General features: G+C 55.8%; 71 protein-coding genes across 71 annotated transcripts in view; 23 read left to right on the plus strand and 48 right to left on the minus strand.

Annotated features, from left to right (window-relative positions):
• Positions 1 to 1604: 1604 nt before the first annotated feature.
• On the minus strand, positions 1605 to 5735 carry JKF63_03588 (uncharacterized protein; the record flags this gene model as incomplete). The annotated part of the gene is made up of 1 exon (XM_067899589.1): positions 1605 to 5735. One exon carries the CDS (start codon positions 5733 to 5735, stop codon positions 1605 to 1607), a length of 4131 nt encoding a protein of 1376 aa, XP_067755828.1.
• Positions 5736 to 7666: 1931 nt separating this feature from the next.
• Positions 7667 to 10222, minus strand: JKF63_03589 (uncharacterized protein; the record flags this gene model as incomplete). Its single annotated transcript, XM_067899590.1, has 1 exon — positions 7667 to 10222. One exon carries the CDS (start codon positions 10220 to 10222, stop codon positions 7667 to 7669), a length of 2556 nt encoding a protein of 851 aa, XP_067755829.1.
• An 830-nt stretch (positions 10223 to 11052) lies between these two features.
• JKF63_03590 (uncharacterized protein) lies at positions 11053 to 13479 on the minus strand (the record flags this gene model as incomplete). Its single annotated transcript, XM_067899591.1, has 2 exons — positions 11053 to 13196; positions 13233 to 13479. 2 exons carry the CDS (start codon positions 13477 to 13479, stop codon positions 11053 to 11055), a joined length of 2391 nt encoding a protein of 796 aa, XP_067755830.1.
• Positions 13480 to 16391: 2912 nt separating this feature from the next.
• Positions 16392 to 20246, minus strand: JKF63_03591 (uncharacterized protein; the record flags this gene model as incomplete). The annotated part of the gene is made up of 1 exon (XM_067899592.1): positions 16392 to 20246. The coding sequence occupies one exon, from the start codon at positions 20244 to 20246 to the stop codon at positions 16392 to 16394; it is 3855 nt and encodes a 1284-aa protein (XP_067755831.1).
• A 2742-nt stretch (positions 20247 to 22988) lies between these two features.
• Positions 22989 to 28997, minus strand: JKF63_03592 (uncharacterized protein; the record flags this gene model as incomplete). The annotated part of the gene is made up of 1 exon (XM_067899593.1): positions 22989 to 28997. One exon carries the CDS (start codon positions 28995 to 28997, stop codon positions 22989 to 22991), a length of 6009 nt encoding a protein of 2002 aa, XP_067755832.1.
• Positions 28998 to 31243: 2246 nt separating this feature from the next.
• Positions 31244 to 32725, minus strand: JKF63_03593 (uncharacterized protein; the record flags this gene model as incomplete). Its single annotated transcript, XM_067899594.1, has 1 exon — positions 31244 to 32725. One exon carries the CDS (start codon positions 32723 to 32725, stop codon positions 31244 to 31246), a length of 1482 nt encoding a protein of 493 aa, XP_067755833.1.
• A 1829-nt stretch (positions 32726 to 34554) lies between these two features.
• On the minus strand, positions 34555 to 41628 carry JKF63_03594 (uncharacterized protein; the record flags this gene model as incomplete). Its single annotated transcript, XM_067899595.1, has 1 exon — positions 34555 to 41628. One exon carries the CDS (start codon positions 41626 to 41628, stop codon positions 34555 to 34557), a length of 7074 nt encoding a protein of 2357 aa, XP_067755834.1.
• A 928-nt stretch (positions 41629 to 42556) lies between these two features.
• JKF63_03595 (uncharacterized protein) lies at positions 42557 to 44464 on the minus strand (the record flags this gene model as incomplete). Its single annotated transcript, XM_067899596.1, has 1 exon — positions 42557 to 44464. The coding sequence occupies one exon, from the start codon at positions 44462 to 44464 to the stop codon at positions 42557 to 42559; it is 1908 nt and encodes a 635-aa protein (XP_067755835.1).
• Positions 44465 to 45615: 1151 nt separating this feature from the next.
• On the minus strand, positions 45616 to 48573 carry JKF63_03596 (uncharacterized protein; the record flags this gene model as incomplete). Its single annotated transcript, XM_067899597.1, has 1 exon — positions 45616 to 48573. One exon carries the CDS (start codon positions 48571 to 48573, stop codon positions 45616 to 45618), a length of 2958 nt encoding a protein of 985 aa, XP_067755836.1.
• Positions 48574 to 49920: 1347 nt separating this feature from the next.
• JKF63_03597 (uncharacterized protein) lies at positions 49921 to 51693 on the minus strand (the record flags this gene model as incomplete). Its single annotated transcript, XM_067899598.1, has 1 exon — positions 49921 to 51693. The coding sequence occupies one exon, from the start codon at positions 51691 to 51693 to the stop codon at positions 49921 to 49923; it is 1773 nt and encodes a 590-aa protein (XP_067755837.1).
• Positions 51694 to 52700: 1007 nt separating this feature from the next.
• On the minus strand, positions 52701 to 55568 carry JKF63_03598 (uncharacterized protein; the record flags this gene model as incomplete). The annotated part of the gene is made up of 1 exon (XM_067899599.1): positions 52701 to 55568. One exon carries the CDS (start codon positions 55566 to 55568, stop codon positions 52701 to 52703), a length of 2868 nt encoding a protein of 955 aa, XP_067755838.1.
• Positions 55569 to 56415: 847 nt separating this feature from the next.
• JKF63_03599 (uncharacterized protein) lies at positions 56416 to 62445 on the minus strand (the record flags this gene model as incomplete). Its single annotated transcript, XM_067899600.1, has 1 exon — positions 56416 to 62445. The coding sequence occupies one exon, from the start codon at positions 62443 to 62445 to the stop codon at positions 56416 to 56418; it is 6030 nt and encodes a 2009-aa protein (XP_067755839.1).
• Positions 62446 to 64272: 1827 nt separating this feature from the next.
• JKF63_03600 (uncharacterized protein) lies at positions 64273 to 65550 on the minus strand (the record flags this gene model as incomplete). The annotated part of the gene is made up of 1 exon (XM_067899601.1): positions 64273 to 65550. The coding sequence occupies one exon, from the start codon at positions 65548 to 65550 to the stop codon at positions 64273 to 64275; it is 1278 nt and encodes a 425-aa protein (XP_067755840.1).
• Positions 65551 to 66510: 960 nt separating this feature from the next.
• JKF63_03601 (uncharacterized protein) lies at positions 66511 to 69093 on the minus strand (the record flags this gene model as incomplete). The annotated part of the gene is made up of 1 exon (XM_067899602.1): positions 66511 to 69093. One exon carries the CDS (start codon positions 69091 to 69093, stop codon positions 66511 to 66513), a length of 2583 nt encoding a protein of 860 aa, XP_067755841.1.
• A 1116-nt stretch (positions 69094 to 70209) lies between these two features.
• On the minus strand, positions 70210 to 71967 carry JKF63_03602 (uncharacterized protein; the record flags this gene model as incomplete). The annotated part of the gene is made up of 1 exon (XM_067899603.1): positions 70210 to 71967. One exon carries the CDS (start codon positions 71965 to 71967, stop codon positions 70210 to 70212), a length of 1758 nt encoding a protein of 585 aa, XP_067755842.1.
• Positions 71968 to 73196: 1229 nt separating this feature from the next.
• Positions 73197 to 81968, minus strand: JKF63_03603 (uncharacterized protein; the record flags this gene model as incomplete). The annotated part of the gene is made up of 2 exons (XM_067899604.1): positions 73197 to 80582; positions 80655 to 81968. 2 exons carry the CDS (start codon positions 81966 to 81968, stop codon positions 73197 to 73199), a joined length of 8700 nt encoding a protein of 2899 aa, XP_067755843.1.
• Positions 81969 to 83913: 1945 nt separating this feature from the next.
• On the minus strand, positions 83914 to 84471 carry JKF63_03604 (uncharacterized protein; the record flags this gene model as incomplete). Its single annotated transcript, XM_067899605.1, has 1 exon — positions 83914 to 84471. One exon carries the CDS (start codon positions 84469 to 84471, stop codon positions 83914 to 83916), a length of 558 nt encoding a protein of 185 aa, XP_067755844.1.
• Positions 84472 to 86483: 2012 nt separating this feature from the next.
• JKF63_03605 (uncharacterized protein) lies at positions 86484 to 87887 on the minus strand (the record flags this gene model as incomplete). The annotated part of the gene is made up of 1 exon (XM_067899606.1): positions 86484 to 87887. One exon carries the CDS (start codon positions 87885 to 87887, stop codon positions 86484 to 86486), a length of 1404 nt encoding a protein of 467 aa, XP_067755845.1.
• A 1112-nt stretch (positions 87888 to 88999) lies between these two features.
• JKF63_03606 (uncharacterized protein) lies at positions 89000 to 92872 on the minus strand (the record flags this gene model as incomplete). The annotated part of the gene is made up of 2 exons (XM_067899607.1): positions 89000 to 91728; positions 91762 to 92872. The coding sequence occupies 2 exons, from the start codon at positions 92870 to 92872 to the stop codon at positions 89000 to 89002; spliced, it is 3840 nt and encodes a 1279-aa protein (XP_067755846.1).
• Positions 92873 to 94025: 1153 nt separating this feature from the next.
• Positions 94026 to 94706, minus strand: JKF63_03607 (uncharacterized protein; the record flags this gene model as incomplete). Its single annotated transcript, XM_067899608.1, has 1 exon — positions 94026 to 94706. One exon carries the CDS (start codon positions 94704 to 94706, stop codon positions 94026 to 94028), a length of 681 nt encoding a protein of 226 aa, XP_067755847.1.
• A 908-nt stretch (positions 94707 to 95614) lies between these two features.
• On the minus strand, positions 95615 to 98398 carry JKF63_03608 (uncharacterized protein; the record flags this gene model as incomplete). Its single annotated transcript, XM_067899609.1, has 2 exons — positions 95615 to 96972; positions 97003 to 98398. The coding sequence occupies 2 exons, from the start codon at positions 98396 to 98398 to the stop codon at positions 95615 to 95617; spliced, it is 2754 nt and encodes a 917-aa protein (XP_067755848.1).
• Positions 98399 to 99734: 1336 nt separating this feature from the next.
• Positions 99735 to 100601, minus strand: JKF63_03609 (uncharacterized protein; the record flags this gene model as incomplete). Its single annotated transcript, XM_067899610.1, has 1 exon — positions 99735 to 100601. The coding sequence occupies one exon, from the start codon at positions 100599 to 100601 to the stop codon at positions 99735 to 99737; it is 867 nt and encodes a 288-aa protein (XP_067755849.1).
• An 852-nt stretch (positions 100602 to 101453) lies between these two features.
• On the minus strand, positions 101454 to 103682 carry JKF63_03610 (uncharacterized protein; the record flags this gene model as incomplete). The annotated part of the gene is made up of 1 exon (XM_067899611.1): positions 101454 to 103682. One exon carries the CDS (start codon positions 103680 to 103682, stop codon positions 101454 to 101456), a length of 2229 nt encoding a protein of 742 aa, XP_067755850.1.
• Positions 103683 to 106763: 3081 nt separating this feature from the next.
• On the minus strand, positions 106764 to 110552 carry JKF63_03611 (uncharacterized protein; the record flags this gene model as incomplete). Its single annotated transcript, XM_067899612.1, has 1 exon — positions 106764 to 110552. One exon carries the CDS (start codon positions 110550 to 110552, stop codon positions 106764 to 106766), a length of 3789 nt encoding a protein of 1262 aa, XP_067755851.1.
• A 1091-nt stretch (positions 110553 to 111643) lies between these two features.
• JKF63_03612 (uncharacterized protein) lies at positions 111644 to 113026 on the minus strand (the record flags this gene model as incomplete). Its single annotated transcript, XM_067899613.1, has 1 exon — positions 111644 to 113026. The coding sequence occupies one exon, from the start codon at positions 113024 to 113026 to the stop codon at positions 111644 to 111646; it is 1383 nt and encodes a 460-aa protein (XP_067755852.1).
• A 1517-nt stretch (positions 113027 to 114543) lies between these two features.
• Positions 114544 to 116274, minus strand: JKF63_03613 (uncharacterized protein; the record flags this gene model as incomplete). Its single annotated transcript, XM_067899614.1, has 1 exon — positions 114544 to 116274. The coding sequence occupies one exon, from the start codon at positions 116272 to 116274 to the stop codon at positions 114544 to 114546; it is 1731 nt and encodes a 576-aa protein (XP_067755853.1).
• A 1019-nt stretch (positions 116275 to 117293) lies between these two features.
• Positions 117294 to 119309, minus strand: JKF63_03614 (uncharacterized protein; the record flags this gene model as incomplete). The annotated part of the gene is made up of 1 exon (XM_067899615.1): positions 117294 to 119309. The coding sequence occupies one exon, from the start codon at positions 119307 to 119309 to the stop codon at positions 117294 to 117296; it is 2016 nt and encodes a 671-aa protein (XP_067755854.1).
• Positions 119310 to 120831: 1522 nt separating this feature from the next.
• JKF63_03615 (uncharacterized protein) lies at positions 120832 to 121173 on the minus strand (the record flags this gene model as incomplete). The annotated part of the gene is made up of 1 exon (XM_067899616.1): positions 120832 to 121173. One exon carries the CDS (start codon positions 121171 to 121173, stop codon positions 120832 to 120834), a length of 342 nt encoding a protein of 113 aa, XP_067755855.1.
• A 3623-nt stretch (positions 121174 to 124796) lies between these two features.
• On the minus strand, positions 124797 to 126107 carry JKF63_03616 (uncharacterized protein; the record flags this gene model as incomplete). The annotated part of the gene is made up of 1 exon (XM_067899617.1): positions 124797 to 126107. The coding sequence occupies one exon, from the start codon at positions 126105 to 126107 to the stop codon at positions 124797 to 124799; it is 1311 nt and encodes a 436-aa protein (XP_067755856.1).
• A 1829-nt stretch (positions 126108 to 127936) lies between these two features.
• On the minus strand, positions 127937 to 130003 carry JKF63_03617 (uncharacterized protein; the record flags this gene model as incomplete). Its single annotated transcript, XM_067899618.1, has 1 exon — positions 127937 to 130003. One exon carries the CDS (start codon positions 130001 to 130003, stop codon positions 127937 to 127939), a length of 2067 nt encoding a protein of 688 aa, XP_067755857.1.
• Positions 130004 to 133379: 3376 nt separating this feature from the next.
• On the minus strand, positions 133380 to 134318 carry JKF63_03618 (uncharacterized protein; the record flags this gene model as incomplete). The annotated part of the gene is made up of 1 exon (XM_067899619.1): positions 133380 to 134318. The coding sequence occupies one exon, from the start codon at positions 134316 to 134318 to the stop codon at positions 133380 to 133382; it is 939 nt and encodes a 312-aa protein (XP_067755858.1).
• Positions 134319 to 136145: 1827 nt separating this feature from the next.
• Positions 136146 to 138692, minus strand: JKF63_03619 (uncharacterized protein; the record flags this gene model as incomplete). The annotated part of the gene is made up of 1 exon (XM_067899620.1): positions 136146 to 138692. One exon carries the CDS (start codon positions 138690 to 138692, stop codon positions 136146 to 136148), a length of 2547 nt encoding a protein of 848 aa, XP_067755859.1.
• Positions 138693 to 140767: 2075 nt separating this feature from the next.
• Positions 140768 to 141235, minus strand: JKF63_03620 (uncharacterized protein; the record flags this gene model as incomplete). Its single annotated transcript, XM_067899621.1, has 1 exon — positions 140768 to 141235. The coding sequence occupies one exon, from the start codon at positions 141233 to 141235 to the stop codon at positions 140768 to 140770; it is 468 nt and encodes a 155-aa protein (XP_067755860.1).
• A 5844-nt stretch (positions 141236 to 147079) lies between these two features.
• JKF63_03621 (uncharacterized protein) lies at positions 147080 to 149314 on the minus strand (the record flags this gene model as incomplete). The annotated part of the gene is made up of 1 exon (XM_067899622.1): positions 147080 to 149314. One exon carries the CDS (start codon positions 149312 to 149314, stop codon positions 147080 to 147082), a length of 2235 nt encoding a protein of 744 aa, XP_067755861.1.
• Positions 149315 to 150957: 1643 nt separating this feature from the next.
• Positions 150958 to 151200, minus strand: JKF63_03622 (uncharacterized protein; the record flags this gene model as incomplete). The annotated part of the gene is made up of 1 exon (XM_067899623.1): positions 150958 to 151200. The coding sequence occupies one exon, from the start codon at positions 151198 to 151200 to the stop codon at positions 150958 to 150960; it is 243 nt and encodes an 80-aa protein (XP_067755862.1).
• Positions 151201 to 152353: 1153 nt separating this feature from the next.
• JKF63_03623 (uncharacterized protein) lies at positions 152354 to 152755 on the minus strand (the record flags this gene model as incomplete). The annotated part of the gene is made up of 1 exon (XM_067899624.1): positions 152354 to 152755. One exon carries the CDS (start codon positions 152753 to 152755, stop codon positions 152354 to 152356), a length of 402 nt encoding a protein of 133 aa, XP_067755863.1.
• Positions 152756 to 161058: 8303 nt separating this feature from the next.
• JKF63_03624 (uncharacterized protein) lies at positions 161059 to 163698 on the minus strand (the record flags this gene model as incomplete). Its single annotated transcript, XM_067899625.1, has 1 exon — positions 161059 to 163698. One exon carries the CDS (start codon positions 163696 to 163698, stop codon positions 161059 to 161061), a length of 2640 nt encoding a protein of 879 aa, XP_067755864.1.
• Positions 163699 to 166712: 3014 nt separating this feature from the next.
• Positions 166713 to 168395, minus strand: JKF63_03625 (uncharacterized protein; the record flags this gene model as incomplete). The annotated part of the gene is made up of 1 exon (XM_067899626.1): positions 166713 to 168395. One exon carries the CDS (start codon positions 168393 to 168395, stop codon positions 166713 to 166715), a length of 1683 nt encoding a protein of 560 aa, XP_067755865.1.
• Positions 168396 to 169804: 1409 nt separating this feature from the next.
• On the minus strand, positions 169805 to 171535 carry JKF63_03626 (uncharacterized protein; the record flags this gene model as incomplete). The annotated part of the gene is made up of 1 exon (XM_067899627.1): positions 169805 to 171535. One exon carries the CDS (start codon positions 171533 to 171535, stop codon positions 169805 to 169807), a length of 1731 nt encoding a protein of 576 aa, XP_067755866.1.
• A 1061-nt stretch (positions 171536 to 172596) lies between these two features.
• On the minus strand, positions 172597 to 173118 carry JKF63_03627 (uncharacterized protein; the record flags this gene model as incomplete). The annotated part of the gene is made up of 1 exon (XM_067899628.1): positions 172597 to 173118. The coding sequence occupies one exon, from the start codon at positions 173116 to 173118 to the stop codon at positions 172597 to 172599; it is 522 nt and encodes a 173-aa protein (XP_067755867.1).
• A 1212-nt stretch (positions 173119 to 174330) lies between these two features.
• On the minus strand, positions 174331 to 174927 carry JKF63_03628 (uncharacterized protein; the record flags this gene model as incomplete). Its single annotated transcript, XM_067899629.1, has 1 exon — positions 174331 to 174927. One exon carries the CDS (start codon positions 174925 to 174927, stop codon positions 174331 to 174333), a length of 597 nt encoding a protein of 198 aa, XP_067755868.1.
• A 754-nt stretch (positions 174928 to 175681) lies between these two features.
• JKF63_03629 (uncharacterized protein) lies at positions 175682 to 178678 on the minus strand (the record flags this gene model as incomplete). Its single annotated transcript, XM_067899630.1, has 1 exon — positions 175682 to 178678. One exon carries the CDS (start codon positions 178676 to 178678, stop codon positions 175682 to 175684), a length of 2997 nt encoding a protein of 998 aa, XP_067755869.1.
• Positions 178679 to 179335: 657 nt separating this feature from the next.
• On the minus strand, positions 179336 to 179749 carry JKF63_03630 (uncharacterized protein; the record flags this gene model as incomplete). Its single annotated transcript, XM_067899631.1, has 1 exon — positions 179336 to 179749. The coding sequence occupies one exon, from the start codon at positions 179747 to 179749 to the stop codon at positions 179336 to 179338; it is 414 nt and encodes a 137-aa protein (XP_067755870.1).
• A 909-nt stretch (positions 179750 to 180658) lies between these two features.
• On the minus strand, positions 180659 to 181819 carry JKF63_03631 (uncharacterized protein; the record flags this gene model as incomplete). Its single annotated transcript, XM_067899632.1, has 1 exon — positions 180659 to 181819. The coding sequence occupies one exon, from the start codon at positions 181817 to 181819 to the stop codon at positions 180659 to 180661; it is 1161 nt and encodes a 386-aa protein (XP_067755871.1).
• Positions 181820 to 183700: 1881 nt separating this feature from the next.
• On the minus strand, positions 183701 to 185335 carry JKF63_03632 (uncharacterized protein; the record flags this gene model as incomplete). The annotated part of the gene is made up of 1 exon (XM_067899633.1): positions 183701 to 185335. One exon carries the CDS (start codon positions 185333 to 185335, stop codon positions 183701 to 183703), a length of 1635 nt encoding a protein of 544 aa, XP_067755872.1.
• A 484-nt stretch (positions 185336 to 185819) lies between these two features.
• Positions 185820 to 187703, minus strand: JKF63_03633 (uncharacterized protein; the record flags this gene model as incomplete). The annotated part of the gene is made up of 1 exon (XM_067899634.1): positions 185820 to 187703. The coding sequence occupies one exon, from the start codon at positions 187701 to 187703 to the stop codon at positions 185820 to 185822; it is 1884 nt and encodes a 627-aa protein (XP_067755873.1).
• A 274-nt stretch (positions 187704 to 187977) lies between these two features.
• JKF63_03634 (uncharacterized protein) lies at positions 187978 to 188406 on the minus strand (the record flags this gene model as incomplete). Its single annotated transcript, XM_067899635.1, has 1 exon — positions 187978 to 188406. The coding sequence occupies one exon, from the start codon at positions 188404 to 188406 to the stop codon at positions 187978 to 187980; it is 429 nt and encodes a 142-aa protein (XP_067755874.1).
• Positions 188407 to 188690: 284 nt separating this feature from the next.
• Positions 188691 to 189740, minus strand: JKF63_03635 (uncharacterized protein; the record flags this gene model as incomplete). Its single annotated transcript, XM_067899636.1, has 1 exon — positions 188691 to 189740. One exon carries the CDS (start codon positions 189738 to 189740, stop codon positions 188691 to 188693), a length of 1050 nt encoding a protein of 349 aa, XP_067755875.1.
• A 6611-nt stretch (positions 189741 to 196351) lies between these two features.
• JKF63_03636 (uncharacterized protein) lies at positions 196352 to 198652 on the plus strand (the record flags this gene model as incomplete). Its single annotated transcript, XM_067899637.1, has 1 exon — positions 196352 to 198652. The coding sequence occupies one exon, from the start codon at positions 196352 to 196354 to the stop codon at positions 198650 to 198652; it is 2301 nt and encodes a 766-aa protein (XP_067755876.1).
• Positions 198653 to 199643: 991 nt separating this feature from the next.
• JKF63_03637 (uncharacterized protein) lies at positions 199644 to 201959 on the plus strand (the record flags this gene model as incomplete). The annotated part of the gene is made up of 1 exon (XM_067899638.1): positions 199644 to 201959. The coding sequence occupies one exon, from the start codon at positions 199644 to 199646 to the stop codon at positions 201957 to 201959; it is 2316 nt and encodes a 771-aa protein (XP_067755877.1).
• A 3592-nt stretch (positions 201960 to 205551) lies between these two features.
• On the plus strand, positions 205552 to 205824 carry JKF63_03638 (uncharacterized protein; the record flags this gene model as incomplete). Its single annotated transcript, XM_067899639.1, has 1 exon — positions 205552 to 205824. The coding sequence occupies one exon, from the start codon at positions 205552 to 205554 to the stop codon at positions 205822 to 205824; it is 273 nt and encodes a 90-aa protein (XP_067755878.1).
• A 673-nt stretch (positions 205825 to 206497) lies between these two features.
• On the plus strand, positions 206498 to 208003 carry JKF63_03639 (uncharacterized protein; the record flags this gene model as incomplete). Its single annotated transcript, XM_067899640.1, has 1 exon — positions 206498 to 208003. One exon carries the CDS (start codon positions 206498 to 206500, stop codon positions 208001 to 208003), a length of 1506 nt encoding a protein of 501 aa, XP_067755879.1.
• A 525-nt stretch (positions 208004 to 208528) lies between these two features.
• On the plus strand, positions 208529 to 211072 carry JKF63_03640 (uncharacterized protein; the record flags this gene model as incomplete). Its single annotated transcript, XM_067899641.1, has 1 exon — positions 208529 to 211072. One exon carries the CDS (start codon positions 208529 to 208531, stop codon positions 211070 to 211072), a length of 2544 nt encoding a protein of 847 aa, XP_067755880.1.
• A 532-nt stretch (positions 211073 to 211604) lies between these two features.
• Positions 211605 to 212294, plus strand: JKF63_03641 (uncharacterized protein; the record flags this gene model as incomplete). Its single annotated transcript, XM_067899642.1, has 1 exon — positions 211605 to 212294. The coding sequence occupies one exon, from the start codon at positions 211605 to 211607 to the stop codon at positions 212292 to 212294; it is 690 nt and encodes a 229-aa protein (XP_067755881.1).
• Positions 212295 to 213116: 822 nt separating this feature from the next.
• Positions 213117 to 215060, plus strand: JKF63_03642 (uncharacterized protein; the record flags this gene model as incomplete). The annotated part of the gene is made up of 1 exon (XM_067899643.1): positions 213117 to 215060. One exon carries the CDS (start codon positions 213117 to 213119, stop codon positions 215058 to 215060), a length of 1944 nt encoding a protein of 647 aa, XP_067755882.1.
• A 1814-nt stretch (positions 215061 to 216874) lies between these two features.
• On the plus strand, positions 216875 to 217867 carry JKF63_03643 (uncharacterized protein; the record flags this gene model as incomplete). The annotated part of the gene is made up of 1 exon (XM_067899644.1): positions 216875 to 217867. The coding sequence occupies one exon, from the start codon at positions 216875 to 216877 to the stop codon at positions 217865 to 217867; it is 993 nt and encodes a 330-aa protein (XP_067755883.1).
• A 1532-nt stretch (positions 217868 to 219399) lies between these two features.
• JKF63_03644 (uncharacterized protein) lies at positions 219400 to 222105 on the plus strand (the record flags this gene model as incomplete). The annotated part of the gene is made up of 1 exon (XM_067899645.1): positions 219400 to 222105. The coding sequence occupies one exon, from the start codon at positions 219400 to 219402 to the stop codon at positions 222103 to 222105; it is 2706 nt and encodes a 901-aa protein (XP_067755884.1).
• A 1226-nt stretch (positions 222106 to 223331) lies between these two features.
• On the plus strand, positions 223332 to 226175 carry JKF63_03645 (uncharacterized protein; the record flags this gene model as incomplete). The annotated part of the gene is made up of 1 exon (XM_067899646.1): positions 223332 to 226175. One exon carries the CDS (start codon positions 223332 to 223334, stop codon positions 226173 to 226175), a length of 2844 nt encoding a protein of 947 aa, XP_067755885.1.
• A 1276-nt stretch (positions 226176 to 227451) lies between these two features.
• JKF63_03646 (uncharacterized protein) lies at positions 227452 to 227625 on the plus strand (the record flags this gene model as incomplete). Its single annotated transcript, XM_067899647.1, has 1 exon — positions 227452 to 227625. One exon carries the CDS (start codon positions 227452 to 227454, stop codon positions 227623 to 227625), a length of 174 nt encoding a protein of 57 aa, XP_067755886.1.
• A 2274-nt stretch (positions 227626 to 229899) lies between these two features.
• JKF63_03647 (uncharacterized protein) lies at positions 229900 to 230814 on the plus strand (the record flags this gene model as incomplete). The annotated part of the gene is made up of 1 exon (XM_067899648.1): positions 229900 to 230814. One exon carries the CDS (start codon positions 229900 to 229902, stop codon positions 230812 to 230814), a length of 915 nt encoding a protein of 304 aa, XP_067755887.1.
• A 2869-nt stretch (positions 230815 to 233683) lies between these two features.
• JKF63_03648 (uncharacterized protein) lies at positions 233684 to 236194 on the plus strand (the record flags this gene model as incomplete). The annotated part of the gene is made up of 1 exon (XM_067899649.1): positions 233684 to 236194. The coding sequence occupies one exon, from the start codon at positions 233684 to 233686 to the stop codon at positions 236192 to 236194; it is 2511 nt and encodes an 836-aa protein (XP_067755888.1).
• A 1818-nt stretch (positions 236195 to 238012) lies between these two features.
• Positions 238013 to 240703, plus strand: JKF63_03649 (uncharacterized protein; the record flags this gene model as incomplete). Its single annotated transcript, XM_067899650.1, has 1 exon — positions 238013 to 240703. One exon carries the CDS (start codon positions 238013 to 238015, stop codon positions 240701 to 240703), a length of 2691 nt encoding a protein of 896 aa, XP_067755889.1.
• A 2000-nt stretch (positions 240704 to 242703) lies between these two features.
• On the plus strand, positions 242704 to 243822 carry JKF63_03650 (uncharacterized protein; the record flags this gene model as incomplete). The annotated part of the gene is made up of 1 exon (XM_067899651.1): positions 242704 to 243822. The coding sequence occupies one exon, from the start codon at positions 242704 to 242706 to the stop codon at positions 243820 to 243822; it is 1119 nt and encodes a 372-aa protein (XP_067755890.1).
• Positions 243823 to 246391: 2569 nt separating this feature from the next.
• Positions 246392 to 247057, plus strand: JKF63_03651 (uncharacterized protein; the record flags this gene model as incomplete). The annotated part of the gene is made up of 1 exon (XM_067899652.1): positions 246392 to 247057. The coding sequence occupies one exon, from the start codon at positions 246392 to 246394 to the stop codon at positions 247055 to 247057; it is 666 nt and encodes a 221-aa protein (XP_067755891.1).
• A 937-nt stretch (positions 247058 to 247994) lies between these two features.
• Positions 247995 to 248663, plus strand: JKF63_03652 (uncharacterized protein; the record flags this gene model as incomplete). Its single annotated transcript, XM_067899653.1, has 1 exon — positions 247995 to 248663. One exon carries the CDS (start codon positions 247995 to 247997, stop codon positions 248661 to 248663), a length of 669 nt encoding a protein of 222 aa, XP_067755892.1.
• Positions 248664 to 252472: 3809 nt separating this feature from the next.
• On the plus strand, positions 252473 to 254776 carry JKF63_03653 (uncharacterized protein; the record flags this gene model as incomplete). The annotated part of the gene is made up of 1 exon (XM_067899654.1): positions 252473 to 254776. The coding sequence occupies one exon, from the start codon at positions 252473 to 252475 to the stop codon at positions 254774 to 254776; it is 2304 nt and encodes a 767-aa protein (XP_067755893.1).
• Positions 254777 to 255577: 801 nt separating this feature from the next.
• On the plus strand, positions 255578 to 260071 carry JKF63_03654 (uncharacterized protein; the record flags this gene model as incomplete). Its single annotated transcript, XM_067899655.1, has 1 exon — positions 255578 to 260071. One exon carries the CDS (start codon positions 255578 to 255580, stop codon positions 260069 to 260071), a length of 4494 nt encoding a protein of 1497 aa, XP_067755894.1.
• Positions 260072 to 260924: 853 nt separating this feature from the next.
• Positions 260925 to 263426, plus strand: JKF63_03655 (uncharacterized protein; the record flags this gene model as incomplete). The annotated part of the gene is made up of 1 exon (XM_067899656.1): positions 260925 to 263426. The coding sequence occupies one exon, from the start codon at positions 260925 to 260927 to the stop codon at positions 263424 to 263426; it is 2502 nt and encodes an 833-aa protein (XP_067755895.1).
• Positions 263427 to 264864: 1438 nt separating this feature from the next.
• JKF63_03656 (uncharacterized protein) lies at positions 264865 to 266829 on the plus strand (the record flags this gene model as incomplete). The annotated part of the gene is made up of 1 exon (XM_067899657.1): positions 264865 to 266829. One exon carries the CDS (start codon positions 264865 to 264867, stop codon positions 266827 to 266829), a length of 1965 nt encoding a protein of 654 aa, XP_067755896.1.
• Positions 266830 to 268017: 1188 nt separating this feature from the next.
• JKF63_03657 (uncharacterized protein) lies at positions 268018 to 269235 on the plus strand (the record flags this gene model as incomplete). The annotated part of the gene is made up of 1 exon (XM_067899658.1): positions 268018 to 269235. The coding sequence occupies one exon, from the start codon at positions 268018 to 268020 to the stop codon at positions 269233 to 269235; it is 1218 nt and encodes a 405-aa protein (XP_067755897.1).
• A 1320-nt stretch (positions 269236 to 270555) lies between these two features.
• Positions 270556 to 272402, plus strand: part of JKF63_03658 (uncharacterized protein) — a gene marked incomplete at both ends in the record, with an annotated part of 2826 nt that continues 979 nt past the window's right edge. The window contains one exon of the mRNA XM_067899659.1: positions 270556 to 272402. This exon is cut by the window's right edge and continues 979 nt beyond it. Coding sequence (XP_067755898.1) covers positions 270556 to 272402 — 1847 coding nt within the window.

The following is a 272402-nucleotide window of genomic DNA, read 5'->3' on the forward strand; positions in this document are numbered from 1 at the left end:
CTTACTAAAAACTCGACATTGTCATACATCCCCCCCCCCGCCCCCTCCCCCGTTACCGCCTGAACGCGTGGCATCCGCCCCACTCCATAGGTGGTGCTGGCAGAAGCAAAAAAAAAAGTGGATGCGCAGTTGACAAAGCGGCAGGACACAGCAAGAGCAAAAACTAGAGAACATCATTGCGATGTGGCAACGCGCCTTGTCACCATAACCACACACACAAATATATATGTATATGTACCAGAGGCATAACAGCACATGTGGCCGCCACAAGAGCAATGGTGGGATGAGTGGGATGAGTGGTAACGCTCACCAAAAGAGGCGGCGCCAGTCATCTCCACCCCACCTTCATTTCTATATGTATAAAAAAAAAGGGGGGGCGGGGGGATGACATGTTTTATTTTTTATTTCCCGTCCCGCCCTTTTTTTTTCCGGTTCCACAGCCAAATACCGCACTTGACACACACGCACAGAGACACGCACCCTTCCCCTCTCCACCTACGCGCCACTGATGTCAATTATGAGCCCTCCTCGTCTATCCCCCCTCCCCTCCCTCCCTCCCTTCCCATTTGGGGAGGAGGAGGGGGGGAGGGGGATAGACGAGGAGGAACTCTTTTTTTCTTTTTTTTTGTGGGCGTGGACTCGTAAACAACACATTTTTCAACAGCCGAGCCTGCGGTACGGCACAGAAGAAAAGAGTTCGTGCAGGAACCAACGAAGAAGAACGACAGAGGGAGAGTGGCCATGAGAGATGGAAAAAAAAAACAGCAAAAAAGGAATAAGGGAAAAAAGACGCTATCGGTGAAGAGCACGCAGGAACACAACCAGTTTCAAGAGGAGGAAGGAGGGAGGGGAAGGACACGTAATCGGAGACGCGTGAGGCAACAACAAAAATTTTATTTAAAGCCTTTCCCAAGAACGAAGGAAATTTTTTTAAGAGAAAACAAGCGGAGATACAGTCAAAATAACACTTGCGCGCGACCGCGCTCTCCCTCCCCACCCCACCCCCAAAAAAAAACAACAACACGAGAGCAGAAAAAACGAGTCTGCCCCTGCTCCCTTTTATTACAAAGACACACACACACTATTATGTGACGAGAAGCAAAATCGACGGCAGTAGAAGAGAGAAAACTGCATTGGCAACCGCACAGAACGCCAACCAGCAACCCTATAAGAGGTCGTCAAGAGACGAAGCGGGGGGGGGGGGCCAAGAACTGAAGCAGATGCAATGTGCCGTATTGCCTCGATTCTTCTGTGGTTTTATGCCTGTGAAAGAAAGCAGGATAAGAACCACAGAAGCGAGAATGAAGAGGAGGAGTCGCACACAGACTAGCAACACGTGTGTATCCCTGTATCTGCGGTCACGTGTGCCACGTAAAATCCACAGAAAAGCGTAAGAAAAAGGGCAATAAGGCGGGAGTACCGGTCGACCTTCATGCACACTTGACCTGACTTCCCCACCCCCACCCCAGCTCGCTCGCTCCCTCTCAGAGCCCTGGGTCACCTTGCCCCGCTTCGCGCCCCCCCCCTCTCCCCCTCTCCCTCTCCCTCCTTACACTCTGCTTCTTGTATTTTTCCTGCCTCGATGCGCAGGTCCGTTGTCGTCGCTACGCCGTCCAAGAAATGCCGCGCCAGTCCCAGCGGTATTTGCCGGAGCCGACAGAGCTCTTCGCACTATTCACTACTTCACATGGACGAGGAGTGTGCACAGTGTTGCTGTCGTCTGAGCGCAACGCTCCCGTCTCCACGCCGCCAGAATGCGGGGAAACAGGCATCCTAACAGTCGCAACGGCCGGCGTGCAGCAAGGCGTTCCTGCAGTAAAAACGTCGCCACAGTCCTCGCGCACTGCACCAGCACCGGACTGCCGTGCGAGACTTTGCACCAACACGTTTGCACCTCGAGCATCGCTTCCAGCCGTAGAAAGAGTCGGTGGCGGGCACAGTGACTCTTCACCACGCCTCTGAGAACCATTCGCACATATGCGAGACTCCAGCGGCTCAGCCGCCGACAGCGATGATGAGCCACCTGCCACCGGCTGGCGGGGCTCAGCGCACCGGGAGGAGTGCACCAGAAAAGCATGACGAGAGTGCGCAGACGACGCAGAGCCGCTAGCAAAGGTAATGGAGGCGCCACGCATGGAAGACGGCTGAGCCGTGCTGGTTGTTGTCCACTTGGCAGAAGTCGCCGCCTGAAACGAAGAGCCGGGCATGATACCGGTTCTGTCACCAGACTCAACAACTATGGCAGCGGAGCGCCGTGCTGGCGGCCGGGGCGCATCGCCGAGCCCTGCTGCCCCGTGCCACGAGCGAGAACGGGAGAGCAGCGCCCCATCCGTACAAAGGAGAGATCGACTTTGCTTAACAGACGTCGGCGAGTGCCCACCTTGTTGGAAAGAGCCACCCTCGCTGCTGGACTTCCAAGTCGCCGAAACACGTACCGGCATCGAGCCGCGCGCCTGCGAATCCACAGTGTCCGTCGTGACCTGCGCGCTGTACTCGGAAAAGGCCCCAAAATATGAGCCGGTCAGATTTGACTGGGCACCAGCGGGTAGCATGCTTGGTACGCCGCGCGGTGTGCGGAAGTAGGGTGAACGACTGTGCAGCTCACTGGCGCAGAGAGAGGGGGCGCTATACGTAGCAGAAGCCAGTGGTGTCCTGCTCGTTTTGTGGCGCTGCCTCACGACCACATTTAGTGGTGGTGCATCCGTGTCAGCTGCTGGAGATGCACTGGGAGGACCGATCCAGAATCCAGAAGTGTCGGAAGGCAGAAGCATGTGCCTCGACGGCGGTCGGCAACTGATGCTAGCAGAGCTTTGACTGCCCGTGCTCGTGGCCGAAAGGCTCATTTTCGAGTACGATTTGGGGGTACCGAGAGCGCTCAATGAAGGCGTCCGTGCATAGATCAAACTCCTGGGCGCGGCCGGAATGGAAAACCGCAAGTGCTCGACGGAGGCGGACGAAGACTGCCTTAGTCCAGTCTCCCCATGAGAGGCTTCAGGGGAACCGCGTGGTTGCGCAAGACTGTTGACGACAATAGACGATGTGACCAACGACGATGCGTGTGTCGGGTCGTCGGTACAGACCCGCTTTGGCGTCGAGCCGTTGTCCGCATGATTGCCACGCTCTTTGGATGTCTCTGGCAACGAGATAGACATCGCCTGTGCACGTGCCGATATGAAGCCGCCGTGCGCGCTGTATAGCGCCATCGAAGATGGGTGAGACTCTTCGCTGCGTCTGCCATCACTCCTACCACTTCTGCTGTCTACACTGGAAGCACTGGACATATCCGGGGAGGGGTTGCGCTTGTTGAAGCCGCGTAATCCACAGGAGACAGCGGTGGTGATGGCGGTGGCCTTCGAAAACGATCTACGCTCCGCTTCGGCATCACCATCCCTCTCGAATGTTGCGTCCCCAGGCATCGTCTCTGCTGCGGTTCTTTCCTTGTTGCCCTGGGGCAACTGATCCACGTGGTTGCGATATGCCTCCGCCACGTCGGCCCCTGACTGTATCCACTTCTTGAGAAACTCGGGCGTGGTGCCGTACAAAACTACCTGCCCCGAGCACAGCTCCCGCCAAATGAGAAATCCCATCCCGAGACCCTCCAGCGCACCTGTCTTACGGTTGACGAGCCAATGCGAGTCCGTCGGTGACGCCCGACGGGATGCCTGGCATGCCTGCCGGCAAAGCGACAAAAGTATATCCTCCGCAAACTCATTGGACGAGACGCGCCAAAAGCCGCCTGAAGCAGGGTCAGAGGGAGCGGAAGCTGGAGGCCTGACGTACCGCAGAACGGTTCCCGCGGCCACTTTTGCCCAGTCCCTTCCTCCGTCGTCGGCGCCGTGAGCGTCAACGTAGGCCTCACAGGGAGGGATCCACACGTCACCGACCTTTGGGGTTACCTTCGGAAGCCGCGGCTCCTCATCTGCTAACGAGAGCATGCCATCAAGCGGGCTCTCGGTCATGTTCCGCTTGGCAAGCTCACGCCGCAGCTTCGCCGCCTCGCTGCCGACAAGTTGTTTAAAGTGATTAGTGTAGAAGCCAGATGCCCATAGTAGGATGTGGCCTGCCGAGTCCGATGCCACTGAGCCGCGCAACTCTTCTGCGCAAATCACTGTTTGGATTCGGTGCCTGAGCGACTCGGTATCGACGCCCACACCGCCACATCCAGAGTGTGTCTCAACAGCGCTGATGCTCGCGTGAGAATGCGTCGCCGTCACCCTACACGACCGAGTCACAGCGCAACACACCTGCGAACTGGTGTTCCCCTTAGCGGATGCAACGTGCACGTCACCGACAACCTCCTCCTCGTTGCGGTCGTCAAGAGACAACAGCGCGGTTGCCGTTGGTGGGGCAGCAAAGCTCTCATGAAAAGACGACGTGCGCTCTTGAGCCGTCTTCTCAGGGGCAAGAGCGGCTGCCTCGGTGGGCTTCTGACCCATGAGCGCACGCAGCTCACGTAGGTAACACAGCGCCGGGACATCGGCGCGGTGTATGAAAATCTCTATAGGGCGGCGCAGTGCAGGCTCTTTCACGACATCCTCGGCGGCCAGGGTGGGGGTGGTACCTAGACCCTTCAGGTACATCGCCGATCCCCCTCCGGGAGCAACATGAGCCATCGCCAACGGTGACTGGCGCTTCTCGTCATCGCGATGTCCGTCGGTGTTGTCGTACGGATCCCGCGCCGCTGAGAGATCGTCATCGTACGGATCGGTGTACGGGTCGCGGTAGGCGTCGGCAGCACTCCCAGCCTCGCCGAAGCGCAGCGCCGCTAAAGGGTCAGTGTCGCTGCCCGCCGTGTTCGTGTTGAGGTCTCTCTGCACCATCGACCTTTGCATCACTGCACCACTCAAACGCAAAGCTTGGTCGTGGGGGCGCAGGATGCCGAGAGCTTGCATCTGGGCAATGTACGTGTGCGCGGCGAGAAGCGTCACCTGTGCGCGATGGTTTCCACCCGCGCTTTTCGATAAATAAATGGTGAGGCATATGGGCAGCTTGATTGCCTGGGAGAGCTGCATCGATGCCGGGCAGAAGCGCGTATCGCCGATAAAGCCAAAGATACGCACGCGCAGGTTAACATTGGGCAGACGCACCGTGTTCTCAATCGTCATGTACTCGTTCGATGCACTGGTGCCGCTGGCCCTCCCATGTCGATACGCATAGCCTTTGGCACTGCACTTCTTCGTTCCTCCGCCGGTGGTGTTAGAAGTAGATGCGTCGGTAGTAGTCGCCCCCGCATCGGCCGTGGTAGCTGCGGAGGCTATAGTGTTAGATGCATGGTACACAAAAGCAACAGCGCAGGGTACCGGTGACACGACTCGACCTGCGCGGCTCAGCGCAATCAGCTCGTTGTCCGTCTCCACCAGACGCTGCTCACTCAAGCTCATGTACAAGTCGTACAAATCCTTGTCAGAGCCGATGTGGTCTTGCACCACCGTCTGCTCCGACGCCGTGCTTCGGGCATCCCGGTAGTAGTAAGCTACGTGTGGCTCTCGCCGCACGCTCAGCAGCTGCCGAAATAGCGGACAGGTACAGCTGAAGAAGTAATCGGTGATAAGAGGAATAAGTATGATCTCTGACTGCTGCGGTGTTGCCGTCGGCGCGTGGATGGACGAATCACTCGCATTGGCCAAGTCGCCAGCTGCACAGCGTCCCGCAGTGGATACAGTGGAGCCCCCACCAGCGCAAGGACTACGCACAATGTGCCGCACAAGCGTCTCCCTACTGGGTGCACCTCCCATTTTTCCTCTTTGTAGAAATCTATGCAAAGCGACGTCGCTTTTGCTGGACAGCTCAACTCCCCGGTGGTGTGTGTGTGGGGGGTGGGGGGTAACGCAAAAGGATGGCGGTTTGACACAGCCAGCGCCACATCGTGCCATGTGAGGTAAAAGGTTGGAGAAGAAGAAGAAAGGCCACGAGTCAGTGATACAAACCGAAGCGCAGCGAAGAAACGGTAGTGAAGCGGAAAGAGAGGGGGGAGGAGAAAAGGGGGGCTACTCGAAAGAGTAGTAGTCCCCTCAACAGCGGTAGACGCACCGTGAGAAGATCTGAACAGCATCAGTGACGCGTGCCCACTCCTCCCTCTTCTTTTTTTACGCTGTGTTGCGAATGCATGGGCTTGCCCCCAAGACGCACGCACACACAGACACACACACACACATATATATATATATTTATATATTTATATACGTGTGTATACTCATGTGCAGGAGCAAACAACACAGACTAGAGGCGTGAGATTGACTGTGACACGCGTACACGAGAGACGGAGAGCGCAAAGGCGTGACGAGGGAATCACCGGGCACATGAAGGTAAACACACAGAAAAAGAGATGTATGAAAAAAAAACACGAATTCACCGGACAAGCGATGAAGTCGAAGATACTCTAAAAGACACAAACAGGCAGAGGTGAAGGTGCGACGTGACTCCCTGGCCCTGGACCTCGGCCCACCACCACCACCACCACCACACCAGCAGAGCAAGTGCCTAGACATACATCAAGATGCATGCGCACAACAATGCGTGGGCACCAGGTACTAGGCGCCAAAGGCAGAAAGGCGGCAATAAAGGAATGAGGAAGCAGATACACGCAGACATCCGTTGTGACGATGGCGGAGTGCAGTGAGCCGTTGGCAAAAACAAATGCAAACCACAACTAAAAACGGGCCCGCAACAACGGGAGGACACGAAAAGACAAAATCGCACACACACACACATGCACACACGCGGGCACACTTGATGGGATACACCTCTATCCTTTCTCGAAAAACAGAGAACAGAAAAACAGAACAGAAAAATTTTAAACGGTGACAGAGACAACCAGCAGCAACAACAAGAGGTGGAAAGAGCACGTGGCAAAATAATCAAATAAACGCCCGCTGGGGAGAAACGGGGGAGACCCCCCCCCTGTGGGAACCGGCTGACGAGAGAGAGAAGAAAGCACAGCCGCGTTCACTTGAGCGACGCCGTCATGCTACGATAGAAAATTTGGGGAAAGAGTCCAGGGCAGACATGTCTACAGAGGCAAACACGCTAATCAGCATGCATGCACAGGTGCGTACGCAAATCTCAAGAAGAGACATGAACGTGGAATCGACCCATGAGAGAAAAAAAGAAAAAAACACGCAAAGGGGAAAAGGGGGGGGCAGAAGAGTGGCGATGTTTTTTTTTTTTGAATGGCGGAAATTATGAGCGAGTTCGATTTGCGCGCAGATAACTCCGTGTAAGGTGAATACGTGGGTGCGACGTACCCCCTGCAGTGAAAATTGGGGAGGGGGCGAGAGAGCGCCCTGTGTCGTGAATGTTGGCCGCACATATATGCTGCTCCACACTTGGTGCTGAGGGATCTACCCATCCCCCTACGAGCTCTAAATGAGGGTGCTAGGTGATGAAGGGAAAGAGAAAAAAAAATTGTGGTAGAGCAAGAAGTGAAAGGAGCAATTTTGGGGGGGTGGAGCAACACATTGAACTTCTTCACCTTTGCCCCCCCCCCTCTCCCAGCCTCACACATCTTCGCCCCCCTCCCCCCCACCTCCCCCGCGCCCCTTTGCTGCGTGTTCGTAATGTGGGGTGTTGCACGAGCCTTAGAGAGTGTAACATCAACGCGGGGGGGAGGGGGGGGAGGGGGGGGCGTTGTCATGAAGCACAAAAAATGCCATGTACTCATCCACCACTACCGAGAAGGACGGCTGCCCAACGTACCGCGCAGGGTGTGGTCAAGCCCCTCAAGTGCCACCAGCTGCGCACAGAGTGGCGCTGCACCGAATAATAGCGCGTCATTGCGGAGCAATTGGTGTAGTCGCCTCATGAAAATCTCATTCGAGTGTACTGCAAGACGAGCCTCCTCTGACTGACTAATGAAGAGCGCCACCTCCTGCATGATGTCGCCGTAGAGGTCGCGGTTCCGGAGAAGCTTCCGTAAAGCGCTGCGGATTCCATCAATAGACCACTCAACAGCTGAGAGTGTGCTAGCATCGGTCGAACACTTCCTCAGCGCGACACCACCGCTGCGAGCACTACCCAAAGGCTGCTGCTCGTCGTCGTCGTCGTCGTTTGATGAAGTCGTGGGCAGCCTAGATATCTCGCTGCTCTTCGAAGGGTAAGGCTTGACGGTGTTCAGTTTCGGCGTTCGTAGCTGGCGCGGGGAGACAGCTGAGCGCGACGGCAACACAGAGATCTCGGGGCCAGATGTATCATTGACCCCCTGTGTCGACGCGGATGGGCACGAGGCTTGCGGCGTGTTGCCGCTGAACCGAGCCGAAGGCTCGCTGGCTGCCACTACCGGGGTCCCGCTGACCGCTGGTGTCTTGGCGAGGGGTGTTGCCAATCGCGAAGCTGAGTTGGGTTGCGGTGAGGAGGCAGACATCGGTGTCTTGTAACGGGCCGCTTCGCCCTGGAGCCTTTCCACTGGTTGAGGCCTCGATTTGGGGGGCTGCGCCTCAGCGTTTATCTCCGTGCAATCAGCAGCCGCCTCGGCCCTGGAAGTCGGGGGGGACACGGGTGGTGGGGCGGGGCGAGGGGCAACGATGACGATGCCGTCGTGGTCAATCACCTCTACGTTATTGGAATCAGTGAGCCGCTGGTTGTTTTGCCGCTGCCACTCCGTAAAGTGTTTGCGCATCTCCTGTTGACGCACTGCCGTCTCCAGCCTGAGGTGTCGCAGCGTCTCTCGTTGCAGCTGCTTGCCATCCTCTCCGAGCGGCTGCTGCAATGGATGCCACCCCTCCGCTTGCCGTCGGATCTCCCGCTGCCCGGCAAACATTTCATCCAGGACACGTGTGTTGTGGTCGATAGGGACGCCACGGCCGTTGCGTCGCGGACTGGGCGCTTTGGCATGAGAAGGACCGCTCGCCGACCCGCGAAGGCGGTGGTGGCCGTGCTCGCTGAATGAGGTACATGGCCTCGCCTCACCACCTCCGTTCAAGGCGTGCTGCCTCAGAGGGCTCGCGTTCATTTGCTGCAGCATCTCAATTTTCTCCCCTGTTCTGCGGTACCAGCTGTCGTCCGGCGCGTGCCGGGGGCGTACGGTGGGGTTGAGGTGTGAAGCGGATTCTCGCATCCGTGGCGGCGGTGACACATGCGCTCTGGCGAGTGGTGTCACAGCTGAGGAATGCCGTCTGTCATGTGCGCGAGTGGATACTGCACCACGGCGAGGTGAGGTGGTCGAGTTGCTCGGTGCTCCACCAGCGGCAGATGCGTGCACAGCAGCAGTAAAACGGGATTCGACCTCAGGACCCCCGTCGCCGACGCTACGGCTTCCGACAGCAGCTGTCTTCCCTGACGTGACGGCACCTCCTCCAGAGCCTACGGGCTCCGCACCTGGCGGCTCTCGACCCGGCGCAGAACGAGCTGAGCCCACAGACGCAGAATTAACTCCAGCAGTGGGGGGGTCCGTGACCGGTGTTGAAGGCCACGGAGGCTGACCCAAACTGACTTTACCAGCCAAAGCGAGTAGTGACTCGACGACGCTCTCCATCGAAGGCCGCGTCGCCGGCTCGTTCGCCATCATGCGAGAAAGAAGCTGGCGCGCGCCGCCAGAGCGTTGCGCCAAGGCGGACCCCTTCGCTGTGAATAGCACCACACCTAGCCTACCCAGACACCAAACGTCGCTCAGCGTGGGGTGGTAGCCCCCACCATCTATGGTGTTGTTGCTCGCGTCGCCGTTGCTGTGAACAGGCTGCGCCACAGCTGCTGCGATCACCTCAGGGGGGTAATCCAGTTCCACGCGCACTCCGTTCTTCTTGCGCTCGCAAAACTGCGCGTAGTAGATGGGGAGAGGCAGCGGCACCCCAAGGAGGAGATTTGCAGTACCACCGGTCTGGTGATCGAGGAGAAGTCGATCGGTCGTAAGTCCTGGAAAAAAAAGACCGTGCGCATGCAGCTGCCGAATCGCCAGCGCGCATGCACAGAGCCAGCGCAGGACACTGGCTTCCTCAAAGGAGTTCCCTGACTCCTCATCGATCAAGGAGGTGACGTCGCCCTCTAAGGCGTAGGAGGCAACCACGCTGAGAAAAGTGCCCTGGATAAGGACGGTGTGGATCGGCACGAAACCCCGCAGGCGGCGCCGTTGCAACTCCCTGTACATTTGAACTGCCGCGCTAACCTGCCCGTCGGTCCACCCGGACACATTCACCCGGCGCAGCACGCATAACGCGCCATTCGCCTCCGTGTCCTGGACGAGGAGTGTTGCAGTGTTGCTGCCGATGCTGAGTACCTTTTTACGAATCATTCCTGAGATGGCTGTGTGTACACAACGGAGAGCAACGAATAGAACGGTGTGATGTGAAGCGTGTGTGCGCGTGTGTGTGTGTGTGTGTGTGCGATTGCGCGTGCACGTGGTTTGTGGATGTGCGCATGGGTCAATCACAATGAAATGTGGAACACCGGAGTGGGAGGGGCAAAATCAATCAAAAGAAAGAGGAGGTCGATTCAATAGAGCAAGGCATCGATGACAGGACAGGAGAAAATGGAGGTTCACAGAGAAACACGCGGGCACAGAAGAACGAGATAGAGAGACACACACGCACACACGCGCAAACACACAACAGGGATCCGAATAAGTGCACACGACAAGGAACCCACACATTCCTGGGGATAGTGAGCAGCGCGTCCACTGTATACCACAAGCCCGCGCAGATCCATCACTTTATCTCTTCCTCTCTCTTGATGTTTCACCACTTCCCCCCCTCCCTCCCCTTTCAGTGAGATGATCTCATTTATTGACACACACACACACACACGGTTCAGAGCACGTGGTGTCGTGCAACAACTCCAATCCAGTGTCTCTGTGAATATAAAAAAAAAACCGTGAAAAAAAAGGACTCTTGTACCTTTCCTTGTCTCGCCCGAATCGCACCACCACCACCACCGCCAACCTAAAATCTTGCAGTGCGTGCGCGCGCATCAATGAGTGTCTTTCATCGACCCGCGCGTACGCATCCTCCACGATAAAATGGAAACCCCCCGAGGGAGCCCCCAACAGACGCAGGACAAAAAAAACACAAATGCCGATCGCACACCACGCTAGTGTTCCCCTTTCCTATAATGCAACACGACACGCTACACCAGCCGCACGATACGGTCACCAGCGATTGCGAAGACCTCCTTCATGGAGCGAAGTGTTGCCAACGTGCCATGGCGAGAAAAGTACCGCTGCAGCGCCAGCGGTACGCGAGTCCGCAACGACGCGATTGTCGTCCCACCCTGCGGGATCAGCGGCAGTACCATCCGCACAATCTCGGTTTTCTCGAAGTTTGGCTGATCCACCTTTGCGCGCTGAACCACGATGATGGAGGGGTCATCCGGGTAGGGCCAGGTGGTGAAATACTCGGGGTACTGGTCAAGCACTGCCTGCACAGCTGCCAAATCCTGGGGCAGGGCATCACGGACCGCCGGCGGAACCAAGCTCAGCACCTCATCCAGCTCCGCACACTGCATAAGGGGGAGTGCATCGTACAGCTCTCGCACGGCCCAGTCCGCGTTCGTCTCCGGCGCCATTTCAACTGGGATCTTCAGCACCGGATCGTCTGGCCTTAGCGAGTAGCTACGCAGCCGCTCATCCATGAGTGTGTCCACGCATGCCTCGTACTCAGGCAAGAACTTGTACACCTTCATCTTGTCGATCGACACAACAATCTCCTTGCCATGCAAGCGCAGAAACGTTGGGAAGGAGCGACACTGGTTTTTCACTTGCACCTTCTCCGCCTGTGTGAGGAGGCTGTAAAGGCGACCGGTTGACACGGCCGCCGCCTTCTTCTCCTCCTCAACGCCATAGTTTTTACCCACCGCTGCCTCGTCCACGACCGCCAGCACCTTGGCGAAGATGCTCGGCAGCGGGGACGTCGCGGCGTCGTGATCGTCGAGCGAGTTGGGTGCAACACGGTACGGGCGCGCACGCAGCTTTCCCTGCGCCATCTGGAAGTACTCTGGGTACTTGCCAAGGAGCCCTGTCACTCCAAGTCGAGGATCGAAGGCGGGGTGACGCGAGATGATGGGGGCGATCTCCTGCAAGACGTCCGCCAGCGAAGTGTACTCCTTTGGCACCTGCGGCGCCACCAGGCCAACCAGATTTGCTTCCGAGTTCCGCGGTGGTCGGCGCAGCGACTGGGCACCGCCCACACTGCCGAAACCGCCGACCGCGAAGCGCGCGTCAGCATAGCCGCGCTGTGGATGATCAAAATCGGCCCTCAGCCGTACCTCGACCGACCCGTGTGTGGCGCGTGTGTCGATGTAGTGCCGAAAGCGCTTCAAATAGAAACGAAGAGAGATGTCGGCGTACAGCTGCTGGATTTCACTCGGTAACGTCGGCTCAATGGCGTCAATGGAAATGAAAAAGGTGGGGATATACTGCACTAGGGCATCCATCACCTGCAGCGTCGACCGCAGAGGCGGTGGGGCACCAGACGGTGGCTCGCCCACCTGTGACGAACCAGCAGAAGTGGGATCCAGGGATGTGTCCGAGGCACCTGCTCCACCGAAGCTGATTCTCGGCGGCATCAGTCCACCACCAGGCACCATTGCTAATGTACCACCGTTGTTGTAGCGCCAGCTATTGCCCTGTGGCACCGGTGGTGGTGGTGGAGTCATGCTGTCGGTACGTATCGCAGAGGTATTCGATGAACTGCGAGGCTTCGAGGTGCTCGTGCGAGGTGAGAGCGGCGGCGGCGGTAGCGCAGTATTTGGTGCCGCGGCTTGCTGTGCTGGAGACGCTGCAGACAATTCTAATGTTTTAGAAACATCGATAAGTGTGGCAGCACTCGCTGGACTAGGCATGGCGGCAGTGTCACGAGGGACGGGTACATCGGCGTTTGTCGGTGCAGATCCTAACCCTGAAGCCGATGCCTGGCGAGGTGCTACAGGGTCACGCGGCAAGCGCACAGCCAGGTGACCGCTGGGCAGTAGCACAACGTCCTCAGGAAAGTGACGAAGCATGTACTGCGTCAAAGCACACTGCGCACCATGCGGTCCTGACCCTTCGGAGAGTTGACTGGTATTCGTACGACTTTTCGAGCAGCTTTCCCTTTCGAGAAACTGCCTCAAAGCGCGGGGGAGTTGTTGCTGCACCTGGGTTGGCCAGCTCTGATGCCCTCTCTTGACGGCTGGCCCCGCAGCGCCATCCTCCGTGTTTGGCGCTTCTTTGGGTAACAGGGGCAGCACCAGCGCCCGTACCTCCCACGGTGCGTAGTTGAGCACATCACCACTGCCGCCGGTAGTGGGAGAAGTTGGCCACTGCTGCTGACCATGTGACACTGATGACGCCATCGAGGAAGAGCACGGGGACGAGGACGGAGGCGGCTTTGTGGAGCAGTGCCGCAGAGCATATTGCAATCCCGATCGAGTTGTCATCAACGATGGCGATGGGAGAAACATGAAGCTAGCCGGCAGTACATCCTTAGCAATGGAGGAGGGTGACACAGCAAACGAGAGCCGCATGGTACTCAAACCACACCGCAGACACGCCGGTACGCCGGCAGAGTGTCGATGCATGGCCACTAACGCAGTAAAAAAAAAAATCAAGAGGGAAGAGACAATGAGAGTTACGAAAGTGACGAGCGTGAGTTAGGGGGCAATCTCCCTTTTATTTTTGGCGCGCCGTACCCCCCTTTTGTTTTCGAGACACACGTGGGCTCAACCCTGCATTCGATTGGTGTGGTGATTCGCTGCGCCTTTCCCATTTCCACATGGCGGCTCCGACGAACGTAGAGAAGTAATATGAGGGGGAGGGAGAGGAGGAAGGGGAGGGGAGGGGAGGGGGGGGGGCGAGAAGTCTTGCTGCATGAGCTAATCTCTCCCACATTGTGGTTTGTGTTTATGCACAACGCAATGAGCACCCTCAACTCCGCTTCCCCCCCCCCACCCCCCACCCCCTTGTCATTCGCAATGTAGCGCTCTTCGTGATTTTGTAGGAGCGCACAACACAGCGTCCCCATTCAGCCTCACCACCACCGCCCCTGTTTGCCCTACTGAACTGGGGATGCGAGCCCCCTCTTCTTTGCAAAGGAGGGGAGGGGAGGGAGTTAGGTGGCCCCTGCGCCAATGTTATACTGAACTAAAGAGGCAATGTAAAGACCCCGAAGAACCGGCATGCTGTTGTGGGGATGATGGGAAACTACAGTAAGCGTGCAACCCAGGCATCAGCAGAATCTGATCTCTTCTTCTTGGGTTGTCTCGGGGGTGTGGGGAACTCCTAATCGAAGCGCAATAGCTGGACACCCCATGACTTCAACGTGAACCCGGACTACGGCAAACACAAGGTGTTTCTAGTCCAGTCACATAGCTCGAGCTTCCCACTCTTTTTTTGTGTGTGTGGGGAGGGAGGAGGGGAAGTCCCCCCCCCCCCCCCCCGCCAGTTCGCTGGTGCCTCCACACATCCCAATCATTTACCAACAACACCACGACACACTGTCGTGAGAGATCGCCTCAAGCTGTGAATGCGGATGTCTGTGATGGACCCCCCTCCCCCTGCTCCTCTCATGCCGCTTCAGCGCCAACATTGCACAGGGAGTCCTCCTGTGTATTACCCTGACTGTGTCGAGTGTCTGGTCTTCGCTGGCGGACGGAGGGGCTCCCGAGAACAACAACAACGGCGTTGCTGACAGCTACAGCAGCGACCTTGGTCTTTCCGTCTTCTCTAGGAAAAGCATAATCGAATAGAAGCCGTTAGAGGCCTACCCTCCCCCCACTTCCCCCCTGCCTCGCAGGGAGGGGGGGGGGGCTGCAATCAAGGAATTGTTGGACCCTGTCCTGCAAACTTGTTGTCCACGGCGCAAGAGACTGAAACCCAAACAAAGGCGCGGGTAACCTCCAGCAGCACACCAGGACGCGCAGCAGCCTCCAATGGCACGACGTGGAAGTTGGGGGGAAGGAGGGAGAGAAGGAGCAAGAGAAGGTTTATCGAGGGGGAATAACCTCCAAGAGAAGCAGTCGAAGGCCAAATGGCATAAATAGAAACAACGAGCGACAAACAAAAATAAAAAAGAGGGGGAAAGGTTTAGCATGGATGAGAATAATGACATGGGCTGTACCCTGGAAAATTCGAGAAGGGGGGAAGGGGGAAAAAGAATTAGAGGCGCAGGCCTAACGACAGATGCGGCAGTAAAAACAAAAAACGAGAGGAAAAAGAAATGTCAAGTCAAGAAACGAGAGCTGGGTGAGTTTGATGCGCAGGTGGGGGAAAGGGGGGGGTGAAGAAAAGCTGTGAGAGCCACTAGTATTCATCAAAAAAAAAACGCGCTTCTGTGCGTGTGTGTGTGTGTGTGTGAGTCATCCACCCTCCCCTTTCTTCCGTGTGAGCATCACTTTCCTGTACACACAACAACTGGCCTCGAAAAGCTCTGCTGTGCTCCATCCTCCGCCAGCCCGACTCGAAATGCGAGTGGGGGGAGGAAGTTGCCGTGTTTGCTAGATGCCTAAAAACTCATCAATATCCAGCAGGCTGGTAGAATTGAAGAACAGCAAAAGAGAGGCACACATCAGCTGCACTGCAGGCCACAACAAAGGTGGAGACAAGAGAGCAGTAAATATCTTTGCATCGTCAGAAGAAGGGGAGAAGAAATATATAGAGAGAGAGAGAGATGGAGTGCGTTCGGGGAAAGAGATGAGCAGAAAAAAAAAAGATTCTCTCGTGAAAGATGGAGAGGGGTGGGGGGTAGGAGAGCAGGCATATACGATGTTATCAGCTTAGTCGAGAGCTGCATGACGCATCCAGCTCGGTGTAATTAAGACAGCAGAGGCAAAGGAGGAGGGGAGGTGGCTCATGCGTCATCCCCTCGAAACCGAGAGAGAGAACAAGCAGCGTGCGTTCCGATGAGCGCAATCACCATCCCCTAAAAGGCAGGAGGAGTGGAGTGCGTCTGCCAACGAGGGAAGAATGCAGCAAAATATTGCGAAGAATAAGAGCGGGACTGCGGCCGCTCCGCTTCGTTGTTTGTGTGCGTATGTGTGCCCGCGCGCGCTATCACCGCGTACAAACCGTGCCGCAATCCACGACTCGAAATTGTAGCGACGGATGAAAGACACATGAGAATCTACCCTTAGACAAGCAGCCAATCCGAGAAACAAATGAGAGGGGGGGCGTACGATGACACAGTCATGCCAACGACACCTGAGCACAAAGTGGGAGGGGAGAAGAGGGAAAGGGAAAGGGGGGGGGGGGACAAACCCTAGCAAGACGAACATAGTGAAAAATGGGGTTGAAGCATTGATCCGACCTGAGGAGCATGGAAATGGAAACACGAGAGATGCGAAGGAAGCACCAAAACAGTCACAGCCAGAGAGAAAGAGGAGGGGGGGGCGGGTGAGGGGGAGATGACGTGCCGAGTGCATGGGTGAGAGACACTGGTCAAAGATAAATCGATGCGACCCATGGATGCAACAACGAAAAAAAAAGAAACAGACATCTAAACCACCTTCTCGAAGACGAGTGAGGTGAAGGCGAGGAAGTCCTGCTCCAGTGCGCGCTGTGGGCGGGTCGAGAGATGGAGCATGATGCGGCGCTCCAGCGCCGCCGATGTCGCACTCGCAGCGTCTTTCTCAGGTTGCTGGATGGCGTCTCCAAAACCGACAGACTTGTCACTGTTGCTCTCCTCCGCGCACCGCCCGTCCTCTGCACCGCCGCTCGAGCCGCTCTTCCTGATACGCCCGTGGCTAGCGATGGCGCTGGTGTCTTGCGCATGTTCTGTGTTCAGGATTCGAGTTGCCGGCTTCGCGGCACCAGTGAGCTTGGTGTTGCCCTCGCCCCCGGGCCCTTCCTTAGCGGCCGATGGGCACAGCGGCTCTGCATGCATGCGGTACTGGAAAACCGTATTGGTGAGCGCCAGGTTCGGGCACAGGTTGCCCTCCGCAAAGTGACGCACGACGCCACACCCGTCGTCCATTGAGGATGGAAAGAGTTGAAAGCGGCCAAAACTGGCCACGTAGGAGCAGTAGGTGTCGCACAAATCCTCCTTGGACAGCTGCGTCACACGCTGCACAGGCCCCATGGGACGCCGGGTGCTCGACGTCAGCTGAAGACTGAAGCGACCGTCGGTGCTGTACATCAGAAGCCCCAAAACGTCACCGCCCCACGGGAAGATGACCCGGCCGTCATCCAGAGCTTGCGCCTCGATGGAGACCACACGCCATGTGCCGTGGAAGAATCTCTGTGCCGTATCCATGGAATGAAAAAAGCGCACTGGCTCACGCGGCGTCTGAGTGGCAAAGTTGAACACAGAGGGCGGAAGCATCAGCGAGGTCGACGAGGCGCGCGTGTCCTCGAGACGGGACCCCGGCGAGTGAGGAGGGAGCGACGGGGAATGGGAGGCGGGGCGGGCCGATACGGTACAGGCGCTATCGTGTAGTGCTAACCCAGAATACGCGGCGCTGCGGGTTACTGGAAAGTTGTCAAAACACTTGACAAGTGCCTCAATGGAGGCACGCGTCATGTTGGTGAGCGGTGGCACCGAGGCCCACTCCGAGACAAAATCGCGCTTGAAGTGCCGCACGTCATTGTCCCGCATGTCGCCTGGAATGCAGGGAGCAGGCACGCGACGGTGCCGCAAGTCCTCCCAATCGACACCGCAGAAAAAGGGATGCCGCTTGATCGCATTTGCGTCCTGCAGTCGCTTCGATGGATCACGAGTAAGCAGGCCTGTCAACAGCGACGCCGCCTCCAGGGAAAACCCTCTGAACGTGGACACCCCATTGACAGCGCCTGTGCCGTCATCAGCGGCCAGCACGGGCAGCTCCAGCTCCTTGTGGAGAACATTGTCGTACACAGTATTGTTGTTGCGCGCGTAGAACGGAGTCCTGCCAGACAGCATCTCGTACAGCATCACACCAAAGCTCCACCAATCAACTGCGGCCGTCTGCACCTGACCTTGGATGATCTCGGGCGCCACGTACTCGGGGCTGCCGACGAAGCTACGCCGGCGGCTGCGTGAGAATGATCGGCGGGCAAGGCCGAAATCGGTCAAGCAAATGTGACCATCTACGGTCAGCACAACGTTCTCCGGCTTCAAGTCGCGGTGCACCACATCCTGGCTGTGCAGACACTCGAGTGCCAAGACGAGCTCTGCGGCATAGATGCACGCCGCCTCGGGCGAGAGTCGCAATTTGGGGTAGATGTAGTCGTACAGCTCCCCACCAGGTAAGTAGTCGATGACGAGCACGAGGTAGTACTCGGTCTGGAAGGCGTAGTGGCACCGCACAATGTACGGATGAGGGCGTATGCTTGTTAATATGGTCTTCTCCTCCTTCATGTAGGATGTCATGCACCGCCGGTACACGGTCGCCTTGTTCATGATCTTCATCGCGTACACCGTTTGCGTGGTGCGCATTTTCACCTTGAGCACCATGCCGAAGGTGCCACGTCCAATGACGGTGAGCAGTTGAAAATCATCGAAATCGACAGAGGACAGGGCGCCCCTCGGCAGCCTGTAAGGCGGGTGCGAGACAGACACAGCAGAGTTGGTTACACCCCGCTGAAGCATTACTGAGCCGCCCTCCTCTCCCACGCAGCTGCGGAGACTCATGGCGGACGGCAAAGCCGCAACGTGAGAGGAGGGCTGCAAAGGACTCTCCCCAGGCACCGGCTGCCCTGGCGGCGTCGGCGTGCTCAGGGTCGACTGCATGCCCCTGTAGGTCCCGCTACCAGGCGCTGTGCCACAACGGTCGAGACGTCGACTGTAGTTCTCGGCACACTGACGGCAGGCAGGGACAGTGCGCCCACCAGCCTTCTCGTTTGCAGACGACGCTGCTTTCACTATTGATGGGCTACGCAGCGAGGCGATGCTGCTGCCGGCCGCCGCCGCACTCCCCAACATGGACAAATGTTGAAGGCAAGCAGAACAAAACTGAACCCTGCAGAAAAAGCAGCGGTGTGGGTACAAGAAAGAGGAGAACTCGGCGTTGCACTGTGCGCAATTCGCGGAGGCCGGTGGAAGCCGCTCATCTGAGAAGGATGTCTGCATGGACTCAACCGCTGTGTGGGCGGCCCTACTCCCAATGCGGTGGGCGTCTTTCTTAGTCAGCTTCGCCCGGTCCGTGTCGGTAGCGTAGCTTGATGGTCCCCTCCCTTGGCTCGCCTCCCCGTCCTTGTTAACCTCGTCCCCGGGCTCTGCATGGGCTGTCCGAGAGTACGAGGCCAACCCATTTGGGGTGTCAGTCGCCGCCCCACCAGGCATAGACGACGTTTTTGTGGCTGTGGTGGCTGTGGCCTCCGGAACTCTGACCTCCGCTTTTCCGTCGCCGGAAACCCCAGGAAAAGCTGCGCCCATGGAGGTGGCGGCGCTATTCGCACGGTGAACTGGGACAGAAGGACAAGTGTCGTTCGAAGAGGATGAAGAAAGTGTCAAAGCCGTCTCGGTTCCTGCTACAGCGACAGTTGGCTCTTCCATAGCAGTGAGAGGCTGCTGCCGTTGACGAGACTGCAACCTCTCTTGCTCGCGACGGATCCCCTCGTCGTCGCCATCCTCGTCGGCCACAAAATCTGTGCGAGTGCTAATCAGGCCCAGTAGTGGCTGTATCCCTGTGTGCTTCACGTGCGTGGGCACCTCACCCTCGTGGAGAAAATCGTAGAGTTGGGTGCGGGCCACGTAGAAGAGATTATTTGGCACGAGAAGCTGCTGTAGATAGATCTCCAAGTAGCGGCGTCGCTGCTCTACCAGTTCCGGGCTCTGATTCGTCACATCCATCCAGTGACTGCCAGGCAGAACAGGCACAACACCATAGGCCCCATGGTTTGACCCGTGCCGGCTGCTGCAAACTTGTTTAAGATCGTGATCAAGCGCCTTAAACTGTTGATAACGCCGATAGACGCGCCAAGCGTCGTGGCCGCGCACACATTCAATCACGTACTCCACGTAGTTCTCTTTGACACGGTAGTGAGTGATGACAACAGAGGTGATGGAGTACTGCTGCGCCAGTAGAACGAGCACCTCAGCATCCTTCTCTGGGTCCAGAGGGTACTGCCGTGGTACATGCGGGTGCTCAAAGAGGCGCTCCTCGCCTTCGAAGGCGCGACGATCGCCGCTCTGAGCGACGAGCGATGGAGTGCTGTCATTTGAGTGTGGCAAGGCAATCGCGGCCGTCGCCGCACCGGAGGCAGACCCTGTCGGACCTGCGTTGCCGGCTTGCACCCCGCTTGGGGCCGATGTTATGGCATCAGGGCTGTTCTCTCCGTTTGTGTGACTAGCGGTCGACGCTAGTGCGCTGTGCGCAGTGTGGCTACGGCGGCGGAAGTAGCTGAAGAACATCTCAAACGGGTGAAGTGACATTCACGCCAAAAACAGCACCGCACAACCACGTCTAGCCAAAGCGCGCACACACACACACACACACGGAGAGAGAGGGGGGAGGGGGGCCGCGCCTAGAGAAAACAAGAAGGGAGAGGGGCCGCAAATCAAACGGCGAAAAATAAGGCGAGAGCAGTGGCGCAGAGAGAACAAAAAAAGAAGAGGGGAGAGAGCACAAAGTGATGTGTGTAGAGTGCACACACAAAAACACAAATGTGCGTACATATATTCACGAGGAGGGGGAAAACACGACGACGACGACGACGACCGAGAACGAGAATGGGCTGATGCCGTGAACAAAAAAAAAGAGAGACAAAAAGGGGGGGAGGGGCAAACACAAACACACGGAGCGCCAATCACATCGAAATAAAAACAAAACAAAAAAAAGTCATGCAACTAAAGTAAGAGATTGATCAAAAAAAAAGAGAGGAGGGGTCTCTTATTGGGGAAACGCGGACGCGTGTGATCTTGTGTGCAAAACAAAAAAAGCTGTTCTTCTACTCGGGGTGACTTCTATCCTTATTGAATTTCTCCTCTCCCCAGTAAGAGCGTGTGTGTGTGTGTGTGTGTGTGTATTCTTGTTTGTCATTCGGGGGAGGGAAGGAGATCCTGTCTTTGGCTTGGGCGGCGACAGCGGAGAGCGAAATTCCAGGAGAGCTGAGCTACAATACAAGCAACGATAGCAGAGCGCTAGAGAGCAAGGGGGGCGAAAGCGAAGGGTAAAGAAGAGAGCCATGCGAATCTGGAACATCCAATGCGTCAGACGGAGTGGAGAAAAAAAAGGGGGCGAGGGGCGAGAGGGGGAGAGGGGGAAAACTCCTCCGGTGTTAAGACACAAGCAATGGCACGAGGCTGTAGACTTAATGTGCCTTCTTTTTGTTTTCCACTATTATTCTGTTGTTTTGTAAACACCAAAGCGCAAGCGAAGGGGGAGAATCGGGGAGGGGAGGGGAGGGGGGAGAAAGAAAGCAGTCAGGCGAGAGCGAAAGGGAGAGAGACAGAAAGATAGAGATACGAACTTGGATTACACAGAAAAGTCAATCCTAGACCACCACCCACCGACACACACACGCTGGAGTCGAGGAATATAGCCAATAGGTGTAACTCAGGACACACCCTCGTGCCGTTGCCGGTACTCGTACTCCGTCCACCTGCTCCGGACGAGTGTGTGGGTGGTGCGGCATGCAAGCCTCGCACACGTGAACTCCTTTTCGGGTTGTTTTTACGGGAATCTATTTTTCGTTCGCCCCCCGGCCGTGTCTCTATCGTGAGTTCTCCCGTCTGACCCTCTCCTTTGGAGGCAATGCCTTCTGCGCGGGACAAAATCTAACACTTGTGGCTAGCAGTGTGCGTGTGAGCGCAGGGCTCGCATGCTTGGATGCGGGGGCCCTGTCGCGACACAACGTTTCTGCATGGGGAGTAGGAGTTCCCGCTGCCTGCGCCCTCCACCTCTGTCGATGCCTCGGCAAAGGTGGACTTGTCGGTGTGACTTGACGGCATGCGAATCCCAAAAGGGCGTCGAAGTGAGTTCTTGTCAGCAGACATGCCAGCCTCTCCCGAGTCCCCCCCCATCACCCCGGCATGCCTGCTGACCAGGATGTCAGTGTCCCGAAAAGCGAAGGATTCCTTGGACGAATGTGTGCAACCGCACAGAATAATCACAGCTCTTCGTGTCTGAGTGAGGGCATGGGGCAGAGAAAAAGTGAAAGCTGTCACCAGGTCCACATGACGTTCCCTTCCGCCTGTGTGGAACTGCGTTGCCCATACGCGGAGGCGACGCGACAAATAGCCTCCCCCCACACATCTCCCCTCCCTCCAAAAAAAGAAGTATTTGCACAGCACACGCGTCGAGAGTTCCTCAACTAGCAAAGATCAACTGCTACAATATGAGCAGTGTTTTTTTTTTTGGAGGGGGGAAGTGCAAGAGGATACACTCACGAAGAGGGATGCGGTGCTCACATCTTCTGTCTAGCTGGTGCCTCCACCACCCACACATCTCCCCCCCCCCCGCAAAAAAAAACTCACAAAACACCGCAAGAAAAGTGGACGCAACATCGGGCGAATACAGTTGCGGCTAGTGTGCTCGCCTCTGCGCACCGAATCGACTCGGCCTATGAAAGTCCCATGAGTCTAGCAGCAAACCAGAGTGAAAATAAAAATAAAAATGAGGGAGGTGGGGCGATGATGATGGATCTTCAATGTACTGTATTCTTACGGTAGATGAACCTCGTCCACTGTGTCCCCAACCAACACCACCACCACCACTCTCCTCAGGTTGGAGGGGGTTGCCAAAACGCATGTGTCTAACAGAACGTGAATCACCCCTGCTGAGGCGACGACCACCCGCTCCGGTGCACGCACGTGCCCATACAAATAAGGGCAGAGAAGCTGGCGATGTCCGTTACATAGAACGTCAAGCACAGCTCAAATATCGAAAAATAAAATAAAATAAAGAATCAATCGAAAAGAAAACCAGAACCACTGCAAAAAAAAAAACGCTAATACATACAAATACATATATAACAAATATGTGTCACATCACGAGGCTTGAACGCTGAAAGACAAACGAGATATTCCCATTACTGGACTGTCTTTCTTTTTTGCGTTCTGTCAGTCTTTTCGTTTTTACGAAACGTCGAACCGCCAAAAGGAAGGACGAAAACCAAAAAAAAAAATCGCCCCACCCGATCCCCCCCCTTTCACATGACGCGTGGTGTCCATCGCCTAATGAACCGATGCAGACATCTCGGTCTGTGAACGCACGGCGCTCTCCACCTCCTCCATGAGCCGGACAAAATCGTTCAGGCTCAGCCCCTCGTGAATACGCCGCATCGGTGTCACGTTTGACACGTGATGCTTCATTTCCTGTACCATCGTTGTCCGACGTCCAGCCGCCGGCGTCATCAGGACTGTTGCTTCCTTGGCTTGGTTTTTAGTGTTTGTCGGCACCGCCGCTGTGGATCGAGATGGCGTCTTCGGCTCACGCTGTCGTGCGGGCGAAAAGGCAAGCGACGGCATCTTGGTGCCGTGTCTAGACATGCAGGTCACCAGCTCGCCGTCATGCGATTGCCGCTCAGCATGGCTGCCGACTGCCAGTTGCACACCCGCGCTTAGAGACGAGAGCGGCGATGCCAAGGTGGTCATCACTCCACTCTCCACCCCAGCGGACGCCTCTGTTGAATCCCGATAGCTTGCCAATGAGACATCACGCGGTTGGTGCAAGGAGTTGCACGCGAAACCTGCAAAAGCATCGGCGGAGCTCGCACCATCTGGCGGGGCAATCGCAGCTGCGCCTTTGCCCTTCATGGCGGTCGAGTTCCACGCCGGCTCGTCGCTGGCGTGTCTGGGGGCAGTTCTTGGCGCGATGGGAGGCCGAGAGGGGCTAGTAAAGAATCCCGCAGCTGCACCCGCGCCGCCAACCGGCACCGCCGGCGCACCAGTCGCTTCCATCGACTCCATGATCTCTTCCTCATGATCACCGCCCTCGCTGCCGGTCGCGGTGCCAGTTGCACTTGGTCGATCGCTGCCATCTGTGCCGCTTAGGCGAAAAAGCGGGAGCTCCTCCTTTGCGTTTCTCTGCACTCCATCGGTGTCGCCAAGAGAGAGGTAAACCTCCATAGACACATAGTACATCGCATGATAAATGGCGGCGAGGCCGCTGCGCAGCTCCCGCTGTTGCTCCTCGTAGTCCACATCTGAGCGGAAGAGCAAGTGCAACCGACGCATAGCCGCCGCTACCTCCGCGTCCGTGTAGCTCACGTTGCGGCGACGGAAAATCTTAAATATGAGGTGACGCATGTAAAGTCGATTGGTCGCCTCCATCTCCTCCTTCCCGGGTCGGCTGAAGCCGTCGACGGCGACACTCTCGAAGAGGCACTGCAGCACACCCTCGACATGGAGGTAGGTAGTAAAATACAAACGTGTGCACCCTGCAAAATCGTCTGCCGCTGCCTGCACGGCCGCCTTCTGCTTAGGCAGAGAGATAAAGGGAACGCGAAGCCGAAAGTCACGCTCCTGCGGTGTTTCTCGCGTCCACTCGTTCCTTCTCCACGTAGAATCGCCATAGTCGTCTGCCCTCGTCCCCGTCTTTTTTGGCCAGCAACTCAAGCGCGAGAATAGGCCAATGATGTGACGAACGTCATGCTCGACGCCACCCTTCTCCATCATGTACTGTGCCTGCGCCTTGAGCAGCAGTTCGTGCACGCCGCGCTCCTCATCCGCAACGGCCAATTCCTGAAAGTCTGTGTGCAGACGCCGCAGCAGCTTATCACTGACCAGCGAGCCGATGATAAAGCGCTTACTACTGTTCACCCCTTCCAATACGTTCTCACCGACCCGAGACATGGACTCGGTGATGTCCGAGAAGCGCTGGAGGGCACGGGCGAAGCGGCGCAACTGGTGCACCGCTGCTGGCTCCTGTACCGAATCGTGCAATTGCAAGACGAGAGGGAGATTGTACGCTACATCGTAAGATCCGTAGTCTCGCAGCTTCGAGACGTCGCTTACGTCGAATAGCGGTGCGGCGTCTGGGAGACCGCCGACTTTACTCCCGCCACCGTGGACTTGCCTAGAAGTGGAGTGGGGGCCAAACGTTCGATGGGACAGATCCGGCAGCGTCTGGGGGGCGTGGCTGTTGTTGCCCGCACCTCTCTGCGGCTCCGGTGGAGAGGAGAGGCTGTGGCCGCCGCGGCCATGCGTGGATTCATCTGCACCTCCGCGGTTCGCAGCGAGCATCGTGAGAGCCGACGGCCTCACCTTTCTCCACGCCCCACTTTCCCCCGAGGGGTCTCGGTGTGGGGACGAGCCGGGACCATCCTCAGTATCCTCCACCAGCTGTACATCGATCCCGTCCTCGTCGGACGAGCCACCCGTCTCCTCCATGGCCTCCAAAAGTATCTGCTGCCCAAGGTCCTCGTCCCGTCCTGCTGACGTCGTCTCTTTATTCGCTGACCTCCCGCTCTTCGCCCCAGCAACCATGGCTTTTGTCGAAGCACCGGAACCCAGCATCGACTCGGAGCACTGATGACCGCTGCGAATGCCGCGTTTGTCACCCGTAAAATTCTTCAACATCGCCTTGTAGCGCTGTTGCAACTCCCCCAGCGTCTCGTGGTTGCTCAGAGGCACTTTGGCAAGAAATGCTGGAAACTCCAGCGTTGACAAGACAGTCATGAGCTCCTCCAGCTCCTGCAGCACCTCATATGGTGTAAAGAACTCCTCCTGCTGGAGACCTTTGGTGTTGGGCTGCTGCTGCCGGTGCTGATGTGGCGGCATGGCAAAGGCACGGCCGCCGTGCGTCGAGGGAATGTCCTGTGCGCCGTAAAGCTGGGAGTTGAGGCCCTTGGTGTGAGTGTCAGTCCGCTTGCTACGATATCGAAACGACGACGGAAACCGAGCCCTTAGCCCCGAGGCGTCAGCGTTGTCGGAGTTGCTGCTACTCGCATCACTGAACACGTGTGTCGTGACATTGGCGTTCCTCTCACCGACGTCATCACCGTCTCTGTGGTCGCTGCCTACGGAGCCGAAAGGACGATCCAGTGGTGGAATCCGCAGCAGCTGGCGAAACCCTGGAATGTGAAAGAAATGTCGTGCCGCTGCAGCAGAATTGATGTGGAGCAGCGTCTCGAAGTAGCGGTACTCTTCCCGCAGCAGCCGCCTCGAAACTGGTCCCAGAGTCTTGGTAAGAGCGTCATCCAGCACAATGTCAGAGCGGCACACTTTGACGGCGGAGGCCTGCGTGAGAGCGTTGGTCACAACAAGCGCCGTGTTCACAACACGGTTTTCGTCTGACGCGGTCACCAGTGGATGACGCGTGAACTGGAGGAGGCGACGAAGCGGCAGGTCACCCGCTGCGTAAAACCGCGCGAACAACCTCTCGCCCATCACATGCGCTCGCAAGATACCGGAGTTGGTCAGCACACCGCCCCACTTCACCACAAGCAGTCCAGCCGTCGGCAGGCCAAAGTCGTCATTCGCGACATCGTTGATGCTCGCAAAGTGGCTCGCTGCCCCAACGCCGCTGCCGCAGTCGTGCCCGGGGACCGCGAGAGGGCTCCAGTCGCTCATCGCGAACGAGGCGGTGCCCGAGGCTAGCATCACGCGCGCCTTGACCTGGATCTTGAGGCCATGAGGACGACTACGGACAATGGAGAGAACGCGCCACCAGCTCTCCGCCATGGAAGTCGAGACTCGGCCGGTCGAGGTGCCCGCAGCACCACCGAGCGACGTCTCCGGGGTGTCTGTAGACCCCCTCGCCGCCACATTCGAGGCCGGCGACCCCCAAAGCAGCCGCTCAACCACGGCGAAGAACTCTGCCAGTTCACCAGCGCTACGCTTCGTCTGGCGTAAATCACGACCTCTGAATGCCAGCCGCAGCAGCGTCGGGTCGCTGAAGAGCAGCTTCTTTTTTTGCTTCGGTGTGACCTCACCATGGCGAATGACACCCAGTACACCCACAAGCTCGCGATCAGGGGAATACGTCGACAGCTTCTTCAGGGTGGCAAGGTGGCTCACAAGGTTATCGTCCGGCTGCTGTGGTACATCTCCGTTGTCGACGTCAACGTCCAGAGTCGACCTCACCGCAGCCGCGGAAGTCGTGTGGGTGTGTGGTAGCGGCTCTGAGGAGCCGAAAGCCTTCGCACGCGCTGTGTTGGGTCGGCTGTTGCCCACCGGGCTGGGCTCAGGCGGTGCCTCGCTGGACGCCGCCACCACAATGTGCGTCGCATCCGGGCTCAAAGACGCGCTTGCGGTTGCGGTTCTGCCTGGCGCGACCGGGGCAACATTCTCTGCCTCCAAAAGCGGCAGGAGAAACGACATGCGGCTGACCCCTGTCGACATCCGTGCCGCCTTTATCACAACATCTGTCAAGAAGGTCACGTTGGGATACGGGGCGGTTTCGACATTGCCGTAGAGCTCCGATATGCACCGCTGGGCAAACGCAATGGCCTCGTTTAACTTCATGAAGACCACAGGAAATTTGCCCGATGCCGTGATCTCATCAATCGACATGCAGTCGTACTCCTCCGGTACGTAGATCGGCAGAGCCGCCGAGTCGAGGAGAACCTTCTCTAGCCGCCCGTGGATGTCCGTCAGGATGATGCGCCGCGGTCGGGCAGGGTCAGACATTGAGATGCTGCTCAGGATGGCTGACATTGACGCCAGCGCCGCCGCGTCGATGTCAACCACTTTTCCACAAGTCACCAAAACGACGTCGATGGGGCGCACCTCCGCTGCGAGAGCGGCCTTGAGGCGCTCCTGGAAGTACCCAATATTGATAAAATACAGAGGGGCATCGAAGCGCCACATGAGGATGTTGGGGTAGACGAGCAGCTCCGAGTCCTTGCGAATGTCTCCATAGCGGAACGTCTGCATGTTGAATCCAACGCTGACCGTTCGCGGCCGCGCAATGCGAAGTACGACAAGAATGAGAGAAAAGGCGATGCCACTCAGCACACCGATCGTAATACCGCCCATCACCGTCAGCACAAACGTCAGCACCCACACACCCGCGTCCTTTCGGCTGTAGCGCCACAGCTGTGCAGGCCCGGAGAAATCGACAAGGCGCCAAATACTCGAGACGATAATGGCAGCCAGGGCATGCTTCGGTAAGTAGTAAAAGACCCCAAGTCTCGTGAATAGCAATATTGTGATGAGTACGACAGTCCCGGTGGCATAGGCGGTGAGTGGGGTACGCGCCTTCTGTTCAATTAACACGGAGGAGCAACTAAAAGAGTTCGACACGGGCATTCCAGACATGAGGTTCACCAAGAGGTTTGTGATGCCTCCGGCGAAGAGCTCCGCGTTAGGATCGATGTCCGGCATCACTCGCTGCGCTACCACGTACATCTGCACGAAGCTAATCACGGTGATGGTCAGCGTGTACGGCCCCAATCCTATGAGATTGTCCATCGGCGGCAAGCGCGGCCAGCTCAGGCTGCCTGGGATGTCGCGCACAATAGCCAAGTTTAATCGCTCGTCTAGCTGGAAGCCCCACGTCAGCAGAATGGAAACGACGACGACGATGAGCTGGTGCGGGATCCAAAGGGGCAATCGGGTCTTCTTGATCTGGATCAAGTACATGCAGTACACCATAAAGATTAGGAAGCAGTAGAGGCTCTTGACAGACCCCTGAGACCCCAGCGCGACGAGGGTGTTGAAAAATTTCCACGGGCTTTCGCCCTCTGGTACAACATTGAACATCACATTGAGTTGTGCAGAGATGACCAGCAGCGCTGCAGCGCAGGTGTACCCATCGCCGACGGCCTTGGCAAAGATCGTTTTAATGACGGTGCCACAGTCCACGAAGCTCAGTACCATGCTCAATATGCCCACCTGCACACCAAGACTTTGGAATGTGTCCATACGCTCGTCAGCCGGGATGGAAGGGATGGAGATGAGCAGCGTCGTGATCTCAGCCACCGGCCCTATGGACAGTGACGCGCACTGACCAAACGTGCCGTATGAAAAGGAGGCGACAAGTGCCGCAATGAGACCGCAAGAGAGCGGCAGGCCAGCTAAACTGGACCATGAGAGACACGTCGGCACAAGCATAACGCCCACAATGAAGCCGGCGATGCTGTCATTGAGAATAATCCTCTGCGTCAAGGTGCCATACCACCGAGAGATGGGCAAAAAGCGGTGGACATATTTCATCGCGGCCTTCTTCCACATGTTCTTCTTCTCTGTCAGCTCATCTCCACCACTGTGGATGAGTGCAGTGGCTGTTCCAGGTGCCATTGCGGCGCCCCACCTGATGGTTTTGCAATGCAACGCCTGTGTGTGTGTGTGTGCGTAAAAATATATAGATGTTTATGTACGGAGACATCAATACCGACACACACACACACACACACACACACACACACAGACGCAAGAAAAAGGGGAAAAGGGGAAGGGATGTCGCTGCGCAGACTGATTTCAAGGATACACCAGAGACAGTTTCCCTTGGAATGGATAGGTGGGGTGTGAGTCGGTGGGTGGGTGGGTGGGTGGGTGTGGGGAGAGGAGGCGTGCGAGGAGTGACGAGAGGGAATTTCAGAAGGACAATGAAGCAAAAATGAGCAAAAAAAAAAAACACGAGCACGGAGAGGGCTCACGTGGGTGGAACTGCGGGTGAGTGCGCCTCTGTGCCCCCAAGCCGACTCTTTATTTTTTTTTTCGGGGGGGGGGGGGGCCAGCAGGCCCCTTCATTTGCAGGAGGGGGTGAGGGATGCATGGAATATGCTGAACGGCGTTGTCTTCGCCAACCATGTGAATAGTGCGAACGTGCTCACTGTCGGCCATCACTCCAACCCGTCCCCATCCAGCACCTGCACTACTGACGTGCATCAACACAAATCGCTCTGTGTTCCTCACGCAATAAGCACTTGACTGTGACACCCCCGCCGCCGCCCTAGAAGCATTCTAATGTTGGCAAGGTGATAGGAGGAGGAGGGGGGGGGGAAAGGAATGTGATTGGCCTCCTCAGAAAATATGTACGTAATGCGTGATACCACACGCGGAGATATCCTCCCTCCCGTCATTTGGTTGACCACACAAAGTGCAGATACGAAAACATTCGCTGGTGTTTTTTTCTTTCCTTCGGGAGTGACCGAGTCGATGCCCCGCCACTGCCGCCAACCCCCCCTCTCGGCTCAACCAGGAGAATCTCTCACTACTACTCCATACGCGAATACAAGAGGGGAGACAGGCACCACCCGCGCACTGCTAATTCCTTGGAGGGGGGGAGGGGAGGGGAGGGGAGGGGAGGTGGCATAGAAAACGTCAGCATGTCTCACCACGAAGCAAGAGCGCATAACAGTGAAACCGAACCTTGTGTGTGTGTGTGTGTGTGGCGCGGTCCACTACCCAAATAGACACACACACACACACACACACATGGGCATCTGTAGCACCGCTACACGAGTAGGCAAGGAGTGCCCGGAGCCAACAGACAACAACGAAGACACGTGGAACAAAAAGATATGAGTGTGGCGAGCCAAAAGCGGTGCCAGTAAAAGGGGAACAACGGAGTGGAACGTGTACATCGAAGGAGATACGGGGGGGAGGGGGGGAGTCCTCGTAGAGGACAGAGAGGAAGAGGAGAAAAGAAGAAGGGAGGCTGCGCGGTAGAATCTTTCGAGACGAGCAAGGGTGCCCAGAGCAGAGAAATAAGATGCACCAGCGCAGTCCTCGATATCTTTTCTAAGCCAGTGATGAAGTGTGATGAAAAAAACATAGAAATGAGGAAATATATATATACGTTGCAGTAAAGCCGACGGAGCTTCGGCTCCCAGCCCCTCCCCCCCCCCACCATCACCACCCTATCTGAGCCCAGCCATCTGTTCACACATACATACAATTAGCCCCTGTTTAGCAATGGCCGCCTCGGAGGGGAAGGAGCTAAAAAAAAAAAAAGACAAAAAAGCGAGACTTGCAGTGACGGTACGTAATACAGGAAAAACGGGGGCAGCAGTCCATCCCATTTGAACAGGCATCTCGTCCGCTCTTTTTCTCGTCTGCAATACAACCACTCGTTCACTTGGCCCGCCATGATGATTACCCGCACGGAATACTCTCCCTCCCCTCTTCTCCCTTTGCGTCGCTTGTATGGCTACATAGAAGAAGCTTTCAAGTGCTATAAAAAAATATATACTCGAAAAAAAAAAAACACGACCCCTAAAGTGTTGCGTGTCTACACTGCCCTGTCTTCTACGGAGGGGAAGGGGGGAACGGTGTCTACAGAAGTGTCGAAAAGATGCGCCTTCACCAAAGCGCCGATCGCACTCTGAGCATGCGCTCATGCACGCATGCCGACACACATGCACATACCCTCCCCCCCCCTCCCTCCCCAGCAACGTTGATTACTGAAACAAGAAAAAAAAAAATACGACACACATATATCCCAGACTGCGTCCCCGTATATCCAACCAGGCTTGCTGTAGTTTGCACGATCGATTTGTTGTCTAGTAAGAAATCCCCGTACGCCTCGGAGGCGTCCGTTTTTAGTTTGTTGATTGACTCCTCAAGGCGTGTCGCCGACAAGGACGGGGGTAGCCAGTGACAGCGCTAAAGGCACATGTCAACTCTCCGCACACTTCGGCACCGCAGACAGTGCAGCGGTACTGCAGCAAATGGCCGCATCCGACGCAGGCGCGCGGCGGTGAGAAGCCGCTCGTAGGGCGGGGGATTAGTTGGGGTGCCGTGTGGCGCAGCTTCACCAACGCACGCAGCTTCTCTTCGTAGCTCTTCAGCGACGGTTTCGAGGCCTCCGTCATGCGCAAAAGGCATTGACCGCGTGAGATGAACTCTGTGCAGTAAAATGCCTCTGCTCGGCAACCGTACACCACCTCCACCCGTAACGGCAGCTCCAGCGACACAGCCTTGGTGCGATGCGAGTTGGCAGCCGCCAACGATGAAGACTGCGTTGACGATGCCCTGACGCGCTCCTCTGAGGTGGCGGTGTTACTGCAGCCATGCAACTTCACCCGTAGGAGATGCTCTACAAAGTTCAAAGAAAGTGTGTGAAATATGGATATGGGGTCTATGAGCATCTGGTTGAGGAACCCCATCAGAACAAAAGGAACGCAGCTCCACGATTGAGCCGCCTCCTTTGCGGTGATTGTCGCCGTACACTGTGGTAACGCGTGCACGTCCGGGTAATGATTCTCTACCATCTCCTCATTCACAAAAACCTTTATGCCAATCAGCAGCTTGTCGTCGGGACGTTCGTATACAGCAGCCTCACCGCGCTCGAAGCGCATGACGTTACTGTAGTCTAGGAGCTTAACTGCTGATGCAGCTAAAGCTGGCGACGGTGATCGCGACGTTTTCAAAAGCGAAGACGGCGGCGATGCTACTTTGCTGTCTCCATTTGCCTGCTGGTGCCCTAGGAGAGCGGCGCGTCCCTCAAGGCCTCGACGCACAACGTCTGGTATCGGTGTCTGTAGCTTCTGTACTCGGTGGAGGTGCGCCACGCGGCCGCGCCACCTATGCTCGACGGCAAGAGGCGGAGCGTATAGGTAGGCCATTCCGTAGAGAAGATCCTTACCCACCTCGCAGATAGTCAAGGTCTGCGGACACTGGCCAGGCAGCGCTAGCAATTCCTCCGCCTCCACCGGCACGGGGCGAGGCGAGAAGATGACCTTGCCGCGGTGATCTCGATGGAAGGCGGACATCGAAGCACCAGGCGGCTCTGCGAATACCTTGGCATACCAGCAGTTCGCTGGCACTGATGGAGGTGGCAGAGGGAGAGTGGGATTTGAGGCTATGTAGGACGCGGAGCGCGAGTGGAGTGGTGACTTCGTTGGTGTAGTGGAATGCTGGCGCGATATCGATGTTGTAGGCGTCACCAACGTTGACTTGACAAGCACAGCGCAGGGGGGCAGGCCAGCTGAACAGGGCCGCTGCTGTGGGGGTGAGATGAACGTCTTCGTCGGGGCAACCTGCCCCGTGGGGCTCGCCGCCTTCGGTGTTAATGCCGCCATGTATTCCCTAGATTGTTGTTCTTTTCCTGAAAGAGGGAGAGGAGATAGGCGAGCGGGTTGAGTTGGCTTTGGAGGAGGGGGGGAAGGGGAAGTGGGAAGCGAGAGAGACGCTGCAAGAGTCCCCCTTTTCGGCCTCTGTGGCGCTGGGCAGAACGGGTCACAAGAGCGGATCGAGTCCCGCAGCGCTGCACGCAGCCAGAGCAAACATATATCCTCCTCCCCCCTTAGACGGGGCAATGAAGAATGAATGGGACGAGATGGAGAAGGGGATTCGCTTAGCGGAGTAGCATGATGCACGTCAAATACAAACTCCTGCGTTGTTCCCACCCCCTTCCTCACTCTTCCCTTTTCTTCTGGATACGAACAAAAAAAAAGGGGGGGATGACTCCTCTCTCTCTCTCTCTGACACACACGCGCGATACCGACTTTTCCTCGCGATACCATTTTGTTTTGTTTGCCCCAGTGAAGAGGAAAAGGGGGTACTCGAGCCATGACAAGCCAAACGAATTAGGTAGACCACAGTACTCCAACCATAACCCCTCTTTCTTTTCTTTTCTTTCCCGCCCTCTTCCAAGATTCCCCACCACCACCACCACCACCACACCCCTGACATCGTGAGAAAACAAAAGAGATCCCGTGGGGGGGGGGGGGGGAAGAGGCAGCGAACAAGAACTCGCATGGACTGGAATTCTCGACTTCACATATGAGTACAAGAAGAAAATGGGGTGGGGTGATAAGGGGGCCAAGTGGCCGGTGCAGAACTCCCAGGCTGGACTAGCACCAGTAAACATTGACCCCCGAACCCCCGCTCTGCTGCTCTTTCATCCCTGAAACGGATTTGTGTGTGTGTGTGTGTCTGTGTGTGAATGTATGGGAAGGGGATGAGGCAGCAAAGAAGAAGAGGGGGAGGGGGGAGGGGGAGGAGGTCATTGGAAAATAAGAGGGCACATGGCACAGGACATGACGCATCAAGAAGTGTAAATTGAGTAAAGGTAAGAGGCCACGAAACACAGGCAGTGAAATCTGAGAAAAGGGCAAAGGGGAGAAGGACAGCAAGTGATCCGATGAGCGTGTCAAGCAACAGCCACACAGCGACGGTTGGCTACACATGCCTTTACTGAGCACGTGACGCAGGCGGGGAAAGTGGGAGTGAGAAAGAGAGGGGGGCTGTGAAGCCTCTTGAGGTGCATGAGCGTTGGTGCCCCTGCTTCGACACCACTCTCACGCTCCAGGACCTTTGCCTTGTCCATCCTTTTGGTTCATATCGGTTTTCTTTTGAATACTGATGATCGTTTCAAATGTTTTGTACATGAGTGCACCACGGCACTGTGTAGCCCCAAATTTTTCCACACACGCACACACCCACACATATACATACACATATGCACATATATACACATATATGTGTGTGTGTGTGTGAGGGAGGGGAGAGGGGAGGGGAGGGGAAGAGAGAGGGGGGAAATCGAGGAAAACTCAGCACATATACAACGGAGGACTGAACGGGAAGCAGGTGAACCGAAATGAAGCGAGGGGGGGAGAGGGGAGGGAGAGAGGGAGAGGGGAAGAAAAGGGGGGGTCATCAAACATCATTATCCCCAGGCGAATCCTCTTCTTCATGACGGAAACACCATTCGCCCCCGCGTACGCACTCGCGAGCGCCATCGACATACAAACGAGCAAAAAAAACAAAAAAAAAAGAAACGTGTCTTTTTTAGTCGTCAAGATGAGCAAATATATACGAGAGAGTGCACACACACACACAAACAACAACAACACATAAAGACCCATCAACGATGTCCACCGCCAGAGAAAGCAGCATTCGCGTGTTATTAAACAACGAAGGGCAAATCGGCGTCCCGCTTCATTTGGGGTGAATACATCTTCGAAACACTCTGGAAAGCAGCGGTGCGCTGCAGGCGCCGCCTGTAGCGCGCACGTTCTCCGCTTGTGAGCATATCATCAAACCGGTCTACTTGGAAGGGAGTGGCGTGACTGTTGGAGTGGTCATGACGTCTTCGGGGCAACTTTCGGTGCGGCCAGCCCGTGAACTGTGTTCCCTCGCTGGAGTCGCCCGTCTGCCCCTCAGGGTTTTCGAGGAGAACCTTGTTGTAGCCGAGGAGAAGGTGCCGGTTGTGGCTCTTGTGAATGCCAGCGCGGACGAGGCGAAGTGGAAGCATTCGGCGCATCTTTGCTAGATGCATGTAGCAGTACATGCGGCGTTGTGGGAGATAGTGAAGGTAACGCGGGCACACGTTCATTGGGGCGCCGCCAGCGATATCTTGTGCGGCGTCGATTGCGATCTGGTTCCGCTGGCGGTACCACGATGCAAGTGGGGCACGAGTCCTACCAGACGCCCCAGAAAGCGCTGCACCGCCCATATTGCGAGGTAGCGATGCGAAAGACGACGCGTCCATGAGCACGTTAGAATCAGAGTAGTGCGGCAGCCACCCGTGTACGCGGCCGACCTGGCGATCAAGCAAGTAAATTAACTTGTGGAGATGAACCACGCGCTGGCGCTCCACTGCCCACGCGGCAGCCATAGCGCGCTCCATAAAGCGTTCCCTGCGGTTAACAAGGCGCTCGCGGTACTTCGCACGAGCGGTTTGCTGCTTCGTATGCCACATCTCCTTCATCTTTGCAATGATGGCTCGAAGCAGAACCTGAGCCTTCATTTGCTCATAGAGAATTCTCTCGACCTCGGTGACCGCGTCAGCGGAAGACAAAGAGCGAAGCACCCCTCCTCCCTCGGCTATGGTGTCCGCCTTCGTGAAAATGTGCGTGCTACGTCGCGGCACATGGAGCGGTGAATGGAACGACGGCGAGAGGGGAGCCTGTTCATCGATACCGCTCTCCGCACCACTCGGTTTCGCCCCTGGTGCTTGGGAGGGGTTTCCCGGCAGCCACGACATCAGACCACGCGACGGAAGCGCCGACATACCGGCGCCTGCGCTGTAAGTGCGGCTGTCTCGCTTTCTCGTGAAGGCCCCGCTGGGGTGCGTCTCGCCGACGCACAGGGCCGCCTCATCGCCACGACCGCGCTCATTATTCCAGTCTTCCACTGCAGCCTCAAACTGCACAAGCGTTGCGGATACCGCAAAAGAGGCATTGAGTGGTTTCCCCTGCGTCAAGGATGCCTCTCCCGCGTCAGAGAGTGTACCAGCTAAACGATCGGTACCGCCCACTCCTTGAGAGTCGCCATGACACAACGCCGGCAAACGACCCCCGGGGGGGAAGTCATGCGCTGGACTCGTCACCGCCCCATCCGCCCCCCTGGAACTCGGTGGCGGTGATGGCGTACAGCGCGCGAAACCCTGCCGCAGTGCGCTGGCGGCCTGCCCCATCAACTCCGAGATGACGGTGTCAAACCGCTCAGGGTCTATCATGAAGAGATCACGAGCATCCTCCTGCAGCTTACTCAACTCAGTGAAGAGCGCAGCCCCAGCAGCGCCCCCCGCCGGTTTCTTTGAGCGCAGACCCGCTGCCTGGCTGGAGAAACCGCCTCCCGACGGGCTGCTCTCCAGGAATTCTCCCTTGACGGCCTCGAGGAACTTCTGCACGTGTGATACCGTCTCCCCGTCCGCCGCCGCCGCCGCTGCAGCCCCCATTGTGGGAAGCACAGAGTTCTCTGTTGTTAGGTGCTGCTGCAAAGAGACAGAGGCAGATTCGGCGGCGCTATGGGTGGACCTCACGTCTCCTTGTGCTCTCTGATTCTCACGACTGATGCGCCCTTCGGGGCTGGCACCAGCTGGTCGCAGGGCAAATTGGTTGCGAAGTGACGGACCAAGAGAGCTTGCAGCTGCTTGATCTGGGAGCATCATGTACGGCTTTGCGCGACCCGGTGCCCCTTTCACCACCACCACCGGTGGCGGTACGGGCATGTTCGGTCCCTCCTCGGTGCTATCCAGTTCACTGTGATCTGATGGCACCGATGGTTCCCCGGGGGCCCCGGCCGAGGCTGCCGGCGACTCTGGGGCACCCCTCCTCCTGTAGGGCCTTTTCCCACCAGCCACTTTGAGTGGATGTTGTGGCTTAGTAGCGGATAGCAGTGGCAAAGATGGCGTGGTCTCCCCATCAGCCGCCCCGTCGCCAGAGTGTTCAAAGCGAATAGGACCACCTTCGTACTTCGCCCCCTCCGTGGCGAGAAGGGGATGCGAGTGCGAGCTGATGGTGAAGAAGGGCGCCGGCGTTATGGCAGGCCTCGCCGCTCGAGATTCGGCACGCCTGACTCTAGGGAATGCTCTGGATTTCGCGTCTTTCAGCGTGAATTCCCCAAATGAGATTGGCTTCTTGGAGGCAAACTTTCTCTGAGAGCCACATGGCCCCCTCTGTTGTTGGGATGTGGAGGATAATGGGCGGCCCTCCGAGTCAGTGGCGAGGAGGAGCAATGAAGCATGTCCGTCTGCCCCAACACCGCCGATGTGAGAACTGCCACTGCGCTCTCCCTCCTCTACGGCCAAGGACAACCCACGCGAGTACCCTGCCCCCATCTCCTCCTTGGTCGCCATCTGGGCGGAATCCATAAAGCCTTCCCTGTCCACACCTTCTCCGATGCCATCAAAACGCACAGAGCTTCCTCTCGCGTTACGGCCTCCCCCAGCGACATGGCCATCACCACCGGAGCCATCCAGCATCGCCTGGGAGAGAATCTCTTCCGCCATGTTGTTCACTAAAGAAGCGCCGGTGTCGGCTGCCATCAGACCCATCCTCATACCCCCGCCCCCATCCTCTTCACTGGATCCACCACCAGCCCCAGACGATCGCTGCCCTTCCATCAAATCAAGGATCTCGGTGTCAGGGATGGCCGCTAGGAGCCTCTGGACCGCAGATAAATCAGTCCCACCGCGTCCGCTCTGAAGATCCGCAGAGGACGCCTTCGCGAGAGCGTCATCGCCCTCGCTGGTTTGCAGCACCGCCAGCACCACCCCGTTCTTCTCCACTGCCTCCATCTCGGCATGCGCATGCGGCACCCCCCACTCACCGATGGGGCGCGGCACAGGGGACAGCGGCGGAGTATGAGGCAGCTGCCCTGGGTGCGTCAGTGACCCCTCGTCCGCTTTCGAGAAGCCGTCCCGTGATTGAGGCAATGATGCTCGAGCTCCCCGGCCCCGTTCCTCTCCTGCCTCGGTGTCCGAAACCGGCGATGACGGGTTTGGTGAATGCGCATGGTGGTCTCTGGAGCTCTTCGACGCGGAGCCTGGCAGCCTCGCAGACCCAGTGGGCTTCCTCTTGTCGGTCGTACCCTTCCTCGCCAGTTTCGATGCACTGCCGCCACCGTGCGCACCAGAACCTTTGGGGGGTTTTTTCCCTTTGGCCGATCGAACTTTGCGACTGTCCAGCGATGAGCTGCGCGACTTTCCTTGGAGCCCTAGGCCGCCGAGAGGGAACGCAAAGACGCCAGGAACCGGCGAATCCACATCCCAGCCATCGCGCCACGACTGTGGCTGCTGCTGTGGTTGGGCGCCTTCGGAAGGGTCCTCAGCATTGAAACTAAATGCCTGGTCATATGACACACCCGCGTCTGGCTTCGCAGGTGTCAGTCTGAGCAACACCTGCGGCGGAGCCCCGGGGGTGACGCTCCTCTTCACAACCGTCCCCCTCGCCTCATCCACCATTGATGCTCCGGCCCCGGAGGTCATCTTCAGATTCATTAGTCGGCGTCTGGCCACACTCACAGAGGCCACAGTGCTCACCGAAGCAGAAGCGGCAGTGGTGGGCCCACCATTGGTGGGACCGCCGCGATCCGTGGATTGGGGTGGAGAGGCCGACAGAGGCCGCTCCACGCGAAGTTCGTAGTAGAGAAAGTAGTTTGACCCGCTAGCCCGACTGGGAGCGACGCTGTTGCAAGTCTCCTTGGGATGCATCTCCATAGCGCCGGCGTCCGCCCTCGCCGCAGCAGTGACACTCCCAGTCCCACCCGGGCCGTCCGCCACGGAGTTGGGGTGGCCACGCTGGACTCCGACAACGGTGAAAACGAGCCCCTTGTCCGGGAGGATCTCACGCAGCAGCTCTGTCTCCGCTTGTCCCGAAACCGGCTGCTGCACAGTCGGCTTGCTCGGACCCGCCAAATGAGGCGGAGTCGACGTTGCGGGAGGCTGTTTTTCAGTCCGAGGCAATGACATCCACAGGACTGCGCTACTATTATAGAAACTGCCGTCGCTCTCCTCAGCGAAAGCCCCCCGGTTCGAGCCAGCGGGGGTACCGAGTTTACTGCGTTTGGTTGTGCGTACATCGCCGTCTTTTGGGTTCAGCTGCAGCGCCAGCGTTTTCTCCTCCGCCTCGCGCCGTGCAGCCTCCTCGCGCGCACGCTGGATCGCTTCAATCTGACGACGATGCCCAGCCAGCTTCTCTTCCATCTCAGCCACATACTCTGCGTCACCCTTGCCGGCGCTCTTGCTTAGTTCGCGACGGCGGGCCTCGATAAGTTGCACACAATTGTGCAGCGCGCACAGTTCGTATAGATCGTGGAGCAGTCCAGGACGCAGGTTGCGCAGCTCTGCACCAAGCAGTGCCTTTGGATTGCTGGCACTAATGCTAAGGGGGGGGCCACTCTCTCCGCGACGCCTTGGGTCAGAAGAGCGGCTATACTGATCAGACCAGTTGTCTGCCCCAAAAGAGTGGGTAACACTGGCGCCGTCAGCGCTGGCGCCTGAGAAGGTGGAGGAGGACCGTCGCGCCGCCGACGCACTCCCCCCAGCAGCGTCACGAACCTGGCCACCCCCTGTGGCCACCCCATGAGACTCCGAAAACGCGCCATTGGAGCCTGAATTCGCGACTTCGGCCCTGCCGAGCGCCTGGTGGTCAAGCGCTGCAAGCTGAGACGCTAGTGAGCCATCGAGTTCCGGCGTCGGTGCCGATAGCGATGGACCCCACCGTAGGCCCGCCGGACGTACCTGCTCCAGCTGGCACTTGCCAAGCATATCCGACATAAAGCTGAGGAGGTTCAGTCGAGCCGCCTGACCAGGGACCTGGGGGGACAAAGCAAGTGTGTCTTGCAGCCCCTTTGGCAGCAGCAGCAGCTGCTGCTGCTGCTGCCGCCCGCTGACAGCCGAGGTCGAAGCGGCCTCACATGACCCTCTCATACTGTCGCTATGAATAGGATCCGAAAGAGAGAAGGGAACCATGCTTGGCTCGCTGATTGTGGCGGTTAGAGAAACACGGTGGAGGTCTCGAGGATCGAACTCGGCCTTCCCAGCCTCTCCTGCCGTCGCGGTTGTGTCGGTGGGGAGAGAGGGGGTCGTGGGGTGGCTCAAAATATCCTTGGCGCTGTACTGCTGGAGTGTGAGGCTCGTGGACATGGTGGCCATCTTCTCGTTCACAGTCAACAGACTCTGGCGGTGCGCCCCATCCTCGACCTCAGTCACAGTCTCAGATGTCTGCTGCTCAGACCTCTCCGCCGGCTGGGGCTGCTGAAAGTCCGTAAGAAGCTCTGCGTCGACGCTCTCCAGAAGCCAACCCATGCGCGTGAAGTTGGACGACGCCTCCAGTGGATCCTCCTTCCTTACTCTCGCATGCTGCAGTCGCTGCCGCAGCGATTGGCGTGGAGGAGACGCTGAAGCAGCAGCAGCAGCAGCAGCAGCAGCTCCTGTTGCCGGAGAGGGGGGTTGTTTCTGCGAATCGCTCTTTTCCACATCGCGTAACTCCTCCTCGAGTATTGTCTCCATCAAGGTCAGCTCGTTGTCAAGCCCCTCCACGAGTTCACGCAGGTGTGTTACATCGAGGTTGGTGCCGCAGTTGCGCAGGAACTCCTTGCCCTTTTTTTCCAGCTGATGGCGCAATTGCTGGAGGTTTTGCGGAGATGAAGTCATTCTAACCGTGGAACGTCGAGGGCCTCGGTTTTGGCGAGGCGGACCGGTGACATCTTCTGAGAGCACTGCCGCCCCATGGCTTGCAGTGTGTGCGGTTGGCATCGACAACGTGTACAATCCCTCCTGCTGCGACTTCCCGCTCGCGGCGTCCGCCATCTCCAGCAAGTCCACCATGTCGGACTCCAAATTTGCGTGGCGCCCCACAAGCAAAAGCATTTTTGACTGCTCCTGTGCCAGAACTTGCGCGAAACGCTCGTTTTCATTTCGAAGCCTCCGGTGTGGTGGCGCGGCGGTCTCCATCAACGCAGCTGCCTTTGCGACCAAAGCGTCTGCATTCGCTGCAGCTATAGCAGCAGCCGTTGCGCTCTTTCCATGACGGCGCGGCGAGGAAGGACCCGTGGCCTGGCTGCCGCACTCGCTGCTAACGAGGCTCGCGACTGAGCTGCTGGAAATGCTGCTGTCCAAGTTGCTTGGCGAACGCGGCGAGCGGGGGGTGCTGTAGGGCATGGGATTGGGGTGTCTTCCTCCCCTACCGAGGCTGCGCGAACGACTGAGAAGCCTGCCTCGCTTGCCTTCGAGGGCATTTGACCGGGACTTGACGCGCGGGCCGCTGCGCTGACGACGTCGGCGGTTAGCAGAAACTGTAGACGTCGGCTTGACGTCCTCACGGACATAAGAAGAGTCGGCCATGATAGAGGCGCGCAGCGGTGCCACAGTGAGCTCGCTCTGGGTTTCAGATTCACGATGCATGAGTGACTCCTTACGGATGTTGCTACGACCTTCCCTGGTTGAGGCGACGTCATTGGTCGGCTCGACTGGGGGGTCGATACGATGGATAAGCGAACTTCGAATGAAGGTCCTCCCGAGACGCTGTAAGTAGCGGGATGCGATTGCCTCCTCGGGGCGTGTCGACTGTGGCGGCCGACGTCGCGGCGACGGCAAAGATCTTGAGAAGGTGGCGCTGAGCGCTGCCGATCGTATGGGAGGGGTACATTGAGCTGCGGTGGTGCCATCGGAGGTGACAAAGCCCACGGTGCTCACCTTGGAAGGCGGAAGCGTCACCGTTCCCGCGGAGGCCGTGGTGCTTTGAGACAACATAAATGCGTTGTGCTTCACGCACCGTTGCAAGGCCCTTCGTGTGCCTGTAAAGTCTGCAAGCTGTTACGGGGTGTTGTTGAGAGTGAGGCCGTTTGCATGTGTACATGTAACCAAGTGTGCATGAGTTCTGCAGCATGCAGGTATCCCCCACATAAGCCACGGGACGTGTACTGCCACCGCAGCAGGTGCACGGGTGTGGAAGTATGAAGGAAGAGGGGAGTAGGGAGAAAGGCGGCTGTGTTCGTTCTATTACAGTTCGTTACCGTCACGGTGGGTGCTTGCTGGTAGGAGTTCAAGATGTGGTCAAGACGGCGCACAAACACCGATGAAATTTGCAGGACAACACCGCGTCACTCTACACACGAAGCGCAGCAACACTCACAAGTCGGCAGGAGAGAAAGAAGAAAAAAAATGGGAAAGAGAGAGAGAGTGGTGAAGGAAACGCTCTTCATTACAAAAGGAGGAGGAGGGAGTGCATCCACCTCTTGTAATTGCGTGGCGACCATCATTTGTGCAACCTTTGAAGAAGAGCGCTTGACGCAGAGCGAAGATGGCAACACAGATCGGCGAGGGTAGGGACACAACCGAGCGGGGAGAAGACTACTTTTCCCTCACCGGAAGCGCGCCCTCTTTCCCGTACACTCCTAGCGACGTTGTGTTCGGTGCGGAGATAGCGCACGCACTTCCATAAAGGAAAGTCGCTACTGAGGCTAGTCTACACACTCGAGGCGGGGATACTTAGTCCGGCATTGACACAAAAAAGGTGGGGGGTGGGCGTACTACTCTTCCATGACGTGCCTGTACTGTGTGTTTTTGTTGTTTCGTGGGTTGAGGAGTGGAAGGGGAGGGGAGAGAGAGAGAGCAGAAGATCTATCCAAAAAGAACTCGCACCCCCCCCACTCCATACTCGCGTACGTCAGCGGACGCCTCAGCCAAAGGATATAGGTATGCGAATCGAGTGAGGGGCAATGAGTGTTTCGCGTAAGACGGCACGCAGCTCATGCAGCACGAACTGCGACACCTCGTGCTCATTCATGTACACGCCGTTGCCCTCCTCGCCGCCATCGACGTCAGACACGCTACTGCCTCCGAAGCGGGAATAGAAGTCGGCGGAGGAAGCACCGTAATCGCCAGTCCCACTGGTCTTTCTGCCACCCTCAAAGTCTGAGTCGCCTTCAGCATCGTCCCCACCGACGGTGGCGATGATGCTTAGTCGATTGACTATGGACGGCGAAAGCGGGCCCGGTTCGAGCCACACCTCGCACATGCTGTCTTTTATGTTGACGCAGACATAACAGTCAAGGTCGAGGTTGGCAAGGTAGAACATCATTGGCAGACTAAGACGCAGCGCAACAGCGCCGAGTCGAATCTCATGCTGCACTGCGATGTTCAGCGACAGGTGCATCGCACCACCGTACGTCACGTGCAAGCGCACGTAAAGTCCGCCTGGGCCCAGCACCGAAGCGAGTGAGTCCACTGGCTCCGGGTGCGATGAACACTGCGCATGCGAGGATGGGGACGGAGGCTTGCAGGGAGGCATATCAGCTCTAGCACCACTACCGCCCCCCACGGCGGCGGCGGCGGCGGCGGCGTTTGCCTCATCGAGTAGTAAATGAGACCCAACAAACAGGTGTGACGTGTTAACCCCAGTGTGCAGGCGGGGAGCTAGCCCGTGAGAGCCCTCGCTGGGGCTGTCTGCCACGGCGGTGAGACCCGCGCCAGGATCCAAGGCGGCTGTGGAGAACGCTAGTGTGTCCATCGATGTGGTGCGGCACACAGTGTATGGGGAGCTGCCGCGTGCCTCGGTGCCGGTGCCCTGCCCATCCCTACCACCACCAAAGAGACCCCCCCTTCCCAGGTGCTCTTGCGGAATACGCTGGCGTGTGCTACCAGGCGGGCCGTCAATCGCGTTCTCGAAAGCGACGATCTCGATGAATGGCGGTGATGTCCCCCACTCGACTCGCCCGACCTCCAAGTACACAATCGGTGGTATTCTCTTCTTCGCACCCTCCGCGTCAGCAGCAGCAGCAGCGGACGACGTAGCCGCGGTCGAGCTTGTTGGGCCTAATCCCGGCGACGAATGACTGAGGACACTTCGATTGGCGGCTGAGGCGGTCACAGAGATCGGCTCACCCGCGAGGGAGGTGCTCTCTGACGGGCCGCCAACACCGTTGCTAGCATTCGTCTCGGCTAAAGGCGGTGCTGCACCTACACCGTGATAACCGCAGTTGTGCAGTGGGGTGGCGGAGCTGATGGCTGGCCCTGAGAGAGAGACGTTGGTGCCAGCGATGCTGCTACCTCCCACCCCCACTGAGCCGCCCACACTCCCAGTGGAAGGTACCGCTGCCGTAGGTGCTGGCGCCGACGCTGCAAACCCTGGCAAAGCAACACCACTATTGGACACTGGCGTGCCTGAAGGGTGCAGTGAAGCCGTACTCGTCCACGTGGAGTTGGGCAACAGATTAGAGATCGGCTCCCCGCTAATGGAAGTGGCGCGGTTAGGCACACCTCCTGGGATAGTGGTTAAGCCAGCCACGGCCTCCTGTCGTGACGCAATGCCGCTAACGTGGAGTGAGCCCTCAGCCTTTCCCGCCCCAGCACCGTGAGAGCCAGCCGGGCAAGAGGCAACAGCTCCTGCAACCCCAGGGACTGTGGGAGGCTGGGGTGTACTCGGCTTTGCAGCCATGGCCGCTGGCACCGCGGCACCGGTGCTTGAAGGCACAGTGTTCTGGCTGTTGATGTGATCCACCATCTCGGCGAGGCGCTTGTTGATGAGGTGTCGAAGCGCCTCTGCGCACGTCTCATCTAATCGACCCCAATTGAAATGCAGCGACATGATCTCTTTTTTTTTGGTGTGTGTATGTGTATGTGGAAGGGGGGGAGGAGGAGGGGTGAAGGGGATGGGCAAAAAAAAAAAAGGGGGGGAGAGAGGGGGGAGCGTTGTGGGAGGTGAATACGAGTACATGAGGCTCAGTACCCAAGGAAGAGAACGGCTCTCTCTCGGGAGAGAGGAGTGCATAGGGAGGAAAAGGGGGAGTGAAGGAAAAGACAGCAGACGTGGTGCACGGGCGGTCCCACGGTGCAAAACCACGAGAGCACCCACAAATGACAAGAGGAGCAAATCGGGTGAAAGAGTGGGAGATCAAGCGAAGGGAAGGGGGGAGGGGGAGGGGGGGGGAAGAATGGGGGACCTGTTGCCTGTCTACTTGGAGGGAACAGCTCCACAGATGTGCATCTGCATCACAGCTACATAACTTGTCGACGCGCCTCCGTATACACACCAGACGTTTTTCTTGGGGAATCGAAAACGAAGACAAGAACAGAAACGAGCCAAAATCTGCAAGGGGGCGAACCGCGAGAGCGGGGGACTGGCAAACAAGAGCGAAGGTTCGATACAGATACGAACGAATGGAGACGAGGCACCGGCAGGAGGGAGTTCTTCCACCACAAGACTCCGGGGCCCATGAATGAGTCTCTTCGTCCCCCTCCCCCCCTCCGGAGCTGACATGACACGCACAGACCCACACAGAGGGAAAAAACAAACACTTATCGACTTCATCCTTTGCTATTCCTCGTCTATCCTCCTTTTAACTTGAATAGCTCAGCGCCCGCACACACACACACACACACACAAAGTCAACGAGAATGAAAAAACAAACTGCGGCACACGGAGTACATAAAGCTCAATCGATCAACGGAGACAGAGAGAGAGAAAAAACAAGAGAGAGGCGCATAACGCGTATTAGGGCAATGCGACTGGAGACCATGAGCATTCTCGACAGGAAGAGGGGAAAAAAACGTCATTTGAAGGAGAGAGATGGGGAGGGAGGAGGAGGAGAGAGGAGGAGGGATGTGCCGTATCACTGTCATGAGGTCGGACCGATGTGGTCTCTAATGTGCCTGTGAGCACTTGGATGCCAAAGGGCAGCGCACTACGCACCCTTCCTCGCTCCCCCCCCCTCCCCCCTCCCCGTGAACGCTGCGGCTCTACGGGTAAACAAAAGGCTCTGGAACAGGGGCCTCGTCACGGTCCGACAAAACCACAGGTGCCACTAGCGCCTCTGCACCCATCTCAGGCTTTGTGTCTTTCAGGAGGCAGATGCCCATCGGATCTGGCTTCAGCGGCACGTATCGCGCGTCCACATCATGCGACACGACAGCAAACTGGTGCGCTGTCACACGCGCTGGATTGTGCAGAAGCTCAAAACACGGTTCCTGGGCCGAGGGCCCGCCAGACCCAGCGTCGCCGCTATCGTTACCAGTCTTTTTGCTGCCATCATCAGCAGACCTGCCATCACCGCCGGACGCGCCAGTCGCGGAGGTGACAGCGGCAGCTCCTGGGCCTCCAGACCCCGGGTGACGACGCTGCCGCAGCTCCTCCTCCTTGCGCGTCGTGGAGAGCACGACTGCCTGCACCCCGGACGCTCGAACCTTCTTCTCCTGCAGCACCGACTTTGGTACGGCGTACGTGCTGGGCGGGGCGTTGGACTTGAGCGTGTACTCGGGTAGCTCCAGCGACTCGTTCAGGGCAATGATGCAGGTGGGCTGCATGGCCAGAGTGATCATGAGAAGATACGGGTACCAGTACCAGTACTGTACGAACATGAAGACGCCGACAACCGCCTTGTCGAGGCGGTGGCGCTGTTTGTGCATTGCAAAGGTACAGTTCCGCCCACCCGCGTCGAGCAGGCCAGTGGCGAGGATGTAACCAAACTTGGAACAACGGCTCTCGTTACGGTCTTCGATCTTCTTCTCCAACAAGAGCCGAAAGTCCTTTACCTTCGGGTTCTCTTTTTCTGTCAGCTGCACCATGACCATGGCAAGAGCCATGATGGCACCCTGGCGCACGTAATCCACGATGTCCTCCAGCATGTCCCACAGCACGTCAATGACGGCGGCGTTGCCAGTGCCGGCTGCGCTCACAGCCAGCGCCATCGCGATACCGTAGCGCACGTGCGGGTTGTAGCTATCTACCAGCGCACGGATTAAGTCAAGGCACAGGTTTGGATCCTTGAAGGTCAGAAAGCCTATCATGGTTACAGCGGTGCGGCGGACGTCATCGGACATATCCTTCACTGCAATGTTGAGCAGCTTCTCGATTGTCTTGGCGTTCTCGGTACCGGCATAAGCCAGGCCAAGCACAAAGCAGCCGCCCAGGCGTACCCACGAATCGCTGCTCTCGAGCAGCTCCTCCGCCAGCAGGAGCGCCTCGTCTTCGCGGCCGAGGTTGATGAACGCCATTGCCATGCACGCACCACGGATGACCTTCTCCTTCTGGTTCTCTTCGTACGCGACGTTTTTGAGACTCTGAAGAATCATGTCGTTACCGCTTCCGAGCATCAGCATGCCGACGCCAACTGCCGCCCCCTCCGCAGCCACAGCGTCCATGCCCGTCACGCACGTGAAAAGAAGGTCGTAGAGATTCTCATCCTGCAGCCCCATCGCTGTGAGACCGATGCCTAGTGAGGCGCCGTGGACCATCTGGACATTTGTAGAGAATTTCTGCAAGTTCTCCTCGAGGTACTCAATTGTTTTTCGATCACGGGTAGAACCGAGCGGGGAGTAAATGAGACCGAGAGCGTACAGTGAACCTGCCTCCTGGTACGGCAGCGTCGGCACACTCGAGCCCCTCGGCAAGTACTGCTCCAGCACCCGCATCGCCTCCTCCGTGTGCCCTCGGTGAATGGCACCCGTGCTCGCCACAGCAGTGAACTTGGCCCAGTGCTGCGCAGAGCCAAGCCACTTCATGTTGTCGCGGAGAAAGCCGTCCATCGTGGTGCCGCAGTACATGAACGCGTTCGCCACTACCGTGGCGTTGTGCACCACAGAGTTACGCGGGTCGGTCATCTTTTTGATATGGGTCAGCACGTATACATCGGCAACACAGCGAGAGTAGAGAAACTTCACGTTCAGGTTAGTAGTCACCTGACCACTAAGAACTGACAAGAGCTTCTGCTCCGGCGAATCCGGTGTCGCCGTAACGGTCCGCGCACCAGAAGGATTTCCAGTGGCCGCTGTGGGTGCAGATGGAGCCCCCGCTTCACCAGGAGCGCCAGTGGAACCCTGCGTTGATGGCGCCGCCAGCACCTGTTCGGATACGCCCAACTGCCTCTCCAAATGAGCAATGACACCTGAAAGGTACTCCTGGTTTCCGTACTCGAAAAGGTCAAAAGCCAACTGGAAGGCGACTGTTCGGTTGTTTCCCTTCCACAAGCCACAAATAAGGTTCGACGTGGCCTCCACGTCACCAAGAAACAGCAGGCAGTGCGCCAGGGAGTAGTAGTCGATGGTGGAGAGACCGTCCGTGTACAGGTCCGCAAGCAGACGGAGGACTTTGCGACGGAACGTGATGTCCTGCAACAGCACATTTGCCACGTAGAAGGTGAAGTTGAGAATCTCGGCCGACTGTGTTTTGCACAGCGCCTGGCGCAATACCCTTTCCAAAAAGTCCAGTCGGAGCGCACGCACGGTGAAGCCCACCATCTCCTTCAAGTCCGCCAAGGTCTCGTTCTCTAGAACCCACGACTTGGTCAGAGACACAAAGAGCTCCTCCAGCTTCGGCGGCAGCGGCTCCCGCTCGCTCAACGGGGTCTCCTGGTAGACAACGTAAGTGTCAATACAGCGACTCAAGATCGTGTCCGTGAAGAGTGACCGTGTCGTCGCGTCAAAGGCAGTACCGGCCGCCAGGGCATGCTTCACTGAGTTACTGTAGTCACCCAGGTGGAAGTACACCTGCGAGGCGACGAGAGACGCGAGGCGGCGAGTCTCATCCGCCAGCTTTTCAGAAGCCGCCAGCTCCTCGATAAGTAGCAGCTCTGCACTGACCTCGTGCCAAAACGTGTCCATCAAGGACGAGAGCCGCTTGAGAGCAAAAAGCACAACAAGGTTGTCCTGCTCGCTCAAGAGCGCCAAGACGGCCTTTGCCGAAGAGAGTCCCTGGACCATTTCTTTTCCCTCTCTTTTTTTTTTTTGGGGGGGGGGGGGGTGTATTGCGTGTGTGTGTGTGTGTGTCGTAAGGGGGGTGGGGGAGGGGGTAGTTGCGATGTGAAGTTCGTGTTGGATTTGCGAAGGTACACAAGAGCGCACAGGCCGACAGACACACACACAGAGAGAAATAAGGAAAAGGCACGAACAATATCTACCCTCCAACGCCGTGTGCACGCGCTTCACCCAGATGTGGGGAAGGGGGGGAGGAGATGAAGGTGTGTAGAGGAGGGACAGAGGGGAGTGCCGAATCCCGAGAAAAAAAGACGCCTGCGAGTAAAGGGAGAATCAAGAAGGGAATGCCGAAACCGTAGTTCGTTGCTGGCAACCAACCGAATGCAGAACAGAGACGCGGATAAGGGCGAGTCCAGGTGTAATTGCACAGATGTGTACATTTATATATACACAGATTGTGTGTGTGTGTGTGTGTGTGTGTGTATAAACACCATCAACGATGGCGTATAGCACACGGACGTGGGACCGCAAAAAAAAAAGAGAAAGAGGGAGAGCGAAAAAATAAAATTTGAGCCGTTCAAAAAAAGGCATCATAAAGCGGAATCCGTATTGGCAAAGAGAAAGTGCAGCAGCGCACAGAAAAGGGATAGGAAGAAAGACCCAGCCCATGCACTTGACGAGAAAGAAGCTGGCTTCCTGCCCCTCATTGGGGAGGAGAGGATACGATGCCGCTGCACGATCTTGCTTGTGCATCCTCATGTATTCCTGAAACTCGACCTCCTTACGAGAACTCTATTTTGTTTGGGGGGGGTGCATAAGGGGGGGGGGGGAAGCCCCCCTGGCGCATCTCCTGCACCATTAATGGACATTTAAAATTACGCGAAGTAACCGTTCGATGCAGTTAAAAAAGACCCGAAACAGCCACCACTATTCGGTAAAGCATTGAGAAATCAGCGAGTGTGTGTGCGTGTGGTGGTGGTGGTGAGGGGAGGGGGGGGAGGATGGAGGAGGGAGGAGGGGGGTACACCCCAGAGGATTGCATACCGCGCCCCTCCCCCCCCCGCCCTCAAAAAAAAAGGAAAAGGCTACCCCTTTCATTGCCCTCCTCCTCCCCACCTCCCCAGCCTCAATGCAGAGAGAGAGGCAAGGATGCACGTGCAGACACACACACACACACACACACACACACACAAGCACGCCGCACCTCATTACCATCAGATAAACATTGCCGCTGCAACGGGGCAGAGATGAGGGAGTAGAAAGCAGGCTCCCTTCTCCACCCAAGATACCGTGCCGCATATGCACACAGAAAGACGCACGGAGGTGGTGGAAAAAAATTAGGAGGTGCATTCATCAGCACACGCGGTCGAAGCGTGCAACGAAAAAGCCGTTCGTCGCGTCCGTCGTTGGATCGCAGCGGATGGTGAAGCGCAGCGGGTGCACCTCGCCCTCCCTCTCCAAGCCACGTGTCCTCCACGTATTGGACATAATGTTGCTCAGCCGCCACCCATGCGCCTTCACTCGCTCGTCATCCAAAACCTGCCGCACCACCTCCTCATTCTCCTCCTCGTGCACGGAGCAGGTGGAGTAAACAACAGTGCGGCAGTTTTCAAAGGAGAGTAAGGAGTGCGCCAGGAACTTACGCTGCAGCCGCGCCAGCTTCTCGACCCGCTCCTCCTTCATTGAGAATTCGTTGCCTTGTGTGTCGGGGTTGATGGCAACACTTGTGGTGGCCCCCTCGACGTCGTGGTCAAACAGACCGTCTTCCTCCTCCCCTGCTACATCACTGCCTGCATCCTCGTGGTGACCGCCACCTCGGGGGCCCTGGCGAAGGGTGGGAGTAGCTTTTTCGGCCTGCTGAGCCTTCCCCTTGCTCTCCTGATGCTTCTGCCCACGGTGGTGGTGTTGAAGTGCCACGTCAACGCGTGTCAAAACACCACTGGCGCTGCAGCTAGGGTCGAGCAGGATGCCCTCTGTCGCCGCGCGGTCGTCGGAGGAGAGCTGGAAGAAGTCCATGTTGACGACATTCACATACTCCGCCGCGCCAAGCGACGTCACGCGCTTCAACAACAACTCCGCACGCCGCTCATCGCGCTCGGTAGCCATGATCTTCACATGCGGTGCACCTAACGCTGCGAGCTGCGTTGTTTTGTTGCCCGGTGCAGCGCAGGCGTCAACAATGTACTCCAGGGGCTTGCGTGTCGTCACCGCTGTCGTCCCCTTGCTCCCCACTTCCTTCACCAGCGCCTCACTACACTTCTTCTTCTTTCCGCCATTGCTGCTGCTCGTCTTATCAGCCTCGCACACCTCCACAGGAACGACGTCGAGCAGCACCGCCGCTGGAAGACAGGAGGCGCGATCTTGTAGAATGAGCTGACCACTGCGCACCGCCGGGTGGGCATGCAGATCCGTGCCAGGGGGAAAAACCAGCAGATCCGGCACAACAGGGTCCTGTGTAAATTCAGGCAATGGACGGTGCGGCCGAGATGACGCGCGACGTGTGACACGCTTCTCGCCGTCTTGCCTCTGCGGCTGAGAGCTGACAGCAGCATCGCCGTCATCGTCCCCCGTGTCACGGGCGCGCTTACGCGCCTCTGCAGAGCGGCGCAGTCGCCCCACCAACTCTTCCACCGATATTTTGAGCGTGTTGACACGAGCGTAGCGCGGCAGCTGTAGCACGTTGGATGGAGACGCGCCGTTGCTGCTGCCTCCTTTCCCTCCCGTGTCACTACCCGTCTCGACTGCCGCCGCCTCCGGAAACTTCTCGATGTTACGCGGTGGGATGACGTGGTGTTTGTGCACCTGCCAGTACGCTTCGCGGAGGTAGGAAGCGGACTGCGTCACAGCGCGCGCGGTGCTGTCGTTGTGAGTATTGACTCCCTTGCCGAGCACCACGTCGTAGGCCATGCACATCGCAAAATTCTGGTTTGCTTGTGGGTAGTACTTGAAGAACTCTGCCACCTCCAGGACATCCTTGAGAAGTTCGTAGTGGCGCAGCGTTTCGCACACAACAGCGTACGTTTGCTTCTTTTTTTGTACTTCCTTCCGCAAACACAGCGCCTTGGCCGTTCCGTTACCCTCACGCACAATGCTGATAATCTCAGCCGCCTGGCGATACACATCCATTTGTAGGATTCTGATATCGTTTTTTTTTTGGGTGTGTGTGTGTGTAGAGCGTGTGCTGCAGGGGGGAAAGGGGGGGGGGGGGAGGGGGGGACTTAGCCCTGGATAGCGTAAGAGAAAGAAAGAAAGAGAGATGAATCGGTTCCAGAGAGAGAGCTGATATGCACGGCGGCAACAGGGCGACTGAGGGAGAGAAGCACACACGAGACTGCCTTTTCCCCCTTCTTTGTGTGTGTGTGTGTGTGTGTGTGTGTAGGTATGCGAATGTGCTCGAACGCACATACGCAGCGTGAGACATGTGGAAAGGGAGGAAACAACAACAAGAAAGCAGGCCCGAGTAGTGAGAGCAGCAAACAATAAGGCACATGGCAGAGGGAAAGAGAGAAGACAAAACGCAGACCTGATTGAGAAAGGCGAGAGGGGGCAGACGCTGCAGCGCCATGCATAAACTCTCCAACACGCCGGCCGAGAAGATCGCGCGGAGAGTGAAGAACACTTCATTAGCCCTGCCAAGACGCCGACAAGCGTGAATAGCTCAGACAATACGATCCAACAAAACCTGAAGGAGAAGAGGGCGAGGGGGGGGGGCAGGTTGGCACTCTCAGAACAACGCAAACAAGGATCCACCTCGGAGGCAAGATGATTGCTGGACTCCTCCCCTCTCCCCCTTCTACAACGGTACAAGGCCTACAAATCGTCTCCTCTCCTCTCCTCTACGCAGGCAGTTCAGGGGGTACCTATGGTTATCCATTATGTTTGGTGGAACCCCTCTCTCTCTCTCCCCCCCCCACCACCACCACAGCTGCGCACGGGTAGAAGGGGGGGGGCAGAGGCGTAGACATATTCTTGTGGCAGCACATGTAACATGCGAATAGAGAGGAACACATGCCTCATCCCCCGCTCCTTGTCTAAGTGTCGTTTCTCCTAGAGCGAACCACCGCAGAAGCAGCTGCGCCGATCCCCCATCCCCTCCCCCCACTCCCGACACCCACCACTTACATTAGCCCGCCTCAAGCGTAGTGCTGCCAGACGTGCAGATCAAAGTCTGTGGTGCAGGGCTCAGACGGCGTCGCGCTTGTTGGTCGCGCACGTCTGTTGCTGCTTACTGTGGTGGGGGATACGGCGATACGGCGACACGACTTCAGCCACGCCGCATCAAAGCGAAACGCTGGCGTCGCCGAGTGGAAAAAATGTGAGGAGCGGGAGGCAGACGAGGAACAGAGAGCAGTACCGATAGGAACCCCAGCAGACGCCTTGTCTTGCGCAGTGTCGGCGGCATCACTAATCACGCTTGATGACCCACTGCCGACTCTATGAAGAGCTTTGTTGAGGGCACTCGCCAAGAGTTGTATCTGCCGGACTGTGAACCGACCCCGCTTCTCAGCTAACATTTGGGCCCAAAGAGTGCGGCTTGCCGGTGTCTCAGAGACGGCAGGTGAGCCGTCTCTGACCGCGTCATGCGCGACGCAGACGACCACCGTCTGCGTACACCCCGACACCCGCAGCGCCTGCACAGTGGCGAATCGGCTGTGCAAAAAGTCGGAGCGCAAATTTTCTATGGTGGGCAGCACGTGCGCGTTCACCAGGAGTACACCGCCAGGACGTAGCCGCCGCGCGCAGAGCTCAACAAGCGTTTCCTCGTGGAGCATGTGCTCCTTACTCGGGTCGTAGCAGTCGAGAAAGATCATGCTGTACTGGATGGGTGGCGGTGCACCTTCGACGGCTGCCCCATTTGTAGCTGCCCGCGCTGACGCCCCTTTCGATAACGGCGCCGCACACTTTGTACGAATTGTCTGTGGCAGTGATGAGGAAGCCGCAGCATGCGCTGCTCCACGAGGGGAGTTGAGCCTTCGAGGCCGAGAAGCGGTATCCGGCAACGGTACTGAAGTAGTGAGAGGTGAAGCGCCGGCTCGGAGATAGGCGTAGGCGTCTTGCAGGAAACACACATACTCACCTCTGGCTGGCTGGGACAGCAACGGTGTTTTGTTCGCGGGTGCTGACGCACTACGTGAGCTCCGCTCACGCCGGACGCACTTCGTCGTGCTACTGGGCACCTGACGTGGTTGTGCAGTCAACCCCTCCAGCAGCCCGGGCGCTTCTTGTCGCGTTGCCCTGAAGGCGACTGGCGCAGCGCTCTTGCGGTGAATTCGATCGCTCGCCCGCTGCAGCACTGAGGGGTTCACAAGCGAAACAGCAGCAGCAGCAGCAGCAGCAGGAGAGGCAACCTCCGCCATGCCTGCGGACTTGGAGAGTCTGCGTTTCCTCCTGTGCAGAACAGATGCTTGCTTCGACGCCTCGCACGATGAGGCCTTACCAAACTCACATTCCCAGTTGTCCACCGCGACGATCTCAGGAAACTGTTTATGCTCACAGCACGCCTGCAATACCGACGGCTCCACCTCCACAATGTGAAGCGGCACCACGGGAGGCAAGAGCGCATCTAAACACTGGCCCAAAACATTCCCACCAAGCCCTAGAATTAAGACGGCGTCGTGTTCTGTATTGGGCAGCAGCCCGGCCAGCGACGCGAGGTACGTCCCTCCGCCCGGCTCCGACGCAGAAGACAACGCGAATGGTGCTGCTGCTGCCTCCGCAACCGCCTCGGGTCGATGCGATGCGGCTCTCTTGCAGAACGTGTGCCGCGGGATAGTCACACGTTGACTGCCTTCTGCAGGTAACGCTGCCGCGTGTCTGTCTCCCGCTGTGTGGCTACCGTCCTTGCAAGTGTCCCCACCTAAGAGTATGCTCTGCCACGTTTGAGAACTTGCATGCCACGCAGCGTACACCAGCAAACCGAAGTGCACCATCTGCCGCGGGTAGCACTCCAATGCTGTCTGGCAGCCGGGCTGCAGCACCGACTGTAGAGCGAAGGACGCCTGACGCACATGACGGGCCGCGTCGCACCTGACAATGTGCAGGCTTTGCAGGGCGACCATCTGCGTTGCCGGCTCGGTAAACTCGGCACAAGCGTGCGGGTTAGTACCGTTTGGGTGAACACAGCCCTGCTGCTTACGCGAGCGCGCCGTCGCTTCTTTTGAGGTGTGGGTGGGCGGCACGAGCGCAGCGGTGGTGTCCTCCGCGGAGTGGTCACGTGTGTCTGCAGACGTGTTGGTAAGTCGATGCAGCAATGGACGCAGACCCAACAGTGGGGGCGGCAAAGAAATAAAAGGTTTTGAAGTTTTGTTCGGTGCATTGGCAGCGCCGGAGTCACGGCAGTGGTCCACACGACACCGCTTCATCGATCGAGGTAGATTACTCCTCCTTGAGTCGCCGTGCGTCTGTGCCTCTGTCGCCGGTAATGTCGACAAAGGCCCTGCTGAGGGTGCGTGTGTGGCAACACACTCGACCTCGAGCATCGATTCGGCCCACAGCACTACGTACCCCTCTAGCACCCGACATGGGTACGCGGATGTGACACGTGTGGTGCAGCGGTGACACGTGACCATGTACGGCGCGGCCCCAGTCCTGACAGTGGCGGATACTGCTGTTGAGGCTGCGTCATTTCTCGACTCGATTTGCTTGCACGGAGCAGCGATGCTTGTCAGTGTTGCTTGCTTAGATGCTGAGGCAACCACCCTGAAATCTTCAAAACCTTTTTGCAATTCCTCCACAATGCTGGTTCGCCTGCGCTTGGGTCGAGGCAGACCTGGTCCAGGGCTAACATCTGGAACCCCCCCGGGTGGGGTTGGCGTTACAAACACGTCACCATCAGTTGGGCCAACGGGAACAGGTTCAAATTCTCTGTATAAGTAATCCCCTGCACGCCCCCATCCGCCCCAGCATAGACGACGATAGAGCGCTGTGTCGGGAAAGTAACTCCGAATCTCGCCCTCAATGGCTTTATTAGCAAATGCGTGAAAAGCAACATCGCTGCCCATTTGTGTGTGTGTGTGTGTGTCTTTCTCTCTTGTCCAGACAGCACGCTGAAGCACAGACGCACACGTACGCAGCTGCGGCGTTAGTGTGCGTGCAGATCTCTCGCTGCGTCTCTCTCCAGCTTCAGGAGGGGGGAGTCAACAAGAAAGACGTGCCTGTGTGTGTGTGTGTGTATGTAGATGATGAATTATTATGTGTCGTGATTCCCATGACGAAGAAAAAGAAGAGGATAAAGGGAGAGAAGAGAGCTGGGGTGGGAGGAGGAGGGGGGGGCGCTGAGACTGGGGTGTTCAGAAAAAATGAGTCATGTGCACAGGGTCGCTGTCATCATCAAGGGCGCCTTGAGAGCACCCTCCCACTGTGTGTGGGTGTGTGTGTGTGTGTACACCCGTCATCCCAGTGCATCCTTGATCAGTTTTTGTGGGCAGCGCGCCTTGGCGTGAGCTGTTCTCCGTCATTGATGCTTTCCCCCTGCAACAATGATTGAATGCCACCACAGCCCCCCCAATGGTCCAATTTTGTTGCCTCAGTGAATGCAGCACGTCAATCCTCGGTGTTACACACACACACACAAGTCAACAGGGGAGGAAGCCAAAGGCGACTAATGAAGGAACCATGGGGGAGGTAAAGCAACAAGAAAAGGGCGTCGCCACGCTTTCAAGGACGAGGTGGAGAGTAGGGAGTGTAGAAGGGGGGGGGACCGAAGACGCGAGGGGGGGGGCTGACGATAATACTCACACCACACGCACACACACTTGTTACCAGAAAAGCGTGAACTTTCCCTCCCCTCCCCCTCCCCCCCCCCCTTTTTTTTTACACCCGTCGCGCTGACTTTGTCCCTTTTTTTTTTCAGGGCAATCTATGCGCGTTACTCCACAGAGTCAGAGTGCCATCGCGGGCTCCGGAAAGCAGATAGCAAGACCCCCCGCCCCCGTCGCTGTTGCCGCAGCTCCACGGCCCGGATGCAGCGCTGGATGTGCGCACAGCAGACAAAGAAAGAATGGCATCCGGCGCGTGTCTGGGAAGAACGTAATCGCTGCCCTGCGTGTCGCTGCATTCCCGCACGGTGATGGAGGCCAGATTCTTGCTGTCGCTGCTGCTCGGTGGCGCCAATGGATCGCCGTGTACAACACTCGCAGCCAGCGCCCGCTTAGCTGCAGTGGTGCGCACCATGGTGTATGCTGGGGATCGGTAAGGTGCGCATGTCAGAGTGTGAGAGGCTTCCGGGTGGTCGGTCGACCAGCTTCGAATGTACGCATCCTCGCTGCCGGTGAAGACGCGGCCGTAAGTGGGCTGTGTCAGCATTGTGCGCACGGCAGCGCCGCCACCGGGACGGCACTGGAACGCCGGCCAGTAAGTGCCGTGCTGGAGAAGAAGGCGATAGACGGTACCCTCGGTAGTGCCGACCAGAAGGCTCGGCCCCACTGCCGGGGAAGGCGCCGACGTGCACGGACGGCAGCCCTGGCACAGCACCGACAAGGGATCCACGCAAACGGTCGCAATGGAGAGCCGCCGTGATGGCGCGACGGTCTGCGTTGAGGACTGCCCCACCTCACCACCTAGAAGGACAACACTCTGCGCGCACAGTTGATAACGCAAGTCGTACAGGCAGACAGCGCCACCGTAGGTGCCGACGGCTGCAGCGCAGGCCCTGTCATCGGTGTAGAGGGGGCATATGCAGCTCGGCGCGCCATCGAGGGGATTGAGTCGGGTGTACCACACAGAGGCCGTCGAGCTCAGGGTCGGCGATTCGTCGTTTGCACAAGCCCCTCCTCGGCATCGCGTGTCCACAACGTGGAGGCCCCCAGCTGCGGTCGTCACAAGCAACGATGCTCGATCCTGCAGCGCCAGCCCTGTCAAACCACCCTCCACACCACTAGCCACAGCAGTGGACGACACCCACACGTTTCTCTCCGCGTCCAACACACGCACACAACCGTCGGTGCTCGAGAAGGCCACCGTCGATCCGGCTGCCGGGGCGGACGAGGAAGAGAGGGTAGCGTCTTGCCACTGACCTGGCGCACCAAGCCACTGACATGCCGTGTAGGAGTGCTCCGCCGAACCGGAACCCACTGCAGCCACTCGCGCCACCAAAGACAACTCACGCGCGCGAGAAGCGCTCGTGTATGAGGCGGCAACCTCCCACACAAAGGCTTCGCCATGTGCACCCGCCGATATTACGATGCCGTTGCCCAACGGCGAGGGAGCCGTTGCGTAGATCGCCCCCGTGTGAACGCTGAGGGTGCTGAGAGAAGCTGCAGCGGGATGCAACTCCGAGGATGACGCTGCCGAGTACGGCGACGTCGCGGCGACGCTCAGCGCCACTGATGAAGGCAGTGAAAGCAGAGTCGATCGACCGTGCAAGCCTCGGTGATCGCCACCTCCGAGGGTGCAGGGGCTCAAGCTCGACGGAGGCGGCAGAGTGGCGGGGTATGGCGATACATCAATGCTGTGCGGTGGAGTTGGAGGGTGGCGAGATATCTCTGACAACGCCGCCACGGAGCTCACGCCGTAGCTAGTTGCCCTAAATGGGGGGGGCACATGGGAGATGACGCCCGCCGAAGGCGTCGACAGCGGCGTGGAAGACACTAGGAAGTGAAGCGGCGCTGAGCGCCTTTCGAGCTGCACCCGCGCCGCTTCCCGCGGGGTGGGTCGGTAGACAAGCGCCATGCCGTCCAATCCACCGCCCTCATCGCTGACAACGCAAGCGTTGCTGTTACTAGAGCCCTGCTGGACGACAGCAGGAGCCTCCGCGACGCTGGCCTCGGAGCTTGTCGTTGGCCCTGGCATAGACGGCGACAAGGTCTCAGTCGACGGAAGCCCGTGCAAGAGCGCTGGTGCCGGCACGGAATCACAACGAGTCACACCAACGACCGCCGGCAATACATCTTTAAAGGTGCCGGTGTTGCCTCCCCTGCTCTTGAATGCACGGTACGAGTCTGAGCGAGCGTATAGACCATCACCACGGCCAACGCTTCGGTCGGGAGTCTGGTACAGCGACCCATCGTCCTTGAAAACGCTTTCGTCCCACAAGAACGCTGAACCAACTACAGACACCGGGTCCCTCCATGACACACTGTGGGCGTAGCTAAACGGTATGCCTCCCGCCGCGCCGCTTTGTGAAATAGATGGAGAGGCCAACTCTGCTCGAATCGCCGTAGCAGCGTGGCGGCGCAGGTGCGCTAGAGGAACCGGGAACATCAATAGAGGACGAACGGCGTACTCGAGGTGTAGCGCTATATCGCTCGCTGAGTAAGTCTGTGCCGCCGCCTCAACGACACCGCACGCCGCCTCGCGCAGCCACAGACGACTTTCTACGAGTAGCGGTAGGCACTGGTGTACAAGGGACATCGTCTCCACAAGTGGCAGCCTGCGGCTGCGCACCACGACTGCAAGGCTTTCCAGCGTTCTGCTGAGGCACACGACATCCTCGTGCCGCAGGCCTTCCTCAACAAAAAGACGCAGCGTCTTTGCATGTGGCCGCTGCAGCAGCGCGTGCAGCAGGATAGCTTGGGGATAGAGCAGTCGCTGCACCCGCAGTGGCGCGGTAAGGGCCGTGGTGAGGAGAGGTATCAGATCCTCTGTCACTCGCTGTTCACCCAGGAAGGCGGCAACAGGGCCGGCTGATTGCTGAATGACCGCCACAACAACCGCAACGCAGGGGTGGTTGTACAACATCTGCAACATGTTCCAGCCATTAGTGAGAAGGCAGCGAAGCTGCGTCAAGTACTGCTGCATCCCAGCGGCCCTGGCGCCATACACATCCCCGTCGACCATCTTGTCCACCGACCTGCCGACATCAGTGGAGCGCTCCGCCGTAGCCGGCCTCTCCCACGTGCCGCCGCTCACACTTTGCTCGCTTAGGCTACCAGCCTCTGTGGGACTGGCGCACAGCGCGTCGCTGCTGCTGCGAAAGTGCGGCGGTGGCGGCAGCGAAATCGGAGTCGGGCTTGAGGCTGTTGCCTTCACTCTGCTGTCTTCCTCGCATCCCTGGCTGGGAGCAGAGAGCTGGCTAAGCTGGCGGCGCCGTTGCTCAAGCGGTAAGTCGCGATGCCTCGGCCCGCGCGCGGCTTCTTCAGGCGGAGGAGGGCAGCGTCCTTGCTTTCCAGACTGACTCGCAAACGTAGTGGACGTTGCGGTCACCGCATCAACTCCGTACACAAGCTGCCTCCGCTCCGTGATGTACCGTGCCAAGAGCAGCAGCCGCGGCAACCGACTCGCCACCTCCACCAGCACTGCCGTGGACTCCTGCTCCGCTTGTCGCAGGATGTCGTAGAGGCACGGCAGTACAAGATGCTCCATGAGCGCCCACTGCTCCTCAGGTACGGTGAAGGCCTCTCCTGCCTTTGCGGGATTTTCGGCGGCTACATCACGCGAGGGCGCGACGGACCCACTCAAACGCGGCGGCGACTTGAGCGTGAGGTGACGTGCGATCGCCTCCGATATAAAGCTGAGCAGCCGAATCGCCAAAAGGCGCGTCGGTGGTCCGTAGATGTGGGTGTCATTGTTCACGTAAAAAAGTACGTGTGGCAGCACCGCATCTACTAGACAGGTGAAGCTGCAATACGATGCACACCTACGCAGGCAAAGTAATCCGCGGTAAGCCGCCTCGTCGCTTGAGTGGCCGCTGTGCAAGGTTTGAAGAAGTGTAGGTAAAAGCAGACAGACCGCCAGCTCACGAGATGGAGACACAACTCCAGAAAAGCCGGCCGCATGGTCACACATCGCCCCATTGGATGCCACTGCATCCGCCTCTGCCGCAGCTGCCGACGCTGCCGAAGAGCCGCTGCCACCAAGCTCTGGTGTCACGGCGTCTAGAGCTTCGCATCGCTGGAGAGCCAGCTCAAGCTGGTTGTGAAAGAGCACAAGCCGCATGTCCGGGGCGGTAGTGAGAAAGTGAGGCAACACGGACTCGTATAAGTAAGCAAACGAAGCAGGAAAAATACGCTGCTGAAGCCCACGATTCACGACCTCACGCGCGGACGGTCGCTCCCCCGCGGCGGCGCACAGCATCGGCAGCAGAAGTGAATGCAGTGCAGTGGGCACGCAAGCGTCACGCAGGATGGGCCCCATAGCCGCCTCGCGTGCCTCAGCACTCGTAAGATGACGCAGATTCAGAACCTGCGACAGCGTTAGTGGATCCTCCTCCTTGTAAAGAAACAGCACGACACATGCCGTAGAAAAGACATCCATAGAGGCCTTGTGGCCATCGAAGTTGACATTGCTCACGTTGTAGGTCGCGCTGCCGCGTGCCTTGCTCTCCAACGGCGGGGCGGGTAGTGGCTGGTCAGTGAACTTTTCAGGCGCCACGTAGCACGCCCTGTTCTCGTCCGTGTCGTAGTAGTAATCAAACAAGAGAGGGCTGTCCAGCGGCATTTGGCACGGCTTGAAGGGGGCCATGTCGCAGAGCACCAGCACCCCGGTGCTTTGAATCAGCACATTGTTTGGCTTGATGTCACCGTGGACGAGACCGTAGGTCTCGTGCAGGTGCGCCACCGCCTCCAACAACTGATAGACGATAAAAAGCTTTTCCTGTGGCGTCCACAAAGGACAAGCCACAAGACGCTCACGAAGCGAAAAGGCGACGTAGGGTCGCTGCAGAACGCAGAAGTCGTCTCGTTCACAGACGGCACTGTACCACAGGCAGTTGCGCGGAGTGGTGCGCTTCAGCGTTGAGCATACGGCGTGCAGCTGTTCACTGGTGTTGTCCATCATCTGGTGCACATATTTGAGAAAGTACGACTGACCAGGATCGTCAGGAGTACGCACAAACACCTTTGTCACGACGTCCTCGACCAGATAGCACTGCTGCGACGACTTCAGCGACGAGACTTGGCAGCCGCTCGTTGGTGCGCGGGGCGCAGTCATGCAAAGGCCGCCGTGGGCAACGACAGCGGAGGAGGGTGTAATCCCAGCGACGGCACCACTGCGTAGCAGTAGCTGCATGTAATGGCCGTAGTTGCTGCGCCACTCCCCGCTCACGCCAGCGACCACCGCGTCAAGGCTAGGGGCCTGGCCTGCTTTGGCCGACGCCATCGTGGCGTACGACGACCTGGAGACGGTAAGCGAAGTGGTCGGCCGCAGTGGCGGAGACGCAACCAAACCGGTGTGATTCAAAGAGCTGCTATCAGCAGTAGACACACAAAAGCCGTAGCCTCTGCCGCCTCCAGACAACATGGTGCGAGTGCCCGTATCACGACACCAGCCTTCCATTGCAGCACCGGTGGTAGCACCTTGCTCCAGCTCCACTTCTGGCTGGAGAGAAGACGGAACGATGCGCCACGGGCGGTCCCCCGCGGGTAGGCGCTGGCGCCATCGCGCCTGATGCCACACGGCGCGTTCACGGGCTAGAAGCTGTGTCGTATTGGCCGTCTCCGCTGCGGTGGCCGCAGCACTGCAGAAAGCATAAAAAGAGTCGATGGCCTTGCCGGTGGCGCCCGTGCCCCTACCACGCCCAGCCGCCCTGGGATTGCCGCTAGTCGCCTTGGGTGATGAAGCCACTGCCGTGGAGAAGGAGCCGCCGCCCGATCCCCCACTTCGTAAGGCAGATGATGGGGCGCTGAAAAGCCTGCTGGGGAGGTGCTCGAGTCGGTGTTGTGCGACGCCGTTGCCGCTGCTACCACCACCGACCTCAGCCGAGACAAAGCCGTAAGAGCAACGAGGGGAATTCGATCTACGAAGGTGAGTTGAGCAGTGCTCGAGGCCTGATCCTCGTGCGTGATCTTCATGGCCAGCTCCCACTGCAACTGAAGTATAGTCTAGACAATGAAACGTGGCAAAGTAGTTGCGGCCTTCCGCGCCGAGAGTAGCGACAAGCTCCAGCTCATCCGATACGTTGGCGAGATCCACAGCGGCCGTCGCCGCGAGTTGGTTGCCCATATAACTCTCTCCACACTATTCAAACAAAAACAAAAAGGATCTCCGTATACGTATAGTGGAGCTGTGCAGGAAGTGCTGGAGTGTCAAGTGGATGCATGAGCAGCGATCCCACTCCCCTCAGAGCAATTATCGTGATTAGAGAGGAGGAAGGGGGGTGGAGTGTATGAGAAGGGAAGAGAGTGAAGATAAGGGAGAAGAGAAAAAAATATCAAGCAGCAACGCCAGCCAAAAACACACCAGGAGGTAGTGAGCGATGAGGATTTGAAAGAGGGAATACAGCGAGGCAAACGGCGATTCACGTTTGGTCAGTGGCAGAAGAATGCCGCACGCTGATACTTCCTCTTTGTGCTGTGTGTGTGTGTGTGTGTGTGAGTTGCAGGGAGAGGGGGGGGGGTCGAATGTGACCCCAGACTCACGAAGTCAAACAACGAGACTTTATTTTGATTATTCTGAAGGCGCGCTGAGGTGTTGGCCACCACCCCATCAACGCCTTCTGGGGCAAAAGATGAGCCGACACATACGTGCGCCTACATCGCTTCCCGGCCATATACGTACAAATATATATATATATACACACACACACAAATATATAACAGACACGATCAATGGTTTTGAGAACACCCCCTTTCCATCCGCACTAGATCAGCCCGCCCCCCCCCTGTCGAAAAACAAAAACGAGGACAACACAAATCCACTCTTACGTGTGCGCACGTGGGGGGGAGGAAACACGCAGTATATATATATTATATATATATACATATAAATATATATATAATGTATATACTCGCCTTTGTAGGAGAGAGTGAGCAAAACCTGTTCATGAATGTGTGTTATGTTGCAGCGTGCTCCAGCACTACGTGCGAACATGGGGATGTGCCCTGAGCACAGGAAAAGGAGAGGGGAGTGAGGTGGTGTAAGAGAGCCGGAGCCGGAGCCAGAGAAAAAAATGGGGCACCAATGAGGGGGAGGGGGAGGGGGGAGAGACGAATGGGCAAATGGGAAGAAGAACGCACAGAAATGAAGTCTGGCTCACTACACCGACGTACTAGACGGACACGACACCACACAGCACTCAAACATCAGGACATGCTCATCCGTCATTTAAGCCGTTGGCTGAGGCAGACAGCAGTCAGTCACACAAACACACGAGAAACAGGTTTTTTGAAAAAAAGAAGGAGGGTGACCCCCTCCCCCTCACATGCCCCCGCTACCAGTGGTGCGCTGCAGGGCCGCCGCCACTGCCGCCTTCGCTCTCGATAGCCCCCCCCCCTCATCTCGCCTCGCCGACTCAGTTGAGCTGGAGTAACACGAAAGTGTGTGTTGAAAAAAGGAGATAGACAGGAGAGCACAAACACTGCTCCTCCTTCTATCACTCTCAACGCACGTGGTAAAAAAAAAAGGATACGGATGTACATCACATCATGAGGAGAGTAAGGGGGGCACGTGCCCACGACGGCGCGCGAACCCACGCCACAAACGGCAATGAAGCACAAAGATGAACCGCACAGGAAAAAAAAGAGAGAGAGAAGGGGAGACAAATCAAAAGCGGCGCAGCAAAAGGCCAGCGAAGGGGGGGGACACAGAGAGAGAGAGAAATAAGAGCTGGGAGACATTACCGCCTTCACTCCCTCCCCCCCCCTCCCTCGAAGTGGCATGTAGGAGAGGCTGCATTGACCCACCGTCTACTGCCTGACCCCTCCCCTCTCCTACTCGACGGCGCAAGCGCACATGTTCCCCGACAAGCAATATAAGAAGCCTCAAATGCGCCGTGGCCGTGTCCTCACTCTCTTGTCCACGTGATGTGACGCTGCGCCCCCACTCCTACCTCTAACTGGGGCCATAGTACGGCTTCACCATCTGCGGCTGCCACGCCGCTGGATGGCCGGCCGTGTTCGCCTTCGAACCGTTTTTCGACTGTCCGCCCGCTCCTGCAACGGGTGCGGAACCAAACAAAGAAAGAATTTCCTCTTTGGCGCTCCCACTGCTGCCAGCCTTCGCACTGGCATTGCCATCCGTGAAGAGGTGATCCACGGTACTGCGCACAGTCAATGGACTAGATAACGAATGCGACTCATTCGGCAACGGCGCCCCAGCGTACACACCACTGCTGACGGAGCTGTGTGCATTGCTTGCTGTCCCACTAAACTGCCCACCTAACCAACCTAAAGTTTCCGTTGAACTTGCCGGGGGCACCGATGACGGCGGCACGACAACGCTCCCCCACGCCACAGGCTGCGGGGAGGCGGTGTAGCCAATCGCCGCAGAGCTCACGCCAGTGTCACGAGACCGATGGGCACCGGAGAAGAGCTCTGCGACGTTTGTGTAGGAGCCTGTCTTACCCTGCGACACCTGCTGAGATGACGAATTTGTGTTGCCTGAAGAGACAGGCGCACACCACAGCTCCTCTAGCACGGTGTGCTGCTGCGGCGGCTGCGGCTGCTGCTGCTGCTGCTGTGGCGGCTGTTCTAGCACGTCAATTTGGCGCAGTGAAGCGTTCAACCCGGGAGATGGCGCAGAACTCTTGACCACGTGGCCGCCTACTTCCTCACTCGGGGTCTCCATAAACTCTTCGAAGAGCTCAGTGAAGCGGGGGTGAAAGTACAGCCTCCGCTCATACTTACTGCGAATGGCTCGCTCCAGGACAGCGGTATCGGTGGTGGTGGTCACACGTGCAGACGGTGGCATATTGTACTCGTACAACAGTCGCCCTCTTGTGTTGCCGATGTGCTCCATCACGAGCAAGATGGGCTCGGACCAGACGTCCATGTTCACTGACTTCACCTTTGATATGTGTGTGCCCATAGAGCGATGAATGCCAGCGCAGCGGAGGCAGAAAAAAATGCCGAGGTTTGTGCTCGCCCATCGAGGCTGTTTCGCGCCGCAGTCGAAACACTCACGGTTATCCTGTCGACGCAGTAAAACATCGAGGCGTTGTAACTGCTTCGGAGATACCCCCTTGCCTGATACGGCCGCGTTGGTAGTGCGCCTTGCCGTCGTGGAGCCCGTGTCTAGACCACCATAACCGCCATTATTGCTGTTCGCGCTGTAGGTGTCCCCACACCGCCCCTCCGGCTCGTAGTGGTCGAGGTGGGGATGGGTCGGCATGCCGCACTACGGTAGTGAGGGGGAAAGCACACAAATGTTCTTTATATATGTGTGTGTGTGTGTGGGGGGGGGGGGGTAAAGAGGGCGAGATGGAGAGCGATACAGGCGACTCCTACAAGACTGCCATCAAGGAAGCAAAGTAGTGAACCCAATGCAAGGGAGTGAAGGAACGAAAAAGGGAAGGGGGAGGGGGTACGTGTAACAGTGTCATCGCATTGTGTCGGTGGACGGTGCCCAATCGCGGAGACCTTCTACGCAGTGTAAGTTGGCACGTTTGCAGATAAAACAGCCTCACCACAAAGAATACGTCCCGCAGAGGCGGGGGGGGGGGGGGAAGATGGCATAAAAAAAGAGAGAGGTCCAACATCCAACTGAACTGATGTGCAGCGCACACACACACACACACACCTCCCCCACCGACCCCCCCCAAATCACGCACAGACACACACACACACACACCAACTGCAGCGCATCGCACGCTCGAGGCCCAGACTTGCCAATCTCAACGCACCCCTCCTTTGTCTTTAGATAAGCGTTAGCCAAGAGGGTGTGGGGGGATTGTCTTGATGGGTTCCCATGTTGGATAAAGCGTCTTGACCCCAAGAAAGGGAAGAAGGAATGGGGGAGGAGGGGAGGAGGGGAGGGGGGGGGGGGGGGTTGGCACGTACACGCGTGACCACCTCCTGGAGAAAAGAGAGGCTAATTCACTAATTGACTGACCGAACCACACACACAGCCACGCAACCACGCAAACAACAAAAACTCAAGGCGGGGAGGAAACGAGGAACCACAAACCCCCAAGTAAAGACGCACAATTTGACATGTGTGAGGAAAAAAAAGGCAAACGTACGCCACATCAGCTCACTCACTCCACCCATGAACAAACAGGAACACCATGTTTAGGCAAGACACACACTGACCCAACCAAACGGCACCGAGGTGGCGGCTGCGGCGCGCTTACTAGTGATCCCCGCGGTTGCCGCGTCCACGACCACGACCACGACCGCGACCACCGCGACCGGTGCCACCTATGCGCCGAAAGTTTCCTATACGGCCGCGCACCTCCTCGCAGAGCGGACTCAGGCCTGGATCACAGAAAATGCACGCCACAATACGCTCCTTGCGGTTGGGCAAAACGCTCTTACCCTCAGGAAACATTATATCTAGGCAGTTGGCAGCACATTCAGGGCATTCCTCGGAGGTGACATACACCCGCTGCGCTGTTGGTGGCAGCTTGACCATCATGGGGCACTTATTGCAACACACCTTCCACTGACCGGCCGTCCGAGGAACGAAGGCCATGCTCCCGGCGCAGGAGCCGTCCACACAATCGCAGACGTAATTCCTAGCGAGGGAGTGCTCGCACGTGGGGTGGCGGCACTCGTCACATGCCATATGGCGCGTGGATGGCGCCGCCGCCGCCGCCGCCGCCCCTCCACCGTTCCCATTGTGGTGGTGCTGTGTGGCGGGGCGCATATTTTCGAACGGTGGATTGTTGTAACAATTGGGGCAGATGGGAAAGGACTTGCCACCCTCGATGTGACAAATCACAAGTTCAAAGTTGTCAATCGGGCACTTGAAACTAGAGTACTGCTTGACCGTACCGCCCTGCGGCAGGCTGAACGTGACCTCACAGTAGGGGCAGTAGAGCCGCTGGGGACGGGTGTCTAGGTGTTTCAGGTAGCGCATGCAGTTGCCACATCGTGTGATCGACTTTCCGGTGGCTGATATGGCGGAAAAGGAGGCGCCCATGAGGGCATCAAAGGTGTCGATGTGTGCCTTGAAGAACTTGAACTTGGCAAAGAACAGGTCCAGTGAGTAGCTGAGCACGTCACTGAGTTGCGCGCGGCCCTCTGCGATGTGGGTGACGTACTCCTCCACGCGGCTGCGTACAAGCGGCAGCACCAGCTCCGGGTCGATGGTCTTGATGCCGTGAATCAGCACAACGCCCAGCTTCGATGGCTTCATGACACGCCCTGCCTGCACACTGCAGTAGCCGCGCTCTACAATGTTGTTTATATGAGTGGAGATGGACGCGTCCGTGCCAATCCCGTTCCGTTCCATCAACTCAATTAAATCCGATTCAGTCAGGTACGAAGGCGGCTGCGTCTGCCCCGCCTGCAGCCGCACATCGGAGAGCTGAAAGGCGTCGCCCTTGTTGATACCGGTCGGCAGCTTGTCATCCTCAACGCGCGCGTGCGGCATGATCTCCGTAAAGCCAGGGTCTACGACTACCTTTCCTGAGATGCTGAAAAACTCGCCACCAAGCTCGATTGTAATCTTTGTCTTGACCAAATGGCAGTCTGGCGACACAGAGGCGATGAAGTGCCGCGTGATGTACTCAAAAATGCGCCACTCATCCCCGGAAAGCTCGCCCGGTGACGCGCCTCGCATTGGCGTGATCGGGGGGTGATCACCAGCGTCCTTGCCTGCCTTGGGGTGCGCATGGCCCTGCTCTAGCAGGGCGGTCACGTATGCGCCCCAAATGGAGCTGTTTTTGTGTTGGGCGAGGGCTCCGGCGAGGTTGAAAGAAGGCGGATATGCCGTGGATTCGGTACGAGGATACGAAATGTAGCCTCGAATGTACAAGTTCTCGGCAATGCTCATCGCATAGTGGGGGCCAACACCCAACGCCTTGCTCGCAACCTTCATCAGATCCACTGTATTAAGCCCCGTCGGCCGTGCCCGCGTGTCCTTGCTGACGGATACGTTGACGACAGTGGCGATTTTACCATTCTTGGTGATGCGTTGAAGCATCAGCCGGGCCATCGTCTCGTCGAAGAGGCGACCACGATCCCATTCGAACTGCAGCATCGCCCCGCCGCGTGATGCGACTGGAACAAGACGCCAAAAATTCTCAGGCTTGAAGTTGAGGATTTCGTCGTGGCGCTGCACGCAGAAGCCGAGCGTGGGCGTCTGACATGGGCCGTAGCTGATGACGCTGGCATCCAAGTCGCCGTACTTTCCCTGGAAATACTTTGTTTGAAACCGAGTAAAAGCCACGCCCACCTTCAGGTCCAATTCCTGGCGGCACGTAACCGCGTCGCTGATGTTCTTGTTTGGCCTCCCAAGGTGGTGGAAAGCGTGGAAAATCTCCTCCGCTGTGATGGCCGAGAAATGTGCGCGGAAGATGTTGTTATGGTTATAAATCACGCGCTGCACAACCTGCATCACCTCAAAGCAAATGTTCTCTCCCTCACGATCGCAGTCAAGCCACAACACCAGTGTATCACAGCCTTGCGCCTCATGCTGGAGGTGATGGGTCACCTTCCCCGACGTGTCCTTCCACGTGACCGGCGCGGTAAAGAGCTGCTCCTCCTCTGTGCGGTCCCAGTTCTGGTGCTGTGAAGTGAAGTCGCAGGAGAAAACGTGCCCGGTAGTGCTCGTCACTTTAAAGTACGCCGGAACCCCCATAAAACTGCCCGTGTATTCGTACACAGGCAGCGCACGAGCGCGGCGGGAGCACCTTCCCTCGCTCAGGATTGTCGCGATGCTCTCTGCAAGCGACGGCTTCTCAGCCACCATCAACACATTGCGGCCCATTACACCCGCAGCACGTGAACTTGCAAACCAAAGCGGCACCCCCTTCGATCCTTTGCTTGATATGTTGATAGCGATGTTCTCGAAAACAACAACAACAACACACACGAGAAAAGCAGACTCGAGGAGCAGCAAGTGGCTCCGGATCACGTCGTTGAGAGACGAGGGAGGCGGGGTCTGGAACAGCACCCCCTGCTTCGACTGCGCGCCCGCGCACACAAACGAACAGAAAAGTGGGGGAATATATGGATGGATGCATACATTACGAAGCAAAAACAAAGAAACGTCCAGGAAGGAAAAGACAAGACCTTGAGGAGGGAAGAAGTAGAGGGCGGAGACGTCCGAGCACGCATAGAGTGGGACATCTTAGATGGCCGCGGCGGCAATGAGGGGGAAGAGAATCACCAAATCCCAATCAAGAACGACCTAACACCCCCCCCGCACCCCCATATCCACGCAGACACACACAGGCACACACGCAAGGGTCCCTGCAGAGCCATTTTTCCACGTTCTTTTCTTTTTTTACTCCTTCGCTCTCTCTCTTCTGCCAAATGTGTTTTGTTTTGTTTTTTTTTGGGGGGGGGGGGGCCTTCTGTTTTGTTATACCTCTTCTCGGTGTGAAGTGAGGCAGCGGAGGGTGTTAGTGGGAAGGGGAGCAGTGAAAGAACAAGAGGGAAGGGAAGCTTGGAATTTGTGCATCCGTAAGGGTTGTAAAGCAAGGGCTCGCTGCCCTGGAACGGTAACAGTCACGCGACTGCCGCCGCACACACAAACCCACAGGGCCCCAGCCTGTCGTTCCCTTAACGGCTCTCATATCCCCACCCCCTCCCCTCTTTGTTGTTGTACCTCTGTCATAGCAAAGATGAGAGAATCGCTGACAAACATTTGGAGAGGGGCAGGAAAAAAAAAAAGAAAGAGCGCTCTCTGAGTGAGAGTAGGGATGTCTGCAGATCTGTAAGTGGAGGTGTGCGTATGTTGCCGTCGTCAGTGGCGCGCACTGCTCTTGCAGGAACGACGCTGACGAGCGAGCAGAGAGAGAGAAGACGGGAACAAGGGCGATCCGAAAGGGCGACGCGGTGCGGCTCAGCTGCATCACTAGCGACCTCCCCACCCGCCCCCTTAAAGACCACTCTTGGCATCCGATTCTGCTGCAGCAGTAGCTTCCTGCGCGACCTTGAACAACGCCTCCAGATAGTCACACAAAGGCAAAGGTGCACCGAAGTCGCCTCTCCAATCGCCCCGCCACGCCGACTCACCGCAGCTGCAGCCGTTGAAAGAGGCATTGGACAAGCACACACCGTATGCCAAGAAAGGCAACTTCTTCAAGGTTCGGCCGTTCAACCCCACACATACACCCGCAATGTGGTGAAGCAGAGTACTCAGTGTATACGCCGGACGAGACAAGGAGCGCAACGGGGATGGGCAATGAGTCGTCGGTGAGGCAGGAGCCGCTCCCAGACTCGTGGCCAGCGCTGTTGTCTGCTGGGATACTTTCTTGAGCCCACTAGGCGCGATGGGTTGTGAAGTTATCTCTTCATTACGCATGTTCGCAGCGTCAGCGGTGCCGCTGCCGCCAACCAGTACATGACCATCAACGCGAGCATAGGTGTCCACGTTGCCCTCGTGGACTGTTTGGCTCTCTTGACCAACCTCGCCCGCATCAAGGCGCTCGTTCGATCCATCAGGCAGCACCGACGTCCCAGCTTGCGGGAGAGCCACCAAGCGCTTCGCCAGCAACTCCTGGACGCCTGCATGAAGAATGAGTAAGCGTGCCTGCGCCCCTGGCGGGCCGACATACACGCGCTTGTCTGCTCTGTCTAGGAGCGCATCATCAATGGCTGCTGTCAAGTTGGTGGTCGCAAAGACGACGATGTTCTTGCGGTCCTGCAGTCGGTCTATCTGTGTGAGCAACGCGTTCACGACACGAATGGAGTCCGACGGCTCGTTGCCTTTCATTGCAGAGGTGCGGGCCGCCGCGAGGCTCTCTACCTCATCCATCACGCAGCATACCAAACAGTCCGTGTCGTCGGCGATGCGGTGCACCTGCTCAAATAGCTGCAGCACCCGCTTGCCGCTCTCGCTGAACCAGCGACTGAACAGGCTGTGGGCGTTGATTTCCAATAGGCGCGCGCGAGCATACACAGAAGTGAGGCGAATCGACAGCTTCTGCGCCAAGGCGCGACAAAGCGACGTCTTACCCGTGCCCGGTGGACCATAAAAAAGAACCAGTCGATTCCAAGTCACAAAATTGGCGTTCACCCCGGCATGGGCAAAGCGCATCGCGGTATCCACATAACTTACAACGTCCCGCTTAAACGCAGTCGATGCCGCCTCACTTTCGCCGTAGTGCAACGACTCCCACTGACCCTCTAGTGAGATGTGCGGCAGGGGTGTCAGTGTGAATGACGCACTATCATCGCCGCCTTCGCCGCCGCCGCCGCCGCTCTGCATGCTAGCCGTCCTGCACCACGCCGGCAGAGACGCTTGTCCGACCGGGGCAGACGTAACAGACGACGATGGCGTACGGACCACCTCACCATGGAGTCGGTACAGGCGTATGTAAAAGTGGACGTGCTCCAAGTTCTCCCACAGGCACCCTGTCGGGAAGGAGACGTCGCAAACCCTCACCGACACCACATCGTCTCGCAGCAAAGGTGGGGCATCTGCCAGAGAGATCAGGGACCCAGGCAGAAAAGGCGGCAAGTGGCCAGCGGCTAGTCGGCGGCTAGCCTGCACGCGCACGTAAGATCGGACAAGGCAGCCCAGCTCCGGCCAGGCAACGGTATCGGTTGTGGTCCTCACTTCGACGAAAACAAAGAACTGCGTTGATTCGCCGTTAGTCGAGAAAGGGGGTGCACTCGATTGGCAACGCATCATCGCAAAGCGACACTGTCGCTGCTGCTAAAAGTGCGTCTTGTGGGGGGAGGCTTGGGATTTGCGCACAGCGGCCTTTATGTTGTATTGAAAGTGACACTCTCTGTCTATGATTATATCTGTCTTTACGAGTGTGTACGTGTGTGTGTGTGTGTGTGTGTCTGTGTCTGGGAGGAGATGGAGGGGAGGGGGGGAAGGTGGGAAGGGGAGGAGGGGGGACTCGTTCTAGGCGTCACCAAGGTACATCTGTCAGAATATGTACCGGTCAGCGAGGACGCCACCTCCTCGAGTCCCGCGAAAACCTCTCACACACGCCTTGCAAATCTCTCTCCTGAAGAGGGGGGGGAGCGGAACTCAGGAAAGGCGAGGGAAAGGGGGGCGAGCAAGAAGAAAGAATAGAGGGCATGGTCAAAGCAGGGGATAGTCCCCAAGTAAAGATACGGTTTGTCGTCCGAACAGCCCTGATTTCAGTCAGCTTGGGGAGGGGAGTGCGCTGGAAAAAAAAATGAGGGGGGAAGTCCAGAGAGAAGGAAGTCGATGACTCTTTTTGTGGGCACATCCCCCCCCCCGCCCCGCCCCCCCAAAAAAAAAATGGGGGCAAAAAATGCCTGTGCACATCGTGAGCAAGTCACAGATCCAGCACCATGCACATGAACACATATGCACCGTGAATGCGCGCCCTCCCCCCCCCTCCCGCATCCCCCTCTCTCTCCTTCTTTGTCAACTCCTCGTCTTGACCTAGTCCACACACATACACGCACACACCACTATGCTTCTCGTTTCACAGCCATGTGCGTCTGTAGATGTCGGTGTGTGTGTTTGTGTGTACCGGGGGGGAGGGGGAAGGGGAAGGGGGGGGGGGGCCTCCTAAGAGCCGTTAACCCCATCGTCGTGCTTTCTAATCTTAGTCTCCTCTTGAAGAGGCAATCGTGCCCTCCTCATGGCGAAGCCTGTGATGAGAGCCACGGCATCCCTCACAAAATGCGTAAGAGGGCAGAGACCCCACATGTCCACACACACGAGGGACTGGAATCGCCCACTCCTCCCCCTAAAAGAAAAAAAATCGGGCTCCTTCGACCGCATACGTGCTACACCAAAAAAAAAAGGTCGTCTTGCGGCGTGACTGTTCTCCAGCAGAAACAACATGGTGTGAGGTGTCATAACACCCTCCCTCCCCTCCTACTTACCTGGAGGAGGGGGGGGAGGCGCTGTTGCAATCGCCCATGGTTTCGCTATTGACCAAGGAACGCCGCATTCGTACCCCGTGGCGTGGGGCCGCTCGGCAGCGGCCCCGTCGCGCCCGCCGCTGTGGCGGTGACCGCCCCTAACGCATTCAGGTATGATTGCATCCACTCAGCCACTGCATCCACATCGCTGCCCGTCGCCGCCGCCGTCGTCGTCGTCGTCCAAGTCTCTTTGAACATGAGAGACAACTGACCGGCAGACTGTGCTGCCCAGTTGAAGCTCTGCTGTAGCTGCGTCACCCACGAGAGCCGCACCGCCGACGCGGACTTCTGTGGTGCAGAGGGCACCTCACCTGCACCCTCGGCAGGATCGATGGCAATCGCAGCACACCACGACTCAACGCAGCCCTTGACACCACACCAAAACCTCGCGTCCTCGATGAATAGCTGTGGAATGGCCTCCAACAATTTACAGAGCCGTGCCCCTGCGAGGACAACTTCTTCGTCGAGCACCGTCCGGCACGATGCAGCTGCCGATACGACGAGTCTCTTCGAAGAGGCAAATGAAGTTGAAGGTGATGCAACACCCACTTCATCGCCCCCCGCAGCGGCAGCGACACGCTCGAGGAAACCCAGAAACTCGTCTCTGAGCAAAGCTCGATATGTCTGGCGACAGCGGTGGTCTGACGCCGTGCCACACGCCTCTAGCAGCAGAGACCAACCCACAATGTCCAGCCTGGCAATCCGCCCCCCTGTGGTGATTGCCGCCGAGGTAGTGGGGGTCGTGCCGCCAAAGACGAGAGAGGCCAGCAGCTGCTCAAACACAACTGTCCCCGCGCAGTTCACCATAGCGCCGCAGTACAGTGCTGAGACCCAAAGCGAGACGTCACAAAGCGCCAAATCGTCTTCTTCCTGGAGGAGACGGCGAGCGAGGTCGCCCCAAACCTGTCGCAACGGTGACGGCGCAGCCCGCGTAGGGGGCGATACAGCAGCAGAGCGAAAGAGGGGCACCGACGCCGCGCTGTTGCCACCGTGCGGATGCCTCATCTCCCCCACGCGCAGCGATGAGCCCTCGGTCGACGACCGCGGCAGCGTAAACCCGCCGCGCTGCGGCGCATTACTGTCATCCACACCTTGGCGGGGCCGGCTTAACACGGAGGCCGGACCTGCACGATCTTCGGGAGAAGAGGCTGCGTCACTCGGCGTTCGATCGGACCCGGACAGCGACAGCGGCGACAGTGCTGAATGATCCGCGCGCAGAATCATCTCCTCTTGATTGTGCCGCTGAAAGCTCACGGCAGATACGGCGACGGCCTTGAACACAACGTCCATCATCCCCCACGAAATTCGTGCTCGCGCATCGCGCAAGTAGTACGTGAGAGGCAAAAGTGTCATTGAAAACTCTGGTGCATTCGCAGCCAGCGTGCACAGAAATAACGCGTGTCGTGACGCCATGAATCGATCCGTGGCCACACGGTGTAGCAGAGACTCGAGTGGGGCCTGGGACCAGAAAGGCTGCGTAAAGAACCCCAAGGGCTCTGGCGCTGCGCCGCCACGGGTGTCATGGCTAACGCTTTCAGACGTCCTCACCTGCACTGCCGTGGGGGCTGCGGGTGACAGACCAACGTCGCTGCCAGCGCGCGTCACCGTGGCAGAGGTAACGCCTGTCCCCCCTTGCGGACGCCCCGTCGATCGGCTGGAGCCAAATGGCAGACTCCGTAGCGCGTACTCGACAGACGATTTGGCGCTGCAGATCAGCGCCAAACTGAGCAAGCTGGGCGACCGCGGCTTTGTGCAACGAAGCACCTCAGCATCCACGTACGGCATTAGCCGCGTCACCTTCTCCCGAAAACAGACGAGGAGAGGATCGATCGAGACACCCCCTTCGTCGGTCTCGCAAATCGCGCCTAACACAGCAGCAGTACTACTGCCCTCCACCAGACACTCCCTGCGCTTCGCAAGCGGCGCTGCGGCAGTCTCCGTTCTGCTGCTAGAATCGTCGTCAGGATGGCCATCCTTCACGACCGGCATCACAGGCTTGAGCGGTTCCTCCAGGAACTGCTGCCACGGCATGCGGCAAGTGATGACGCCTAGCATCTGCATTACCTCTACAGCACCCCCGTGCTCTCCGTAGGGCACGAACTCAGACACCGCATCCAGCAATGCCGCGTACAGAAGTCTGAGCTGACGACGCCTTCTCTTGACCTCCACGTTACGGGAAGTACCCGAATCGACCCCCTCCCCATCCTGTTTTGTCCGTTGGGGCCAAGCTGCTGGCCATGTAATCGCCTCGGCGTAGGCTAAAAGGCGGTCGTGAAGCTCGCTCGTCAGAATGAGTAGGTTGCAGAATCGACGGCCATGCTCCTGGTGCGGTTCAGCCGTATGCAACGTAATCGCCGCCTCAGCACCACTCTCACCACCGTCTGCAGTTGCAGCGGCCACCGACTTCACTGAGGATCCGCTCACGTCAGCGTCACTGGTGTCACCATGACCAGATGCGCTGGACATACGTGTGTGCTGCTTTCTCGTGCGATGGAGAAAAATGACGGCCTCGGCGCAACTCGTGCGCAGTCTCATCAGGAAGTGACGAAGACGTGATGCGATGAGCGATGGCCTGTTCGGGCTGTTACCGCACCCCTCCATGGAAAGCAAAGTAGCCTCTGGAGTACCGTCGCAGGAGAGAGAAGCGCCGCGGCCTGCGCGGTGACTGCCGTTGAAAAGATTGGACGTTGAGGCAGCCTCATCAGAGCCGTTGCACCTGTCTGATGTGGCCAAGAGGGCGTGAAACGAGGAGACAAAGCAAATGACAATGTGGCAGGAGTGGCGGCTCGTGAGGACCGCATCGTGTAATGTACGCAGCCATGGCGACGTCGCCTCCCGCAAAGACCCGTCGAGGTGTGGTGCCCAGTTGAATGAAGCAAAAGCGGCACGGGATTTTGTTGCAAGCGACGACGCTGTGGGTGCCGCTGCGGTGGCGTGAGGGGAATGCGCTGGTAGCTGCACCTTCAATGGTTCGCTACTCACGGCGTTGCAAGGCAGTGAGCTAGACAACGGCCCTGTTGGAAGCGCCTCGGACGACTCTCGGTGATCGAGGACCTTCTGCAGCCTCGACAAGGGGAACAGGCGAAGCCACGTCGCCTCTATTATCGTGATCGCCGGCAGAACACAGCTGTGCACTGTCAAGCTGCTCAGCAGGGCCTCCTCGATTTGCTGGACTACTTTCTGTACAGAGAGAGCAGCAGTACTGGTTCCATCCTGCTCTGTGGTCTCCTCCGCAGCACCCATCGTGGCAGAGCCGCCGCTGTCCGCACCGCAGGTTGCGATTGGGGGGCTGGAGGCGCTTGTGCCCTTCGACTGAGTTGCCTCCATCGTTGTCGTCGATGGTGCTCTTTTGGCTGCCGTCCCTGCTGCGTACACTGCGGCGCGGCGTAGCGCGTCCATGATGGAGTCACCGTCAACAGACACCGCCGCACCACCAGGAGCGTTATCCGCGGAGCCGGCGCCGGAGGCCTTGCCGGACGCGCCGCGCCCGGGTCCGCGCTCCACCGGGCGACCCAGCGTCGCTGTTGCGACGCCGCGTGACGCAATGCTGCTCAGCGCCCGCACTATAATAACCACCTCTGAAGGGGAGAACACAGCGCTGTCCTCTGCGACGCCGACTGGTGTGCCATCCGTTAAGTTCGCCCCTGATTTGCTGCCGCTCCCCACCACTGCACCAGCACCTGTGTCTTCGCATACTTGCGCCGAATCAAGGGGACACGGCTCCACTGCCCTTGCGGATAAAGTAGACGGGGGCCTGAGGGCGGCGCGGGCAGAAACGATGCGTTGCAACTCCGTGTACACCTGCGTCAAATAGATGCGCGCCGATGGTAATCCAATGTCCTCTTCCGCCATGGAGCGCCACCAGCCAAGCAGCGTCAGGTCCACGTCAGGTGGTGCAGTCGAAGCAGCTACGCTGCCGCAGCTATTCGTCGCCGTCTCACTGGTGCGTGGAAGACCGTCTGCGGAACAGGGGAGTGCTGCTACTGTTGACATCGAGGATCGCGCAGAGACAGACCCTCCCCCTGGTGTTGTGGGCCGGGCAGCCTCCATGATTCCTGTCGGCTGGGCTTGGATGTAGCGGGTTTTCCTAATCCACTCCTCCACAGCGCTGTGCAGCACACGAGTCCACACATGCTTCTGTGCCGCCTCTCCCAATCCCATGAGTAGCAAAGCTGCCTCCTCCTTTTCTCGCTCCTCCGGAGCCAATAGTGAAACACTTGTGTCCTGTGGGGCCTCAACGACGGCACCGCTGTTGTCAACTCCCTTCGCGGGTGCCTGCGTCACCGACGCCGTCGTGCCAGCGGTGTGCCTGACAAACATGCTCAGCAACTTCTCAGCCACATCAACGCTCGCGCCGGTCTGTGTCCACGTGGCGAGGACGCTCTTGATGCAGTGTGCAAACCCGGCACTCACGCGTTCAATGTACACCAGCTCAGAGGTGTGTGTAGAAGCTGATGATGCTGCACCCCCAGTGAGATGCTCGCCACACACCGATGGCGTCATCGCAATCAGCCATGCGCACATTGTCGCCAACTCTTCAAGCTTTGCGAAAGCAACATCCATTCCACTAATCGCCTGGCGCTGCCCTCCATAAGCACTCGTATCGTCGCCCAGCCCGTCGCCTGTGCCCGCGTGTGTCGTCCTTATCACTTCCCCCACCTGCCGTGGCAGAGACTTCATCTCAGACAAGACGTACGCCCACATCGCACTCCACAAAGCCGGGCAGGCGTGTGATACGTAAAAGGCCATCACCGGCGCCACTGCTCGCCACTCAGCACAGCGCGCAACCAGCTGCATTGCGTGCGATGGTGTCGCAGGGGAGGTGATTCGACTTAGCGGGAACCCAGGACGAGTGCCGACAGGTTGGGTGAGCAGCAGCGAGCGCAACACCGGTGCAGTCGGGGCTGCAACAGCCCGCTGCAGCGCCGCCATGAGGAGTTGTACGCGCTGGTGCGATATGGTGGACCAGCTCTGCAACAGAGAGGGGCCTAAGGTGCACAATGCTAAGCGGGAGAGGCTGTAAGGCCACGCAGTCTGCGCTGCGAGTAGCTGCGCAAGTGAGAGGCGCGAGTCAGGCAGTGAGGTCGCACTTCCGTTGAGCAAAGAGGACGAAACGTTCAACAGCGACAACGCACCACCGGTCGGCGAAGAGGTGCGCATCCGCTCTGTAACGAACCGATCGACGTCAAGCGCATAGATGCAGACGGTGTTGAGACGCCGCAAATCCGAGGGCCGTTGGCACAGCAAAGTATTCTTCTCAGATGCCGCAGCACCCGCGGAGGCGGTCTCATTGAGTGGGGCTGCGAACGAAAGAATCTTCCCAGACTGTAAGGCCCCGAAAAAGAGGACGAGAAGATCATAGCCCAGCCGTTGTCTTTTCTCGCTGCCTTGGACGACCGAGACGACATCGTTCCACGAAGGAGCACGAGCTTGGGCGGGGCGCGACAGACCTATGGCGACTGGTGTTAGTGCAGACATGCCTGGTGTGGCGTCACTAGGCGGAATCTCGGCTCGCGGCCGCCGTGGTTGGTGCTCGGATGCCAACGCAACCGAAGAAGACGGTGGCGAGGATGCCGCTGGTTCTGCTGGCGGAAGGCACAGGACCTGCTGCACCATGCTCGAGTGGCGATCCAGGACCGTGGGCCAACACAAGGAGCGCAGCTCCAGCACCACACCCCGCAGCATTGAAAGTGTAAATTTGTCTATAGTGAACGAGTTAGAGTTTTGGTTGCCGTCACCGCGGCCTTCTGGCATGCCAGGCGACAACGCCGCCACACGCTCCTGTCGCTTCAGCGTGTTGGCCATGGAGAGCAAATCTGCAACACTAAATAAAGTAATCCAGCACGCAGCGCGAGCGCCGCCTTCTGGTGCCTGCGTCAGCCAAGGGGCCCTGAGCTGCTGCAACACAGAAAACCTGTCGCTCGCGGAGAGCGCGGGGAGGTAAAAGAGCAGGCAACGCAGCACAACGCCGATAGAGATATCCAGGACTGGTGCACTGTACGATGGCATTGCACTTGTTGGCTCAGTCGGTGACGGAAGCAACGTTGACGCACCAGACGCTTCGCGAGCATACGTGTTATCTGCAGACCGCTCAGCCTCCTCCGAGATTTGATGAGACGCAACGTGGTCCACCTTCGAAATCGACCGAAGGTACGCCTGGGCTGCGCTGGAGAGCTCCTCATCTAGGCCACAGCCGCCGCTACTTTGCTTATGCGATGCATCACAGGGTGCCGGTCGCGGTTGCGGGGGGTCTGGCACAAGTGTCAGGTGAAAACGTCGCGCTACACGACAGAGGTGCGTGTACGGCCCTCCCTGAGAGTCTGTGACGACGGCAGCTGCTGCACTTGGCTTTGAATTGACCGATGTCGTGCTTTCTGGTAGGGCGTAGTACTCTACCTGCAACTTGGCCTCCTCACGTGCGGCTTTGAAGACCCTCAACGTTTGGAGGAGCTCCACAAGGTAGGGAAGCAGGGCCCGCGGTGCCAGATTAGTGATTTGGTCTGGTCGTGTCACTGCGCGATCCGTGGGCTGGGCCGGTGTGCGGTTAGTGTCGGCCGTCGCGGTAGGGTCGAATCCGGTGTGAGATGTATCACCAGCGTTGACGTCTTGAGGAGTTGTTGGAAGCACACACCGCGCATCCTCCGACGATGGTTGGCCTCCCTCAGTCAAGTGGGACAGTAGCACATCTCGCAGGGCGCATTGTCTATGGTGCCAAATGGCCATAGACGACGTCAACGATGGTGCCGTCGACGCAGTGGCGCTGCCGGGCGCATCCTTCGCCGATTGGCACGGGTGCTGCTGGCGCCCCCACGCGTCGTACCACACCTTCACTGCCGCACCACTCACATACCGATCCGTTGCAGCGGGCAAGGCACCAGCGGCGGTGGGGCATGACTCGCCAGAAGCAGCACCATCCGTGCAGCTCGTTAGACCCTCGTCTGCAGACGTAATAGACAGCATCGTCTGAAGAGATTCCATGAGTGCCGTCACACTCAGCTCCGGTACGACAATAGGCTCGTTTAACCAATCCATGACAGCAGGCGGCACCTCCAGCACTGCTAGTGTCTCTGCTCCCCGTTCTCCAGCGGGGCTGGCGACGTCTGCCCTCGCGTCAGCGGCTACGCCCCTCTCAGGGGTGCCTGTGAGGAGGAGGCGAACCGGCGTCGTCGCGGTGGTGGCGCTGCCCAACGCTGACACCACGTGCTCCAACAAACGACTGTGCGCAACGGCCTCGGCGCATAAACGCTCAAACGCGATGGCAACTCGCTCATTTTTCTGCAAAGTCTCGTAGTTTTGCCGGAAAGTGTGGTGTGACTTGAGAAGTCTCCGCAACGCAGCGCAGTTCGGTTTGCCAGTGTTTGTGTAAACAACGCGATCAGGTATCGGAGGGGACGGTGACGCAATCTGCGTCGATGCTGCCAAGCCTTCCACCGGCTCCGCTGAGGCGCTTGCTGTGTGGCTGAACAACGGCGACGTGCGCGCGGCGCACGATGCAAACTCGGTTGATTGGCTCGCTGTGGCGTTGTCACCTGCACTCCGGCAGTGCGGTGTGGAGAAGCCGCCGCCTCGACGTTCAGCTGACCCACTCCAAGTTGTGCACACCTCTTCCTCATCACCGAATTTCTTAGGTGTGGCTAGGGAGCTTGCAGTGCCCCTTCGCCTCCGCAGAGAGTAGCCCTGCGTATCACGACCAGAACCGCCTCCAGTAGAAGACGATGCTGTCAACGAAGTGGGAGCACCATGGTGGCGCGACGAGTGTACCGAGCGCCTCTCCTTGGGTGGCGGTGGACCTGATTGCCGCTCCTGTCGCTGCTCCGGCACTGAAGGCTGGGAGTTACGCCCGCCCCTCCTCGATCGCGGTCCATGTCCATGCTGATGCGAGGGGCTCTGCGAGCCACCTCGCCTTTCCTTGATCTGCTCACTCTTGCTCCGAGACGACTTTTCGTGGTGAGCCGCTTGGGAACGCTGCTGTTTGGAGCTGAAGCGATGCGAGCTCTCTTTCCGCGATGGAGCGCTGTCCAGACCACTGCCCACGGCGCCGCTGTTACTCAGTACGGTGCGCATTGGTGCCTCGTTGAGGTCCAAAAAAGACTCCGGGGAAGCCGGCGGTGCGTCGCTGTCTCTGGCGACCAAAGGTGTCGTTGCTGTAGTCAATGCACGCGCAGCGACGCTGAGCCTCAGCGTCGATGGTGCACACAAACCACCCACCTCGAGAGCTGTATCAAGACATCGTCGGATTCGAGTGTTATGGGAGGAGTACCGCGGCGTCACACCTTGCGTGACAAGTGTGTGCTGCGGTCTGCGCGGTGAGAGTCGCACTGTGTGTCGTCTTGCGCCTGTCGAAGCGGACATCGGTGTAGCAGCAGCTGGGGGGGTTAGCAGTGAACACAGCCACACCCTTGAAAGGGAACAGCGGAGCGGAGAGGGTGGTACAGCCGATAAACGTGATGGGCGCAAGGACGATACCACATGATAGCGCAGCCATGCATGAGAATAACAAGGAAGCAGCACAGGAGTCAGGCCTTGAGATATTGTGCACGCATCGGCAATGGCTGCGACCGCCTCCACAGACTCCGTGCAAGAAGAGTGGAGACGGTGGCTACCGCTGCGCAGCAGAAAAGATTCGTGCTGCGAGCGAGTCACAGACTGAGACGAGGCGGACACCGCGGCTTCTGCGGGACTTGTCAAGCAAATCGAGCTACTTACTGGCTCCCCTGGTGCAAACACGCGCCCAGTGCCACTCACGGGTGAGCACGACGACGACGATGACAGCCACATTGATTACACAGGGACGGTGAGAATAGGAAAGAAAAAAGGGGAAGCTCGCAACGAAAAAAAAAAGAGCTGCAGGAGAGCGAATCTGTGTGTAGTGTGTATACGTGTGCGCGTGTGTGTGTGTGTGGGGGGCCTTACGGCAGGAGTGTTAGTTACGAGACACCTTTCCTTGCCCTTAAACTTACGAGAGAAAGATGATGAGTGGGGTGAAGGGGGTCTCAATGTAATGGTGCTGTCTCCTGTCTGTGTGTGTGTGTGAGAGAGGGGGGGGGGAAGGGGGGTCTGGCAGTGTGGCTCGCTGTGCTCCGTGCTTGCCTCTATAGAATGGGCAGCTATGCCTCTCGGTGTGTGCGCGTGTCTGTAAAGGTGTCTGCGCGCATGTGGCGGGTGCTGTGGTCGATACTCTCTTTCCTGGACCTCCCTCGCTCCTCACCACAGGAATGAAGAAAGCGACGGAACGGCGAAGAGAGTCTGAACAGCAAGAAGGGAAGAAAAAAAAAACGCAAAAGACCACACCGGCGGTGACGACGTCAGTCGTCACGTGCTGCTAACTGCGTCGGGCACTCAGAAACGGGGGAAAGGGGAGGAGGCGTTGAAAAAGCGAGGTGCAGCCATTGGGCGAGAGTGAGCGAGCAAACAGGGAAGATGTATAGGCGGAGAGCAGCGCATGCGTGCCCGGAATCGCGAACTGCAAGGAGGTACAGAAAGGGAAAAGAAAAAGAAATACACTCACTTATACGTTCGGGATGACGCTGCTACGCGCAAGGAGGAAAAGCTAACAGAAATTTCTTTTTTTTTTTGAGGGTGGGGGGAGAGGGAGAGGTGCGCGATAGAGCGCAGGAATTAGCACTATAAAATGTAAGCTGGTACACACCGACACGGGTGCCCCTCCCCTCCTCCCCCTCCCCCCTCCCTTTACTGCTCTTCTCTGTTCTCTTTTTTTGCAATTATGATGTGGTGAACCCCACTGTGTGTTGCACTGGTGTGTATATCCGGGGGGGTACGTGAGTATGACCACGCAATCGCCGGTATAGTACTTCATAGTCTTGTTCCTTATTTGAGCATGAAAAAAAAAGGTACGAGGGTTGTGCGTGCGCATTCGCAATGATCGTCGCCCCCAGTCCCCTCCCCCTTTTCTCATGACCATCAAACTGCGTGTGATAAAATCGACAATCGCCGCATTAAATATTCGTAAAGGACAACACATCAAAAACCAAAATATATATATATATCAAGAAACAACTCTCTGACATGTCAATGAGAGGGGGGGGGGGGGATGGGGGCAGAGACGCAATCAACAAAAGGAAGAGGCGGCAGCGGCAGCGCCATTAGCACTGTCATCACGACGACCACGAGATGTTCGTAGCAGATAAGTAACATGTGTGTGAGGAGGAGGAGGAAGAGGGGGGAACTACAGAGCAACAAAAGCAAAGCGACACACAAGGAAAACTCGACCCAGCTACTGTGCAGGTGCACCCGTGTGACTCACGTTGACTCGTGTATCATCAACTGCCAACCCCTCCGCCTTCTTTTTCTCTCCCCCCCCCCTCCCCCCTCTCTGCCCCACTCCCTACGACGCAAATGACGGACCAAACAGAGAAGGGGGGAGGGAGATGAAGAGGCCGTAATTGAGCCTTGAGGGATGAAGAGATGAGGGGAGAGAAGCAAAAAAAAAAAGGACAGACACGGGGTGATGATGTGTTGTACGGTAGACTTCTCCTTACTAGTCAAAAGTGTAACATCAGCGTGGATGTGCGATCAAGCCAGGTCTCCCTATCCTCCTCTACCACCACCACTAACCCTTCCACTTTTTGACACACACACACACACACACAGGAGTTCCACTCGATGTTCACCTAGGAATGCAGCCGCTGCTGTTTGGCGCTGTCTGATTTTTTTCCCCGCCACCTGTGCAGGCCAGCGTTTGGCCGCACCCGCACGGATCCCCTCACAGCGGACCATCTTTGCCCTTAGCCCAAAACTTGGCAAAATACGCCCACGCGTTCAGAAGGAGTGACACCGCCTTCCCCTCAGCGTTGTTGATCTGGTCCTCCGTCAGCGAATTCAAGGCACGCCACGCCTCCTCCTCCACACCCTTTTTATTGGCACCGGCACCACCGCTCTGGTGCGCCTTCTTCATCTTGTTCACACGCATGGCGACGTCCAGGGCACTCTCGGTGCCCATAGAAGAGGTGGTAGAACCGCTCGAAGCTACACTGGGAATGGGTGCCTGCTGCTGCTGCTGCTGCGGCGGCGGCGGCGGCTGTCCTGCTGCGTTCGAGGCGTCATGCATGCAGACGCGCGAGAAGGTGAAGTAGAAGCGGCGCGCGTTGATGATGGAGCAGGCGGCGGCGGTCCTTCCCACGAATGCATCCGCGCCTGCCTCCATGTTCAGCGATACACACCCAAGCCAACCGTACCCGACGCTCCGTGGGTACGAGTGAAGACATGTCGGACGATACGCTGGACCGCTAGCAGAGAGAGAAGTGGTGAGCTTTCGGATCATCATTCCGAGCCCGTGAGAAGCACGAATGCCAACGATATGATGCAAAAAAAAAAAAGCAGATGCAGATGACTAGATTCTACTCTCCTCCTCTCTTCTGCTTTTTTTTTTCGAACAGAAAAAAAATGGAGGAGGGCTGCTCGTCTCGTTATTCGAACTGTATCCAAGATGACTATGCGCAAAAATCGCTGGCGTAAAAGGCGCTCACGCGTACACAAGTACACACACGGGATGGAGAGGGTGGCGATAGTCAGATGCCAGTGTGTGTGGTGGTGGTGATGAATGCGAAAAAAAAAAGAAAACGATCTGGAGAGAAGAAGAAACGAAGAGAAAATGCCAAACAGCGTGTGTACCGCTCTTTGAGTACCGTGCTGCACGACAACTCTTTGCCTTCTTTTATGCGTGTTTCTTTTGTTTCTTCCTGTATCTGCACAAATGCTGCTCTTCTCTCTCTCTACATATATAAGTGCATACGCTTACCTCGATGGGGGTTAATTGTGGCGGAGCAGATCGACACCAGCTTGTAGATGAAGCGTGTGTGTGTGTGTGTGTGTTTGCTTGGGATACGTTGAATTGTGAAACAAGTGTGGTGTGGTTCGTGGCACTCGATCGTGTTCTTTAGCGGTATCGTTCACGCATACGATGCGGGAAGAGGAGAGAGACAACCCCCCCCCAAAAAAAAGGACAGTGGAATAATAATAATAATCGAAAAAAAAACGAGCGGGAAGTGTCCACGCAATTGGATGCCGTGTGGCAGAGCGAGTGCGCATGATGCGTTTGTGATGGTGCCCAGTTTTAAAGTAGGGAGGAGAAAAAAAAGACAGCAAGAGGAAGAAGTCACCAGAGGTAAAGTGGAGGGCGCAGATAAGTCTGCAAACACATTCTACAAACATGCGAAAAAGACGATGCCGGTCAAAAACACGCTCCAAAAAAAAGTGTTTCTGAAGACCGTGACTGAACTATCATATTTCTTCGCTCTGACCGAAGCACAGGCACGCATGGATTGGGTCGAGCAGAAAACGGGGGCTTGCGCTGAGCGAAACACGTGAGCACAGAGACACACGCATACCACAAATCGGACCCCTCAGTTTTCCATGAGGCGGGGAGAAGGGAAAAGCTCAGTACAGTCACAAGTGGGCAGACGGCACACCACCACCACCATCTCACGCAACAGTCTCTCTCGTCTGCGGCGCCGAGCTGCCGACAAGTTGTGAAAGAGATCAAAGGGAAGGAAGAAGTGAGGTCCTCCTAGGCCCATCTGTCCTCCTATAGTTACCCCCCCCCTACCCACACACACACACTCCTCGACCCTTTGTAGTGCTCCTCTGGGCCTTGCGCCCCCCCCCTCAACGCTGCGTCGTGGCCATCCACGCAAAAAAAAACAAATGCCGCCACATGTACTTATCCCCCTATATTGTTCCTTTTGACTCTTCTATTCGATCCGACATCACGGAGTCAACAACGGCTACAGCATCACCAGCCCTACCCACCCCCTCTCCAGGGCCTGCAAACACCAGAGAAAATGCCAACGGATCCCGAACTCGAGTAAAGGGCTTTGAGCTCCTCCTTAAATGCATATCCATAAATAATCCATACCAGCAAGAAAATATAGACGTACACACAGAGCGTACACTCAAACGGTTCGCTGGAAGACGAGAAGGAGGGCGCGCAACTCAGACTTCTGCCAGAGCGTACGTAGCGTGTATGCGTGTGTGTGTGTGCGTGTCTGCGCTTGTGCCTCACTACGAACTCATTTAAACCAACAAAAAGAAAACAGCACCGCAGCGCATCAGACAAAATCGCTCCAAGACAAAAAATATATATGAAACCGCGTCAGGAAAACTGAGGCCCTCCGACCAGTCACTCCTTGGAATTTGCACCGGTGTGTGTGTGTGTGCGTGTGTGTATATACACACGTGTGTGTGCGTGTGCGTGTGTGGCTCTGAACTCTTCATGTTTTTTTATATCCCGCATGAGGGACTTCCCTCTGTTTGCTGAGCAGGTGGGGGAACGCTTTAGACGTACACCTCAATGGATCGGATGATGTCGTCACACTCCGCGCGTAAGTTCTGTGCGAGGCGGCGGCGCGTCTCTTCGGAGGTGCCGCCAATCGGCATAAACTCAGATATGCGCACCACCGACATCCGCAGCCGGTCGGATTCCTCCCCAGTCATGGCGTTAGAGTTGGTCTCCTCCTTCACCCGCAGGCGCATCACAACCGGCCGGTTCATGCGGCCCTGTGCCAGCTTGGAGATGTAGAGCGCGTCCTCCTGTGCACGCCGTTTCAGCTCCGAAGCCTCCATCCCGAAGAACTCTACGCCGGCTTCGTTGAACAGCGTCAGCCACGCCTGAGAAACATTGTCAGTGACCTGGATTGAGACGAGGTAGCGCTGCGTCGGCGTGACGGTCGCGTCGCACTTCTCGCAACGGAAGCGGTCTCCCTGCGCACCTTCCTGGGTCACCTTCTTGTTGCACGTCGGACACGCATCGTACCACTGGGCGTCCTGCTTAAAGTAGATTGGGACGCAGCGAACATCGACGTACTCGGGCTTCAGACCCCGGCCGATGCGCTCCGACTGGATCTCGTCCAGGTACTTTCGACCACGGTCGCTCTCGCCACCGGCGCCGTTTGCAGTGCCAAGCCCCTGCGATGACAACGACGCTACGTTTGAGCCGCCAGTTGAGACGTACCAGGTCGAGAGCTTCTTGACGTCTGGCAGATCAGCGGGATTGACGTCGATCTTGGTCTGATAAGTGGATGAGAGGGTCACGCCGTCGAAGCTGCCCACCTTCAGCTGCCGTAGCGCTACAACGGTGCCGACGGGGAAGCCCCACGCTTTTGCCTCGTCATTCCAGAAGGTCACCTCAACAGCCGCAGTCATGTCGCCGACCTTCACGTTTCTCTTTATCAGCTCCCGACCCGTGGACTTCTGGGTGATGGACGATACCTCGTCCACCCTGAGCACGACACAAAGTACGTCGACAAGAGACCCCACCTCGCGCTGCTTCAGAAGCTCAATCGGTACAAAATTGTAACGCTGCATCGGCAGCACCGATGTGGACGTGTCCTGCCGTGCCAATATAATCTCCGAGCTGCGGTCAAACGTGAGCTCGTAATCGTTGTTCACGTTGCTGAAACGCCGATTCGCATTCTTCACCTGGCCACCGCTGAAGTAGTACACCTGCCCATTGACAATGAGCGGCTCGAAGGTGTCCACGGCGTCATTGAAAACCGTCGCCCGAATCGCCGCGGACTCGTCAATGAGGGTGAAGGAAAAAAGCTTGCCCTGCGACGTCGGCTTGTTCCAGGTACGGATATCCGTTCTATCGGTCACACGGGCCCGAATCCACCACTTACCGCCGAGGAACGGGGTGAGGGAATCGATGGGCTGGATCTGGTGGTTTCCCGGCTGCTGCATCGTGACGACCTGTTGGTGTGTGTGTGTGTGTGTCTGTCTGTCTGTCTGTCTCTGTCTTCAAATGACGGTGGAGTACACACGTCTCAGGGTAACGCTAGTTATGGTGGTAGCGGTGCCGCTGCTGCTGTCCACTCCTGCGGGTAGTCTCAAAGCACGTGCAAAATGAGCGAGGCACAGCAGGTCACGGAGGAGCCCTGAGTACGGCGAGAAGGGAAAGAGAGCCGGCGCACGAGCAAAAGAAAAGAGTGTGTCTGTGTGACGGTGGACGGACGAAGTACGGAATCTAAAGACAAATGTAAACGGTAAACACTTTCACTCTCGCAGAGCGCGGGTAGCACACAACAGTCCGTGAGTGTGTGTGTGTGTGTGTGTGTGTGTGTGAGAAAGACGGAGAGGAGCAAGAGGAGATGAGTGGATAAAGTGTTGTCACCATCACACGCACACGCCCGATAGAGGAACCATTGTGCATGAGCCACAAAATCTTTGAGGGAATCGTGAGACGTATGTTTATCCGACTCCCTCGGGAGCGCAGCGCGAGGAGGCAAGCGAGCGACTACATCAGACACAGAGGGCGGAATAGCCAAGAACAGCTGATGTCGTTTAGGGGGTGGGAAAGGGGCGAGAAGAAAACCGAGTCACACGTGCAGGCCATGCCCCCTCCCTTCCCTCCCTCCCTCCCCCCCCATCCACTTCGTCCCCACTCCACCCCATGCATCCCATTATTAACGCACGTCGAGAGTGCGCTGGCTTCGCCAAAACGCCTGCCCAAGTGACAACTATGCACCCATCTGAATACACACACACTGTACCCCCTCTTACCGCCTTGCACAGAGTGCGGGAACGCTGACGACGGAAAGGACTGGCGTTTTGAGCGACTGGGTGTGTGTGTGTGTGTGAGTTTTTTTTTTGGAGGGTGTCGTTCGACTTCGCATGTATGTTTATACGGTGTGTGTGTGTGTGTATGGGAGGGAAGGGGGGTCTGAGGGCACCTTAGAACAGATTAAGCGAACAGGCAGAGCGAGCGAGGGCAGAAAGAGTTGGCAGCATCACCCCAACCCAGACTATCAGCACCACCACCACCACCACCACTACCCTTCCCACTGCCCGTAGATTTATTCATCTTCGTCCTCGTCGCTGCTGTCGTCAGTGCTGTCGTCGTCGACAGAACTCGACGTCGACTTCTCCGGTGCGAACAGCTCCAACAAATCAGATGTGCGCAATCGCCCATCCCCGCCTTCGCCTCTGCCGCCACCAGCGGCCGCTACGCCGGCCACGCCGTCGCGGAAGCAATATCCACTCAGCGCGCGCTTCCGCTCGCACAGTTGGCTGATGTTCTGCTCAACCGTATCATCAGCGATGAGCTTTGTGATGGTTACCGCTTTGGTTTGGCCAATACGATATATTCGATTGAGCGCCTGCTCCTCCGTGCCGGGGTTCCAGGAAGGCTCCATCAAGAAGCAGTGATTGGCACAGGTCAAGTTCAGGCCTACACCGCAGCTGCTTGTCGTGGCGAGTAGGACGCGTGGCGATGCTGGATGGGCCGCATTGTGGAAGAGCTCCAACAAGGTCTGCTTCTGCTTCATTGTCATGGAGCCGCTATAGATGGCGCACGAAACCCCAGCCGCCCGCAGCCAGTGCTCTGCGCAGCGAAGGTAGACCAGAAAGGAGCTGAACACAACCACCTTGTCATCTGCCGGCAGGCGACGGATTGTGTCGATCAAATATTGCGTCTTGGAGCTCAGTTGGATGTTCCAGTTGCTCATGTCTGTTAGATCTAAACTTAGGGGAACCTCGGGCGCCATATCGCATGTGTTCGGTCGGCTATCGGCACCGCGGCTGCCCCCGTCCAAAGCCGCCTGAGGCCCCTGCGTCGTACGCTGTAAAACCTCCATCGGCACTAGCAGAAGCTCTGAGGGCTTTGAGTTACGCTTGCACAGTGGGCACCGTCTCGTTGCCCCCAGGGCGTGCATGATGCACTCCTCGCAGAAGACGTGAGCACAGGGCAGAATCGCAGGACGGTTTACCGTGTCAAGACAAATGATGCACTCACGCGACTCCAACTTCTGGTGCTTGATCTCATCCACGAGGGATTGGACAAACTCCCTGGTCTTGATGGTGCGCAGCCGGCGAAGGACCACAGTCTGAATGAACGCATCAATGAGCCGTGTTCTCTGCGCATCTGCCTCTCGCTGCTGTTTCTGCGCAGCCTCACTGCTGGCAACGCTCGAGGTTGCAGACACAAGGTCAACACCGGTCAGCGTAGCACCGCCGCTGGTATCGACCTCTGCACTGGGCAACCGGTGACACCGACGAAGAGCGGCTACAACTATGTACGGGTGAAGACAGGTTTGCCGACAGCGTACAAGCATTTCAAAGGCCGTTGTAAAAGTTGCTAGCGGTGTGCGTGTCGCGTACGCCTCAAGGTCGCGCAGCGCGTTCAGCTTCTCTGTTGCCTTTGTGTGAATCGACTGGTAAAATCGCGTTTCCTCTCGCGACAGCTTCACGGTGTGGGTGATCGTTCGTTTGGGGGGCAAAGCCAAGATGGGCTTCCCATCTACGATTGAGTCCGGTGTGCGGCGGAGTAAGATAGAGCCGAACAGGATGCTGAGCGCCGTGACCGGGCGCGGATGGTGCGGGTCGAGGTTGTAGTAGCGCACAATCTCGTTGTTCCACCACGATAGCGAGCTGAAGTGCGGTACGTCAAGGAAACGAAGAAGCGGGAAGAGATCGTTGAGGCTGTTCTGCACTGGCGTCGCTGTCACGACCCAGCGACAGACGCCACTGAGCTTGAGGCACGCACGACTCTGGTGTGTGCGCATGTTACGGATGTAGTGGGCCTCATCCAGGATGATGCGACCCCAGCGAATCATAAATAACGTCCCCACCTTTGTTTGGAGCCGCCGATCCACGTCGTACTCCATCGCGCTCGCAGAGGACGACGAGTCCGCGCCAAAATCGTCCAAGTTGGAGAGGTCAGTCGCCATTGCTGCAGGGACGCCTCCGCTACTCGTGAGCCCTCCGTTGTTGTCCCTTGGCCCAAACCGCGAGACGGGTGGTTCATTGTGACAAAGCGTCTGGTACGTTGTCAGGACATAGTCGTAGGACTGCGCCACCTGGAAAAGACTGAGGCGGCGCTTGCGTGCTCCGTAGTAAACGAGAATGCGCAACGGCGCACCGACGGGCCGCTCCACGCAATGCTTTATCTCTCTCTCCCACTGCGATAGGAGGGAGGCTGGACAAACGACAAGCGTCGCAGTTGACTCCACCAATGAGCCAGTCACACGATCGATGCGTGGGTGCCGCGCAGCTTCGCACAAGGCGATAAGCGTGCGCGTCTTACCTAAGCCCATATAGTCGGCGAAAACGCCGCCGCGCACAGCGCGCATCGTGTCCTGCCCTCCGGGAAGCGGGCTTCTCTCACCCTCTGTACCGCTGCTGGATATCATGTCGATGGCACCATCTGTGGGAAGGCTAGACGCAGGCCGCATAGCCCTAGAGGCGGACGCTGCTCTACAACACTTCTCTGCATCGAAGTCACCGCACTGGCACAGAGCCCCGCCCCTGGTACCGGACGCAGGACGACCGCTGCCAGTGTAGCACACGTCCTCCCCCCCATCCCCGCAGCTCTGGGCCCCCCTTTCAAAAGAATTCGCCAAATCCATCTTCATCATAGGCGTAACGGTATCCTCGGTCGCCACTCGCGTGCGAGGACACTGTGGCTGCTCACGCGATAGGAGCCAGTGCAGCGCCTGCAGCTGGAAAGGTCGCAACTCCGCACGTGCCTGCATCGTTGCTGGAACGGCGGCGCAAGGAAGTGTGTCAAACTTCACTGACTGCAGTGCTTCCAGGAAGTGAACGAGCTTGCGGTGGTCAGCGGTGTCGTGCGCCGCCGTCTCCCGTTCATCACACCATTCGTCACCGCTCTCCCCAACGTCGTCGTCGTCGTCGTCGTCGCTGTCGGACGAATTCGAGGAGGAAGACTGGGTGCTGCGGCTGCCTACGGACACGGGAGAAAAAGACAACGTCGCCCTATCGCACTCCTGCAAGGCCACAGGGGGGCCCGCTTTTGGTGAGACCGGCCGCTGGCAAATAGGCGACCCCTCGCCCAGCTGCCGGCCGTGGCCTCTCAACTCGGCGAGAACCGTGGACGGAACTGATGAAGCGCTGGCCACGCCGAGACCTGATGGCAACCCGCTGGGCATGACCGTCGGGGTTCCGATCGCTCCCTGAAAGGCACCGCCATCATTCGCGGTGGTTGTGAAAGGAGTGGCTGACACCGACAAATGTGACGACGACGGAGGCAACGCCCCGTCACACATCTCACAGGTACGCCTTGAAGAGGAGTTGAAAAAGGTGCATCGGGGGCACGAAACCTCTCCTGGCCCAGGGACGACGACAGGCTCACAGCCCGGCCATTCCCCGCGTGCATCCGCCGGTGGAGCGGTGAAAGATTGAGAGGATCCGGGCAGCGTTGCAGGTAAACCGACCGGTGAGGCCGATGACAAGAACGAGCCCGACGACGACGTCGGCGGCGGCCCCTCCACACGGTGGCGACGACGATGGCAAAGTGCGCAGCTCAGCATGTCTGCCGTGTTTCCCGCGGTACATCTGGCACACCACCATGTACCGGATGAGTTGGTGCTCCTCACATTTTGTGCATGCGACGGTGGAGCGGCAGGCGCTGGCGACGACACTGAAGCCGCAGATCGATGCAGTGTTCCATGGTTGCGATCTGCAACGTCACTCGAACTCGCAAGCGGCCACTCAGGAGAGCCTTCAGAAAGAAGTGCATCCCCAATGCCATCGTCGCGCTGTCGTCGACGACGCTGCTGTTGAGAGCTACGCGGTGTGACTGTCGACGACGCCGACGCGCCCGGCGATGTCACTGCACCGCTCCGCTGTCCCTGCTGTTGTTGGATCCCAGCGTCGATAGTCGGGGATGAGAACTGGAGCAGGCTGGCCAAGAACGCATCCGCGTCCTCCATGGCCGTCAGCAAACGCCTACCCCTTCTGTTTTAAATGACTTTCTCGATTTAAACAACAGCAAAAACGTTTTTAGTCTTGAGACGAACAACCGATCCCTGCGCGAAGACCCAAGCAAGAAGCGAGCCTCACCTCTTTCGTATTCGACGCCCCCGCTTCAGACGAATATATATCACGCTGAGCCTGGGACTTGTATGCGTGAAAAATGAAAGGGGAGAAAAAAAAGGGGGGGGAGAAGGGAAGAGAGGTGAGGAGACGTTGGTTCGTCAAACAACCAACTCTATGAGAGCCTTTATGGGGTAGGGAGGGGGGGGAGAGACTGAAGCATCCGCAAGAGGTGTCCAGAAAGTGACCAGCGACTAAGGGGCTCACATCCCCCGCTCCTCAGTTCTCTACGCAGAAGCGAAGACAAGGACAGGCAGGCAGGCAAAGAGGAAAAAGCATGGAGGGGAGGGGAGGGAAGTAAAACATTTAAGATGAATAGAAAGTGTGAAAAAACAGATTCAAGTAGAGGGAGATACAGGCAGGCTAGTCCTCGCCCCTCCCTTCCCCCCCCCCCACCCCTCTACACACACACACACACCTTATGGAGGAAAGGCACGAGAGTGTGTAGGGCATCATTGCTGTACACTGGCCTCGGATTCTGCAGCTCCCACAGAGTCGAATATAGCGGGGGGGTGCCCTATCTTATCCCACCCCCTCCCCCTGGCCCTGCCTCCTTTTTCCCTCGTATTCCAGATGCCCCGCCATTGCACTCACGGGCGCGCATGTCTTTTTTGTTGGAGTGTATTGCGCTTTTTTTTTCTGTTACCAGAAAGCGCGTCCATTATTGTCAGCAAAGTACTCGGCATTTATATATGTAGGCACACACACGTGGTGAGGGGAGGAGGGAGGGAGGGAGGAGGGAGAGAGGGAGAGGGGGAGGGGGGGACCAGTTTGGACCCCCTCCCCTCCCACTCGAAACTGCGGATCTATCAAGTAGTCACAAGCGAGTAAACATAAATACGAATCGTCCACACCTCCCTCTTTGTGTCATCTGCGCATCTACGAAAAAAAAAGTGTGTTGTGTACGAATGGGGTGAGGGGGGGGCTGTGTGCGCGCGTGCATCTGAAGTATTGATGAACCCTACTCCCCTCTGTGTTAGACGACTCCTTTTACTTGACGTCCTTTGGTTCCCACTCAAGACCCAAGCGCTTCATCTGGATAGCCAGACCCATCAAGTAGTCCAGGCACTCCACTGCTCCCTTCGCCTTCTGCCAAGTGTCAGACCAGACGTACATGCCATGCCGGCGCACGAGCACCGCGCACGACTCCGGATATTTCTCCATACACTCCGCCATGGAGGACGTCAAGTCCTTCTCGAAGTCGGTGTTCTCGATGATCGGCACAACGAGAGTATCGCGAAAGCCCAGTGCCTTCTTTGTCTCGTTGTTGCTAATGCCCTTGATCATCTCGATGTGGGAGATGCGGAACTCGCGGTCGCACAAGAGACTGACGAGAACGCAGTTGGCTGAGTGTGTGTGCAGACATGCCCCGGCGTTGCGCATGCGATAGGCATTGAAGAACAGCGGTGTGCATTCAGAGATCTTGAGCTGCTTTTCCCCTGTGCGCGGCTCCTCGATGACATTCTGATTAGCGTTCAAGACGAAAATTTCCTCCGGCCTGATACGTTCCTTCTGAACACCGCTAGGGGCGATATAATACTTGTCGCCCATCTTGATGGAGATGCCACCCCCCGTGCCGGTGGCCCAGCCGAGGTCGTAGAACTTGCGGCACAGCTCCGGAATGAGATTGAACGGGTGCTCCGGGTGCGATTCAGGGAGAATAATGGACATGGCTTCGCGCGAAGTGTGAGTGCGTGCGCAGCCAACTCTGTGCCGTTGACGCAGCGATGAACCATCGTTGGCCATATAAAAGAGGAGGCCGGGGGGGAATGAGAATGCGGAAGGGATCGAGCACGCGGAAGACCCCGCCCGTGTTGAAAGCGAGGCACGAGTGGAAATAGAGCCCACCACCGCCACCACCATAATAGAAAAGGGGAGATCAATGAATAAAAAGAAAAGTGTGTGTACACATATACGTAACAATGAAAAGTAGATGGAAAGGGGGGGAGAGAGAGAGAGAGAAGTAGTGATACAGCGCTACGTGCATGGAAGAGCTCTAGGCTGCCGCGGGTGCCGTATAGGCTATTCCCCTGCTCCCCCTTGGCGCCTGTCCACAATATGCAACTCAAGCGAAAGAAAGAAAGGCATCATCACGGGAGAAGGACCTCTTCAGATGGAGTGCGGTTTACTGGCATCAGCTGGGCAGTGGAGTCGCTGCAGCAGACGCAAAGAGCGAGAAGCGCACAGACGCATACATACTGAGAGAGGCAACACGACAGCTTCGGAGAAGGGGGGAAAAACCCCAAAAAGAAAAAAAAATGTGCGTGTACGTGAGAAATTCGGTGGACTGACGCAGAAAATCTGCGAATGCGGGGATCACAAGAATCAAAAAGGAGGGACGGGTCGAAGACACCAGAGGGGAAAAAAAAACACGAAAAAAAAAAGGAGGAAGACGTTTGATCTAATTGAAAATCTCGAACGGAAGAAAAAAAAAAGAAAGAGACGAAGACGCTCCCCCAAAAAAAACAAAGACTGCATAGAAGCGGCAGCGCCTGCAAACCTTGTTCTCACCCTTCAGCGAGATCGCAGCAGAGGCGAGTCGGAGTGTGAGTGTGAATGTTAAAGGGGGGAGACGCTCTCTAAATACTTGTCAGACGCTTCACAGACGTGCCAACATACGTCTCCTGTACGCGCGCCGCAAACCGCAGCGAGTTCAAACTCTCTGGCACGTGCGCCTTTGCGTTGGAAACCGTCACGATCATCAACATCTTTCCACCCTTGGCGCCGAGATAATTCTGAAGGAGATACGTGAGCTTGCAGTTACGCCACGGCACCACCGCGCCGCAGCGCAATGCACGGATGCACTTGCCGAGGTCCAAGAGAGAGCGGTTGATGTTCACCGCCTCCTTGAAGTGCTTCCCCTGGACGCCACTCTCGTTGACGCGCTCACTGCCTGCGAGGTCAACAAGACAGAGGACTCCATCGCTGCGCTGGCGAATTGTTGGGTTGGTGCCGACAATATTCAGTGTAAATACGCAGTGCGAGCGCGACGAGGCATCGTTGAGTTCCGTCTTGGTAGTGCTACGCTGCAGCACCGCGTGCTTGTAGAGCTGTAGAAACTCCTCCATGGAACCTATCCTTCGCTCCACCGCATTGGTGATGCTCGTGCGGTCTCCTATGTGCTTAATTGTGTGATGCGCAGCAGTGGAAGAGGGTGTTGTCGTGGATGTCTGTTGTTGTTGTTGCTGTTGCTGTTGCTGTTGTATCGCTGCCTCGTATCGCATCGATCCACTTTGAAACAGGTCGCGGATGACATCGTTGTAGATCTCGACAAAGGTACAAGACAGTTCGTAGGACCACCCCTCATCAGCGAGTTCGGCTTGCCTATGCAATATCGTCTGAAGCGCGCGCGGAGTTACGCCGTACATCTCCGGTCTGCCTCGCACGTCACCCTCCATGGTGAAGGTCTTGCCGCTGCCGGTTTGCCCATAAGCAAAAATACACACACGGTAGCCGTCAACGGCGTTGCGCACAAGTGGCTCCACGTCCGCGTACACCTCCTCCTGGCGCGCCTCTCCAGTGAACACTCTGTCGTAGACGAAGGTTTCCGTGAAGCTGCTGAGGCCCGTCGAGGTGGCGTTGGAGCGTGTCTGGTGAATGGTGATACCTCGCCCGCAACCGTACGGCAGACCTGCCACAACAGTGGCAGGAGCCACGGGCCGAGGCTCTTCCGCCTCTGCCTCGCTTGGCACTACCGAGGTGCAGAAAAGCGGTGTCCCAGCGTGGTTGGAAGCCGACATGGTGTCGCCGGTGGACGCCGTAGGCGTGACCCCACGCGCGCTTGAGAGACCGCCTGGCCTCACACTCCGGGTAGCTTCGCGAAGGTCCCCTGCTCCTCCTCGATCCGGGAAGGAAAAAACCGGTGCCGCACCCTCGTCTACGGTGGTGTCGGCCTCGCTGTCCTCAATAACGCTAGCCGTAGCTATACTCGATCTCGCGGTGGAGCGGCCGCTGCGAAGCCCCCCACCACCACCACCGCCGCCGCCGCCGCCGCCGCCATTACGCTGAGCGTCTGCTGCTACCACCGCTGCCCTTGTACTCGTGGAACTCCTCGAGATCGCCCGCAGGTTGGCTGAGAGAGATGACTCCGGTGAGCCACTGCGACTAGGCGGCCGGCATAGAGGGGGCATGGTGCCAGACGCGTTGGTGTTAACCTCAGCGCTTTCTTCAGCGAGAGTGCCCATATCAGCGGGTTTAGGCGAATCCGCGAGCTGCGGAGCCGGCGCCTCGTCACATGCTGTGACATCGCTTGAACATGGCGCATCTACTGGCCGGGTAGAACCTTTCACGCGGCAGTAGACACGAATGGAGCCCTTCAGCTCCTCGCAGAGCGAGTACAACTCTCGACGAGTCATCTCATTCTCCATGGACTGCACGTCGATGCGGTGTCTCTCTCCTCGGAGTCGCTCCATCTCTAGTACCATTTCCTTGACCTCCCCGCTAAGGCCATAGGTGACATCCTTCATGCGGTCCTCCTCTTGCTGGAGCCGCTGAAGGTTGACCGCACGCTCCTCGGCAGCGCTGTTCGTGGCGGCCAACTGCTGCTCCAGCCTATCACGCTCTTCTGTTGCCAAATTGATGGCATCCCTCTTTGCGTCCTGCTCTTGCTGCAGCTGGCACACCATCTCTTGGGACATGCAGATGCGGTCCAGCGCTTGCTGCTTTGCTGCCAAGCATGCCTCCTCACGTCCGCGCAGAGAATTCATCAAGCCTAAGTAGTGCGCAACGGTCGTGGTGTGTTGCACCTCTACGCGTCGCTTCTCGTCCTCAAACTCGGTGAGCATCCTCTCAATGGAGTCTTCGACCGCCCGCGTCTCCTCTATGAGCTGATGCGAATACTGTGAGAGTACCTGGACGTCGCGTTCGAGCCGCCGTCTTTTTTCCCGCCATGTGGCCCGAAGCTGCATATCCAGCTCATCTGGAAATGAGTGCGAAGACGAAGACGTGCACGCGCCTTCGGCACCTGCTGTAGGAGGGGAGCCTACACCCGTGGAGACATGATATTCGTGAGAATGAAGACCAGCCGCGCCGCGCCCCTTCCCCAGCGGTGGCGCTGCATTCCGAGGTGCGCCTGGGGTGGCAAGACGCGACGGTGGTGGCCGACTGCGCCTCAGGGGTGCGCGAGCCGGGACCGAGGATGTCGATGCACCTGAGTCGCTGCTGCGGGTAGAGGCGCCGGCGCTGCCATCGTGCGTCGAGGTCGCGGCAGCACGAGTCGCTTTCTTGCTCAAGTGGGGCCGCTGTACCTTTTGGGCAACGGTGGCGCTCTGGGGAGCTCGTGCAATGGTCACCGGAGTACGAAGAGTCAAAGCCTCTTTGGCGCTGCCACTATGAGGTGCGGTGTTGACCACCCGCGGCTGCATGGGACCCTCCACCTCAGGGAGGAGAGAAGACGAGGCGGTGATGCCAACCGGCCTGCGTTTCAGTGGAGTGGGGCTTGGCCCAACGCTCTTGACCTCATCGCCTGACCCTCGCTCACGTTTTCTATTGCGCAGCATGGCGACGACAATGAAAGACACTCAACTCTACACGCAAGCTGACAAGTAGATTTTGTTTGTCCCCCCCTCCCCCCCCTCCCTCCGTCCACTCCCCTCTACAGCCCTTTCCTTTGGTAGAGAAGAGGGGGAAGTATAAAAGGCGGCGGCGGGGGGATGTCGTGTCGGTGTCTCTTCCACGGACGTGTGCGACCCTTAAAAAGCGTAAAAAAAAAAGGGAGGGATGAATGCCTCCTCTTTTCTTTTTTTTTTAATAGTAGTGTGAAAAAGAAGGGGGAGAAAAAAGAAGGTGAGGAAGGGGGGGATGAGTTGGAGGGGGGGAGGGAGAGAGAGACGTCTGGAAGAAAAATCGAGTTGTACTGGGGTCATACCAGCAACTACACTGTATGTAATGTTTAATGAGAGAGTACACATCCCCGTATATCTTTGTGTGTATGTGTGTGTGTGTGTGTGTGTGTGTGTGCATCTCTCGACGTGAGGTGCGAGAGAACGAGATGAGAAGGATTAAATGAAACACGGGGTCTCATGCACATACGCGTGGATACGACAAATATTGTACATCGTATGTAGATGTGCGTGCCCGCCAACTGAGGATGGATGCTGCAGAAGTGGAGGGACGACGGTGTGAGCCCCGCCCCGCCCCCTTCCCTTCCCCCCCCCTTTTCCCCTTCAAGGAGAAAGAATATAGAAAGATAGCACGTATCAGCCTTCAGTCGGTGAAAAGGGGGAAGAGGGGAAGACGCGCTTCGTCTGAACAAGAGCCGAAAATCAAGACGGAACCACACGGCGAAGAAAGACCCACGTAGCGCACAACAGAAATAAAAGCACCAAGGCCAGCTATACATATCCGTCACACCTGCACAAAAAAAGACGAGCACACGCAAGAGGGGGCAAAAGAGAGGGGTAAGAGTGACACGGGGAGGGGGAAGGAGGGGGGCGGCGGCATAAGCAGCAGCGACACAACTGCGTCAAATGCAAGCCATTGAAGCAGGTCTGCAAGAGCAGCGCGTACAACGCAAATGTGCACACAATAAATCGTAAACAAGCGGCGACGGTGAATAGTAGCTCCCAAGAAAAGGGAAGAGGGATGGAAGAAGGAAAGGGGCTTCACCGCGCACCCAGCACCCCCCTCACCTCAAACCGCACTGGTTTTCGCAGCGCCCTTCCTCTTTCCCCCCACCCCACCACCACCACCAGCGCACCCTCAAATGCGCTTAAACACGATGCTTTGCGTATACCAAAAGTTGTCGTTGCGCGAGCTCGGCAAGAAGACAGCGTCAGACGGCTTCTTGACGTACTCCTTTGGCTCTTTGCGGGGGTCGTAGCCGCGGTATGGGTCCTCCCAGTACTCCATCGTCGTGGGCTTGTCCTCTACGTATCCAGCGGGGCGCCAGGGCTGGTCAACGCGGAAGTGAACGAAAACTGGCTCGGGCCGCTTCTCCCGAAACGGTGCGGTCATCATGTAGCAGCGGGACACCCCCGTCGCAGGGCTCTCGTCAAAGGTGAACCCCTCCCGCCCAGCGGGAGAGAACGGCTCCGCTGGCATTTTCTTTTTCCACTCCTCCCGTTCTCGATGTATATTCATACGGAGCTGATCATATATGGTGGCGATGTAGTTGCTTCCCACGTCAGACAGTGCAATATGAGCGTACCCGTATCCCGTGCCTTTCTGGGCTGGTGATGTGTACACGCCACGCGGGGGCAACTGGTGCCTCGCAATGGCCTGCTCGTGCTTTTCTGGGTGCTCTGACATGTGCGGAAGCGGAGAGGATTGAAAACACCCATAATACGAGCCGAGACCAGCGGGCTTCGGTGTAGGGCTGGCGTAGACAAACCCGTTCGGCGTCAGGTTCTTCTTTGAACTCTCCAGCTGCTGGCGGCGACGCATCGTCTCCGCGTCGGTGCTGCGCTCGCCATTCCAGAAGTGGTGCAGCTCCTTCTCGAAAAGCGCGTCAGGGTTTGTACCCGTCTTGGGGCGCGAGACGAGAAACGTGGCGCCGTGTGCACGGAAGTCGACCGGCTTCTTATAACGATCACCCACGCATATGTAGGATGGAATGGAGAAGACCATGATGCATGCTGGATCAGTGCTGGTGAATTGGGGAAGGGGGGAAAGGGGGGAAGGGGGAGGGGTAATGTGAACAGGTGGGTTCAGCACCTCTTCGTCAGTTGTAAACAGAGGCAGGGGGGGTGAAGAGAGAAGAGAGTAGCGAAACGAACATGACGACCATGACAGGGCCCACGTCACTCGGGTGCATCCACCTCACTTGCTCGCTGCAACACAGATGTAAAATCTACACCTGCAATCTACACTAACACACACACACACACTCGCTCCTATGCGAAGGGAAGCAGAAGCCGCTGCATCGCAGCACAGCCGCCCTCACCTGCCATCACCACGAGCGTGGCCGACGGTGCGGTGCAGATACGTTTCGGTGATGGTGAACGGGGGTTAGCGCGGCTACGGTGTCCTTGCACCCCCCCCCCCCCCCCCACAACAGTGTTGATGACTATCCTCTGTTTTATGGTTTACTCATACTCTTTTCCTGATTTGGTGCGCCTAATGCACACTATGGTGACAATTGGGTGTGTGTGTGTGTGTGTGTATGTGCGTGAAGAGGGAGGGAAGGAGGGAGGGAGGGATCGGGAAAGCATACTCGAAGCACAGGTGTGTGGGAGTGAAGTCTCCTGGCCGTACCCGCTACCACCTGTGGACACAACAGCGGAACACACACAGAAACACAAGAGCACACCATCTGAACACAAGTACATTCCCCCATGCGAGCTGACAGGCATCGCCCCCGCCCGCCCTGTCCGGCTCTTTCAAGGGTTTCCAGTCATCAGCACCCCTGTCCTCACCTCGACTAGTCTCCCTTTCCTCGATCCAGCTCTGATATTCCTTCCCGAGCGCGTGAACTCTTTTTTAACGAGCCTCACTGACCGGTTTCAAGGTAATCACATGCACGCCAATCAACCCTACCATAGACGTGTAGAAAGGCCCGATCATCTCATCCGCAAGCAGCGTCTCCGCCGCCTCCCTGAGAGGAGACACGGTCGTGCGACGACTGAGGGGCACATGCGAGCTCATGCTGCTGTTTGAGTTGCTCAACGGCAACGGCTTGGCAAAATCTTCAACAGCGCTGGCGATTCCGGGAGTGCCAAGCGACGTGCTGAGCGGTGTCGCAGGTGGTGCGTGTGAGGTGGGATGGTCTCCCGTCGTTGCAGCGGCCTCATTCGCGCAGTTCCCGAGCTGCTCATTGCTGGCAGAGCGCATACGGCCGTCCTCGAGAATGACATCAGGCATCAACGCGCACACCATCCTGTCGGGGTATCGTAACAGTGTCTCTTGGTCCCATCCTCCAAGTGGAATACAGTCACCGTCGACGCCACTGTAGTCTTTGCTGATGCGGAGCGACCGTGCCATCTGGCGAACAAGGGTGTAGCTGCGCACATCACCAAACGCGCGCACAGCAGAAAAAAAACGCTGCATCGTGACATTTTGCCGGTGTGTTTGGACGACGATGCAGCAGCGCTGCTTTTGCGGGGCGTCGGTTATCGAGGCGCCACCGTCGTCTTCCAGAAACGCAGACGACCGCGGTTCTTCTGGCGTAGACGACGTGATGCCGGGTACCGTAAGAGCCAGGTGAATTGTGTCGACCAGCGCAGGGATGACGTCGGCGTCGTAGATACAGTCGGCCATGAGAATCACGTCGACCCCGCTCGTCATAAACAACCTCTCGTTCTCGTCGTGGTTCCGCCAATCGAGCACTGCCGCGCGATGGAGTGGCAGTGCTCGACCTTCATCCAGACCGGGCGTGGATGGAAGAGGGTCAGGGGTGAGGCGGATGCCGTTTTCCCTCATGTTAAAGCGCATGTTGTCCACTATGACCTCCTGGTAGTCGGTGGCCAAGAAGGAACCGACGTGCTGCGTGTACTCCTCCATGTGGTGCAGGTACACCGGCGTGAGGCCGGCACCCGCGCCAAGCTCCAGGATGCGCAACCTACCGTTGTGCGGCTTCGTGGCATTCCTGCTGCCAACATTGCCACTGTTACTGATTCGAGGGCTGCAGTTGGGCACGACATCTGATGAGACTGGAGCCGGCGTGGTCAGCAGGTGTTGTCTGTGTGGTGCAGATGGAGCGCTGGTGCTTATAGTGCTGCTCATCGCGCGAGGAAGGCCGAGAACATCTGCCAGCATGTGCGTCTGCCCCCTCAGTTCCTGCGCTAGCAGCTGGGCCATAACAAAGGCGGCTGGCCAAAGCGCGAGGCCCACATTGGCAAACTGCTCACTGGAGACGCGGAGGATGCTGAACTCCTTAAACACGCTCCCGAGTGATGTCGCGGCGGCACCGGCTAGCACTGGTGTTGTTGCATCGGGTGTCAGTTGTCGCGGCTGGTTTTCACTTGGGTGACGGTGCTGCCTCGGCGACCGCTTCGACGGCGCTGGGGACGAAATATCCTCCAAGCCTTCGCTGGCTACGATGCACTGCGGCGGGCTGTGGGGACAGGGGACATGGGCGGGTTCGCGGTGAAGAGACGGAGACGGTAGTACACTGCCCATGTCCATGTCAGGCGACGAGGCGCGCCGTGAGGAGTCGAGCGAGGAGGAGGAGGAGGAGAGGGAGTGTGACGGCGACGGCGAAGAGTTCGCAGACTGTGGCATGGGCAGCCCAGAAGGTGGTGCCGAGGCGACAGAAGCGTTTGTGATACGATGGGTGCCTGGCACACTGACAAACGGATTGTAGAACGTCTTGAAGCAATAATCCTGCTCACTCGCCTCTCCCAACACGCTCAACCGAATAAACTCCTCCATCAAGTCCACCTGCACTGGACCCTCACTCAACGTACATGGCACGGCGACGTCAGCAGTGTACTGCTCCTCCACGGAGGCAATGTACATCTTGAGGAGGGCTCGCACCATTCGAGGGCGTGGTGGGTACATGAGCACCACAGGGTGCTTCACAAACCATTTCACAGCAAGCATCTGAGCCTCACAACTGCACCACTTCACATCGCGACTCTTGCAGTCGGACTGGAAAGCACTCAGCACGACCTTTGGCGGCACACCCTGCAGGAAGAGAATCAAGGACTGGGGGAGGGCACCTTCAACGCGGCAGGACGCCAGGGCAGTCTCGGGCAGACAGCCGGTCATGATGCACAACAGAATACAAGGAAAGAAATTAGCGTGATTGAGCTTGGTCGCGAGAAGTACGAAAATGAGGTGTGCGGGGAGGGTGGCGGGGAGGGGGGATACCACACACACACACACACACACACAGACACACACACACCGATATATATGAGAAAAAGCGACTGCGAATCGACGAGGGGGGGAACACGTGGCGATTGCGACAATTTTACTCGATGAAAGAAATGTTTTAAACGGCAAAAAGGAGGAGGGAAGCGGCGGAAGCCCCCCTGAGTGTGTGTGTGTGTGTGTGTGGGCGGATGACGGGGGGATGGCGGGTAGTAGCACCGTAAATGGGGTCCTTCTTTACAGGCCGCCGCTACTGCCGTCGATACGGATGTTTGTGATAATGCCGATGTGGTGAGACTGCCCACAAGGCATATGATCCTACTTGGAGTAGCGAAGAGGATGGGGGAGTGCGAGAAAAACAAAAAAGTGAGGGAGGGAGGGAGCCCTACAGCGACTGCACTAACGCAGGAAAGTTAATCATGAAAATAAAAGGGATGAGCAGGAGAGCATAAAAGCGCGATGGCTAAACCCAACTCGGCAATGACTCGAAGTCGTGCACACACACACACACACACACACACACACGAGCGAAGGAGCAAGCCCCTCCCCAATTCAACAAGAAAGCGAGCGCCTCACACTCAGTCCATGGAGGAGGTGTTAAGGGGAGGGGGGGGGGGACGGATGCCGCGCATACACACGTACACCCCATCACCGCACCCACAGGACAAGAAAGGGCAAAGAAAGTAAGGAAGGAAGGGGCAAAGGCGAATAAAAAACGGCGAGGATACCTCCTCCTTTTTTTTCACCTCCACCAGCACACCCTTCTTTTTCTGGACCTTTTTGTCGCCGCGGCGCCTCGCTGTGTTTTATATGATTGTGTATGTCGGTGCACGTGTGTATGTGTGTATGTGTGTGTGTGTGTGTGTGTGTGTCATAGATTGAGATTGGGAGGGAGGGCCTATGCAGAAGCAAATAACCCCCGGAATAGGTATAAATATAAATATGAGGTGATTTAAAACGGAAAAAACAAACTTGAGGAAAAAAAACACAGGGGGCCAACGACGTCGGGAATCAGACAACAACTTCCTTCAACCCCACAAGGGAATGACGACAGGGTTTGAGAAAAGCGGGTCGACGCATTTCTATTCCACAAGGAGGCACACCGTGAAGAATCAAGGGAATAACAAAAATAGAGAAGAGTTGAGCGCGACGATCAAAGGGGGGGGCGGGAAGTGAGAGGAAAAAAGTAGGCGGGATAAACAAAAAAAGGAAAGGTGTCAATGTTCACCTTGTATACCCCCCCCCACACACACACAGGAAAATATATATATATAATAACACACTATATATAAATATATATATGTATAACATTATCAAGTCTTTCGGGTATAAAAAAAAACATCATTAGAGAAGGAGGAGATGAGGCAAAAGAAGATGTAAACAACGGCGCTGATGTATGGTGCGCACGCGGCGACTGATCTCCCAGTACGTGGCCATGTGCGTGCTTCCCCCCTCCCCCATTTTTTTTTAGGCCCACAAAAAAATGTTCTGCGATGTATACTTGGGGAGGTGGTGTATGTTTCAGTTGCTACCCTGGGGGGGGGGGGGGGTGTACGGCGTTTTTCATGGGGGTCTCTCTCTTCTTCTTCTTTCCCTCCAGCAATGCACACGGCACACCCCGGCTGAGGCGAGCGAGGAAATATAATTTCAAAATTTGAACTTGAAAACTCACCCGCCATGTTGGCACTTGACAAAGATGTCACATACCTGTGGTGATAAGACGCAGGTGATTGTCACGACCTGCACAAGAGAGCTGAGGCACCACAAACGGGGTTGTGGGGCGTGCAGAGACGCGATGTAGTAGTAGATGGGGAGAGAACGACAGGGTTGGAAAAGAGGATCAGGAAACAGTTGGATGAATGTGCGCATGCGCGTTGAGGTGTGTTGCCCCTGGAGTTGAGTGGAGCTGTTGATTCAGTCTGGGGGGGGGGGATACGCCCATGGCAGCGGAAGGGAGCGGACGCATACAACAAAAAAAGAAGAGGCGCTGAGGATCGGGCCTATCTCCAGCCCACTAAATGGCAGAGAGAGGCGGAAGAGAAGCCGCACTCGCACCATTGCACACAGCCACCACTACAACCACGCTATCAACCTGTTTTTCTTTCCAGTTATTTTTGTTGTCACCATGTGTGTGTGTGTGTGTTTAAAACTGAGCTGCTGACTGCTGGTATCACCCACCTGTCGGCCATGGAGTACACATACACGTAAATGAGAAAAGAAGAGGGAGAGGAAGGAGAGGAAGAAGAGGGAGGAGAGGGAGGGAGGGAGGGGGAGAGAGGGGGAGAGAGGGCAGCCGGTTACAAATTACACCACCATTACCACCAAAGGTAAACATAGACAAGCACTAACTAGAAAAAAAAAGAGTGGGCGAGGGAAGGGTGAAGAAGACAAGGTCGCCCATCAAATAAACAAAGCAATGAACACGACTCAGTTCTGCGTTACACGAAACATTAATTTTGGCGCTGGCATCCCCACCACCACCACCCCTCCTCCCTCCCTCCCCCCCCTCTCCCCCCAAAGCCCGCCTTCCTTCCTCACTCTCCTCCTCCTCCTCCCACAAGCACCATGTACGTGTGGGAGATGAGTGACAGCATCGGTTAGACATCAGACGATCCCTCCCCACCTCACCCACCAAAGCGTGGCGTCTTAAACTTTAAATCGAAAAAAAGGAAGAAAAAAAAAAGAGAGCTCCGCCGGTGAAATACAGAGACACTGACACAGCTGCCAAGGACAGGTGCGATATTGGGCCGTGCAGTAGGAGAGAGGGAGCCCCCCCCCCCTTCAGCATCCATGAACTCTCTTGAGTTGAAGCGACCCCTTCGTCTATACCCCAAGAATCCCAACTGGAATACTGTGTGTGTAACTGTGTGTAAAGGGGAGGGGGGAGGAGGGTGCGGGGGCTACAAACATAAACCCCACGAGCTTCACCACCGCCCGTGCCGCCTCTCCCCCGTTAGTGGGGCGAGAAGAGACGCTTTACTTACGAGATTTGTGCTGCGTACGGAACTCACGGGACCGGGCCGTGTCCTTCTTCGCCCTCTTCAGGCCTTGCACGTACGCCTCCTGCTCCTTTGCCGCCGCCTTCGCCGACCGGTCGCGCGCGCGCTTCTTCGCTGCGTCCTTCTTCTCCGTCATGGCATCCGCCCGATCCGCGAAGGTGTCGAGCAGGGCTTGACGACGCTGCTCTCGCGGTTCTGGTGCCACTGTGGTCGCACCCTTGATGCGCTCCTGCACTGCGGTACCGCGGTTGATCGGAATGAAGTCTTCCTTCATGTCATACGGCAGCTGCATCTTGAGGTTGCGCGAGATGAGGACCTTCTGCTTCGTGAGGTCATCGTCCTCCTCAGCGACCCGATGGCGGCGCTTGATCTCAGTGTACTGGGAGTCGTCGTTTTGGGGGAGAGGTACGTTGTAGTCTAGGCGCAGCTCCCGCATGGAGCGCATGCCAACCCACTCCGGGTCCACCAGATTGCGCTGCATGGAGCAATACCGCGGCGGCTCCACCGACTTCCACGCACGGATGAAAACGATGTCAGACGGGAACAGCTTGTCCTCAAAGGTTGCGCGCACGAGGCCCTGCTTGCCCTTCATAACAGCCTTGATGATACCGCGGATGCCCGACACCGCCTTCAGCTTGGCGCCAATGAACTTCGCCGCCTCCACGTCACTGCTGAACATGCCCTTGATGAACGCCGTCGTCTTCTCCACCTTGGCTGGGGTGCCAGTCAATTTTAGTTTCTTTACGATGGGCGTGGAGACGTCATTACCGATCGTGTAGCCCGTGCAGGGGATGCGGAAGGACGACACACGTGGGTCTCGAACCGGAATGGCAAGAAATCCTGTGTTTGGCGGCGCCACAGGTGCGTAGAAGGCTGCCAAGCAGTGCATGTGCAAGGGTGTGTACTTGAGGTAGCGGCATCGCCCATTCGCATCCTCGGTGGAGAAGATCGGCTGCGTCTGAAAGCGCCGCCAGCCCATCGAGAGGAGCAGCGGATCCTGCGCCTTGGGGATCTTTGGGAACCACCGATGGCGCTTGATGCGGGCTTGCACAATACGGAACTCATCCTCACCGGCGTTGACGCCGCCCGCGATCAGCGGCACAGTGGGGTCGAACGTCGAGAGGAACTCCACAGGAACGTTTTCGACCACAACACGCAGATACAGACCGCTAAAGTAGCCGACCAGCTGGATCTTCTTTTCAATGTCATCGCCGACCTCGTCGAGGGCCTCGTTGATGCGCTCCTTTTTCTCCTCCACCTGACGATTCAACTGGTGATAGTGGCTAAAAGTCGTGTTCTTGCCGCCGTCAGCGTCGCCAGTGTCATACTCGCTGTCGAAGGCACGCTTCTTGGCCATCTTCTTCTGCAAGAGTCGCTCCTGCTCCTCCGTAAGGCTGCCACCCTGACAAACAGCGGCCTCAGCGTCTGCCTCCGCGTCAGCGTCACGCTCCTCCTGCGTGTTGGCGCGTCGTCCGCGCGTGTGCGGGCGGGCGCCGACACCGTCGGCATTGCGCTCGTATCGCGTCGCCTCGTCGAAAAATACGATGCCGTCTTCGGCGCCGAGGCCGGCTCTTTCGTCTGTCCGCTCGCTGGCTCGGCACCCAGCACGACCGTTCTGCGAAGTACCATGTGTCAGGAAGCTGGAGACGAGGTCGTCCAGCTCTTGATCACCACCGCCCAGGTTACTACGACCAACCTTTTCCCTGCCATCCACCTCACCATCATTGTTGTCGTCCTCCAGGATATTGTAGCCATCGTACTCATCATCGACATCGGTCCCCTCACCTCGACGAGGAGCGCCCCGCCCGCCGCCGCCGCCGCCGCCCCTGCTGCTGCTGCTGCCAAAGCCAATGGACGCCAGCGCGTCTTTCTTGACCGGGATGGCTGCGGGCCCACGGGAGCCTTTTGTGACACTGCCGAAGCCAAGATCGTCGTCCTCGCCGTTCGCAGACTCGCCATCTCCATCACACCCTGAGGTCGAGAAGCCTGCAGCAGTACCGGCAGCGCCTTTGCGATCACACGACAGCGGCTTTTTTCCACAGGCCTCCAGTTCGAAATCTTCGTCGTTGCTGTCGTAGCCTTTGCTGCCCTCTTCGGAAGCGCCCGCGTCCTCCCCGTCGTCGCCCTCCGCACCGGCTTCCCAATTTCCAGTGACGCAGAGGTCCTTCAGTGAGCGCAGCATGGAGACATCACTCCAGTCATGCTGAACGACGTTCAGTCGAATCGCATCCGGATCGTTGAGCAGCCGAGGCGCCAGCGCGGCCCCATCGCTGCCCTCGCCATCCTCTTCTCCGTCAGCGGCGGCCGCCTTGTCCTCTCCGTCCTCAGAGACACCGAAGTCGGACAGTCGCGGTGCGTCTCGCTGCTGGTGTTTGTCTTTGTCGTCGTCGTCGTCGTCAACAACGATGTCGTTGCGCGCAAACTCGTCGCCTGCATCGTCGCTCCAGTCGTCGTCGGAGTCGCCGTCGGAGTCGGGGGGCATTTGCACCTCCTCCATGTCCAGCTCCATACCCTCCTCGTCCCGGAAGTTCATCGGACGGCGCCGATGGGGCATGACGCGCAACTTGGCCTTTGCCGCATTCATCGGATTCACGTTCTGGAGCTCCCGCAACAGCTGGAGTCCCTCGCCGCTGCGTTCGATCGCTCCCTTCTCAGCGTCCTCCTGGATGTAGATAGCATCGTCATCGTAGCTGATGCCGCCAACGTCGCAGTATGGGGCGTAGAGCTTCTTCTGCTTGAGGCTGAGGTGACGCATGCGGTGGTTGCCGGATTCCTTGCTGTCTCCATTGGATTTGTCCATCTGACAGGGATCTGCTTGGTGAGAGAGGTGCACCACCGGGAAGTCACCGAGGCCAGGAATGTGCACAAGCTGACCGGGCTTCATTGGCCTCCCACGGGCGTAACCGTAGAAGGCAATGGTGCGGCTATGCAGTGAGCTGGCTGCGATGACGTCCGGGTCTGTTATATCCTCCATGCGGTCTATGACGACACAGCTGTGCGTGTTGCGCCAGGCCTGGATCTTCGGCTCAACGCAGATGAGCAGGCGGTGGAGGTTCAGCACATCGGTTGGGCGGTACATGCCGCGCACCATCGGGGAGAGGCAAATCAGCTTGGCGCCAGCGGCCACCTCATGCCAGAAGCGATGCCTCAAAAACTTTTTGCGCTTTTTCATGGCCTTCCCTGTCTTGAGGGCGTCAAGGTGCGAAACCACGCCGAACATCTTGGGGAAGCCGTGAACCTGTGCAATATTGAGAAACTCGAAGGTTTCCATCTCGAAGCCGTAGTTGCCGTCCACCATGAGCAGCACCAAGTCCGCGACCTTGGCGATATCACACATGGAAGCCAGGGTGTTGGGGCATTCCATGAAGGTAATGCGGCGCGATCGACCGGCGATCACCGTCACAGGGCCACGGACGGAGGTCAAGTTTCGGTTTGAATAGAACTTTACCATGGACCGGATCAACGTTGTCTTGCCAACGCCAGGTGGGCCGACAACGGCGACCAACAGGGGCGGCTCGGCCGTGATGTGGCGCAGCGTCTTATCCATAACCGGCACATGCAAGGCTGTCTCCTTCTTCTCGATGGAACGGAAGAACTTTTGAGCCTTGTGGCCGCCCGCACTGGGCCCTTGGAATGCCTTGACATTACTGCCACGGTTTTGCTCCAGGTCGATGCCGGCGCGCCGCTTTCGCAGGGCATCCTTCTTGGCGGCCTTGTTGCCGACAGTTTTGTTTTTATGTGATTTGTTTTTCTGTGGCTCGTCCATTGTATTTCTACGGAAATGCTAGATGGGAAAGAGAGAGGGGAGGGGGAGGGGGAGGGGGAGGGGGAGGGGGAGGGGGAGGGGGAGCAGTTCTCCACCAGGCGGGAGGGTGGGAAAAGAGGAGAACAAAAAAGGAGGGAAAGTGAAAGGAGAAGAGGGGGAAAAGTGAGTGTCCGTGTCTCCCTCACTCACACACACACACACACACACCTTCGATCTGCTCGTTTGATGTGGTACGTGTCTGTATCTGCACAATTTACCCCGGAAATAAATACAGACAGAGTGGGTCACAAGCGCAGGAGTAATGCGCAAGAGAGGCAAAACGTGCCAAAAAAAAACACAGAAACATACGGCGAAGAAGCAATGAGGTACGCAGACGTGAAGTGGCCGTCAATTACGGTATAAAAAGAGAACACGACGGGGGAGAGTGTAAGGAAGTGTAGAAGGAATCGACCATTGAGTGGGGACACACATCTAGACGCACAAGAACATCGGGGCCCCGGTTGCACTGGTGAGAGGGCACATCCCCCCTTGCACCCCGTGTCGTGCGCGGTAGTAAAGAGATTTCACCATGAACTCCATAATCTCCGCGTGTGTGTGTGTACGTATGTGAATGCCCTAATATACGACCCGTCACATGCATCCAATCCTCTCCGCCACCCCCCCCCCCCATCCGCCTTCCCTTCCCCTCTCTCCGGACAAGACAGGCAGAAGGAAGCAGCGAGGTGGGAAGTGAGAGGAAATTATATACACATATACACATATATACACGTACATATATATATATATACACGCGATGGCGCTCACACGAGAAATAAGAAGAATGTGAGCACGTTGTGAGAGTTTGTAGGCTAATCTGACAACACACACCCTGACTAGAAGGAGAGAGTTTGAGATGTTCTCGGGGACGGGAGACTAGACACACAGATAAAAAAAAGGAGGGAGGGAAAAGCTGCGCCCTATACACACTTGAACTCATAAAGACAAGAAACACATACTTCATCATGATGTTGTGAGTGACCTCGCCCACATATTCCCTACAACCCCTCCCCCGTTCATATGACCCCCTTGCCTATCTTCTCTCCTCCACTTTCTCATGTGTACATGACTGTGACCCCAGAGCCTGGGGCCCGAACCTGCGTCCGCAGCGCACACTTCCTTACGAATTCGTCGTCAAACAGCGACGCGGCGACCCGGCGCTGCACCAAGTGGTAGTACACGTTCTTGAAGAAGCCACGGTTGTACGGGTTGCGCTTATTTGCATAAACTTGTTGGATGCGCTCGCGGGTACTCGTCTCCCATATAATCGAGAGGAGCATCGATACCGTCGTCGTGGGGAGAAGAATGGATAAAGCGCCACACGTCCCGACCGCCAGTAAGCATAAGATCACGTGCAGAGGTGATGTGATCTTTTCCGTGTGTGTCCATAGAGCGCAGACGACGACCAGCAGCGGCACCAAGCACGCCGCGGTAGAGACCAACACATACAGAAAGAACATCTCAAGGCGACGACGCCCCACACAGACACCGATGACGCCGCAGTGATGATCGTGATCGTAGCAGCACAGGTCACAGATGTAGCAGTGGGCAGCTCGCGAAGGGCGATACATGCTGCATGTTGAACACCATTTGCGTTCCATTGGAACCCCATCCACGTTCTCCCACAAACTCTCTCGCTTGTTGTATTCAATGTCGCGCAATGTCACGTTCCCCGCAGCAGCAGCAGCAGCAGCAGCTGTGTCGCCGCCCTCGTCGTCCATGTAACCTGGCTTCACGTACCCGGGATCACTGTACGCCAAACGAAATGTCAAGAAGAGGAAGAGAAAAAAAAGCACACACTCGATCCTGTAGCACATAGACATCCATGCCAGGTTCATATGAGCACAGAACCAGCTGAAGAAGAAAAACAAAAAAAAGGAAAATGTTAGCGGCGTGGCATACGACGTCGTCGATGATGGGGCACAGATGTTGATGTATCCGTAGAAAGGAACGCGCTTGCGAAATATTCGCACATTCCCGATTTTCGCGTGCGGTGACTTACCCAAAAAGACGTACTCGATCGCATAGGTCACTGGAAAGAGTATGGAAAACCTGTTAAGGAGCGCCTGACTTCGTCGGGCAGCGAAAGCCTGCATCGTCTCACCCGTCATCTGCGACGGCATGACCTTTCGTTTCTCTGCCTCCACTCTCTCCACTAGCCTGTTGACCTGCGCACTGGCAAACATGCCAACAGACGGCTCTACCTCTGCCGAGTAATGCACAGCCTTGTGATGCCCTGGAGTACCCTCATACACACCAGTGTCAGTGTCCGCCAGCGTCTCTGCTGGGTTTCGGAGATCTACCATGGCATTACACGTCGGACACCGGACCCCGTACATCGCTTCACCGAGACACTCGAAGTCCATTGGGTTGCAGCACACGGGACACACAACCCCATACGTGGTGCCCTTCACTGGGCGGTGAGTCGAGAGAGACATCTCTAGCAAAGCTTCGGCGGTGAAAAGGGGGCCGATGGTGTCTGCACAAAGTCGCTGCCTTTTCAAGGACAAGAACACCAAAGGGGAAATGACGATAACGGTGTCGAGAACGCGACCGAAGAGACACTAATGAAAGTCTTCTTTTTTTATTTTTTTTTTTGGGGGGGGGGGGCAAAAGCAAAAAAAAAGAGCGGTTGTTAGCGCCAGAGTTGTGAGCGTGCAATCAATATATATAAATATATAAATATAAATATATAATAACAATAATAGTAAATATGTTTGGCAAGCAACACAAAGACGAGAGGAGTCGCAACCACACGCAAATAAAAGGGAAAGCAAGGCAAATAGGGGATGGGGGAATTCAAGTCATGCAAATATGCTGATACACCGAAGGGGTGTTTCCCAAAAGCCTTCGTGTCGAGGATTGAAGCGTTTGTGAAGAGTAGCCACCTGTAATCTTTTTTTTCCCGTCGGCGTTTGTCAGTGTGAGTCTTGGCTGATATCCCAGTTTGTGCAACACAACCCACCAAGGGGTCCCCCGTGTGCGCTCTCGTGCAGGTCTATTATTATTATTATTGTTATTATTCTGAACTACCGAATCCGTTTGGGGTGCGGCTTTTCGACGCCTTGCTGCCGCCTCCAGTGGCACCCTGAGTTTGCCACCCGTGTCCTCCTCTCCCCGGCTCACACTGGAATTCTTTTTTTCCCCGTGCGTGTGCCGCACGCAAAGGGGGCCCGAACGACGGCGAAGCCGACGCACGGGATTCGGGGTTGTGGGGGGGAGGAAGGAGAGTGGAGGGAGGGAGGGGCCTAGATATCACCTCTTTTCTCAAAGTTCGACCTACTCTTTATTATGACTAAAACACAAAGCGTGAGATGTATAACTTTTTTGTTTTCGTTGGTGCGCTTCTGGTTGGGATGTCAGGCCCTCCGATGTGTTGATGGCCTTGAAAGCTTTGCGAGAGGAGCACAAGAAACAGAAAGGAAAAGGATGAGAATAACGTTGATCCTGTGGTTGGAGGAGAGCAACAACAATAGAGGAAGCGATAGAGTATAGTACAACAGGCAGAGGGAGAGCGAGAGAAGAAAGGGAAAAAAGAGGATAATAAAAACAACTGTGTGAGGATAGGAGTCTGTTGCATATAAAAAACGGCAGAGCTGCGCACCTACATGTCCGCAGTGTCGATGAGGATATGAAGAGGAAGAGTTCCCTGACGATCTCACGTGTACGTGTACGCATACGGCAGTCCTACACAGAAAGGCTTTCATACTCAGTCGCGTCGACGGCTTTACTCTGTTGCCTTCTGAGGGATCGTGGCCGCCTTTTTTTTTCGCTATTTGTTCGCTTTGGTGACTTCTCGGGTGTGGCTGCTCGCCTACGGGGGGAGGGGGGAGGGGGGTGGACATGATAGAGAGAGAAAGAGGGTCACATATACGTGTTTTCGGGGGAAGGAGCACACAGCGAGGAGGGATGGTCAAGAGCCCACTGCGCCTCTGCCACGTCATCGAGCACACACCTACTCCTCACAGAGAAAGCAACGGCCACGTGGTGCCTTGCCGCACGCGCACCTTTCCCCTTCGCAATTGAAGGTGCCCCGATTTCCAGTTGCGCCGCCGTTGGTTCCTCCCACACCACCTCCGCCAACTCGTCGACTGCGCACAGATGGCTGGGCCAGCGGACTAGAGGACATGTGAGGAAGAAAACCGGTTGGGGGACGGCGGTGGCAGTGCGTCCTACTCACCTCTTCCCGGAGCGCACTTGAAAAGGAGCCAAGAGTGGATGCAGTCACCAATGGTGCACCGATTGCCGCCGTCCCAGACCACACGTTGACCTGGACAGGGACTGGTGTCATTGATGCGTGGCGATTCGATGGGGCGCCGCCCCCGTCGTGGTCATCGCTGTTGCTCGCGTACCTTTGAGAGCAAAACATGGTCGAATGCGTCCTCTGTGAACTCGGCTTTGCGTGCGACCCCGAGGGTGTTGTTGCAGCAGTCTCATCACGGCGACGCCCCCGCAACGCGGAGCCATTTGCCCCACCGCGAGGGGACGGGCCTCGAGCCCACTTTGCAGTCTTGACTGGGATGTCGTGCTCCTCGTCGTCCACAGCATCCAACCGAGCCAACAACTCCGCCAAGGTTGGCAGCTCTGTCTCTTGAGACCCTCGTTGTCGATCTGAAGCACGCTGCCTCGCCACCTCTGCTGTACCGGCAACCATGCCGCCTGCACGAGTTGTTAGTGGCCTAAGTGATACACGCCCAAATACGATCGGCGGCGCTGGACCAAAGCTGCCAGTGAAGGATGTGCAATCACCGGTCGACGCTCGGCCGCCAACGCAGTGCGTCGAAGGCTCTGCTGCGATGCTTTCAAAAGTCGCGTTGGCGTCGAACACCGGAGGCGGCGGCGCGGCAGGGCTACTGCCCTTCTCGTCAAAAACATTCGGCGCTGGCACCGTCGCTGCGCCTCCGGTGGTGACAAATACATTGGGGGGGTCCGGCTCGGTCGAAGACGAAAACGCACTTTTATGCAACGACGCCCCCGCTGGTGCCGAACAATCAGACAAGGCACATGACCGCAGTCCTGGCGCTATCCCTGCAGCGTCGGCACCTGGGTGAGCCTCCAAAGACACACTTGAACTGCTGCTGCTGCTGCTGCTGCTGCCGCTGCCGCCGCCAGTGCGGAAGAAAGGCGACAAGGGAGGTGACCGTGAAGTCGACGAAGCCGAGAGCGCGGAAGAGGAAGACGACGACGAAAAAAAATGCGACCTGGCATCCCCACCGCCGGCCGCTGCGCCCCTCTTGAACGCGCTCCCCCCTTTCTCCCACAATGAGGGATCATCTGTGCGCTGAAACACAGCCTGCTCCTCAACGCGATTGTTGGCCCCGAGCTCGCAGCTTTCAATAGCGTACTCGAAGCAGGTTTGAAGTACCTGGAATGCCTCGGGCGCCTGTGGACTCGCGTTCTTATCCGGGTGCACGCGAATGGCAAGTTGCCGATAGCGACGCTTCAACGTCGCTGCGTTCTGCAGGGAATCACCGCCAAGGATGTTAAAAGCAGCTCGGCGCACCATGGCAGGGTGATTCGTGCCATTATAGAGTGAAAACGCGGCTGAAACATCGCGCCATAACAGCAGCAGGCACTCCACTATTTCCGCATCAGTGGCACCGGCCGGGTCACGCAACACCGCTGATGGGTCGACAGTCGTGGCAGAATCGACTCCACAAGAGGAGCTGAGGATAGATGGCCGCATACCGCAGTGACAACGCGCCCCTCTCCTCACCCGCTGAACTGCAAAGAAAAAAGACAGACGAAAAGAAAGCGTGAGATACTCAGGAGCATATATAGCACGGGTCCCACCACACCGACACACGCGGAGAGGAGTGGAGGCGAGGGAGGGGAGAGGACAAAGGGTTGGCAACCAGAGACGGAGCCCGGTGCAGAGAGACAGCCTCTGCAATATTTGGCTGTTGGTGGTGGTCCTTTCCCCTCATGTGCGTGTGTGTGTGTGTTTGTGTTTCCCCCCTTTTCCGTTAGAGCCTTTGTGACACACGATGCACGCAAATGGGAAACGAGCCTGTCGAGCAGTAAAAGCGTACCCACCCGCCCGCGCCCTCACCACCACCATCACCCACAGAAAGAAAAAGCAACAGTCCAGCCGCGACACCTGCCGAGCAGCGCAGTGCAGATCAATGAGGCACGACGGTGTCGGACCCCCTTTCCCTGTGCCACTTTACAGCCTTCAGCCTTCTATTGTGGTTGAAAAGGGGGGGAAGGGAGGGGAAGAAGCTGCAGTGAAATCTATTGGGTTGGCGCAGGTGAAGTACAGCTGTTCAAGACCCTCCACCAAGAACACAATAAGCTCAAGTAAATGCATACATTAAAATGGCTTTTTTTTCGTTGTTTTCACCATAAATGCTTCCTCCTGTATGCGTACGTTAAAATAGGGCACGGAGAAAGACGCGCACGTGCCTTTAGTCAAACAATGCAGTGGAGATCTCATTGCGTGAGGGTGCCCGTAGCCGCAGGGGGAGGGGGGGGGAGGATGGGAATAGGGAAGCGAGCGGGGTGCTGCTGTTTGTTTGTGCATATGTGCGTTTTTGTTGCTTTTCCGGGAGTGACTCGGACACGGGGTTTCCGGGGGTACAGCGACACATAAACGCAGACGCATTAGACAGAGAGGTCCCCCTCCCTCCCCACTCACCTTCTACAAGGTGTGAGTTACAGCCTCTCTCCGCCGTCCGTGCCGGTGGGCCCCCCCCCCATTTCCCTTCAGTATCGCTCCACCGCTGTTTTCATTGTTTGCCGGCGTCGCATCTCGTCCACCGCCTGCCGTACAGCACCGTACTGCAACACAAACAAGATTGAGAGCGGAATCTCGTGCTCTGGTTGGCCGTCGTACTGAGAACGACAGCGATAAACAAGTGCGGCAACCCGCCTGTCGCGGAACTCGTAAAGAATGCTGTCCTCCTCGCGCCAGAAGATATAGTGTGTGAGGTCTAGCAGGGGCGCCGGAGCACCCATAGCGCCACTGCCGCCACTGCCACTAGGCCCTTCGTCCTTCCTCTTAGTAGTTACACCCCTACCGCCGTGGCGCCTCCGGCGAGATGCAGAGGAAGCGTGCATACTGCTACCAGCCTCATCCGCACTGCCTCCAGATGCGGGTGCCACGGAATTTTTCAGTAATGTCACCGGAGCGTCGGTGGCACGCTGAACCTTCGCAAGCACCGCAAACATGCTTGGGTGAGTGGCGAAGATGGGATGCTCGTGTGTCGCCATGGCCCCTTCCGACGTCTGCGCCGGGCTCTTCCTTCCCTCCCGCTGACTGGCGGCATCCAGGCGATCGAGTAAATCTTCGAGGATCTGCACTGTCAGCTCTAGGGGGATGTTGCGGATATATTCAGAGATGAGCAGAAGGCATTTGGCCCGCGATGACGCAACGCGGGCACCCTCCACGACGCTCGTCAAGATGTCCGTCGGCGGAATGCCCGATGCCGCCTGCCGCCACACCTGCCGCTGCAAAAGCTCGCATAGCGGACGCAGTGCCTTGGGGTACAGCGCCTCCCCGTGCGCGACGTCCAGCAGGGAAGAGAGACCGTAAAACTCCTGTTCCTCCTCCCCCGCCGTGTCCTCGCCGTTGTTCTGCAGACGCACAACGCTCGTGAAGGGGCTCTCGTGAAGTGCAAGCCCGAGCTCGTCACGATCTACCTCATTCATCTTGTCCGGGCAGAGCTGATCCATCAGGTGCAGAAGCCCATCGACGTTGGACGCTTCCATGTCGAAAACGCCGAAGTCAACAGTGACGAGGCCATCGCCGCTATCGCCGTCGTCGTCGTCATCACTTCTGTCGTGCTCAACAGCGCCCTCTCGGTGACGGGCGGCCCGAAGACGACCCGTGTCGCTCTCCTCGTCCTCCCCGCTTTCTGTGTCGTCATCCCGCTCAACGCTGAAGTCTGACATATCGCTCTCCGACTCCTCCTCCTGGTCCACATAGCAGAGCTGCGATGAGTCGGCGTCGTCACTGCCCACTGAGCTGCTATCATCGAGTGCATCACTCTCCTCGTCACTGTCGTCACTTTCCTTATGGCTGTCCTTATCACCGTCACCGATCATCTGGTGCCGCTGAGCGGCAGCGATTGATCTCCGCAGTTGACGCCGCTCCGCCTCCTCTTCCTCCGCGGCGCTGTCACCGTCGCTTCCGCCGCCGAGCGAAGAGTCACAGATACTGGGTTGGTTACCGTCGTCACCAACGTCGCTGTTGGTGCTGAGGCTCATGTCGCCGTCATCCTCTTCGTCATCGTGACTGACCGGATCGAAGTCCTCCGATCCAAGCGAAGAAACGCGACACGAAAGGTGTGGGACAGAAGCCGTATCCGGGACCGGAACCGGGCGCCTTCTTCGTGCGATCGGCACCGTCTCTCCTGGGCCAGCGCCATCGACGACAGGTTGGCCGTCCTTGGCGAACGAGACGCGGCGAGGTTTGGCGTGGGCCTTCAGCTGCTGGCGGTGTCTCACTAGAGACTCGGACGTGGCAGGGAAATTCTTGGCCCTCTTGCGGGTTTCTAGGTCCAGCTTCACATCACCTGGGGAGTAACCAGGATCAGTGCGCTGAGCAAGCGCAGCCGCATCAACCGGCGCGGTGGCAATCGACGAAGCCACAAGAGACGCCGAGCTCTTGGTGCTTACATCACTGGTGCGCAACCTGCCACTGGGATGCCTCTGGTCGCCCAAGGGACGGGCTACACTTTCGATATCGATGGGCTCCGGCTGTCGGTGGCGCTTCGGCATAATGAAATATAACCACTAGCTTGTTTTCCCTTTCCCTTCGCACACGCGCGGAGGAGTTTGTCTGCGTGATTGCACAAGTCTGGGCAAGTAGCTGTGTAGAGGGGAGAGAGAGAGCGGTGGCGAGGGTTTATATTAAGCAGCTGACAAAACAACAGAGAGCCAATAAGATAGAAATGTTTGAGGAGCGCTGTGAACGTCGGTGGTCTTCGCTCTGTTGCGGCCCACAACCCAACGGCGGAGAGACAGAAAGAGCACACCAATTTGAATAAGAAGAGGAGAGATGCTGACTCTTGGTCCAACACAGGCGTCCCACCAGCGGAAGGCGAAGGGAGGCGGGGGAAAGACAAGTTCGGGTGGGCGAATGCTCACAGATACACACGTACACTCATGTTTACATATATACATGTACACGCCGGTCTATACCCCCTACCCACCACAATTACTTGCACCTGCTGCCCTCAGACCACCATCCCCGGGTGGCTACCGGTACGTGTCTGGCTGGTGGAAAAGATATCCACATACACACACACATATATATATTTGATTGATAGACATGAAGGGATCCCTCTCAAAAAGATCAACCAAGATTAAGAATAAACCAATGAAACAGAGAGAGGGAGCCATCTCCCAGGCGATGGATGTCTCTGTATTCGGCTCACCCCCCCCCTTTTTTTCCATGTGGCGAAGTCTTCCATAGGGCGCATGAGAACGAGTGAACCAACACGTACACCTTCACACTGTGGCCCCCACCACCACCACCACCACCACCAGCACCGGCCACCAGCACTCAGTAGACACGCCCACCGCCATCGCTTTTTTCCCCCTGTCCCTTCGCAGCCCCATCACATAACCCTCACAGATTATTGATCCGCTCGCCTCACACGCACCCCAATCGTAACATCACACCCTACCCCTACCCAAAACAACGGCAAAGACCAGCAAAATATACTATGGAGAATCAAAATATATATACGAAACAAAAAGGGAGGGGATACACGCAGCACACACACACACACACGCACATGTGAATGCCCGCAGCATTGGCAGCACTGGGGAGGTTGGGGAGCAGCTGGCAATGGCGCTGCAATGACCAGTATAAAGCGGAAGAGAGTAGTCGCAGAAAAGGACGTGCACACATACGCGGAAAAAATGTAAATAGCGACAGAGAAGGAGAAGCAGTACAACACGTGCAACGGGAAAAGGGAGAGAGAGAGAGGCGGCAGACAGCACCATAGATATCCGCCTAACGGTCAAGTAGAGCATCTCCGCGGAAGGCTATCAGCCGCGGTCGGGGAGGGGGGGGGGGGAGGGGCACCCTACACCCCTGAAACCCTTCAGCCGCACTATAACAACATCCTACTTTACTTCCATCGTCCTCGGTGGCCTCTTCGTCGCCAGTGAAGCCTCTACTGTGTCCTTTCCCTGCCATCACTACTCTCCACAAAAAAAAAGGGGAGGTGGACACCCAACACTGTAACACACCGCTTCGCCAAAGAACTGATCTCGTTTCTCCCGTAGCGGCTCACCAGTCATCATCCATGCGCTTTCGAAGAATGGTTATATGGGACTTGCTCTCCGCCTCCTGGTTCGCCACCTGGCCCAGAAGCTCTCGCACCATATCATCCGAGACGGGCGGCTGCATCTTGCCCTTCTGGACGGCTTGAATGATGTGCATTTCCACTGCGTGGGCACGTTCGGCCTTCACCTGCGCGATGCGCTTGAGGCGCTCGCGGCCCTCGGCATTCACGAACGCCCGTAGCATGTTCTCTTTCTGCTCCTCAAAGGCCTCCATGCGCTCCTGTTGTGCCTCCTGTTTGGCCATCATCTGCTGGGCCTGCTCCTCGGAGATGGGTACGCGCGACATGATGACAGACACAAAACCTCTGTTGTGTGCAGGCGTTCAGCAGGAGGAAAAAGGTACGGAGAGAGGAAGAGGGGGAGGGGGGAAGAGAACCCTTTTTTTAATATATCTCCCCCAATAGAAGAGGAGGTCGTCTAGGAGAAGCCGAAAGGAGGCGGGGGAGGGGGGAGGGAAGAGGGTATGTCGAGGAGGATGACGTCCTCGATAACCAGAGCGAGTGTTGAGAGAGCTCTAGGCGTGTGTGGAGGGGAGGAGCAAGAAGGGGTGGTGACAGAAATGAAGTGGATGTGGGAAAACAAGATGAACGGGAGGAGGGTATTACAATCATAGGCTTTAAGCTAACGCGTGCTGCAGGCGGCCATTGAGTGTGAGATTCGACGCTTCGGGCGAACTCACAACCCTCTCCTCTCCCTGGCGCCGCCTGAAAACTATGTTGACATCAACGAAGCAAAAAAAAAACATAAATTTCTTGTATAAAAACTACGGGTAGTAGACACGTTGACGTTGGCATCAAACGGACACCAATAAAAACACCTTTGCAGCCTTCACATACGCGTAGCGAAATGTGAAAAAAAAGAAGCCAAAACATGAAGACTGGAAAAGAGAAGGGTCATTTTAAAAGTAAAGCCCAGTGGGGAGGGGGGGGGTCCCCATGACCTAGAAAAAAAAAAGTTCTCCGTGATTTTAGAATCCTTAAACAGTCTAAACATTAGCCGCGTCCGCCCTCCAAGGAAAAGCAAAAAAAAAGCATTACCGACATGCACGCACCCCCTACGCAAGTACGTGTCATGTGAAAGGGTGCCAACAGATATGATGGGGCTTAAGCGGCTTTGCAGAGAACCACGAGAGAAAAGAAAAAAAAAAACAGCTGTATGCCGTTCGGAGAAATCGTGTTAGGCGCGTGCTGTCCCCTTCAACTCCTAGCATTCCTTAGTTTCTGGAAAAAAAAAGGTGAGGCTACGCGTCCTCCGCTGCTGCGACGTCTTTCCTTCTTTGCAGCCTACCTTCCTCACAAAACAGGCGACAGGCGCACACCCTCATCCCTAACCCAAAATGACTAAGATGTAAGAAAAAAGCGACACAGAAAAACCACAGGAGACCCACCTACGGAGCCCGATGGCATGGAAGCGCAGAAGCATCAGGCCCGTGAATGGACATACACCATGGAACGCGTAAAGCACCCCACGCAGATATACAGGCAAACAGACACAAAGATCAGGCATCGGCTTTCACTGCACACACTCCAGCGAGACACAGGCCCTGCAAGGTACCACACACACACACGTCAGCGCACGCGCCGCAGAGCCAGGACAGGACAGGAGAGTTCGAAGCAGGAGAAACGGCGAAGAGACACAAATTAGAGAATCATTCGGGAAAACAAAAAAAGCCCATGAGCTTACAGACCAAAGGAACACGAAAAAAAAGGCCGAGGCGGCGCCACCACCCGTATCCGCGAACGGACGCACCGGCACTAACGTCGCTGTTGCGCGTCTTGCCGGAGAGACAATGGCCTTCAAGTCGCGGAGAATCTCCCGCACTCCGCCCGCGTCAAAACGCTTGGCATCCGCGCCCCCCCCCCCCCAAGCGCGGAGGCGCGGTTATCGGACTTCTACAACGACTCCAGCGCACGCAGAGACGCGCACAGGCGCACTAGAGAGAGACGCATCGCGCAGAAGGACATGTCAGAGTGTAGGCAGCGGGGCGGGCGCTCGTGCCACATGCAGCGAGGGCGCATCCACCGCTGTTGCCACGCGACGCCACTCACTGAGACGCCCCCACAAAAGAAGAAAGCACAAAGTCACCGAGAAAAAAAAGGAGGACACACGGGCGGAAGACGAAAAAAAAGTCCCCAATGAAGGGGCCAGTGGGGAAAGGAGGAGGGAGGAGGAGGGAGGAGGAGGGAGGAGGAGGGAGGAGGAGGGAGGAGGAGGCAATCGTGCCGTGCGCGCAGCCGCGAGGCCGGCCACAACGCGAGGGCTGACGGATCCCTCCACACACACGCGCACACAGAGAGACGAGACCTGGGAAAGGTGGCACTCACCCCCGCGTGGCAGAGATGCGCAGAACGGGCGGCGGCACGAATGCACATGCTTACATACACACAGACACACACACACACAGACACACACAACCACACCTCTTATATGTTAGAGTTTACTTTTTCCGGATCCACTATCTACTACTTAGGCATGCCCACACTACCCTACCACCGCGCACACACAGGGAGACAAGGGACACGTACGCGCACACAGTCACACAGCCATACGACAGCAGACGAGCGGTCGTTCATGCCGCAGGAGGCCAGGCAGAAAGAAATGTCGGCTATGGGCACAGGTGCGGCGCTGAGGGGTAAACGGGGAGGGGCACATATCAAAACGAGAAACAGCGCACACATGGAGGCCAACTCAGACTGCAAGTCTCCAGCATGCACAGACACACGGACACACACAGGTCGTGGCCGATCGGCAGCATGCTACCGCTTACACACAGACACAAACTACGTTTTACTTCCTAGAAGGGGGGAGGGGGGACATCGCGGTGAAGACGCGAAGGAAATCAAAAAAAACAGGCGACCGGCTCGGCAACAACGCCAGTCCGCGACACACACACACACACACACACAACGGGGATCAACACGCGTACAGGAAAGGAGACGGGAACGACACACAGCAGCAGCAGCGGCAATAGTGCAGCAGTCAAACCAGCACAGGGACTATCACCGAATCGCACAGCTCCGCCGCTGTAAAGCGTCCGCCATCCCTTCCGCAACTCATGAAAAGGGACACACAACACACGAAATAAAGAGAGACACACACATGTGCACACGCGCTCGAAAGAGCGTGGAGATATTATCAGAGCCGCACCCCGCCGCCGCCGCTGCCGTCGTCGTAGGGACGGAGCGGAGTGACCGTGAATGAGGAAGGACAAAACACGGGGAGAAAAAAAACGGGCTCACACAACTCCCATACAAACGATGGGAAAGATATAATGTTAAAAGCACCACAGAAAAGAGAGGTACAACGCGTGCTGCAGTAGGGGATGGCCAGAAGAGCACAGCAGGGCCACCTACAATGTTCGCGAGGCGCACACCACCCCGCCAGGGGAAGGGAAGGGGGGACAAATCATGAAGGAGTGCGGGTCCCGACAAATGCCCACTTGGCTAGTGGGCACGCGACGAGGGAGAAAAATGTTAGAGACCTCAGCTGGCACAAAGCGAGCCCCCACACCACGGAAGGACAATGCACTGAGTGAACAGGCAAGAGGCGGAAAAAAAAGGGAATCGAAAGGAGGAAAAAAAGGACCCGGGCCCCGCTATGGAACGATATCGTGTAGGCATACATGGGGGAGGGGGAGGGGGAACACACAAAACGTGATATATTCCGAATTAGCACTTTTATGCGCTTTGCTGCGCCCCGGACAGCGAACAGGAGCATGCGTGCCTGCGATGGCGCAGGGAAGAGGGGTGAATGGGGAGAGGAGATGCATACAGCTGGGGATGCGATATCGCACACACCGCCCGCACGCCCCACGCCCCACAGCACCACATAGGCACAGCAGCAGAGCCCATTACGACTGGTATTGCCTCACTACACGCTCATGTGGGCACAGCAACAGCCGTCACACACCTACAGCCACTTCCCCATTAACGCCATCAAGCCCGCACCGAGCCACAGCGCGGCGTACAACCCGATCCGCTTCACCACACCGAACTTGCTTCTCACGCCACAGTGCACACGCAGGTCGTGCGGGAAATCCAAGAACAGCAGATTGAAGGCGATGTACAGCATGATCCCACCGCAGACGGAATCGAGGATCGCACTCACAAAAGCGTAAGTTGTCCCCGAGAACGCGTCACGCGACGCCATCACAGCGCCGGTCCCGGCCGCAATCCCGATCGGCGCAGACAACGAGAACACAAGCATCAACACAAGCCCCACCGACAGCCTGAACGACGCGTCCGCAAGACGTGCGCCCATCGCAAGGCCCTCGAACAGCTGGTGGAACACAAGCGCGATGATCAGTGCGCGCAGGTCTGCGCCGTTCGACATGGCAAGCGCAAGCCCCACAAACACGCTGTGCAGTGTCACGCCGAACTCCATGCACAGCGCAGCCACAACCCGCTGCACTGCTGGCATGTCCTCCGGAGCAGCGACTCCATGCGAGTGCCCCGCGCACCCAATGGTGATGGTTCGGCGCACCGCAGCACTGGCCTTGCCATCTTCCACACAACCGCCCATGTCGCTGGGCACGGAATCGCTGGTCGCCTGCACGCACTCGCCTCCCCCCACTAGAGGGCTCTCCTTGCACAGCGAGTCGCCGCACGGCGCATAGCTTGACTCCTTACGAATGGCACGTGCGGCCCACAGCTCCGCAACCCACCCGATTGACCCGTCAATCGAGTGCATCACAATAGCGGCAATCATTGCGAAGAGGAACGCCCAGCCCTCAAACCTCTCCTTGAAACTCTCGGGGATGCAGTCGGCCTTGAAAACAACGTCAGCGTGCTGAATCATGTGGATCATCGCAACAGCAAGCACAACGCCCGTCGCTGCGGCCTTACCTAAAGCGTACACATACACGGGCAGCTGCAGTGCAGGCACGTACTTCCCCAGGATAGGAATGAGCGTGCCCACCGCCGAAGCGAGCAAAACAATGAAGATCGCAGCAATGTGCAATCCCAGCATGTAGTCGCCATGCACAGACGCGCAGCCGTGGCTGTGGCCATGTTCACCCTCGCCATGCTCCTCGCAGTGCTCCGCGCCGTCACCGTGCGTGTGGCAGTGCAAGTGCCTGCCCTCTTCCACGTTGGCGATCGCATTCGCCTCGAGGGCAGCAACGGCCCGATATGACAGGGAGTCGTTAGACCCCGCCGCAACGGCAGCGCGTACAGCATCGCCGAACAGCTGCCGGCACGCCTCGAGGGTCGGTGAAACCATCGTCGCTCACGTCCTAGGATTCACAAGAGAGGCAATAGGGGCCCTGCTGCGATTGCGCAAGAAGATTCGGGCGGGGGGGACCAGGGGGGGGGGGGGAGAGGGGAGAGGGGAGCTGCGGAAAGGTGCAAAAGGAGGAAGCAGCCGTGTCGAGGTGTTTGGCGAGGGACGGGACGTTGCACAGACGCAGTGGGTTAGGAGAAAAAAAAAGAAGTGAGAAAACAAGTGAAGACGAATGGCGGCGTCTAATTAGCGAGACAGAGCGAGCGGACGTCTTCATCCGGCCAGTGTGCCGCAGAATGCGCGGCGGTGCGTAGTGTGCACGAGACGAAAAGAAGGGGACAGTGAGGGGGGAGGAGGGAAGAGGGGGCATGAGTGGGGGAGGGGGAGAGGAGGAGAGGAGGAGGGCAGCCAAAGGCCACAGCGGCATCCGCGCAAAAGTGAGCACGGAGATAGGGTGTGCAGTGCTGCGCGGAGCGAGGCGCCGCCGCTGAGAGCAACGCGGAGGTCCGCACAGCGGTGACGCCGTCGCCAATGCAAAGCGATAGCACGGCAGAGCCAGGGACACTAGTCGTCGCACGGAGAAGCGAGCACCACAACGCTGCACCAAGCCAAGCATGCGCCATCTAGATGCCGCGTATGTCAGCAAGTACATGGAAAGCCCAGGAGGAGGCAAGATTGGGATCTACAGGAGACCACAGCGTCTTCTTCTAGAGACTTGGAGGAAACTGAAGGGACGAGAGCGTTATCGGAGTAAGTCTAGTTTTCTTTTTCTCACTTGCTGGTCATTATTGCTTCTCTGGACAAGCCGTCTGCTTTTTTAGCTTGTCGTTCCTGTCTGCAGTTGTGGTGTTGCTGGGGTCTTTGGGTGTGCTCCGGTAGATGAATGGGGTACCTCAGTGGGGATTTGAGCACTGATCGACAAACGAGGGTGGAGAGGAAGGAGGGGGTCAAACGCTTGTTTGTAGGTTGCAGAGATGATGATGTCGTGTGTGAATGTGTGTGTGTGTGTGTGTGTGCATGTGCGCGCCGCTCTTGGTTGTCTTCCTCCCCATGAGTCCTGTGTGCCAAAAAGAAACAGAAGGATTCTGAAAAAGTGTTTGGGGGGGGGGGGGGAAGTGGGAACGAAAGTGCAATGAACTCGTGTGAACAAAACAGGATCAAAAAAGAACAACGAGAAAAAAAAAAATTGGCTCTTCCACTTAGACTCAAACGCACACACACACATGTATACACTTACATGGTGCATGTATCCAATGTTTATATTTCCTTTTTTCCTTTCGTGAACAAAAAAATTTGTCGGTGGCCGGTTTCGAAAAGGGTAAGAAAAGAACGCCTGGGCGGCGTGTAAGGGGGACCAGGTGTGGACAGACAGCAACAAGAGCTGCCGAGGGGAGGAGGGGGGGGGAGGGCTTCGGCGACGGCAGAACAGAAGTAATCGACAAAGGGAGGTGGAAGAGGGAAAAAAAAAAGAGAGATGAAAGAAGCGGCGGGAGATGAGACAAAAAGACTCAAAGGGAGCAGCGCTTATATACGCGCACACACACACACACACACAGTGAAAGGGAGAGAAAAGAGTGGAGGGCGCACGCAGCGCAAAGCAACACGGATATCGGCGATGAGAAGATGCGAAAATAAGTAAAGTTGAAAATACACAGACGGGCGAACGAGCGGACTGACCAGACACAAGAAGGGCGACACGCACCTGCAAAAGATGGAAGCACAAGAAGAAGCTCTCCATTCACAACGCCGAAACAGTCAATCCTTCACACCTCCCCGTGCTCCTCCTCAGCCTCCCCCCTCTCTCCGCATCTGCCCTTTTCTTCCCTGCCCTACTCCACTGTCGCCAGTGCACCCGGTGCCTTGTACATGAAAAGCTTGTACACTGTAGGCAAAGCCCCGATCAACATGAGCCCTACTGAGATGCCAACGATACAGTAGAACGGAGTCGCAGTCTCCCCGTTCAAGAAGGGCACGGAAACGTTCATGGCGAACAAACCCGGAATCACGGCGATGGGCATCACCACCAGAGCGATTCTCGTTTGCATGTGGTTCAGGTAGTCCATAAAGTTGCAGTGCGACAGGAGCCGTGATGAGACACCGCTCACAAGGGTCATACTCGCCATGTTGATGATGTCGCGGCACTTGCGCAGCTTCAAAATCGTGCTTCGCAGAGATGAAAGTGCGCGTTGGTAGCGCTCCACTGCCTGCGTCGATTGCGAAAACGGTGTCGGGCGCATCACCGGCAAGAGCAGCTCCTTCAACACTCGCTCCTTCTGCAAGGCATCCATGTGGAAGAAAGCCGTGAGGTGGCGCAGGTTCTTGGTTCGCACAAGCATGTCATCTTGGTCAACGCGCGATGGCAAAATTTGAAGCACGAGCTCGTCTAGCTGGTTCGCCTCCATGAGCAGCACACGGGTTGACTGCTGAAGATAGGCGAGAATGGCGGAGACGAGGGAGCTGCATACAACCGAAATGGCTGTGGCTGCTCGGCGGTTCGGCGATGGTGGGTGGTTGGGGGAGCCATAGAGGATGATAGGCTGCTGAGGTTCGCTGGTCTGACGCCCCGCAGAAGGGAATGGCAGAGTGACTGCGGAAGCACCAGCAGCAGCAGCAGAGGCGGAATAGGCGGTCGGCTCTGGGACTTCCCCTCTATGGACAGCTGTATCACGAGGTGCCTCACACGGGGCTTCGCCACGCTTATCCTTTGCAGCGCGGCCCCCGTCAAGGGAAAAGACGCATGTTTCGTGGTTTTCTGAGTCGAAGGATAGAGGGTCGCACCTGGCCATGTTGGGGATCTCTGTCCCCTTGTGGGCAGAGTCGACCGGCACCCGCGGTTCTGCGGAACCGGCCGAGAAGGGGGGTCGTCCCTGCATGCAGGATGCCCCCTTGCCTGTCGGATATCCTGTGGGCCATGCGTGGTGAGACACGATGAGCCGCACATCCCCCTCGCCGCCAAAGGAGTCAACACTGAAAGTGAAGAGCGTGGACTCAAAGGCCAACGCCACCACCGGAGCGCACGGCAGTCGAGTACGTTGAGAGCTCACTCCATCGTACTGGATGGAGCCGCGTTGCGTGCTCTCACCCTTCGGCACTGACGCAGCCTGCAAGCACAGCACAGCGTAGCCGTGAGCGGGGAAATACTCGACGAAGTTGTCGCGTACAGTTGCGGCGCGCATGGCATGACTGCCTCCTCCACAACAGGGATCGGAAGACTCCGCACCCTCTGCATCGCTGCTGGAGTCGCCATCATCGCTGGACTCAGTATCTTGGATACCGCAGGGATCCGTACCCATGGAAAGTACGGAGATGATGCGGCGCCGTGTAAGGACATGAACTGGCAGGCTTTCCAGAATCTCCGCCAGCTCTTCCTTTGTAGCTCCCTTGATGCTGATCCACGCCTGGTGAACGTCGCCGACAGAGGAAGAATTAGAAGACAGCTGGATCGCCGGAAAGGCAGATGAGCTCTGTGTCTTCTCGGCAATAGATTGAGTGGGGAGCGGGCGCGCCGCATTCGCAGTTTTTGGTGTGCCCACAGAGGGCAACACCTGGATCTTCGAAAAACAGTCGCCAGTGTCACGTTGGGAAGGGGACATGGAAACATTCTGGTTATGCTCACAGAGCATCTCTTTCAGTGCTGCGACACTTGGAATGGTGCGCCAGGCCGCGCATGTCACGTCATTGTCATCGAGGTACAAGACGCGGATGTTGAGGTCATCGGTGCTTTCACCAGCGCCGTCGGCCACGACTCCCGACACTGGCGAAGTAAAGACCAGCGACGCCGCTGAGGTGGCCAAGTCTCCACTCTTTCGCAGTTGAGAGGACGCGCTTTCCTGCGACATCTCGACTCCCGCCCCTGATGCGTCACCGCCGTGTTTGCGCTCGTTTGAAACGGGCATGATAAAATACACGCGTGGGTATGAAGAAAGTATCGGGAGGAAGGAAAAGGCAGCAAAATCTCAATTCTGCTTTTATTTCGAAGCGCACAGCGGGGAAAAGGGGGGGGTTAATGGTCCGCCCAAATAGGTGCAACTACAAACAGAACGCTTGTATGGTGTGCGCGGATGCGTGTATATTGGTGTGGGTGTGGGTGGGTGTGGGTGTGTCGGGGAGGGGAGGCACTTAACTTTAAAAGAAAGAAAACAAGTCAAGACTTATGATACGAAGCAAGTTTGGAACGTCGTAATGGACGTGTGTGTGTGTGTGTGTGTGCCTCGGACACCCCTTGTTACCTGCTTTTCGTCTTACCTCAGTCCCTTCTTCTTTTTTTGGGGGGGGGCACTGAAGGTCCCACGTGTATACCTGCTTGTTTATGGGCTTGCAGGGTGGTTAGAGCTCCTCCTTTTCAACAAAGACCACCGGACACGGTATGTTAAAACCAGGGACAGCCTCTTTTCTCGTCAAGACCGAGGGGGGGGGGGGGATAACAATCGAAAATGATAACACCAATAAAGATGAACAAGGAAAAAAAATGCGCCGGACGTGCGTTTAGTAAGACGCCGCTCTCACGTACGCGGTGACAAATAACAGTGATGATAATGATGCTTTTGCCGATTGATGGGAAGAAAAAGAAGTAAAGAAAACTTTTAAAATCGGGAAGGAGGGAGAATGGCGAGAAAAAAAAAAACCCACACTGCGTCTCCTTGTCGCTATATATACTTATATGGAGAGATTTATACCGCCCTCTGAAAAAAAAAAGTTAATATTTTTTTCGTGCAGCTGTGCGTGTGTGTGTGTGTGTGTGTGTGTATGCCTTCGCTGTACGTGAGGAGTGCATAAAAAAATAAATACTAAGAGTTGCTGTACAGTGAGCTCGATGTGAGTGCTTTCGTGCTCATGTGTGTTTAATTTTTTTTTCTCCTTCCGCGTTGTGTTGCGTGGTGGGGCGTCTCTTCTTTATTCTTCTTTGCTGCTAACAAGCGTGTGTCAGTGTAGCGAGAGAGAGACCAACCCTACGTACATACAAACACCCACGGGAATCGGGGCAGTGAGTACTGGAAGAACGCGGGCGGATGAGTGGTGGAGGGGAAGAGAATGGAGCTCGCTACACTACAGCAAACACCATCAAACGGGATACGCCGAGGAGGGAGGAGGAAGTCAGGGAGACGGGGCACCGCCACAATGGACCAGGCGGTGTTGCTGGTGGCGAGACAAAAAATGTGAAATGGTGCAGAAACGGGGCATGCGCAAGGCGGAGAGTTGTGAAGAGCGGGGACGGGAGAAAAAAACTGCACGAGACACGGATGAGGCGATTGACAAGGTGAGTGTCTCTTTCCCCAGAGGCGTCTCGTATTGAGTTTGCGGGATGTTTTCTCCACGTGCTCTTGTCTCCTTCGTTTGTGATACACAAACTCAAACTAGCTTAAACATACACGCACACACACACCGAACGTGGGGGGGAACAAAAAAAAGGGCGGGGGGCGAACTAAACGAGAGAGCGCAGGCAAAACTTGGACACGAAGGGCCATGTGCAGGCGAAGAGAGCGGGGTGAGGAATGCGTGGTTGTGTACTGGCAGACTCAACAGACAGAGGGTTTTGCATCAACGGATGACCTCCTCACACTTTAACCATACAGATATATAAATATATACAGATATATAATTAAAGAGGAAACAGAGTGAAGAGAGGAGGGGATCAGAAAGAGGGGGGGAGAGAGAGAGACCAAAATAAAGAAGACTGTAAGATGGCGAAAGGGATCACTGCACGGATTGCAGAAGTGGGCATCAGGGTGTGTTATGTTAGACGGCCGTGTGTGTTTCATGGTGGCAATGGTGGGGGGGTGTCGTCATTTGTTTGTGTAAAATGCAAGCGGGAGAGAGGTGGCCCCAGTGCGTTATTGAGTGCGTTATGGTGCGGTAAGAGCAAAAATGGAGAAAGGTAGAGGACAAAGTAGACAGTAAAAGAAAAAGAGAGCTGCGCACGGCATCAGCGATGGCGGGATCAGGCAACAGGGTATAACGCCATCGACAGCTACAACCTGAAAGCCGCGCCCCTGGAAAAAGTGTGGAGACGTAGCGATCATCCAGGATGCAACTGTGTCGAGCCGTGATGCCCAAAGGTCAGGCGGAGCGAGCAGGAAATCTTCGCGGAAGGGCGGGCAGACGAGAAAATAAGGGACCTCCCGTTAGACAAGTCACTCAACGCCGCCTTCCCGCCTTCAACTCTCCCCGCTGGCTAGCCCCCAGCCACCCCCCCACACAGCCCGAGTCTCTATGTCATACCCATTCGATTATCTTGGTGCAAGCCCTCTTCACGGTCACAGGAGATACCGAGAGAGAAGGGAGGGGGCTGAAAAGCGAGAGTGCGATAACGAAAAAAAGAGAGAGCGGGCCCGATGAGTAAGATGTGATGTAACATGAAGATGCGCAGCGAGTGCAGCGGTGGGGGGAATCGCTTTCAGCGTTCGTCCATGATTATTTATTTTTGGGGAGTCCTTTTGTGACGGCTCACGGACGAATGGCGAACTGGTGCATTTTTTTGTTTTTTTTTTTTTGGGGGGGGGCAGTAAACGATCCGTGAAATGCGAGAGGGAAAAAAAGGGGGGGCGAGGCGAGGCGGGTCGCATAGTCCGAGGAGCACAAAAAAAAACTAAAGTGAGTAAAATTGAAACACGGAAGAAACAAAGGCGGACACGCGGACACGCGGACACAAGAAAGACGACGAGTACAGAAGGGGAAAAAAAAAAGACGGCGTGCAAGAAGAGAGCATCAAGACACGTTAGGATGGAAGAAAAAACATAAGAATGGAGAGGGTGAAGAAGCAGCAGGGCCACCCTCACGAGCACAAAAAAAAAAGACCACATATATATATATATATATTGTGTGTGTGTGTGTTCCGATGAGGAATTTATTCACTTGTTTGGGACTAAAAGGTATACACGCATGCACATATGGATATGAGAATGTATATTGAAGTAGAGTGACAGAAGGAGCAAGAACGTGCCGAGCGTGTGAATAGCAGAGAGAGGAACACAAACAAACAAACCCGGGATAGGTGCCCATGCACGCACCGTGGCGCAAGCGCGCCCTTCCCCCCCCCCTTACGACATGAACTCTCTTTGGGGGGAAGAGTATTGATCGACGCGTGCTGGCGTGTGCCCGCGGTGAAAAGGATTAGGTAGAATGGGTCAGGGGTGCTGCTCACACCCCCTTGCGTATGCTTGGCAACCGCCTGAGGAGTGAGAGGGACCTCAGACGGCCTCCCCCGTCGCACACGGTGGGAAAAACCTTTTTCAAATATCTTCTCCCCATTTGTACATGGCCTTGATATTCGACTCAATGTACAAGTATTCCGCATCGCAGTGGGGTGTGCTCGTCATGCTCACGTCCGTGGTGCAGCGCGGACGGGTGACCTTGAGTTTTCTTAGTAATGCTGTAGTGCGCCGAAAGGGGATTGCGGTTGCTGAGCGTCAGCTCACGACGCAAGTTGTACTCCAGCGTTGGGTCAATATGGTCTAGGCGAAAGATGCCTTCGGTGAACATGCCGCCGATGCTGTTCGTCACGCAGGTCCAGGTGTCTTGCACAGCGTCATATGATACCAACCAGTCCACGCGACCAGGCGTCAGCACCGTCTTGAGTGTCGAGGCCGCCACCTCCGGGGTCGGGTCCAGACTGGGAACAACGGGTGCCCTCGGGTGGACAAGTGGAGCCCGGAGAGTGGCCGTGGCAGCGTCGAGCCGCAGCGTTGTGTCCGCCGGCGAGCACCAAACCAAGGGCCAGTAGTAATTTGCGAGAGAGAGGGATTGGCTGTGCGCCGCTGGGACGCAGTACCCACAAAAGTCCATCTTTACTGTCGCCTGCACCGTCTGCCCCTGCTGGACCAATGCAATGGCTCTGTGAGCCTCGGGGCCACAATGCACCAAGTTCTTCAGACCGTACGTGATGCGTGTAGCCGCCCCATCAGCCGCTATATCACACAACTGGACGAACAGAAAACCCTTCGGCTGATTACAGGTGAGGCTCACAGAGAAGGTTGACTGTTCGAGAATGTCCATGGCCACCGTGAGGGTGGCTGAGGTGTAGATGACGGCCAAGCTGTTGTCGATACGCTGGTCACCGGCCGTCTCGCCCATCACACCGGCACCCATCCACTCACCTAAAACCAGCCCGTGGTTCAGCGGAGTGTACACTGCTACCGGCCTGGTAATAGTCGTAGCACCGTCCTTGCCCACCTCGGCCAGGTGCCGGCTGGAGCCGAGGTCGTACGCGACCATCGGTACCTCAGGCGTTCACCCACCGGTCCAGTGCCACTCACTTTCCCGGTGCCTCCGGCTTACTCGTGCACGGTGGCAGAGAGTCTTCAATGTAAGCCTGTGGCACCGGCCAGCTCAACACGTCGCTGTTCGCCTTGCCCCTCACCCAACAGCCTCACCAATGCGTGGCAGCGCGCAGGTAGTTCTCATTCAAGGTAGCGGCGTGCCACCCTGCGGATAGGCGTGCCACCCGGGGGGGCCGCCAGTGGCCTTGCACGGCACCTTCAACCCCTCCAGTGAGTGGAAAAGTGCGTTCGTGTATGAGTCCGCCCAACCTCCGACAAGAAATGCTGGCACCTCAGTGGAACTGTGATCCCCCCCCGATCAAGCCGTGCTGCCAGTAACCGTCGTACCGCTGGTGCTCCGCCCAGTCAGCGGCGTTCAGCAGCATCTTGTCCAACCGCTCCAGCCACATTTCCCCTCCGGCGGTCGCCAACAATATCGTCATCTAGCGGGCAGGACTGGAAGCCCTGCATGATGCAGCCCCACCAGAAATTGTTGTTCAGCAGGCACTCGCCCTTCCAGTGAATGTCGTCGGTGAAGCGATTGTCTGTGAAGCCAAGCACGATAATAGCACGCAACGCAGGAGGCCGGCGAGCGGCCACCTGGACCGAATTGAGGCCGCCCCAGGACTTGCCCATCAGGCCAACGTCGCCGGAGCACCAAGGCTGGTTGCTTAACCCAGTCAATCATCTCCAACGCATCGTATTGCTTCTGCTTGAGGTACTCGTCAAGCAATAGACCGTCAGACTCACCAGTGACACGCATGTCGATGCGCACCGAGACATAGCTGTGACCGGTAAACAAGCCATGCAGCGGCTCATCACAGATGCGGGTGCCGTTTCGCTTCCGATACAGGAGCTACTCCAGAATAGCTGGATAGCAGTGTGTTGGCGACGCGTCTCTTGGCATGAAAAGCCGAGCAGCAAGGCGGATGCCATCCCTCAGTGGAATGTAGATGTTCTCCACAAATTCTGTTGGGTGCGGAAACTCAGTGGTGACGCACTGGATAGGGATGCCCTGCGTTTTAATCCCCGAATGGGTACAAATATGGAAGGAGGGGAGAAGGGGGAGGGGGGGAAGGAGAATAAAGAGGGAATACTGACGAGCCTAAGCACTGGCGCAGTACAGTGGAGACTCAAACAGGTGAAGAGGTACTTGCGTGAGAGATCCCAAAGAGGGTTGGAAGCGTACGCACATGCCTGATCCGAGGACTGTGGAAAGAACGAGTGCGCTCACTGCCGATGGAAAAAAGGAGCAGGGGGGATGTTTCATCATCACACCTAGTAAGGCGAAGAACTCGTGGGAAGAGAAGAGCGCGTGTGTGAAGTCAAGACAGAGCAGAGCAGACGTCCACCACCACTTGTGCACTTCTGGTGCGACTCATCTGGAAATGTACTCCTTGATGAAGCTAAAAGATGCCCCCGCCCCCGCCTGCCCTGCTCACCCCCCTCCCCCTTTCCCCTGCAGGTGAACACGACACTTGTTTTTTCTCCCGCCCCCTCCCGGTACCTTCACAGCTTGGCTCTCTCTCTCTCCTTTGTGTGTGTGTGTGTTTATGTCCTGCGCACGCGCATCTGTGAATACACCCGAAAGAGGGCCCCCACCCACCCCACCCACCCCGCCTCTCCCCTCGAAATATGTTCCTCACCACCACTTCACACCCTCGAAACCCCCACCGGCACCAACCACACACACACACACACACACCACCACCACCACCACCACTACCACCACTACCACCAAGCCGCTCCCTCCACACACACCGATAGAGAAAATGAGGACAATTTAACTTAAAATGCCGAGGTTCTTCAAAATGCGTTCGAGCACAGCCTTTTCTTCTATAACACGGTAGTCGTGCAGCTTCACGAACATGTTGGCGTGGCCCTTCACTGCCTTGCGCAACTCCGTTGAGTATCGAAGCGTGTTGCGCATCGCCACGACCGCCGTGACGGAGCGGCCGTCCTCCTGCACGTCAACTGTCAGCGCATTATGTTCGTTGAGGGAGCTGACAACGTTGCCGATGTAGGTGGACTCGGAAAGATGCACCTCCACCTCCATCATCGGCTCCAGCAGCGCCAGGTCGTCCTTGCGAGTGGCCTTGAGTACACTTAGCACCGCCGACCGCGCGACGTGGGTCAGCGACTTCTCCTGCAGCTGAGAGCCTCCCGCCTTTCGGAAGTACGTCAGCACCACCTCAACACCGTGCATCGGCAACCCGGCCAAAGGACCCAGCCGCGTGCAGGCATCAACAGCAGACTGGAAAGACGCTGCAATAATGCGTAGCTGCTCTCTCGCGTTGCGCACGTCGTGTGCATGACCTCCACTTGAGAAGGAGCCATTCTCCTGTTGCTTTCGCCCACAGATGAGAAACTCCTCTTCAAAGGTGCGGTCAATCCGGAAGCAGCATTTGTCCTTGGTGCTGCACCGCTCCCCGTTCTCCAGCAGCGGCCGCAGCTCCAGCGAGCACTCCGCGTAGGGTAAGTCATTCAGTAAACAGATGTGCCTGTCCACCGATTGAGGTACTCGAATCGTCTCCCGATACTCAATGATGGCGCGCAGAAGCCGGCACTTTACGTGGTGCTCGTTTGCGAGTCGCGACATGACAATTTCTAGGTGCAGCTCCCCCATCCCACTCACCACCACCGTCCCCTGCTCGTTCTCAGCCACACGCAAGCTGGGGTCCTCCCTAGAGAGTTCACCCAGGGCATTCTTAAGTAACTCCACCTGATTGCGTGTGGCGGCCTCGATCGAGAAGGAGATGACGGCGGGGGGTGCACTAATGCCCTCTAGCGTGTACACCTCCTCCTTGACATCACCGCGTCTCAAGTGCTGCTTAGCATGGAGAAGGTGTTGCGACGGCTGAGCGAACAGGGTGTCGCCGGTGTACGTATAGTTCAAGAAGGCTGCACCGATCTGGCCAGCCTCAAGATGCGGCACCTCCACCGGTTGATTCGCGTGCATCACATAGAGTTTATCAATCACCTCTGCCTTTTGCCGATTGTTGTTCTCAAGACGCATGCGAGGACTGATCTTGCCGCTGTAAACACGCAGAAACACAAGGGGGAGACGCTGCCCCTTGCCAGGGTGCATCACGTGCATCACTTTGAAGGCGAGGGCCACAGTCGGCACGGTCGGCGAGGCCGAGGCAGGTGGAAGGGGTACTGGGATGCCATCTTTTGTGAAGCCGGTCAGCTGCCGATCACATGGCGAGGGCAGATAGTACGTCACAGCATCCAGCAGGGGCTGTACTCCTTGATCGCGACGTGAGGCACCGCACAGAACGGGAATGAGTGGCGGTCTGCCACCTGACGGATGCACCAAAGATCGACGCACGGCGGAGCGTAGCTCCTCTGCGGAAAGGCGTCGCTCGGCTTCAGCCTCAACGCCGTCTGTAGCGTCCAGCAGCCCTATGAACGCCTCCGATAGTGCATCGTCGACGGCGGTGAGCTGAATGATGAGGTCGTGGCGCGCCTTGAGCATGGATCGAGTTACGTGCGCCAGTTCGTGATCCATCGCGCTGCCGCTGTCGGTCGAGGAAAGCGAGGCGCTGACACCGCTGAGGTCTGTTTGCTGTATCTCCAAGCCGTGATCGCCGACAAAGCGACACGCCACCTGCTGAACGACGTCGACAACCCCAGCGAAGCTGCCATCCTCGGCGTGGAGTGGAATCTGCAGGAGCAGTGGCTCCACCTGAAGCTTGGTGCGGATCGAGTTTACTGACATGGAAAAATTAGCGTTGTACTTATCCATCTTGTTCAGAAAAGCGAGCACCGGCGTGTTGAACTTGCGAGTCTGCTGCAGCACCGTGTAGCTCTGCGCCTGCACACCAACGGACGCGTCGAACAGCGCCACGACACCGTCCACCACCCGCATCGCCCGCTCCACCTCAACGGTGAAGTCGACGTGGCCCGGGGTGTCGAGCAAATTGATGCTGTGATCCCGCCACCGCAGCGAGACGGCCGCGGACTGAATAGTGATGCCACGGTCCGCCTCCTCCTTCATAAAGTCTGTTGTCGTCGTGCCGCTGTCTACGTCGCCAACGCGCTTCGTTACGCCGGCGTAGAAGAGCATGCGCTCCGTCGTGGTTGTTTTGCCGGCGTCGATGTGAGCCACGATGCCGATGTTGCGCACCTTCCGCAATATCCCATCTGCCTGTCGCTCCGAACCACCATTGAGGCTACCGCTTGAAGTGCGAGAAATAGGGGAGGGGGCGAGAAGGAGAGGGTTCGTGCGCAACACCCCAGAGACTCGGCTACTCGGCAGCAGACTGGCGTCACCGACCAGCCGGCATTGCATCCACCGCGCGTGGCGGAGAAGTAAGTGGTGGTGCATTCACACAGTATTGTTAGGAAGGCGTGCTGTGAGCAACAGACTCAGTCATCCCATCAAGTATAGTGTTCGTTCCTCCTCTTTTGGGTTTTGTGGAACACGAGATGCGTGTCCACCTACCCTCTCCCCTCGGGTGACGATGCCGGGAGAGGGGCGAGAACAGACGAATGAAGAGGAGCGAGAGCCTCGAAAACAGCCTTGTGCTCGCGACGGTCGCAACTTTTGGCCCGATCGTCTGTCGCACGAGGGAAAGAGCCATACGGCTCACCCGAATGAGTTGGTGAGGACGAAAGATGCGAAGCGGCGAAAAAAGGAAAAAAAACAGTGAAGAGGAAAGGATCGTAGTGCATAAACACACACAGATATACATGCGTATGCCATGAGAGAGAGAGAAGTTGAGGCGCTGCTCGCCAGGTTAAACGGCCCCGCGCACACCACCGTCAAAAATGCATCAGCGAGGGAAGGAAAAATGGCTCTATCACGCAAACCCGTTCCGGCGGGAAGGGGTGGGTGTGAGATCAGTGCAGAGGTGAACCCAAATTTTTAAAAAAGCTGCGGGCCATACAAACAGCCTCAGCTGCCCCTTCTCCTCCTCCTCCTCAGCATGCGCTCCGTGGCAGACCGGTACGGCGCTTTACAGATGTCGCAAGAGACTCTCTGTCCTGTTGCACATCCCTCACCTCCTCCTTCGCCATTACACGTTCAAAGAGGCCATCTTCTCTCTACTTGCCCCTTGCATGTTGTCTCCAGTGTTCCTTTTTTCTTTTTCGCCCTCTCGGTTTCCTCCTTGGTCACACAGCGATAACAAACCGGAAAAAAGCACACAATCATCGATAATTGTGTGTGCGTGTGTGTGCGTGTGTGGTGGTGGTGGTGGTGGTGGTGCTTTGAGGGATTCTGATGTGAAACGCGAGTGGAAGCTTATCTTGCACGCGCAGGCAGGAAAAGACGAACACACACACACACACACACACACACACACACACATACATACATACACAGCACCAATGCCAGCAGTCATCTCACGCCTTTACCCCTCTCCCCCTTTTTCAGGGGGATGAGAAAAGCAAACAAAAAAAAGGAAAATCGAGAAATCCGAAAAGAGAAAGCGATCGCGTGTGAATAGGTGAAATGAGAGCAAAAGCCAAGAGGACGTCACACACACATATAAATATATATAAATATATAACAACCAAACAGTAGATCAGTTAAAACCCCGTTGTAGTGGATGATGTGGGGGAACGGAAAAAGGGGGGGAAGGGGAGGGGGGGTTAGACTATTGAGGCGCCTGCGTGCATCTTTTTTTTTAATGAAACGCATGCGTGCGCGTATGAGTGTGGTGCGGATCGCTTGTCATAGGTAAAAACGCTTTCTCGTCTTCTCTGGCAGACGTAAGAACCGATATCTGGTGAGTTCTTCAGCTCACAATAAACAGAGCCACCACATGCCACCAGACACAGACATCGACCACCACCACCACCATCACCACCAGCAGCAGCAGCAGCCCAACATCCCGTCTGCACAGCTGATAATGTACCCCGCAGCCCTCTCACGCATGCTGAAAACAAAGAATGGAGGGGGTGGCAAAGAGGAACGCAGAGCAGAAGCAACAGGCCCCTGGTTGAAAAATGAACCACCACCAACGTGTGAAAGCAGGCCAGACGCCCACGAACGCGAGACAAACACGCTGTCAAAATTAAAAAATGAGCAAACAAAAGCCGTGCTTTTGAATCTTTTTTTTCTCGACCGTCACTCGACAAGTGTGTGTGTGCGTCTTGAAGGAGACGTGTGAAGTGAATCTTCCACAAAAAAAATACGCAAAGAATGAACCAGAAAAAGATGCAGATGGAGGGAGGGAATAGGGCGTTGATGGGGAGGGGGAGGGGGGGCTCGCCCCCTCCGCACGTGGCCCCCGTTACCCGCGGACAGGCGTATGCCTGTGTGTCTTCCACCGCTGAGCCGCTTTTTGGTTGCTCCCATTCTCCACTGTGTGTCGCATCTTCCTCCTGCATTTTTTTTTTGCTTGACAGGGAATGGGAGCGAGGTCGTCTTCCCTCATCGCTCACACACTTCCACCGCTACGTAGACATCTGCTGCTTTTCCATCTCCGTTATCTTGGCGATGCGACAGCTGTGGCGCCCTTCCGTCGAGAACTCTGTTGAAAGGAAAGTTGTGATGATGTCACGGATAACCTCCATTCCACAGGTCCGCACCCCTATGCACAATACCTGGGCGTTGTTGTGCTGGCGGCTTAGCTGCGCTGTCACGTGGTCGTGGCAGAGTGCAGCACGAATGCCATTAAACTTGTTGGCCGCTATCGACATGCCAATGCCGGTGCCGCAGATGAGAATTCCCGTATCCGCCTCACCCTTCAAGATGGCCTGGCACACCTGCGCGGCGTAGTCCGGATAGTCGACGGATGCAGCAGAAGACGGACCCATGTAGCTCACACTCGATACAATCCCAGTGGCAGTGATAATACCAACGATCTCCTGGTAAGCGCTGTAGACAGCGTGGTCACAGCCCAAAGCAACACGTTTCGACATAATTCAATGCAGGGGAGGGGGAGGGGGAAGGAGGAACGAAAATGAGAAGGAAATATTTTAAAAAATGTGTCTGACGCGTACGTACGAGTCTTGACGAAGAGACGGGGGAGGGGAGGGGGACAAAAAAGGAAAAATATGTGCAGAGGAACTGGGCGTGCGAGAAAACAAGAAGGTGTGTGTGTATGTGTGTGTGTGTGTGGCATAACCAGACAGACAGACACACAAACCCCCGCACATGCGCATGATCAGTCCACGGCCGGGGGGAGAGGAGCCGGAGGGGGCAACGAGACGAAGAGGGATGAGTGGGGGAAAGTGGAGGAAAGACAAAAGTTGAGAGATGGTGAGGATGAGCACTATCGCTGTGAGGCCCACAAAGAAAGAAAACTGCGCCCACATACACACACACACACACACACACACCTTGAAAGGATGCTGCAAGAACACCCCACGTATGCGCAATTGTATCCTGCGTGTCAGTATGTCGAGTTGAAGCCGCTATTCAATCTTCTTGAGGCAGGCGAACACAGGGATATAACCCACGCGCTGCCTCACAGAGGCGGAAAAAAATAGCCATTCCGCCATGCCGCTTTAGACGCCGCGGAGGAGGAAAGGGGAATCATGAAGAAGTAGACGTCCACGCTCACAGTTCGCTGCGCCCCTCTTCTTACCCTCTCTTCCCTCACACCTTTGTGTCCATATTTGGTGAATGCTCTCCTTCTACGGTACCTAAAAACTGAGCAACGAAGATGAGCGGGAAGAGAGGGGGGGGGTTATTTTTTTTGGGGGGGTGGGGGAGAGATACGCACAGACAGAGAACGAGACGAGGGGGAGGGGGAGTGGGGAGGGGGAAGCGCTCGAAAAGGAAGCCCATCTGCGACATTATCTTCGCCAGACGCGTCGCTCTCTTCTGGTTCTCCGTTCTCTAGTCATGGACTATTTTCCCCCTCCTCCCCCTCCTCCCAAGGGTAGATTTCGCCTTGGAGGGACACGGCGTCAATGAGGTCACCAGCGCGCATCGCGCTGCCAGTTCTCCGCTTTTCCTCAGCAATCGAGGCGGCCTGCCTCGGGAAGATCATCATTGACTGGCCACCCCCCACTGGGCCCGCAGCCTCTTCGGCTGAATTTCGCACAGAGAAATGAGCGCCGACACAAGTCCCTCTTCTCCGATTAGCCACAGCACGTTGCTCGCCATCACCCGTTGCACCTGTCGCAGCACCACCACTGTCTCTGGGTAGTGCAGCCGGCGAGCCAAGATCGGGTTCGGGCCTTGCGGAAGCTCGGACAAGATGAGCTTTGCGAGAAGGCGGCATAGTGCCGCCAGCATCGTTGGATGAGTACGCTGCAAAACCCGGATGAGAGATGAAGTCTTGCTGATCCCCAGCACTGGGTCAACAGACGCTATAATGTGCTCCAACAAGCCCTCGGCGGCAACCCACATGACGTTGCCTTCAAGGAACTCAACAAAGCGATAGAAGAGCCCTAGATAACGGCCGTGGATCACCCACTCGAGGTCGCTCGAGTTTGGCAACACAGGTCGGTTAGCTGAATCATTAGCTCGAGGTAAATAGCCGAGATGAGCCTGAGGATGTCCTCCCTACTGACACTCCTCAGAATCGGCCATACAATCTGACCCTCTGTCAAGGAGTGCGATGGGTTGAAGGGATCACAGAGGAGGAAGCAGTAGGTGTCCCCAGACCGCCATTCGCCACAAACTCACACGCGAAGGGCGTTTCACCGTTTTTTTTTTATCGAGAAGCCTACCAATGATCATCAACTTACTCGACAGGCCCATGTACTGATTGTCGAGCCGCAGTCTACATATGAGTGAGGCCAGCGTCTGTGCCGACATGGCTGAGGCACATCTACCTGTGCGGGACTCTGCAAGGTAGGCATAGGTGGGAATGCGGCGAGGCGGCAACGGCTCTTCCCCAGTGGTGGTCACAAGACCCCGCAAGGCCACTCTCTCGGCACTTCCCTCCTCTCCTCTCCTGTGTCGTAAAAAAAAAAACGCGAGGGTGAGAAGGCACCGCTGCAGCAGCAGCAAAGAAGAATGATGCACACGAACACGATCACGCTCACGCGGCCCGAGAAAAGAGAATGAAGACCTTCCAGGATACGCTAGTGAGCATAAGAAGCGCACATGGCGTGCTGATGCCTTCACGAAAAAAAAGGGAGATGTAGCGGAGCAGGAAGTATATATATATGTATATGCATACTTATATACAAATATGAGCACCCAAGCCGCTGGCCCAGTGTGGGTACGCAGAGGGAAGCAGAAAAAATTTTTTGACACACGCAGACAAGGTGTGAACTGGAGAGATAAGTGCTTAGTGCCAGTGGGGCGTAGGTGGGAGGAGAAAATATTGAGGGCCACGACCCGCCGGCACGTTCATCGCGCCTGTTGAGACAAAATTTTGAAAGATGCAGACAGACAGAAGGAAGAAACGAATGTTCAAGAATAGTATTGGGAGGTTGCGGCAGGAAGGAGGGAGGGGGGCGATTTAAAAAGCCCACATCCAGCTACGCGTGCAGGGAAGTGGATTGGTGCTTGCACTAGGAGTCTCGTCATTTGAAAACTTAGCCATGAAGAAAATGAGCCCACCGCTGCGGCAGCCCCCCTCCCCCCATTTCAAAGACAAGCCGAGGTGAACTGCGGTGCCATCGCAACACAGGGCAATACACGAGAATGGCGGAGCAAGGGGGGCTACCTCGGGTAATTATTTGTTGGGGAGGGGAGAGGGGCAAGACGTACAGCACATCCCATCGCCTCATCAAACCTCCTCAGCATGTGTTCAATCAGAACTCACGACACCCCAATTACGAAATGAGTCGATGACATGACGATCACCACCGTCAGAATCTAAGTGTGTTTTCAGTATGTTACCACATATACACACACACACACACACCAGTACCGTTGAAGAAATGAGGCGGGGAACCAAGAAAGGCAAAAAAAAGCTATGGAACCGGGATACAGGTGAAACATACACACATCCCCATGCACAGACCCGGGGTTATCTGGCCAACAAACCATGTGTGTGGGTGTGTGGGTGGGTGTCAACCCCTGCTCCTATTGGCCGCAAAACATGTCCTCAAAACGGTTTGGACTGTAATGAAAAGGAAAACGTGAGAGGAAAAGCCTTCATGCGTTGAGTTCTCTTTTGCCAGACTACAGCCCCGTTTCCTCCCCTCAATCCTACTCCCTAATCCCCCTAATCCCCCCCCCCCGCCATCCCGACTCCTCTCTCTCAAGCTTATCGTCACCTCACCCACGCCAGTATCACTCGGAAGGCAGCTAGAACCTTCTCCTTTTTGCCCTTGTCCTCTCGTGTTGAACTCTTTTTATTTCTGCAACGACATCCCCTCCCCCCTCTTTTCACTGCACAACTTGAACTTTAAGTGACATCAGGTGCACAGCAATGTGCACTCACGCGTGCGTGAGTCACCCACTCCACCCTCTCGATGGCCTGCGCGTCTCAGCAAAAGCACGCGATGGTAGGCGCAAGCACGTGCTGGAGAGAAGGAGCGGGGGTAAGGGAACAAAGAAGTGAGGAAGGGGGAAGAGCGAGAGGGGGCGCCCCGCTTCATTTCACGGAGAAAAGAGAAAATTATCACACAAAAAAAAAACGATCAAAAATAACCATGGATAATCGGAGGACAGCGAAACACATCACAAAGTTGACAGAAAACCAGCCATGGATACTCGCCAACACGAACACGTAGCGCACAGAAGCATGCCTCACACCAGCGGGCACACTCGCTCAACCCCAACTCTGAGACTGCGAAGAATATAGGAGGGCAAAGAGAAGGGGGAAGGAGGAAAGAGAGACGGGGAGGGGGAGGGTTGGTAGATATCACAAGGAAGTCTTGAGAGATGACCTGACGAGAGAATCGAAAAAAAAAGTCAAAAAGGAAGCAAGAAAAAACATTTCGCAGACAGACAGACGAACAATCTCTAGTACAGTGGGTGGGGAGGGGGGGGGGGGAGGGGAAGGAGGGGGAGAGTGGGAAAATAAAAGGAGGGGGAACAAATGGAAACAGGAGAAAACGAAATAAAACATGGAGGTATACAGTGAAACGGAAAGAAGCGACTAGGCAATACGATAAACATGATGCGCATCAAACACGTGTCATCACCTCTGAAGTCTATGAACCCGCACACCTACGCACGCGTACGTACAAACCCTCGCCTTCACCCTCTAGAGCGATAACCAAACAGTCCCATAGACACGGCAAGCGAAAAAAAAAACACTCGAAAAACAGCTCAATACATACACAGGCGTGGGTAGATGGTGGGGGAGGGCTGGGGGAGGAGGAGGGGGAGGAGGGGGCTACAGAACACAGATTCCCCACACCACATCCACACAACGGAGATCAATTCATCGGGAAAAGAAAACAAGTCAAACCTGGGCAGAAGAAAAAAAAATCGAAATGAGAGAAGAGACAACGTGTTAAGGTCGCGTCACCGCATCCCCTCTCCTCCCCCCTCTCGTCATCCTATCACACACAAGCAATACTGCCATCCACCCCTCTTTTCCCTCCCTTTCTGCGTCTCTGCCGCTCCTGTCAAGAGAACACTTAAAAAGGGAGACATGAAAAAAAAAGCGGAAGAGACAGAGAAGCGAAAAAGTGTGTGTAGATCCAGCCAGAACGAGGGCCATGATAACGCGCTATTCCGAAATAATTCAAAACAGCGGAGGGGAAAAAGAAGAGGAGCGGTTTTTGTTTGCTTTTGAAGGAAGAAATGGAGTTTTTTTGAGTGCGTGCGTGGGGGGGAATGGGGGAAGGGGGGAAGGGAAGGGAAGATGCCGATAGATAAAAACTGTTCTCGGTATTGTTTGGATCTTTACATCGGCGTCTCTCCTATGATCGTTCGCGTGCCTGCTGAGGATGGCGCCCTCCCAACGTCTTCGCTTTTCCGTCTGCTGCGCGGTGCTTTACGACAACTCCCCTTTCGCTTTCTCTGCACAGCATAAAGGCTGAGCCCCCAACACCACCACCACCCGCCTTTCTTCCCTGTCCGCTCTTACTGTGCTGGGGCTTCACCCGCACGGTCACAGGCAAGAGAGAAGACAAAATGCAGAAACAAAGCACAGAAAGTACCCAAAAAGCGTGTCGCTCACTGCTGGCAACCGCAGAGAACCAACACACACACACACACCGCTCCCAACCACCTGTATGTGCCCCACCCTATGCGGCGCGCAGTGATAAAAAAAAATCACCTTGGCTCAAAGGCTGCCGTGCTGAAGCAAGAAAGCGATACAGGGAAAAGGAAAGGGCAGAGGCGAGGACCACGTCTGACTTGTCCGTCCGCTGCACCATCACGCGCGTATGTAACGGAAGAGGATGGAAAAAATCCAAAAAGGTCAGAATTGCGAACACTTTAGTCTCACAGAGCGCCCCAGAAATGAGAAACAAAGAGAGGGGAGTAACGCGTGTGTGTGTGTGTGTAGCAGCCGCCACCACAATGGGCATTTCTCTCTCTCTCACACAGACACACACACACACGGCAGATAGACGCACACGTGAGATCAACAAGTCACCGAGTACATTGGAAAAAAAAAACAGAGCATAGGTCGAAGAAACAGCGACAGAAGCCTCCAAACCCTCCCCCCTCCAAACCCTCCAAACAATAAAATGATACGACAGGGGGCGGGGCGTAGTGAAGGCAAAGAAGTGGCTTACCACTGCACGCAGGTGGCATCAGGGAACAGAAAGACACAAACAAAGATGGTGGTGGTGTGATAACCGATTTAGCGTCCATCGATCGAGAGGGTTTTCAATGGAAACACACAGACACACACACACACACACACGCATGCACTGATCATCTCTAGGACACGCTCAGAAGTAATGTGAGACAGACTTGCGAAGCGGTCGATCAGCGTCCTGCGACGGCGACGGCTCGATGCGGGGTGGGAAGCTCTGGATACTCGCGGACCGTTGTAGCTCCACACCCTCTGGGCGGTACTCGCCCGACTCGTCATTTGGGTGCGCGTTCCCGGGCGGTACATCGTGCGACACATGCGGCGTCGTGCACCTCTCCAGTGCCGTGGTGCTTGTGTATTGGCTTATGTGACTCATGGAGCGCTGAAAAGTGTTGGCCGCGGCAGCGGTGGCAGTCATCTGCGCCTGCTGTCTCTGCTGCCCGTTCTGCATATTAAAGTCGCCTTGGTCAACGGCTGCGCTAATAGAGATCTTGCTGTGAATATTCGATCCACCCTTGCTATTCGTGTGATCGTAGACGGATCCGTTAGCGCTACTTTTTGTGTGGGACCAAGGCGACCGCGCCAAGCTCGTTGGACTGCCGCTAAGCGGATGGCGGATGGCGGAGTTCTTGTTGGCGTCACCATCGATCCCGCAGTTACACTCTCGGCGATACTCGAGCACCTCCACACGGGCGGCGATAGCCTCAACCTGCGCGCGCTGGTGCTTGATCAAACCTTCCATGGCCTTGATGATGGACTTGAGTACCTTCGTTGTCTGCGGGTCGCATGAGGTGTTCTCGAGATCATTCATCAGCACGTCGATACTCACGTTGACCTTCCTAGGCGTCGTGGTGATCAACTGACCTGGCTTGGCTCTGGAAGAGGGGGATGAGGAGTGGCCAGGAGCGCGCGCAGAGTGCGGTGTTCGGGGATGAGTGCCGGCACCTGTACCTGTAGCAGAGTCTGCACGCGTGCTCTCGCTGTGGCGGTGACGGTGGCGGCGCTGGCTGCCGCTCTGACGCCGGCTGTGGCGAGAGGAGCTACACTGGGACGGTGGCGCCTCCCCACGGACAGCATCACGCTCCGCCGGGCTCACAGCGCGCGATGAGCGACTAGCTGGACGGCTTCCGTCGCGCTCACTGCGACGGTGCAACGAGGCGGTGCGACTGGTGGTCTGACCATCAGCCCTCGAACGGGATGGCGCACGAGAGGCCGCGCGGGACACCCGGCGCGACTGCGCGCGCGAGTAGCGACGCAGACTCTTCGTAGCCAAGTATGCATCGCGGTCGTCGGGCCCGACGTAGATTGGGTGCAGGTCGCGCGTCTCCTCACGCACCAGATTCCCTTCATCCACCTGGGGCGCGATGGCCTGGCAGGCATCCGTGACAAGAGCCGCGAGGGTGCTGTTCTTCTCTTGTATCGCCTGAACCAGAGCGAGCGAGTTTTGGGGGCTCAACTTCCACCCGTAAATGTCTAACAAAAGTAACGTGTGGTTCTGCGGAATGGCTGACAGGACAGTCACCGCCGACTCAGGTGAGGGGTTCATGAAACCTAGGAAAAGCTGTATCAGCGATGTGTTGTGTGCGATGACGTCGGCAAAGCGCTCAATGGTCTCACTGTCGAGCTGATTGTGACGCAAATTCAATCGTTGAACGGTGCAGGTGGGGGCCATGAGGGCCCGCACCATCTCCTCACCACCCTCTCGACTGATGCGGTTGGCAGTAAGGTCCAGCGTGGAGAGGCACGCCGCGAACGGGACGCTGCGAGCGATCTGCGCTGCGCCGTTATCGCGCAGCGCATTGTAGCCGAGATGGAGGTGCTTCAACTTTGGTGCTGCACGCAGAGCCTGACTAAGGTACGAGGCGGCGTCGCATTCAATCTGGTTGTTGTGGAAGCTGAGCTCTACAATCTCGGAGAAAGGCCGCTCCAGTGCAGTCACAATCGGAATGACACCCAGCTTCGTAATGTTGTTCTCGGACAGGTCCAACACCTTCAGACCGCACCCGCTGCGGGACAGCGTGTGGCCAATGACCACCGCCGCCTGATCCTTGAGGTTGTTTTTCCCAAGCCGCAGCTCACGGATTCGGTTCGGGTTTTCCTCGATAGCCTCCATTAACGCTGTCACCCCACGCAGACCAAAGGAATTCTCCTCTAGAACGAGTACGCGCAGCTGACTATCCTCGCGGAGCGAGCGGATAAGCTCCGCGACGCAGCAGATGTCGGCATCGTTGAGTGGGATGGATTTTTTGCCTAGAGCCGCAGTCTTGGCATCGCTGTCGAGGGCCTCCACAAGGGCTTCAGAAACTTGCGCATTCTCGCGCTTGCAAGCGCTCATGTACGCCGCCGCCGCCGCACAGTGCACCAGCGTCATGGTTTGTGCTTTTTTTTTCCGTTGGGGGAGGGGTATTTCCCTGCCCCTTAGTGATGTCTAAACAGAAAAAAAAAAAGAAGACTTGGAAGAAAGTGTGAGAAGGGCGTGCTTTGGCTTCACAATGGAAGTCTGCAACAATTGGCAAGTCGGGGAAAAAACGAATGATTGGGTTGCACGAGGCTGTTTTCGTTCGAGTATGCCGTGTAGGCGCGCATGTTTTATCGGCGTTGTACGACCGAGATGCAAGACGGGTGCAATGTGTAGGAGAGGAGAAAAGAGAGGAGAGGAGAGAGGAGGGGGAGAGAGAAGAAAGCAAAACATATACAATACGTATAGAATAAATGGAAAGAGAAAAAGAGGGAAAGCGGGAAAGCGGGAGGAGGAACACATGAGCTGCGAAATAGAGCACAGCGCAGCCCCACACACCCTCAAAAGCCGCCACACTTGAAAGAGAGAGAAGTCAGCTGTGAAAAAAAAAACATGTGAGAGTGGAGGGCTTCTTCAATGCCAGAGCGACTTTTTGTTTTGGGACGCCATCGTATCCGGTCTCTCTTTTTTGTGTGTGTGCTAGTGCCTGCTCCTCCTCTTCATTCTTTTTGCATATAATCCATTCGGCGCCACGGTCGAGCACGATAAGATGTGGTCGAACACGCGTGTCAAAGAGAGAAAGAGAAAAGAGTCCAACAAGGAGAAAAGAAGAATCATCGCAGAGACGCGCCGCATCCCATCCTCATTCCCCGCTCATCTGAGAGGGACATAGCGGGCCCATCTCTGCCGCCTCGCACAGCGAGACGAGCACAGAGCATTTGGAAAAATGCTCCATACGTATGCACGGGCCACCGATTGACTCCTCTCCTCCACCCCCTCCTCCCCCCCCTCCCCCCTCTGTATTGTATCGCGGGGGGAAGAGGGGAGGGAGGAGAAGGGTCACTTTATACATTGCAGTTGTCCACCCGTGTTTCTAACGTCAGTGGCAACAGAAGGCTGCATGCGCATTACAAATAGAGAGAGACAAGCACATGAGGTGGGGAGAAAAAAAGGCATGTAAAGAAAATCGGCAGATGCCGCGCTCGAAAGTCAGCGCAGATGTGAGACAGAAGGAAAGAAGGGGGAGAAAGGAAAGAGGTGCAACGTGTCATGAGATCAGCAGGAACATCCACGCGATCCAAATATATAAAAAAAGATGACGATAACCGGATACAAAGCTGGAGTAAAGAAATAAACGAGAGAGGAGAACAGGATGACACAACGGAGAAGGGGGGAGAGGGGGAGAAGAGAGTGTGTGGCTGTGGGACAGCACCAGCAGAGGAACCGAAAGCATCAGATATACAACGAGAGAGACATGAGTACAAAGATGTTTAAGGGGAAGAGGGGAATAAAGGAAGAAATCAGAAAATGGCAGCGACGGTGCTGGGCAGGTGAATCGCACGAGGTAGAAGAAAAAGAGTCGTACGAAACAATCCTCGGCCGGAAGAGACGCCACAGGATTCCGCGCGTCCCCACCACATTCTCCTCATTAAACGACGAGGGGAGAAAGCAATGTAGCCAAGACGGGGGGGGACAGCGTAAGGGGGCTGATCAGACCGAGACCCTGTGCGCCTCACATCACGCCAAAGATGAATGAATGGTGACACGTGTCGCCGTCACGGAAATGGCGAGTTGCACCGCTGCCTCACCATCGCCTCCGCCTTTTCACGCACAACACGTCGCTCTGAGGGCAACCAACGCCATGCTGAGGTGGCGTACAAGGCCATCACAATCAAAATCATTATAGCTAAGTAGCGATACTGCGGAATCATCACAACACATAGGACGAGGTACACGGCGAGCAAAACCAAAAACCCGTAGTAAACGACACGGCGGCAAACTCCACTGATGCAAAACATTTCTCCTCTGTGGTGAGTACTGTGGGCCCTCCTTTTGTGTGTGTGTGTGTGTGTGTGTGTGTGTGTGTGTGGGGGGGGGGGGGAGAGAGAGAGAAAGAAAACGGAAAGGGGTCTATGGAAGGAAGATAGTGAAAGAAAGGGGAGGATGTGGCGAAGGTATGAGAGAGAGAGAGAGGGGTGGGAGGGGTCCAACGCACACAGGCCAAAGGAGTTATCATAGTTTTGTGGCCTCTCGGAACGGAGGCGTCATACATTCTACCCCTTTATACGCACTCTTTTTTTTTCCCGCTCTACTCCTGGAGAGCAGGGAGAAAACCACACACAGAGAAAGGGGAGGAACGCAGCGTGTTCACGCGTGTTTTTGTTAGCCCTCTCCTGCAGCCCCACTCCTCTCCCCGCCTCTGGGTGAGATCCAGTTGCCACGGCACTTCAACACGCACAATAAAGGTGATTTCCTGTTGTCTAATGTCGAATTGCTTCTCACATCGAGCGGTCGCCCAGCAACATCGCTGTACACGGGGGTGTGGGGTGTGGGTTGGGGGGAGGGGGCAGATCTGTGGTGGAAGCACACACACACGCACGCACACATTGATATTCATTGTGAGCGCTTGTGGTGCACACGACTAGGAGATATATATATATATAGCGGAGAGAGAAGCGAAGAGAAAAAGCGGGGGGAGGAGGGTACAAGGGGCAGCCGAGGGGCACGCCAAAGGAAAAAAAAAAGGAATACTTGGAAAAAAAGCGAAGAAACACACACACGCACGCAAGAAAATATCTGAGGCGTCCGCATAAACTATGCTGCTGGGTGGGTGAGGTGCGTGAAGAATGTGCGGGTAGAGTTGTGTAATGTGTGTGTGTATCTTCACACACACACACACAGAGAAAGAGAGAAAACTATAGCGCGAACCGTGACCAAAAAAAAAGGAGACCCCCTCAGCTGGCACAGAGACGTAGACGTGCATATACAGACATGTGCTGAGTGAGGGCGTCGCCAAGCAGTCGTGAAACCAAAAGGAACGCGGGGACAGCTGATAGGCATCTGCGGACGCGCCTAGAGTAGTATCGTAAGATGAAGAGCCCCCCTTGCGGTGGTGCAGACGGCGGTGCACGAGATAGGAGGCCGATAACCGTGACTCTGAGTCCCCGGCTCTTAACCAGTACCGCCGCTTAACGGGGTCGGCTCCGCCAGCGCGTAAAACCCTCCACAGCGCAGGGAGACGATCTTCTCGCTCTTCGCTTCGAGAAAGCGCTTCTCCGAGGGGAGGCACCGCCAAAGGGAAAAGACAAAGGTGGGTATAAAGAGGGCCCACAGAATCATGGGGCCGCGCCACGTGGAGGACTCGATAATCACATACATCATGAAAGCGTACACGAGCAAAAAACAAACACAGTACGTGACGGAATACACAATCGGTAAAATCCGCTCATCGAGCCGCATCGGCTCAGTGTGGCCGGTGGGCATTCCTGCCGCTACTGCGACGCCGCTCTGCGAGCTCCCCGGTGTCTGATCTAATCTCTGCGGTGATGCAGAGAGCTCACCTGTCGGTTCCATCTTCACAGAATGACTCGAGGAGTCCTTCGGGTAGGGAATGGCGAGATAAATTTGCCTGGGCTATGAGGCCAGCGAAAACTTTCTAGGCGTTCTTTTCCTCGCTCAACGAAATGGGATCTCGTCTTGCCCTCAATGTATATATATATACACAAATATGTGTATATATAGAGAGAGAGTGAGTGAGTGAGTGAAAATCACAACTGGGTGCTGAGAGGCAGTGATACTGATTCAGTAATGGGGCTATACCAGCGATTGTGAATAATAATAAAAACGGGTGGAAACACGCACGGAACCCGAAAACGAGAGAGAGGAGAGAGCGGGGATAGAACAAAAACGAGCGGAAGCGAAAAAAAGGAAAGCCCAGCGCAGACACAAACGAATTCCTGTTTGAATATGCGTGTGTGGGTGTGTGCGGAAAGAGGTGATGTGGGGAGATGCAGCGAGAGCGCGAGAGGTGGGCGATGTGGATACGCCGCGACGGGACGTGGAGACGAATCGTGTGTGGGATTGTGAATGCAAGCGTGTGTGACCCGGAAGAGGCCCCTCAATTCAGGGGAAGAAACACAAGATGGAGACAAGAGAGGTGAAAACTATTTCTCAACATGTCCGTTCTACCGCGAACGTGTTAGACAGGCCCCGCATAAGACGGAAAGAAAAGAGGGGGGAGGAAAACGAGGGAGACAGCCACCGCATGACCGTGGCTCGGTGGGTGAGTGGAATCACGCCAACACACATCATCAGTTCGTAGAAACATGTAATCGAACTCAGCCGAACCACCAACAGCGAAGGTCTGTGGCATATAAAGCGATTTCCAGGACAGCAGAGATACAGTGCCCCGCAAGAACACAGACATGCCGACTGCCGAGGACCCCCCCCCCGCCTCCCATAGTGACCCAACGAATGTTAATCAGCTGTGGGAACGTAGCGACGGAAGAGCAGTTGAAGGTGGCCCTTTACAGTGCAAAACGGTGGCATGCCAAAAACACCTGGTGTGATCCTCTCCGCCCGTCATATTCTTCCATCTCACTCCTTCCCCGTCTATTTTTGTTTTTTTGAAAATCTCCCCATTTTTCTTTTCCACAACGATCACTCTTGCCCCCCCCCTTCAGCGCGCTTCGCTCCTGGACACCCACGTCCTCGCCTCATTTACAAGAAAAGAGGATTGAGCTTGGGCTCCTGTGCGTCCGTGTCCCCCCTCCCCCGCACACGCCCGCTTCCAGAAACTCTCTGGCCAGGCTTGTTTGAGGTTACATAATGAGAGCAAGAAAGGAAGAGGGAGGAAGGAGAGCGAGGAAACGAAAAGATGATCGGTCGAGTCTAAGGACATCGTAGCATTTTCCAAACGAGTGTGCCCGATATCTCCCACACACGTGACGAACGGGTCAAGCGAATGGGTGAGGTGGGATGGAGAGGGAAGATGACTTGCGCATCTCACTATTGCAGGGACACTTCTCATCTTTTCGATGACTTTGGCCAAAGCGCAGGGGTTCGGCCCTCGTTGTCCATCGTGCATGACACACACACACACGCACGCCTTCCTCATGTTCCTAGTCGGACTTCACCTCCGGTGGGATGTGAGGTTACGGCTCGTCGGTCTGCGGGATTCACAGCCGGGTTGATGCACTGCACTCTGGCCACGTATAGGAATCTCCCGTCATCGAAGCATAGATTCCAAAACCAATGGCATGACTGCACGTGTGGTCTGTACGCGTGGGGGGGTGCCATAAGTCAGTCGATTCGGGCCTCCCACAGGACCCCCTCCCACTCACCCAGCCACAAATCTCCCCTGTGATGATGTAATAACGGAAGGAGGCCTAGTCCAAACTGAAATGGGCGACCAACGGAGTGGCACTGTCGTTACCGGGGTTGACAAGTCCCCCCACCCACCCACCCCCCGTAGACGGGTGGGAAGCGAATTTTTCTTCACGCATCAAAACTGGGCCTGAACCGACCCACACCGCGTACGCAGGGCTAACGTGACGTGCACAATGTGTTGTGTGAGCTGACCATGGTTGGAAACGCCGCTGTTTGACAAGTTGAGTTTGTGGGTGTCTTCTGTGCACAAACACGATGGTGTTCATATCATCCACGAGCAGCAATAGAGAAGAATAGTGAGGAGGAAGAGGAGCAGTAGGAAGGCGGGGCACGAGTCATCATTTCACTAGTGTCATGCGTATCCCCCCATCGTTAGATCTGGACGATATGAGGCAATAACAACAGATGTGGAGATGAAGATCTAAATAAGCTGTCTATATAATAAAAAAACAGAGACATGCCTACACACACAGAGAGAGAGAGAGAAGTTCGCTCCACCCCTTGTGCATAAACGGCATTGAAATGGACTAGGGCTTTATAGGTGGGTATTGAAAGATCTACGAGTCACTACAAGCAACAGACATCCTCGCCTGTGTGGAAATATACAAATACACACACATATATATATATATATATATTTATATATAAACTAATCAATTGGGGAGGAGGGGGAAAAAAAAGAGCGCACAATAGGAACAAGAATAAAGGGCATCCAAAGAGAAGCCGCCTTCTTTGACACACACACACACACACACGGGGAAAAAAGTCCGTGGACAAGGAGTACGGAAGCTTGAAAATATACAAACAATAAACAGAAACCCACCGCCGCCGCCTCCCTCCCCCGAAGTCCTGCCTGAGCCTTCGTTGTGGTAACGTGGGTTTTCCTTGGGGGGAACAGAGGAGGAGGAGGAAGAGGATGAAGAAAGCGTTTTGGGGGAAAGAGGAGGGGGGTTATCGGTTGGTGAAACCCTCCCGTCCTCTTGATAATGCCTTTAATCGTCACAACCACATCACAATCAACTTGACAAGTACATCCGCCTATAGGCATCGTTCACATGCCTCTGCCGCGCTGAGCCCCCCCCCTCCCAGGTCTCCATGGGAAAAATGTCTTTGACGTCGTGTCAGGCCACGTGACTAACAGGTGCTCTCTGCCCTTGCCCGCCTGCCCGCCCCATTCCCCCCTCAGTCACCTGCTACGCGTCGGTGGCCGGCAAACCTTGGTGAAGTACACCTTTTCATCCGCACAGGCAGCGCCCAGGGTTCTGCAGAAAAGGGTGTGAGCCCTGGCGCCTGCCCCACGGTTCGCGGTTTGTGGGGATTTGTCAACGTGCATTTCGGCCGAACCTGGTGGCGCAGTTGCTCAAAGTCAAGTCGGGGACCTCCCTGACCATGCAATCTGGCTGTGTGGACTGTCTCAGACCCTCCCCCCCCCCTTCCGAGTCGCATCAAACCACTGCATTCCCTTGGATGATGTGACGCGGGGAGGGGGAGGATGGACTCCGCGGTGGGCCTCAGAAAATGGCATCTAAAGCACACTCATCGTGAGTGGTTTGGACGGCGTGGCGACAAGTTTTGGTGAGGTGCGCAGAGGGACTGCCAGAGGCTGGGTTGACTTTCGCTCACACGCCTTTGGAAACGTGGTGGCCTATTCTGTGAGAGGAGAGGTAGCGGTCACCTTGCCACATGGCCGGCGCCGTGCGGCACGCGCACAGAGTACGGGGATACCTCTGTGTGGATGCGCGTACCCCTTCTCGACTGTTATCATTCTTCAAGACTGTCACGCTGGAGTTTGTTGAAGGGCCTATTCAACCAGGAGAAGAATGTTCGGGGGGGCGAAACGGCACAGGAACCCTTCCAACGCTCCGTCTTCGGCGGTGTGAAGAGTGACGCTTAAAAAAGTGATTTCGAGTCGTTTTTTTTTTTACCGGTTTTTTGGACAGCTGCCCTGGGAGTTTGCACCATTAGCCCAGTGTGTCACGACAGTGCGACCTGTTCGAGAAGTGATACTTTGACTTCGCGTCCATTCGGTGTTGTTGTCGTGGGCCGACAGTACACAAACGACTCATTTGCTCTCTCTCTCTGTCTGTCTGTCTGAGTCTCTCTCTCTCTCTCTCTCTCGAGGGCGCCCTCGGGTGTTAGTGCTGTACAGACTCAATGCGGCAGTCTGGAGCTTGCGATTCTTTGCTTCTTTGTCGCCTTGGTGGGTGCCACGTTTTGTTCTTCTGCGTGTGTATGTGTATTGGGGGGGGGGGAGGGGGGAAGGGAAGAGCTTCCATCTCGTTTCGTCGAAAAAAAATTTGACGAAGCATCAGTCATGACTGGCGGCGCTGGGTCACATCTCAAAGTGAACCGTGCATTTTATCAAAGCAACGGCCAGCTGGCTCCCTGGACTCATCGTGCCCTGCACCGGCTCGAGGTGTCCTGTCGCAATCACACACGTTGAGCCCTTGTCATTCAGCCAACTGTGTATCATAGATCCCAGACTGCTTGGGTCGTCCTTTCGTGACCCACACCCTGCATTGAGATTCGGCGCTCACTCCAATGGCGTGGGAGCTGCGAGCGATCGTCGTCTGGTCTCTGGTGAAGAGTATCCCCGTATCGCGAAGTCACTCGTAGCTGTGCTGCATGAGATGAAGTGTATTCGTCCAGTAGGGTCATATCAAAGCAAAGTGGAACTGCCACTGCATGAACCTCGGCCTTGGAAACGGGAAGAATCCCTCCCCTCCCCCCCCCCCCTCTCCCGAGGGCAAGCGAAAGGCTCTTGGCTTCCTCGAAAAGTCGAGACTCTCCCTTTCCCCGCCCCGGTGAAGCCGCTCACGTACATGCAAAGATGCGCGTCAATACCGAGAGATACATAACGATGTTCGACCATGTTGGTTCCTCTTGAGTTCGAAGAGAGTGCCTGGATGCCACACGTGGGTGAAAACAGACAAGAGAGTGTGCAACTGGATGCGCCACCTCCACACAACCCATGACATAACCGCTGTCGCTCCGCTCAATGCTCTCTTGCGTGTATAGAGGGGAAAGAAAGTGGGGGCAGGGGGGGGCAGGGGGGGGGAGGGCATATAAACTTCATCTCCCCTGGCCCATCCATGAAACAGTCACTTCAACGGTACCAAAAAAAAAAAGTGTTACAGGTGTGAAAGAGGCGCGCGAAAGGAGCAACAAAAAAATGTAATCGAGTCGTTGAACAAGTAAAAACCTAAAAGACAAAAAAAGGGGGAGGAGGTGAACACACACTTTTCAACTTCAAATAACAATGTGGAAAAATCAGGTGAGGGCAAAGAGGGAAAACATACAAAACGCCACAGGGGGGCAGAAGCGATGTGGACACACCGTCTCTATTAGCGGTAGAGGTGTTAATAAATATACACGCTTACGCACATGTGTGTATGACTGGGTGAATTTTCCTACGCGCTCGCGGGGAGAGGGGGATCACCACAACCTAAACGTAGCGCGCATACACACACACACGCGGGGGGGGGGATGCACACACAGAAAGGCAGGGCTGGAGACGTAGGAGAGAGGGGGCGTAAGGAAGGAGGGCCGGAAACGGGATCAACAGCACAGCGATGGTCTCCCCTTCCTCTTTTCCCGATCCCCCATCGGTTTCCTTGCCTTTCCTAATGAAGGAGCACAGAAACCGACACCAAACAAAGACAAACACTCACACACAAGAAAAAAAAAGCGTTGCTCAACCTCAGGAAAGAGACATGTGAGGAGAAAAATGTTCACACACAAACATACATGAAGCGAATCAGAACGTTTTCAGTCGGCCAAGTAATACGGTGCTGTCCAGCGCGTAACCTGGGAATGGGGAGGTGGATTGGGAGAAGGGGCAGAGACGTCTGAAGAACCGCTATGTGTGTTTACATTTGTGTGGCCACGTGTACATCTCCGTCGCTCACTCCATCGACATCTGTAGAGTCCTTTTTCAGGTAGTAGCAGAGGGACTCTAGAGGGGGGGGGGGACACACACACCAGCGCACCCCGAAGCACATGCCAAGAAACAAATACAGACGGTATGGGAGGACAGCACAGGGAATGAAGCACCTGAAAAAAAAATGAGATCGAGAAAGTCGCAGAAAGGAAAGGGAGGGTGAGGTGAAATTCTGCCGCCCTCGATGCGCCGGCATCCTGCTGTTTGCTCTTCTTGCGCAATCATGCGATTTTGCCGAGTAAGCAAGAGACCATGCAGGAAAGCATCGACACGGAAGGCTGCTGCGCCCTTTTTTTTCGCAAGGAGTCCTACCGCCATTTTGTAGAGAGGGCATTGGACTGTCCTCCTCTCATTGGAAAAGAAATACGAAGGGAAAGACAAAAAAAAATGAAGAAAAGACTCGAAAATAAAACGATACTCTCAATAAGGCTGAAGGACACGCGCACACGTAACAAACAACCAAATAAAAAAAAAAGAAAGCCAGAGGAAACATACACGCGACACGCAGCAGAGGAGCAGGGAGACTTGACAAAAATAAACAGAGCCGATTTCGTTTAAAATGTTGAGACAGGGGAGGGGGGGAAGGGAGAGAGAGGAAGCGAAAACAATCCACAAATATAATTAAATAAAATAACAGAAAAAAAAGCGATGGCAGGGATTTTTTAAAGGAGGGAGGGAGGCGAAAACACACACACACACACTCACGTATGCACCACGCAGTGCGCCTTTGGGACTGGCGGGGGAGGAGAAAAAAGGGGGGAAGAGAGGAGGGGGGGAGATGCGAAAAGAAACACACTAACACTCAACTTGACAGCATACAAAAAGGGAGGAAAAAGCAGCAGCGGCAGCAGCAGCAGCAGCAGCAGAGAGAGAGAGATAAGGGGAAGATAAGTAAAGAGAACACGACAACGAAGAGAAAAATATACTTTAAAAAACGAGCGACAATTTTCCGCATAATTAAGAGCGAAACATGTTTTTTTTTTTTGGGGGGGGGTTGCTGTTGCTGTTTCAGAGAGGGGTGGGTGTAGTCACAGTGCACACATTTTAGATAATATACATAAGTGGGACAGGAAGAGGGGTGAAGATCAGGAAAGCGGCACCCCTCCCCCCTCCCTTTACAGACCGCTAAATATTTTAACAAAGGAAAGGCGAGTAGAAGAGGAGAGGGCGGGAGGGAACCAAAAAAAAAAAAAATGGAGCGACAAAGTGAAAAAGATCAGTGGCGGTAATCTCGGGGAGATAGAAAAGATCCACGTTTGTGCAAATACTGTCCTCAAATAGAAGGCTGTGGGGTCCAATAGATGAAGGGGAGAGTGAGATAGACCTAGAACTTTAAAAAAACACACAAAATCGGAAAAATGGGTACGACGATAGAAAACCAGACGACCACAGAGAAATTTTGTCTAGGGCCGTCATATACATCTATCCTCGAATACACACACACACACGGCACGCGCACGCGCACGGGTGTGCTAATCACCGCCAATAAAGCCCAATGGCGAACATAACGGATGCAGCATTGAAAAATAGAAATCAAAAAGAAGAACAATCGAGACGTGAACAAAAACTAGAGATATATGAAAAAAGAGAGCCCAAACAAGCAATCAAGTCTGTTAATGGCTTTATGTGCGTGCTATGCCGTGTGTGACGGAGTGTAAAACTCAAAAAAAAACGGAGGAGGGACGAAACCAAAGATGTCACCTCGCTCTCCTCCCCTCGTCTAACTTTTGATTGTTTTATTCCGCAAGAATCAACACCCTCTTTTAAATATTTTGGTGTTCTGTTTCCCGTTTGGTTAATCTCTGCTCCTCTGGTGCTCATCACACCTCTCACATCCTCGTAGAAGACATCGTGGTGAGCTGTGATTGAAGGTTTCTCTCATATATTGGGGGCTTTCATTTGAGCTTCTGAAAGGGCGGGAGTCGGTGCGCATGTGGGCTCAAATGAAAGTGTTAGTGGGAGAAAGGAGAGCAGGGAGGGGGAGGGGAGGATCGGGGATCCTGGTCATGAAGATACAGTGAAAGAAAATGAGGGAAAAAACAAAAAAAAAACAGTGGAGCATAATGTGAAAGTGTGCAACAGGTACTTGACCACTGCGCTGTCAAACAACCCCAACAGGGAGGAGAAGGGGAAACAGAAAGGGAGAGCACATCGACTACGCTCCCACATTCACCACTACTAGAAGCAAGCAGACAAAAAAAAAACAGACATGCGCCCACACAGCGAAACGGAGGGAAGAGGGGAGAAGGAGGGGAGTAGCTATACTGCATGAGACGAATACACGCATCACGGCTGCCGTGTTGCAAATGTTGAAGACAACCACCGAATGGCAAATCAAAATTGGCGGGGAGGGAAAAAAACACCACAAAAAAAAAAGCTGTGGCGGGTGAAGCAGGGGGTGAACGTGGGGGGGGGGGGGGGGGTAGAAGAGTAGCACATGCGCATGTACCAGTGCGTTTTGCGTCCTTTTTTCTACGCCCAACAACTATGACAACGCGGCTGCCCCTCCTCCTCCTCCCGCCCCCCCCTCCTCCTCCCACCTCGCTGCTCACGCATCATTCACCTTTGCCACAATAGGGAAGTCCTCAAAGCTGTGCTGAATGTCGCCTGGCACCGTGTGCATGGTAGCGACAGGTGAAAACATGAGATTTTTACGAGAAGATTGGGCTGACTTATCCAGGACGCTGTCTGTGCTACCAGTATCGTCCGTTGCCCCTTGTTGGGAGTCTCTGTTTCGTCCTTCGCCCACAAGTGGTATTTCCTCGTTGGCCAGTGAGTGTGCATTAGTGAGAGCCGCAGTCGTTTCCAAAATGTGCGATGGGGATATGAGCGGCAGACGTTGCAGCTGCGCATTACACCCCTTGCCCCCTGAGAGGACTCTTTCCCGAGGATTTATTCTCTCGTCCTGATCCTCCTTGACACAGCCCGCTTCAGAACGCAAGTGATGTCCATATCTGCGCCACATCCCTCTGGTCGGCGGCAGAGACAGGGAAGACTGTTCCGTGCTCTCTGCACATGCATCAACGGCCTCCGACCCTCTTTTCTCCACAGATTGGGGGTTTACGGAAGACTCTGTCGACGCCAACGTCGGGATGCTCACCGCGGCAGGCATCGAGGAGGGGGGAGGACTCTCAAGGAGTTCCTTGGGACATGGTTGAGCAACCTTTCGATGACTGAGAGAAACTAAGGAGGCATTGTGCGACATCACAGCGCTGCCCACGAACGAGTCCCGCAAGAGCGTATCTGCGACGCGCACGTAGCGCCGCAGGCCAGATCCTGGAATAGACGACGCCATCAGAGAACGATGAGGGCTGCTGCCGTTGTGGCCATCTCGATGGAGAAGTTCGGCCGGTGAGAGAGAGGAGGGCCTACCAAACGGCCAAAAACGCGTTGGCGTAGTGGCGCTGAGATGCGAGCGGAGGCGGAGCAGCGGGGTGGCGAGGAGGTAGGAAAGATAGCGCCGTATGACCTCTGGCAAGGGAAGGTCGACTATGTCACGATTTAGAAACGCACGAAGTGCCACAGCCACAACACAAACAGTGACGAAGGCGACGAGGTGAAAGATCATGTAAACCGTCAGCCACAGCCCGTAGAAGTATCGGGCCCAGAGTCTACCATCTTGCACGTAGCTCACCTGGGAGACTCGTGTGAAAAGACCGCACCACATGGTGGTGTCCCTGACTTGGTCTTCAGGTGCGGCGTCCTCACGCACCTCGTCCCAGTCGCAACTCTCGTTTTCAGAGCCATTATCGTCCTCCTCCTCCCTTTCCTCTGTGGTGTCGTCGTCGCTCACCGCGGTGCTCTCGATAGTAGTTAGGCGGACGAGCGTGGTGCCGTGTTGAAGGATTTCCTCCTTGGTCGACGTGCACAGGTGCTGGTCAGGAAGCGTGTTGAGGACTATATCTTTTGATGCGCTTGGTGTCTCCAATTCCCTATCGTTGTGAACGGCAGAGTCGCTGCGAAAAAGGAACGAGGCGGGAAAAGAGACGGGGAGGGAAGGATCCTCCCTGAGCGAGAGCCCTGAGTCGGCATTCGCAGACTGTCGCTGAGGCCTCTTTGTTGAGGTGAGGCTACGGCTGGGCTCGCTGCTCACGCTGCTGCTGAGCTGCCCATGTTCGCTGCCCCCATAGAAGCCGTCGTCGATGTTGTCCTCATCGGACGGCAACGCGTCCACGGGCGGGCAGCCCTCGGAAATCATCTCCGTAGCCTCCCCCGCAGTATCTGACGCACTGACCGCGAGCGACGTCGTCGCCCCATGAGCGAAGGCCCGCGCCGAGTTGCAGCGCAAATCCAATCCCGACATCCACGGGTGCTGCAGGAGCTGCCTCACGGACCAACGCTGGGCTGCGTCCACGCATAACATGCGCCCCAAAATGTCTTCGATGCAGCTGGGGATGGGACGTGGGATGCGATACTTGGTCGTCTCGATAGCCTCGAGCAACGCGTCGGGGTCGCCGTGTGAGCAGCGATACGGAAACCCCCCGAAGAGCATCATGTAAAGAGTGATTCCCGCTGCCCAGACGTCAACCTTGCGACCATCGTAGGCGGGATGCTCACAAAGGAGCTCAGGGGCGCAGTACTTCAGCGTTCCACATGCGCGGTGCAACTGAACGCCCGCCATGCAATGACATGCGAACCCGAAGTCAGACAGCACCAATCGTGTTCGACGCTTGTTCAGCAAAATGTTCTCTGGCTTGACGTCACGGTGAACGATATTGTGGTCATGCAACGTGGACAGTGCTAGCAGGAGCTGCTTAAAGTAGCGCTGCACTCGATCATACAACATGAACGGCGTGGTCGGCGCCTGTATGGTGTTCGCCTGAGTGCCACCTAAAAACGGTGACGTCTGCAGCTGCCTCAGCTCCTGACGCTGCTCGCGAATCAGATCGAGAAGCGTTCCACCCTCAACGAGGTCCATGATGATGTAGTAGTTGTGCTTTGAGACCATCTTGTCCACGAGTCGTGTCACATAAGGGGAGCTGCCAGCAATCTCGAGCGCGTTGACCTCACGAATAATTGCCTCTGTCATCTTATTTCGCAGGGCGACCTTCCTGTCCACAATCTTCACAGCGTAGGTCCGCCCTGAAGAAAGCTCCGTGCACTGCCACACAGTGCTGAAGGCACCGCTTGCAATGGGGGTATCCAGGCGGTACTGCACCACATCGCCGATCACCTTCCCGCTTGCCATCGTAGTCTCTCCTTATCACCAGACTCCTCTTTGCAGTTTCTCAAAGACGAGGAGAAACGCAAGAAAGAAAGTGCTGATAAAATCACACGGTGAGATGAGGAGAACACATAAGCACCAGCGAGGGAGGATGGGGGAGAGGTGAGGGAGGATGGGGGAGAGGTGAGGGAGGATGGGGGAGAGGTGAGGGAGGATGGGAGGTGAAGAATTTAAAGATAATAATTATAATAGCAAAAGACGAAAAAAAGGGGGCGCAGATAAACGATATCAACCATGCGAAAAAAAAAGAGGAAAACAAGAAGAAGCTGAACGTACCGGACCCAAAAATACACCGCTCTCTGAAGTGATAGATGAACCTTTCCTCGGGGGAAGGGGGAGGAGGGGGAGGGGGAGGGGGCACTCTCTCTCAGACGCACTCACTCTCACAGAGAGGGAAACAGAGAATCGAAGCCCAACAGGTCAAACACAATAAACTTTTAGTAGCGACAAATATATATATATATATATATTCGAATGGGGGAAAAAGGCAGAGAAAGGAACAAAAAATGGACACACACACACGTGTCTGTGGGGGGGTATGGAGGTGATAGGTGAGTGTACACTAGAATGAATATATATAGACATACATCTATGAATGTAGATGATATGCGCTTTCCCTCTTTTTTCCCCTCCCCACCGTTTAGACGCTTGCCCTAACAACTTGCTCTGCTGCACCTTTCGACCCCTCCACTTGCTGTTCGTCTAGTACTACCGGTGGAGATGTGTGGGCGTGCGTGCGCGTTACTTCGACCACAACTCTCTTGGAGAGAGACACTCGCAAACACGGCAATGAAAAGCGCGGGTGCCCAATCGAACCAAAGCGAAAGGCAACACCGCCGAGGTGAAGAGGCAGGAAGAAAAATGCTGAGTGAAAAAGTGTGCCTCAGACTCAGAGAGAACCACAGGAAAAAAAAAGGTGAATACGTGCAAAGCGAAGCTGAAAAAAAAAAAACCGCCCCCCTCTCCGGCCTCAACACGACGTTGATCGTCGTGCGATTGATAAAATGTCTTGATGAACTTTGTGGAGCGAAGCAAGAAGAATACACGCGTCAGCAGCGGAGTCTGTGCTCTGAGCCTCGCGTAATGCAGAAGAAAAATAGAGAGAAAAATACTACAGTGGATTTTGATGCTGTTATTCCTCTATGACGTTTTTCTAAGCAATATTTTTGTTTTTTCTTTGAAAGGGCAGCCTCCGCACGAGATCGCATAGGGGGAGGGAGGGGGATGTGGGTGGGGGTGGGGGTGGGGGTGGATGGGGGGAAAGGGTGTTCACGACAGTATTCGAATGTTCGAGCGAGCGTGCGAAGGTGCGTGTCCTCCACCTTGATCTCGCCTCGAGGCGAAAGTGTTTGCTTCGTAGGGTGGAAGCGCACACAGTCTAGCTTATGTTGCGCGATGTACCTTTGTGGAGTAGCTCACAGCCAGGGGGGGGGGGGAAGAAAAAAAAAGAGAAGGCGACAGAGTAATATATAGAATGCCGCCGACAGAAACTCCGAAAAACTGCACAGGCACAGACGTGAACGAGAACAGGGAAGAGATCCAGCAGAAGGGAGGGAAAAAAGAATGGAAATGAGGGAGCAGTGCACAATAAAAAGAAATCAAAGTACGGGCTATCCCCTTGAGAAGACTAAGGGAGAAACAAAGTGCTGCGCTTTCGTAGGTGCAGGTGGATGGAGATTGTCGGGAAAGGCTAATGCGCGAACACACACACACATACACATATACAAGCGTGTGCTCTTTTTTTGCCGTTATTCTGTTTTTGTGTAGTGTGTGTGCGTGTTGTTGAATAGAAAGGTGTGAACCTACCACTCCCCCCCCGCGATGATCCAACAGTGAGTGTAATTTGAAGTCGCAAAGAAAAAAATGAGTGGGAGAAAAGCAGGTTGTTGGGAAAGCCTACAGAGACTGATGAGTATAATTGCCTACATGTGTCGAGGGAGCATCCGCAGAGCGTAATAGCACTGCGGATCGTTTGTGACAAAGGAAAGGGAAAAGGAAGAAAAGGGGGGAACCACTTCATTTGTGCCGGTCACATCGCACCTCCCGGTGTCCTCTGTGAGCCCCTCTCAATCTTGTCCCTCTAGCCTCCCCACCAGCTTACCCCTGCGAGCCCACTATGTTTGATGGTTTTGCCTCTGTTGTCATCTTTGCGGAGAGGCACCACAACGTCATGAATCCCCGCAAAGTACAACATGCACCTCTCTTCACTATCAAAGCGTGGGGGCGCGCGCGATGTGTATCGGAGAAGTCACCACTGCATCCACCATCACCACCCCCTTTACTGAAAAGGGGTAGATGGGCACACCGCCACCACGGCGGATAATAGAATCGCGTACAGAATATCTGCCTGCATATACATATGCGGGTAAACATAAATACATGTACATGTGTAAATGTGACTATGTATGTGTGTGTGTGCGTGTGTCAAGGCCACGCAAATATTCTTCTCCGGTACTTGGGCTCTCTTTCCTTCTTTTTTTGGAGGGAAGGGGGGGGACGGTTAATCGTTGCGCTGTTATTTTTATTTTTATTCGTATTTCCTCTCGGGATGTGTCGCGCCTCTCACCGTAGCCTGTACTCCTCACATAGGGTTGCAGTGCACAAAGCCACACGCAAACACAAGTGTGTCCGTGCGTGCGTGTGCGCGCGTCAGTGGCTGTACGGGAGACGGCAAAAATGACAAACTGATTTTTTTCATTTGTGCAGAACAACGCCTACCCCCTTCCAAACCCCACCACCTCACCCCTCTATAGAAGAGAGAGGAAGACTATCCGCTCGCCTGCAATCGGGTGCAAGCACGACATGCACCCCGAAGGGGATAAAAAAAAAAGTATCAGGGAGAGAATAGCAGCACAAACACACCCACAATTCATTTCCAGTGCCTGCGGAATAACAAAAGACGAGACACGCAGAGGGTATTCGCGACTGTGCCGACGTCTCTCTTCACCACTTGCTCGCCTTGCGTTTGCTCTGCTCTCTCAGCTGCTCACTTCAGATCGCTTGAGGAAGCCATCGCGGAGCATTTTCAAAAAAGCGGTTGCCTCTTCGTTTGCCTCCAGCAACTCCGGGTGCATCAGCTCCAGCGGCAGTCCACGCTTCGTCAGCGTATCAGCGCAGGTGACCAAGTCTGAGCTCTCGGACGCAATCACACAGAAATGCTGGACACCACGAGAGGGCGTATTCGAGTCATCGGAGCCTGTAGAACCCCCGCGGCTGCGCTGGATACGCTCCACCATGGCACTGACGTAGTGGTTCCAGTGGCGCGTGCCTCTGAATATGCGGAAAAAGTTCAGGGCTTCAACGGCCTCCGCCTCTTCCGCCTCCTCCTCCTCTTCGCCGCTCTCCCTCGCTCCCCCGGACTCTTCGCCCGCCCCAAAAGGTGCAGTCTGGGTGCTATCGTCGCCTCCGCAATCCGCGCTGCCGGCATTGGCAGCGGCAGCGTCATCAGAGGAGTTGTTTGCACACGCACTGTCTGGGTCAACGAGTAGCGGGGTCCACAGTTGCCACTGGGGGGCATTGATGACTGCTGCCCACGTCGCTGAAGTGCAATCAGCCACCTCGAACACGCGCGCCTTCGCGCTCAATACATAAATTGGAAGAGACGGGCTGTCAAAGTGCAGGTCCACCGTGAGAAAAAGTGCCAAGTGCGGATGGGAACGCTGAGGCTCTGCAACGCCATCAAAAGCGACAGCCAGATTCTTTTCCTTGTAAAATGAACGCACAAGACGAGATATAAACGCCGGGTCCGCAATACAGGTACGCTCCAAGAGCGCAGCTTGCTCGATTCGCCGCTGCATGGAGCGAAAATTACTATCATGCTCCACCTCTGTCCACGCCATCAATGAAGGAAAGCACACGTCCGTGACACGCTGACCGATTCCGGTAAAGGGCGAGGATACGGCGGTGTCCACGACCGCCCAGACGCGCGCCTGTGGCCGGAATTCCAAAGGGTACGGGAGAATGGCCCGCATTTCGCTCGCACCAGATCCAGCAAGAGACTTGGCAAGCGTAAACTCGAGCATCAAAGATCCACCACCTGCGCCCTCCTTAGCTGCGGCTTTCATGTCCATCATCTGCGCATGCACATCATGCAGAAACTTGCTCGAGTTGCGCATCAACAAGAACACCTCGCGCGTGGTATAAAGCGAGGGAGAGCGAGAGGGCACCACCCATGCCCCGTCATCCGCCACAACGTAGCGGCCGCACAGCACAACGCCGTCGGAAGCCCAGTCCTCCTCTTCAAAAACGTTGCTCACCCACTTCACCACGCCACTAAAGCTCGGAACCGGTGCGACAGCCTCCGGGGCAGCGCCGCAAGAAGCGGCTCCGCTTTGAGCCTTACTCGCATCTTTTCCAGGTGACTGTCCCAATGCACTCTTAGGTGCATTACAGGCATCGTGCCACACCTCCTCACCGACATACGTCTCATATTCTTCTGCCGAATGAATATAGGCGCTGAGGTGCGGATGTGACGGCATACGAGTGTCATTGGAATCCAAGTACCGGAAAAACGCGACGCCCTCCTCTGCAGAGTCCGTGTCTGTGCTCGCACAGGCGCCTCCGTCCGCCGCATGAACCACGACCCGAAAGGTGCGATGTGGGATAGCGTGTCGCCTACCCTCCCCGGAGAAGACAATCGAGAGTGGAATCCTCGAGCGCATGCCTGTTGAGTATATATGTGTGAGTGTGTGTGTGTGTGTGTGTGTGTCAGTGGGGGGAGGGTGGAAGGGGGGGGGAGGAGAAAGGCAATCCTCTTTATAGGGACACCAAAAGATGTGGGTGGAGAGTGTGAGGAGGGACAGCAGCGTCCCAATGCTCTCGTCGCTGGTAGCAGCTGACACAAAAGAAGGGAAATGAAGAAAACATCATACCGCATACGTTGAAGGAGTTGCTGAGAGAGGAAGTCGTCATTATAGGATTCATAACACCCTTTACTGCAGCACTGTCGGCAGTAGTGTCGGTCGCTCGGTTTATCGAGGTTGAAGCGGGGGAATCGATACCCTTGACAGAATGCTGCCATGGGACGCCAGCGCGCTTTCGCAGCCTCACCCGCCTCGCTGCTCGGATCCGTTTCCCTCTGTTTCAGAACGCAGCGAATAGACAAAGCTCAGCTGGGTTCCAGCTCAAAGGCATATGAGCCACTTCACGCCAGAAGCCTTAGCACACTGACTTCGACCCTTCCCCATATAATTTGTACGCTATCGTGAGACTAACGGCGTCAGCAGAGATAAGGTGGAATGGCAGACAAGACAACGCACACTAAAATGCTTTTCCCCCTTCAACGCGTCTATTCCTGCCACACAATCACCGCGAGCCGAGGTCGACACACCACCTCGGCCTGTCACACCCCCATCCCGTGTGGTGCAAGGCAGCGGCACACACCTCATAGCACTCCCAACTCAGTCGTCAGGACACCGCCCCTGCGTCACACACCACCCACCCGCCCCGCAGGTCGTCTCACAGCCGCTCCCCACACCATGCTCGTCGAGACGCGGGGCATCCCCCAGGGGGCCGCTCAGGCTCCTCCCCACCCCCCACCCCAACAGCAAGCAGTGAGGACAGGGTGAGATACGCTCAAGTGACACTGGCACTCTGCCTACCACACAGATGATACAGACCTGCCCATGGTCGCGGGCCACTCCGCTACGCAACGCCATACAGGGCCTGACCCGCCGACATCAGTACCGATGCAGAGCTTGGACCTCCCCTCCTTAGGCTGTAGGTGACCTCGACCTTACCATCACGAGAAATGGCTCAGCATTTGGGGGAGAGAGATTGGGGGCTGCTTGGCTTCCCCACAGAGTGGGTACTGGACCCTGATACCACGCTGAGGTGTCCTTCCCGCCCACCTTCTCAGAGGCACTCGCGGAACTCCAAAACGAGGGGGGAACACATTGAGCGAGGAGGCTCGCAATGCCTATAGGAGAGAAAAAAAACTTGACCTTCCTCCGGAAAAGCGGCTGTGCATTCGTTGGGGGCGGGGGGAAGGGGGCGGCATGGTATCGCCTGGTTAATTGGCTGGCCATCTTCCCCGACCTCCGTATCATACTGGCACCAAGCCGTCGAACCGTCACTGACTATGCTGGGCCAAATACTGCTCGTACATGCATATCTTCTCTCCCATTTCCCGTACCACCTGGTCATCCTCCGAGTACACGCCGGTCTCCAAGAGCTTCTCGCGATTCATCTTCAGCTGGTGTACAAACGTCTGCATGTCACGTCGCGACTCTGCCGACTTCGCGGCGCTGAAGGTCTCGTCCAGCTGTGCACCCCTAGCGAGCGCAAACTCCTCTGGTGTTGGTGACACCTGTGTCGGGAAAGAAGAGTCAGGGCGCTCCTCCTCGAGGCCACGCTGCGCCCGGGCGAGTGGGGGGAGGGTGGCAGCACGCACGAACGGCAGGGAAGAAGCACCATCTCTTTCACTGTAGACTATTGATGTCGCCCAGGATTGCAAGTCGACAGGAGGATAGGCGCTGTCTATAGACGTGTCTCCCATGTCCACCACCACGTTCGCCTCTGTCTGAGAATCACTCATTTGCAGCATCTGCTGCGAATGCGGTGGCGAATTCTTTTGTGAAATGTGTGAAATCCGAGAGACAGAGGACGTCTCTTGTGTTGTGTCTTGAATGGAGTGGGCTCCTATTGTAGAGTCACCAGCGCACGCCCCCACGGCGCAAGTGGGGGACGTGCGAGCCTGTGCTAAAACGGGGGAGTGACAACCGGTGTCCTTGAGAGCCGAAGGAGGAGCTGCTGCGGGTTTCTCAACAATAGTGAAGGGAAGGCAACCTGGACGTGATTTTTGGTTGATCGCCGCTAGCCCAGCTGCCACCTCTTGCTTCAGTCCGGTCAACATTTTGTAAAAGTCATCCTGTTCTGCGATATCGCCAGTTGCGCTCACTGCAGTGGAACATGCAGCACCCTTTAAAAAGCCGCTTGAAAGACAAGACCCAGCCAGCAGCTGCTGGTGCCGTAGTCGATGCGCCTCCAGGACGTGTCTTTGGTTCGCTATCTTCAGAGACGCCTGCTCCTTGCGCAAACGCTCCCATTCGCGCGCTTGAGACTCTTCGTGCAGCCGATGATATTTGCGTGTGACGATCGAGAGCTGACGCTCGACCCCCTGCAGCTGCCGCTCTAAGCTCGCCTTTGACTCTGCCAGACGAGCCAAATCCTCGTTTTTCTCCCTCAACTGGCGCTGTGTTTGCTCCAGTTGTGTATGCGCCAGGCTAATCGCGCACTCCTGCTCCCGGAGTCGTTTTCCATCTGTATCAGTGTGTTCGGCCAGGTAACGGGCCGCACGCCGTCGAAGAAGATCGTACTCCTGCTGGACAGAACTGACTCTCTCTTGCAGCTGCGAAATAATGCGATCCTTCTCTTGCAGCCTTGCCTGAAGACTAGATTGGGAAAGCTGGGCCTCCTCACGAGTGCGGCGTGCCTGCTCCTCAGCACGGGCGACGTACGCCTCATGCTGCTCGGCCAACTTCACACGCTTCACGTTTAAAGCGGCCTCGCGAGCATCCAGTTGAGCCGTGCGCTTTTCCAACATCTCACCGGCTACCTGTAAGCGCCTCCCCATCGCCTCCAACTCCTGCCGAAGCTGCTCAAGCTCAGCCAATTTTTTTTTCTCCGTCTCGCGGGACTCCCTTTGCAGGCGGCGCACCAACTGCTCCTTAGCCTGTCGCAGCTGTGCCTGGTATCGAAGCTGCTGCTGCGCCTTCCACACCTCGAGATCGAATGCGGCTGCATACTCGTCAGTGGCGCGTATGGCGCTGTCCATGTTGACCTGAGGCGTCGACGATGCCATTGGCCTTGCTCGAAGGGTGCACAGTCGCCAGACACCAGTGACTCTAAGCTTGCCAGGGTGGAACCCAATGGTCCGCGCTAGAACGGGGTGCGGGGCTACGAGTTGACACCGAGCTAATTTTCTATGGGATTCCCATCGACAGTTTCTACATCGATAAAAGAGCCTTCGGTGGTCGTCCTTTGAGAGCCCAAAAAGAAGAAATGTCCGCGACGTCTCGACACCGATCGAAAAAAAAATGTCAATACCAGCTGTTGACCGGCTGTCAAAAAAAAAAAGAATGAAGCAGAACGCCACGATGCCGCATTGGCAAAGAGAGCGGAAGCGATCGAAGAGCGAAATATATATATATATATATTCAGGCGAATAGAGTAAGGCGGAAACGGCAAATTGGGGTGGACATCTGCTTTTGACTTCATTTTCTCCATGAACAGAGGAGTAAATGGGGGGAAAATGAGGTGGGGGAGGGGGGGCAAGGCTAGCTTTTCTCTTTGGTACATGCGCACAAAAGCACGAATGGACCTTTCAATACCGGGTGTTTAAAGTATATACATATTACGACTTTGATGGTCATATTTTTTTTTCCTCCCCTCCCTGCCTCCCCCCCCCACCCCACCCCTTTTTTCTCCAATTATCATAGCACTTGAGGCCGCTTGTAGAAGAAACAGCGCGCCCCTAACCCCCTTAGAACTCAGCGCCTCACATGAACACCCACTAAGGGGGAGAGAGGAGGGAGTTGAGAGAAAGAGAAGTGCAAGTCTAAGCAAGGGACGTAGTTGTAGAAACATTGCGGTTTGTGTGTATGTGTGTGCATGTGTGGCACTGCCTCTCCCCGCAAGTCGTGCTTATGACACACACAGACACACACATATATATATATATATGTAGTGCAGAGGGAGGGGGGAGGTAAGCGAATAACGACCGAAAACAAGCTGAGGAAAAGCAAAGCGACAAGCCGAACGTGCATAGCGAGAAGGGGGGAGGGGGGAAATAAGGGAGAAACCAGACAAAACCCCGTTTCTAGCAATGGCTACATGTGCACTGCTGGAATAAAGCCCCCCCCCCTAGAAGTAGCCGACAGACCAGTTGTAGCTACCCATTGGACCGCCGTACTTTACGTAAGGGTGCATCAGCACGTCGTGCAGCGGCGGACGCCACACATCGCTGTGGTAAAAGAACTTCCTGAACTCCGATGTGAGACCAACGTAGCCCTTGTCGATGAGGTTCTCCTTCTCGTAGCGGTAGCGCTTGTAACCTGTAATGAAGCAACGCAAATGCACCTCAGCGGTCTGGTATGGCAAATGTGCGGCCTGTCGTTCCGCAAACTCGATCATCATCTCCATGTTGTAGCGCTCACGCTCTGGGCGCACCCACGCGCCAAAAATGGAGATGCCAGCGATGATGGCCATCACAGTGCGGCCTGTAAACCAGCGCTTACCATACACCGGGTACACACGCACAGCGGGGTAGCCGCCAGGAATCACCCGCTCCTGACGGTAGGCCTGACCACTAAACCATGTGTAAAACGCCTTTGTGTCGGTTGGAACGGGGTCACGCACTAGCCAGCGAGCTGTACTGCGCAACATGATGATGAACTAGGAGAGATCCAGGGTAAGAGGAAAAGGCACCACACCCCACCCCACCACCCCTCGCGAGGTCTGCACTACAAAAAATAATATAAAGCCTAGTCAGGAAGATGACGACAAGTGATGCTTGTCGTGTGTGTGTGGGTGTGCAGGGTGAAGCAGTGCAGCTCCTCCCCCCCCCCCTGCCCCCGTTGCTATAAACAATTGCTGCCGCGACTACTACTATGAGAGTTTGGTCTTCTAAACGACTTCCTCTTCCTCGTTGGACGGCTTCTACGAAAAAAAGGGATTTGGTGGAAAGCAATAACTGCAACCCTCGCAAATAAGCCAGCTGTACTACTACTATAGAAGTTACCAAAGCCAATGGAGGGGCTTCTAATTTGTGTCGTGTGTGTGTGTGTGTGTGTGTGTGCATGCAAAATGCAGTAAGAAAGAGGAATAAGCACGATAATAATACAGTCTCCGGCAGGAGGTGTGAACGCAATTGTAACTCATGAAAGAGGGCAGAAGGCCTTGAGTGTGCGCGTGGGGAGGGGGGAGGGGGAGAGCTTTTACGCAGCGACATGCGCAGTCCGCATGAAGTGCGAAACGAGGAAACGCAATCGAAGAACAACAGCGCATACATTCAGCCTCTTGCATAGCCACTGGTTAGCGCGCGGGCAGTGAGGAAAGGGGGGGGAGCGTACGCAAGTATGAAGCACAGAGGTGCACACCGTGAGTACTTGCTGCTGTTCTGTGTGGTGTCGTGCGTGTGCGCAGAGCCGCAACGATGAAAGAGAGTTGAAGACGCAAGATAATGATAAATAAAAAGAGGGGTGTCTCTTCCACACACACACACTGCCGCACAGCGGCCTCTTCGCACCGCGCGAAGGATACCAAAAGCTGCAGTGCCAGACCCCAGTAGAGACGAGGACTGCGACATCAAGAGGGGGGGGAGTATGCACCACCAGCTTCACCTACCTATGCTTACCCATCGCTACAGAGCCACGAAGCAAAGAGGGCGAGGCGCATACAGCAGACCATTCAGTCTACTCCTCCCCTCCCTCCCTCCCCCCGGACCCCCCCCTCTTTTTTTTGGTTTCCACACAGCCAAACACAAAAAACACACGCACACAGAGTCCATCCCTTGATTCATTACCGGGGGTTTCTCTGGCCAATGAAACAACGAGTAGAAAAAAGGAAGAATCGAAGGGAAACTCAAGACGTGCATCTTTACTGCTGCTTGCAGTCGGGGTTGTTTTCATCGACACGCTTTGAGGGCATGGATGCGCGCTCTTTCCGCGCTGCAGCCTCGGCGGTGAGCACAGAGAGCGGCTTTTTGTACTGAATGATAAGTGTTTGATGTTGCACGTCATATGAAAGATGCGCACCCTCCAACGGAATCTGCGCGCGCTCCAGGTCAGGGATGTCGAGTCTCTTGAAATATTTTTTGTTCGACGTGCGCACTACGATCTTGCCAATGGCATCCCCATCCTGGCGCTCGACAGTTACAGAGAACACTTCTCTCGGGTACGGGAGATTGCGAATGCGCACCACGTAGCTCTCTCTTGTGTCTTGTCGAACCACCACTGGACTTCCACTCGACTCTACTATCAAGGCTCGATCCAGGTTGCGTGATGGTGCCTCGGTGCCAACTTCTATAATCCAGTCAGAGAAGCCACCAAGAGCATTGCAGCTGCGGCGCTTTCTCAGGAGCAGGGCATCTGTCACCACATCGTACTCTTCGAGGAGCTCGCTCCCATCAGTGAACTTGGACGTGATTTGTTTACGGTCTCCACGTATTACCGAAGACTTGGGCTCTGCCAGCATTTGGTTGAGTTGGTTGTATACGGTGTATGCTCACGACGGAATAAGACCCCGAATACTTTTTCCCTATGGATGTCGGAGGTGAATGACAGACTATTGAGTTTTGACACAGTCCTGTTGAAGTTTAGCTTCTGTAGAAATGAAATTCCAGGCTTTGAAAAAAAAAAGAGAGAAAGAGGAGCAGCAGCTGCGCGCCCCTCACCCGGATAGTGACCTCTACGCTTTTCTATACGCAAGCAGTAGAGGCTGTTCTCCCTTCGTTTATAACGGTGCGTGCGTGCGTGCAAGTAAGCTGCCTATCCCTTGATGCCGCGTGACTCAGTGTGTCCTTCCTTCGGAGATGATGGGTATCACAGCGGCAGGCGCTGGCAGCAGGCCAACGTGCAAGCGTTTTGGTTCACTACACACACACACACACAAATTGTGGAGAAATTTTTTTTTGAGGAGAGGGAAAAGAAGAGCCCGCGGAGAGGGCATGAGAAACAGAGGAAGGGGGAAGAGATGCAAAGTCTCAGCAGGGGCCTGCGGCCCCAAAAAAAGGCGCACTGCTCCACGGTGGATGGGGAAAACGGAGACATCACGCGCATCGGATACACCTCTTCTAGAGGGAGGGAAGGAGGAGAGATGCCCTCTAGCATTCACCATGCACTCCTCGTTGTGCGTGTGTGTGTGTGTGTGTGTCTTGCATTTGGGGCGTGACCGGTTGAGCAGATTTTTGAATCTTGCTTGGTGGAAACATGAAGTCTCCCTTGTTTTCTTACTCTGCCGCAGCAGCCTCCCCCACTGAGGGAGCCAGAATCTCGCAGAGTCGTTTGACACGATCGTTGGCAGGATGCACGCGCCTAGCCATCTCGTGGAGCGTCTCGTACGCCAGGTACGTCTTTTTCCGCGCCAGTCGCGTAAAACGCGCCGTCTCACTGCATGAGCAACGTGACCGCTTCCCAGTGCCACTGTTCGACCCTAGGGTTGTGACGGAGAACGCGGCGGAGTTCGTGGTTGCCAAACAAGTACAATACAGGGCCATCTCCTCCAGCACCCCTGTGTGCCCGTTCAAAACCGCCCAGTGCACCGGCGTCCGCTGCCACTTGTCTCTTGTGTCTAACCTCAGACCGCAGTGGTGAAGGAGAAGCCGAGCCGTTTCGACGTTACCACTACGTGCCGCGAAGTGCAGCAGGGACTGCTGCCGGGCGTCGCGACAGTGCAATACTATATTATTGTGGTCTAGCAGACGCTGAAGGAGAGTGGCGGACCTGGCGGACGCTAAATGCGCGGCAGTCACACCGTCCGGCGTCACCGCGGTAAGACTAGCACCGTGCTGCAGCAGCACTTCCACCACACGCAATGTCGAAAACTCCTGCTCCAGAGAGCAACAGCTCGCAATGGCCACGTGCAAGGGAGTGGTACAGCGGTGCTCACGACTGTTGTGCCCGTTGACGTCGGCGAGGCCGTGGCGAAGAAGGCGTTCGGCGACCGCGGCGGCTTGTGCAGCAACAACTTCACGAAAAAGGTGGTCGGCAGCTACCTCTGCGGGGCTTAAAACGCGTGGGGGTGACAAGGAGGGTGACAAGGTCAACAGTGTCTCGCCACTCTCCGGCTTCGCTTCTCGCCCAAGAGGATCCACTGACCACGTCTCGCGCAGTGCCTGTACATAGTCGGCGAAGCGAGGGTGCTGAAGCAACACGCAGGGTTGGAAAGGAGGAGGAAGCCTACCATGCTCATCGATTCCAGCATCGGAGCCACCGTGGAGCGCCACGTAAACGGCCCGGCAGAGCTTCAAAGCACCAAGAGAGTCACCTCCAACGTAGAGGTAGTGCGTGTCACAGTGAACCGGCACACCCAGCATGCTTTGCCACACAGATTCGACTACTCTGTAAAGCTCATCCTTTTCTGTAGTGCAGCTGGCATGTTCTCCGTCAAGTTGGGCATCGAGCCCCTCCCGTTGCTCTCGAACAACGTCGAGGGCAAGCTGAGTGCGGTTCACCTTTCCCGTCGACGTCTGCGGCAGGGAAGCTCCCTTGGCGAGCAAGAGCCAGCGCCGTGGAATCATAAAGGCAGGCAGGTGCATCGCAACCAGTTCCTGCAACGCCGCGGCCAAGCCCTCCCTGTGTTCGTTTAAGAGCTTTGTATCGACAACGTCGGTCAGCACAACCGCCGCACCAATAGCTGGCGTGCCTGACGGGGCCTCCACGCAAAAACAAGCGCATTGAGAAAAAAGACCCTCTAGCGCCCGCTGCACGGTACCCTCCACCTCCTCCAAAGTCACGCGTTGACCATTCACCTTTACTTGCCAGTCACGACGACCACGCAGTTCCAGCACCGGCAGACCGTTCCCACCTGTCGAAACAAGCCGACCAATATCCCCTGTACAAAAGAACCGCTCGCCCGTGACGGGGTCACAACCGAACGGCGACGGCGTGCTATCCTCAGCGTACCCTAGGCACACTTGCTCTCCGCAAAGGACAACCTCCCCGTATTGGCTGTCCACAGTCTCGGGAAGTTCCCGACGCAAGTTTTCCTCCGACGTGGAAACGTCTGTGTCACGGAGAGCCACGTCGAATTCAGAATCAGGACTTTGAACACGAATCCTTGTACCCACGCCGGGACCACATTTGATGTCCTCTGCCCTCGTACCAGGGAAAATGCGCCACACCGACTGGTATATAGTGACTTCAGTCACACCGTAGATGTTATACAGCTCCGCCTTGTCAGCCCAGGTACTGATGAGCTCCTGGGACATGCGCTCACCCCCGAGGAACACTTTGATTGGGGGGGTGGAGACCTTGAGCAACGACAGAAGATTGCCGGCGGTAGTGAGAGACGACCAAACCACTGGAGTGCTCACCACGTGAGTCGGCTGCACACTGGCCAACAGCGGTGCAGCCCGGCCATTGAGGAGGTCCTCCTGAGTGCATGTGTAGAAGACGCCGTGGGGCGTGCAGAGCCCGACAAGCATATCACCGATAGATGGATCGAAGAACGGGGAGGACAAACAAAAGAAGCGACAGTGTGGATCTACCGCGGCGAGGGCATCTTTGTCGAGAATGAAGTGCTGCAGGTATGCTCGCAAGTTTCCCCGTGAGGCTACCACACACTTTGGGTCCCCTGTTGAACCGGAGGTATACATGTAGTAGGCAACGCGACGGTCATCCATCTCTTTCACCGGCAGCCGCATCGACGCGTCGGTGGCCGCGCCTCCCATCTCGAACTCTCTGCTGGTGGCGCCGTTCTCCTCTGCCAAAAACGCCTCCTGGAGAAGCAACGCGACATCCTCTGAGCGCAGCTTGCATCTCGGCCTCCGGCGCTGCTCCAGCCGCTCCTGGCGCAACGGTGGATCATCTGGGCGGAACACACAAAATGTCAAGCCCATGCACAGGCAGACGCTCTCCACCAAGCATGTGTAGAAGGTTTCGCTACTGTAAATCCCAACATCGCACTCATCTCCCGGTGGGCCATGGGCTTCACCTGCAATAAGTGATGTATTCTGGTCGCTTAAACAGGTGAGCATTCGCTGTTCCAGCAGCACCGCAAATACGCACCATACCCGCTTGGTCACATGCGATACAGTGATAGAATCCTCACATTCGTCGTCTGTACCTCTGCTGCCGTCTAGCCGCACAACCTTCGAGCAATCGCGGTGGCGGTACCGGAGAAGTGCGAACATCACCTCGGCACCACCACGTTCTTCAAGAGCGGCGCATATGCAAGCGGAGAGCGTGGCGCCATCGTTCACACGCAGTGGGACGATCGAAGACATTCATGCATCACTCGCACGGATGCCTTAATCAGTGCTACCACCTGCCACCGTGCAAACAGAAACGAGAGAGCTAACACATAAGCAAAAGAAGAAGCAGTATTTAGGGGCGAAAACTATTCACAGCGCGCCAAGCATATTTCTCTCGTCACATGAGCCCCTGGAATAAAACCCGCATCCCCCCCCAACACCTACAGGAAGAGGGGAGAGGGGTAGTCAAGGGCAGCATAAAGATGGATCTACATAGCGGTCATCTAAGCAGACCAGCTGCGTAACCCTGTGCTCATGTTGTTTTTTCCACTGCCACGCAAATTTGAAGTACAAAAACGCTGCTGTTCTCTTGAAACACACTTGCGAAATGCAATCTGCCGCGACGCTAGATGAGCCCTTTGCTTTTTTTCCCCTCTCTGAGCCTCTTGAAAGGCGAGACACACAAAAATATGCAGATTACTACGTATCATCATTAGCGGACGTTGGGGAAAGGGGGAGGGGTAATTAGTTAGCAAGACGCACCCCAAAGAACGCCGCCTGCTGCATTGAACAGCCCGTGGAGGGGAAAGGCAATGGCGAAGAGGAAACAAGGCAAATTAATTGCATCTGAAGGCCACTATCTCCCGCTAAACCTCAAAAACTGTTGTTTACGAGTAGAGAGCCCACGCGTTATTCTGCCCGCGCAGAAGCGACCAGGCGGTATTGCTCTACCATACACTTATCGAAGCTGCTAATCGTATCGTCACAGATTTCTGCGAGACGCTCCAGACCGTTAGCTACGGCCTCTACAGCGTAGTCGGAAGCCTGCACGTGCAAGAGCATCTTGGGCTCCAGTGGGTGAGGAATCGCGTAGCCGGCGCTCGTCACAGCGGCGTTCTGCATCAAAACGTGCCGCAGGGGATTTCCGATGGTGTGATCCTCGTGAGAGAAACTCACCACTGCAGTGGACTCGTTGTCAGTGATGCGCTGTAGATCAATTCGAATCTTTTGCTCCTCAGATGTGTCCACCTCATCGCCCTCATTCATACGTTGGATTTTCTCCTGATGAAGAATGAAAGCGTCGCGGGGGTGAAAAGACGCCATGATACCCACTCTGTGAATGTGCGAGTGTGTGTGGGTGAGTGGGCTAATCTTTGGTGTTGAGAAACGACAATGTCACTGACTCGCCGCTTGTCCTAAACCCCCCCTGGAGAGTCTCAGAAGGAACTAGGAAAAATAAAGGCCGGCAAAGAGGCTTGGAGAAGGGGGGAAAGAGGGAGAGGGGACTTCAGAGTGAGAGGAAAAGCACGAAACTCTCAAGTTTGCTGCCCAAGCTTGAGACTCGAGTCGTTGCCATACCGGGTTGGGGAAGGGGGTGGGTTGTACAGAAACGTAAAAAAAAAAGGTATCGCGGACTGAGATTGGTGAAGTGCGCGGTGTAACTGTACTGAACCATCGTAGTTTGGCGCTTCGGAGTGAGAGATGCATATGCGTCGGTGTGCGCGGTTGTGTATTTTTAAAACAGACGTCTAGGTTATACACACCTCCCTTTTTTTTTCTCTCTCTCTCTCGTCCCCCCCCCCCGCGCCAGAAAAGCACACTGTCACTCCGGTGGAAAAAAAGTGGACAAGCTTCACCATTTACAGGAAGACATGGCGGCAAGCATATGGCAGCTGATCATGAGGTTACACACAGCACATATATGCTCGCTTTCGGTTGATATGGGGAAGAGCGATAAAACTTGTTACTTGAGACTACAATAGCAGCCGTTCAGAGTGAAGGCCACCCGCACAGCGCCTGACCTGAATGGGGTTAAACAAAATGGGGATTTTTTTAAAAAGCTAGTGCAACCACTTACTGTGGATTTCGTATATTGATGTGGAACCTACCTGGCTCTCTCTTCACTGTGTAGTTAGCGAATGAGCAGCGTCGGCACATCCCTCTTTCTCCTCAGACGACCAGGAGCTCGGGTGGAGGCAAACCCCGAGCTCCTGGTCGGTCTTTTATGTTCCTTCAGTCGGCGTGTCGGACTGAAGCAGGTATGGACTCATTGATCAGAAAGGCTGTCACACCCGATGCTGCGCGAAATAGTCGATCCTCCACTGCGGCCAGCAAATCCTCGTTTTCCTTTTTATGTGGCCACTCTGAGATGAACGGAAACACAAGACTCTTCGCCCCATTCACCGTCTCGGTTGCACGCAACGCATCGAAGACAGCGAAGCACCCCTCCTCAGGCTTGCCCTCGGGGCTTATGTCGTGGTAAGAGAGACAACAGTCTTTGAATCGGGAGAGGTACCTGTTAAAGTCAAGAACCACAGTTTCGCTGAGAGGCACAACATCTTTGCCGCGGTGCACGTAGATTGGCGCATCTGCAGACGCCGTCAACGCAGCCAGGCTGCCTGGTGTAAGGAGGGACGACGGCACACGTGGGGAGTAGTGGGTCAGAAGCTGGCCAGGGCTTACCATTGGTGCATTCATTGAGCCAAGCATGATTCGCGTGTCTTGAATCTCGACACACGTCTGCGGGTATCTGTCGGCAATCGCACGCTGAATCATACTCACCGTAATACACCCCCTGCGCAGGACTACCACCGAGTCTTTCGAGTTGATCTTGGCCACAGTAGACTCGATTCCAATCGTACTTTGCCCGCCGTCAATGATCAGTAACTCTGGGTCTCGAGCAGCCAAGTCGTCATAAACGTGCTGCGCAGTCGTCGGGCTTACATGTCCAAAGGTGTTCGCACTAGGAGCAGCTACAGGGACGTCGACCATTTCTAGAAGCTTCAGCGTTGTCGCATTGTTGGGAATGCGAGCCCCTACGTAGCCAGAGCCGCCTGTGACACAATGCGGAAGGGACGGGTTTGCTTTGCACACGAGAGTTAACGGTCCTGGCCACAGAGCCGCCCCGATGGTGCACGCCAACTCCACGGCCTCCTCATCCCACTCCGGATTCCACAACTTACGCACGCGATCCAGTGAGTGAACATGACAGATGAGTGGATCGGTAGGTGGCCGCCCCTTCACGACGTAAATGTTCTTGGCGGCACTCTCAATCAGCGCATTGCCCCCTAAACCATAGACAGTCTCAGTTGGGATAGCGACTAGCTTGCCTTGCAATAAGGCCTCAGCGGCTCGCCGCAGGTCCTCTTGTGAAGTTCCGATAATCTCAGCCATGGATCGTCTTTAGTTGAGAAGGATGGGGGGAACGCGACGCACGTCTTGATCTTAGTGTAAGCTACGTAACGCTGCACCGGTATGCTCGGTTATGGCGGATGCAACACCTTGGATCACACCTTTCGAGCGACTAGCCTCTCACAAAATGGGAAGGGAGGGAACACTAAAAATAATAATTGAATGAAAAGACACAAATCTGTGCACTGTGTGAAATGGGATGAGGCACGCATAAAAGGAGCAGGGGCTGGCTAGGAATATGGGCGGAACCCGTTCATCGGGAGAATCCTGAGCAAGGGGGTCACCGCCTCACAAACTAAACATGAGGCACCACAACGTGGTGCAAACGCATATGCAACGCCACAAAAGGAGAAAGCGTATGATGCCCTACCCTCACGTTCCACCTCCGAAAGGGATTTCATAAAACTTCACTCACGGTTTGGCTAAACGGTGGCCGAAAGAGCGTCTCCCCCCCACCACGACATCCACGATATAAAGGTTGCTCCGTGTGGCTACAGGGGGAGGGGAGGGGGGGATATCATCCCTCTATACTTCGTTGCTTTTCTATCGATGATTACACCTTTACCAGGCTACACAGACTCGCCGGTTGCGAATAGAAGGGGATACAAAAATACTGCCTGCCTAGTCCATGGAAAAAGGCGAGAACAATGGCACCCGCCTCGACTGCCAGAGTAAATTGCGGTCGACTCTTGGCGGGAGGAATGCACGAATTCGTGTATGTGTGTGTGGGGGGGGGGTTAGTGTTTCTTCTTGGTCGTCCGCGAAGGATCCAGACGTCGCTTCACTTCTAAAAAGCAACTTACGCACTACACTGTGCACCAAACAAAAAATTGCCGTGAACGGGGGTCCACAGCTCGACTACAGGTGAACTTGTTCAGCTTATGTAAACGGTTTCGTTCGTCGGTTACCAGCCATAATAGAAAAAAACATGCTCTGTCCTGCACGAACCATCCGTTTCACTAACCGTACATGGAGTCTGAGACAACCGGAGGGGGGGGGGAAACAACAGCTTTTTTTTCAACGCGTCTATTCCTGCCACACAATCACCGCGAGCCGAGGTCGACACACCACCTCGGCCTGTCACACCCCCATCCCGTGTGGTGCAAGGCAGCGGCACACACCTCATAGCACTCCCAACTCAGTCGTCAGGACACCGCCCCTGCGTCACACACCACCCACCCGCCCCGCAGGTCGTCTCACAGCCGCTCCCCACACCATGCTCGTCGAGACGCGGGGCATCCCTCAGGGGGCCGCTCAGGCTCCTCCCCACCCCCCACCCCAACAGCAAGCAGTGAGGACAGGGTGAGATACGCTCAAGTGACACTGGCACTCTGCCTACCGCACAGATGATACAGACCTGCCCATGGTCGCGGGCCACTCCGCTACCCAACGCCATACAGGGCCTGACCCGCCGACATCAGTACCGATGCAGAGCTTGGACCTCCCCTCCTTAGGCTGTAGGTGACCTCGACCTTACCATCACGAGAAATGGCTCAGCATTTGGGGGAGAGAGATTGGGGGCTGCTTGGCTTCCCCACAGAGTGGGTACTGGACCCTGATACCACGCTGAGGTGTCCCCCGTTATCAGGGAGACAGACGAACAGCAAGAACAAATTAGACAAAGTGAAACATAAAGAGGAGGAAGAAGTGCCTCAGATAACTATGGGTGCAAAGCAGTGCACTTCTCTGAAGGGGGGGGAGGGCAACACACGGAGTGGGAAACCTCCAGTGCCGAGAAATCGGCAGTCGGTGTGTTCAATGCCTGTCCAAAGAACAGGAAGAAGCCATTTACGTGGCTGCGTGCGGTGAGCAACAAATCAGGCAAAGTCACGCTATTAGCCACCCCCCCCCTCCCATGGGTACTTACCAGTCCAAGGTGGACGGAGGGCGGTCGTCGAAACTGCGAGAGTCGGATCTCCGAACCGTAAAAGGGCGGGAACCACCTCGATCACGACGGGGACGGCCAAAACCGCTGTTGTTCTCTTTTCTGGAGAAACCGCCTCGGTCACGCCGACCGAATCGGTCCTGACGCTGGCGCGACCGACTCCGGAAACGCTCGGCAAGCTCCACCAACTCCGTTGGGACAGTGACACGACAACGAGTCAAGTAGTCTACGAGGTCTGCTGCAAGCCCGTCGTCTCCTTGGCCTATAAATGTGTAGGCTGTACCGCTTCGACCGGCGCGGCCGGTGCGCCCGATGCGATGGCAATAGCTGTCAATGTTCTTTGGCGCCTGAAAGTTCACCACACACGTCACATCGGGAATGTCTAGGCCTCGAGAAGCAACATCGGTCGCGACAAGGAGGCGAATGTGGTTTTTCTTAAACATGTCCATCACCTTGTCCCGCTGCCGCTGCGACAGACCGCCATGAATGGTCCCTACGTAGCGCGCATCGATCCCAAGTCGGTGGCTGAATGCTCGGGCTGTGTCTTCCGTATCCGCCTGGCGCTCCACAAAAATAATGAGCTTATCGTTGTTATCATCAATGGTTCCAGCCTCGACCAGCGACCCGAGCTTCTCAATGCGCTCGGGGAAGCTGTTGCAGAAGATAAGCTCCTGCTTGATGTGCTCATTTACTTGTAGACCTGTACCGGCTGTACCAGCTCGAATCAAAACACGTTTGTTGGACAAATATCTACGCGCCATCTCTTGTACTGACTCCGGCCAAGTCGCTGACCACATCATCGTTTGTGGGTGTGAGGCTGAGTCGATGTGGGACATAATCTCATCCAAGTGAACCTGGAACCCCATATCGAGAAGGCGGTCTGCCTCGTCGAAGACCAGAAACGAGAGATTACGAATGGATACGTCGCCAGCGTCGAGAAAGTCTTTCAGTCGCCCTGGGCAGGCAACAAGCACGTCACAGCCGCTGTGAAGACGGCGCGCTTGTAGATCTCGCGGGGCACCACCGTAGGCTTCGCAGACGCGCACCTGCCCACATCCGAGGCTTTCAAACACTTTGGTGGTTTGCTGCACCAATTCCCGCGTGGGTGCTAGCACCAGAACAGACGGCGTGTTATCAGGGTTGCGCCTAAACGCCATCAAAGCCGGAACTGAGAACGCCACCGTTTTCCCTGAGCCGGTCGGTGCGAGCCCGATAGCATTGTGTCCCTTGGCCAGCAAGGGTATCGTGAATTTCTGAATGTCAGTCGTCGAAGGGTACTTGAGCGCCTTCAACCCCTCCGCCAGCCATTTCGGTGCATCGCGCAACTCTGCGAATGAGTTCAGCGGGGTGACGTCGACACACTCACCATTCTCATCCGTAATAGTAACGTCGTGCTCTGTCGACGCCCCAGACGGGTGTGTCTTTTGCGGCGCATGCGAGTCGCCGAGAGTCGAGCTCGTGGCGAGAATCGAACCTTCGTACATTGCCCTACTCGTAGAGAAGCTACATACTGCGCTAAACATGGGGCAAAAACTATGGTGGGCCCAAAAAAGCGCGGTGGTGCATCGTGCGGCACCGCGCCTGCCAAACAAGGCCCCTGTGAAACGACGCATCTTCACAGCTAAGAGGGGACACCACCCAAGATCACAGATTTGAGGGGTGCGACAGGACAAAGCAACGACTCGAAAGTGAAGATCTTTTCTAAATAGCGCGTGTACACCGCACGTTGGCAAGAAAGCAACGAAAAATTGAAGAAAGAGGGAGATAGTGACACTGTATCAAACAAGTTGCATTCTGGGGAGAAATGCCCTCGGGGCCACCACGGCACCACGAAGTGTAGCACTTCCCCACATTAAACGTGGTCGCTAAGTCCGCTGGGAGACCGCCACGCTACTCCCCCTTGTCGTCGCCCGCGGCACGGACGAACCCCCCTCCCCTTGGTGTAGCGTACACGGGTCGCCCCTACTACAAGTTGCGCATATGTATTGCCTTTTGAGAGAAGTGTATAAAGCTATAGTACCCGGATCTATGAGTCAGTCAGTAAAATATATAAAAACACAGCGTAACGCTGTACGACACGCGACGAGACAATGTCGACTATGAAATATTTCCTGCGCTGTAGTTGACAGCAATCATCACCCAGACGGAAAAAACACGTTCTGGAAAACAGAATACCTTGACGCGCACCCCAAACTTGGCGCTGTCCACTACCGTATCCAATATCTCTCTCCCTACGGAAGCAGCACGCACAACATCCATCACACTACCAGCATCAAGATAAGAAACGTTCACCGGAATAGCCTTGAATGTTTTTCCCGCCCCTAAGATACCCTTCACACACTCTTGGAAAAAACAAAAACTCGCTGGACAGTCTTCGCTCTGCTGACGCTCGTACAGAAGTAGCGCCTGTGACAACACATACGAAACCACATCATCGTAGGTTGTCACCACACCAAAGGAATCCCGGTATGTTGAAATTGCTGCACGGAGCTGAACCTCCAGTGCGCGCTCAACCGACGACGCAGCGACGGCTTCGAACAAAAGCGGTGCAGGAGGGTACCGCGGCACCATTCGCAGTTTAAGCACGTTGAGTGGCTTCCAGAGCTCCTCATTGTGGCACTCAAATGACACAGTAGCGATGCTATTCGAGGCTTGGCAATTGGCAAAGAAAGATTTGTTGTTGAACATGCAGTCGACGGTAGCGAATGCTGCCTGTTCGCTTGGCGAAGAGCGCTCGCCTGACGTCGGGTTCCACACCGTGACCTTCGCGGAGCCACGCACATCGGTAGACCTGGACACCACGAAGACCCCAATTTCACCGTTGTGACAAGATCCAATTGCGCAGTAAGCATCGATACCAAACCCTAGTAAGAGCGAACAAAGAAGGGCAGCATGATTGCAGTGATGACCTTGCCTCTGTGAGAGAAAAATGAAAGGAGACAACCAGTTACTTCCTTCGTGGCCCAACGAGCCTATGGGGGTGGCGCCGTCGTTGGTGACGCGCAGCAGGGATACAAACCGCGCCGCATCCTGCGGCGAGTCGAGGCCGAACTCCGCTTGTATCGGCGAGACAAAGTGGGTCAGAGGCACCATCCTTCCGGTTGAAGTAGACGCGAATAGCCGCACCTTACGCTCTTTGTTCGTGGGGCGAAATTCCTGATACTCTGACCACCATCGCCGAGAGTACACGAGAAACTCACGGTCAGCGTTGGTGACAGCAACACGCTGCTGCTCGACCCGCAGCGCAATATCCTCTTCCTTGTACCGGATTCGCTTTTTTGACACCAACTCAAGCTGCAAGTCTAAAATGCCTGCTGGGACTCCCGCGTTTGCGCCACAGAGTTCCACTGTGAGCCCTAGATAGCCGCTTTTCAACACTTTTCTCCATTCTATGAAGTTCTCGCCTAGTAGCTCAGCGGTGTTGAGCTGTGAGTCCTCTCGTAGAACCGCGACGTGAAAAGGGGTTGATACCTCGATAAGATCAGCCTCACCGAAGCCAAACCCAGCGGCGTCCACTTCGAAGAGAAACTCCTCATCAAACGCTGGCTCAGTAGAGCAGGGCTGTACTGTGGATCTGAACCTCTGGTTTCCAAACTGAGCAGCGAAAACAACAGAACGCTTCTTCAGAGTTGAAGGGGCTAGGTCAAGGTTGTCTACAAAAGCGCGCCCGCCGTTCAGTCGGACAAGAAGGTAGTACCGTCCGTCACTCGGTATGGTGATGGAAGGTGCCGCGCCAGCAGTAGTGTGAGACTGGATTTGACTAGCAAGCTCCTGTAGTATTCCCTTTTCTCTGATAATTCGCATGATGGCATTCGGGTCTTCAACAGAGACGGCCTCATCGCCGTGCTCTGAAACATACGTATCAACAATGTCGCGTATCGATTCATAAACTCTGGTCTCTTGTAAAAATGAGTGGATTGCGGACTTCATTGATTTCAAATGCTCAGGTGCGACCTGGTCAGATCCGTGTAATGAGTTCATTGTGGAACCGTCTTTTGATCTCGCTCTGTACCATCCCAGGTGATAGTGGAAAACGACACGTGCAAACGCAAGAGAAGGTGCAAACAATGGAGGCAAAGGCATGTGCTCATGTAAACCGGTTTTGCCCACCATGATCACAGAAAAGAGGTGTCCTGACTAGAAGTGTGAAAAGCTTATTCAACACTCTACGCCCAGGGCTGGTTGGGCAAAACAAGTACATTTCAAAAGTCAACCCTGTATCTGCACTATCTTTCTCGTTCAGTTCCTTCGCTTTTCAGTTCTCATCATACTGAGCGCGAGCAAAAAACAGACCACAATTCATAAACAACAGAAGTATCGAGTGTAGAAAAAGCGCCACCCCTGGCCATGCAACTCTTTTGTTTTCGTAGGGATCCATCAGCTTCCACACTGAGAGGAGGATGGACGTGAAAAGAAGAAGTGTTCCTAGGAGAAACACGCTTTTATTCTGCTTGATCGTATAGTCGTCATCGTCCAAGTCAACGTCTGCGCCAAGGATATATACGGGCTTCACTAACAACAGCGCAAAGCTACCGAGGAGCGCGACAAGGGTGGGTAGGTACATGAGGAAGTTATAGGGTAGATTCACCCTGCTTGCCATCACGGCTCCATCCGCAAACACAAGCAGGGCGGACCCGAAGAAAGCCCCCGAAGCGATGACTATTCCCGATCGGCGGTGGCTCATTGCAAGCGCCTGGTGTGTGAAACTGAGAAAGCAGAGTGGGAAGAAGGTCGAAGAGAGTTCAGATATCAAGCATTTCAAGAGCGTTTCAGCAAAACGAGGGGCAAGAGCAACTGAAAAACAGCAAATGTTTCCACGACAGAGATGAACGTCTGTTGCTTTGAGAAGAAACTATTTTGTGTTTACCGTACCCGTCTGCTCCGCCAGGCATCCCTGCCTGTGCCAGGAAGGTGTCAAGGTTGCAAAAATTCAGGATGGAAACACTTCTAGGTTGTAGCAAGAAAATATTACCCCGTAAGCACGTTTAAGCCGATCGCTCCTTTGTTCATCTCTATTACTTGGTGGAGTTTGATGGGGTCGTCAGACATCACACCGTTGATGGGCCACTGAATTGCTTCCAATATGTCCACCTCGCTGTTGAAGTTCCACCCAACCACCGCAATACCTCGGCTCTGGAGATATCTCCACAACAACGGCGAGGAAAACAAAAATCCACCAATGTGAGCCACGACTTTTCCGTATTTCCGCGCGGCATAAACCTTCATGGCCCTTGTAAAGACTGGAATCGAGAAAACGTCATAATTTAGGGAGAGGTAAGGTAATATGCCTGTGTAAAAGTAAAGGTACGTCCGGAAAAAATCGAGATGCCCCGCAAAGATCCGGTATCGTTTCTGCACCTCAATGCCCCTCTCTGCAAAGTACGCGTTGATGAACTGCTGATTCTGCAGCTCGCTACTTCCCACAAAGGTGATGCTTTCGCGGCCGTACGCAGCAATCAAGTCTAGAACTACAGCAACAAAATCTTTGCTGGCGTCCTTGATGTCGATGTGCAACGGTGTAGAGGGAAACTTGTCGAGAACTTCACGCAATAGGCAAACTCTGGTGGTGTCATCAACGGGGGTGTCCTCAGACGCCTCGTATTGCATGATGTCAGATGTGGGAAACTCTAACTCCATTATTCTTTTGCATTGGGGGAGTGTTTCGGAGGGATCCTTGCCGACTACCAAATCTGAAACCGCCACACCTGCGTACGGTGAGCCACATGTAATCTCCAGTTGGGAATCATGGGACACAACTACTTGTCCATCCTTTGATTCCCTGACATCGAGCTCGATCATATCACAGAATCCTTCCTCGACTGCTCGCGTAAACGTGTATAATGTGTTTTCTGGTCCCAATAGTGAGCCGCCGCGGTGAGCAATTTTGGTGACAGGGTAGGGAAACTTCTTTTTCAAGTCTGCCTTCCGCTTCTTGCTACGTACAGCTCTCTGAATGAGGCAGGCAGAGACGAGGAAGTGGACTCCAACCGCCAGGGCCACAGCTGACAGCAAGCGCATTGGTATGCGCTGGTTTATTGCCCGCCTCCTAGACTTAGCCGAAAGAGAATTGGTGAAAAGCAAAGAGGGCGAGGAGTGAGTGGGGGGTCACTACACAGGACGCGATGTAGATGAGGTCTTGCGAAAAAAAAAACGTAGAGCACTATCCAGAATCAACGCCTCTGAGAAAATGCCAGGAGCAGCGATTGTGTGTGTGTGTGTGAGAGAAAAGGAAAAAACAGGTCCCACGCTGGGGATCCGCACTCAATACCGCTTGAATCCGAATGCATGCAGTAAAGCCTGGAATCCTTCTTTTCGTCATCGCCCCAAAAAAAAAAGCAATAATTAAACAATACAATCAAAACCCTAACAGCTCAGTATGATTCAACTATATTCCACTCCTTGGCGCCTGTGGTAAATGACTAGTGCCCCGCAGGGAGGTCTGGCACCTATCAAAGGCCCTCATGGAAGAAATGACAAAAAGTGAAGAAAAAATGAAAAGAATCTCATACCTCCTCGACATCACTCCCGTGGCTCTATCGGAATGCGGGAAGGCAGACAAGCAGGCGAGGCGCAAAACTCGGCAGAGCACCGCGTAGCAACGACAGACCAACTGCTCACAGACTGAAGACACAGAGTGGGTCACCTTGTCCAGGTACTCGACCCACCCCCATTTGATAAAAAATCACATGCTCGTTCTAAAAACACCTTCCCAGTATGGCGCATGTCAACTAGAACGGGGGTCATCTCGCCGGCCAGGCTTCCCATCACACACACACACACAAGCACACGACAATGGCACACAGCCGCGGACCCCCGCTGCGGCAAGAAACAGCAACCGACCGGTGAGAAAAACATATTTCGGGAATGTGCTACATCACCTTTCCTTTTTTCCCCTCAGAGTCTTGTCAACCCCAGAGGACGCCCGTCCGCCACTCACACAGCAAGTGGCAGGAGCCGCCGCGCCGCTAATCACCCCACACCGGCCTCCGGACGACCCCTTTGAATCACGAGAAGGCTCCGGTTTCTAGGAAAAACGCGCTTCGGCCTCCCCAAAAAAAGGGCCACTGCACTCCACGGCCCCACCAACACCACACAATCCCCCCCCCTCCAAGGCGCCGAAATCACAGGATGAAAGACAAAGCTGGGCAAAAGATGCCCCCATCCACAAGAGGTTGAGAAGCCACCCCGCAAACCTGCTCCCCGCGAAAACGGGAGCCCCCCCCCCCCAACAGCCGGCCAAATCTCTGTGACTGCCGTGGCGCAAAAACGCCGAAAAAGTGGGCGAAGCCCAAACGGAAACGCCCCCCCCCACTCACTTTGGGGGCCACTGCCGGACAAGACGGCAAACCTTAGCGCTTGGGGTTTCATGAAGCATGCTTAGAGGGGTGAAATCACAGAAGGGGATAGTTCCACATCAGATTCTTTTTTTTTAATTCTTCCCTCGCCTTTGGACCGCGGGAGAAAAGGGTCAGGGCTGCCTCCACAAATGTGACGAGTTTCTTCGAGTGCAGGAAATGCCAGAGGCCATCGCCCTTGAGAAAATCTGGCGCTATGGCGAGGCATCGCCGACACTCAGTAAGAACAAGACACGCCAGTATTTGACTGACGGATTCATCGGGGCCCCGAAATGGGCTCGGGGGTCGTTCCCGCCGCCCCAGGGAAAAGAAGAGAACGGCGCACAGGATGTGATACCCTTGGTCCGTGGACCGATCGGGATCGAGGGTACACCACGTCACGTGTCTTCCCCTCATTTTTCGTGAGGGAAAGGAGTCGACACAGAATGGACAGCTACAAAACCCCGTCTGCCACCGGAGGTCGATCCTGGTGAAGGGATGGGCAATGCTTCTGCAGAACCTGGGGCGAAACACGCATTGAGTCACAGTTGGGACACTTCCCTTTGATTTGCCCTACACCACGTCGAGTAACCGCAGACATGGTGGTATTCTCGGGGCCTTGAAGCACCACCTTGTAGCGCGCATTTCTGCCCATGCGAGATGTCACACCAGCGACAGCGGTTGTCGCAGCCCCGAACGCTCCAAAGGGGGGGGCGCTGCCGAAGCTGGCGTTTTCGCCGCAGCGTATCCTTGATAGCTCCACCAAGCCATGGCGTGTCAAGGGTACCCCCCCCCCCCGTCGTCATGTCATGCAGAGACATTTCAGCGAATCGCGGGCCGTGCAAAAACGGTATGGCGATGCGCGTGTCCTTACGAAGTTGGCGATACCACTTCGCGATTGGCGCTCGGGTAGGAAGGGGCGAAGATCTACGAGCGACACCGGGTTCACATACGAGGGGGGGGGTACAGGTGCGGTTTGCGGCTGCCAACGTGGCCAAGCGGTCCGTGACCCTATTGCAGCGAGCCCCCGCATGTGTGCGCATAAACTGGTTGGCGAACCCACCCACCCCCAACAAAGAATAAGACGCTGGACAATTTCCCGCTCTGGCTAAAGAGTGTTGCCGCAAAGGGGTTGCACTGATAGAGGCGGCCAGAAAGGACCGGCCATCGCCACCATGGGGATGCAGCTGCTCCTCTCTGAGCAAAGTTTTTTGGAGAGGGAAGAACCACTCTCTAAAGACCCTCGGGGTCTCAACGCCCTCCGCCCTGAGACTGCCAGCTGCGTTGCCACAATCTCAATTGATAGTTCTCCGGGCGGTTTTGCCAAGAAGCCGGCAGGCGAGGGTCCAGGGGTGGAGGGGCGGTCGACAGGCCCACATTGCCCCTACAAACCTTAAAAGTGCGTGGGTCGATAGCCGTCTTCGCAACACGCCGGTGCACAGGAGAAAGGGGTTGCACCCAATCCGTGCCGATCCCCCGTCAAAAGCACAGGGGCAACTAGAAGGAAGTCTGCGAAGACGAGCGTGTTGACGAATCAGGTTGGATTTGGCCAGGTCCCCCGGCGCTCCCCATTCCAACCGCAGAGGGGGAGAGTGGCTTCAAATCGCCGCGCCCAGGGACGAATCACCCCATATCGTGTGGCAGGGGTCCCGCACCAGTTGTTCACAAAAAAAACTAAAACGCATCCTGCGCAGCACCCCTTGCTTTTGTGAACGCTCGCATTTACACTGGTTTCGGCTCGACACCCGAGCTGGGGGCCAGTAAGCCTATGATTTATTTTTTCCCCAAACAGTGAAACAGAGATCTCGCGCATTCTGCGGCGAAGTGGGACTGACACCCCTCGTTTGTACGACCCAAGAGTGTGCGCAACAAATCTTCGCGCTTTCGCGGATTCCCTTGCATGCAGCTGGTCTTTAGACCACACCCATGCTTCCCCGAGGATCGCGTTGCCAATTCGTGCGCCAGAACCCTGCCCGCGGCACGAAATAGCGAGAACCAGGTCGTCCGCACATATGTCAAACTCAGAAAAACAGGCCACCAACAGCTCTGAAAGAGCAGTGGCTTAGCTGAAAAACAGCTGCGACCCAACAACGGCACCTTGAGGAACACCAGCCCTCCGGGCATGTGATGGGCTCAATCGGTTCCGCGCCCCGCCCGCACGCCACGGTGCCTAGAAAAGTTTCGAGGCCAGTGCTCAAAGTGTGTCGGAGGATTTCTGTAGCCTCTTCGCACGGATCGAAATATCCAGCGTGCCGAGAGCTTTGCTAAATCCCAGCAGGCTTCCTAGCACTCGTTTTGCTCGCTGGGTTTGCCTCAGCCATCTGCCCGGGCGCTTCTTAACCATCACGCGGAGTGGCAGATTCTCTGGACTACCACAGCCTTATTCTTCACCCTCGGAGGCTCACTTTCGGCGGCGTCCTCAAGCATATTAGCGCGCGCGCTGCGCCCACACATTTTATAAGCACGCCGGCAGCAAGCGCTCCGTAAGTTTTGGAAACAAAAAAAAAGTGAGACCGATCCTCCGGTGCGACGGGTTTCGACGGTGGTTCTCAGGGTCTGGGTGGCGGTTCGCCGTGCGCGTTTTTACCAGCTCTTTGGAACACGAGTGGCACTTCACATTCGGTGGATGAGAGTCGAAAGGCGCACTTTGGTGCTAACGTGGCCGTGCTCAGCAATACCAGTTGTAGGTCAAAGCAAAGCGCAACCCTGGAAAGATGATCCGAAATATGTGGGCGGGGTGTTGGGTTGCGATTCCTTTCCGGGGCACCCTGGTTGCACGCGCGATGTCCATTTTAGCGTTTCCCCTCGGCCAGAAGCAACGATACCCAGTGAACATGGGCCGCCATTGCGCACAAGCTTCGGGGGTGATCGCCATCGATTCTTCTTCTCAATTGTAGTCGTTTGGCTGGGCCAATGTGCCATCAGGGTGATTTGTTCGGCTGTGGTGCAGCAAAACCGGCCTTGGTATGGGGATGCGTCCTATATGATCCCGGGAATCACATCCCAGGGTTAATTTTCCCCGAGGGCTCTTGGTTCTTTCGGGTTGCCATGCTGAAGGCTTTTCTGCTTTTCGGAATGCGCGGGGGGTCTTTGGCGATTATCTTTTGGCTGGGGGCTTGTGTTTTCTGTCGTTTGGTTGGGCGCGTGTTCCTCGCGGCGGTGCCCGCCAGGTGTAGCGGTGGCAGTGCTGTCGTCCAAGGTAGTGATCTGCATCAGGACGATCTGAGTAGGGAACAATCGGTGTTGGCCAGTTTAACAACCTAGGGGGAAGTTTGGCGGTGTGAGGGTTACTTTTTTTTTTGTTTTTTTTCCTGGTTTTGCCAGAGTGCAACGTGGCGCTGGCGGGGCTGTAATTGCTTTTCTCCAAAGCTGGTGCATGTTAATTGCAAGAGGGGTTTACGACAATCCAGGGGAAATAGTCTATGCCATGAGAGAGCAGAAAGAGTATCGTTCAAAGGCAACTATATGATGTCACTTTTCATGGATGTGTTCCCAAAGAGCGTTTCGGAGATGTGGGATGCTCCCCTTCATTTGGGTAGGTGGGGATCTGTTGCTCTATTCTGCGACCGCTTCTCAATACCGCGTTCCGTCTCAAATGACCCACGTCTATACAACTACGAGGGGTGGGGTGTGCTCTAAGGAACCGAAAATTTCGGCATAAATTGCCATTCGCAGCAAAGGGGCGACTCTTGAAATTAGGCGGGGGGGGTAAAGGTGATCACCGTGCGTTGGGTGTTGGTGATTGCTGAGGCTTTCGTTTGGGGGGGGGGGTCAGGACCAGGCGCGCAAGGTAATGACTTTACAGCTTGGCTTCGGATCGCAGTCAGGATGAGCACGCTTGGGGGGAGCGGGGTGCGTGGTGAGATCAGCAGCGTGTGAAAAGTTTCGGTTCGTGTGCGGGGGGGGGGGATGGAGAGATTATAGGCTTCTGGCGTTTTGAAATTGCACCCCAAGCCGCGGCACAGCAGGGGGCGGGGCCATGCCCAACAACGGCCATTAAAGAAAAAAAAGCGAGCACTAAGGCTCCAGTGCCTTTTTGAGGGTATCGTTTTTTTTCATCATCGGTTTCCGACTCAGCTGCGCCTTTAAGGTCTTCCCCGGCAGCTCGGGCGCTGCTCGTCTGTAGGGGGGGGGTGCGGGCAGTGCGGGGGTCGCATTGCGTCGGCTCGGAGCTTGGTGTGCACGGCGGGTGGGTGTGGTCGGCGGTTCATGTGTTCTCGGAAGGAGCACTGCTACCACACACATGGTGCAATGATCGGGCGGGGGGGGGAGGAAGCAGGGCTTGAGGAAATTCTTTTGATGTTCCCGCGGGGAAAGCAGAATGCTGAGGTGTGTTGCGAATGGAATGGGAACCGCGAGTTCTCTGACAAGGCTTCGCATCTCTGTGTCGGCAGGCCGTGGACGAGGAGCAAAAACATCGATGGCATGAAGGGCTGAGGGAATAATTAAAAGTAGCGTGTGGGTGTTACTGCCAGCTGCTGAGGTGGCGGATGGGTGGAGGACTGCCATAGGCTCAAGTTGACAGCTGTGTCAAGTGGCACTTTTTGGAAACAAATGCTCCCAAAACACATACGCAGCGACTCCGTCAGAGGAGAGCTTCAAGAAGCACTCTGAAAGGTATTTATGAGAGTATGTGGGGGAATAAATGCTTACAGGCGTTAGGTCTATGTTTCCTGTGTGTGCGCGCCAGTAAGGGTGATCTCGCTGTTTCTTTATTCACGCGGTCGAGTTCAGGAACACTGCGCAAATGTGTGTCCCTCGAAGGCCATTAGTCGCACTCCTTCAAGACTGTCGTCAAACTGTGAGTTTTCATCAACTACTACTAAGAATAGGAGAGGTTTTTGCTCACTGAACTTAGTTTGCGGGGGAAAGGAAAATGTATTCCATGCCTTTGAATAAGCAAGTGCCTGGGATTTAATACAAATATATTCAACGACTGCAGGTTTTTTTCTGGAATATTGTCGTCAGTCAAAGGGTATTCGAAAAAATATACAAAAACAAAAAATAGCTAATACCGAATAAGCGAGGGATAAGTCTCAACACTGGTTCGGTTGACAAGAACACCTTTCTATATGTAAATGCACTTTTTTTTTTTGTTTTTAGCAAGCCTTTATCTTCAACCCCTATGTGCTTTGCCATTTCTATTTCTCTCGGTCATTCGTCTCTTCGATGCATTCTTCTCCGTGTACAACATGCATTGGTGCTCGCGTTTCTGAGTCTCCTTTTCACACCCGGAACAGCGATTCGTAGAATATTTCGCTGAAAGTGCTTTCCAACAATTCGCGGTTTTAGAAAATGAGCATGGCTGAGGAACACAGTAGGGCTCAAAACTCGTTCCCTCCACTTTGGAAAGAGGTTGCTGGCGTCTGCAATGCCACTTTTCAGAAGCTCAAAGAACGTCCTTCCCATGACCTTTGCAAAGACTATAACAAGCTCATTAGTGAGATCTGTGAAGCACACGGGCTGGTGTACGACTTGACAGCGTACCAGTGCTCGAACTATCCTGCACTTGTTCGAGGCAGCAATTCTACACCTGTTGTTGGCGAAACCGTGGAGAGCACCCAAGTGCTTGTTGTTTACTACCTTTTGCGTGAGTTGCTGAAAAAGCAAATCAATGTCGTGAAGCCGACGATACAGAAGGATTCCATACTGTCGTACTTGGACGCGTATGAGAAGTACACAGCAGCAGGGAATGTCGTGAAGTCGATTTTCACGTACCTTCATTGGACCTGGCAAAAAAAAGGCCTTCCCGCTGAGCACATTATTCAGCCTACAGAAATCGTTATTGGTCATCTGTGGATGGATGTCGTTCTGACATCTGATTTGAAAGAGACTTTCAGAGTAAAGGTAAACGAAATTGTTTCCCGCGTCCGATCAGGAGGCCTGACCAGCATAGGCGAGATGGAAAGCGTGAAACGCCTTTCTCTCAACCTCGGTTGCTCCACTGACGTCCGCCTCACTCTGTATTCGTCAGTAGTTGAAGAAACGTACCTAAAGAGCCTAACCGCTTACTATAGCGCCAAAAAGTCGGCATTCAAAGCGTCTGGTGTCGCTGAGTATATAGATCATTGCTCAGCTGCTGTGGAAAAAGAGGACATATTAGCACGCTGCTTTTTGATGCGATCTTCGTACGAGCACGTCAGCAAATCTGTTTTGCGAATTCTCATTCACGATGAGCAAAATTATCTTTTGTCTTTCTGCAAGGAGTGCATTGATCCATCTGATGGCAATGATCCGTTCTCTCGCAAAAAATCTTTGTCCACTCTCTACCGCCTCCTGGACGGTGACGAGGACTCATGGATGGAGGGGTTGCTGACAGAAGTGGTTTCTGAATACACTGATCGGGAGCTCAGCAAGACAAATGATTCGTCGGATGTGTCGTCAATTTTGCGAATTTTGAAGACGACTCAGCAAACATTTGAAAAGACCATTTCCGGGATTTTTGAACATGAGCCGCATCTGATTCGGGCCGTGCACAACGGAATTCAGACCAATTTAGCGGCGCTCGAACAAAGATCCGCGACTGAGGACAATGCGGTCAAAATTGCGAAGCGTCTCGCCAGGTACGCATCCGAAGAAATTAAGACCATGTCTGTTGATGAGCTACGTGAAAAGAACAACTGGATTGCCGTTATTTACCGTCTCTGCTCAAGGCAGGATGTGTTTCACCAATGGTACACTCGTTTTTTGCAAGAGCGCCTCTTGACAAATATTTTTGATACCGGAAAGCATAGCGACATCATTCTGCGTGAGGAAAGCATGCTATCAAGTCTGCTCATCAAGGACAAGAACTTTACTTTTATTTTCAATTGCATGCGCATACTCACGGATTCGTGTCGAAACGCCCCCCAAAGAGTAGAACGTGTGCAACACCCCGTGGTGAAGCCCTATATATTAGCAGCGTTTGCCTGGGGGGAGTCCCGTCGCTCTCCTGATGTCGGCCACGTTTCTGTTCCCGCTGACTTGCAAACCATAATCTCCCTCCAAGTTGACGCCTACGCTGCTCTCCGAAATGGACGCAGACTGCGTTTTTCACCAGAGCACTCCGGTGCTCGTCTAAGAATGAGCGCGCCCAACCAATCAGCATCGTTATCGCTTCTTGTTTCATTCTTACAGATGCGCTACTTGCTGGACATGAACGAAATAAAGGAGTGGTCTACTGACGAGCTGTGTTCTCGAACCCAAACAACTCCGGAGGACTGCAGACGAGCGTTGACACCCTTTGTACAAACAGGTTTGTTGCGGGAAAACGCGCATCACGTGTTCAGTTTAAATCTAAGCATCTTTGTGTCAAAGAGTGTTGATAAAGTTTACGATCTTCGCTACATAGAGCTGGGGTCCCAGCAAAGCAACCCAGAGAAGAACAATTTTTTTCTGCGCGGTGAAAAATCTCATGTTTTATCGATTGAGGGTGCTGTGATGCGATTGCTGAAAGACCTCGGGCCAATGTCCCTCGATGTCATTATTGGAGAGGTTTCTGCTTCATTAGGTAGGTTATCGGTGCAGGGAAGGGATATTAAGAGGGTACTCGAAAAACTTGTTGAGCGCGAGTACGTGGAGCGTAGTGAGGACAACTACTTTTCGTTTATCCCCTAATCCCTTGCGCAGCAGTATGGTTTCTGTTGCCATATCTTCGCTCTATTCACTTTTTATTTTGGGAATACTGCTTGCTTTTCCTCTTTTACTGTTATGTAGATGGGCAAAACAAAGAAAAACGAAAAAAAAATGGATCAGGGAGTCTTCTTTGTTTGAACACGGAAGACTTATGTTCACGGGTCATCGAGCTGACCCCAGAGGCGACCGCTCTCCCCCCAAACTGTGATTTATATACAAGCTGCTCGATTGCATACGTTCTTGGAGACACTGAAGATGGGGGGGGAGCATAGTTCCGCGTGGTATCAGGGTCCAGTACCCACTCTGTGGGGAAGCCAAGCAGCCCCCAATCTCTCTCCCCTAAATGCTGAGCCATTTCTCGTGATGGTAAGGTCGAGGTCACCTACAGCCTAAGGAGGGGAGGTCCAAGCTCTGCATCGGTACTGATGTCGGCGGGTCAGGCCCTGTATGGCGTTGCGTAGCGGAGTGGCCCGCGACCATGGGCAGGTCTGTATCATCTGTGGGGTAGGCAGAGTGCCAGTGTCACTTGAGCGTATCTCACCCTGTCCTCACTGCCTGCTGCTTGCTGCTTGCTGTTGGGGTGGGGGGTGGGGAGGAGCCTGAGCGGCCCCCTGGGGGATGCCCCGCGTCTCGACGAGCATGGTGTGGGGAGCGGCTGTGAGACGACCTGCGGGGCGGGTGGGTGGTGTGTGACGCAGGGGCGGTGTCCTGACGACTGAGTTGGGAGTGCTATGAGGTGTGTGCCGCTGCCTTGCACCACACGGGATGGGTGTGTGACAGGCCGAGGTGGTGTGTCGACCTCGGCTCGCGGTGATTGTGTGGCAGGAATAGACGCGTTAAAAAAATGTTTTCACTCATTTCTCTATGCCCTGCACATTTCTCTTTACATGCCGTTTGTGCTTTTACATTTGGACGGGAGCCAAGGTAGGCTTGACGGCAATAACTCACTTTTTCTCATCCGTTAATCAAAGACATGAGCTGCTGCCGGGAGATCGACCATTCTTTGAACGATCTTTTGATCGATTCAGTTTCCTTTCCTTTTGATTTTCCCACTTTGTGGAAAGAGGTTTCAAGCAACTGTAGCAGCATCTTACAATGGGAAGCAAATTTCAAAGGCGAGGGCGCAGCACAAGCCATGTGCAACACGGTGATGGATACTCACCTCCTTGTTTACCATCTTGTTTCCCACCCGTGCAGCAATACGCCCCCAGTGAAGGTCAACGGAAAGGGTGTCTGGGAGGGTCAGCAGATAATGGCTGTGTACTCCCTTCAAGGCTCGATTTTTGAGAATCACTTGCTCAAGAACGTGATGCCGTCTTTCTTTCAGGCTGACAGCGCCACCGTCGTACAGACCTACGTTCGATCTTGGCGCTCTTTTTTGGTCGCCGTCGTCAATATCAAAACTATTTTTTTATCTCTAGCCGACAAGTGGTCTTTGCTGGGTTTGGAGGACAGTCCGTTGGAGAGGACGGAGGACATTGCATTGAAGACGTGGTCGAGTGTGGTGCTGACACCCAAGATGGTTTGCCAACTCGGAAAAGAGCTCCGTGCAATTTTCGCAGCCGAGCGCGCCGGTCACAGTTCCCCGGACATTTCCTTCGCTGTTGAAATTGGAGATGAACTCTCGATGCTCCCCGATTCAAAGTACTACCGAAATATCCTGGAGGCAGACTATATTCGCGACATGTGCGATTACTGTGTTACAAAAGTGCGCGGCGTCATCGAGTCGGATATTTTTGCGTACGCAAAACTTTGCTTGCAGCTGATTGAGGAGGAGTCAAGACGGGCAGAAAAATTTCTCAGTTCCAAGGACCATGCCGTAGATCGGCTGGTGGAAACATTGGTAGACGATCGTATATCTGCCTTTGAATGCAGGAGACTCTCTGAGTGCTTCAGCTCACTAGGTCAGCGCGAGACGAATGAGAAGTTACAGTGTGTGTTCCGCTTTTTGTGGTGGAGCAAGTCTAAAGGCGCACCTCTCATGGAGGGAATATTCAAAGAGAGCGTCGGGCAGCAGACATCTACCGCGCTCAGTGAAGTAGTCTCCGCTGTAAGCGACGACACTGACGCATACGCCGCTGTTATCAAGTGTTTTGTCTCGATCATTAGAAAGTACCGCGACGTTGTCATGTCCGTTTTCGACTACAACGGCTGCATGCTCGAGGCAATGGACGAAGGTCTGCGGTGCGGTTTTACGAGTTTGCGCACTCTCAACTACAAAAGGCTTGCTGACCGCCTGGCATTTTTTTTCAATGTGATTTTGGGGAATGCAGAATCCACGGAGCTTCGTCTGGAGGATGTGGTGAGTGTGTACTACTTTTTGCCAGACGCCGAAGACACCGCGAAGGATGCCTTCCTTGCCTCCTATCAAAGATATCTCGCCAATCGGCTGCTCTTGCACCGCTATGACGAGGTGATGGAGCAACGCTCGATGGAGCAGTTGGTGCAAATCAAACAGAGCCCTATCCTCTTCTGCTGCCGAAGTATGCTGAAGGCAACCAGCACGCAAAGCATCTACGTTGGTGCTTCGAGCGTGGAAGGGGTGAAAGTGAATCCTGTCTTGCTTTCGAGGGGAATGTGGCCGAGCCTTCCGCACACCGTGGTGCGCCCGGGGGTATGTGATTCCGTAGTGCGTCAGATCGAAGAAGCACAGCGCATCTGTAGCAAGCGGCGGCATGGGCAAAAAATTGAGTTTTCTGCCCTGTACTCCTCCGCCGTCATTCGTATGCCCCGTCCAGCGGGGTCGTCCGCAGCGGGTGACTCAGTCCGGTTGAGGGTGTCGTTCTTGCAAATGTGCATCCTCGATCACTTCAACGCGAAGTCGCAGTGGACAGTGCAAGAGCTGTGCGAACACCTCCAAGTATCTGATGAAGAGTGCGCCTTTTCCCTGAAGCCGTTGACGCGTGCTACGGTTCTGAGGCTGTCGGGTGCAATGGAGCCCAGTTCAATTGTATCGATTGGCGCATGTGATGGCTTGATTAGTGACGTGATGAACGTGATGCCGTTGGAGTTTTACAGCTTCGTTCACCGTACTGTTTTCAAATCCCACGGGCACCGCACGCTTCAGAGCGCTGCAAAGGCGAATCCTCAAGGGATGGAGAGCCGAATTGTGCATACGCTAAAGCAAAGCGGCCCGAAGACAACTGAGGAACTGATGCAATGCCTCATCTCTGCGATGCATCCTGTAATTGTGTCGCGCGGTGAGCTGAAGCGCGTCCTGGAAAAGCTCACGGAGCGTGGTCTTCTTGCCCGCGATAACTCTCAGCGCAAGTTTGTCTACTCACCGTAGGAATGGTAGACTTGGATCATCCGTGGCTTCAAGGCCCGTGAGCCTCAGTGTTACGCACGGTGCCCTTGGCAGCAGCTGCGCCGTTTGCATGGAGGGCAGCGTGCCGCGGCACATCAATTTTCACTTCTGCAGGAGGAGGATTGGTTAAGGCGAATTTCCGCAATTTTGTGTGCTTGACACAAAATGTTTCCGCGCCTTCCTTTGCCGCTCTTGCAAGTGTGTGTGTGTGTGTGTGTGTGTATTATGACGCTGCATTTCCACACAATTCGTTTGCTCGCTCTGAAAATGGGTGCTGCTATCTTCCTCATTCTTGCACAGTGCCACTGTGCTGGGAGAACATCTATTCAAGTCCCCTACTTGTCACCGCGCAGGGTTTTCTAGCGGCGATTGCCAGAGTGAAAATTGTTATGGGGCCACCCAACAGAAACACACAAAACAGAAGAAATCTGCAAGTACAGCCTATGCAGAGGCGTTGTGTTGCTCACTTTCGTGGCTACCGAGACAACCGTGGAGCTGGAGATGCTTTGCGGACACTTTTACGTTCGAACGTATGGGGGATTCAAGAGCGTTATCTGCGTACTGTCTTGACTGCCGCGGGCACTTTATGGAAAGCCCCACCCTCCGTTCGCGTGCTTCCTCTTTTCAGCAACTAAAATTCCCACTCTTTTACATCTACACCCCGCGACTTAGACCTTCACCCCCTGACTCCTTTTTAAACCCCACACAGCTTATTCTTTTTCCCCCCATTTACGTATGAGACACTATAGAAGGTTCTGCTCGTGTAGACCCGCTGCACGCTCCAACAAACCATGATAGCATCGTCGCGAGGGTTGCAAACGATCACCCCAGATAGAGTCAAGTCCTTTTCGAAGATATGCGAGAGAGGCTCGAATCTCGCTGCGAGCACATTGACGCTGCGCATCCTTTTTTCTCCACGACTTTTCCAATAGAGCAGGTCTTCAACGCAGCGGGAAGGGCGCCACGTTATGTCTTTTTTCCTGCTTCTGAGGGCCGCTCTACATTCAGAAGCAGGAAAGTCGTAAGGTTTCTGGATCAGGCTGGCGGCACATGGAGGGATGCGGGCGTGTACAGCCCAGTCCCTTGCATGCTTGCGTGACAAATGGAGGAGTATCTCTCACCCCTAAGGTCAAGAAAGCCATTCTTCCCCACCACTCGGCAGGCTCATTTGATATCCAGTGCGTTGATCACATTTCGGGTCGCTGCTCTCACGTTCCCACAACCTATCACTTTATTGTGGTTACACTCATCGCTGCGGGCGGCTTCTGTCTGGAGCCACCCACTTTTTTTGGGATGGCGTTTCTGTTCCAGAAAAAGCACTACATTCCATTGAACATCTTGCTCCTTTGCTCTCCATAGCAGCCAGGGAACACTGAACCGCACTGTGTGGGGGAAGCGGAGCCGTCTATCGAGTATCCCACATGTCTTCATATATTTTGCCGACTTGCTGATCTCTCATCTTATCGTTCTTCAATGAAAATCGAAGAACACCCAGAGCAACGGGTAGAACGTGCCTTCTTTTTGCGTTATGCGAATTATCATGTCTGCCCACGCCATTCCAGTCTGGTTTATTCGTGGCCATCACTAATGTGTGTGTGTCCCCTCTTTTCACTGTGGCTGTAGACTTGTTCACGGCACATTGGTCCGGTCATTGTTTTCTTGCTTTTTGGACGAGCGCAACGTTTTTTTTCTTCTTTTTGTCCTTCTTTTCCTCTCTGTCTTTACCTTCCGATACTCCAACTTCACCCACCGCTTGCACGGCTGCACGGTCTTTGTCACGGATTCGCGCACTATACCACCGGTCTGAGAAGATGAGGGGGAGGACACCTCAGCGTGGTATCAGGGTCCAGTACCCACTCTGTGGGGAAGCCAAGCAGCCCCCAATCTCTCTCCCCCAAATGCTGAGCCATTTCTCGTGATGGTAAGGTCGAGGTCACCTACAGCCTAAGGAGGGGAGGTCCAAGCTCTGCATCGGTACTGATGTCGGCGGGTCAGGCCCTGTATGGCGTTGCGTAGCGGAGTGGCCCGCGACCATGGGCAGGTCTGTATCATCTGTGCGGTAGGCAGAGTGCCAGTGTCACTTGAGCGTATCTCACCCTGTCCTCACTGCCTGCTGCTTGCTGCTTGCTGTTGGGGTGGGGGGTGGGGAGGAGCCTGAGCGGCCCCCTGAGGGATGCCCCGCGTCTCGACGAGCATGGTGTGGGGAGCGGCTGTGAGACGACCTGCGGGGCGGGTGGGTGGTGTGTGACGCAGGGGCGGTGTCCTGACGACTGAGTTGGGAGTGCTATGAGGTGTGTGCCGCTGCCTTGCACCACACGGGATGGGGGTGTGACAGGCCGAGGCGGTGTGTCGACCTCGGCTCGCGGTGATTGTGTGGCAGGAATAGACGCGTAAAAAAAACTTTCAACCCCTGGGCGTCGGCATTTGCTTCTGCAGTGGCGGAGGGAGCTCAGAGACAATACACGGATCCTGGACTTGCGCGCTTATAGCGCAGTAACTTGACAGAGTATCGACCATACTTTTTTACGTTTCCTACGGAGTCACTGTATTGTGTCGGTTGTGTAAAGCGGGGATCTTCTTTTTGGCCACCAAGATGAGGACACATCAGAAAGAGTTATTCACCATTCCAGTGATAGAAGAGGAGCGGGCGGTTCATGAGAGGAGTTCCTCTAGCGACACTGGAAGGAAGCACGGCGCCTGATGTGCTGCCGGGGAAGAAGGCAGTCAAGCGCAGTTCCAGCGAGCTGATCTGAGGGGTGTTGGGATGTGCGGTAAACGGAGTCATGCAGCCTCCACAAACAACTCATCTGATCTACAAGGGCGGGGGCATCACAGCTATTTGTTTTTAAAATTAGTTTATGCTCGCTGTGTCTGTGTGTGTGTGTGTTTCCGGGCATCGACTGCCCTAGCCCAATTGCTGATTCCTCATTCGGTGAAGCGAATTGCGGCGCTGGGCCGTACCCAACACAAAGGAAGCATCCTGCCCACATGGCTAAAACTGGGCGCACCCCTGGCGAGCTTGTAACGAGTCGTATAGGGTGCGTGATTGAGAGCGATGGGCTTTTGTCATTTGTCGTTCGCCGTTAGTTGTCGGATGTCAAGTCCTCAGCGCTATTTGCCAACAACAATTATTGACTTGCAAGGGTACCCAACCATTGCTTGCGGCGGGTCTGGCAGGCATTCTCAACGATCTAACCTCTCTCCTCGTGCAGAAGACGCGATTTTTGAGCTGGTTGACTCTCATGCACCCCCCCCCACCGTCCCAAACACCCTTGCTCTTCTGGTGGATGTACTGATGTTTCTGGCGCACCCTCCCCCTCCTCATTCACCCCTTGCTTACAGGCCAGCGCGCCTACCTCATCAGCGCTCGTAATAGTTCTCTATTCCTCAGGAGACCTCTCCATAAACTGCTCACTACCTGCAAAACCTACTTGCGGTAAAAGTTGTTGAACTCAAACGCCAAATATCCCCCCCTCCCCCCCCACACAATCGTGTCACAAAACTCGTTGGGAACTGGGGCAAGCCAGAACAAATAGAAGCTGCCTTTTTTTCAACCTCGTCTTCGAAAGAAAAAATGGCGCAAGTACCCAACGCGACGGTGAAGCTATCGGAGATGACGAAGGAGATGGAAAACTTTGCCATTTTCTGCGCACAAGAGGGGCTGGCAAAACTGCGAAGCGCGCAGGAGCTAGCGGGCTTCATTCGAAAGGAGTTTGAAAGTAGGTATGGCCCAACGTGGAACTGCTTTGTTGGCCGAAATTTTGGTAGTTTTGTCACACACGAAGAGGGTAATTATGTGTACTTCTACGTTGGTCAAACCGGTGTACTGCTTTTCAAGACGTCTTGAGGGTTTTGCTGAATGACGCATTCTACAAACGTGTGGTGTGTGTCGCCAATGGCACTAGTGTCTACGAGGTGAAGCTGTTTCATGTCACATATTTGTGATCGAGACCCATGTGCGGCCTTCTGCCGTTGTTTCAAAGCTGAACGTCGTGTTACGTGGGCAAATCTTCTCTTGCATTAGGGCTTGAGTGATGTAAATCAGTGAGTCTTGGTGACTGTGTGTCTTTCTGTGTCTATGTTACAGGTGCGCTGTGTACAAACAACCCCAAAGTGGGAAGGAATAGTGAGGGAGGTCCGCTGAATACACTGCTTCTGTGTTGTAGCAGAAACTCTCTCTTGTCGCACCTGTGAAGTCGCCTGTGTTGTGCTTGCGTAGGCGTCTATCGACCAGCGAGGATTTCTGAGGGAAGACAGACAGACATTCCACAAGGACCTACCACTTTTTTTTTGGGGTGAACTGCGCTCTGTGTGTGTCATCAGAGATTTCTCGCAGCTTGACTTTGAAGTACTGGCAGCATGCCGTGACTTCTCCTCTATCTTCTCATGCTGTGATCTGTACTTCACTGTTTCCTTTTTCTTTTCCATCTGCGCCCTCCTTCATTGAATTCTTCCTGGTCAACAAGGGAAAAAATGCAGGCCTTAGAGTTTGGTAGGGACAGATCGACTTAGGTGTGTCCATGTCCCGCCGATCCGCTCGTAAGCCGAGCACGCGCGGCGAGTGGCTCACCCCGCTTGGAAGCTGCGCCACGCCTGAGTACTATCGCTCTGTTCAAGAGGAGGTTATCGCGTGGTGGCGGCAGCACCAGCGTCGAGACCTCCCATGGCGGCAAACGTCCCTTCGTGGTAGTGGTGACGTCAACGGAGTGGCTCCCAGAGAAAAGCACTGTCCAACTGCTACCACGGCACGTTACGATCCGTACCAGGTGTGGGTATCCGAGGTAATGTCGCAGCAGACCCGCATGGAGACCGTCATACCGTACTACATTGCGTGGATGAAGCGGTTTCCCTCGATTGAGGTGCTGGCGGCGTCGACGGAGGACGAGGTAAAATCAGTGTGGGCAGGCATGGGCTACTATCGCCGCGCTATATATCTCCACAAGGGGGCGCAGTATCTCCTCACGTGGTCTAAGGCGCGGAAGGAAACCGAGACCTCTTGTATGCCGTCATCTCAAGAGGAACTTTTAAAAGTCCCTGGGATCGGTTTATACACCTCCGCTGCCATCGTTTCAATGTGCTTCGGCGCTCCTGTATGCTCTGTGGATGGCAACGTGGTACGTGTCCTTAGCCGTCTCCGCGCTGAGCGGGACTTCGATCCCAAAGTTCCAGCAAACATCAAAGAGGCGATGATGTGGGGGCAGGAGCTTATGGGCAACTCACCCTCGACCTCCGCTGTGGTGTGCCAGGATCCGAGTGCTTTGAATCAGGGACTCATGGAGTTGGGTGCGTCCGTTTGTCGCCCAGGCGGCACGCCCCTCTGCAACTCATGTCCTGTACAGCCGTTTTGCCGTGCCAACGCATTGCTGCGGTGTGGTGACATTGAGGCTATCGAGGGCGTCATTCCGGTACGTGCGGTGAAAACAAAGAAGCGTAGCGCGCTCGAGATATGTGTGGTGCACGAGATTTCAGTGGATCGCGTCGGTGACGCCAGGCGTTTTGTGGTTGTTCGCCGTCCAGCTGACGGGCTGTTGGGTGGAATGCTTGAGTTTCCTACCGTAAGCTCATCCACAGCAGACAGTGACGAGGTCGCTGTGCCTTTGCTGAAGCACCCACTGACTGTGGTCACGTGGAGACCTAAGGCGAAGCCAACCAGCATCAGGGTGTGTAGAAAAGTTAGACACATATTCAGTCATATTGTCATGGATGTAGAGGTCGTTCACGTGCAATGGCCCGCTGCCACCGACGTGGATTCCTTGCTGAAGAAGATTGCCGAGGTGTTGGATGACCACTACACGGGCGACTCCTGCAACCTTTCCCCTGCAGCTGGGCGTATCTCCCTAATGTCAGAGGCAGACCTGAAAACGAATGCGCCGAGTCGCCTAATGCTGAAAGTGCACCACACGATATCTTTTTTGGAAATTGAGCCATTGTGTGTCAGTAAAAGTGAGAGGTCATCAATCCAAGATGGCACTGACTCCTTATCTACACCTCAGAGGAGGGTGAAGAGAGAGAAGACGCACTCGTAAACGCCTTCTCGAAGACCTTTTGATCTGCTGGATCCACACACACACACACACACACACTTCCACGAGGCATTGATAGATGGCCGTTTTTTTCCTCCTCATCTTGCCCTCCTTCCCGTTCTCTATGGAATCTGGACTATCGCCTGCGGGGGGAATATCGGTAGCCGAAAGATTCACATAGCAGCTCTGTGCAATGAAGAGGTCACTGCGTGTGTGTTTTTCTTCAATCCACTTTTGGAGTTCAGGGCTAGATTAATGCACGGGGGTGTACTCCCGTGGATAGGACGATGCTAGGTGTTGTTACCCTTGAACCGTAAGTCCATCATGAAATTCCACGAGCTGCAACAAGATAAGGGTTTCCTCCTCCCTTTCACCGCCGGGCTTCTTTTTTTTTCTTTCTCCCCCCTCTCCAAGTCATTTTCTTGGCGTGTGTCTATGTGTGGATATATATATATATGTTTCCGTCTATATTCCTTCGCACCTCCACTTTGATGCTCCCTCTTTGTTCTTACCCGCTTTGTTCTTCGCATGGTGTACACTAAACTTCTACCGAAAATTCCAGCAATGCGAAGCTGGTATGAATTCGGCTACAACGGGTTCCCCTCCGGCGAGCAGCGCCGCCGCTTCTATCGTCAGCGTGACGACCCATGCGACAGCGAGGAGGAGTGCGACTACGACGACAAAACAAATGACCGCCCCATCTTCTACTATCCTCTGCGGCCGAGTGAGGAGGGGCAGCGCTCCTCCAGCTCAGTTCCGTTGTCACCGTCGACTGGGTCTGACGAGGGGGCCGAAGATGAGCCTACGGCGGACAACGGAGCGCGACGGACGCTATGGAGCAGTGCTCATTATTCTCACCGCTCAAGCCGCATTCGGTCTGTGTCGCACGAGAAGTCCTCTTTGTGCTGTCTGCTGCATTCCACCTTGTACGAGGACATGCCCGCGTGGTACGGATCTAGCAGCATCACACTAAACTCTGTTCATTGCCCACACGAGGTGTACTCTCTCCAGTACGGCGGCGCGGCGTGTGCCTCCCCCTTCGATGTATCGAACCAGTTTAGTCTGTGGCGTTGGTCCTCGTTACCAGTGACGGGCGCGTCAACGCCAGAGAACGAGGCGGCCGGGAATGTACACTGTGCACGCTTCGTGGATGACTCATCACTCCTGTCGTGTCTCCGGTGGAGCTCCCTGCACCCCGCGTTGCGTCTTGCACACACCTCGTCGCTGCGGACACCTGGTCGAATCGGGCACTGTGCCGCACCCCTGCCCTTTGCTGATGCGGCAGTATTGCAGTACTTCCTCTCTGACCACAGGCAAGGAACACACGCGACAGAGGCGAGCCGCCATGGCTCCAAAGTCTATCGCTTCAGCAAAAGGGCTCTTGAAAACACGTCTGACCTACTCACAAGCAGTGACGTCGATATTCACGTTTCTCTCGTCATTGGAGGGGCATCGCATCTCGTGGACATGTCGAACAGCAGCGTGGTGCGCAGCCGTCACGGCGGCAGCGGGTCTCACAGGTCATGGGCGGAGAGTGACAGCAAAGTGTTTAGAGGGCCAAACCTTGACCGCGTGGCAATTGAAAGATCACACCTTCTTTCTCATCCCGCGCTGTGCCTTACCCTGATCGCCCACTCCGTTGCCCAGCCGCGCCAGCATACGGTTTACTTTTCGCTCGATGGACCGTCTGTTTCTCTTCTTTCGCCCAGAGCGTTCGCAACACTGAACTCGTGGCCCGACACCAACGGTGAGGCGCTCGCCCTGCGTTCCTTTGCGTACATTGGCGGCACCGACAACGGCCGCGATCCGCTTCCCTACCTTGAGGTGGAGCTCTTCCAATTGAATCTCGACACATGGGTGTGGAGCACCTTTCCAATTGCCACGTACGGCGCGAGGCCGCCCCCACGCTTCGGGCACTCTGTCACGATGGCGCAAGGGGATGGATGTTTGCTCATGTTTGGGGGCGTCGGGGCTGGCCGCACCTACTTGAACGATCTTCACATCCTGGATCTCAATACTCGGGTCTGGCGCGAGGTCTTCATCCCCTTCGGGGTCAACGTGCCGCGTCGCGCCTTCTTTACGGCAGCGGTGATGACGTTGCCCGATGCTCCTCTTCGCGAGAGAGGGCGCAGCAAGCACTCCACTTCTACCGACTCCGATATCACCACCTTTGTGCGACGAGCGGCAGAGAGTTTAACACGTGAATCAGCTACCCTCGCACGCTGGGGACAGAGCGCTCCGTCATCGCCACCAGCCGCACATCAAGACGTCAGCAGCGGGGATGAACTCGAGGGCGACGACGACGTTTTGTCTTCCAGGGTCACGTCTGCACAGTCCAGGGGTGTACTGGTTCTTTTGGGCGGAGAGTGCGAGGGGAAACCGGTGACCTCTGGCTGGGCATGCATCCTGCGAAGTGGCTGCTGGCGTCGCCTTTCTTTCCCGCTCCGGACGCAGCCTCACTTCTCGCACGTGGCGCGCTCCTGTGTGCTTGCCGAGGGGAGCGCGGTGCGCGCGGGCCACTCTCTCTCACGCATCAACTTCCGTACAGCGATGCAGACGCTGATGGAACAGGTGTTGCACCCTGCATCGCTCGCCACTCCTGGCTCTCGCACCCACTCAAACGCAGTGCACGAACCCTACATGGCCGTGTGCCATGGTTCTCTGGGGCAAGTGGTGCTGTTCCCCCAAGACAGTGGGAGCGCTGAACGTCTTGTGCTGAGAGGTGGCTCACAGGGGCCTTCAATGAGCGTGGTGTCAGAGATGAGTTTCATGGGAACAAGCTTGAAGGAGAGTGTTTCACTGTGGCTGCTGACGACACACCAGCAAAGATCACTGTCGTCTGTGCTTTCTAACCGGGTCCAGCACTTGCACCTTGCTTTCTTTCACAGGAACATTGGGCTGTCGCGTGCGGCGAAGTCAATACTCCAGTCCGACGGGGACAAGCCAGCGCGGTCTGACTCCGTCTCTGCAGAGAACGCGTGCTTCGATCGCCATTTGAGTAGTTGTGTGCTGGAGGGACAGCTGATGGAGTGGACGCAACTGGCCCGCAAGCGTCTGCGTGAGGAGTCGTGATCCAGGGAATGCGCGGAGACTAAACGCCTAGGGACGAGCACACTGGAAGGGGTGCGGCGGCGACAGTCTTGCTCTATTCCTCTCGGTTTTTTTTGCGGTCGACTTGTCTCTCATCAGTCGCCAGTTATGTTGCTGCTCCGAGTCATGAGAGGAGGAAGAAACAATGCAATAGAGAAGCGCGCGTAAGGCGATGTAGGGTCCACCAGCAGCAGGTGTGGGAGCAGTGGAGGGTGGGACCCCACCCTCTTTCTTCCACCCCGGCAAAGTCAACAAAAGTGTAGCACAAGCAGCATTCCACTTTTTTTTTGTCCACCGCGGTATCGATCTTGACAGTGTTTTCACGTCTCATTGCCTTTCGGGTGGAAATAATGCGTATTGTTCCCACACTGCACACCGCCTGCCTTCTTTTTTTGTTCCTGTTGAGTGCACGACGTTGTTTAGCGCTGCGGTATCCGCGCTCCCTCACTTCCTCCTCTTTTTTTTTCTCCTGTTAATAGTGCCACACCAGCGCCTACACCACACGACGACAACCATGCTCGCGCTCATCTCCGACTACGCAAAGTCGTTTCGGTCACAGGTGTACGACATGTGCATCGGACCGATGACCTCGCGATGGTACCGTGAAGTGCTGCTGGAATGCCCGATGAACAGCCTGATGCTAGACATCGGCATCGGCACCGCCACCAGTCTCATCGCGAACCGTGACATTGTCGTGAGCAAGCAAATGATGGTTACTGGGGTAGACTACGACCTTGCTTATGTGCAGAGTGCTCAGGCGAATGTCGCTGCGTGCGGTGGACGCTTGAGGGACGTTGTGACCATCGAACAGGCGGACATCCACGACTATAACAAGTCGCACAAAGAAAAGTTCGACATCATCTACTTTTCTGGCAGTTTTATGATCCTTCCGTCGAAGGTGAGCGCGCTTCAGCACTGCGTGCAAATGCTCCGCAGTCCGGTCTCAAGGGTGCCGGGGGGATGCAACATCTTTTTCACTCAAACCTTCGAAAAGCGCACGATGATTAGTCAGTACGTGACACCGCTGGTGAAGCGGCTCCTGAGGGCTATCACCACAATCGACTTTGGCGAGGTCACGTACGAGGACGAATTCCGCGCCGTCCTTGAGAAGGCAGATGTGGAGATTGTGCGTGTGAAGCCTATCAAAGACTCGTTATATCGGACCCAAGTAGTCGTTATGGCTCGCCCACGCGTATCGCTGTAAGATGAGTGAGCACCGTGATTCTCTGCTCTCCCTTCTCTCCGCAGAGCGAAAGGAGAGCACACTACAGACTTCATTGTAGCGGAGGTGTTCGGGGTCGGTGGCGTCGTGAGAGTGTGACTATGGGGCATTCTAGCGAAATGGAGCGTTGCCGCTGACTGTGAGACGGCGCTCTTGCGATCAACGGCGCACAGTCAAAGAGAAAGTTGAACCATTCCGTGTGAGAGGACTTGTTGACCTCTTGCGGTATCACCGCGTTTCAGTGAGGCCGCGGTGGCGACAGCAACGGGGGGGGGGGAGGGTAAGTAACTACAAGGTGTAGCTGCTTTATAAATACGAGGAGTGACTTCACCTCGCACACACACACACACACCTTTTCTTGGTACCTCCCCAGTGCTTGTAAATGTGTCTTCCCTTACTTCATTTCTTCCTTTCACTTCACTTCTCAACTCCTCCACTCTCGTCTGGCCAGGGATTTTGTTCATACACGCTACGTATTATCTCCCCCTCCCCCCTTCCCACATACGCACACACACACGAAGGGAAGCGTAGTAAAAAACGGAAAAGGTGACTATCAAACACTCTTTTTCACAGAGGGTTCACGGAACCACTGCACGCGTGCATCTTCTTGACATTTTCGCGTCAGCTGGCTGTCCGTCTCACACATCTTGTTTGTATCCTCGTTGTATCTGTGACAGACACAGTTTCTTTAGTCTTTGAAAACAGCGCTCGTGTTGGTGTCTTGAGCTCTCTCTCTCGCTGCAGCGTGTATTAAAAGGCTCTCACACACACGCACGTGCGCACGCGTTTCGTGGAGAAAAAAGAATGTCTGTTCCTCTAACAGAAGGCATCGGGAAGGCTCGGTGGACCCAGGGCGAGGATGAGGCGACGGCCCTTGAGCTCAGAATCCCCTGTGATTTTCCCAAGGGCGTACGGCCCCGCGAGGTGACAGTGGAGATAAAAGATAGTTGCATCCTGTGCGTCAGTCAGAAAGAACTGCGGATTCTTCAGTGGCGCCTCTACGCCTCTGTGAACGATGAGGTGGAGTGGCGCATCGAGGATGGCAGCGTCCTCGTAGTGGAGTTGGAAAAGAAGACTGGCGCCCCATGGAGCTGTCTCCTTGATCTCCCGATGAGCGCTGACGATGAACTGATGACACCAATTGCCGAGATCGACCGTATGTTTCGCACGCAGTTGCCAGCTCTTCCCTGCCTCGGGGATAATGACGGCGAGGTTTCGGTGAAGAAGGCGTCTGACAAAGTTGAGGTCCACAATAATGGCGACGCGGGCGACGCGGGCGGCGCGGAAGTGGACGGTGAGGACAACCTCGATAAGCTGCTGGACGAGGTGGCGAAGGAAGTGACGGGCAGGGATCAGGAGGAGGGCGATGAGGGGAGCAATGATAACACCACTGCTTTCATAAAGGCCGAACTGGAGAATTACCGTGTCGAGGAGGAGGAAATCAGGAAGAAGTTGGCCGAGGTTGAGGCCACACTGAGTAGCTCAACGGACGCAGAGGACACCAAGTCGGCAAACGAGCAGAAGCGTATCCTCAGCGAAATGATTCAGCTCCACAATGAATGCCGCGCCCTTCGATCGCAGCCGAGCACGCTGGAAAACTTTTTGAAGTGCACGCAGCTCGACTTGCAAAAGGCACGGGTCAACATTGGTGAAGCCGGTGAGAACGAGGAGGAGGAGTACCAGTCGGATGAAGAGCGCAAGCTAAGCGCGACGGAGCTCATGGCGTGCGGTCTGAAGCTCTTTGAGGACCAGGACATGAAGGGCTGCCTGCACTTCCTGCGCCTTGCTGCAATTCATCACAAGCACGAGCAGAGCACACTCCTTTTGTACAGCATTTATAGCCAGATGCAGTCGCCGCGCGGTGCTTTTCTGTTGTTGAAGCGCGCACTCGACGATGAAGAGCAGAGCGCTGCGGCGAATCATAAAGTTGGCGAGCTTTACGACCAGGGTGCGCGTCACTTCCTCCCTCTCTTCCCGGCAGCCATCTACTTTTACCAGCGCGCAGCCAAGCTTGGGCACATGAATGGCATGCTGAGCCTGGCGCAGCTGTGGCTCCGGGGCTCTACTGCGTCATCTATGCTCTCCGAGGAGGAGGTTGAGGCGCAACAGAGCATATCGAAGTACCACGCGTGGCTTCAGAAGGCAATGGATCGCGGTTGCGGCTCCGCGTACTTTGTGCGCGGCTGCATGCATATCAAGGGCGAGCATGGTATGGCCAAGTCATATGTATTGGCGAAGGAGTACCTCGACGCAGCGGCCGGCGCGCAGCCAGAGATTCTCCGCCGTGCCCCGCAGATTCCCATGATGCTGGAGATGCTGCGCAAGGAGGAGGACTCCACGGAACTACAGCAGAAGACAAGCACCTCGGTGTCGACCACCAAGGCGGCAGCGGATTCTGCAGCCCCGTCGAAGCCTGCTGATGAGGGCGTGAAGGTAACTGCATCCGTCGCTAGGCTGAATGCTCTTAGCAACAAGGCGGCTGGCTCAACTGGCAGTAACGGGGTCCTGCCCCCCCGGACCGTAGGCGAAAGTGCCGCCATGCGCGCAAGAAAGGGTTTCGGCAACGGTGCTCGCAGCAAGTTCTTCTGGGAGCGCGCCTGCGTTGCGGGTGTCACCATTTACGGCGTCTACACATTGGCCTTCCCTATCCGCATTGCCCTTCTCCCCTTATTTTACTCGTTCATTTGCAGTATCATTGAGACCATTCCGTGGCTTGCGAACAGGAACGCAGATATCACTATGTTTTAGCGCACACAGTTTCTGCGTCTGCGCGTGCGAGTGGAACAGGCATAGACTGGAACAGTCGTGGAAAAGAAAGTTAAAAGCGAAGGAGACAAGTAGCGCTCTCCCTTGCTCTTCCCGAGTGCTGGATGGGCAGCACTGTATTTCATCGCTTGACCCTTCCTTTCCCACCACCATGATGGGTGTAGAACAGTAGCGACTTCGCCGAGGTGCTGCACCCTCTGTTTCTGTCTTGCCATCCAGAGAGTATTCAGAGTTGAGAAAGGCACCACTCCACGATGGTTCTGTCTTCGTGTTACGGGTCTGTTCGTTTTTTTTCTTTGAATATTGGGTCACTTTCGTCCTGGGACATTTGTTTATTAAATTAATTGTGCCCCCATCCCCTCTTCCCCCGCTATCTGCTTACCTCAATGCCCCATACTCCTCGCCCATATTTTATCCAGTGGACTCTAGGTCTCCGGTCTCTCCTTTTGAGCTGCATTTTTCTCTTCAAGGAGTCCGAGCTCATGTGCCGCATAGGCGAGTGTGCTTGCTGTAATCACCTGCCTCGCAGAGAGAGGTGAGAGAAAGATTCAAAAAGCAAGGGAAAGCGAGAGGGGAGCGACGTGAGAGATCAGTGGTCTGCAGTGGATTGCAAGCGACACTCGAAGATCATGGATGATAGGGTTGCTCCCCCCTTACTCCCCTGAGCTCCTTGGTTGTGGAGTGGCGTGTGTTTATGCATTTTGGCTTGTGCTTGTGTGATGGTGTTGCACTCTGCACCGTGCCGCGCAATCTACGCAGAGGAGCACAGTAAGGCAGTCAATGATGTTTCCACTCCTCCGCGAGTTGTGTCCACCAGTCTAGGTTCGCGTGTCGCCGGGCAGTCAATCTGAGTTTTGCGTAAGGGAAAATAAACAAAAAGGGGAGGATCATCTGAAGAAGTGGCTGTCGAGACGGCGCCCCCCCCCCCCCCCCCCCCCCCTTCCCCAGGCACATATCTACGCGAAAGATCGTAGGAACAATGCAAGTGGTGCGCCCGCCCACCCGTCCTTGCACTCTCTCACAAGGTTTTCTTCAGTCTTTTTTTTTGGCTTCTCTTCACTCGCTCATCCACTTTTTCTTGTTGCTGCCGTGTTTGTGTGTGTGTGTGTTGGGTTGTTCGAGACTTTTTGGTCTCTTTTTTTTTAAAAAGGCTAAAACGTAAAAAAAAGTGGTTGTCTGTGTTTATCGGTCCAGCAACTGCAAGTAGTCAAGCGAAAAAGAGGATTAAACATCAAACCCTAAAGGGTGTGGAGCTACCTGAGTATGCCCCAATGCAACGTGGAGGGAGGGACCAGCTGCAACCACAGTCGTTGTGGAGGCCCCCTGGCTGCAGTACGCCTCTTGCTTATTACCACACGTCACACTAGAGAGCAGAGATGTTGATTTCTAGGAAGGATACGGTGGGGTGGGTGGTGAATCAGAGGATTCGGTTGTGGGAGGATGGCGCCACCAGTGGCAGAATCGCTTTCCCCTCCTCGATGCCACCGTTCTCCCCCCAGCACCTTCTCTCAGATCGCAAGCGCGACTGGCGCTTCTTTGGCTGGCGCCACTATCATAGCTACTCAGCAGCTTGTACTGGTACTGGGCAACTGATTCTCCATGACTTTCTCTGACTCTTTGCTTTCACTTTTTTAAATTCTGCGCGTCAATACTCTTAATACACATATATATTATATAAATATATATTACATATTGTTATATATAAATTAATTTTGGTCTCTTGTCTGGTTGTGCTTTCCGCTCCTGTGACTGCTACTCGACGTTTTAGCAACTCATCACGTGGCTTGGTGTCGGTCATGCATGGCAGCAAGGCATTTCTGTCGTTCGTGCGCTCCCCTCCGCAGTGCATCGCGAGGTTGACGCCTTTGACGCCGCCGGCATGGTCGCTATCTGCGCGGTGTGTATCACGTGCGCCGGTCGCGCAAGGGGCTCTTTCTACTAGTCAGCGCTGGAAAAGTGCCACTCCGTCTCCAGAAGACACTGCACAGCCGTCAATCCCGTCCGCGTCATCGGAGGCTGATCAGGAGCCCCCGAACAGCGGTGCACCCGTAATGGAGCGTGCTGCTGATGCACGCAGAGAGATTTATGAACTCTGGAGACGCACTGCAACGGCAGAGGAGCATCTTCAATCCTCGGTCACCTCCATGTCAGCGAGCGAGGCGGCAGAAGCAGAGGCCAACGCGGCAGAGGAGCGGTGCAAAGCTGTGGCTGCGTTGTTGAACCGATACAAGCTTGACCCTGCAACACCTCGCCAGGAGGACGTCAGCCGTGGTTTGGGTGACGCACTCGACCGCTTACTGCTCCTTTGTGTGCCATTGTCATCAAAGGATGGCACGGATCTTCTAGTGAAGCTTATGCAGGTTTCTGCCCGGCAGGGTCGTCAGATTTCAATGCGCGCCATTCAGCACCTGTTTTCACGCACGAGCAGCTACGCTGAGGCCCTCGCAGTTTTTTACGCGATGCGGCGCAGCAACTTTGCGATGAGCATGGAGGCGTATCACGCGATGCTCTATTCCCTCCAGCGGCTTGAGGAGGAGGGGTGGGCAGCTCGCTTTCACACAGAGCTCGTCGCCTCCGAAGGAGAGGCTCCGTCTGAGCAGGCGCTTGACTTTGTCCTGCGTGGCGTCGATAACCAGTTGATGCCAGAGAATAAGCCTTGGCTGGGCCGAATCATGTTTGCAGAAGTGAAGGATAACGGGGCCACGCAGCGGCAGTCGATGGCGTCATTTGATGAGATGGGGAAGCTATGGGTGCAGCGCTACAAGAGTGGTGCAACGGCCCCGGAGTAGCCTCGCTCTCGCACATCTCGACTTCTCAGTGTCAGTGCTTATCGACGAGTCTGTCCTTTTGCTCTTTTTTTTTGTACTCTCGGTTCTCTGGGATGTCCTGCGGTCGTAGTGACATGTGCGAGCGTGGCGCTTCTCCACTGCATCTCTGTGTATGCGTGTGGTGTGGTGTGGTGTGGTGGTGTGGTGTGTGTGTGTGTGTGTGCCGTTGTCGTTGTCCTTTGCTTCTTTCTCAGTCCTTTGAGGTGTGTATTAATCGCCTCTGCACCGCACACTCGGTAACGCAAGCAAAAGAAAACGAAAACGGCGCGATTCGCAGCGTCGAACAGTGCATAGTCGAGGGGTGGGGTTGGGGTGACGGGAAACGGGGGAGTTTCCAGTGCCAGAGGTGTGACAGAAAAGCGGGGGTGCAGTCCTGTGAGGGCATCTCAGGCATCTTTTGTTCTCTCTTGGCGTATGCATGTGTGTGTATAGAGACGCTGACCTCTGGGGATGTTTGTCTTTGAATACAAGGAGTTGCGTGGACTTGCACAAAGTGTGTTCCTCCTCCCCTTTACTAAAGGGCGTACCGCACGGTAAAAAATGGCGTTCATCTGTCCAACGTTGCCGTTGAATAATTTTCATGTTCCTTCCTCTCTCCTTTTCTTCACTTGCGCTTTTCACACATCGTCGCCGGGAGGGGGGGTCACAAGGCTTTCTCTTCGTGTCTCTCATATACCTTGAATACATATGATATCGAGATAGCTGACCAACACACACACACGCGCGTGCAGCAGAGAGTCCCCCCCCTCCCCCCAGCAGTACCGAGGAGAGGGAACGGAACGTGCGGGAGAGAGGAAATAAACTCATCAGGGTCCTCGTGTAGAGCGCTGTAGGCAAAAGACCTAACGCACCCCCAAAATTCTGTGTACATCTCGTTTTCCTTCTGCGCCATTGTGTGTCTGTGCAGCCGCCATTTTGGTGTGCATTGCCACTGACTGTTCTTCCTAGGCTTCATAGATGTCCTCAGACGCACAGGCTCAGCCTCACATAAACTCTTTACAGTAGAAATTTATGCCTCGCTTTATTTTCTTCAAGATTCAGAAATATAGATCAGGGAGAGGCACTCATATGTGTCATTGATGGAGAAGAGTGGAGGGAGAGGAGCACACCTTATCCTTGAGGTGTCCCACAAGCATCCACAATACTTTCTTCTTTTCTCCGTTGCTTTCGCGTTTTTTTTCCAAACTGTAGGAGGACGTGACTCTGCTCATTCCCAGGGGATCCTCGCTCTTCCCCTTTACTCACCATATCGTTGAGGCATCTCTCTGTTGAGCTAGCCTTCACACACTCCCTGCCTTCGTTTTGTAATTCACTCAGCTGCCGCTCGTTGTTTTCATTCCTGCATATTCTGAAGGTCCCTCACTGCAACCCGTGCAGAGTAGGACCAAGGAGTGCTGCAGGGACAAGTACGCGACGTGACGACTTTTTTTTTTTTGTGAACCGTTTCTGAGGTACGCGCTGTGTGAAAAAAAATCTTCTTGCTGCATCGAGGAATGGAGCGAAACAAGCAGGTCACTGCTAGCGCTCGTACTCGAACTCCCTCGGTGAACTCTAGGATCCTGCGTGATCTTCAAAGCGAGAATGAAACTCTTCGATCGGAGCTGCTGCAGTCAAAGCAGTACAGAGCGCAGCTGCAGCGGCAGCTGAAGGACCTACGCACTGCATCAGATAAGGTCGTGCGGGAGGTAACCGCGTCTTGCCAGGAGCAAGTGCATGCTCTCGAAGAGCGCTGTCGACTCTTGGCTGATCGGCTTGTCGGATGGAAGCGAGGGGAGCAGTTGACCGAGACGGCGCGTGTAGGATTTCTTCTTCGCTCGCAGATTGAAGAGCGTCGGTTTCTGAGGCGCGGATTGGAGGCGATGCAGGAGGTGTTGGCTGGTGCGGGCGGCGGCGTTGTGTCCTCGCCCACGAGCGGCCAACCTCGCGCCAGCGTTTCTACTGGCCCAGAAGATGGGAGTCGGGGCGGAGAAGTGCACACGGGGGACTTGTACCGCTTGATGATGACCGTCTCAGATGCCTTACAGGTTTACATTGCTTCGGCAAAGCTGGAGAAGGCGCGCATCCGGCTGAATCTTGAGCAGGCCGCCTCGCTTCTCGACGAGCTGCACGATGCTGTGAAGGGTGCGACACGCACTGCCTTTGACGCTGCGGTTCAGACCAGCGCTTTTTGCGACGGTGACGTTTTTCCACCCTCATCCCTGCTAGCGGCTCAACCTGGCACGCCTTCCGCCTCAGCGCAGAGTGCCGGCCTCTTCGTTCCTGTCCACTACCGCCTGGGTGGGTTTGACGGCCACCCGACCGGTTCTGCCGACATCACTCTGTCCGTTCGCGGTCAAGACCCGACAGCCTCTTCATTTGCTCACCCGGGGCCGGCGCCATTGCCGGCCGCGCAACTGAGCTTGGAGTTGGAGTGGGTCTGCGATGTTCTAAAGGCTTGCATGAGGTCTGCAGACGAAGTTGGCACGCTCATCGGCGCCGCTGCGGAGGGTCTCAAGGCTCTGCCGCCGCTCTTGCAGCAACGCTGCGACGCGGGTGACCACTCCTCGACTTCCGGGCAACTGTATCCACTGGCGTCCTCCGCCAATCCCGAAATAGATGCGTTGCTTCGCAGCTTTATGGAGGATCTCTGCAGAATCAAGCAGCAGGCCGCCAGACAGCAAGACGACATGGCACGGCAACTGGCACAGGAGGTGGATCGGCACTTCCAGTCGACGGAGCAGTACGAACAGCGCATGAAGCTGCTTGAGGCCGAGTGTGCGCGGCTTCTCCGGTATGTGGAGCGGCAGTCGACCCAAGGGCCAGGGGCGGGTGCGATGACGCAGACGCCCGTCCGTCAGAGCGCGACGGTTTCTACAACCCTCATGCCGGTGCTAATGCCTGTTCAGGACGACCCGGTCACACCGGAGCGCTACATGGCAAGTACCGATGCACCCAAGCTGTCCGAGCAGCGATACGCTCGACTATCACCAGAGCACTCGGTGGCGACGTCGCACGCGTTTATTGATGGCCAGCGCACACATTGCCGCGTACGGGGTCCCAAAACGCCCAGTGAGCCGACACAAGCTGTCTTTTCCGCTGCGGCTAGCTATACCACGAGAGTCGGTGACCCGGCGCATGCCAACCACCACAACTCGCTTCTCTCCTCTCCGCAGGACTTTTCTTTGAACCGGGTCTCCTCGTCCCCCAAATTTTCGCGCGCCGCGCCACCCACCGTTCCGTCTACCGCGGCATCTGAGCCTAATGCTGTGTATCAGGATCCACGGGTCAGGCCCCAACACCTCCCTTCAGAGGCACTGCCGTCACCACGAGGGGCTCGCCATGAACTCTCTTCTTCTGCGGCACCGCGTCTGTCTCACAAGGCTTCTACGACTATCAGCGCTTCCACCGCCTCCGCTCACAGTCGCTCCCCAGGGCGGCGCTCGACGACGGCGTCCACGCCGCCGCGACCGCGCGATGGGGCAACGTTTCTCATATCCACACCGACAGCCACGCTGTCCCCCGCGTCGTCTGCGCCCGAAAGACGTTCTCCAGTGCTTCTCGGCAACGCCACGGTAGGCCGGGTGTTGTCGCATCAACGCACTTGTGCCGCGGCTTCTCATCTCCCGAATACAGAGCTTCCCTCTCCCATCACAGCTGCCGGTGCGTCGCGAGATGCTACCTCACCTCCATCGGACACCTTCGTTGCCACTTCGCGTCCGGGGCAAGAGGGGAGTCGTCACCACGCTCGTTCACAACAGCTGTACGACGAGGCAGCGGTTGACGTTTTCTTCCTCGATTCTACTAGTCCTGGCGGTGCCGCCTCGTCGGGGTCATCGGTGCGGCGGCTTCGGTTGGATAATTCGCATACGAGTTACAACGGCACCACTGCAGAAGCTCGGACACCGTCTTCTCGGCGGCCGGTCAAGCTCACACCCTACGCCAACCGTCCCTTGCTTGCCGAGTGTGCCGCTCCGAGGACTGGACAGCAGCTTCACACCCCACCCACTCGTGCCTCAGAGGTACTGTCAAGGCACATCCCTGGAGGAGGCACCGCGGTGGACACTTCTCGAGGGGAGGAGTCGCCGAGCACTCCTCTCATCTGGCGGCGTATCAAAGAGGAGGTGCTTTCTCAGCGCGGGGTCTCCTCTTCGCCGATCGTCGGCGATGAGACCTCCGCGTTATTCAGCACACCTCGCGAAGTGCCATGTGCATATGCATGAGTGAGGTGTCAGTCTTTATGAGCTGAGCATAATTTGTGTGAGGCGGGAGGGGAGGGCAGATCTGTAGTTGTGATGGAGAAAGTGACACTAGTTGGATGTGGTTTCCACTGGGGGCGTGACTGTGACTGTGTGCGAGCTGCTTTATGAGTACAGCTAGCTAGCACTGCTATGCGTATGTGGGCCCCGACATGATCCTAACCACACACACTCTCACTGGCAAAAGCTTTGCTCTTATAGACAGATGCCCTCTTCCTTTTTGGGCAAGACACAGCAGGCCCGCACTTGAGCACGTTGACTGTCGTCGAAGTCTTGTATGTTTACCTCAATCGGCCGCTCACAACAAACATACACACACACAAAGCAGACTGACACACGCAACCATACGCGTCTAGCGAATTCTCGGAGTCCAAAGTAAGACCCTGTGGCGATGTGTCTGGTGGGAGTGGTGGAGGGATGGACGGGGGGGGGGGACTACCGTACAAGGCGTGTCGCCCATTGTTATCCGCGACCATTTTTTTTTCCCCTTTCCGGTTTGTGTGTGTCACTGCATCTCCCTTCCCCACCCGTCTTTCTCCTTTTAAATTTCTGCGTCGTCTCCGCCTTTATTACTTGAAATGTGCGAATTCGCCGCCCCCCTCCCCCTCCCGCCGCCGCCACCGCCACGCCTTTTTGCCTCTTTTCACTCGTCGCCTCTGGTAACACACCGAATAGCGCACGCTCAACAATGCCATCATTCTTCCCTCTTGGGTGAAGGCACATATACATATGTGTATAAACAAATGCACTCATACAAGTGTTTTTCTGAATTTCTTCTCTTCTGCATGGAGTAGCGGGCGGGGGCGATGAAAGAGGCAAAAACAGCCACAAATCAGCAACACTGCAAGAGAGATGCAAGGGAACAGAAGTCTCCGTTATTCCATTGGAGCGCCGATGAGGGGTACAGAGAGGCGAAAAAAAAGATAACATCGTATTTGTGCCGTAGCGGTTCCTCTCCCCGCCCTCCCCCCCTCCCTTTGAGCACAAACTGCGCATATATATATATTGTTTCGTCTCATTGCCAGAACGGCCCACGCGGGTACGGCTGTTACTCCATCAAGGCTACGATTAGCAGCACTATCATTCCTTCTTTTTTTTCTCCCCCTTCTTCCACTCTGCGCGCACGGTTTAACTTCCTACTAGTAGTCTAATTTTCAAGTAGTAGAGGGGGTGGCGATCCCATCGGCGCCATGCGTGACCGTCGTTCTTTGCTGAAGAAAAATGTGGCGGAAGACGCCACGGAGTTGGATATGCCGGCGGAAACGGCGCAGGAGCGACATCGACGTCTTGAGAGGCGTCAGGCCAAGGACACACAGCGCGGTGTCATCAGTTACCTCTTTTTTATCGCTGTCTTTCTCGGCATACCGCTTTTTGTGGTGGCATACTACACACCCTTCTTCGTGTTGCAAAACCTGCGCTGTCGTCTGCAAGATAAGTACCTCTGGTCGGATAAGACGGTGCAGGCTATGGAGGATGGCTACACGCGCTACTTCAACGAGCCACCGCTCTACCCGTCAAAGGAATACAATCGCACCATGATGTGGGGCACATACGAGCCGAGTCGCATTTTTGCCGTCAAAAGCCGCTCCCAACAGCCGGTCACTGTGGGCCTTGCGTGGTATGACTCTGCCATGAGGCACCCCCTGCGCCACGTGATGCCGTATATGCACAACAAGGTGAACGCCCCACGCACTACGCAGAGCAAAGGTGTCGACGCTGAAACCATGCAGGTTCAGTGGGTCGTGCACGACGGGCTGCACTATGCTAAGGAGGTTGTCGAAGACCGAGGGAACAAGCTCCGTCTCGAGATCGAGTTCCTCAAGAGTCCTTTTGCAGATGCATGGCATGTGCGCATCCACGGCCGCTCTGAAGGTGACTCGCCGCTTGTAATAGTAGTGTACATATCGCACGCGGACACACAGGAGAGTATTGAACTGGAGGCCCCTACCGAGGAGAACGACGGTAGCTGGAGTCCGGTACTGAAGAGCCGCCTGCAGCCGGAGGGGGAGGCCACGCACACTGACTTTGTCCTACGTGTCTATGACGACCATAGCCCCCTTCACGACACCGCCCCGTGGCATGTTTATGGTCTTCAAACCGATGTTGAGGAGGCCTTCCAGCGCACGGCATTGGACGCGGCTGGGGTTGCACCGGAAGAGCGCGCTGCAGCGGGTGGCAGAGGGATTGGTGGGGGTGTCCACGTTGGCGAGCTTCAGCAGCAACAGCTGGATCTTCGGCGTCTGCCCGAATTCGCTTTCCCGTACATCGAGGCGAAGGACCCGCGTTCGTTCCAGACACCACCGCCAATGACGTCGCACAATGTTGTGGTTCTGCGCAAGGCGTACGACTCGAGTTTCCGCCTTGAGCTGTCTTTGAGCCCTGCTGACCACGCTCGAGATGATGCGGCGCCGGGAGCACCGGAGAGCAGTAGGATCAGCAACCTTATCCCGCGCTACGAGGCACTCAGTACGTGTCAGCTGACCAACGTGCTTCGTAGGCGCTCCAAAGCAATCAGTCTCCACACCGCCAAGATCTTCCGCCCATGGCTCACGCTGTTCAACAGCACCAAGAGCCTCTACGAGCGCATTGTCACCATTACCTTGGCGGAGTTCTTTGGTTCGTTGACTTTTGCGAGTGGACACTACTTACATCCGAGCACCGACATGGACGACGCCTGGGATCAACAAGGCCGGGACGGGGAACTACCGAGTGCCGAGCAGCTGCAAGCCTCGCGGCAGCAAAGCAGCGTTGTCGCAGTGATCGGCTCGCGCACCGACGAGGCCTTTGGCCAGTCGACATTGACTGGGTTGCCGCTTTTGTTTCTCACACGGTGGAACAAGGAGGTTGTGAAGGATGTTCTTGCTTCATGGCTACTCGGCTCACAGGACGCAGAGACGGGGTTCGTGCCTAACCGCGCCGTCTTCGGTGCTGATACGCGTTCCTTCACCCCGCGAGCACTGCGCTACGAGCATCTCACCTTTGCTTCTCCTCCAACGCTGCTCTTGGGCCTGCAGGCGTTGCTGACAGAGATGGAGCGCAAGTCAACCCGACTTGTCACAGCGAACCGCCGCAAGGCACGCAACACGCCTAATTATTTTGAGAAGGAAAGGGCCGCTGACGAGGCATTTCTGCGTGCCATGCTGCCTGCACTGAAGCGTTGGCGCAAGTGGTGGCACCATACGCAGTGTGGAGGCGCCACGGACGAGCTGGCCCGACAGTGTCGTTCACGCAAACCACTGGAGGAATGGCCTCTGCGGCCAGTGGAGGACCAGCCGGAGAGCCTGCTGGTTTACCGCTGGCGTGGGAGGGATGGTCATCGGCTGCCGACAAGCGGCATGGTGGATTATCCAAGACCGATCTGCTCCGGCGAGCACCACCGTGAGGCGCACGTAGATGCTTTCTCGTGGGTTGCGCTATTGAGTGCAACGATTAGTCGCATCGAGACCGAGTTCTTGCACGAGGTCGAGAGCGTTCGTCTTGACTGGGAGGCCCATCTGAACGCTGTGCATTGGGATCCCGCACAGATGCGCTACAGCGACCGCATTGGGTGCAGCAGATGGACGCACAGCCCGTACTTCGGTTATGCAAATCTCTACCCTGTAATGCTAGGTGTGGTACGGCGAGACCTCTCCAGGGCAGCGCGCACCATCGCACTGGCTCAGCGAGAGCTGAAGAGCGACTACGGGCTGATGTCTGTGTCGTACTCATCAGTGAGTCTCGCGCGCGAGGCGGCGCTGCCGCACCGCAACATGTGGATGGGCTATGTGTGGCCCTCTGCCAACGTGCTATTCCTGTACGGAGTTAAGCTGCACTACTCGGATGTGCTGGACAGCACCAGTGGCGCTTACGGCGGCCTGACGAAGGCAGCGCTGCGCGACTTCTACACGGATCTGCGAGTGAGCGTGGTGGAGGCAATCCGCAGCGGGTCTCGCTGGTGGGAGTACTACAGTCCCCTTGACGGAAGGGGCGAGGGAAGCAAGACATACATCGCAACGCGCTGTTTGCTGCTGGGTCTGCTGGATGACTTTGCGTAGAGCTGAAACGAGTGAGGTGCGAGGGACGGCGTCGAGTTTGGCTAGAGGAGGAAGACCATCAGCGAAGCAGAATATCCGGGTATCCGTACCCTGCAAGAAAGACGATCGGGTCCTCCTCTCTTCCTCTCCTCCTCCCTTCTCCCCCCAAATACCCACACGGCTTTGTGTAACCGCCAACTTTGCCTTCTTTGCGTTGTTGTTCAATCGGTCTTTTTTCCGTCGTTCCTGCAAGTGTGCAAATGGACGACATCCGCTCATTTGTTTTTTTGTTGTTCTCTGTTCTTGACTCTTGCGCTCAACCTTAGTGTGCTTCCTCTACCCTGCCCCTCGCCGTCACCGGTTGCGGGGAGGCTCACTGAGAAGTGGGACGAAAAACGGGGGTACATCGATGTCATGATCAGCAGACACGGAGTGTAGGCGGAAGATAAAAAAAAAACGGTTGGGTTTTCTTTGATCATCTTCGGTATAACTTGCCCAGTAACGTATTTGTCATAAGCAGCCCCAATAACGCACGGTACAAAGGGGGGGTGGGGAGGGGGGGGGGGCCACGGAGGAGGGTGTGGGGTGGGACTGTTTTGGCTTTTGTGTATGTGTGTGTGTTGTATGTGTGTGTGTGTGTCCGTATTTTCCTCCTTCCCCCACCCCCCCCGGCCTCTCCCAGTCGCGCTTGCGCACAGGCGTCAATGCTAACAGGGGATTGTGTACATTTGGGTATTGCTGCTCAACATGTAGAGGCAATCGATCATCACACATCTGTACCACCAGCATAAAAGCAAAACTTCATACTCAGGAGATGCGTGCGCCTGACTCTGTGTACGTCGAAGGGCATGCGCCCCTGTTTTGTAATTCGGTAGTTTTTCCAGTCGTGATGCAAGAAGGGGGGCCCAGAAGGAGAGATGCTTGTGTGTGTGATATATGGGGTGCGGGAGGAAAAAAGGGGTGCGTGTTGGATTCAGCAACGCGATAGATATTGTAGTTGCGGCTTTCTTCTCTCCCTTTCCTCTTCCGCGCTGCAAACTGCTCGTTCAGCATTTCCGTCTCTCACGAGGGACCGTCTCCACGTTTGCTTTGCACATGATATGGAGCCCGACTCGCATTACATTCTCTCTCCTCTCTCCTCTATCCTCTTTTTCTTTTGCACACAACGCATACGTGCCTGCATGCATATAATGTGTATCACTCCATTCATAAAAAAAATCGACATACGATGATGTAACCAAATCCCCTGGAAAAAAAGCTTTCTCCGTCCCCGGATCACCGTCGTCTTACGTCAAACATGGGCCATCTCGACCAGTGGCGTTCCCGTCAGAAGATCGGCATGGGCAAGGGTGCCCGCTGCTGCGTCATCTGCTCCAACCAGAAGGCTCTGATCCGCAAGTACGAGCTGAACGTGTGCCGTCAGTGCTTCCGTGAGAACGCCGAGCACATTGGCTTCACGAAGCTGCGCTAAGGTGCCTGAATGGTGTGACAGACGCATCCGAGTCTTCTTTCGCGAGGGTGAGGTTTAAAAAAAACTGCGTCATGGCGAGGCCGGCATAGAGGACGGGGAGGCCGTGGGCGGGCAGGGCTATGCGCACTTCATTGACGACGAGTGCATCCATGCACCTGTTGTTTCGCCCGCACAAAGGTCACGCATTGTCGTGTGTGCCTCTTCCTCCCTTTGCTTTCCCCCCTCTCAAAGAATGCCGTCTCACCATGGCGCTCATCCTTACGTCACATACCCGAGCAACGGACGCGCTAGCAAGCCTCCACATTCTCTGTTTTCTTTTATTTTCTTTGTGTCATTGCCTTCTGTTCTGGTCCCATATATATGTGTGCGCGTGTGCGCGTTCGCTCAGTGATCAGCGTGACGGGACGTCCTGTGGATGAACCCGTTTGCATATATATGCTCGAGACCCCGCAGGGCGGAGAGGAGAGAGGGATGACACCCTCTCCCCTCTCTTGGTGCTTCTTGTTTCTTTACTTGAGTGCCTACACTCCCGTCTTCCATTGCCTGTTCTGCATCACATCAGATGGCGTGTGGTGGCCTTGCAGGGACGGTTCAGAGTGCGATGTTACGTTGAGTACTTTTCCCCCAAACAACAACAAAAAAAGTGCCGCCTGGGGCACAGCTGGCAGAACGCGCAAGGGCATAGTGCATCGAAAGTCGCGGTGTGGGCTGAGAGAACACTGACATTGTCGCAATCCCGCAACGATGCTGTTTGACCTGTGCTGTTTTCCCTCGCCAGCTCCCGCCGATTGCATCGCGCAGATCAACAGACGTGGACATGCCAGTCGTAAAGAGGAGCACTATCTCATAGTCGCTTTCCTCGTTCCTCTGTGTGGAAGAGGCAGTGGGATGGGGGGGGGGGGGGGGGGCAAGGTGCCTGTGGAAGTGAATCCCTGACGCACGGCACTGTTGGATGTGGTGAGGCTTGGGGAGCGAACGACCATGAAGTTCGCGTTCTTCCAGAGGTCTCACTTTTCAACTCCCCGTCTATGTCTATGTTCGCTGCTGATGCTCTCTGTTCTAATTATTTTCTCATCTTCCCCCCCTCCCTTGCTGCTGAAGCGTTCGCGGGCCTTTCCTTCAGGACTTTTTGTGTCTCGTCCTGCTTTGCCGAGTGGCGCCTGCACCTGCTATCATTGCTATGCTTCCTCCTGCTGCTGCTTGTATACAACGGCCGTCTCGCGTCTCCCACCACTTTTGCACTCTATAAGAAGGAAAAAAAACACCTCACCCCCCATCCCACCCAAAAACGAAGACATCGTCCATAACTCCTCACATTATCCCACATAGGCGCTTGCCCACATACACACACACACACCGATCTGCATTCATCTACGTATGTACTCGCCCCCCCCCCCCCTCCCGCACCGCGTCTCCAAATTAACCACCAACGCCGACCGCAGCGCATCCCCCCCCCCCCGCCATAGCAGAAACGTCATCCTCTTTCACGTTCTTTTACTTCCTCTAACTGCCCCCATTGCTGGTGATCTCTGTTTTTTTTTAACTCCCTCTTTTTTCTCTCTGGCCATTTGTATAGGTGGTGGTGGTGGTGGGGCAAAACAAACAGAAAAGAGCGCACGGGGGCCTTTATGGGTATTCACAGGCACTCACATTCCAATCGCGTACGTCCGCCTCTCTCTCTACAGGAGGCGGACGTACGCGCATGCGCCCTTGCAGGCGTGAGGGAAAATAAAAGAGCCACCACAAAGCAAAGGCGGTTCCCCACACCCGATTGGACTGGAGTGTGTGTGTGTGTACTTCACCACTACCACCACCGAGGCAAAGATGACGAACAGGCCACACCACTTTTGTACCCACTCTTGAGAAGAAAAAGTATTCCTCCCCCGAAACGAGCATGTTTCTCCTATTCACTTCCGTTTGCTTCTTTCTCTTTCACACACCCACCCTGTCACCCTTCTCTCTCCCTCTCCCATCTCCTTCCTGTTCTACCTCCCTTCGGCAGATAAAAAAGTATGAAAAAGACACACACAGACACAGACACACACTTGCAAAACAACGCACCACCACTGTTTTGCTTCTTATTCATCACCGCCCCTTTTTGACTCCACTGCAAAAGCCTGTGTCTGTCCTCTCTGTTTTTTTTTTTTTTCGGAGAATCGACAACTCCAGGCTTCCCCCCCTCCTCTCTGCCTCCTCCTCTATATCAACGCGGGAGCAGTGGAGCCACGCACCGATACAAGGTCCACCAATACACCTCCTTTCTGTTGATTCACTATGAGTTCTCCGTCTTCCTATTCTGCAGCGCATCACGTCGATGCGGTGCGTAGCTTTAGTCCCGCCTTGGAAAAGAAGGACGCTTCCTACAAGCAGGAGAGCGCCCGAACCAGCGCTCACTTCCACGCTGCCCACTGTCAGCCGCAGTCTGAGGGCCTCACCGCCGGGAAGCGTCTGTTGCGCAAGAGTAAACATAATGCAGCTTTTAGCAAGGCCGCCCAAAGGCGCAAAGAAGAGGCCAAAAAACTGGCAGACGCAATCCAAAAGGCGCGCGAAGCGGAGGCTCGGATACTACAAGAGAAGGCGGATTGGGTGCGTCAGTTCAAGGGCGAGCGCCAAACAAAGCGAGGAAAACATCAGCGTACTCAGAGGGCTTTAAAAGAGGAGTGGAGGCATATGCAGGAGCAGATACACCAGGCGGTGAAGGAACGCGAGGAGGAGGAGAAGCGGCGCGCCGAGATGGTGTGCAAGCAGCGCGAGGAGGCTCAGAGGAAGCACGAGGAGGTCCAAAAGAAGCGCGGGAAGGAGATCAAGCGCCGTAAAGCCGAGATCGATGTAGAGAGGCAGAAGCTGAAGGAGCTGCGGAAGAAGTACGAGAGGGAGGATCAGGAGGCCCGTCAGCACCGCTTCGCGGAGGGCGAGGGCGCCTTGAAAAGGGAAGAGCTAATCAAGAAAAAGAGAAGGGCAGTTAGACAAGAGCGGGTCCGTCAGGAGATGCAGCGCAGGGCGCTGAAGGAAGAGAGGGAGAAAGAGCTCGAGGCGAAGCGCAGGAGGGTAATAGGGCAGCTAGAAAGGACTTATGACATCGTGGACGAGGAGGAGTACGAGCGGATGCGCCGGGAGCAGGATGAAAAAGAGAGGCAGTGGAGGGAGGAGCACAAGAAGGCAACTGCCGAGGTCCTCGCGCGTGCGTAGGCGACCATGTTCAACGCACAAGCATTCATGCACGCGTAGGCACCAGGGAGGGGATGGTCTGCTGATCACGATACCTGTTGGTGACTTCTACCGGAGGTGAAAACCACTCTTGATGTTGCTCGCTTCAACCCCCCCCCCCTCCCTCCACACCCACACACCCACCGGCACCACCTACTTGCTCTACTCTGCTATTTTTCCCGCTTCATCGTTTCTCCTCCTTTCCATCAGCTTCGCATCTAAGACCTTTGCATCTCTCTGGGCTCGTGAACGTCCTGTGTGTCCGCGTGCCCCCCCCCCCCCTTCACTCCCTCCCTTTCGCCTCTCCCCTCTGACCCCTTGCGCGAAGCCATACAGCCGCTGCGGCTGTGCCTGTAACCACATACAGGTGTGGTGTGCCGGTGCTCTTATTATCCTTTTTCTTCACGTTTATTTCGCCACACCTCGACTACTGTGCTCTCATAGAGGCTACCCCACTTTACCTCTTTTGAGCCTGGTGATGCGTGTTTGCGTTTGTGCCTTTCTTGGTGCTGGTGCATAGCTCTTCTTGTCCAAGACGGTGTCACTCCGCGATGGCAGCCTTGTGCGCCATTCCTTCGATTTTACCACCGTGTTGTCTTTTCTCATGAATTGGGTCTTCCTCTCTTATCCGTAGCGCAAAGAAGGCTGTTTCTCTCTAATTTCTTTTGTTGATAGTATTCGTTCCTCTTTTTGCGTGTGTGCGCTTGTGTGTCCTCGTTGGCGGGCTTCTATGACCTCTTTTGGCGTACGTACGCCCCAAGCCCTCTCTCTGTTTTGTCAACAATCTCGTATGTGCTCTCTCTCGTATTTCTGGCCTCTGGGTGATGCGTCATGAACAGAGGAGGTGTCCCTTGGCGGCACGGGGCACTGCGCGTGATCGCTGTTTTTTTTTTTTTCGGGGGGGGGGGCGACTGTTTTGGGAGTTGCATGTTACGTTTTCTCTCTCTCCATGCCTGTGCCTTTGTGTCTGAGCAGACCGACGGATCTCGATGGCAGAGATATACGTGGGGTGCATAGCCCATTTTATTTCCTCCATCGAGCTGTATAAGTTTTAGCGTCTTTTTTTTTTACACACGCCTCCCTTTGAATCCGGTATCCGACAAATTGGGTCTCTCGCTTTTCCTGTCTCATGTTTTCGCACTGAACATCGCATGTGGTTTTTCCTTTGGGGTGGGTGGGGGGAGGGACACTCATCTCCCTCCCCCTCTGTGTGTTTCGTGTGCCAGATTTACACCCCCTCCCCCTATTCTTTGTATCCGTGACCTTCTCTGTCGTGCTACCCGCCTTCGTCAATCTCTCTCACATCAAAAATATTTTACTTGTGTCTCCATTCCTAAAAGCACGTGAATGAGCCACCCCCTAAAAATCCCAAAGCGCATTCTGTTCGCCTCCTTCCTTTTTTTTTCGTTCTTATTACTGGTGATTTCTCAGTCTAGTTTTGCTTGTTTCCCTCTTTCACATCTTCTCCCACAGTCACACACGCACACACGCACACACGCAGAGGCCATATGTGTGCGTTCGCCGAAACGCTACTGTGGGATATGAGGTTGAGAAAACAAAACATGAGAGGGGTCGAGGCATCAATTGAACAGAGTATTGTCGGAGGACACTGCTTGTTTTTTCCCCCTCCTTCGTTTTGTTTGCAGGTGTGTCTCTGGGTGCTGTGCGCACGCGTGTATTTATTCTACATGTATATACGAATCCCTCTTCTTCTCCCAGAAATCATGAAGGGAACACAAAGGCCGTTCTTGCTTCCTTTCTAGCCTCTCCTCATCCTTTCATCCAAGATCATGTAAATATACATTTATGTATTTCACCCAGCTTAGATCGATGTTTGCGTATTATTATTTTTGTTTGACCTACTGAGAGAGAAAACTCGTGTGTGTGTGTGTGTCTGCTTGCGACTGGCGGGATGGGTGCACACCTCCCCTCCCCCTTTTTCTCTGTGCCGCCTACCCTTCTTCTATCCCTTCCTACACCTATGAAGAGAGGGGGAGAGGTTCTCCAGACCCACGTTGTTTTCTGGCTCTGTTTATTTTTTCCTCGTTTTTTTTCGCTATCTGTCCAGCTTCGTTTTTTCTTTGAGGCTCGCTCTGTAGAGCTTTCTCCAGTTCACCCTGGCCCCCCCTCCTCCCCTCCCCTCCCCCGGGAGGTGACAGACGTCTTGTTTCGTCTCTTTTTTTCTTCGAGAAGTGGTGATATTTGAATGCATTATGTGCTCAAGTTGTGCCTCTTCAAAATCCATTGATTGATCTCCGTTGCTGTCAACTCTTTGCAATGCTGTGTGTCGCTGCACACTTGAAAGAATAAAAGGGCGGCGAGGGGGGGGGACTTGTGCTGAAACCGCGAGGACGGCGAAGGCGACACATGTCATGGCTTCCTTTTTCTCTAGCCTGTCCCCGGTGCCCATTCCCCTCATCCCCACCTTCCACGTTGACGCGGCTGCTCATACCACTCCTCCATTTTTCTTCGCTGGTTTTCTTTCTTGTTTCTCTCTTCTGGGTCGAAGCACACATGTACAGAGCTGCGGCCATGGGGGGGGGGCTTAAGTCTCTTCATGCCATCCTCGGTGTCCTAGCGTATCTCAACTATCGTCCTCCTCTCCCCCCGCCACGGTAACCACCTACGCCGGAATTAGAGCACCTCACTACACGCCAAAGGGCGCTCTCTTTCGCTGTTTCTTTTCCCTTTGAGCCGGGCTTCACACTTCGCTTTTCCCCCTTTCCACATAACGGAGCTCTCAATAAGACGTCAGCAGAGGCTCGACGGGATTTGTGCAACGCAGCCAAGGCAACGCATTGGCAAACGCCCACTTTCCCTCCTCCCCCCCAAAAAAAAAGACTACTGCATCATGAGCACGCTATGTCATCTCATATTTCTGCACGGGACACTGCTTCGTGGCGAGAACGACTACCCTTACTGGCTGGCCGATGAGGTCGAGGCTGTTTTCGTTGCACGTGCTCGCACCGTCAGCCGTTATCCTTTTTTCGTAAACCTCCTCCCTGACTATCCCGATTGCTCGCCGTGTGTGTTGGATCTCCCTGACTGCAACGTCTCGGGGTGCGCACAAGTCGAGGGTGAAGTTTTTTTGGTTTCTGCAAGGATGAAGGCGTGGCTTGATGTACTGAAGGGCATCTCCGCCGGAAGGCACATGTTTGTGCCCACGCTGGTGGAGGTTAGTGAGGCACCGAGTGCGTCATTTCGAGCCCGCGGCGGAGACAGTGCGGCGCACCTGATGTGGCCCGCCGCGGGGGACGGGGAAACCGTGACAGTGAGCGCTGGTTTGTACTTCTGCGCTAAGGGGTATCCGGAGGACTGGTCCTCGCCGACCCCGCGGAGCAGCTCCTCTCTGATCTCAAAGTTTTCGGCATCCGACATGTTGCGTCTCTACGGCGACCGCTTCAACGGGGGTGTGCCGGCGCATCTCCGGGAGGACGGGGCCTCGGCTGCTGCTGCTGCGGCGACGGCCATGCAGATGGAGCTGAATGCGCTACCGGAGGCGTACTGGCCTCCTTCTACCATTGCTTACCACGCTGCCGCCGCCAAGATCCGCACGGCTCAGGCGAAAGAAGAGCGTGCGGGAGCCGCGTCCCCACCCACTCCGTGCTACGGTGCACCGCTTTTCCCCAAACCGATGGTTCTTTTCATCATCGATGGCATCGGCGACAATACATACGCTGATCTGGGCGGCCGTACACCCCTGGAGGTTGTGGCGGGTGTGCCGGCGGTGTCACCGTGTGCCTCTTCGCTTGCTACCGAGGTTCCAACAGTACATTCATTCCGCGTGACGGAGGAGATTTTTGAGGAAAGTGCCACGACTGCGCTGCGCGAGACGCTCAACGGGCATGTTACCCCTGGTATCAATGTGGTGAGTCGCCACGGCGTTAGCGGTCTTATGGATCCCTACATGGCTGGCAAGAGCTGTGGCAGCGACACAGCCCACCTCAGCATGTTCGGGTACCCGCCCACCCTGTACTACCGTGGCCGAGGTGCGTACGAGGCACTTGGGGCCGGGCTAGAGCTCGACGACGAGGACGTCGCTTTCAAGAGCAACTTTTCCACCTTCGCGGACCGGTCGGAGGAGCTGTTCGGCGACGAGGACCCCGAACAGGAGGCGAGGGCCCTGTCGTCGACATCCCCGGCGGACCAGTATGTTACCCACCGCCGTTGTGACCGCAACTTCACGGTCGAGGGCCCACTTCTCTGCAATGACATCAACGGCACGACGGTGCCCGCTGATCTGCATGGCATCCCGTTCGACTACCCCCACATCATCAAAATGCAGTACGCCACGGAACACCGCTGCGGGGTGGCGCTGAGCGGGGCGCGGCGAGTGCTGCACGCAGATGGGTCGACGGAGTTGCTCGGCACACTTTCAGACAAGATCACCGGCACGGATCCCCTCCAGGATGGGCGACTGCTGCTGCACTGCAAGCCAACGGTGGGGAAGGACCACCCTGAGTACGCCGCTGCCGTCTATACGTCCCGGCTCGTGGAGGCTGCCTCGGCTGCCTTGACGCGCGCGCTTAAGTCACACCCGGTGAACGAGATGCGGCGCCAACACAACCGCGCCATCGCCGCGAGACTCGCAGATAAAACTGTTTTGGTTGGTTCAGAAACAGAGGGGCGCAAGAACGTGGCAAACATCATTCTGTTTCGCGGTGCTGCCAAGAAGGGGTGGGTGCCGACGTTTACAGTACGCCACGGCCTTCACGGGCTGATCCTGGCACCGACTTGCATTATCAAAGGGCTAGGAATCTGCTGTGGACTGCACGGTGAGGTGTGCCGCGCTTGTTACCCGATCGCGCAAGAGTCTCTCCGTGGTGCCACTGGTGACTATCACTCCGATCTCATGGTGAAAGTCAGGGCTGCGCTCCATGCGCTGCGAGTCCAGTGTCCTTCATCGCACGAGGCCGCGGTGAGGGCTGCCTTGCAGTCCACGACCACGACAGCGCACCAGGCAGGCCGCATCATAGATCCGCACTACAACTTTGTGGTGGTGCACGTCAAGGGCGTAGACGACTCCGGACACGACAAGAACCTCATGCTCAGACTGAAGATGCTTCGGCAGTGTGGGTTAGCCATGGAGGCGCTCTGGGAGGGGCTGCCTGCGGGGGCCACCATGGCTGTCGTTAGTGATCACTCCACTCCGCTGGGAATCGGTGATCACTGCTGTGAGCCGGTGCCGGTCTCGGTGGCTGTCAAGGGGGCAACTGCTGAGGGTGCACAGTCAGCGTACTTGACGGATGGCATTGTGCACTACAGCGAGGTGGTGGCAGCGTCGGGGGGACTGGGGCGTTTCCGCGGTGCCGAGCTCATCCCTCTCATGAAGCGTATGCATCACCACTATCACTACGTCTGATGCACCAGAGGGCGACAGAGAGGGGGGCAAAGCGGGGAACACGGCGCATGGTTGGTCGGCAATCCCTAGCGGTGTGCGTTGTTCGCTCTTCGTACGTGTGTGTTCGTGTGCGCATGTATAGGCGTGCATAGGCTGCCTATCTGTTCCACTCTGGTCATATACTGTCTGTGCGACTTCTTTTGCGGTCCCTGGGAGGCGTTCAAGTCTCACCAACGACGATCGCTCTTGTGTTGCTGCCACTGCTGAGTCACTTTCAAGGCGCTCAGCTTTTGTTGGGGCAGTTGTACCCACAGAATCGGCAGGGAAAGGTTTATGGGGCGCGCGAGCACCCACGAAACAATTACAGTCGGCCGCATTGGGCAACGCCACTGCGTTCCAAATGCCATGCCTTTTCTTCTTTTCGCCTTTCTACCCTCTGTACTTACTGTCGCTGCGGCTGAAGGTGCACTGCAATGTAAGCCTTGGCTCGGCCTTGCCTCTCCCTCTATCGGAGATGCGGTGCTTCCCGTTTGTTCACACTGGTCTTGGTTTCTCTCTTCCCCTTGCCCTCCCCCCCCTTCTGTGATGTCGCGGGTGGTCTTTCACTACACAGGGCTGTACTATCCACCTTCATTTTCTGTTTCCCTCGCATGTTTTTCCCCCCTCCTCCGCTTCGTTTGGTACTGCAAAAATACACACACACACACACACCCAAAAAACACACGCGACATGCGCACACATACACACACACATATATATATTTATATTTATACGCTTTCTTTCATGTCGTCGACTGGCTCCCGTGACTCTTTCATGCATACGCCAAAAGTCGATTCCAACCATAAGCAGTCGCCTCCCCCCTCTCCCAGTCCCCGATCACGTAGCCCTTCTCGAAGGCGACGCTGGCCGTTTCCTCCTGGCCTGAAACTACAGCTCCCCTTTTTTTCTCCTGCCCTGTGCTAGCCGTTTGATTCTTTTTTTTTTATTTTTTACTGGTTCTGCTGCTGCTGACATCACGTTAAAACGGTGACGCACACACACACACACACACACACACACACACACACACACACACACACACAGGCGCGCGCGGTACAGGCCAAGCATATACACATCAAGCGCGCTTGACCGTTCGTAAACAGAGGAAGTTGTATGTGTCTCTGTATGCCGTCTTTTTCCTCCTCACCTTCCCCCCACACCTTCGGCGTACTTTAATTTAGTTACCCACCCTCCCGGTGCGCTTCTTTTTTTTTTCTGCCGTGCTAATTGATTGCTTCAGGACGCTTTGAGTGGGTTGCTGATCCGCTTTATATTTACCAACTCCTCTCTCTCTCTCTCTTCTACACCCCACACGCACACTTTTGTTCGTGAGTCAGCGCAGTTGTGGGCGCCTTCACAGGCTACCTAACGTTGGTTCCCAGAGAGTCTCTATTTTTCCGGACTTGTTCTCGCCTGCTGCATCATCATCGGCACTTTTGTTTCCCCTTTTCTTGAGGTCCAAGTTTTGCTTTCCCCCTTTTTTCGAAGGTGGCGTCACATACCGACTCATCTCCTTGTCCGCACGACGCCTTCACTGCCAGTGCGGACAACCACCTTCCTGATCACATTGCAAATGTAAATACTTTGGTCGCCCAGTCGAACGAAAAGGCCATCCTGCCGCTTACACCTGTCCCATCCTCTACTCCACCGCTGTCAGTTTCAAGTGGGCAGAATGGCATATTGTTAGGAGAGGTTACGCGCACTGCGGCGCGAAGAAACGCACTAGACAGTGTCACCCGAAGCGGCTCTTACGTTTACCCTCATACACTTCCTCCGCATTGCTGTCCTGGCGTCGACTCGATGGGCGGTGGCAATGTTTTAGGTAGCAGCAGCGTAAACGGGGTGAAGCTCCGTTTGGCGGAAAAATCCTCCGGTATGGCACGGTCTGCGGCGTTTCTGAGCGCGATCAACCCCACAGAGCGCCACCCTCACCCTCTGCGCGGTGCCAATGAGCTCAGCACCAAGAATAACGCTGGCAGCGGTGGCCACAGCACTGCCACCTCCGACCTCGACAGCCTTTGCGGTAGTCTCAGCAACATTGACATCAAAGTGGATAGAGCAGTGCCAGATGGAATGCCGCGTGCTCAGCGCACGGTGACTGAGGCGTGGGATAACGCGCATAATCCCAGAATGCGCTTTTCCATCACCGGCGGAAACGACCCCGGAGCCACAACCACTACTCCCGCCGCCACCGCCGCTCGTGTTCGTGTCCCCAGCACGCCCCCTCATATGCCAGGCAAGAAGGCTTTCTCTCAGCTCACACCGCAGGAGCTTCAACACCGACGCCACCAGTTGTCCGCCACCGATTTCTCCCTTCGTCACCAGCGACAAGAGGGCTTTTTAAAGTCGCTGGGCACCAGCATGAAGCCGGTCAGGCGGCATCGTCGTCATAGCAGCAGCAGCTCATCATCATCAAGCAGCCGCAGCAGCGGGACTCAGCGCAGTGCGGCCTTGCTGGTGAATAACAGTGGTGTAATCACGGCCGCTGGTTTCGGCGCGGGTGCTACTGGCGCTCGGCAGAATTCTGGGACGCCCGCTCCAAACCTCGGTATCCCCACCATTGGTGGAGACAGACCCGGCTCCGCCTTGAGCGGGTGTGCGACTGGTGTTGTTGGAGAGACGAGTCTCCCGCCGCAGCAGGGGCGTCGACTCCGTCTCGGCGGCAGCGGCGGGGGCAAGCCGTCTCTGCAGGTCCACGAGCTGGTGAAGAGAGAGGGTCAGCGAGTGCGGCTGCGGTGGATTTACGGCGACGGACATCCGCGCAACTCGTCTTCGTCGTCGTCGTCGTCGTCATCCTCCTCGTCGTCGTCGTCGAGCTGCAGTGTTTCCCGTCCGCGGCGGTGCCGTGCGAAACGGAGCCTCAAGCACGCCCCAGGTGGCGGTGACGAGGTCGCTGGGGCAAAGGCGCCACTGACCGCGTCTGGTGGGGGTGCGGTTCCTGGCACCCCGGAGGGAGACTTGAGTGGAACGCCGCCTCACCTCTCGAGCACCAGTCATACTCACGCGCGATCGTTGTCGTTGTCCTCGTTGTCCTCCGATGGAAGCTCGCGTCGTCGTCGCAATCGGTGCAAAAAGCGACGGCAACGGCAGTGGTGGGCGCAGTCGGCCGCTGCGCCGGTGTCGCTGTGTACCATCTTGACCAAGTTTGAACCTCGCGTCACATCGCTTTGGAAGGAGGATCAGGTGATTCAACCGTACCGAGGCGAGTCAAACGCAAGTAGCAGCCGCTCTCGATCATCCTTCAAAGAGAGCTCCTCCTCCTCCTCCTCTTCGTCTTCCTCTTCAGAGTCGCAGGACCAAAACGAGATCGCCGGCGAGTATCAGGACTTCGTGGTGAACAGCAGTTACCTCGCTGGTAACTACGCTGATCGCCGGAATGTGGCTGAGATGACCAGCGTTGCCGGTAGCTCTAGCTCTTTGGACGCGGACTTGGCAACGCATTCGTCGTACTCGTCGTCGTCGTCTTCCAGCACGGCTTCTAGCAGCAGCTCACGCAGCCGTCATGGCAGCAGCAGCAGCAGCATGCAAAGCTACTCTTCCTCGATTCACGGGAGTCGACGCAGCCGCGGCAGCAGTCGAAGTAGTCGCAGCACCCGAAGCCGCAGGAGCCGCCGCAGCTCAAGCAGCCCCTCCAACACCCGCAACCGTCGTCGCCGCCACAGTCGCGGCAAGGGTGGCATTATCAGCGGCGAGGGTAACGTACGAAGCTACCGAAAAGTACTAGCGCGGCAGCAGTGCCGCAACAACCCTGCCTTCTCGAACGCGTACTTCCTTGACACTGGAAACATCACCGGTGGCGAGCGCCGCCGAAAGATGATCTCTCTTCCCTCCTACCGGGTCTCTATGATCTCGTTCGTCGACAAGAAGATCTTGAAGAAAGACCTCAATCATAACTTCTACATTCAGCACCCCGAGCTCGAAGTGCGCGACATCAAACTGACTCATCTCCGCAAGATCAAACACGAGCTGCTGGTCTACGCGCTAGAGGACAACTCCCTTCTGGATCTCACCACCACGGCGTATGCGTACTGGTACTTTGAGCGGCTTGTGGTGCAAGGCATGGTGGGCAAGCTCAACCGCAAGGAAATTATGCCGGCATGTGTCCTCATTGCCCTCAAGTTTTTGGAGACAGGCGACATAGGGAAAAAGATCGCCTACTTCAAGAGTCGCTGGCGCCGCTTTCACAACGTGTCAGGCGTGCACGTTGGGAACGTTAACGCAATGCTCGGCGGCGTCGGCTCTAAGGAGGTTGAGGAGGATGACGAGGAGGTGGTGCACGTGGATTGGAAAAAAGTAGAGGAGCAGGAGTTCCCAGTGTACGTTGGACTCGACTTTACACTGCTTCCCGACGGAGACGGGCAGGTCATCAGGACGCACATTGAACGCCTGCTGCAGCTCATCAACGTCACACCACAGGAGTACTACAGCAAGAAGTTCGTGCCACCTGCGTACTTGAACCACTACAACTGCTACAGCAACCTCTATTACTAGTCCATGCTTTTTGTGTGGGTGTTTTCCAGAGAGGCACCTCTGCGAGGCAGTTGTTGCTAGCCGTGCATGGATGGCGGCCCTGTGTGTGTGTGTTCGTTTGTGATAACGGGCGGCACTTTGGCGCGGTATCAAGGAGGACTTCCTACCAATGGTCTAGGAAGGGTCATGCAGTCCTCTGTCCCCTCTCTCCCTGCCCGCCAAAGGCAGAACCACTTCTGGTGGGGACAGGGCTCGAGGCCCCCACCGCTTTGTTTAGGCCCAAACTCTTCATGGCTATTGACGTCGCTGGTTGGGTCCAGCGTCAGTGGCGTTTCGTTGGAGCAGCCGGTGACTGTCAGCGCGCCTGTGCCAATGATATATTGGGCAGTGTGTCGATGCGACTCCAACACGCACCTCATGCGTCACTCACTGCCTGCGGTGGGGGAGAGCCCGAGCACCTCGAGGGATACTCCGTGTGTCGACTAGTACAACGACCGCGGTCATGAGGTGACCTGCGAGGAGAATGGGTAGTCACTGTACAAGGAAAGGACTGTGCTTTGATGTCCGCCTTGGGAGAGGACTCTGACGAGCTTCGGCCGGTGCTTTGCACCTCAGGCGATAGGGAGGGGGGGGGGTGGAGGCTGGCAGGCTGGGGCGAGGTAGAACGTGGTTTGGGTTATGTGTTGTTGGGCAGAATAGGCGCATTGAAGCTCCCCGCCCCCGAAATGGAAGCATGCCTCCATGGACGTGTGCGTATGTGTGTGTCAGCGCGGTGATATTTTGCTTTTCACTCCACACGGCTTCCACTCCATATCGCGCTGCGTTGCTTTTTTATGTGTGTCTCACCACTGAGGCGAAGATGTCTGATCATGTCCCACGCAAGAGGATTTTTCTGTATTTCACTTCGTCTCTTCCGCTCACACGTCCCCCCCCTCCAAAAAAAAATCTCCCTTCCACCTCACTTTGTTTTTATCCCTCAACGATCTCTTCGCTGTTTCTTTCATTTTTTTTGTTTTTCTGTTCGTTGGAAAAAGGGGTAGCCTTGGACGGTTGTTGTTGGAGGGAGGAGGGAGGGGAGGGATGGGGCGTCCATTAGTTCTATAACTCTCTACTGTTCCAGCGCAGGGGATCTGAGAACTGTCGTGTTGCACTCATTCCGTGAAGTGGTACACACACACACACACACGTACAGACGCATGGGTCATCATTAGCTGTATGGTAGGGGGGGGGCGGATAACGACATGAAGAGGAATTTTTGGAGGCATCAGAGGGGAGGGGAGGTCTCCTGCTCCAGTTGCTGCAGCTCTGGGGGCTTCCTGTCTTTTATTCTCGTTCCCTAGTGGTTTGGCATTGTTTGTTTTGCACCTCTCTTCATCAATGTGTGTGTGTGTGTGTGTGTGTGAGGGATAAGCTAGCTGGGGGGGGGGGAGGGAGGAGTTTGCCAAGGCGATCGTCCACAGCGAAGGGGGGATGGTAGGCAAGTCCACATCAACAGTGATGGCACTCCCCCTTACGCATGTGAACGCGTATCATCTCCTCAGAGGAGATCGTTTTTGAAGCAGAGGTCAGAATAGTGGTGGTGGTGGTGGCGGTCATGGCGAGTCTGTGTGCTGCTGGGATCCTCCTTCTCTGGCGATGTTGTCGACCCCGCCTGCTCTCACTTGTGCTTCCCTGTGCACCTGCTGATTTGCATCGGTGTCGTACGCTACTTCATCGCTGTCCTTTCTGCTGTGTCGTTTTGAATCTCTCTGAGCTTTGTCTGCGGGGGGCTGTGTTTGCGCTGGCAACCCTCTCATGAAAATCTGCCTCTTGCATCTCTTCCGCCCACTTTCCTTCTCCACTCTCTGCGCTTCATTGCGAGAGGTAGCTCCGAAAAAAAAAAGAGTAAAAGGCGGGCGCAACACCTACGCTTCTACTGTTCACTGTGAAATCGCTTTCCACTGGCAATCAAGACGTACACGCGCGTAAGAAAAGAAGGTTGAGGGACATCACATTTGACAAGGATAGGAGTGTGTACACTCATGTCCGAAGAGAAGCCCGCCAATGAGCGCATCCCGCTGGTTCGGCGCGCGTGGGAGCGGTGTGTCGCTCGTCTCCTTCCTCTCTCGCTTACCGGAGCGCCGACGCCGTCGTCGGGCAGCCCTCGCAATGTGGCAGAGGAGAGCTTCCACCGCTTCATTTACGATCGCTACACGGAGCCGCAGCGGCATTACCACACACTCGAGCACCTGGAGGAGATGTTTGGGCAACTTGTCGCTTACGAAGCAGAGCACGGCTGGCACGGCGCATACAGACCAGCGATGGTGGATGACTGCGTCTCACCGTCGCCATTGCCGCTCGAGGGTTTCTCAGCAGCGGACAAAATAGCTCACGAATGGACTGGCACACTTTTACTTCTGTCCGTTTTCTTTCACGACGTTGTGTACGATCCAACTCGCAGCGACAACGAGGAGGCGAGTGCAGCGGTTGCCGTGGAGTTTCTCCAGACGATGCAGCGCGAGAGCGAGGCTTTCAGAAACTCTTCATTGGCAGGAGAATCGGCGTTGAGTGCAGGTGCACATATCAACGTACCCAATTCACTGACTCTGCCTTCCACAAGTTGCGCCACTGGTGCCGAGGGCGATGCGAGTCACGAGAGCTTGCCTTTTTCCTCCTCTGCAGTGCCGTTGCTCTGGGCTGACGCACAGGCGATGCGATTCGTGCGCGACTCCACGATTACATACATACTGAAGACAAAGGAGCATCTCTCAGTGGAGCCAAAGCAGTCGTTGTCCTTGCCACCTTCTGGTCCAGCTGATGTTTTATTGGACGACGCGGGGGTAGGGACTAATGCTCTCCAGGAGAGTCACGACGACCCACTGCATGTGTTTCTGGACTTGGACCTTTCTATCCTCGGACACGTGGACGCCGATACGTATCGCCACCGCTACGCAGAGAACATCCAGCTTGAGTACAGCCACTTCCCCCGTGCCGATTTCTTGAAGGGACGTGTTGACTTCCTCCGCAACTTTCTGCAACACTCACAGTGGTACAAGACGCCCTACTTTTTTCACCGACTCGAGGCGCACGCCCGACACAATGTCACAGAGGAGGTAAAAAGGTTGGCAGCCGAGCTCGCAGAGATGCGGTCGGTGTCGTGAGGCCGCACTTATTTTGACGCCAGGCGATTGTGTGCAAGTAGAACAAGAGAACATCAAGCTAAACTGGGGTCTGATGCCGCATCCACATCAAGCACGCATATATATATATATATATAGTGTGTGTGTGTGTGTGTCTTCTTGCACGTGTGCATCGTGTCTTTGCATGTGTGGCGGCTTTTCAGAGCCAACGCATGGGTGCGTTGTTTAACGTCTCCCTGCGTTCGTAGAGTCACCAGTTGTCTTTCTTTGTACCTGAAGAGTTTCTCCTTCAGCTCCTCACACCACGCGAGTAGTGACCACTGCGCCACTATCCGCACAGCACATTGGCGTTTCCGTGTTTTTCTTCTTTTTCCCCGTTTTTCTCTTTGATACTCGTGCCATCGGCTTGGAGCATAATAGGCGCAAACAGGCGCACAAGCGTTGTTCACTCTTCTCTCCCCTCCACCCCCCTCCCCTCCCCAAGCCACACTCTTCAACAGGGCTTGGAGGTCAAGGTGTCAGTGTGGGGACGAACTTCATACGCACGCGCACACATGCGGGTTGTGCTCCAGCGGTGTCTGTCTTCTCTGCTGCTTTATTTTTTTTTCGGCTCTGAGCAACACGCTGTCTTTCTCATCTCTTTTTCTTGTGTAGGTACGCTTTTTTTTTCTGGCCACCTACACCGGCAGAATAGACGTTTGACATGGTCGATAGGCTCATGCGACGCATCCCCTGTGCACGTATTACAGCACCTCTACTATTTGTGTACGGTTGCTCATTTCACAGGCTATAGTGAAGACAAGAAGGGCTATGGATAGGGAATGCGGACGAAAGACTGTCGTCCCTTCCCTCCCTCCCCTCCCTTCCCTCCCTCCCTTCCCTCCTTCCCCGAAGAGGCAGGTGAACGCGCCAGTCCTTGATGAGCGCGTGTTCAGTTGTGTTCTTTGTCTCGGCGTGTCTATGTGCGTTTTTCTGGAGACCTGTCTGCGTGTGTGTGTGTGCGTGTGTGTTCAACGATCGAGGTTGGGCTTTCTTTGCCCACTATCAATCCGTTTTTCTTTTTCTGTTTGAGAAAACTGTTTTGTCACGTGTTTTACTTGTCGTATTTTATTTATCCACAGGGAAATGCAGTTGGGGACCCCCTATGGCTCTTCACTCCCCTCCCCTCCCCTCTTTCTTTTGTTGTTGTTTTGAGCTGCTTCCCTCTGTTCAGGCCAAGTCCCGCCTATTGACCCCCCCCTCCCTTCTTTTTTGCATGTCCCTCCTCCTCCACCCAGTGAAACCGTACGCTGGAAAGGTAGGTCCCGCCGCACTCTCGCAACAGAGTAGCATGTACAAACAACAACAACACACACGCACACACACACACACATACACACAAAGATATACGGGGATGTGTACTCTACGGTCCAGTTAATATTTACCAGTAGGGTCTTGATCTATGTGGCGCACCATCACGCGCGCACCATCGCACACAGTTCAAAGGACGATCGATCGGGACAGCAATGCGGAGTCGCTCAATAGCCTCCGTACAACAGCTCCTCGTGTTTTTGCAATTGATCTCATTCTCTTTCCCCCTTTCCCTTTCTCTCTGTTTACACACACTCTCCCTTCGGTCTTTCGTTGTAAATGTTTTTCACTCTCTCGCTCTCTGGGTAGGCATCTCGCTACCCAAAGAAACCAGCTTCGCCTTCTTCCCCCCCCCCCCCTGCCCCCTGCCCCCTTCCCCCCTGCCCCCGTCCTCTCCTCCTTCGACACAACCGAAAGCAGATAGCAAACCTCTATTGGAAGCTTACTGTCTTTAGCGAAGCTCAGCGCAATCACACGTCTCCTCACCCCAACTGTCAGTCTTCATTGCCATTAAGGGAGGACGTGACGGTCGAGCCAGGCACACAACCCACGTCTCTTGTACGTCTACCTTCTTTTATTTTTTTTTGTTGTACTGCTCGTCTCTCTTTTTTTTTCTCTCTTGTGTTTTCTTCCTGCTTTTCCCTTTTTTTTTGTGGTTGTTTTCCCCCGTTTCTAAAGGAAAGGAAGGGGGAGCCTCCTTTCTCCACATACACACTCCCTCCCTCTCCCCTCTCCTCCCCATACACATACACACATACACACAGGGTCAGATCACCGTCATAATCATTGTCAGCGTAGTTGAGAAGAGAGCCTCTTACGATCCCACAGCGCTACGCCACCGCTCGTCGATATTTGTCCTTCAGCCAGCGCAGGAAAGTGGTACGACAGCCGACCACATGCTGGGTACCAGTACCCAGTTTGCGAAACATAAACGAGCGCACACACACGCACACACACATATATATATATATTATATATACCACCGCACGAGAGGGGGATAGCTGTTGAAAGGAGGGCTTGTTCACTTGGGGAGTCACTGCAGTGCAAGGACATCCCTGCCGACGCAAACAGTGTGTAAGGGTGTGTGCCCAGTTCTCACGGCGTGTGCTCCAGCGGCGCACTTGCCTTTTTAGTAAAACAACGAAGAAAGACGAAAGCCAGGGAGAGGGACGAGATTCTCGAATCTCCACTGACTAGAGCCAAAGTGCAGGAGGAAAGAAAAAAAAGACGCTCGTGGGCAATGTCCGTAGTTGTGCTCGGCATGTCGCGTCTGCTCGCGCGGACCGACAGCGTTGACAAGATCATCAAGATCATAATTGGTCTCCTCACGGTGATGAGCACGACAGGCTCTCCACGGCAAAAGGAGTGTCTCCGCTCTGCTAGGCAGCTCTCCGAGGTACGCTCCGTTCTGCGCTTGGGGCGACTGTTTGGTCTCACACTCAAGATGAAGTCCCTCGTGGAGCTCTTTGCGGCACAGGGCCTTGAGTGGACGGAACGCAAGAAGTTCGTAGAGTTCTTCAAGGTCATTTTCGACTTCCTCTACGCCGCGGGCGACCACGTTCTTCTAGTCGCCCGAGAAGGGTATCTCGGCGAGGGCATCAATGTGGCACGTCTCCAACACTGTACCGTGACAGTTGGGCTCTGCTGTCACGTCTTGGGCATTTTACACAACCTGCTGGACTTGCGTGACGCCTCTCGAAAGCTCACGTACGACCCGCCGTCGGCAAAGCGGGCGTGCACAAACGCTGCCATCGGCGCAACGCGCGAGGCGGTAGACACAGCAGTGACGTTGTCTCACTGCAGCTATGCAAACAGGGCGTTGCCGCTGGGTCCGCGTCTCGGCGGTGCGTTGGTATGCCTCTCCGGTGGACTTTCTACCTACCTGAACTTCAGGGACAACGCCTAGTTCCTGCTCCCATGACACCACTTGAGCAAGCGGAGAGGGCGTGCGTGTGAATATATGCATATATATATATATATATACCCGTGTATGTGTCTGTGGATGTGTGCTCCCCCCATTCCCCCCTCTCTTTTTCCTCTTGCTCGTTCTTTTCCCCTCTTCCGTGCAGGACATGTTTTCTCTCTTTCGCTTCCCCACCTCCTCGCTCACAGACTCTTCTCAAATTCTCTTATGTAGTGTGTGTGCGCGTGCGTCCGCGACGTTTGCCCTTTTTTCTCTCGCCATCTCCCCGGTTCCCTCTTGCCCTCGGCATGCTTGTCTGGGTACTTCCCCTTTTTTCCAGTGCGTGTGTGTATGTATGGTGCATCTGAAATGTTACAGCCTTGGCTTATGCAACTCTCTGTTTTTTTTTCCGTCGTCTGGGGACAAGACCCACAACCCTCGATCACAGCCCCATCAATTATATCATACCAACGTACACAGGGTTCTCTGGTCAAGTGCGAAGTGAATTACCAACACTCGGGCTCTGGTTGTGCCTTCTCCGCTGGTGTGAATGGCGAGGATTCGACCCTCTTCCGACAAGCGGTGTCTGTGTTTACCCTTGTCACTTTTCGACTCTCTACTCTCTCTCATTACACTGTCTCCCTCCTCCCCCTCTCCTCCTTCCCCCCCCCCCTTCACACACACACACACACACACATCTATATACACATACACATAAACACACAAACACGCGCGCGATTCGCTCACTCTTCTCGTTCCTCAGATTTAGCGCCTCGCCTCTCAGTGCACTTTTGACATCTGAACACACTTTTCATATACACAACCCCGTATACCTTCCACAACCAAACAATTCCTCTTCCCCCTCCTCTTCCTCCTTCCCCCCCCCCTCCCTCCCAAACCACTACCACCACCACCACCATCACTCATCTCATCATTCACCATGAGCGACTTCGATAAGCTGATCAAGCTCCTCGCTCAGACCGATGGCCGCGACAAGATTTACAAGTTCCTCGCTGGTTTCTTCAAGATTCTTGCTGCAGTTGCGGCCAGCAGCCAGGATACGAACGCCAGGGCGTACACCGCCATCGGCAACTCCATTGGTAGCGCTCGCTCCTTGATGCGCATGGGCAAGTTCATTGGTGATATGCCCAAGGTGCAGAAGATCACCGAAGGCGTTCTGGCAAAGGGCGTCGCTGGTACGGAGTGCAAGAAGTTCATCGAGCTATTTCGCACCATTTGCAACTCCCTCTATATAATGGGCGATAACGCCGCCTTCATCGCGAAGCACCAGCTGATTAAGGCGAACGCGAAGTCCATCACGAGCTGCGCTAAGATCGCGCAATTCTGGGGATTCTTCCTTGCCTCCGTGCTGGACCTCATTGCACTTCGTGCTGCCCTGCAGAAGCGTGTATCGGACGTGGCGACGAGCAAGAAGGAAGCCAAGAGTGCTGTCATCAGCTTCACCAAGGATGCCTCTGATGTGCTGGTAACGATGGCCGCCGCTGGCTATCTGAAAAGTGTGTGGAACCCCTCCCCTATCACCACCGGCGCCCTCACATGCGTCTCCGGTGGCGTGGCCACGTATCTCAACTGGAACAAGATCAAGTAGAGTGACAAGAGCACTGCAGGTGACGGCGTGTCACAGAGGACACAACAGTACGCGAAAAAGGGGAGAGGAAAGAAGCCACGGAACGGGGGTGGGTCTGGTGGTGGGTGGTGTATTTCTCAAAGGGGGAAGGGGGAAGGGGGAAGGAAAGAGGGGAAAATCAGTGGGGTCAAGGGAGAAAAAAAAGGAGATGTTGCGCTGTCAGGGGAACCTCCTACCCCCTCCCCAAATCTTTCATGCACACACATACACACTGCTCTCTGAAGCTCACAGGGGACTGTGCAAGAGAGGCGACTGCTTGCGCATGTGTAGGTGAGGTGTTCTCTGCTGCCCATGAACTTACCCCCTTTTCTCCTCCTGCCATCCCCCCCCCCTTCGCCCCCTTCGCCCCCTTCGCCCCTCCCCTCCTTCATGATGGGCCCTTTCGGCCCGTGGCGCTTGCCATTGTGTGCTGCTTTGTTCTCTACGTGTGCCGCCACTCTTTTGTTCTTATTCGTGTGTGCGTGTGTGTGTGTGTGTGTGCGCATGCGTAGGCTCGTGGCATTTTTTTTTCTCTGGTGTTTTGTGCCTACACGGCCGTCGCTTGTAGTCCCTGGACTCTCTTTCCTCCTCTCACAGTGTTTTGTGATCATCTCGTTACTCCCCCCACTTCCTCGGATCTTCCTCGTTCAACACCCGCGCCGTGTGTTTGGGTCTGGGTGGGCATGTGGGGCACGCGTTTCTTCACTATCTCTTCCTCTTTGATTCCCCGCGTGACGTTTGTGTGTGTGGGGGGTGGGAGAGGAGGGGTCGGGTGGGGGTGTTCAGTGTGTCGCACATCTCTGGAGAAGACGGAGAAAAAAGATGCGGCGAAGTGTACCCTGACCACTTCTAACGTCTTGGCAGATTCACTTGAACGTGCGCACCTTCTCTCGCCCATTCGCCCCGTGTGCTTCTGGTCAGAGGTTGAAGGTAGGAAGCGCAGATGGGGAGGGGGTGCAGTGGTGGCTGCACGATAAAACGATGGGATTCCAAAGGCTGGCGGGGGGGGGGCGGGGGAGGGGAGAAGAGAGGGGGCTAACCCCCCCTCTTCCCCCCCCGCCCTGGAGACGGAAAAGAAGATGAGACCACTGAAAAGGAGAGGAAGAGGGGTTTTCGGTGTGCTAGCGAGGCGACAACAGTGGGCGAAGCGTGACTATGGTTGCATTCATATATCCACGCATGGCACAGAGGGGGAAGAAAACGGATCAATTGACACACGCACGCTTGATGCGCGTTTATGAAATGCTGTCTCTTCACTCGCTGTGTGTGTGTGTGTGTGTGTGTGTGTGTGTGACGTGAAGATTGTGGAGGTAATGGTGATTTACATTTTTTTTTACATGCACGCGTACGTGTGCTGTCTCAAACTTTCTTTTTCCCCCACAACACAACGCACACACACAAAAAAAGCCCGTGATGGTGCTGAAGGTGATGTCGATAGTGTAGTGCGTGCCACCGCCTCAAAAAAAAAAGAAGATACAAATGGAAAAAAAAGAACAAAAACAACAACAAAAAGAAGCACTTGTGATTTGACTTCATGTTGTCACATGGTGGTGTCTGCCCTGGCGCTCCCCCTTTTTTCTCTTGCCTTTCTCTGAACTCCCCTCGTACTCCCCAGACTGAAGATATAAACACACACACACTTCATGTCTATGTTACTGATCGGTTTCCCTGTTTCTCTCGAGTTTCTGTCTTAGTGTGTGTGTGTGTGTGTTTTCTTCACTCCTCACCATCACCCTTTCTTCGAGGCTCTTAAAGCCTCGACACCCCCAAAAAAGGGGTGGACCCCCGGCGTAGTGTTTTTTTTTTTCTGTGTAAATGCACATTAGTGTTGGCGTATAGGTGTACGCACCACGTGCATGCGCGCATGGCCTGCTCATATATACCTATACATATGCGCGTCTCTGTGTGTGTGTGTGTGTCTGTATTTGTCACTTGTCTGTTGATCTGTCATTTAATTAGATTTCAGATGTTCTCCTTTTTTTTTTCAGGTTTGAGTCTCTGTGCATACTTGTGTGTGTGTGTGTGTGTGCACGAATGACTTCTCTCCCCCTTGTTTCCCCCTGTTTTTTCCCTTGTTTTTCCCCCTGTTGTTGTATCTCTCAGACACCCACACACATACCTGCACCTCCCTCGCTTTCTCCCCTCCCCCTTTCTCCCCCGCCTCTGCCCCTTTTGCCCATTTTCGTCTTCCATCTTTGTTCCCCTTCGCTCAATGTTCCCTCTCTCGATCGCGTCTCGTGTGTTCCCTGCCAAACGGCGCATCTTTTTTTTCCTCGTTTTTGTTTTCAGTATGTCACTGGGTGGAAGGGAGAGGAGGGAAAAGATATTCTCTCTTCCCCCCCCCCTTCCTCCCATCTTGTGCACGTGTGATCGTCGTTGTTTTTTTTTTTTGTGTGTGTGTGTGTGATTTTTTCTTGACCTGCATATGCGCATAGAAACGAAAGATGGCGGGCGGGAGAGAGAGGCTGAGGTTCGTGCCACCACCTACGTCTGCAGAGTGGTGGCACATAGAAGCCTGAGGCTGATGTACATCCTCCAAAATGCATCAAAGGGGACACGAGGGGATAGGGGGGCAGAGCAAAAAAAAATGAGATAAAGAAAAAGCATACACACACGCGCGCACACAAATAGGATGGGGAGGGGGGCAGGCAACCCGCATATATGCGAAAGTTTGGTGCGTGTGAGCTTATGTGGAGTCAAGCGTGACGACGGTGATTGCTATGTAGGAAGGGAGCGATGCTGAGGAGGACGTGGGTCAACCTTGCTTACTCTGCGGAGCTCATTAGCCCATGCGCTCCGTGGTCCCCTACAACTGGGAAGTGCTTCGACGCGTACACGGGAGCATACACTCGTCCTCAAGCGCCCAAGAAGACGGTCTGTGTGTGTAGTGTGGGGGGGGGAGGGGAGGGGAAGGAGGTAACGCGAAAGAGAAAGCGAAACGGGCGGCGGAGCGCAAAACTGTCATGAGGTGGATTGGTAGCAGCGACGATGGTGTGCAGTCACACACTGCATGTGGAGGCGGCAGGGGGCAACACCGGCAGGTTCAGCTGCGCGGACACCTTTATTTTCCTCCTGTGTCTCGCCTGTTCGTTGTTACCTTCTCGCTGTATGCACCACTCCTGCTATAAAAAAAAAATGGTGACGTCAAAGCACTAATGAGGTGACGGGCGCGAACATACATACATACATACACACACACCAAAACATGCACATGCACATTTGCAAGAACACGCAACGAAACTCACAAAAAGGAAACGGGGGTGCTTCTGGGGGGGGGTGCGAGTAGCCAAAAGGGGAAGTGGGGAGAGGGGAGGGGGGCATCGTCGACACCGCCTCGCAGCGAGTTTGCGGGCTGTCCTTGAATCCTGGCTGATACCTCCTCAAGTGCATCCATAGACGCGGGTGTCTATTCTCAGGGACACCGACTCGTGTATGCCTCTGTGTGTGTGGTTTCTGCATGCCTCGCACATTGCAGCCACGGAGGGCGTGCTTTCTCTGTATATATATATATATATGTGTGTCTATACACTCACACGTGTAAAACACAGAGGTTTCTAGACGTTTTTTTTCCAGTTCTTTATCTGTGTGCTGCGCCCGTCTTGTGGACGCTTCATTCACTTGCAATTTGTCCTCCTCTTTTCGGCTACGTTTTTTTTTCTTTTCGGTACCTCCTTTGGCTTGTTGAACGTGTGGCCTCCCCTCTATTCTGCCTCCTGCTCTTTTATCACACATCCCTACACACGCAGTAGGGAGGCAAGGTCACATCTCTCTTCATTCTCTCTCGCCCCCTCATGTCCCGAGGAACTCTCAATCCAGAGGTGAGCTGTGTAGTTGCTCTTCCCACACGGCTCTACCCATCCCTACTGTTTCGCAAAGGAGGGACAACAGGCACCACCGGCAGCATATCCGGCTTAGGTGGTTATGGTAGTGGTGCAGCAGCATGTCAGGGTACACCAAGGGAAGTGGTAGTCCCCGGCGTGATCCTAGAAGTGCGTCGCCTGTGGCAGCCGCCATCGGTCGCCACCGCCTCCTGGGCCGACACAGACGCCATACCACCGAGTGTCTCATCGCCCAGCGCCACCTCTTCTATACTGGAGAGGGGATCGCATGTGAACCACTGTGCTGTCACGTCGAGCGCTGCAGGGTTACCTGAGGACACGGCGGCTGATGCAAACAACTGCGGCGCGCCTCTGTACGCCTTCGTGCGGGTCAAAGAGACGGACCACCGACTGAGTGCGTGGTTTGACGTGAGCGCTGTCTACGTGAAGACGGCGGTGGCGCAGTCCGCGTTTTGGCACCTTGCCGAGGATGCAGCGGCCCCTGCACCCCCGGCGGATACGACTGCGGCGCCGTATGGGCTGGCTGATGACATGGTCCGTTTGTCAAACGTCCTGCACCACCCGTGGCTGAGCAGCGTGTACGTGGAGGTAACTCCTGGCATGGCCCGCACCCGACGTGCTCGTCGCCAGTTGGACTACTTCGAGGAGCGGCTCCTGCGAGACTGCCGCACCCCGACCACGGTGCGCTACTTTGTATATCTGAACACCTACATCTTCGCCCCTTGGTACTACGCACCGTTTGGCCTCCTGAACAGTGAGTATGACCCGATGCTGCCGTGGAGGAGGACGGCGGGTGTGTCGGCCGGCGCGACTTCTGCCTCTCTCCCAGCGGGCCGGGGGGCTGTCACCTCCACCGGCTCGTCAGCCGAAGTGGAGCAGCAGCCTTTCATCCGGGATGCATTTCTGTGCCCCTTCTCCCTCCGGATTTACTCGACCTACGAGCAGATGCACTACGAGACCCGCACCTACCGCGCGGGTCGCCTGCGTCCGCCGGGCGAAGAGATGTACCGCGACGAGGTGCGCGGCCTCTCCCTCTTCAAGGTCAACGGCAGTCAGCACGTCACCTACTGCCGCCACCTCTTCCTCATTGGTAAGTCGTTCCTGGAGAACAAGCTAGCCGGTCACGACGTGCATAACTACTACTTCTATGTGCTCTGCCTGCACCACCGCTACTTCCCCGACTACGTCTCTGATCCCTCTGCTATGTACTTCGCCGGCTTCTTCACCTGGGAGAAACATGTGAGCGAGTACAACTTGGCCTGCATCGCGACCTTGCCATGCTTTGGTCGTCGCGCCAGTCGTCCGCGGCCAGCGGCGCCGCCTGATGGCGTGGCCACAGGCACTTCGTCACCGCCTCCCGTTCTTCGCCATCTTGGCCAGTTCATGATTGCTGCGAGCTACGAGCTTGCCTACCGCCGCAAGCAGATTGGCACCCCGGAGAAGCCCCTCTCTGACTTGGGTGCCATAGCGTATCAGCACTTTTGGCGCCGCGCCATTGTGCGGTGGATGAAGGAGACACTGAACGCGATGCGGCGGGCCGCTGCGGTGTGCGTCGACACGGACGACGTGGAGAAATCGGTCCGCAAAGGAGCGCAAGGTGGCACACCGGCTGAGTGCCAAGGGGCCCACAGTTCAGGAAAGGATGCGTCTATTGGCTGCGACGCCGACTGTCCGTCTGTGGGGGTGGTCATTCTTGTGCCAGGGGACGGGACAGGGTCGACACAGCACGGTGCCGATGGCAATTGCTCCGGCGAAAACAAAGCGACGCTTCATGAACACCGTTCGAAAGCGCCAGCATCAGCACGCAAGCGCTTCCGCGCCGACACGAGTGCGAAGCACGGGAAGAGTGTGGTCAACGACGAAGAGGCGCGATCGCCCTCCTGGCATAGCAAGTTGTCACTTGCGACCACCGCCCCTCCGTTTTCGACCAAAAAGGGGGTTTCCGATCTCAACGCAGCCGCTCAGTCTCCGACGGGCAGCTCGCCGACTACAGGGGCGGCTGCTTTTACACAGCGGACTACAATTCATGAAATCGCCACGGCTGTGCGCCTGGAAGAGGCTGACGTGCTCACGACCTTGCTGGGCATGGGTGTGCTCCATCGCAGCAGTGAGGACCGCGGTGTTCAGCTTCTCCTGCCGCAGCGGTACGTAGATTGGATGTACGACGAGCTTCTCCGCTGGGAGAGCAGCGTCGAGCATGCCGTTTTTCAGTCCGCTCTTCTCAAGTCCCGCGGCTCGTATACCTATGCACGTTGATTGCCCCCCCGGCTGTTTCTGGATCTTTCTCCTCCTCTTGCCCAAGTCTCACGGCTACGCTGGGGGTGCGCTGCTCAAGAGCGCCATCACTCTCTGCTGAGGAGATGAGCGGCTCTTTATCTTCACCGTTCCAAGAAGAGATGAGGAGGAAGGAGGGTCTGAAAAGACTCGAACTTGGCAGCAAAGAGCATCGTAGTATTTCTGCTGCCAGTCTTTTGGTTGTGTCGTACTTGACCATGGCAACGCTCTCTCTTCCCCACCTACGCTCATTTTCTTTCTCTGCCCTTTACGGAGATGAGCGGGCCTGCGCATTTCGTTACTTGCCTCCTTCTGTTCCTGCGCATGCGATGAAGTGCTTTCAGGCGATCAACGGGGCCAGCCAGAGACATCGAAGAGTGCGGATGCACATGCTTCTCTTCCCCTCATTGCCCCTCCCTCCGTTTTTTTTTTCACCATTACTTCCTCCTTTTGCTTCACTCCATCTCTGCACCCTCTTTTTGATTTGTGCACCTGGCTTGATATCTTCCCCCCCCCCCCTCCCCCCCAAGACGCCGATTGCAACAGGTATTCAGCGGCTGTACACACACACACACACACACACACACACACATACATACAGATCGAAACTCACGGACCGCCGACACCCCGCCCCCGCTCGATCGTTTTCGGGCTGTTGAGTTGGGATTGTCTCGCCACATCCATAGACCCCTACACATACTTACAGCTACGCTAAGGCGTACCAAATACATACATACACGGATAAACATAGGCGGCACAGAGGGGTGTGCCCAAGGCGAGAAGATGGGCAAAACAGTGGAGCAGATTTACCAAAAGAAGACGCAACATGAGCACATTCTCACACGTCCTGACATGTATATCGGCACGATCGAGCCTGTAACAGATGATATTTGGGTCTATGATGACGCAGAGAATATCATGAAGCAGCGCAAGTGCACCTGGACTCCCGGGCTGTACAAGATCTTCGATGAGATACTGGTCAATGCGGCAGACAACAAAGTACGCGACCCACTCGGTCAGACTGTCATTCGGGTGTGGGTGACAGAGAGCTATGTGCGTGTGTACAATAACGGCGAGGGCATCCCCATCCAGAAGCACCGTGAGCACAATCTGTGGGTGCCGGAGATGATCTTTGGGCATCTCCTCACCTCCTCAAACTACAATGACGAGGAGGCGAAGGTGACGGGCGGTCGAAACGGCTTCGGTGCAAAACTGACGAATGTCTTTTCAAAACAGTTCGAGGTGGAGACCGTACACAGCCGCTCCCATAAGAAGTTCTACATGAAGTGGACAAACAACATGCTGCAGCACGATGACCCTGTTATTGTGCCGTGCGACAGTGCCGACTACACCATGGTCACCTTCTACCCCGACTTTGCGCGCTTCCATGTCGACAACTTCAGCGAGGACATGCTACTTTTGATGAAGCGGCGCGTGTACGACGTGGCGGGGTGCACGGACAAGACACTCAAGTGCTTTTTGAATGACGAGCGCATCGCCTGCAGCACCTTCCCAGAGTATGTCGATCTCTACCCTACTATGGGCGAGGAGAAGAAGGCTGCGAGCTACTCGCGTGTGAATGACCGGTGGGAGGTGTGTGTGCGGGTGTCAAACATTGGACCGCAGCAGGTAAGTTTTGTCAACTCAATAGCTACCACCCGCGGTGGTACTCATGTCAAATACGTGATGGATCAAATCATCGCCAAGGTGGTGGAGCAGGCTAAGAAAAAGAAAAAGACAGACGTGAAGCCGCACATGATTAGGCCGCACATTTTTTTATTTGTCAACTGCCTCATCGAAAACCCCGGCTTCGACTCTCAAACGAAGGAGACACTCAACACCGTCAAGGGCAAGTTTGGCAGCACGTGCGATCTGCCCAACAGCATCATCGACTACATCATGAACTCCGGCATCGTCGAGCGCTCAGTCGAGATGGCGAATAGCAAAATCGCAAAAGAGATGGCGTCTAAGATGAAGTCGTCGGACCGAAGGCAAATCTTGGGCATCCCGAAGCTCGACGACGCCAACGAGGCCGGTGGCAAGAACAGTCACCGCTGCACACTGATCCTCACAGAGGGTGACTCGGCCAAGACGCTCTGCACGGCTGGCTTGGCAGTGAAGGATCGCGACTACTTCGGTGTATACCCGCTTCGCGGGAAGCCCCTCAACGTGCGCGAGGCGTCGCTGAAGAAGTTGGCGGCCTGCGAAGAAATTCAGTGCGTCATGAAGATTATGGGGCTCGACATTCGGCAAAAGTACGAGAGCGCAGACGGCCTGCGCTACGGTCACCTCATGATAATGTCCGATCAGGACCACGACGGGTCACACATCAAAGGGTTGCTCATCAACTTCATTCACTGCTTCTGGCCAAACTTGCTGCGGGTTCCTGGCTTCCTTCAGCAGTTCATTACCCCGATTGTAAAGGCCCGGCCAAAGGGTCGCGGTGGGGCAGGCAAGGCGATTTCCTTCTTCTCCATGCCGGACTACTTCGAGTGGAAGCGGGCGGTTGGCGACAACCTGAGCAACTATCAAATTCGCTACTACAAGGGTCTCGGCACATCTGGTGCCGAGGAGGGCCGAGAGTACTTCGAGAACATTGACCGCCACCGCCTCAGCTTCGTGGAGCAGGAGAGGAGCGAGGAAGACCGCATTGTCATGGCATTCGGCAAGGACCGCGTTGAGGACCGAAAGGAGTGGATCACGAACTTCAAGGCTAACGTGAACGTGAATGAGTCGATGGACTACAACGTGCGCCAGGTGTCGTATCGCGACTTTGTGGACAAGGAGCTTATTCTTTTCTCCATTGCTGATTGCGAGCGCAGCATCCCGAGCGCGGTTGACGGTTTCAAGCCCGGGCAACGCAAGATCCTGTTCTCATGTTTCAAGCGCAACTTGGTGAACTCCATTAAGGTGGTGCAGCTCGCCGGTTACGTCTCGGAGCACTCCGCGTACCACCACGGTGAGCAGTCGCTCGTGCAGACGATTGTCGCAATGGCGCAGGACTTTGTGGGCAGCAACAACGTACCGCTGCTGCGCAAGGATGGCCAGTTCGGTACGCGTCTACACGGTGGCAAGGACCACGCTGCGGGCCGCTACATCTTCACCCGGCTCATGCAGGTTGCCAGGGCTATCTTTCACCCTGCCGACGACTTCGTGGTGGAGTACAAGGACGACGACGGTCTCTCTGTGGAGCCCTTCTTTTACGTTCCGATCATTCCGATGGTGTTAGTGAATGGCACTACTGGCATTGGCACTGGGTTCAGTACGAGTATTCCGAACTACAACCCATTGGAGATCATCAGCAATCTGGAGCGCCTCATGCGGGGCGAGGAGGTGCAGAAGATGCATCCGTGGTACTTTGGCTTCACCGGAACCATAGAGGAGAAGGAGCCAGGCAAGTTTGTTTCTCACGGTAAATACGAAATACGTCCCGATGGGATGATCTCCATTACAGAGCTGCCGATCGGCGTGTGGACGCAGGTCTACAAGAAATTTTTGGAGGAGCTACGAGAGAAGGAACTCGTGGTGCAGTACCGCGAGCACACAACAGATGTGACTGTGGATTTCGAGGTGTTTCTGCACCCCCAGGTGCTGGAGCAGTGGATGACGCAGGGGGTCGTGGAGGAGCGGTTGCAGCTGAAGGAGTACGTGCACGCAACAAACATCATCGCTTTCAACAAGGAGGGCCAGATCACCAAGTATTTGGATTCGGAGTCTGTGCTCAAGGAGTTCTACCTCGTGCGCCTCGACTACTACGGGAGGCGCAAGCTTTATCTCTTGGGTGAACTGCGCCAGCTGACGAGCAAGCTAGAGAACATGGTGCGTTTTGTGCGCGAGGTGGTGGAGGGAACGCTCGTCGTGACAAAGCGCAAAAAGAAGGAGTTGCTCGATGATTTGCAGCAACGCCGGTATCTTCCTTTCCCGCCACAAACGAAGAAAAAACTTTCGTCGACAACAGTGGTGGATGAGGGGGAGGAGGGGCTGGACGAGAGGGGAGCGCCCACCAGCCAGAACGAAGAGGATGTGCTGGGTATGGGGAGCGCTACGGATGGCGGCGCCGGCGAAGATGCCACAGAGTCGCCGGAGGTGCGACGTGCCACTCGAAACTATGACTATCTGCTTGGCATGAAGCTGTGGAGCCTGACCGCCGAGATGATCGCGCGGCTGGAGGCGCAGCTGGCGCGGGCACTCCACGACACCGCCAGGATGGAGGCCCGCACGCCAAAAGAGATGTGGATGGAGGACCTTCAAGTGTTGCGCGCCAAGTTGGAGAGCTTCTACGCTGAGCGAGAGGCGGAGATTGCCACGATCCAACGCAAAAAGGTGAAGAGGCCGATTGATGCGCGGCGACTACGTGTGCCGATCTTGTCTGACAAGGCACGCTCTCTGCTTCAGAAGGACGCGGAGAAGGCGCTGAAGACAGGCGGTGGCGGTCGCCGTGTGGCCGGCGGCGAGGACGCGAGCGTCGGTGGGGTCTCAGTGGCCGCCAGTGGGGCCGCGCGACCGAAGCCGAAGAGGGCGGCAGTGAAGCGGCGACGCAAGAAAGACAGTGACGACGACGACGACAGTGACTCGGATGAGGACTGGATGCTCGAAAGCAGCGGCGACGAGGGCGAGAACATCGTTGGTATGGGTGACACCGGGGCGCCGCCGATGCCTAAACAAGCCGTGGGAGGCGGCTCCCCAAAGAGTTCTGTCGCAGCCTCGAAACGCAGCACAGTCTCGAGGCCACGCAAAAAGTTGCATAACGGCGACGACGAAAACTCAAGTGACGGCTTTAAACCTGTGAGGCGCAGGCCTAAAAAGGAGGCGACATCGTCTGCTGCTGCTGCCGCCAGTGCGCCTCCCATGAAGACTTCGGGAGATGACTTTGACCTCGACGGCTTTGGACTCGACGCACTCGCCTCGGCGTCATCGACCGGCGCGGTGCCGAAAAAGACGACGGCGGCGCCGGCTCTGTCAATGGGCAGCGCAGCGAGTGCTAGAAAGCCCACCGTTGAGGCCGACGATGATGACCTCCTTCTGCTTGGGATTGGCAAAGCGAGTTTAGACAAGACCTCACAGGTCGCTGCGGGAAACAGCAAGAGGAGCACCGCCGCCACTGCGGTCCCCCCCGCAAAGCCGCGCGCTAAGCCAGCCGTTCGACGGCGTCGTCGCCATAGCAGCGATTCGAGCGCTTCTGATGACGACGACACCAGTGATGAGTCCGCGTCGTCATCAGAGGATTCCGTCTCGCCTTCTTCCGAGTCCGGGTCAGACTACAGCTTCAGTGACTAGAAGTGGTGGGTGCCTTACGACAAACGAGAACATTACTAAGGTGTTTCTGTTCTATCTCGAGCGCTCTTTGCATCTTCACATCCCGAAGTCCCCCCCTTCCCTCCACTCAGAGGTGTGTGTGTGTGCGTGTGTGTACATTCAAACACCCTTTGAACACTCAATTAACGTGTACGTACACACGTAAGGCAGATCCACCGTTCTTGACCCCCTCTTCCATTATCACATTCTCCGTTTTTTTTTCTGTGTTGGCGTACGGGTCTCTTCCCCCTCCCCTCTCCCCCCTTCCCTTCGCTCACTCACTCACACGCTCTTCTGTTCTTTTTCGTGCAGCTTCCCAGTTCACAACCGGCGTACTTTTTTTTTTGTCACCGCCGCGTCCATTGGGATGCACAGGGCCACGTTTGCAGAATTTAACCCGCTTTGTCGAGGTGCAACAGCAGCGGGAGCGATGAAGTGATTCAGCGGATGCTGTTGAGCTCCGAGAGCCAACAGATGAAAGTGGGCTCCATCACCTTATACACACACGCACAGAAACAAAAAAGGGGTGAGGTAGCGAGGGTATTCGGCGGAGACTGCACAATTGTGCTACAGAGCACCTTTCGCTTCGACGCAGAGGGGGTGCCATATGTCTTCTCTTCACCCCTGTGTCCCCCCCCCCCCCCTCCCCCTGCAAGCCGTTTACTTTGTGCTGCTCATCGTGGACCCTTGTACGTGTGTACATACCCCCACTCGTTTCCTACTGTCCCACTTCTGTTGTTTTTTCTCTTCTTCTTTTCCGCGTACTCTCACACGGGTTCACGTGAAGTAGGATTTGTATGTGTATGTAGACATATTCTGGGTTGCGTTTCTATTAATGGACACCACAGCTGTACGTCGCGGGGTCGTCGACCGCGGCGACCGGCAAGGGGCGAAGCTGATCGCCGTGATCATCGGCGAGGTGCTCTTGCCAGCACACCAGCACAGAGGGCACGCCACCGTCGTTGGACCTCTAAGCCCCTTAAGTCCCTCACCCCGCCTCCCGGCTGCGCTTTTGCCGGTGTGCAACACCCCTGTGATCGACTACTTGCTTGAGAATTTGGTGGCAAACGGGGTCGATGAGGCCACCATCCTGCTCAACTCGTCTTCTACACCGAGGACGGTTGCGCACCTCTCTGAGTGCCGCACGGAGCGTGGAAAGCCGTGGATGCTAAGCGATTCCATACATGTGACGGTGGTGGAATGCGCACGTCGAATTTCTACTCTGGCGGATGCCGTTGACGAGATACGAGAGCGTAACGTCGTTCCACAACACGGCTCTTTCCTACTGGTCCCCATCGACACCGTTTCCTCCTTTACGAACCTACGCGCGCATTATCACACCCACTTGGAGCGTGTGCGCAAGGTGGGCAAGTATGCGGCTACGCTGCTGTGCGTCTCCTCTCGCCCCGCTCTTGCGGCGGCCCTGCGCAACTCCCTGGTGAACCACCTCGCTGAAGCAGAGGAGGTCGGCATTCAGTCCCCCACCGGGGGAGGTGGCTGCCACGGTGTCCTTAGCATCCAGCAGACATCGGACATGCTGAGGCTTCGCAGCTACTCCGCCCCAGTGCTGCCGCGGGAGCGCCACACCATGTTCGTCCTCAACAAAGCAACGCAGGTGGTAACGTACATGGCACGCTTCGAAAGCGGCGAGGAAGCCCCTGAGCCGCCGGCGGTGGTGTTCAACAGCAGTGCGCCGCAGTCAGTGCGTATGGACCTCATGCCGACCGGCTATGTATTTTGTTGCTGCGAAGCGCTCTCCCTAATTGAATTTCACATTCGTGACCTCTACAGCTTTCTTAGCACTTCGCTGCTGGGTCAGGTCGAGATCTACGGCAACGTCTTTGGCCTCATCGAGTTGCCTTCATCCTCGGCGGTGGTGGAGCCGATAAACAGCCCGGAGGCGTACATTCAGTGTAACCTCGATGTTTGCGCCCGTCGATTGTTTCCGATGACCCGGGAGAGCTGCTTTGCAGAGGAGCTGGCCAAGTATGCCGTCTCTTCAACGTGCGAAACCGTCTACCTTCACACCACCGCCAAGTGTGCGAGTAGCAGCCTCACAGGCCCAAATGTAGTAGTAGGCGAGGAGGTGACCGTGCCAAGCTCGGTGGAGCTGGCCGGCACAATTCTCGGCTCCCGCGTCGAATTGGGCGATGAGGCTTCGTTGCGCAGCTGTGTCGTGATGGAGGGCGCGCGGATCGGGCGTCGGTGTGTGCTGCAGGGGTGTCTGATCGGACCTCACGCAGTGATCGGTGATGGCGTGGAGCTATCTCATGTCATTGTGGGGGAACACTGCATATTAGACGGGGTAACCGCCGGCGGCGTGCCGCTCGTAGTCCAGCATGAGGCAATCGAGTGTGACGTGGAGAGCATAGTCAACTCAGACGGCCACGCCATCTCAAGAGGTGACGAGGGTGAGGGGGGGCCGTCCACCTCAGCCCCTTCTAGCAGCAGCGGCAGTCGCGGACGCGCGGTAGATCACAGGACGGACACACTGCTCACTGGCGTCAACGGCCGCGGCCACGCACTGGGGGGCCGCTACGTCAGCAACCTTCTCCCAACCGTCGCGCTCTTCACGGAAGACCCCGTGGCACGCCAAACACAGAGCGATGATGATGACAACTCCTCCGAGGAGGACGACGAGCAGGGGCTGTTTCGCCGGAGCATTCAGCGCCACGTCCAGGTGGCACTTCTGCAGCCGTCCCGCATCGAATCTAGCAGCTACGACATGTCCACCCTCTGCCTCTCTAGCGGCTTCGGCTACCCAGAGCTGTGCGAGATCGTTACGGAGCTGCTCGTGGAACACTTGCTCAGCACCCACCGCGACAAGTCCCCAGCGGACATGGTGGAAGCCGCACGAGAAATGTTCTGCACGTGGTGCCGGCCGTTCTACAACAATTTCCTTTCCAAGAACCAACAGCCGAACGTGGACGCGATGGTCGCCACGCTTGAGGGGCTCTGCGGCGCCATCGGCGGCGAGAACTGCCCGCTGCGCTGCTACGGCCCGCAGCTGGTGGAGATTCTTTACTACGGCTGCGAGGACGACCTCTACAATGAGCGCGGATACTGCATTGTGAGTGGCGAGAGCTTGATCGCTTTCGATGCAGAGATGGAGCACCGGCGGCAGGTGCTGCAGCGATACACTGGCTTCAACGGTGGCCAGAAGAGGAAAAGTGGCGCTGCAAGGGTCTCGAGCAGCGACTCTGACACCACATCTACCAGTAGTAGTAGCAGCGGCGACGACGAATCGCGTGACCTGCACGAGGAAGGCAAGGTGCTGGTGGCCGTTAGCTGCCACGGCTTCATTATGGGTGTGAAGGACTTCCTCGACGCCGAATAAGGCGGCGGCGGTGGAGGAAAAGGGCGGGTGCTGGTCAAGGAGGCACATGCTGGGACCGGACGTGAGATGAAGCGAGTAACAGAGAATGGGGAAGAGGAGAGCGAGAGAGAGAGCTGTGGAAGTAGGTTGGCCGGAGAGGGGAGGAAGGGAAAAGAAGGTTGAGCAAGAGGGAAGAAGGGGGTGCGGTTGCATATATATATATATATATATGTGTGTGTGTGTGTACATGGATGCATAGGCATGCATAGGTATGCAAATACACGACGGGAAGAAATCTCACTTCATTTTTTCGCCCCTCCTTTTCTCCTCCTCCTCCGTCTCCCCCCTGCTGAGTACACACACACACACACACACACACACACACACACATAGTATGGCTTCATAAGAAGGCTTACGTGTACGCTAACACCACTGATTGTGATTACCACACGCCTACCCGTCTTTCTCGCATTGGCCTCAGTCTCCCCCCCTCTATGGCGTATGCACAAATACACACATTCTCGTACCCCACGCGCACTTTCTCGCCCTCTCTCATTGATTGTCCCCTCCCCCTCCCCTTCCCCCCTCCTGCCGCGGGGGTGGTGGTGGTGGTCGGAACGGTTCTTTGGTAAATAAAAAGGAGAAAAAAGGGGGAGAAAAAAGCCGAATTGTGTGTGTGTGGTGTAAAGCGCAAATGTACCTCCATGTTTAACGCCAATGAACTCCCCCCGCCTCCCCCCGCCTCCACATACAGTAAAAAACAAAAGTATTTCCTCCTCTTCAAGGAAGGGTTGTGGACCAGAGGAAGGGGGGGGGAGTCCAACTCAAGCATCAAGTGGGTGTGCTGTGTGCTGCACCCCCTTAGTTTTCTCATTTCTGTTCACGCAGCTCATTTCTCCAGGCATGTGTGAGACCTCAAAGAAGCGGAGAGGAGAGGAGGATCGAATAAAGTTGCCAGAACAGAGTGCACAGTATTTGTTTCTATTCACCCCTTCCCCTTTCCCTTCCTCCCTCCCCTCCCCCCCTCTCTCCCTCCCCGCGCCCGACCCATCGTTCCTGTTTCTGCCATCCCACTATTTCGCTAAAGGTCAGGGGTGTTGTACACTCGAGTGAGGTTTTCCTCTATAGTGTGTGCGCTGGTGCTTTAGTCCCCCTTCTAGTGCTGCGCACCGGGTGGTCTTTAACCTACCAACTTTCTGTTTTGCCGTCTCACGTGAACACCAGACACGCACACACACACACACACGCACAACACACACGCACAACACACACGCACATATACAAGAGCACCCTCGAGCCTCCAAGAGAGGGGGTGGGAGTCATTTATAGAAGTAATCTAGCAAATAGAGAAAACCAAAAGGCATAGAGGACTTGAGCTTCACTCGCAGCGGTGCGCACGTGTCCATTCATGTATGTGCGTGTTTGGGGGAGGCGTTGACGCGCTTTAGCTATTGTAGAGATGTCCATTGACCCCCTGCTAGAGGCACACCATTCGCTACCGTCCTCGCAGCCCTCCATCGTCTCCTCCGCCTTCTCTTCAATCCGACACGAGGGTACGGCACCCGTGACGCCGTGCTCCTCCTCGTCTTTGTCTTTGACCTTTCCCGCTTCAAATCCGGTGCGCCGTTCATCTGTCATCGGCTTTGAACCCCCTGCCGATACGACAGCCGCCGAGGGCGATCCGTTGTCCCTTTCGAGTCTTGAGAGGCGTACAAAAGTCTTGGAGGAGGAGCGGCAATACTACGTGCGACTGGGTCAGCGCTCGGCTGATGCTTTCGAGGAACACCGACGCGAGCTCACTCAATTGGCCCAGAAGGAGCGTGCTATCCGCTGCCATCGTGAGGATGTGCTGCGGGCTCAGTTGCAGGAGACGCTCGAGGCGAACCACGAGCTCTTGGGGCGCGTCGCTGAACAGCAGCAGCGGTACGAGGGGGTGCGATTGGTAGAGCTACAGGAACACCGCAGTGACAACGCGCGTGAAGACGAGTCGGGATCGGCTCTGAAAAAGTTGCACGAGGAATGGGCAGAGCTGCAGCGTGGTATAGCGGAGACAGAGGCCTCGCATGAGGAGCATCGTCGAAGCCTTGCCGCCTGCTTGCGTGATCAAGAGCACCTGCGCAGTAGGGTGCGCTCCCTACAGGATCGCCTACGGAGCGCTGAGGCGGCGGATGCACTGACGGGACCGCATGGGGGAGCCTTCGAAGGTGGTCGAGAGCAAATGGAATCCGTGACAGCGCCGGCAAACTGTGCCAGGGGGGGTTGGGCGGAAACACCACCGTCAAGCAGATCCCTCGCAGCGTCACCGCAGCTTACCCGGCAGCCGTGCTGTTCACATAGCGATGTGTCGCCCAACGCCCAGGGTGGGTCTTCTTCACCCAAGCGTCGGGTCCTGCGCCGCCACTTTGTGCCCAGCGGGCCGTGGGATGCCTGCAGCCCCTGTCGCGCTTCCTCTCCCTGCTCTCACCACATCGAGGCGATGGTGGCGACCATCCAGCGCGAGAACTACCTACGGCCGCGGTTATACTACCGCCGCGTGGGGCGTGGGTCGACTGACATGGCCCGCATCTCCACGGCGGTGACGTCACCGTATCGGCAGCACCGCAGAGGCGTGAGTGCGTCGCGATCATCGCCGCCACCTGCCCCAGATGCGTGCACCTCGTCCATTTCCTGCGCACCCGCAACGCCTGCGCGGCATGGACACCACCCTCACCACCACATTTGTCAAGACTCGCTCGGCTTGTCTTCATCAACCTCGTCGGACACCACCACCACCCCCACTACCACTTCTTACACGTCCACAGCGACGGGGTCCTCGTCGTGTTGCTTGTGTCCAGCCCCTGCACATACCCAAGCAAGCTCCACAACGAACCCGCGCTCGCATTCGCCGTGCGTGAAGCATCGTGATGAGCATCGGTGTGGCGAGGCCTCGCCACACCGGCTCGGGTGCTGCTCATTCTCTTTGCGTACCCGCGGAGAGGGCACCGCAGCAGCCAAGCAGGCGAGCGCAGTCCCGCGGTTGCCTCCACATCGGGGCGTGCCCAGCACTGCGCCACATTCATTCCGGGTCCCCCTCCCTGCACAACCACGACCGCCCCCGCCACCGGCAGCGGACGGTCTGCACGGAGCCGCCCTAAACACCGCTTGCCGGGCTCTCATCACTGATCTGGCTGAGTTACGTGTCGAGTACCGACGCTTCCAGCGCCAGCTGCGTGACCCGCACGGTCACTCTGTGACGGCGAGTCAGGAGATGCGCCGTTTGATGCACGAAATGGACGCCAAATCAGCCCAGATACGCAAGGTGCGTCTGGAGCAAGCGCGCCACAACGACGCGCTGCGAGTGCAAGATGTGCTGCGGGAGGTTATGATGGAGAACCGCTACTGTGAGGCTGTTTACAACGATCTGCTTGATCTGATACGTACCTGAAGGCCCTCAGTCTGATAGCGATAAGGGCGGCGGCGGCGGCGGCGGCGGGGGGGGGGGTAGGAGCGTTCGAGATCGGCTTTCTCATTATTTATGTTGTTTGTAGCTCTCACTTGTTGCTCACCCCCTCCACACACACACATACACTGGCACATATGTGCAAGCATTCACATAGAAGGTTTAGCGAGACGCTCCGCGCAGCATGGCAGAAGCTGCGGCGTGTTATACAATCATAGAAGGTAGGTACACTCCATGAAAAGAGGGGTGGTAGTGGGTGGTAGTGCCTTTGGTATCTCCGTGAGCAAGAACAACGTCGTTCCGCACAGAGGACACCTGCATCATCGTGGTGTGCGTTCTCGATACAATGCGCTGGGGTCATTTTACCAGCACATGTTTCCTCGTTTAGTTTTTGAAGTTATATTTCGTTGCTTTTTTTTTTATATGCAGGGAGCCGTCTGCGGTCCTCCCTGGGAGCAGACGCCCATGGAGAGCGAGAATGCACAGACAGCCAAGTCGTATACGACCCATGAAATGTATCCACGAGGAGAGGGCAAATCAGGTGGCGGCCAATATCAAGGCCGTGGCGCTCATGCTCTCTGACAGTCTGCGCGCGCGTTCCCCATGTACCTGTCGTCACTACACCAGAGCTGTGGGTGTCCGCACTTGTTCCCAGTGCTATCGTCCCCCCCCCCCCACACACACACACACACTGCTCATGTCGCCGCAGGTACACAGACTGATGCATTTGCTTCCACCCTTTTCCTTTCTCCACCGCTTCTTTCCCATGCCTCTGTTTCACTCTCCCCCCCCTCTTCACTACATACACAAACACATTGGTATTCTCCCGTATGATGCGTTTTTCATGAACGCGTTGCCCTTGGCTGTAAACAACAGAGATTAGTCAAGCACACATTCGCTTGTGTATACATATATATATATATATACATATACACCAAACGTGTACACACTCAAAAAGAAAAAAAAAACGGAAGAAAAAAGGAGAGAGCGCGTTTTGCCGTCCACGAACTCTTTTCTTTCCTCTTCGTGCACACTTCACTTCATCCGTACGGGTTTGAGGCTTGCGTGCACGTACTGGTGATCACACTTTTGTAGGATTTCTTGAGCAGTCGCAACAAAGACGGGAAGCCGCCACCGAAGAAAAAAATCCCCCCTTCCCTTCACGCCGCAACAATGGACATGTTAACGAAGCTGCTGCCCTACATGGACAAGCACCTTGCCCTGGGTCTACTCAACCACTACGCGCAGAACGGCGAGGATGTGCAGGATGCCATGATGAAGCTGATTGAAACAACAGGGCTGAACGCCGATGGCAGCATCAAGCCAGAGACGGAGGAGAAGATGGCGAAGACCACTGCTGACGCCCAGCCGGCGCTAAAGGAGTTCTTCGACAAGTCCGAGGATGATCACAGCACCTACCAGTTCAAGCTTACTGAGACGGAGATAGGCGAACGTCGCACGCAGGGCGAACTGTCTCACGAGTTCCTATCCGAGAAAAAGGGCATCACGGCGGCAGTTATGGATTCGGTTTACAAGTTGGCGTACCTCTACTACGACACCGGTGCCTACGGTGATGCCTCGGAGCTGCTGACGTTGTGCCAGTGCGTGAGCGGCTACGACAACCTTCGCACCGATACAATTTTATGGGGTAAGCTGATGAGTGACATTGGCGCCGTCAACTGGCAGTCGGCGATGCGGATTGCAGAGGAGATTCGTCGTGCCCACAACGCCAGCGAGGAGGATCTCTTCGGTGCCCCAAACACCACCACAGTGCGTGCGCGTGTGTGGCTGCTGCACTGGGTGCTCTTCCCCTTCTTCAAAGGCGGTCTCCAGTATTCACTGCAACTGCTGTACTTCATCTTCGATCACCGCCACGACCAGACATACCGCAAGACCGTCGAGACGGTGTGTCCTCACTATCTGCGGTATATCTGCGCTGCTGTTCTCTTGCACCGCACCCGTTACAGCAATTTTGTTAGCGCCGCGGAGCTGGTGGAGTCCATCTACGAGTACTCGGACCCCCTCACGAAGCTTGTGAGTCTCATTCAGAAGGCCTCGTTCGAGGATGCTATAGCTCTGCTACCCGAGGTGCGGCGCATGGTGCAGGAAGACTACTTCCTGGCTGACTACGAGGAGGAACTCCTTGAGAATGCCAAGCGGATGATATTCAGCAAGTACATGTCGCTACACTCTGTTGTCTCCATCCCGTATGTGGCGGAGCAGTTGGACATGTCCAAGGCCGATGCCGAGGTGTGGTTGGTCAACCTTATCAGTGAGTCCGTGAAGCACCGCGCGAAGATCGACTCTGTGAACGAGCAGCTGAACGTGGAGCCGCAGACGCGTTCGCTAGAGTCGCTCATCTATGATAAGCTAGACACTGTTCTTCGGTAAACCAGAGTTCCCTTCCTTTGCTCGTTTCTCCGTCGTTTGCCGCCCCCCTCCCCTCTCCCTCCCCTCTCCCCTCCCCTCTCCCGGGGTACACTTCCACGGAGACGCTTTCAGACGGACAAGCAACAGACACCGCCCTGTGCGTGCGGCTCGGTATCCGAATCCGCTATTTGCAGCGCGGCACCCCGTTCAAGTGTTCCTTACCCCCCCCTCCCCCCCTCCTCCACACACACACACACACACAGACACAGCTGCGGAGGTGCCTGGTCGCGCTACACTTCTCCATTCGTCTATTCGCACTCTCTCCTTCACTCGTCTACGGCGGTGTCTCTGGTTCCCAGCCCTGCTCCCCGCGCCTGCTAATGCTGTGGCGCAGAGGACGCAGGCAACATTTGTGTATTTGTGGGTGAGGTGAGGGGATGTGCGAGTGAAGACGTGAGCAAAGGTCTTATGGGGGACCATCTCCACGAGTCGCTGCGATGTATCGACATACACCCGCATATGTTTGCGTGTTTGTGTGTGTGTGTCTGTATTCCCCTCCGCGTGCGTATTTTTGGTTGGTCATTCTTGCGTTTGAATTTTTGTGTCTTGGGAAAGGGCTTGGTTGGCTCTTTTTTTTTATAGCCCCACTAAACGGATCCGTCCATTGAAATCAGCAGACAAACACACACACACGCTGACACACACGCACACACGCACACACAGGCTGACACACGCCGAGGCTCTATCTATAGGTTCACACAGGGCGTACTCTTGACGGCATTGTAACTCCTTTTTTCCCCCTTTAACTGAAGCGTAACCGAGATGAGATCCAATAAAAAAGAATAGCTCTTGACATGGATACACACAATACACACCCACAATATATATATATATGTGTGTGGGTGTGCATGTATGCATGCATGCATGCATATGTATGTATGTGTGTGTGTTTATAGAGGTTTGTATGTCTGCATCTCTCTCTCCCTCTCCACAGCACAGCACACCAAAAACAAACACCGAAGTGTGTCCTCTCAGGGAATGTTAGTGCTCGGTGGCTCTTTCTAGTAGGAGCGTGAAACAGAGAGCCAGTGGGAGAGAAAAGAGAGGGGCGTGGACGCAGTCGGTATAATTCCCCCCTCTCCTCCGGCGCCATTCTCGCCACAAAGGGGGGAGGGAGGGAGAGCCAATAGAAGAAGGCAACGCAAACAGATGAGGCCAAACGCTACAGGACAACCCCCCCTCGCTCTCCTTCCCTTCATCACGACACATCATATGATTGTCGTACTAATTCGATTCCTTTAAGCTCTTCGTTCCCTCTTTATATATATATATATAGAACGCATGGCCCGCGCTCCTTTGTCGAGACACCGCACACGTTTGTTGGTGCTGTGTGAAGAATGTAGCGCTGGCACACAGGTGCTTCCAAATGCACACCATCCGCCACCTCGTCGTTACGCGTCAGCACATTCGTCTGGTGCCACACATTCCCCTAAACGGGCGAGTCTGTTAAGCGATTCGCACCGTCATTCTGTGAGTGACATACCGGAGCCATGTGGTCGACTTCATTATCCGTCGTCATATGAGAAACCGCACCACAGCGTGCACAACGGCACCCGAGGCGGCGACTCACGCTACCGCGAGGTAGCGTGTAGTCTCGGTGCGCGGCGTTTGTCCCCGCAGCGGGCGGGCACGGCAGGTGCATACGCAGGACGATCTGCAGCGAATGACAGCTGCGCCGCGGACGCGATTGCGTTTCACTACTACTCGCAACAGCACCCGAAGCAAGCTCAGGTGCAATCCGTCTCTTCTTCCCACGAGTATGAGGTGACTTCTACACCAGTGTGCCAGCAGCCATCCGCGTCAGCGTATGACTCCTCCTCAGCACCTGTAACACCAGTCAATAGGAGGGCACCAACAGTGTCTCCAAACTTGTCCCGTCGCTCCTCCAACCACTCCCCCGTATACGATCATGGCGGTGAGATCAATGCATATTTACATAACTTCCCCCCAGCGTTGCCTTCGCCAGCGGAGCATCAGGGCATCATTCGTGACACGACCACTTCGCTGGTTCCCCTAACATCTTCACTGGAGGAGGGCAGCTGGCCTGTCGAGCTTACCCCCTCACAACACCAGCAGTGCGAGGATCTGGTTCGGCTGCTGGCACAGCTCCCAGCAGCACAGGCGCACCGCGTGCTTCTCGCCACGATCCACCAGTACGAGGCACAGCGCTTGCTCCAGTACTACGGTGGCCCTCATGCGTTGTGTGTGACTCAAAATACCCTGGGCTTCACACCGAAAACTCCATCACTATCATCTTTGACGTCATCGCCAGTCAAGGTGCGCTTTGAAAGGCGGCAAGACGACGGCCGGTCTGCTCTCTTGGAGACACTGCAAGCCCGTTTCCATGACATGCAGCGCGCCGACTTGGCTGCACAGGCGCTCTCACCCTTCGCCGCCGCAGCAAACCAGAGACGGCGGTGGCCGCATGCTGGCGGCGGCCAAGGGACGGCGAGTGGACAGTCGCACGCCCACTACCGCATCGCAGCCCCCCCACCCGTCCCCCCACCCCAGCGACCGGCGCGGCGCCCTCAACTGGCGCGCCGCCACACACCCCAGAACAATGCAGGGAAGTCACTCTCTCCACCAAACGCGCATCGCTCCGGTGCCGGTGATGCGGGCGCACTGCATCAGCGCCGCGGTCGGGTTTTGGCGAGTCGTGCTGTGAAGCCCCGCAGCAGCAGTCTCAATCCGGGAGGCTGTAAGCGCAACAATGGTCGTGCCCTTCACAATGCGGAGGGTTCATCGAAGGGCTCCTTCACGCCACTTCCACTGGACTTGAGGCAGATGATCGAACCCTCACATCGCCATGAGATGGCTGGGGCACTTTTAGGGGAGCCTTGTGTCCTTGCGGAGGTCGAACCAGTGGCCCACAACCCCAGTTCTGGTGAGCGCGCTTTTACGCTACAGGATGCGCGCGAAATCGCGGCCAAGGAGGATGTGGGCAAGACAGCAAGTGCGGAGAATCTGCCCAAGCCCTTATCGACACTGAATTGCAGCGACGGCGCGTCTTCGCCCACGGCAGCTGCCACTATCATCCCCACGACGACTGGCATCGGGGCACAAAGCGCTGGCATTGATCGGCTTCTCGATATGGACCCGACTCTCTCCCCCGGGGCTAACGCCGCAAG

This window comes from Porcisia hertigi, chromosome 28, assembly GCF_017918235.1.
Source record: "Porcisia hertigi strain C119 chromosome 28, whole genome shotgun sequence".
Taxonomy (NCBI): Eukaryota; Euglenozoa; class Kinetoplastea; order Trypanosomatida; family Trypanosomatidae; genus Porcisia; species Porcisia hertigi.